This window comes from Numenius arquata, chromosome 9, assembly GCF_964106895.1.
Source record: "Numenius arquata chromosome 9, bNumArq3.hap1.1, whole genome shotgun sequence".
Taxonomy (NCBI): Eukaryota; Metazoa; Chordata; class Aves; order Charadriiformes; family Scolopacidae; genus Numenius; species Numenius arquata.
In genome coordinates this window covers 8812673-9101030 of record NC_133584.1, presented here as the reverse complement: position 1 = coordinate 9101030, position 288358 = coordinate 8812673, and the positions used below count along the sequence as shown (strand labels likewise).

The following is a 288358-nucleotide window of genomic DNA, read 5'->3' as shown; positions in this document are numbered from 1 at the left end:
CACCCTGGTGGAACCCCAGTTCAAGCCTGACTTCCCAGTGAGGTTCAGTCTCGCACACGTACCCATGAAATGTAGGCTGTTCCTTGCTGTTCTGGATCCCGTGGGGAGCAATTTCACTCCTGTGACACATTTGGGCAACCTTCCAGTCTGACCTCACTTGTACCTCAGTGGCTGCAGCCTCAGTGGGTTTTCAGCAACGAGGAGGCCATGGTGACATCTCCTATCAGCCCACCGCCGGCCAGCCCCGGCTCAGGGCAGCCAGCCCCGTGCCTGCCGGGGAGCCTCCTTATTTCAGACCATAAAAAAGCTCTGGGAAGTTTTATTGCCATGGCGTGCCAATATGGCTTGAAAACTGTGGCTGCAGTTCACCAGAGATGGGTGCAAAGCTACTGGTGAAACGCTATGCAAACAGGAAGAAAATATGCCTGTTCCCTTAGTGACTCCATAGTGACAGGGAAATGCTGTCCAATTTCACAATCATCTCTTTCCTCTTAAGGGTCAAGTTTTATTTGCTGGCTCTCCTGACGAGGCCTACTGCTGTCAGGTGAGGAAGACAAGCTGGATTCAGCCCTCAGCAGCAGTTTGCTCTACATATCAGGACATGCCTCTGCCTCTGGGCTGCTGACCTCCTGCTTCTCCCTACAGACAAGCTGCGAGGCAGCTAAAACGTACACCACGGGCACCAAGCTCTGGTAAACAGTTGGACGTTAACCTGTCATGAACCTTACCTAGGTGTGAAGCAGTGTAGAAATTGGACAGTAGAACTAAGGTCACTCCATGTACCGAACCTCTCCTGGAGCCCAGCAAAGGGCACGCTGCTGGCAAGAGGCTGCAGCCCAAGCCCAGCTGGCACTACGTGTGCTCTTAGCAGGAACTATGAGCACCTCTTTTCGTGTACCTCTGATAACATGCTGTAGTCTCCACTCGTGCTCCCAAACATCTCAGCAGGCTGTGCCTTCTGCTGACGACTGTGCCAAAGTCCTCAACGGCTTTTTTCAGGACAAAGAAACCTAGAGCTTTTAAAGCAAGTATTTTGTCTAAAATGTCCCTTCCTTAAACATTTTAGGATAATTGCAAGTAGCAAACAGCTTATATAAATCACAACTTGCTGACAGATAATTCACAGGAATGAGAGCTAAATTAATGCAATGAAGTGTGGTGCTGAGCAGGTCATCACGCTCCTCTTAGGTGCTGCAGGAGACCTGAAGCAACCACCTTGTAACTTCTGCTCGATCTCTGTTCCAGGCCTCTCGTAAACCAGCTTGTACAATGATGGTGATGCCTGCCACAATTCATTTAACTATAAGAGCTCTCACGAGCTGCCAGCTTAGCCAGCAGCAGAGCAGTAATGAGCGATGTAGATGCCAGTTACCTCAGGTGGCCACGGGCCACGACTGCTGGGCTCGCCTCTGCTCAGTGCATTTGCTGACGGCAGCGCAGTTGGTCGTAGCAGTGCACGGGGGTGAGGGAGCAGAACCAAGTCAAACTCACTTGGCCATCATCTGCCCCAGTATCTACCTTTAGACCCCAGAAATACCCAGTTTTTTCCACCTCAGTAAATGTTACCTATATTTTAGGTAACAAAAATACAGGCCCCCATTTTGGATGAGGTCCTGACCTTGCCCCATTTGAATTCAATGGGTTTAACCGATGAGTGTAAGAGAAAACAGGTTCTAAAGCAGAGCAAGAAAAATCTTTCTCTATCTTATTTTCATCCGAGTTCCATACACCGAGGTATAAGGATAAAGCTGTATTTTAACAGCAAGGTTGTAGCAACAGCATGCAATCAGCGTACACATGGTGTTATCTCTTTGTGGGAGATAAATTTAAATTGTCAGGCCGTGCCATGGAAATGCAACATTTGCATTTTCCTATCAGGATGTGCCAGGACGTTACACTGCAATTGCAAATCATGAGGTAATAACGTGAAGTGGAGGAAGGAGTAACCTAATCTACTGCAAAGTACTATATGCTGTTATTTAGTATTTTAAAAGGGTGCCTATAGCATCAGGAGATGGAGTGAAGCCCAAGAAAAGCTCCGGAACCGTGTCAACAGTAGACATCATAATACGATTTCAGGGCTTGCAAACTCACAATCTCCTCAGTATTATTCCTTATTCCTATGGATAATCCCATTCCTTTCCTTGTAGGCTGTGAGACTGATGCATCGTTTTTGCATGCTGGATCTCAGAATGATGTATACGTATTGATCTTGCCTCCTAGATTCAACTCAGCCTCACCATCCTCCTTGGTGTGCTTTGTCCTCTAACCAGCCAGGCTTCCTTCGTTTGTTTTTTCTCTTTATCTTTTCCTGTTTCACAATGACTCCATAGTTCCTTCACTGTTGCCTGATATTTCTTCCAGTAGCTCACTAAGACTGTAAGTAACATCTGTCTTGTTTCATCCATTCTCACCCTCTTTCAATGGGGAGGGCTTTGTGTGCAGTTTCTATTTTGGCAGGATTTTCAGGGTTGGTTTGTGTTTTTTTTTTTTGTTTTTGTTTTTTAAAGCCAACAGTATAAACATTTTCCTCCCTACAGATTGTGTGTTTAAATTAGGAAAAAGCAGATCACCCTGCTCATGGCTGGGAGGAAGGGAAAAGATTTATGGGGTTTCTGAGTTCCCGTGGGAGTTTCCTAGCAGACCCCTGGGAAACTGCCGAGTCCTGCACAGATGAACCTCACCCTTATGGCAAAAGTTCTGTTTTGCCCAAGGAGCCATCAGAAGTGCCACCATCGTCGTTGTCAAAGTGCATTAGGTGATCTTTTAGATATGCTGAGCCCAAGCCGTTGAGTGCCTTAAAGATAAAGAACAAAACCTTGAACCCTTCTGCACCGATCTCCCAGGGGATTTGGCTTTTGCTTGGTCATTTCCTCCCCAAATCATGTCCTGCTAGCTGGCTGTCCGTGCCCTCTTGTCCTTCGTGCCTGTTCCTTAACCGCTCCACTGCTGAAGCTGCCCCTGTGCTCTGTATTCTTTTCTCACTTCAGACTTGTATCTGTGACGCTTTCCTGGCACCCTTCCCAAGTTCTCTTGCTGCCAACTCAGACTTAGTACAAGCTTCTTGTACTCCCTTTCAAATCCTTTTCTATCGTGGCAAATAAACCCCCTGTCCTCTACGCACACACTCCTGATACTATCCTTGACAGCTCTTCACTTCTGGCACTCAGCTGCTGCTTAATCATGAAGATTCCTTCTCTGATTCACCTCATGTGCTCTTGCAGCCAAAAGCTCGACTTTGACTTGGCAATGTCACAACAGGAGCACTGGGATCTCCTCCCTTATGATCCGATTCCTGCCTTGCGTGCCCCACTGTCATTAGCACTCTCCTGTTTCACTCTGCTATCTGGGCTGGCATCATGGCACCTTCAGAGTCCGGCACCATCCCCTCACCTCTGCCTTTCTGCACACACCGCCAGTACCCTCCTCCTTTATGCTTTTCCTGATTTTATCAATTTCATGCCGCTTTGGAGAGTTTCTATCCTACTGCTGTCCCTTTGCACAGAACGACCCGCCTGACCTTGACTCCCTGGTAGCCCTCACGTTCAGATCCCTCCTCCAAACATCCTTCCACAGAGGCTGCTCTCCCACCGCGGTCTCATCCTTGTGACATTTGCAAAGGAGGGGGGGCAGGCAGGGCAAACCAAACAGATCTGGCAAGCAACATAGCTTAAAAACAGGAACTAACACGATGTGCATGCAGCACCAGAAATAACATCACTGCCGTACCCCGTGCGAGCCCTGTCCTTCCCTTGAGCCCTCCCCCTTCATGTCTCCTGCCATCTCTCCTCCTGTCAGCCTCTGCTGCGGGTCCCAGCGCCGGGACCCCTCCTGCTCCACCGCAAAGCCCCCGCGTACCTGCGGCACCGCAGGTCTGAGCGACAAGCGCCCGAGCTCTGCTCTGCCCTAGCAAAAACAAGTGGAACTGCCAGCAGCTTCCCAGAGGACTGGTTTTCAGCAGACAACACTGCGAAAACGCTTCCCTGCTCTGGTCTTTCGTGTGGAACAAATGAAAGGACAGCCTAAAACAAGAGGGCTAGGTATAAAAGTATGACTTTTAGCCAGGCAAAGTTGCAGGCGCAGGCACACCTATTCACCCTCACGCAAACCGCCTGGCCGGTCCTGCTTTGTGCGAAGAGGGTGTTCATGTTTACTAGCCTTTTTTCCCTGGCTGCCCACTGGCACGGACTTTGCTCCTCCGGGTTGGGATTTCTAAGCAGCGGGAGGCTTTCCACGTGTGTTTGAGAAGGTACAAAGCCTGCCGGAAAACAATGGAAATAGCTGGCTTATGACTGCTGCGTGTCACGCACTCATTTCTTGCCTGTTGGGTTGTCCTTGGAGCTGCTCGCGCAGCCTGGAACCTGATCCCAAGCGATGCCGGTCATTCCGGCTGGCACGCACACTGGCCTGCCGCCATGTCACCTGGGCGAGATACGGCTAGGGTCCGGCCCAGCCTCCCTGCCCCGTGGGCAAGGACAGACAGACCCCTCTCAGCCCACCAGAGCCCCCAGCCACCCCTGAAGCACAGGCTGGGGTGCAGGGGCCATGGCAGAGTGGGGGTTTTGTGGGGGCTTCCTGCAGGGGGGAGGGGAAACAGCCACTTCAGAGCAGAGAGTGGCGCCAGCGGCTGTGCTTCCCCAGGGCCCCCGGCCCATCAGTAGCGTGGCCCCGGCCACGTTCTCACCTCCAGGTCAGGCTCTTCTCACCCTCTGGGGCTGGATCTCCTCACCCCCACCCCCCCACCCCCCCCAGCATGGGCTCCACTCAGCATCCCCAGGACTGGATTTCCTCAAAGTCCCCCCAGAACAAGTTGCCCTCAGCGTCCCCCCCCAGCAAGGGCTCCTCACAGCCCCCCAGGACAGGACCTCCTCAATCACAGAGAGAATCGTAGAATGGTCTGAGTTGGAGAAGACCTTAAAGATCATCTAGTCCCAACCTCCACGTTTTTTACATGCTTGCATAAAACCAAACCAAAGCAGTGCCCCCCAGGACAGGCTCCCTTTAGGCCAGGGTTTCCTCGGACCCCAAGGTCTGGATCTCCTCATCCCCCCCCAGCATGGGCTCCCCTCAGGACTGGATCTTCTCAGCCCCCACAGCACAGGGCCCCTTCAGTTCCCCCAAGAACAAGCTCCCCGCTCCCCTCAGCCCAGGGTTTCCTCAGTCCCCCCCAAGACAAGCTCTCCTCCGTCCCCCCAGGACTGGATCCCCTCAGCCGCACAAAGACAGGAGGATCTCCTCGGCCACCCCAGGACAAGCTCCCTTCAGCCCCCTTGCCCCAGCACAGGCTCCCCTCAGCGGGCGCGGCCGGGGGACGGCAGGGAGCTGCCACCGCTCCACCGCCCTCCCTGCATCTCCCGGCCGCTGCTGCGTGACGGCCGCCATCCCCCCGCCGACCCCCCCCCTCCGCCTCCTTCCCCCGCAGCGCCGCGGTGATCCGCGCTGATCTCATCGCCGCGCCGCACGACACCCTTCCCCGGCACGTTAGGCGGCCATCGCGTGAGAGGCGCCGGGCGCCCGGCCCGCCGTCCCCCCCCCCCCCCCCCCCCCGCCGCCATCACGCAGGGGGAACATATGCCGGCAAGGCGCGGCCAGGCACCCCCTCAACCCCCCCCCCCCCCCCCGCCCCGATCAAAGGCGCTCCCTTCCCCGTCTCGCTGTTAATGCCGCTCCTAATTAAATACCTCCGCGGGGGGCGAGCCGCCCTTCACACGCGATCCCTCCCCCCCCCCCCCCCCCCCCGCTGGCAGGCACCGCGTGAGGGTGGCTGGGAACCCCTGTACTTTATATTTTATTTATTTTTACTACCCCCTCCCCAGCCCTTCATTCCGACCTTTGAGCGTACGCGATGGGCGAGTTAATGTTTGCCGCAGGGCGATGACTTGGGTGACATTCCCACGCGCGGGACACCCCCCGCACCTCCCCACTCCCCACCCCCCCTTCCCCTTATCCCCGACCTCGCGTAGGATCACGAAGAGGTTAAAGGAGGTGGTTTGGGATGGGGGGGGGTAGCGATGGGTTGGGGGGGGGGGGGGGGAGGAAGCTGGGGCATGCGGCTCCGGTTGCTGCCAAACCGGGGATTAACGATGCAGCGCAGCACGCAGGTCGGCACGCAACGTGGATCGGGTCACGCCGGCAACACACGCGAGGGCTGGCGGGGGGAGGAGGGGGGGGGCAGCCACCCGTGGGACAGCGATGCGAAGCCGGCGGCGGGGGGCGGGCGGGGGCGCCCTTTGACACCACCCCCCCCCCCCCCGGGCTTTGCATCCCTGTATCATTGCAACAGCCCTACTCATGCAATTTTCCTTTTTTTCCCCAATAAAATTCAGTCTTCCCCAATCGCAAGTCGTTGCCTCTTTCCCGCCTCCCCCCTCCCTTGCCTGCACGCAGCCTTCTCCACCAAAAAATAAACCCCTATTCAGCTGCTCGGCACTGCTCTGAAAAAAAACCCATCACTGATGCTTTGCCCCCCACGGAGCTGCCCCAGAGACCCAACCTTTGCAGCGAAGAGAGAGTCATGCATAAATTAAACCAGGTTAACAAGGTTGCCTCATTTTTCACCACGGCCTCTTTTCAGTTTTGTCACTAAATTATTTTTTGAGGGGTGCATCTTTCTGTACAAGGCTTGTAGGGAATGCTTTGGGCATATAGAGAATGCTTTGGGCACGTAGAAATTACTTTGGGCATATAGGAATTGTGTTGGGCATACAGAAAATGCTTGGGGCATGCAGGAATTTGGGCATATAGGAATTGATTTTGGCATGTAGGAGTTGCTTTGGGCATATAGAAGATGCTTTGGGCATGCAGGAATGGCTTTGGGCAGGCCGTAAATTGGCTTTGGGAAGGGAGCAGCCCTGTTGCGCTCACAGCCCCTCATCCTCAGCATCACACGTCTGCCGCAGGTTGTGCCAACTCCCTCGCTGGGGACCGTGGGGACAGAGCAGGTGGCCCTTGCAGCATGGCTGATGGGATGCCATAAAGAAAAGCAGAGTTTCACGGCAAGTTGGTTTTCTGGCACACCTCGAAGGGGCTGCATGTGAAATAATCAGCGATGAAAAGGAAGGGGGCAGAATGTGAAATCAATTCCATTGAAACGGGGTTATATACTGAAAACTCCCCATTCTCACATCTTTTCCCAATTTATTTATTTTTATTGCTTTGCTGCGAACTCCAGTGGGTTTCATGGGTAGCTGCAGCGCAAAAGCAGTTGGTGCAGTGGCCAAGCACATAGAATCATAGAATCATCTAGGCTGGAAGAGACCTTTAAGATTATTGAGTCCAATCGTTAACCTAACACTGCCAAGTCCACCACTAAACCATGCCCCTCAGCACCACATCTACACATCTTTTAAATACCTCCACAGATGGTGATTCCACCGCCCCCCTGGGCAGCCTGTCCAACGTTTGATAAAACTTTGTGAAGAAACTGTTCCCAATATCCATCCAAAACCTCCCCTGGCATAACTTGAGGCTGTTCCCTCTTGTCCTATCGCCTGTTACTTGGGAGAAGAGACTGACACCACCACCCCCTGCTACACCTTCCTTTCAGGTAGTTGTAGAGAGAGTGATAAGGTCTCCCCTCAGCCTCCTTTTCTTCAGGCTGAACAACCCCAGTTCCCTCAGCTGCTCCCCATGAGGCTTATGCTCTAAACAGGCCTCGGCTTTGACAGGTAATAGCCCAGGCAAGCGGCTCGGTTTGGGCCGACAGCTCCAGTCAGAGTCGGAGCCTCCAAAGGCCCTACAGTGCATCCGGGTCGTTATTTATGGCGCTTTTGCCGTTTCCCTCCCCCTGCAGAGCCACCTCCAGCCCTGGCAATGCAGCCCCTCCCTTTCCTGGTTATTAATTTCAGCCCGGGCCGGTTGGCTGTGCCAAGGCTAGGGGCTCTAGGGCACCACAGGCCCACCGCAGGCTCCGCCGCCTTTGAGCCGCCCCAGGCCGAGAGCGGCCGCGCGCCCCCGGCCACGTGACGCGCAGGCGCAGGGCCGTGCGCCGTTGCCGTGGTTACGGAGGAAGCCCCGGTAGGAAAATGGCCGCCCCGGCTGCATTCCCTCACGCTGCTTCCCTCCGGCTGCCCCGGCCCAGCGGCTTCCTCCCCCCCTCTTACCCTCGCTCCGCCACGGCCTGCGCCCGGCCCCGCTCCTCGGTCCCCGAGCAGGCGGTGCGGGCGTGGGGAGGCCTGGGCCGCGTGTAGCGTATGTGTGCTTTCATTTCCACGCGTGGGCCAGAGGAATAGTGCGGGCCCATTATTGTCGGCAGGTTCTGACGCTCCCTGTGACTTCTGGCAGCTTCCCTGACCCCACCGCGGAGTTTCGGGAGGCCATGGAGCGGCACATCCCCATTCATGCACTGCCCGAGGAGATTCGGAAGGTATGGAACAGTGAAAGTACAAAAATCCAAACCATTTGGAGACCAGATACTACAGTAATTTAGGGATATTTCACTGGACTTTGAACACTGGTACTTTATCTGGTACATTTTGGTCCTGGTTTTAGATTGGGTGTGTTCTAGGTTTTGTCATTATATATGAAGTTTAATTACACGCTAGTGCTATAGGAACACTGTAGAGGAACATACTCATTCTGTAATGGTGTTGTCACTGTCAGGTGAGTTTCAAATTTTACCCCATACGGCATGTTTTGTTGCCATAAGTTTGGAATGACTGCAGAACATAACATGTAATTGTTCCAAAGGAGTGCCAATACAAATTGGAACAGAACATTCCCCTTCATCTTTTCTTGTATCTTCTCTTTGTGTGTGAGGCCATTCTTCTGTTTGGGAGACAGATTATTACCAATGTAACAATGCTGCTATTTATATGAGGTAACTTACGAGGAGGCTTTTTATATGCGGTGATACACACAAGTGGAACACGAGTCACTTTTTGTAACACTATGAAGTTTTTACTTTGGCAACAAAACAGCCTGCTGTCCTCAGTTTTTTGGTATGTGTCTAATAATCAACAAGTAATTTAGAACTTTTATGTACTCAGGCTAGCACAGCCTGGAGAAATTATCCCTGGGATAGTCCAGGAAACTGTTGAGACAATTTCTGAGCCATCGATGATTTCTGAGAATTCCAGGATGGGAAAGAGAGCCAAAGGAAAGGAAAAGGAATACTTGCCCTTAAAGAAGAGGAGGGTAAGAACCTGGGAAATTTACAGACTCATTAGCTGCTGTTTTGGTAACAGGAAAGATACCAGATATGTTTGTTTATTTAGGAATTTGTTTGCAAACATCAACAGGATAAGGTGGTCAGCTAACATCAGTACATTTTTTCTCAGAAAAAAACAGTTGTGTCAGTTTGTTGGATGAAGTACATCAGGGAATTGTTCTGAATCTAGGACTGCTCAATATTGCCATAAGTGACTTAAAGCTATAGTTTGGTGGCACTTCAGCTGCCTGTCTTTCATTTGGATCAGTTCCTGATGTAGTTCCTGATTTGTGTGCTACATGTGTGCTAGCACAAGGAGGAAGCAGGTGTGAGTGCAGGCACACACTGGGAATAGAAAGGGGGTGACATTATTTCTTTCAGTAGGAGTGTCGGTGTTTGCTGTTTTTCAATGAGCAAGGATATTAGATTACAATAAGGAATAACTGATGCCAGTCTGGGAAGCGTTGTGAGCACTCTGTACACAGCATTAAACTTCATATTTTTTAGTAAGAATACGGCATGTTTAAAAAGAGTAAGTCCAGTGCATCAATATAAAATACATAGTAGCTAATGAAGCTTCCTTGTTACTTGCCAGACGTAACACTGAGGTCTATAATCAGGTCATAAGCAGCATATAAACAAAGTGATATTACAAAGAATGCAAGTATTAAATGTATTAGTATAGGAATTGCACATAAAACTTGTCCTGTTGTTATTCCTTTGCTCAGGGCTGTTGAGGTATCAGCTCTGAGCTGCAGGCTCTTAGAAAAATAACACAACTCATGGGAATCCAGAAATGAGCAAAACCAGCAAGCTTAAAAATCCTGTTGTTCTGGGAAAGGGTAATAGAACTGGGTTTACTTATTCTAGAAAATATGTGAGGGCACAGTAGCAGTATTTGCATGTGTAGGAAGATGGTGGTTGTCCTTCATCTCCAGCTGCAAGTTAATCTTATCCTCACCTTTCAGGACTTGCTTTGGTGGAATGTTGTGGAACTCTAGATGTGGGGGTAGTTGAGCACTGGAGCGGCTCACCCAGGGGAGTTGTGGAATTCCTCCAGTGATACTGTGGGGGACAAGTAAGGCAAACTTTTGCTTTGGAGTGAAGGGCTGGTCAGGCAATCTCTTCAGATCCCTTTCACTTCTGTGGTACACATTTAACAAAAAGGTCTGTGTGCAGAAGGCACAGTATTTGTAGATATGTACATGAATAGGCGTATGTTCCTGTCCCATCCTACCCTGTCACCTCAATGTGAAATATGTGAGCTCTAAGGCAATGACAGCCCAAGATTTTGGGATCAGTTAAGAGTCGGGGTTTTACATATCCTTTGCTGCTGCTCATCTCTTCACTCAGCTGGCTTGCATTGTAGTTGCAGTATAGTTACAAGATACAGAGCTTGATTACAAGTCATGCTCACAATTTCCTGTCCTTGTATTTTCTACCTTTTATGTACACATGTTCCTATTCCCTTCACATTCCCTGCTTCTTGGATTTTATAGCATGTCTTTTGGAGTCTTCTTTTAGATTGCTCCTAACATAAGCAGAACTTGTGCCAGCTGTAGATTGCTCTGCCAAACTGAGCACATGCTCCCAACATGCAGCTTGCAGGCCAAAGGAACACGTGTATCTGGAGGGTGTATGTTAAGCATTGTGATTTCAGCTGCAGAATGAAGAATATTCACTGCTAGGTGCTGTTTTGAGTCGGCTTGCTGGCGGATGGGTTGTAGTGCAGACAAAATATCTAGCAGCTGTCTCAAAAGAAAGGATGCAGACCAGAGCTGTCATCATTCCTCTTCTCCGTGCTCCTAGCAGATGGAGCTTCACAAGCTGTTTATCAATACTTGGAGCAGTGACATCGCTGCCTCCAAAATTGCACTTGCACAAAATTGACAGTATGGAAAGGGAAAGGAGCATCTTGTACTAACCTGGAACAGCCTATTCTGCAGCCAGTTCTACTGCCAAAGTCTGCCGGAGAGTAAGACCTGTTAGAGTAAAGCCATGTCTGTTGCTAGTGGTAGACAAATCTTTTATATGCTGTGAACTTGTGAAAGTTCTGTTTGTTTCAGTGTTGTTGTCTGTTCAATGTAAGTAGATGGGAAGACGCAGTCTTCCCCTGAAGATCTTACTGAAGTGGGAAACAAAAAAGCAGTAAAATGACCCAGAGTCATCAAAGTACCAAACAAAAAGTTACATTTAATTTTATATTTTATTTGGCAAATGAATAACCTTTTCTTAAGATAAATCATAAAATAGATTGAGCACAAGATGCCTTTACAGATTAGTAGTTCTCTCACCCTAGGAGCTTAAGAAACCATCGGGGCAGGAACTTTGAAGCTGTGTTGTACATCAGTACAGAACGTTCCATGGTATCTGACTACCCACAAAACATCATGAACGTTACAAGTAGCAAATGGATATTTATTAGATTTGTCATGTGTGCTATAGATTTGGCACATTATAGCATCTTTATGAGCACATTATGTTATCTTTAGTTTTTCTTGTGTCTTTGAAGCTGGGTTTGTTTGTTTGGTGGTTTTTTTGTTTTGTTTTTTTTTTTTAATAGGTTCTTACATAGTTGCAGTTAGCTAAAGAATCTGTTCTGTCAACTAAGACTAGTGTTGCAGAAGTGAATGACGTAGCTATGGATTCAGTACCTGCGATATTGATATCGATATGGGTTCAGAAGCTGCAACATTTCCATTAGTGCCCTCCAGATAAACATGGTAACATTTATATGCAGAATGGCGAGAGGTCTTCTCGGAGTCATGTCGTCATGTACCTTAGGAGTGATTCCTAAGATGATGTTCCTGAGTTGTCCTTGTGCCCACTGAGATTTTCAGTATTTGGCTATAGAATTTTTAACTTTAGGTTTTGTTGGGATGACAAGCTCTGTCTGTGTGAGTGTTCTGAATGGCTGTTTAATGTGCTTTGGAAATGTTAGAAAAGATATGCTTATTTTTGGTATGAGCCCACATGTTACAGTAAAGAGGTGGAAAGGTCTCAACAGTGATCTGGGTAGCCATGGACCGCTAGTTGATTTGGGAAAACCAGCTCCCAGATAGTAAAGGCAACCTGCTTTGTTACTACTGTGTATTGTGGTATCAGAGCATTTGTGAAAGCAGATCTTCTGAACTTGGATAATGATCTTCCTAATGTGAGAATTCTGGAGTCACTGGTGGTGACCTAGGGCAGCAAAGCATTTTTATCTCTTGCTATGCTCATAAGACTAGGGCTGTATTCACTGTATTAAAGCTCTTCTACCCTTTCCGCAACCAGCGTGCAAGTGTGTTGCTAGGACCTGGAGGGATTGCAGTCTCTCTTGCATCAGAAGCAGTTGGGTTGTAGCTAGGAGGGGCATCCCAACAATTGCAACTACAGATGCAAGAAGCCAGAATTGTCAGGCAAAGATATGGTTAGCAATGGGGTAAATTATCTTTTGTCTGCGCAGGCATCGCTTTGTCACAATGTACTATGGATCAGTTCAGAAGAACTCTCTGCTCCGCATTGCACTGGAGTGTGCCACAACACATCCTGACAGAGCTCAGGAGCACCAGGACGATCTGCGTGGCCTCTTGGACATGTGTTAGGTATTTGCAGGGCTTGTGTGAGGGTGTGCAGTTACTAGCAGTGCAACAGTCTTTTATGATTCATTAGTCTGCTTTACTCACAGGCAGGAAAAAATTAAAGCTACCTGAAATCTGGGTATTATTTCCTGTCGTGACAAACTGATTATTCCAGGGCATGTTTTGAATGAAACTTTTGAGAGCAGGACATTCTGTTTTTACTACACGCCTATTTCTACACTATTCATATGTATTCAAAGCAAGTATTGTGATTTTTATTTTGCAACAGCTATTTTATGGAAGTTGAGCAAATAATTATGTATGCAGCATGGTTTAGCATTACAATCTGCATTACTTTCTGAGTAGATGCTAACTGAAAACTTGACTCACAATAAACTTTTTTTTTTGAAGAAGTGAAGTTTCTACTGAGATTCTTAAAACTCATTCTTTGAATAATAAAAAAAGATAATTTCAATCAAATAACTCTTCAGTTTTGCATATACAGCAGAAGACTCCACTTTCTTCCTAGAAAATCAATTGTGTAGCTTGAGGAATGATTTCTTTTTGCGTAGCAAGTATTAGCTAGTTTGTCAGGAGAGGGACAAACAGAAATTAAAGTAGTAAGGCAGAGGAGGAGTAAAACAAAAAGAAAGTAGATAAGGTAGAATAAGGTAAAGATAGAATAAAGCAGTTAATATACAGAAATAATTTAGGAGCACCTAGGTGCAGCATAATGACTTTTAAAATTATTTTCTTGAGTTTTCTGTATTGTTCTACTACAAGTGTAGTTTGGACAAATACAATTGTTTAGGCTTTTTTTTTTTGTTATTTGGCCAGTCCTTGCTAAAGCAGTCTCAGCCCTAACAGGAAAGTGGGGAGGGAGCAAGAGCTGTTATTACTGCATTATGTGCCTGAGGAGCAGCGGGTGATGCAGGTGGATGGGGAGTGCTGCAGTTCCCTTAGGCTCTCCCTCCCCTGCACTGTAAAATTAATGTACAAGGAGTACATCTGTGCTCATGGCTCTATGTTTTTATTTCAGCAATGCACAGAAACATATTCATAGCTTTTTAAAAGAGTCTCGTTAATTGAGGACTTGGGTTCTGGCTTTTAAGAGTCATGGCTATTTATTAGCTGCTTGTAACAGACTGTTTCTAGCATAAGTGATCCATATGCTGGATGTTGTAATATCAAGGCACTGCTAAGTGAGAAAGTAGACTATTTTACTTTTAACAAGAACTTAGTGCTCTCTCGTAGTAATTTTTGTGGGTGGAATCTGAAATATCAGAGGAGAAGAACAGCAGTGCACAAGCTGATGCTCCCTGTAGTTATTTGGTCAAGTAGAAATGATAGAAATTCCTGTCTTGTCATTCAAAAGGCTAAAAATGGCCCAGATCACCAAACTCTTTTTTTCCCCCCTTTTTTCTTTGTAACTTATTCTTCACAGATGATTATGGTACTGAGTCAGACAAATGTAATTTGAGTGACTATCCATCTTGGCTCAGTTCTCCACTTGCCCTTGGTAGCTAAAGAAATCTATGTATAACCATGGAATAATATTAGTCCTTCCAAAACTGAACACAGCTCTGAGTTGAAACTACTCCCACAGATGCTGTAGTGGAACAGCTGCTAGAATATCACAGCTAGAAATGCTTCCTTGTGATACGGTTTGTTCTGGATGCAGCTCTTGTCCTTTCTTTATAGCATCTGGTGTAATGTGTATCAGAGCTGTAGCTTAAAATCTTATGGATCAAATGTCTTTCGTATCTGAGCACTGAGCACTTCATCCTCAGTGAGTTTGTTTCTCTTCTTATGTTACGGTGCGCACAGTACTGTCACGCTAACTCACAAAGCAGGGTTTTTTAGTATTCCCCTATTACCTTTTCAAGTCCTATTTGCCTTTAGTTTCCTTCTCCAGGCTGACCGAAACTGCAATACTAAAATTATTTTCTGTTTGCTTTTTTTTTTATTCCTAATTGATTTTTTCTATTCACTGATTATTCTCACTGCTAAGGAGATACACAGTCTCTTTTCTGATAGTTTCAGTTTCTATTCCTTCCAAACTCTGATTTCCCCCTGATTTTTTTTTTCTGCTTTGCATTTGAGCAGATGATGAGTCTTTTGATCAAATGTCAATAGTGAAATAGGGAACCCGAAAACAAAAATAATTGTGTATGTAATACACATTCTTAGTTGTTACTCAGCAATAATACTATTCCAGAAAAGGTAGCTTTGTAAGCGTAAGAACTAATGGTTGACCAACTTTGGAGTCTAAAATAAAAGGTCTAATGGAATCGTTTTTTCCTGGACAAACCATTTATAAGGCTCTCTCCTATATGTATTATCTGATATCTGATAAGGACTGTGCTTACACTCCAGAGTTTTCTTCAGCAGGGAACTTACGAAGTCTTTATTGCCTACCTGGTTTCTAAAACTTTTGGACACTTAAGTATTTCTGCCCTCAGTGTCATAATTGGTTATAAATGACCAAGCATTTTGGTTCACAAATTATTGTAGGGTGACAATAGAGAAATACACAGATAGATGAAGTAATTTTATTTCTCTTGGAAACTGTGCAAAACCCAAAACCATTTTTTTTTGTAAGTAGTCTTCAAAGCTATTAAATCCTTTCTGGCTCTGTCCTTTAGATTGGTGTAGCCCTAAGATGGCTTTGTCATTATTTTGGCTGAATGAAATCCGCATCTACAGCTTCACAGTATTTCTCTGTATGTATCTGTGGAAGCTTCAGTAGATTCTAAGAAATGTCCAAGCAGCTCAGGAATTTCAGGAGATATTTAAAGTATCAGTGAGGAGAACTCGGGTTGTGATGGTGACAATGTAAGAGAGAGGGGAGGAAGGGAAAAAAAAAAAAGAGAGAAAGTCCTGCTTGTGATTTGACCACTTATGGGCATGAGAGAGGAATCTTGGATTTAGGATGAGAATTTGGATTAGTTACACCCCTTGCTTTGCCCAGTTTAGGCCTTGCTCTTTGGAGTTATTCACTTTCAACTGTGTCCTGTTAATTTTCTAGGCGTATTGGGCATACATGTGCTGGATTTATATTCGTTAGCTTGCTTATTGGTGTTAATCTACTGCAGCACAGAATTTAGTTTGGGCTAGCTTGCCTGTTGAACATCACTCAACCCATACCAAATTCATTATTGGTATTAAGAAACTGCTACTTACACTACAGATAGATATTTTAAAACTAGTTGTCCTGGTTTGAGGTTTCAGTGGCCAGTCCAGCCCAAACCTCAACACTAGTTTGTGTCTATATACAGTATATTGCAGTGGTTACAGGATACTTGTGCACGTACAGAAGCAAGGTTCCAATTAAGAGACACACCTTTCTTTCCTCACTGCAGTAATATAAAGCCATCAGGCTTTCCTGTGAGTTTTGACTATGTAGCAAATACATTAAAAATCCAACCTGATCTGAAGTCCGTGGAAATTTTTACTTCACCTGAGGAATGAACGTGAAGAAGAAAGGGGCCCATTTCCCATGAAGTCCAGGTGGATAATATTTATTATTTAATGACTTAATTTATTTTTAAGTTCAGTAACAAAATTGAATTTGAAAACTAAAAAGTTTTAGTACTTGCATAAAACATTTTCAGTTCAGGACTCCAGTTGTTTTATTTTGTTTTTAATCTGAGTACCCAGTGAAATCTCTGTAACTGTTTATTTGAAAGACAGCAGTGGTGATGCTGCAAGAGAGCACGATGTTCTTTTGGGGATAAGAGCCCCCCTCCTGTGCTCCTTATAACAGCTCATTTTGTCCTTTTTCAATATAGTAATTTTAGTGCTTTGGAACTTTATGGTAGTTATCCTGAATAACAGTTTCATATTTCCAAGCACAGTTTGAAGCTGCCAGGAAAAATAAACTTGCATTTTCAGCTCATTCAGAGCAACTGTAGCTAGGGGTATTTCAAACTGGGGGAAAACTAAGAAATCGGAAAATAAAGGCTGGCCTGGTAATTCCAGGGCATCCTGAAATATCATTTTTATGAAGTTATATTTAAAGTGCTAAAGATATTTGAATCATGGGATAATGAGTCTTCAGTTTATAATTTTTGAAAGCTGTTTTCTTTCATCTAAGTATGATTTCTTTCAATTTATCCCAATGTCTCAAAATGTCTTTTTTTTTTTTTTCCTTTTTCTGTAACACAGGTGATTCTTATATTCTTTGACTTAAACTGTTTGCAGTTTTCCAGGTTTCTGATTTTCATCAGTCATTGTGTTAAAACCCTTTTAACAGTTGATAATTGCAGGAAAGGTTAAAGTGTGTTTTAAGCTCTCAGTACACAAACACACAACTGTTCTTCCAGCTGCTGCCCCTTTTCCATCTTTCATGTCTCCAGGCTTACTGATACCTTCTTATATTGGTTGCTTTGAGGTTGTCTTTTTAGCTGTATTTTGAGTGTCCTTTGATCTAGCCTGAATTCTAACCATCTCCTCTCAAATGCGTTTATGCTGTGACCCAAGAACATGGTCAGACCTGTCATGTTCAGGGGTCTGGGATCTGCACTGGTACTCAGATGCTTACATGTCCCCTACTGAAGTGCCAGACCTGCTTGGGTTGGTCTGGCTGGTTTATTTAATCAATATCCATTGCTTGTGCGGGTTCAGTTCTGCATCACCTGTAAACTGACTGAGCATTTTTTTTCTGGAAGTGAAAATGATTAAAATACACAGAAATAACTGATATACTGAGTAATAAGTATGCATCAAAGTCAGAGCACATCTGTCTGTCCATATTTATGAAGCCTTGCTTACTGCAAAGCTTAATAATTGATCACTTAGAAAAGTATGTTTCTCAATTTAAGAAATTGTCTTTCAATTAGATGTGTATTATGTACTCTGTTTTTTTTTAGTCTGTGATGAATACTTCATACCTAGTAAATGGGCTACACTTTCCACAACAGTTGAGTGCCATGGACACTACATCATAATAATTAGTCCCTTACTCATTTCAATTACTTTGTAAAGATTGGTGGATTACATCATTTTATCTGCTTTTCACTTTTCATCTTGCCTACTTCAACTGGATATGAGTTGTCAAAAATAACATTTTTCTGGCTCAGGCGATCACAAATTCATTGAGGAAATAACTGCATAAAACAAAGCATTTTATTTTAAATTAATACATCAAACGTAATTTGGAGGTACTTCAGTTTGGAATTCCAGTGGGAGTTTCCACATCGTAAATTGCATAGTTGGTGTATCTTGTGAAGTTTCCTGTAAATGAAAGTACTGCTGTAGCTTGATTTCATTTTGCTAATGTAAAATTTTGTCTTTATTATTTGTTAAAGCAATAACATTATTGGATCATAAATGCTGCAGAGCAGTAAATGGCTTAAACTGTTCAGATTTATTAGTTTTATTTAGTGTCATTCAGATTTTTTTGTTCGCTTTGTTTCTTACAATTTTATGTTTTTCTAGATGCCCCGGGATGAGACAGTGTGTAAATACTGTGGAGTCAGCTATTTGATACTTCATGAATTTAAGGTGATGGAAGAAAAAGTAAAAGCAATGGAGAAGGAGATTAAATTTTATGAAGGAAGTATAGAACGGGAAAAAGGACTTCAAGCAGAATTGCAGTCTCTTTACCAAGACCTTGAACACTATCGAGCTGACAATGAATCAAAAACAGAAAGGTCAGAGCATATTATCTAGTCTGATGTTATTCTCATGTATGTGTATTAAGTTATTTCATTCCAAAGAAGTTTAAAATACAAATAAGATTTGTCTTTCATCAGATGTAACACACATACTGTAACACTTAATTTAAATCATCTTTCATAGTATTCTCTGGAAGCAAATTTTAAATTCCTTACTAGTTTAGAAAGAGTCAATGTATTTAAAGTGAAAGAAAGGCCAGAAGGCATGTCCGAGGTATTTCCCCTGCACACGCTCCCAAAGGGAAATGATCAAATATTTCATCTTATTGTTTTAGAATAAATTTGTAATATTTTAAATGAAGTTCCACAGTAGTGGGAGTTTCACAGTTCTGAAATTTGTACGTATTGTCTCATAGTAACATGGTAAAGAATTACCAGTGTTCTTACCCTGAGAAGCTTGCAGTTTACTCCCTGAAGGGATGATACAGAATACTAAAGCAATTATGAAAATCTTGGGTACTGTCTGTGGCGTTCCTGTTTGTTATGTGAAGATCCCAATTAAAGGAGGATTTTTGTACTCTTAAGAGCTCCAGTAGTTAACAACAGATCTCAGAGCCACATTTATATTTTTAGGGCACAATGATTAGAACCTTTAAGTGTGTTCTCTTTCAGCTCATGCTTACAGGCTTTTGTTGTGTTCTGCTTCTTTATCACATCATGGTAACTTTAAATTCGGAACAGGAAGTCATACTTCAAAAATGCAGTCCAGGCAGCAGCAGTGGCTCCAGAACCTGGTGTCCACCTGTGTCAGGGTTTGTGCCACCATAATTAGAGTGCTATCAGGTTAGCAACCATGAGCTTCAAGCTAGCTTGTTAGCTTTGATTTGTCCATCCTCAGTGGTCACTTATAATGTATAAAGAACTTGGACTGAGAGGGAAATTTTTGTAGTCAATATGAACATTTTGTGATACAATTAGCGTTATGGGTGGGGTTTTTAGTCTTATTTTTGCTGTAGGATTTCTGGTTCCTAACTAACCTTCTGTTGCTTTTACCCTGTTTTACACCACCATGACAATATAAAAAATTTCATAATAACAAATTGTATCTTTTCTGTGCTGTTCTGTGAAAGAAATACACATGAAAGGAAAAAATCCACCATGTTTTGGCCTCTTCCAGACATGAAGCTCTGAATAACTGCCCTTCCTTTTTCCTCTTGCCTTCTACTCTTTGTAGTCAAATTTAACATGAATACTATGTGCTGGTTTTCTGTATCCTAACTTTCTGTCCTCATATTTTGGAATCTATTATTATATTCCACTTGTTGTATCAGTAGGACTATAAACATTGATATTTCTAGTTGGCTAATAAAAGATACTTTATAAAAACGCAGTTGCTAAAGTTGACTACTGATAAAATAATGTAGTACAAGCAAGTGCATCAGAAACTTCCTGGCAATGTCTTGCTCATCTGAATCAAACCGTTTGCCAGAAGCTTTTTGTAAGAATGAGATTATAATTTTAATTATCACCTCAGTCATTTTGATTTTGAAGACTTCCGATAGGGGTTTTTATTCTGTGACTGACTGCTGCCTGGTAGCAAGTGATTTAGAACTCGTACCATGGGGCATTTTGAGTATTAAGGTGCTCTCAAGAGATTGGACTGGAATGCTTTGGAAACACTACAGAAGAAGCAATGACAGTTTGTCTATAGGTAAAGCATTCAAATCCTTTTTTTATTCCTTTTTTTTTTTTTTTGGGGGGGGGGGGGGAAAGGGAATCACTCACTGGTAAGAATGTAACGTTACTATTACTGGATTTAGTTAGGCTTGTGTTTGGTAATATTACTAATAAAAGATTCATTTTAAAACACAAGCTCATGCAAAGTTGAATAAAGTGCCTATAACTTGTAGATCACTCATATTGTTTCCTGCAATATTTTTTTTTTTCATTTGAACTGAACACCTTCCACCCACTCCCCCACCCCCGCAATATTCAATGGTTTTTTTGGTTTAACATCATATTTTTGAAGAGTATATTTGCTCCTTGTTCCTTTAATGGCTGTGGGTGGCAGTTATGGTGGAAGTATTCAGTGTGTTAGCAAATGCAGTGACAGCACATTCTTTTTGCTGAGGATCATTTGCCAGAGGTAAACTTAAAATTTTCATTTAGCTGAGTTTTTGTCGTAAAGCTGGAACAGTTAATAAAAAATTTTATCTCTGCATTTTTTTTCCCTTAAGGCTCAACTTGATTTAAAACCTGCTGAAATCAAGTGGAATACTTTCAGTGGGCTTTCGTTCAGGCCATAAATCAGATATTATGCCTTGTTAAGTAACTTGTCTAAATATTCCTTATCTTCTCTTTATTATCCTGGGCTTCTCTTGTTACCTTATGCTGTTGGCATAAACTAACTATTCAATATACTATCTTCTGTTTCTTACAAGGTTGACAAATCATTCCTCCCAAGCTGCAAATGTTTATCAGAAGCCAAATATGCCTTTTTTTTTTCTTTTTTAAATCTCTGGTAGACCAAGACATTTAATCTTGTTTGTTGCAGACTGTTTCATTTTTATATTCCTTTTAGGTTAAAGTATTGCGATTGTTTGTATCTGTGGTTAACCTTGAAAGCCACCTGGGAACCTGAGCTTTTGCAGAAATTAGCTATCTACCCTTTGGGATTTTGTCAGAAGAAGGGGAACTAACCATCATGCAGTTAACTATACTGATTCAATTTAGCTATTCAAGTCTTATTCTTATTCCACATTAAAGTTGCTTTAATTCCAGAATACTTGCATGTGAGCTATTCCCGAAGGGCTGTGGCCAACTTGAAGTAGTAATGCCAGTCGATACATGTGCCCACTTGAGGTCCTGCCTTGTGCTCTGCGCTGCTGGCTCCTCTTCTACGTGATACTGGCTGTTGTCTGCAAGAGCAGTGATTTGTGCTTAGTTAAGCTGAAATGCTGGTGTGTCATTTGACTAACCGTTTTTGGTCTGTTACCTATTTAAACGTATTAGTAACAGGCGCTCTCATTGCGGGTTTATTTCTCTAATTCATTGGAGTTACAAGTGTGATTGTATTTAGCCATGTCTCTGTGTGGGACTCTCCAGATTCCTGGAGTCCCTAGAGCTGAGATTATTAACAGTTTTTCCCTGGTAGTGGCTTTTGACATTTATAACCCTGCATGAGGAGTACACTGTATTTTTGGTCTGAATTTTGTTAATTCTCACAACATCCAATATAAGAAATGTAAAATAGATTTAAATACTAAAAATGCTTTTTACAGGTATAGCAGTGCTGAATATCATGAGCATGACAAGAATCAAAAACGTTTTATGATGTTTAGACATGTGAAGAGGTGTACAGAGATCTCTTAGTGAGTCCTATGTCAAAGATCACTTGTTAATAGACTCCTGAAAACTTTTTTACAAATCTAGCAGGAGGAGTTTTTGGTTACTACCATGAGACTTATGCTCCTGAATCATGCATGTAGATGTTGAAAATTTTATCCATAAATAATGACATCTTAAAGATCATGTAAGCTTCACATTTTAACTTGTGGAAACTATTTCTTCCATAGTTGTGCTTTTTTGTGTGTGTTTTCTTGAGTTTGTTAGTTCCTACCGCAATGGCAAAACTTAATACCATGGAAAATGTTTTGTCTAAAAAGACTTTGCCTAAAATAAATCTTCCTTTTTGCAAATCATTGCTTAGGAAAGCAACAGCAGCTACCTGACTTGCTAAAGTCTAAACTTGTAATAAAACACTGAAGTGACTGAGCAGTGATCACAGCACACAGCTCTACCCTTAGCTACCAACCTACACAGCAGTTTGGTTGGAATGACATGTGGTTTCTTCTCCTTGGAGACTGAAAATACTGGGAATGGGGAGAGGTACATGCTTTAAGAACTCTGTCACCATGTTAAAAATAGGCTTTGAAGGGAAAGAACACAAGGTTTTGTTTTTTTTTTACTATGTCTGTTTCTGTTGAATATTTAGTGATAAAGTGGAGTTGAGTTGGTGTAAAAAATTGCTGAGAGCCAAATCTGGATGAAATAAACAAAGAGGTAAAGAACTAACCTTTCCTTTTCTGAATGGGCTTTAGGGCATACAGTTGGTTATTCTTATTATATGCCGTCATAAGTGGGTAACTTGGGAGATTGCACATCTTTTGACTGCTTTAGGAAGCCTGGCTAATGAACAAAACATTACAACCACTGCAGCACTGTAATGTATTTTCAGAATTATATTGGTGTATCATCTAAGAAGAAAACGCATAAGAAGAAAACAGTTCATAAAGTAGTAAATGAGTATTCTTCATCATGCTGCAGATGTTCTGCGTATCGGGTGTGTGCTCCTTCAGTGGCTGCTTGGAAGAGACAAGTGAATACAACAAGTGCCAAGAGGTATCAGCTGGGCATGGAATTCAGTGAGTCCCTGGGTTTCACACTCATCATTTCCCAGCAAAAGGAAATAATGCAGTGGTTTTTCATTGAATATAAGTACTGGATTGAAATACTAAGTGAGAATACACTAGGTGCTGAATTTTTTTCTGGATCTTTATGCATTTAATTCTACTTTTAGGTAGCTCAAGCTGCAGTGTTCAGAAGGGCACAAGAGCTGGTTTGTACTTGGAAGTGCTGTGTGTGTGAGTTTTCTGAAGAGAGGATATGAAGTTTACTAAGAAATAGTGCCTTCAACTTTTCTGTTGAATCCATTTTGTAAATAACATAACAGTATGTACTTCTCTAACTAGCTACATGATAATTTTAGGGTGGACCATGAAAAAGCAGAATTTTGTATAATGCCAAAGTGTTTTAATATGTTCTTTTTAATAGCTGCAAAGTGATCTGTATGTTTTGCCCTGATGGTGTCATCACAATGACTCAGGAATGGCTCAGGCTTGTGCAGAGGGCCAGCAAAAGGCCTAACAGGCTTTGTGGGACCCAGGTCCTGTGTTCCGTCTCTGTACAGCAGTGAACTTCACTTTTATTCTTAAAAAAATAAAAAATAAATCACTGCTAAATCTTGTCACAGTCTCAGAAAGCCAATCAGCACAGTGCTATGAAAAGTATGTTGAAGCCAGTGTCTTCCCAATAGGATCCGTGCTTCTTACTACTGATGAACAATAGCTCAGTCCCACTCTTGATGTGTTAAAATTGTGCTTATTCTAGTTTTGACAAGGTTTTATCTATTAACATGATTAAGTGCCAAGACTGATCATTAATAAGCAAGACAAATTTGTTTACAATGATAGTTCATAAAAGTGATTCGTGAGGTGCAAAACTCTGCAGTAGTGCTCAGCCTTCTCCCAAATTCCTGAAGAAGTGAACTTTCTTCTGGCAAAACAAAATTCCTTATCTGGAAGAGGCTGAAACAGCAGTCAGTGGAAAATGCAAAAGACAACAAGAAATCTGCGTTTTTGCTTCTATGCATACTTTTCATGTATATTTCATTAAAAATATTTTCATATTTAATAGGTAAAATTAAAATTTAAAGTTACATTTAGAAAGTTATCACAGTTTTTAGCATCTGAGAATGGTGCCACATAATGCAAAAATGGCCTTGAGAGGTGTTTACTGACAAGAAAACTCCAGCAAAAATTCCGCATCAGTCTATGTGTGTCTCCGTGAACAGCTAAGTTTTCTCAGGAAAGTAAAAGTGGTTCATCTCCCTCAGTGCAGGTTTTTGGGTTAGGCATATATTTTCAGTTCTTTCTCTGCTTATTGTTTGAACAGTTCATGCTGCAGTTCTTGAGGTTTTCCAGTTTCAGTGCTTGCAACTATCTGCAATTACAGGGACTAGTTCCTCTTATACCCTCGCACGGTTCCAGCGCTGAGTCTCTGCACAGCATCACGTACAACGGCAAAGGCCATATTTACCCGTTTGCTAGGGAGAGACCAACAGGTCATTGTGTCACTTAACCCATTGTGGACAGCACAGTTACATATGAGAGATTAAAGTAATGCTTAGATATTATTTTATTGTAACCTGGTTATGATATTCGTACTTTGTCAGAAAATTGGATTTGTGTTTAATATCCTGTATTGCATGGTAGATAGAAGAAAATGGTGTGATGCACATTTATTTAGTTTTTTCCTTTTCTCTAGTAGGTGGTCACTTATTTATTCACACTATAAGCTCAAGTTAAAACTTTCAATTGCTTGGGTATAGTGAGTTACTGTCTATTTTGTGACTGCTGGTTAAAAGCAAGAATGACCCATCAAGAAACTTTTAAAAAATACTTTTTTGTGCCTCCATTTACTTCCAGTTTATAATTTGAGACTTGTAAGCTTGATCCGTAGTTGTAAAATGAATCTGTGCATAACTGCAAAGCCTTAAACAGTTTCATTTAGTCCATACTCAGATAGTATGTCTTGCTGAAATCCACAGGGGTTCTGTTTTTATTATGTTTCAAAATGAAAATTGAAAGCTTTGTGGTTATTTACCGATGAAGGTCAATACATAGAGTGCGCGTGCATACAGAACATGGTGTTATGTTCTGGAGTTCTCTATGTCCACTGAGCAATGAAACTTGGATGGGACCAGAGGGTGAACTCAGGCTAATCCTTGAATACTGAGACATCTCTTTTCTTTTCTGTTTTTGACTGCCTTGTGCACTTGACTTGGCTTTTAAGACTGCAAGATGGAAAGGTGGCTACCCAGATTAAAATCTGGGGTAAGCTCTTTGACCATGGCTGCATTCTGAAGGATTCTTTAATAAAGGGAAGAGATGAGTATGGGATGGATGAAGGTCACTTGCTGCTCTAGATGACTGGGCTCTGTGGATTTGGAGGTCAAGGAACCTCTCATCAGAGGGAAGATACACAAAAGGGTTCTCACGTTTGGTAAGAAAGATGCAGTGAAAAGGTAGGTTTACTCATAGTGAAAGTGGTTTAGAATTCAGAGGAAGAATTTAGTTTCCATTTGCATTCAAAGATGTAATGTATGCAACAGAGTTGGCTTCAGCAGTAAGACACTTGTCTAGTTTGAAAAAAATCCAAACACATAAAGCAAAATATATTTATATTATGTTACAGAAATGCAATGTGTTGTCTTACATCATATAATTACATGGTATCTGCTGTACCTGCAAAGTCTAGAAACTAAGAAAACTTCTGCTTTGGAAGTATACTCAAACTTACACCTTGAGAAACTTCTGTTTGAATTTCCTGGTGCAAATTTGTAGTATAAGTAAAAATTCAGCTATAAATTTGCCTTGGCACCATTTCTTTTTTTATTGAATTACTCATAACCTTATTTTTTTTTAAACGGAATCAGTATAACTCCACTGACTTCTAAGAAGTTATTCCTGAGTTACGCTGCTGTGACAGTACTCAGTATGACTGCTATGACTGAGACTATGTAAATTGTAATTACCGTAGATGAAATTGGTAGCTGGATTGGTAGCTCTGGGAAATTAAATCTTGGGTTTCTTCAAAGATAAATTTTGAAGTGCTTGTGACAAGGCAGTTATCTTTCTATCATTTTTTTTTCAGACCTTTTCCAGAGATTTACCTTTGCAGAGCAAAACTTATCCAGGCTGTCTTCGTAATACATCTTGTATTTCTGCTGAGATAATAAAGGTAGATAACAATTAATGCAAGATTTGAAATGATTGTCAGCCTACATGGGACTTGATGGAGACCTTCACAAAGAGCCTCTTGATTGGTTGTCAGAGATAATTTTCATTTGCTGTCAAATTGACAGCCTGCAATCAAGAGGTGAATGATTCTGTGGTGGCACATGAAAACTATTAAATAATCATGTCTTAACTTGAATAGTCTTGGCTGAACAGAATATAAAAAAGACAGTTATGAGGAAGCTTGTGGATGATGTTATGTGCAGTGAGTTTCAGACTGCCATCTTATACATATTCTATGCCAAATTTATGAATGAATACTCAGCTTCTTCACAGGGATGGATGCACACTGACTTGTCTGTTGGAAGGAATGCAACATACTAAAACGAAAATGAGCAACTGTTGGCTCAGAGCAGGTCCTAGAGTTTCATGGAGCTGAAAATACTGTAGTGAAACTTTTTTCATTGACAGCGTGTTCCAGCCTCCCCTGGGCATACTGTCCCTGCTGACTCCAGGCAACCAGGGATGCAGTTCCTCACTCAGGTTTGAATGGGTCCTGCTGGGACTCGTACAGGGGCTGTGTACCATGGAATCTGCAAAGACAGGGTTATTTCTTCTGATCATAACTTCTGTGAACCACAAAGTCTTAAATTCGAACAAACGTGATAATTGCTCTTGTCATTACTTTTAGGACAATGAGTATATTTGTTTGCTGGCAAGAATCCCTTGCAACTACTTCTTTTTCTCATGCTATTCTTTTCACTGTCAGCACGAGTAGTTAACATGTTATAATTCAGCTCCCACTCTGGGCAGGCTTCCTCCTGTATTCACCAAGAAAGTATGCTGGCTGCAAAGACAGGATGCTAATTTTCACAGTTCATGTGAACTATAGGACAGAGGACAAGATCAGTATGTTCTCACGATTCTCTCATAATGCCAGTATTTAATGATCCATTGAACTTTTGCCTTTGTGCTAAACATCACCAAAATAACATGTTTATTTTTCTTCCTTCTTATGATGATGATAGTAGACAGAGTGCAACTGTCTCGCCTTCTCCACCTGTTCTTTTGTGTGCGAATGACCAGAACATATTGATAATGTCTCTTTGCACTCTGAGTCTACAGTTCTGTGCTAACTTTATTATATCACATCTCTGGAATGGAAAGAGTAAGAAAATGTGTCTGTACTTACTTGCAAGTTTCTTTTTTAAACCAGAAGATCTTCAAATACTGCCTATTCTGGAATGAGTAAGATTAGAAAATGAGCATCCATTTTTCCATGGATTCTGAAGCTTTGATTTGCTATTGCTCTATTGCTCAGTGACAATCACTGCTTTTTTTTTTTTTTTCTCGAGCTAGTTAACAGAATATACCATCTGCAAAGGTAGATTTGAATTTATGTGAGTGTTAAGGGGATGGCCATTTCCTCATTACTCTGTGACACCAATCTGACTCTGCTCCCAAATGCAATCAAACAGATTTTATTCTCTCCTCTCCTGCTCTTCACCCTCAAAAAATTTAAGGTAGGTATGGGTAAATTTTCCTAGCCAGAAATGTCTTCAAGTTTTTTATAAGTTTTATCTTTTTATGTTTTTTTTAATTGTGTGGTTGTGTTTTTTTTCCCTTCCAGTGATCATAGTTGAGCCCAAACAACTCATTTTGTACTGACTGGATGTTTAGTTTTGGTTTTCACAGAGCTCTACAGATCCAGGTTTCTTTATCAGGGCTTATATTTTTTTAAAATTGCATTTTGGTGCAAATCTGTTGTAGATGATCTCTCTGATAACAGTAACTAATGCACATTAATATTATGGCTTATTTTTTATTTATATTTTTTTTACTATAAATCATTCTCATTTTCTTTTGCTTTTTAACATGGAAGGAAAGGCTGAGGTAATGCTTCTGCCATCCTTTGGTTTTGTAAACTATTTGTTGATTCAAATATTATTTATTCACTCATGATAATGAGTCACCAGTAGACAAATAAGCCTACTGCAAGCAGAGTAAGTGACCAACAGTAAGTGTTGAAAACTTAAAGGGACTGGTTTTTAACGGTTGCTTATTGTAGTTGTACCTTTGGGGACAGAAGACTGTATTAGCATGGTTATCTACAGGTAGCAGAAGAGAAGAAAGATGTACTGTAAACTGGTAGTGATGTGCTATGTGGTATTCTTTCTGCGCATGTAAAACAGGAAGGGAATCGGATTCAACTGTCTGTTATTCCCGTACAATTCCATTCGTTTCATTACAGTTGTGGGAATAAGTCCCGAGCTGTTGAAAGAACAACGTTTAGACTGTATTTATTTACACTATGATAGCTGTGCTTGAAAAATAAACAGGTCAGAGCTGCTGCTATAGCGAAAACGTTCAAAAGGTAAATTTTAGGGGCAAAGAAAAACTTGCAGGTCAGCTGTCCGCTTTGTTGAACTGGGCGGCTGTGTTTGCTGGGACTTAGTCCAGCACGAAGGTGGGATGTATCCAAAGCAAGCAGGAGACCAGTGTGTGCTGCTGTGCACAGCTGTGCGGTGATGGAAAACTCCCTGTGTTTCCCAAGGGCCACCCTTCTTCTCCTCCTCCTCCCCTGTGAGCAGGTGATGGTGGTAAAGGAAATGCTGGGTCGGTTCTCCTGTGTCTTATCGTGGGCCTGGGTTTTATTCAAAATGCATGTACAAAACTTGAAGCAATTAAAATGAGAAGATTCTTCAGGTGTTAGCAAGTGCACTGAACAGCCACCCCTGAGCAGGCAGCATCTCTGCATGCTTCCAGGTGACTGCAGGAATCGTGCAGTCTCCTCTACACCTGGTGTAGGAATGGGCTGACTGCACAAGTGAGGCTGTGAGAGTGGGAAATCCCATCGCTGGGAAAAGTCCCTGCTGGATCAGCCTCATTTGATGAGGCATCTCGTTTCATTCCCCCTTTTTCTGGGTGGGAAGTGCTGCTGAGGCAGAGCAAAGGGTGCCCCTTCTCCCTGGCTGGGTGGCTGAGGCAGGGGCTGGGTAACCAGCACTGTCTGCTGGCTGTGAAACAAGCTGTTAGTCTGTGGTGGTGAAAGAATGTTTTTTTCCCCATTTTGTACTTATTATACATCTTGAATTGAATATTCTTGTACATAATCATGAGCATGTATCACATTTCTGTTCTTTTTTCCCCCAGCACAGATATTCTACTTCTGCAGGGTCATAATATCATTTAAATAAGCAGAATTGAAGCACAGATGTGGCAAACGTTAATTTGCATTTTGAATAGGAGGGAGGGCACATAGTGAATTTGTGAGTCCTGATAAAAGTAAGCTTTATTTTTTTCCCTTGATTCCAGATTTAGGATCTTTTTTGGTGTCAGATTTGATGTAAAGTTCAGAAAGTCTTCACCTGTACTGTAATTTAAATATCCATTACGTGTTGTTGTGATGAAGCGCCCTGGAAGACCAAGGAGGAGAAAGCATGAAAAAACTTTGCAATCTATTCAAGGCAAATACTTAGAGAGGGGTGTTGTGACAGCATCTCCTTTGATCCTCTTCTGTAAGATGATTGTTTGCAGGTGTCCCAAGGGGTGTTAGGGGAGGGAGAGGAACCTAAAGAGAGTTGAGGCTTTGGCAGGAGGCTAACACCCAGCCAAAATTTATCAGAGCCACCAAATCATTGCCATCCTACTGTGACTTGTGGTAAACACAGTGTTCTGAGCCCAAAAACTGTTGGGTGGGCTTTTTGTGTTTTTTTTTTTGTTTTTTTTTTTTTTTTTAGGAAGGGGGGAAGTACAGAAAATAAATGTGTGGTTTTTTCTGGCATATTGTGGGTCAAGCTGGGAATGTGGAAACCTAGCTCTAGTCCAGAACTTCCTGCTGTATCCTTAAGTCTTCTTTAATAAAAATGTAGGAAAATAATCTTGCTAACTTGATATTTTTGATCATTTTGATGCTAATGTCATTGCCTGAGTACATAGAAGTAACATCTGGTAGAAGCATTTTTTTGTGATGAGTTTCTCTTTAGCTCTTTAAAATGCTGTTGTTGAGCGACAGAAGCCTAAATTCCAGTTGGTGTAAAAATAATGGAAGATATACATTTTACATGTGTATTTTTTATTATTTGCTAATTAATTTAGCAGTACAAAAGTACAGTTCCATGATCGTGAATGTGAAACTCAAGGCAAAGGGAAACTAGAGTGACTAATTGGGATTAATCTTTTGCAAATGTCTGAAATTAAGAAATAGACAAACAATCTGAATGTGAAAAAAAATTACAGTAACAGTAACCAAATATTTAGTATTTGCTGTTGGTTGACTTTAGATAGTTTTCCCCTTCAGCTTAGATGAGCTCTTCATTACCCTTTCTCGCACATTCTTGTAGTTGTATGTCAAACCTACGCAGCTCATTGTGGTATCGCCCTGCTGGGACAAGGTACCCACTGTTTAGGTATTGCAGCCCCTACACTGGGTACCCAAGTTGAACTTTAAACTGAGATTTCATAATGGCATATGTGTTTTTGGAGGATGAATGAATTCTGTGTTGCATCTGTGAACGAACACTGGATTCTTAAGATATTTGTCTTTGAGCTGATATTGGACATATACATTTCCACATTATTTTACAAATGTAGTATGAGTATTATTTTGAGTTGCTAAAGTGACTCGTACAGTGGCCAGAAGATTTGATTCACTCCATTTGAAGATCTGATACTTCAGTCTGAAAAACGTGATTATCATCTCTGAAAAGACTTTCAGCATGTTTGTAATTTAAAGCTGAAACAAAAGTTAGAGGTTGCTTGGTAGTGCAAATAATACTTTCTGATTATTTTATTTACATCTATAGAATAAAAACCCTAACAGTGGAACTTAAAAACAAACAAGATGAATTAAAAAATGTGAAAGAGGATTTGCAGTATTTCCAAGAAGAAAAGGAAGCTGCCTATAAACAATCACAAGTGCTCAGGTAAGAACCCAGAAAGAAATGCTGATGTTGTGCCTCCTGTGGACGCGTACAGTCAGTCGAGAGGATTCAGTGGAGATGCAGGCACAGACAGGGAGAATACTGTGAGTGAGAAGAGTGTTTGCAACCAGCCTAGTGTTTCTTGCTTCTACAGAATATAGCAAGATGCTGTAGCGTTAGCAAATGTAACTGGAAAATATCATTGCTGATGTTATTAGCAACAGGATAAGTTCTTTACAAATTTAAAAACGTTAATCAACACTTAAAAGTAAGCTTGGACATAGTCATTGAAACATTGTTGCTCTGATTTCTCAGTAAAAAGTGATTGTAGAGTTTTCTTAGTTTGTACATATACTTTCTAAATCAACATTTAGAAGGGACAAATTTCTTATAAATATATTAAATGTACAACATTTCATACACTGAATTATTGTAACCCAATATGCTATGAATTATTATATAACAGAAGAGTAGTTGTCCAGTTTACTTTAGTTACCAAGTTTACAAATAGTATTACTTTTGTCTTGCAGAAATACACTGGAACACCATTGCTCAACTCTGAACAAGGCTGTCTCACTGTTTCCTTTTATTAGAAATGAACTAGACAGTATTAAAGAAACGATCTCCAGTAATCTAGAGAACTGGGCTGCCCTGAAAGAAGAAATTTTTCTACAAATAAAAACTGTTAGCAAAGAAGCTTTGACAGGTAAATCATCATCTTGCAATAATTTTGGGCAAGATAAAATATTTTTTGGTAGTTGAGTGTAACACGGTGAATTAGAAGGTAAAGTTAATTAGATAATTTGTAATTCTGACATTAATTTATCCATGTCCAAAGTAGTAGAAGACACTATCTACAGCTGTGGTGCCGCGTGAACGGGGTTGATCTCAGCCCAGTCCCTGTTGGATTAGTGTGCTGGACTAGCTGTTCAGTCAGCCAAGTCAGACTGAAATGGAAGTAATAGAAATGCTTACCATGATTTGAAATGTAAATAATATACTTAGGAGCATATGGATATGACTGCAACACAAAGGCTTGGAGATATTCTCATTTACCTTGTGTCTCCTATTGCCAGTTTTTCCCACATGCTTACATACACACAGGATACTATATGGCAATGGTATAATGTCCTTTTGTGGAGCTGCTTGAGGGCCCTCTAGTGCCACCCCCTCATCGCGTGGGCAGGATCCACCTCGTCCCTTGAGCAACCCACTGAGTACACATCAAGTTGCCTTGAATGCACGAGCCACTGCCTACGAACAGACCTGCACCCAACATGTAGCAACTACTCCCTCCTTCCGTTCCTTAATAAGAACAAGTCATACCCAAATACAGCTGTCTTTATCTGAGGGGTCTTTGGGATTGAAAGGGGCATGGAGCAGCCCATGGGCTGAGAATAATTCACTTGGCCCACAGCCTGCTTCCTGCTCAAACAAGGGCAGCCTTCAGGAAAAGGGAGCAAGTCACAACTGATGGCTTGTTCGTGAAGGTCGTGCCCAGCCCTCAGGCTGGCGGTCAGACTTGAAAACTCAGATTTATCCTTGAATACCATTTTTGCTCTGCCTCTGTTAAGAGATTAGTTTTGCTGAAAAAAGTGTGCAGTAGTGTAATTACAGACTGTACCATCCAGAGTATCAAAGTTCACTTTTGCAACTTTAATGGTCTTTGGACATAATTTTCATATATGTATTCCTTTCCTTATAGTTTTTCAGTGTGCTCTGTGTGTATGAGTTGAGCTGCTATTTGCTCTGGAGGTTAGCTTTAACAGGGTTATAAGGTAGCAATGAAGTACGTGGGCTGATGTCATGCTTTCTGTCCTTGTGAGAAGGAACATAAGGGCATGGTGGGCGATGTGCATCTCCTAAATCACTCCGCTAGTGAAACCACGTGAACTGCAGTGCAAATTCACAGCTTACTCTGGGCCTGCAGGTTTCACTTATCTCAGAAAATATGTAGCTTCATTTTAAATAATAGCTCCCCAGTAGCCTATGCTTCCTGTGGAATTAGAAGTAATTTTTAATGTTTTCAATGATTGCTTTGTTCAGACTGGGAAGAAATAAGTGGGGCAGCTGTGCCGCAGGAAGGAGTAGGCACACATCCCACTGAGACAGCGCCTGGGTCCCAGCAGAGAGTTCGGGGCATCCTGAGCCCGGGCAGGAGGGCTCGTGCCTGCTGAAGATGAGCGTGACTGGAAAGTCACTCTTTAGTATTCAGTTTTTGTAAGAACAGTTAATTTAAATGTCAGTGTCAATATCACGTGTTTTGATTCATGACTTCATCTCCTAATTAGACTGAGCACAGAAAGTATTGTGTGCCCCTGAGGATTCCTCTCTTCCTGTGCTCATTCTTGCCTACTTCTAGCTAATAAAGGGAGTATGAACATGCGTTTCTGCAGACATCTTCAGGTTCAAAGAGATTCATAACACTTTATGGCTGCTTTGTTCCTTGTTTTATGTGTTGTAATACTGCAAATATATAGAATATCTGTATGGAAGCAGAACTGCAGCCTTTCAGGTTCTTATAATAATTAATTATATATGCCATGATACATGCCATGTATCCCTGACTGCATTCAGCATATCCCACTGAGAATAGTGCTACACTGTGAATATTATATACATCCTTAAATTTAGCTTTCTCAATCAAAGCAATTTAGCCCCACCTTTTTTCTTTTCTTTTTTTCTTTTCTTTTTTTTTTTTTTTTTTGCCTGAGAGTGCCATTCAAAAGCTTTTATGTTCTATGAGTTGTTCGTTATTAACATATGGTAACATATTAACATCTGGTGGGGTGTTTTTTTTTTTTGTTTATTTTACCTTACTGTTTTTGCAACAAGCTTTTCAGAACATGTTTTCCATTCAGATTTTGAGAAGAAAACTGTTCCATGAGATGCAACTCTATGCCTAGACCAGTTTGCTTGGTTAGTTTGAAAATATCTTATAAAAGCCCTCGTATATGTACATTATTTAGCCTTGGTTAATTAAGAGCAAGTGGAAGGAAGTATAAGAACTTAAAATATTTTGGTATTTACATTATTTAGTTTAACAGTAAATGGATTTAAGTGTGGAGTAGTTAGGAAAGATTTTTAGTAATGGAAGTATTTGCACCACAGAAAGAACTTAAAATTTGCACGAGTGCAGTATATGAAACATATGTGATAGGTGACTTGACAATAGAATTAGACTTCATCTAACTTGAACATTGTGATTATTAATGTAAATAGAAGGATACAAGTTCCTTGGATAACTGAACATTTAGGGCTGTAGCTGGAGAAGGCACAGAAAAGAATTGCAACTACTTTTGGAAATATTCAGATGCACTCATTAAGGATAACTGAACTCAGGAAAAAACATGAAAATGTAGGAGACACACTGTACCCCACCGATGATTTATTTATTTACCTTGCAGTAAAAGATACCTGGGAAACTTCCTGGGTACAGCTGCTCTTCCATGTTGAAGAGCTGATGAGAGATAAGAGTGACAAAGCCTGTCTTTAATATAATGAAGATGCACTTTGTGATTAGTTTAACAGCAGTAGTCATCTAAGGAGAGAGAAAATAAAATGTAATACACATGCCCAAACATCTTCTGAACTGAAAGTTTCAAATTGAGCTGCAGCAGAGGCTAATCTTGATAGCTTCTCAAATTAATTTTAAAATGAGTCTGCAATTGTTTTTATATGTCAGCAATCGTTTGTGTGTCGTCTTAAGAGAAAAAAAGCTTGGATCCAAATATTTCAGTCACCTGTTGTTATTTCATGTGGAATATATATGTATCTTAATTTGATTTTGAGATCTTAGAGGAGATCCATATTACTGCTTAGAATAAAATTTATCTTATTTGTCAATAATATGTATTTGACTAAGTACAGGTTATCTGTGTAGAGAGATATTGCACAAAGGACTTCTTTTGGCCATCTACATTCAGAAGTATTGCTAATGTACGTGGTTTACTCTGATCCATACCCAAACTAGGGTTACAGAACACTGAAGTCCTGAGACTGTAAATCAGTTGTAATACTTTTTAGTGGAGAAAGTAAATTTGACAACAGTTGATTTGTATTTTTTCTTTTTCCTCCTCAGAAATACCCAAATTGAATCAAAGATTAGCAAAATCCCAGAGAGAGAATGAATGCCTCCAAGAAAAGGTAAAACATCTGACATTGGTGGCCGACACAGTTGAGCTGAAAACTCAACAGCTTCAAACTTCACTTCAGCAAGGGAATGAGCTACAAAGTAGGTGCCATGAACTACAAAAGGAAACATTAGGTAAGAGAATTTTGTCATTTCGAGCAAACTTTAGAAGTGAAATGAAATGCAAAAAAATTTTTTTAAAAGCGCCTAGGTTGTGGCTGTTACTGTGAAAGCACTCACCAGCTCAGTTCGGGCCCAAATAAAATGTAGATGTTGTGCAGTCAGAAAGACCGTATGTCATTCTGAGGAGTCTATAACCCTGCTGGGAACATGAGTCAGCTGCGTGGGGCGGGGGGAAAAAATGAAGGAAGGGAGGAAAACAATGAAGATGGTGGTAATACAATTATGCTGTTACTTGTCAATCTTATCTAAAGCATCAGGGAGAGGGTTCTGAGATTAAAATTAAAAGAAATGCTCTCATTTTGAGTGGAAGGCCAGGCAGGATTTTTGGCTATCAGCAACAGAACTGAAAAGTAGGTCAGGCCAAGCTGGTCTCTTTTCTCCTGGATTCATTAAACTTGAGTTTGTCTAAAGATTTGCCCTTGATAGTTTGTCTCAAGACTCTGGAGAGTCCTTTTGAAACTGTAAGAGCAGTGATAGCACTTGAAATTATAATATCTCATGAACTTTGTTGAGATAATGATGCATTGCAGAAAGATTATTTATATTAGCATCTCCTGAATCTCTTTTCTTTTTAAAGCAATATTGCATTCATAGTCCTGGCTCAGAGGCATTTTAAGACCTTCAGAATGTATAGAGGTGGTGCTGTTCCGGGTATGGTTTTGAGTCATCAAATTGGCACAGTAATTACCATGCTGCCTTATGCACAGTATGTAATGTCAAATTTAAAGCAGTAGCACTCGACGTTAGTCATGGTGAAGGAATTTCACTGATCCTTCGATACCAGTGATAATATCAAATGTGAGACTGCAAAGTAGAAGGCCGCAGATACCATCCAATGAGTTATTAACCCGTGTTGCTGAGGGCAGCCTTTATTTTTGTCACTGTGTAACAATACTGTTAGGAAAGCTCCAGCAGTGATGTGTTTGAATAGTAGAAATGAGCAGATAACTCTATGGCATTTTACAGACAGTGTTTGTATAAGAAATAGATTTAATATGTCTTCCTTTTTGGGGTATTTATTCAAAAAACTAACTTTGAATGAACGAATGCAAAATCAGTTAGATTTTGCTCTGACAAGATTCTCCTGTGGACTGTTCACAGCATCCACTTTTGTCTGTCTTTATTCTTGGGGAGTTGCTAAGTGTTGTAGTATCTCAAAATCTTGCCCATGATATTTTTTGGTAGTCTCATTGTCTGATTGTAGCTCCCTCTTGTTACTTAGTCCTCTGTTCAGAGTAAACTGTGGCAGGTGGGATTTGGGGAGAGGGTCACCTTAAAAGTGTTTAGCTGTCAGTCATTAGCCACAGTATCTCATTCTGAGGACCTGAGTAAAAAGAAAGAAATGCATCAATTCTATTTAAATTTCCTTTTTCAAGAAAATCTTTAACACTGTGTTGGACAGTGTGGAAAAACTGTACACTTTTCTTTAGTTTGCATGTAAAAATCACTAGGACAGATTTTTATTTTTTTTTTAGGAATCATGAAATAAAATTCTGGTAGTACAGAAATAATATCTGCTGTGTTATTTTTTTACAAAAAAGTAAACAAGCTCAATATTATATGTACATTTTAAAGATATTAAAAATATGTATATTATATTTCAGAAAAGAGCCTGGGTACAAAAATAATAATTAAAAAGGCAAAATTCAAAATACGCTCAAGATAACATCACTAGAAAAGATAAAATTGAAGAATCTAACTAGTTGCACTGTTTGACTAAATCATGTTTCTTGTCCTAAGAGCAGGAGGTCAGCTATGACTCCTCATGTTTTACTTGAAACTTGTTTGGAAAAGATGCTAAAATTGCATTCATTTTTGTTGAAAAGACAAGTGTGTTTTTCCTCCATTAAGAGATTCATATTATATCAAAATAATATGTGTATATGTCTAACTGCCAGGTTTGACATATGCCACAGTTTGAAATTCGGAAATTACATACTTTAGAATATTCTATGCGTTTTGTTTCTTAATGTTCACTTTCTGTCTTTACTTATGCTGAAGTAACCCTAGAGATGGAGCTGAGAGGCTCCTACTGTGCTAGAAATTGCTCGAGCGGATAGTATCTCTCAAAAGACGATGGTCAAGGTGACTGGCTCAAAACTGGCACAAGTGTCGCAGATTCTGTGATAAAACTCACAGCAGTGATTTATTGCTGTTGATGAAGCTTTGTTTTATCTGCTATGGGGTAGCACTTATGGAAAGAAAGTTTGTTTGGTCTTTATTCTGGTCTTGTGCCATGTGAAGAAACTGTCCAGAAGTTCATTCCTATAGCAGTCTGGATATTCTACTAGAAATGCTGATAATCGCAACAATTTGTATGTCACTTTGAGGATGACTGTCACAGACAGTCTGTTCACCAGTGTTTTGGTACACGCTTCTTATGTGCTTATGTCGTGTCATGTTGTGGTCACACTGCATTCTTTAAGAAGCAGTGAATGTAAAATGCTCAAATGCTCATTGTGCCCTAATACTTGGCTTTCTTTTGTGTTCAGTATAACTGGAAAACTTGTTTCCTCTTTCTTTTTAGGAATATCTTATTCTCTGTATAAATAGACACAAGTGCTGATAAGCCATAAGCAGTTAGATAATTTATTATTTACCTTTCTCTAGAAATCTGAGTTTCTGCAATATTCAAAATAGGTCTACCACTTGCCTGCCTTGAGAAAAATATAATTAAATTTGACATGCATTTTTTAGGTGAAAGAATTAGTCAAAATAAAATAATCTCAGTACAAAAATAGCTCCTTCTTAAGTATACTTTGAAATTTTATTTGTGTTGAAAAATGCTTTCATTTTTTTTAATACAAAATAAAAAACTTGTGGATGACACAAATTGTCAGTGCTAGTATGCAGACTGTTGTAGTTCCTCAGGAACGGTCCTTTGTACAATTTCCACAATTGTAGATTTTACTTTTTATAAGGTGCCATGGTCAATATAACTCAGATAATTTTGCACATTACTGAGTTAAATTTTTCTGGTGGAGTGGCTGTATGTGGGCATGTGAAACTGTCTGTGAATTCAGCAGTAGTTCACATGCATTCTTGGGAGCTGGAATGTTGGCACTCGCTGCTGCTGTAGAAAGACTAAAGTCCATTTAATTCAGCATCCTGTCCTCACCCCTGAAAAACACGGCGTGGTTCAAAAGAAGGAGCAAGAACTCTAGAACAGCGATTAGAGGATAATCTGTCTTCCTTACGTGTCTCATCTTGATCTAAGAGGTCCTTGAGCCTAATAAGACAATCTTTTAAGCTTTGAAATATGTGGTTTATTATCGTTACGTAAGGTATTTGCATTGTTACATTTATGCTAATATGAAATTTACCCTTAGTTAGAATTCCCTTTTCGATTTTGTAAAGCTGTTTAACTTCAGAGTTTTCTATAAGCAATGAGTTCATAGTTTGTTCGTGCATTGTAAAACCACACTTTCTTCCTCGATTTTCCCCACATTTACTTCGTGGAAAATTGTCGTCATCTTATGTTAGAAGACCAGAGAAAGGTGCTCCCACTGTATAGCTGCTTATTATTTTTTTTTTTTTTTAAAGATTATTTGGTGTGTTATACATGTTTTTTGAGAGGCTTGCATACCTTTCTGGCTCATCTTCTCAAAATCTGAATTTACTTCCCTAAGTTGTGTTGCATCAGACCATCTAATCAAGCAGTTGGTTATATTTAGGTTTTAATTTCTTGCCTTTAGTTGATATGCATAACTTAGGGCACTAACTGTAGTACATACGAGTGCCACATTGCTAGCAGGTTCAGGCTAGCTCACATAGAACATCTCTACTTTCTGTGCTGAAAAAATCTGAGCTTACAAAGGAGTGCCTGTTCCAGAGACCCTATTCCAGTTTGTGGATCATCTTGCCCTTTTCTTTTTTTTTTTTTTTTTTTTAATTTTTTTTAAGTATTGCTGTATAAGAAAACTAAGATTGCTCAACATTTCCTATAAGATGATCGCTGTTTTCAGTGGCTTAAAATATTACCAAACTTAACTAATCAATTATTTTTTAATATTAATTCCAGTAAAAATGGTCATAGCTCTCACAAGGATGGGATAGCTGGAAAAGTCACTGGATTTTTTTGATGTCTGACTCTGCAAAAAGTTTGTTGAAAACCCCACGAACCTTCTGTTCTCTGAAAATGAACTTTGAGACAGGAGGTTTGAGGGTGTTCTTGACACAGAGAATAAGTTAGACTGACCTCTAAGCCTTTGAAAACTGAATAGGTATTTGTTGGTGTGGTGGCTAAACTCTCTGTGGTTTTGGTTTTGTGAGTCTCCAGAATACAAGGGCTGGGCAACACATTCCCAGGCCTTGCTGCTTGTGTGCTGCTGGGCAACAGGAGAGCAAACAAGGAGGTTGTCTCCACTGTGTGGCCCGTGCTGAGCCTGCCCAGTGCCCTGGCGCTGGGGAAGGGAGCAGCCTGGAGGGATGGAGCAGAGACCAGCCTGGGAGGGCAGAGGTTGGGACGTTGTGACAGGGACGTTGGGGAACTTGGCTCGCTGGCTGCTCTGTAAAAGAGCTGGGGAGCACACGCTGAGCAGGGGGATGCCAGTCCTGAATAGCTAGAGTTCTTTCATCCCGTGTGACGACAGACACAGGAATCCTGTGGGGAAAAAAAATAGTATGTGTTTATAACTTGAATGAATATTTTGTAATGCGTAGTTAATAAAGCATGAAAAAACAGCTGATATTTTTATATGTTTAACTGCAGCACTTGCCACAATCACTAGTGTAGTTTTTGAATGTTGCACTATTTGTATCTTCTCCTGCACCCTAGCCTGTACACCGTCATTCTTCAGTGAGAACCATGATTAGGGCCATTTCCTTTTTGGTTTGAGACCTGAAGTCTACTGTCCCGTTCTTGTTTTGAATCATCTCCAGAATCCATGGTCATTGCAGGGTATTGTGGAATAGCGTTCACAGAAGGAAACCAGGGAGATCTGCTAAAAGAAATAACTTGGTTTGGGTAAGGTAGCTGTGCTGTGTGGTGGCTGTGAAGAAGGTGCTTTCAGCAGCACATGTTGAGAGGGAGCTAACGAGCGGGTGACTGGAGTCAGTGTCCTCATCTCTGCCGCAGCCAGGGAAGCGCAGCTTTCTCCAGGCCAAGGAGAAAGACGACTACAAAATGCTGCATGGTTACGCACAGCAGGTACAGAAGGAAAAACAAAAGAGTTTTTCCTTTTCCCCTCTAGCCTGGTTCCAGATGAATCATAAGATTAGCAATGGTTTGTTGCTTTGTGTATCCTCAGCTGAGCAACAGCTCCCATGTCCTTCTCGGGCGCTTCGGTTCTAGTTTCTATTCTGCTGTTGCCAGTGATTCGAGGGAGGGGAGCGTACAGCGTGTGCTTTCGATGTTATCCAGTGTGTCACTGGAGCAGATCAACGGTGTCAATAGGAGTGAGGCTGCAAACTGTCCTCTCTCCCTGCTGTCCTGGCATCTCAGTTTAGCACACACCACAGCTCACTTTCACCTCCATGCCATCAGCAGAAGCTAGAGATGTTTTTAGCAAGAGAAAAGTTGATGAAAATATCCCCTTCACCTGTTTCTGATGAAAATTTCACCATCCCATGGATTTATAACTGTATCAGCACTGCTGATGGATTTTGTTTCTCATTTTTTTGTTTTCTGTTCTATATTTATGATTTAAGAAGCTGTACATTGTAGTTTCTCTAGTGATGAGATTGAATCCCCCTCTGATGGCCAGGCATTTGAGGCTGTGACTGGTACCATATACCACATTCGTGGGTATGCCTCCTTTTGTCTCTGTTGCTTCCATCCTGCCTCTGGCTTCCTCCAAGAGTGAAGAGTGCTCACTGACTCTTCTTCCAAAGGGTATTAACAAGACTTGCATATCATCTAGTAAGCTTGTTGACCTTTATAGGAAATTGCAAAGTATATTAATATATATATATTAATCAGCAACCCAGGTGGTGAGTTTCATGTTTTAAGGATGGAATGTAAACTTACCATTAACTGTCGCTGAGCTCTCTCCAAAATTACTTCCTTCATCCAGAATCCTTCTCTGGGTTAATTTGGGGAGGTTGTTTGTGATTCAGCTCTCACCAGTTACAGTGCTCTTGGAATTCAGTGTTAATATAAGCAACTATAGAGTTCTGGTTTTGACGAGTGAAAAAACTTGGGTTTATTGAACTAAATTATCATTTTTCACTTTGATGTGACATAACTGAAAGTGAAGACATGACTCTTGAAAGAAGCCTAAAATTTTAGAATATTCTGAAGAGGTTTTATTCATGCTTACATCTTTATTATTTTTTTTCCACTGCTAACATTGATAGGAGACCTAGCCATGAGCCGCCATCTATGTTTTTGTCTTATTTCTATCTACTTCAAAGGGGTATTTTGGAAGCTGCTTGTTTATGTTTATAAAGAGATTTGAAAATTCACAGTGTTGTGCAGAGCTACCCCTTCCCTCAAGAAGTCTGTGAAGTGCACTGCCTCATTACCTCCCTTGCTCACTTGCCCTTTTAAAATATGTTTCCAGAGAAGAGGGCTTAAAAAAAAAAAAAAAAAAAAGGCATATGTAATGGGTTCACTGAAAGTTATCTCAGGGGTTAGTGTGACTGTGTGGATTCTCAGGCATCTCGGCGGCGTAATACTTGAGCAGAAGGGTCACTGTGACCGCCGCTCATCGTGCTCTGCTGTTTGACTCACTATTTACTTATTTTGCATGTCAGGTTTCTTTTTTAAACTGTGTATTATAAAAACTTGAAATAGCAGACATTTTGTGGAGAAAACACAAAATATTGTATATGGAATTCATACAGAATATTAGGACTCTTAATGGTGAAGATTTCACCATTAAGGTGAAATATTAAGGAGAATATTAGGACTTCTTAATGGTGAAGATTTCACTCTTAAGTGAAATCTTAATGAACAGTTAAAATATCAGCTAAGCACGTCCTTTTGTGAAGCGTTTTAAAATTTATTTTTATGAATTAAAAAAGTAGCAGTTTATTTATAATAAATCAGTTATTAAGAAGTAATAAAATGTTTGATGTGGATATCCAGAAAGAGATTACAAGGCAGAAGGACTGCTGGCTCAAGCATTTTTATTCTACCTTTCCAGAATAGATCAGTAAAACACAAACCCATATGTATTTGAAAAAGTCTATCTATATGGAACTCATTGCTGAATGGGGGTAATAAAGCTGGCTAGTGCACTGTAATAAAAATGTTCTCTTTGAAATAAAAATACGATTTTCTTCATGAAATAAGCATAAAATATTATATGAGTTGCCATTGTATTAAAATAAATGAGTGGAACAAACAATGCATTTTTTTTTTATTACCTCACTTGATCATAGTAAAAATAAATTCCAATTAGTGGATTTATACCATATAAAGTCAGTGTGTAGGAAATCAGCCAGATCTAGAGTGTCCATGGCTTGGGGCAGGGGGGGAGTTGATTTTTTGCTCTAGTTTGCTTTTTATTTTTTTCCCCACAAACTACTTTGAAGCTAATATCCCTCTCTGCTATTCAAATAGTTCACCACTCCAGAAAAAAAACACCCTACTAGTAGTTGTGATTTGCATGTTTTGAAAGGATTTTCCTTTTTGCATCCGTTATTTTGAAGAGTTTTGCGTATTTATCACAGAATTGTAAATTATTGAATATTTCATATGATAGCAGTCATCTACAGGAGCTGAAACTAAGCATTAGTTGCTACTGTTGTTTCTTCTCATGACTTTCCAAAAATTATCTTTGTGAGTTATGTTGTGCCAAAGAGGTGAATTTGATTGCTGGTTTCATACCACTTTTCAGACTCACAATGCATCATCCAGTTAGCTAGAGATGACAGGTCTTGAGAAATGCTCAATGCAGGGTAAGGTCTAGTGAATAATTGTCTAATCAAATAGACTTGCAAAAAAAAAAAAAAAAAATCAATAATACCTTGTGAAGAGCTACAATAGCATGTGCTCCCGAAAGAGAGGAGCTGGTATCTGTGCTTTCGTTTTTATTACCAGCCAAATCCTTTCCTCCACTTAATCACAGATACAGAATAATTTTTCTTCACAAAGTCATTGCAGTTTTTCTTCAGCCCATTTGTAGTTCCAGGTTTACCTCTGTAAGGGTTTAAATTGCTGGCTATGCTCATGAAATCTGTCTTTTAAATCTTTTGATGCTACTGCTTCATAGGCTACTTAAGTTACTAAATATAAACTTAGCAGTGGTCTGCTGACATAATAAGACTAATGAGAGATGATTGAAAAATGCAGGCAGCTGTAGGAGTAGCTGAGTAGTTTGAGTGGGGAATGTTAGCACTCTTCATGGAAAGAAGGAACAGTATTTTCATCTACATGAAGTGTCTTTAATGACACTTTAAAGACCGCTTTGAAGAGCTTTGCAAATCCAAAGAGAGAATAGTTTCCTGTAGTTCTAGGTAGGCTGCAGTTCAAATATCTACTATTCATACTACAAGTACTGTTGAAATATATTTTTATTAATTCCAGCTGCAGTACTAAGAATTTGAAGGGTGAGATCTGGGGAATGCAGTGTTGGTGTTTGAACAGAATGTGACAAATGGGTTAGACGAAGCAATGGCTCATTAGCACTTTTCAGCAGTCTCTTACAGTGGAAGAGGAAGCAGATGAATACGATGGAAAAAACAGCGTCCTAGTTCTCTTCAACTAGGTATTGGGCTAATGCTGTTATTTGAGTATGATTTAGTTACAGAAGGGCCCCACTTTGCTTCTTTAGGAAGAGCAGGAATCCATGTTAAAGGAAATATATTTATTATATTTTGTTTCATATGCTTGGTCTAAACACTGAGGGGAAAAAAAAAAAACAAACCAGTCTCCAAGAAAAATTACGGTCAGAAGCTCTGTTTTTCTCACCTTCAGTTTTCCCAGCCAATAGGTAAGTGGCAGTATTTCAACTCAATTTTAAAACACAAGGGCAACAGGCCTGTAGGAACAGTTCTGACACATCCCAATTAGCTTGGACTCAAAAAGGCAGGAATGTATGCAGAAAATTCTGGCTTAAAGAGCAAATCCTTTGAGGCTGAAGTGTGAACACTGGCCGTGGCTGAGCAAATACCATGTAAGCAATCTCTCTGACCTGCAGAAGTGCTTGTAACATGTCACTTGTGCACTTGGGGAGTAGGGGGAGAGAGGGGAGCAGGGTTTGATGAGATAGTGTTGTTTCTCCAATTAAGCACTTTGTAAGGCCTTGAAAAAGATTGCTGTCATGCTGTATGCAGCTGCCTTATTCTTTTGAGGGCACTGAGGGTGTTCCAGATTTGTACCACTCAAAAAAAATTCAGAATCTAGTCCCTTCTCTTGCTTTTTTTATGCTGCTTTTTATAGGTGAACATGAAAGAACTAACATACTAGTTAAGACCTGAGGTCCAGAAAGCTCAGTCCTGGCAGTGGTCAGCAACATATGCTGGGGGAGATAAGAAACAGGCGCTCCTTTTTCTGGCACATCCTCCCTGTTCCTGGCAGCTTTTAGTGATTTAGAGACTTCCTGGTGGCACTGGTCGGGTCTCCAGAAAGGATGTAAATCTATAGGGCTGGAGTCTGTCCCTGGGCCCTTTCCAGACAGGCTTGTGCTTGTGAGTCACAAACAAAAAGAAATACTTTCTTGTGTATACAAAAAATAATTTATCTTACAGAATGTAGCACATGAAATATTATAAATAAAAATAAACAGTTCTGTGTGTGCAAGGACTTTGAGTATTTAGTTAACTTATTTGGTTGCCTTAGAAACATATAAGGCAAATTATTCCTAGTGTGACGCAGTAATTTTTCATGTATATATTTCATATTTCTTACAGCTTCTCTACTATGCTTTTTAAACAAATGTGCATAAAAGTATCTGTTAAGTGTACATCCGAATTTGGTCTAGCATTAACATTCTAAGAAAACATAAATATTTGTATCCCTTTTGACACAGCTCACCAGCCAATACTCAGGGCCTCATAGGTTGCTCCTTACAGGGAGTAGTTCTTTGCTAAGTTTTAAAGAAAGCCGACATCCTCCTGTTTCCCAGAATACTAGAGAAATGAAGCAGCAGGAGCTGGGTTCCAGTCTGTCTTGGCTTGGGGGGTCTGTGCAGCTCTCTCCATTTCAGTCTCCTGCCCCTTTTCCAGGCTTGAGCTACCACTATTTCCCTGACCCCTCAGATTCTCTGTTTCTTTCTGCCTGTCCCTGTAATGTTGCTGGGCAGCATTTACCCCCTTCCCCCTCTGCTTCGGTTCCCTTACAGCAATATTGCAGCTCCTGCGTCTGAGTTTCTGTTCCAGCCAGTCCCTCCCGTGCCCGAAAGAGCTTAACTGCTGCTTGCTCGCCGTTTCCCAAATGAAGGACATTTCTCACACCCACCAGCCTCAGGGAGGTTTTGTTCAGTCCGCCAGCGTGACAAATATTACCTTGATCTGAGGTAATACAGGGAGTGTCTCACAGGGTGCTTGTGTTCGTGTATGTATGTACTGCGTCTCTGAAAAAGATTGATCCTAAAATGAGGTTAATTGGGCAAAGGAAACTGTATCAGGACCTAACAGCGGTCTGGGAGTGCCTGGAGGGGGAGGGAGGAAGGTGGTGGGTCCAAACTCTCCTGGGGAATGGGAGGTGGTCAGACAGGGGACACCAGCAACAGCTTTAGAGCTTCAAGCTGGACCTTGGGAAAAGCATGTTCAGCAGAGGGTGTTGCAGCATGGGCAGAGGCTGCCCAAGGGCAGGGGGATTCTCCAGCCTTGGGGGTCTGCAAGGCTCAGCTGAATAAAACTGCAGATAACCCAGTCTGGTTTTGTCGGTGGTGCTCCTCTGGGCAGAAGGTTGAACTATGCAACCCCCAGCCATCCCTCTGCAAATGTGTCCCTGGCTGAATCGTAATGAGAATTTCATAAAGCTTGATAAGAGAAAAAAATATTTTAATCTGAGATTCTTCCGCAAGTAAGAGTCACACATGCATTGAGACCAGGTATTTCTAGTCAGCAGGACTGGAAGGGCGGCACGTGCAGCTTACACAGCCCTGCCGCTTCTCGGTGAGAGCGTGAACGGGACTGCCCCAGTGCCTCTTTCTCATCAGTGACCGGTATGGTGAATCAGAGCTTGGCTTGTTTAAACCAAATTATCTGGCAGTTGTTCCCCAAACCATGCTTAAATAAAGGGAAAATGAAACTACTTTCTCCCTGTGCTGTTTTCTACGTGCTGTAATGTAGTGATGTGGTTAGAAGTAGCAAATCCACTTGTTTGTGATCCCCAGCCAGGTAGTGAGAAATGGACTGTATTTCTGAAATTGGAAGCAGATGAACTTTGTAGACGTGCGTTTATTCTCAGGTAGGCACAGTCATTTTAGACCAGAGACTTAGTGATACAGAACGGATTCATACCGTGACTGGCATTGACCTAACTAGAGCTGTGCTGTTGAGTTTCTGTCTGCCAGCAGCTGAGCTGGTGCTGCGAAGGCAGAAGGGTCTCAAGTAATGACTGGTGTCTGCACGTCTCCAGTGGTGATAGCTATTGAGATGTTCATCTTAACCTCTTTAGAAAGTCCTAACCACTGGCAAGTAGTCTTCATTTTCTTACACACGTATAACACACTGAGCTTTGGTTTAAATGAGATCAAAATTTTCAGAAAGTGTCTTGGATTTTTGTAGGTTTTGCAGGAAAAGTAGAAAATTACACAGTTCTATCGCATGTGCTTCTGAACTTCTATCATTGTGAATCTGTTATGAATTAGCTGCAGAGTTGATGGCTTCCAGAGTGGCTGCTTACTCAGTGTGAATATAGTTCGCAGTACTTTTTTTTTTTTCTTCCTATTTTTTTCTCACTGAAAATTTACCAGTTGTTGCTATTTACAAAGCAAAAACTGGAGCCTTCATTCAGCACTGTGCCGTTGGCCAGGCAGCTGGAGAGGAGGCAAACTGGGTGGCTAAATTCCTGAAACCCATTTCTGAGCAGTGCTCAGTGTTTTGCAGACGCTGGGCTGCATCTATGGGAATTTGCCCAAATAAGACTAAACAGTTGCCAACTTTGGTGGTGGTTCTTTGGTTCTTCACGCCTTTTAGTGCGTGTTCCATGCTGTGCCTCTTCGGTCTCTGTTTTTATCACAACAGAGTCTCACTATATGGAGAATATGATATTGCTAAAACACAGAGATGTAGGGGAGGCAGTCTCTGCCTTAGCCCCTTTTTATACCCGTTTGAAGGCAGGGCTGATCACCTGTAGTGCCTGAGAGGTTACTGTTGACTGCTTAAGACTGTGGTAAGATCCATTGTGAGTCACAAAGATAAGTAAAATGAAACATGAATGATGTTGAGATGGACTTGGACTGAAGATTCTTTAAAATGTCGTGGTACTTAAAGCTTTAGAATGAGCATCAGTATTACAAAGCATGAATGCTTTTTGTTGGTTTTGCATATTTTGTAATAAGCTTTATTTTCATTACTGGAGAACATTTTTTCATAAGCATTTGAATATATTTTTCTTTATTCAGCGAGTTTTCAGTATAAGTTTCCATTTGTATTACCATTCTCCTTATTAGTTTCCTCATTTTTACTATGTTTGATTGAAATCTTGATTGAAATCTGTATTATTTAGTCTCTGTAGGCGTGGGTCTGATCCGTCAGACTTTCTGCTAACCAGCTCCTGTTGACTTTGGTGGGAACTCTCTCTAGACAAGACTTGCAGAAACCAGCCATATAATTGAATCCATCTACTTCCTCATGAAAAACTCCTGTCCAATGCTCAGTCATTATGAAAACTTCTCAAAACAAATAGAGTAAAAGAAGAAACAGAGTTGAAAGAGACCACCCAAAGTACTAGAACCAAAATCAGCGTTATCCCTCTCCATTTCCTGTGTTCCAGAACTTCTGTCCATAATTCCACATCTAGGAAGAAGAAAAAAGACCACAGTATTAATAATTGACAGAGATCTTCTATAATAACCCTTTTTTTAAAAAAATGCCAGAAAGGGATGTTTGTGAAAAGCTGCTTTGTAGCAGCCATCCCCATGTGATGAAGAGCAAAGGGTTCTCCTTTTTGCGGTGTTGATCTACAGCAATTTGGTCTTAATCTGTTTTAACAAAGCAGTCACATTGCAGTAGAACTCGCTGTTGTCAATGTTAGATTGTTCCCATGTGTTCTGCCTAACATCTGCTCGGTGTGTGAAGCCAAAGTTTCTCCTTTTTCTGTAGGCATTCGGAGCCCATTTCTTCATAAGGCAATGTCAGGATGAATGACAGGAAATTAAAGTTGAATTATTTAGCTTTGGGAAAGTGTACAGAACAATACATTATTGAAGAATGCCCAGTTGAAGAAGCTAAAGTAAACAAAAGTAGCTGCAGGTGGTCTAATCTGTCCTTTGTGTACTTGGCCATGAATTCCCATTTGTAGAGATGGCGAAGATGCCAGCTCTGAGCAGCAAACACTGCAGCTTGGTCCAGTGTCTATTGTGCATTTTTTTTTTTTTTTGATGCCGATAACAGAACTTAGATAACACGGTGACTGCACAGCTTTGATTACAATGGGAGTTTGTCAGAGAAGTTTTAAAGCAGCTGAGAGGAAGTTTTGGCAAGAACACTGTCACACGAATGCGGTTTTTAAATAGTCGTAAGTTGTCAGTGATTTATCTGTATGGGTTCTGTTCAACAGCAGTGTGGATGCTCGGTGGCTCTTTCCCAGGGAACTGAGGGAAGACGTGGTTGGCTTTCCAGGCACAAAACTGAAACAGTGAGAGGGTACTGAAAGGTTATAAACCACCAGATCCCAGTGGTTTTGACAAGCAATTAAGCTACCCTGACCATTTACTGTGGTCATGCACCCTACCATCAAAGTTTGGGCACTGTTGAAAATAGCTCTGTGGAAGAGCTTCAGACAACCTTCCGTCAGTTTGAGGAGCACAGTCAAACCAAAGCACCTGAGGACTTGCTATCACAGGAATGGCAGGGACAAATAGGGATAAATGCAGGCTAACAGTTATTTAGTAAATATTATTTCAGGTGTAGCCAGCATCTGGTGCATCAGAACAGGAGTGCAGCCATGAATATCATCTGGGAATGTCCCCTAATCCAAGCAGGAAAAGAGAAGGTACCAGTCTCCACTTCTTTTTTTTTTTTTTTTTTTTTCTTTTTTTCTTTCGGGAGTCAAGGTCAGCAGTCTGCAATCTGTTTTAGCTGCTGATTGCTAGTCCTTGGTCATACCCAGCTTGGAAGGGGCACTATGAGGAATACTGAGAAACTGTAGAATTTGACAGATTTTTTCATGAAAATTCCTTTCTAATGCCTGCCAAGCTGCTAATTGCTTAACTCGTCACCTAGGAAAACATACATCATGGGTTAAGGAGGAATGGGGAAAGCAGATGAAAAAACGTTCAACCAAGCTTCAGCTGACTGTTTTGCAGCAAAGTTGCGTGTGCTATCAAACAGGATTACTGCTGCTGAGCACCATGGCCAGGGAAGTGGTCCCCTTCTTTGGAGGCATTTCTTCTTCAGCTCAAGCCTCGCCTAGCTCAGCCATTGCTGCACTGCACTGTTTTTTATGGTGGGAAAGTATTCTGTGTCTGCTGCTGCTGAGACCCATGTTTTTGACAGCATCGGCTCAGTCTTCCTGAGAGGTCTTGGCTCTCCCCCAGCCAACTGCGTGCCCGGACAAGTGGAACCGCACAGATCCTTGCTGTTCTCCTGACTCTCTCTGTACAGAACCTACTCTTCGCCTCTGGTGAAATGGGGCAGGGACTGGTCTGCGGAGGTAATAAATGCCACTTGGAACGGAGTGCGAAGGAAGTTTAACTTAACTTTTGCCAGACTGTAGCTTGATTTATGTACGAGGCTTAATTTAACTGTTGCCAGACCTTTTCACTTGCAATTTCTTTTCAATATAGTCATGGGAAAACATCCCTCACCACAAAGCTAGAAGTATCTTCTTCCTATATGATGAAGAGGGGCAGTCTCTATGGGTTTCTGAGACTTCTTTTGTCTAAATGCCAATGTATGGTGCTCTTGGGTAGAAATGTATTTAATTGCTCATTTTGATTCTTTATGAAAGTCTGATATAAATGGTAAGTATTCTCTAACTGAATATAAATAGCAGTTAATTATTAGTAGTAGGTAACAGTAAATACAGGTGAATTATTATCTATGCTTATGATGTCCTTCTCCTTTTAATAAATGCAATTCCCCGAATGCCCAGAATGTCAACTGTGTGTGCGTGTATTTCTAGTTCATCTTGTCTTGAAGTTTTGTAGACTATTTCCATCTTGACAAAGTAAAATATAGCATTCTGTGAAAGACAATTTCTGGAATATACTGGAGCATTAGCTTGCACCAATCTAGCTACATTTATTTAGTTTTTGCATTAATTAATTCCTGTCTTCAAAGACAAAATTATACCCGGTGAAGGTTTAGCACAAATAACCTCTTTATATATTTTATGAAATAGGAAAAAGAAATTCTGAGTTGTATGTTGTTTGACAGAAAACTGAAAGTTGCCAATAACTCATGAGAATGCTGTGTAGTTGGACATGCCTTGCTGAGTGCAGGAGACCTCCCGTGTCTGCTGGATACCAAAAGGTGCTTTTGACAGTTCTATGAGGAATGCCAAGGACATGGGCAGTGATTTCATAGTTTTCTTCTCTTTCTAGACCATTAATTGCTGACAAACTCTGGGGAATGGAAAATATGCATGAATATTCTTGGGTTTTGATATTATGCAAATAATGTCAAGTGTAGAAAGACTTGTGACTCTCTTCTGATCCCACTCTGAAAAAATGAGACTGCTGATTGCAGGTTCCCCAGGTTCACAACTGGGGAAAGTTGTGAAAGTTCTACAACTTTACACTAAAATATTTTTCATTAAAATCTATTTTATACAGAAAAAAGCGTAGGGTATTCTTGTATTTTTTTTTAAAGTGTTTCAGCACAGAACTATGGGGACTACTCTTTTTTCTTTCTTCCCGTGCTGCATCCTCAAAAAGGCAGAAGTGCTTGGGAGAAGAGCCATGGGTGAACAAGATAGAGGTTGCCCAGGAACCCTTTTTTCTGCCTTTCCTGGTCTGAGCTCACACATAGACCAAGAGTGCCCAGTCACTGCTGTGACTTTCTTTTCTCCACGCACAGTAGCAGCATGTGATAAAAAAGTACAATTACAGAATCATAAAATCATTTTAGAGATGGTACCACTGTGGTGCTACTACAGGAAGTTTTGTTTTCTAAGTGTCTTTTTTTTAAGAGTCTTCGCAGAAATGATCCTCATGTCATTTGTGTGTTCACTCCTTCAGTAGCATTCATGAGAAGTGTTTGGGGGTTTGTGGTGTTCTGCTGGTTAATGCAGAAATACTGGCACATCCATAAAATTGGCAGAAATAAATGTAAGCTTGTGGTTTTGCCTGGCCAGTGATTAAGGACATATTTTTATTTAAATAGTATGGTTTCCTGATTCTGATATTTTTTTTTTTTTTCTTTTAGGACAATTAGTCACCCAATGATAGACAAAGTTCTTAGTATGGGATTTTTAGTTTTCCTTAGGGGAAAAGCAATTGGAGCAAATAAACTGATTCAAAACCTGCTAGAGTTTACATTTTCAAAATGAAGTGAATTTTCACATATATTTGGCTGTTCCATTCACTGCTCTGTTCCTTCACCATAGTGGTGACTTATTTATGAAGCATCGCCTGCTATACTTCGAGGTGAATGAGACAGAAAATTTGGTTGATAAAAAGTTGCTATTATTGGAGACCTGGAAAGCAACATGAGAAAATAGGCTACTTCAGATGTAATAGTCCCTGAAATGGAAAAAAGAGTACATAATGCAAACAATGAAGTAGAGCCTGGGGCGGGGGGGGGGAGAAAAGATCTGTTCTGCAGGCTGGAGGGGGCTTGCTGTGCTTCCCACCACGGCCCTGGCCCTGCTGAGAGGGGCTGCTTTTCCCATTGGAAAGAATTTAAATCAGAGTTTTTCTCTCAGAGCTTTCACCTGTATTTCCAGATGAGATAAATTACTTGCATAATCTCAAGAATACAATTTTTTTTTTTTTTTTTAAGAATAACATATCATTATGGACTCTTGGATTTCCAAATCTGGGACAGGAAAAATTCCATGTGAATTGCTGTTTGCCATTTTTCAATATAATTTGGCAATATTAACATTTTATGAGTTAATACCCTGCAAAAGCATTGGAAAAATAAGAAAAATAATGACTGGAAGTAACCCATTTTAGACCTTTCCTCTAATTGTTGGTTCTCATGGAACGCTGTTGATTTCTTACTATATGATTTTATATGTGTGTGTATATATATACACACTCTTTTTCAGTGTGATACTGATATAAACTGTATGTGGTGAATAAACACGCTTTTTACTTTTTCCCAGCAATACTGCTCATTTCAACCTGTTGAAAAATTGCCTTCTTTGTGATGTCTCATGTTCCGCGGAGTAGGACAAAAAATAAAGGTGGATGACCCCAGTGTGAGGCAGCTCACTGTGTGCACAGCAAAGGGTGCCGTCGGCATCCCCCATGTGCTAAAAGAATGAACAGATTAACTCTGTTCTGAGGATCTATGATGTCCAGGTCCATTCGCTTCTGTCACTGAGGGCTTCTAATGAGCAGCACTTTGTGTGAATCCACTCTCATTTATTAAAAGGCTTTTTTTCTCTTGAATATCTATTAACACTCTTCTCTTTGCTCATTTAATTATGTGGACTCTGACCGATGTGAATCAGAGTAGAAGCTGTTTCAATGTTAAAAGATTAGTGACATGGCAGTGTCTCTAAACAATTGCAAAAATGAGTGTATCTGGACTGCATTAATATTTTTGTGTCTGAAATGTATAGACACAATGGCAATGGTATCTTATACAAAAATATATTTCATCTGTTTTGTTGTCAGTGGCAGGAGGTAAACAAGGTGCTTCTATAATTAACTTCTACTGACTTTTGGAAGGCCTTGGTCAAACCCAAAGAAATTGTAACTTTCTCTTTAAAAAGCTCTTTAAAGATGCTGATAGTTTGGGAATGTATCTAACAAATAGTGTGTACTTTATCCTATATAATTCTCTTCCTGATTTTTTTTTTTTTTTTTCTGGTTGTAGTCTGAGATAATGACCAGCTTTCCTTTTCACTTCATTGAAATATGGGAATCCATTACATAGTAGCGTTTAGCAAGATGAGGTGTAACATGGGGGATCACCAGCAGGAAATCCCACACTGGGATTATCTGTGGTTGCAGTAGTTGCTGGAAATGACTGAAATAGGCATGCAGGAAAAGTTACAAAAATTCAGTGAGTTCTGATGTCATAAATGATAAATTTAAGAACAGGAGTCACAGATTTGCCTTCTTTGAGGATATATCAAGAGACCTCGGAGAGGTTGTGTTCTCTTTGTAGCTGTTCACCTTCAGAGAGGAAGTCAGCTCATCTAGTTTGCTGTTGCATTTTGAGGGAAAAATCTTGGGTTTTCTTCCACTTCTAGATTGGTTGCAATGTTCTTTCATACGTGTTTTTTTTTTTTCATCTAGTTTATGATGTTGCCTATTTTGTAGAGACAACTTTGATTTCAAGCCATTCTTAGGCTTTCTTGAAAGCCAGCTCTCCTTGACCATAAGCATAGTTAGATATGTTCATTAAGATGAGAATCAGATTAATGTATGTGCCGTTACATCAGTTCATAGGGCTTCAAATCTTGAAGCTATGACTATGCTTAGGATTTTAAAAAAAAAAAAAGAGGAGGAGGAGAGGAGATTTCTTTGATATATAACTGTTTCAGAAGGTTGCAAGCAGATCGAGTTGCAAATGGTAAGGACGTCTGTTGTGGTCCCTCCAGCCTGTATTTTTGGATAGCGTGTGCGCGTAACCTGCGCGTGCAGGAATGCTTGGCTCCTGTGCTGCACGGGCAAACTGAGGGCCGTCTGTCCTGCAAAGCCGTGGTTGCAGAGACCCAGTTTACTCAGAGGATTGAAAGCTAATAAATCAAAAGTGTTACATTGTCAGCTGGCAAGTAAATTTGTCACTTTTTCATTTATGTGAGACTGCGCTGAAGGAGTGATATTTAACAGTTCTTTCACTCTTGCTCAGTAATTTCTTTGGAAGTTTTTTCCAAGTGGGGAAAAAAAAAAAAAGATAATTAAACTAATTATACAGATAAAAAGAACAGGGATATATACTGGAAAAAGGCAGTGGCTGATTGAAACTGATGGGTAACATTTAGCTAAAAGTCTAAGACAAAATATATAGTACTATTAAGTCAGTGTCACTGTTTTATATGAAGTAGCACTAGCAGGTTATTTTCAGATCTGCCTTCCTGCATGCTTTTGCTCTCAGAATTATGTACAAATCATATGATTTAAAGCATTTCCTATTTACATTTAGTTGAATTTGATGTTTCCTGGTAGGATAAAAACCAAAAAGCTTATCACCATAAAGCCAGTCTTTGCTAGCATATGAGAAGTTGGAAGGCGGTTCTGAAGTGTACAGTGGTGCCAACAACATTCCAACCTTTGAAAGGAAAGTAATTTGTTATTCTTAAGAAATATAAGCAAACATAAACAACGGCTTATATGGTTTGTAAGCAGTGATAAATCAATTCAAATGTTACAAATCAAAAAGCTCTGCTTTTCACAGCCGGCCATTTAACGTTGTTCAGAGCTGGGCAGTGCTGGGACGTGCTGCCTGTTTGGGGTGGGAGTGAGGGGCTACATATCTGAGATGCGAATAAAAGACATTATGTATAAAAGTGAATTGTTTTATTATAAATACAGACATGAAACCCATGTTTTTGTTTTCAGATTTAACAAATCAAGTAGAGACAATTGGGCTGAAGCTGCAGAAAGTAACAGCTGAGATGGACCACTACAAAAAGCTGTTAATGTAAGATTTCTCTTTGCTTGATTGTTTCCCTGCTGTGCATAAAGCTGTAACAGAACACTTTTTTCAGAGAGTGCTGCTCATCAGGGTGATTTGAGAAGGTTATGACCAACAGAGAAAATATTTTATCTTCATATTAAATGGCCTGTATTTCTAACCACTGACTGAGCATGTCTGTCTGTGGAGCAGGGCTTTCTTCCTCCCCCTGTGTTTAATGATACAGCAAAGAGGAGGGTTAGGTCAGCCCAGTCCCACCCTTCATTTCAAGTGTAGGCTAAGTTTTGTGAAATCCATACAACTTCCGGACTAAAAATGTACGTGGAAAGTAGTATTTCACATTGTAGGTTTGGGATGGAGGGAGGGGTGCAATAAAACTAATCGGAAACTTTAGTATTTAATCAGTGACTATGATTTCTTTTTCTTTTTTTTATCCTCCCCCCAAAATGTAAATTTCCTGTGACTTTTCCCCATGCACCAGTATGATATTGTGGTTTGTAATTTTACTGTGTTGTGCCTATAGTCTCAAGTAAGAGTATGCAAAACCTAAATGAACAGAGCATGGAAAATCATTCAGAAATAGCATCAACCTTTATAATTCACTGATGAAAATAAACATTACTGTTTCAAATATGAAGCTCCAGAGTAATGAACTAGTACTGCCAATCTCGAGACCAGCTATCATCAGTCTTGTTGTATGTTTTCCTGAAATTTAAACAAGGATTCATTCTTTTATGATGTGTACTTTCTGGTTTCAGTTCCTATATTCAGAGGGTCTGATCATAACAAAGTTGCAAATATTTGGAATGCTTAGCAACAAAGTATTTTAATGATAATACAACTATTGAGTATGAAAAAAAGATTTCATGAACACAGTTAAATAAACAGTAACAGGTTTCCAAATTTAATATTATAATTTCAATGTAATTGGGGTACAATTTAATAAAATGACATATTCTATATCTGTTTAAATGTAAATATGAAGTTTAACCATGGTTATTAATTGGTGAAATAATGACATAATGACAAGAAACCTGCAAAGTTTCCAGCCCTTTTACCTACTAAATTGCTATTTGTTCATATCTTACTTGCAACTTTCATGTGTTGTGAGATCTCACTTTCTTGTTTGCAACGTTAAGCATGTTGTGATCCTAGGTTAGGCTGACGTGACACTGGAGTTGTGATTTTGGATTACTTTAAAATGTTAGCTAGAACCTACAGAACTTTTTGTTGTCTGCCTTTTAACTAAAATCGAAAATGCAAGTTAGATAATAGGTCAATAAAACTGATGTTCAGATTACTGTATGAGTAAAGGCTATCGTTTCTTTGGACAAATACACAAATATACATTTTTAAAATGTTTTATTAGGGTGAAGTCAACGGAACTTGATGTCTGTCAAAATGAACTGAAAAAAATGAAATATGAAAATGGAATTTCTGAGTCAAGGTAAGGCTGAAATTATATGTCATAACATAACATATAGATTTCCGAGCAGCAAAAGCAAAGAATTTATTAGTTTAATACAGCTTTTATATAATATTTTTGGGGGGGTTTAGTTTCTATTTTTGTGTTCATGTCACTAGTTTTAACTTCATAAAGAATATATGGCTTTTTTTTCTAGTATTCTATTTTCCAGGGACAAATGATTTCTGCTTATTTAGTACCTGTAAATTAGAATATAGTAACTACAATGCTGATACTTTTTATTTTCACCTGTAGACTTACAAAGGAGCTCAAGGAAAAGGAGGAATCTCTTCTAATTTGCCAACAAGTATGCAAACACTTACAGGAAGAGGTGGCTGAGAAAGAAAGGAAAGAAGATGATCTAAAAAGAAGAACCAGTCGATCAGAAAGTGAACTGGAAGCACTTAAAGCTCTTCTTAGACAAACAGAGGAGGAGGTGGTGATGTTGAAACAAGAAAGGTAATCGGAGCTGAGACACCACGGGTAATCTCCCGTGACTATGCGTTCAGCCTAGAGTGTCTTTTGAGAAATCTATTAAAAATAAAACATTCCTCCTCTGCCAGTTCCTCAACCTCTCTTACTGTTACTGAAAGGACAGGTAGATTCTGTAAAGCACCAGAGGTGGTTTGTGCCAGTTGGGATGCAGGAGGAGAGGTGGCAGAAGAAGCAGTGTGGCTATGGCACTGGGCAGACTGGGAGAGACCTGCTGGTCCCGGCTGTGTGTTCTGAAGTGCCTCTGTGCTCAGAAGGGTCCTGCTCTGCCACTGCTCCCTCTCATCTCCAGCTTTTAGGGCAAAACTCAAAAAGCCTTGGCAGTCCTCAGCTTATATCCTGAAATTTTGGAACCCATTTGATGGATTTTTAAAATTATTACAGTATAGACAAAACTTGATGAAAAAGAAAAAAGCCTATTAAAAAAAAAAAAAAAAAAAGGAGGAAAAAAATCCTTACTTTGCAGTCCAGGGCTTCAGTTCAAGCTTAATCAAAACACCCATTTATTGCCATTGTTGTAGCTGCTATTTGTTATATGAGGCTTGTAGAGAAAAAGCCCTGGAGAGTTTAAATTCATGTAACTTACGTTATTAGCAACTTGCAAACCATAACAATGCTATAAATATTGCAATATGCCAGGTTATTGGATGTGGTCTAGTATTCAGTGAAGTATATGGAAAACTTCCCACCAGTCTAGTCTTATTTTGAAGGTTATCAAATATCAACGAAGCTGCCATTTTCCCTGTAATTACTTTTCAGATGTGGAAAATAAAGCACTGAGCTCCTGAGGACTGTGTTTTCTGGAATGATATCTAGTTTGAGAGCCTTTGGTTTTTTAGAATTTTGCACTTACCAACCGAAATTCACATTTTCAAATTGGTTTGAGTGTAATCTACATATCCAGTTTTATTCCTAACAACCACAGGCTTGTTTTTACTGTTTAAGTGTCCTGCTAGTAAATTTTCAGTTATTGGCAAAAAGGAAAGTGCTGTCCCCTACTGAAGACATGGCAGTACGTTATTTGTTTGGTTTGTGTACAATGGAAAATGTATTCAGAAAAGTGGCTTTTGGAGAAGATAAGCATTTTCTGAGTGTGATGTGCACCAAGAGGCATTAAGCTATTTTCATATTTAAAGCGTTTGAATATTCCCTGTACTTTAATACCGGCATGAAAAGATATTACATGTTAATTTAAGAATATTTCCCTTCTACTTAGACCCCAGATATATGAGTTGTTCCAGGTGGTATGTTGCTAATAATCCAAGTTACAAGATTTTAAACTCTCCAGAGCTTTTTGCTCTACAAGCCTCACGTAACTAAAAAGTGACTCTAACAATGGAAAGCACTCAGGGGTTTTAATTCAGAACCTATTACAATTTTTTAATTAATGATAGTAATATTCCAAGTTCAGTAAATACAAAAATTTCTGGTTTGAACATTGTAACATTTATTCAGTGTTCTTCAACGTTTCACTTGAGAAATATTAAAAATATGTGAGGTTTAAATATGTATGTGTGGAAGAAAGACCAACTGTAGTATTTTCTTTAAAACATAAAATTCATAAAGCATGTGATGACATTATGCAAATGCTAAGTAGTGATTACTGCTGTGCTGCTGGGCTCCAGGCAGGATTGCTGGGCTTATTGCACAGAATACTAAACAAAGAGGAAAAGACGAGCCTTTGCCACAAAGGACTGAATTGCAAGAAAATGGCATACCACCAATCTGGGCAGAGCACTTATTTACATACAAGTTTTTGTGGTTTCTAGGGAGTTAATGCTGATTTCTCATCAGAACAGAACAGAGCAGCTGCAGGAAACATTAAGACAGAAGATGCGGAAAGAAGATAACTGGAGGGAGAAGGTAATAGTGGATGTGCAGTTGGCATCCTTTCGATTTCTTTCTTTATTATTTTTTTTTAGTTGTAGTCAGCTGTCACAAATGAGTACAGTAAGCCAGATGCCTATCTCCTCAAGTGCAATCATGTCAATAGTATTCTTTGTACAAGAGGTTTTAATGGGTGATCTCTCTACATAGGTTGGAACTGAATGCAGAAGGTATTTAGTATGAGTGTTTACAGACTTGGCAGATATTCAGGTCTGATCCGGACTTCCCAGGTTTCAGGGTATTTGCAAAGTGCCTGTGCTAGGAGTGCAGTCCCCTGCAAGCCCAGGTGTGAGGAGAAGGACTGAGCCCACTGAACCTCTCATCTTGCAAACTCTGTGCTTTCCCCGTGTGCTCTGCAAGAAGGGGGTGCAGCAGGAAAATCCTAGTCTCACGGGCTGTTGTCCTATGCAAGCTCCAAGGAGGTGAACATACAGAGCCCACCCCGTTCTGTGTGCGACAGTCTGGGTTATAAACCCTGAACCACAATTCTGCATGGGGGAGTGCATCAGTACCCAGGATTTTTTCTGACACATCTGGCAGAGAAGCTTAGGAAAGCATATATTTAATATTGAAGTAGTTGCCCAGTAAAAACGAGGTTGGGCACTGTTGACAAGATGCAGAGAACACAGAGCCTTCCTGCGTGCAGGTTAAGGGAACTGAAACTGAAGATTGCTATTTGTGAAACCAATCTAGAAAATAAATAATAAGCAGATGAGCAAAAATATCCTTTCCTTAGAAGGCAGGTGTTTGCAAACCAAAGCAGAGCTAAACAAACAGGCTGTTGTAGCATAGCAATTCTGGAGCTATCAGGAGTTGTTGAATAGCAGAATGCAATGGAGATGTTAGCTGTACAGCTGACAAGGAGGGCGAGGGGTGTGTGGATATCCTGGCTGGTACTCAGCTCTGCATGCAGGATGCATGTTTGTGCCACCCCTGGGACGATTCTGTCACTCGTGACAATTGTCAAGTGAAGAAGTAACATGACAGTTTTATCCTTTCCAAGTCCTCTGTGAACGTGAAATTTGTTGTTGTTTTGATATGAACCCGTAGTTCCTGCTGGTGACAGGACAATTTCCCACATGTCCAGAGAGGAAAATGACACCCGCAAATTAGCAGTGTCATCTAGCTCAAGATCTGAAGTCCTTGGAACGAGCATTGCTTTCAGCCTGGAGGTGTAGGGGAGCTTGTGCAACCTGGGGTTCAGGGTACATGTGCCCCTCCATGTAGAGAGACACCTCGTTCTGCCTGACCTGGCAGGCTCTGCGTGCCCACAGGCAGAGCAAAGAGCTTAGTGGGAGATGGGTATCGGCTCGATGAGCGCACACAGAGCTGATTACAGTATGGGAACCTCGGCAGCAGGTTGGTGGTGCTGGCTGTTGGCTGCAGTGAGGGGCCAGGGAGCACGGTGGGTAGGTGGAGGAGCATGGTTAGACTGGGGAACTGGGGAGGGAGACATAGCAGCAGAAATAAGGCAAGCAGCTCATCCATTCACTTGAGCTGAGGATTCTCACAGTAAAAAAGGAGCTAAAGGAGTTGCACAGTGAAAGTCCCGGAGCTAGAACAGACCTCTAGTGTGAGAAAGGCTTCTGTTCTTTCTGCTGACCTCCAGCATCACCAGTTCCTTTCAGGCAGTTGCATCTCTGACAAATAGGTTCCTGCAAATGACTCTGCTGTTTCTTTACTTACCTTCCCTTCAAATCAGAACAGTATGAAAATAAAGACTTCAGTGAAATTTACTGTGAAAATACCTATGTATTTCATTTGAAAAGATTTCACACTCCTACAACTTGGCTTCTCTGTGAAATGGCCCATCCTTTATTTTATTCATTGACTCTTACAAAAGCCTACAAAGTCACTTTTATACGCCTTCCCACCTAGGTAGGCTCTTTGAGTAATTGGATGATGGTTCCTTTCACAGTGAGAAGGAAGGGGAAGGTGGGAGGGAGAATGATACACCTTCCATACATGCGTGCTCCTTTACTCATGCCCATTTCTCCTTTATTTAATGGAGTGAACGAAAAATAAAATTAAGTAAAGGCGACAGATGGGAAGGAAGGTTGCAATACATCCAGGAGGACAACCCAAATTCAGGAGGTAACTGGGTTGGTTGGGGGACAGAGTGGGAAAGACTTTTTAGGTCTAGTCCTGGTCCGTGGATGTAGGATGCGACACTATGAGTATAGCTCAGAGTTGGGGCAGCACACCCTTCAAGCATCTCGCCATGGCCGTGCCAGTGCTGAACGTGTTGTCCAGGTCTGTTCCACAAATGTAAACTCCTGTTAACATGGGTTTTCTTGTTAGAAGGGCTTCCCACCGCTAGCCACATCTTTAATAGGTATAACTGCATTCTACAAAGTTAAGTTATAACTTGTTAGTCGTCTTTTAGTATGTACTTGGGTTTGAGGTCTTCCCTGGAAAAATACTTTCAGCTAATTTAAAAAATAAACGTGTATGCCCACTGTATGTGCTAATTGGATAGGTTTCTTAGGTAATTGCACAGCTGTTTGGAATGTGGCAATGCTACAGCTCCTTGTTTCTACTGGGCTTTGAGCAGGCTCACTGCGTAACTGTAATCTTGGGAATCGAGACCTTTGGCTCCGCTCTGCGGAACAGATCGCTTTTTTCTTGTGGTTTTGGGTCATACTGTGAAGTTCGGAACTGGAGACTCTAACTGGGGCTGGAGAGTCCAGCTGCCAGTCTCTTTCAGTGGGATTTGGAAAGCTGTTTACCATAAATACCCTTGCATGTAAACTTGGTTTTAATTTGCCACTTTTTCCCATGAGCACAACTCCCTACCTAAACTGAATATAAGAAGAAAAAAAAGCTCTGTGAAAGAAAAATTTAAAATAGTGTTGAACAATAACTCTGACTTTTCTGATTTAAGCCTTACATAATTGGTGACTAAAATTACTGTCTTTTTCTTTTTTGGTTCCGTACGTGATAAGTGTCTGAAGGCTTTATTTAGTCTCGGGAAAATTTTTTGACTACTAGCAATTAAGATCTGTTACATTTCTTTTAAAACTTCTTAACCTCTCTGTCGCAGGATATAATTTTAGAATGAGGTCACACTGTCTGCATAATCACAATGTATTGTTCAACCTGACATTAAAACAAGATAAAGACTGCTACTAGTAAGAGAGAGCAATTACAGCTTTGGAATCACAGCCATTAAAATGCAGTGAACGTCAAGTGCTCTAAAAATGTTCTCATCAGACAAAAGAATCAGAAATGTGACAAAGTGACAAAGTTATCTTTCTCTTGGGTCAGTGTGCCATTGCATAAGTATAAAGTGTTCCAGTTTTCTATTTAAAATACAGATAAACTTTAAATTGTTTTAATGGAACAAAAAAAAATCTCTTTTACAAAAGATTTTAACATTGATGTAAACACTTGTTTTATGGATTTTTAGAATACTAATTAATGAGGGGCGTGTAAGTGGTTTTAAAGCAATTATTAGCCATTATGCTTTCTTTGAAGATCAACTGTGATTTTCTTTCCTGTTCTGGTTATCAGCTGTATTAGCTTCAAATGTTAAATGCGAAAAGTGCTCAGGTTTTTCTACTTTCTTTTCTACTTTCTACTGCTTTTATTTTTTTAGTCTTTGTAATCAAGTAGCCTACAGATCTGCTTCTGTAATAATACGTAGAGTTAATAAATTTGGTTTTCTACAATTAGAATCCTAACTCCTATATCTAATAATATAGAAGATATATCTATTATAATAACTATAATAAGAATAATAGTCTACTTTGAGGATCTTTCAAATATACCAGTTTTAAGTTAAACCTCAGTGGGGGATTTGTGCCTATACCATGCCCAGGATTGGGTATATTGTGATTTAGAAAATCATGAAAATATTTTGAGTTTATCTTTTCCCCAGAAAGAGTTAGGGGGATTTGTTATACTTTTGCTCACAATTAGTGTATGAAATTAGATAATTGTAATTAAGCTGATTCTGGGCTTTTCTGCTTTTAATAATTTTAAGTAATTAGGCTAGTGTTGTGCACATTTAATGTGCCTTTCATATTCTTTCAGCATGATACATTAGAATTCAGCCTGCAGAAATATAATTTTAGCGTATTGGTTTAGGAAAAATATTTTTCAAAATACAGCCTTCAGTATTTCCTCAGAATCCAGGCTTTTATTTTCAGGAAATTATGGCTGAATTTTCAAATTTGAATTTACAATATTAAATACGTGAGATGCCTTAAGCACTGGGATATTTTGCCCAGAATTTGCAACTCTTTCACTTACATTTCTCCTTTTTTTTTGTCCCGAGCTTGTCCCACATATGTACTATCACTGCTGTGTTGTCAGGAGCCTAAAACGAGCTGGAGCTACTCCTTGCTGTCCTCACTGCTCCCTGGAACCTGGACTGGCACTGGGGCCAGCGTGGTGGCCATGATCCATCGTCTCGTGGGGATGCTTAGAGAGGCAGGCATCCTGCTGATGCCTTGCTGAGGGGTTCTGTGGAGGTTCCTCTATATGCTCCTTGCTCTAGATTGCTGGGATTTTGAATATATTTAGGGGAAGGGGGACGTGTGATAAAATCGGTACGTGGTGCTAACGTGCGTTGCGCTTCTAAATTGCAAGATGGCACGTGTGGAATATGTGTCATCTGAGTGTGGTCCCTGGGAGCAGACAGACAAACCTTTTAGATGGCTATTCCCTGACAAGGGAGTAAGTTGCTGTTCCCTGAGAAGGCTGAGAGGCAGAGCATGAATAAAACATGATTTTGTAAGAAAGAGTTAAGATCTTTATAGTTTAATATTAGAGCTTATAGCCTAATTTTAGCACAGTAGGTGTCGTTTACTGCAAAATATATATTTTTGCTGCATTTGAAAATAATAACAAGCTGAGTTTTACCTTCAGAGCAAATGCTTTCAGCAAAGTAATCCTCTATTTTAAGAACCAGCTAAGGATTTTGTAATTTAGTGTTTTCATAGTGATTTAGCGTGAAGTTCAACTGCCTAAATTTAGGCATCTAGCACTGCTTGAAACACCATGGGGCTTGTAAGACATCTTCCCAGGGCTGCCGGAGGTGACTCAGCGCTGATGCCCTGCAGAGCAGGAGCAGTCTGTGCCGCCGAGAGCCAGCGGGAAGCGGGAGCTTTCCCTCGCCAGGCTCCAGCGGTTGCAATCATTTGGATGTGTTTGTTCAGCGCCCAGAATCTCAGTCTGCCAAATTTCACATCCCTTCATTTATGGCAGTGTGGAATGTGAAAAATGTTTTAAGATGACTTGCTACATATCATTAAAAACTATTTGTTCCCTAGATGGAGATTGATCTGGCTAAAGGTGAAGCACGACACAAAGAAGCAATTCTTAAAGTCAAGGAGGAAGCGAGAGTGGAACTAGACATTGAGAGGCAAAAACAGCAAGAACTGATCACAAAATATCAGAGAGACCATGAAGAGCTCCAGAAGAAGGTTTGTAACAAGTGGCAGCGGATAGTGTAAACTCAGAAATAGTGTGTGAAGGAGTAAACCTTCTTTATGTGTAATCCTGTGTCTAGATGATACAATATTACTATCATCTACAATACAATACAGTCTTAAAGGTCTTTTCCAGCCTAAATGATTCTGTGATTCTGTATGTTTCATTTTTTTTTAAATGGAGCAGGTTAATAAGTAATTATTCCATTTAGTTAAATGGTGTGGAAGTTCTTCCTTCGCTCGCATTTTCTGTACCCTGAGTTCATCTATGTCCACAGACTGTAGTTGTTAATTATTTTTAAACTGACAACATCGTTTTTAAAGGCCTTGGACTGTTCCGGACTATGACAGGTTGTCACAAACCCATCTGCACTGTTTTCTTCCTTTTCAAATTAATTCAGCAGTGATGGGGTAAGGTCCAGTGGCCAATTAACTGCTTTGTGGTCTCTAATGGTGGTTGCATCATATGGAGGTGGCTATTCCCAGCTACCCAGACCTACAGTTTGTGAAGTTTTATCTAGAAATTGAAAATTGTACTTATAACTTTAGTTTTCAAAAGATTTGACACATTTCTTGAGAATACTGGAGAAGTCAAATAAATTTGATGAAATTATATTGTTATTTAAAATTCATTACATTACACGATGTTTTAAAGAGATAAAAATAACATTTTGGCTTAGTTCACTTTACAAATATATGTCTATGATTTTAAAACCCTGAAGAAATAGTGGCTTGCAACAAAGACGTTACATTATCCCATTTTTACCTTTATTTTTCTGTTTGATCATGACATACTAATTAATCTCCCCGTTCTGAGTGAGTTTTGATTAATTTACAGCTCTCTAATATTCTGTGAGGGTATTATGTAAATTCAAAGCATTTATTTTTTTGTCCCTGAGGACATGTATGTTTGCATTTGTATTTTTTTTCCTGAAATCAATGTTTGTCTGATACTTAATTCTACATATCTAATGATATCCACTGAATGTAGACTAACACAATTTTTGTCTAATCTAATGCAGATACCAGGATTAATATCCAGTGCCACCAGCAGCTTAAGGATGGAGACAGAAATTCTTGAAAAGAAGCTACAAGATGCCCAGACCAAACTTGCAGAGAAAGATGAAGATAAGGAGAAAGAAATTCAGAGCCTTAAAAGACTAATTACTGAACTTGAATTTCAGCTGACAATGGAAAAGAACAATAATGAATCATTTCTGGATAACATGAGGAAAGAAATTAAACACAAGTCAGATGAACTGGAAAAATTAACCCAGGAGAGGACACAACTGATTCACAACTTGAGTCAAGTTCAAGAGGAGGTAGGAACATGACCGAGGAAATGCCTTGCTATTTTTACTTAGAGACATGCGATTTCTATAATAATTCAAAACATCTACTTTTCTGAACCTATTATGTACTGGTTTAAAACCCATTGAAATGAAAAGATTTATAAAACAAGTCCATCATAATTTCATAAATAAAATGTGTCACAAAATATGTGAAATTTTTAATTTGGCAGATACTTTAACTAGTGTTTTATTTAAAAAAAAATAATAAAAATTTCAGGTCCTTCAGGGCATTTGGTTCCTAGTCTCTATCTTCACATCATGCTACATAAACAGGAGTAAACAGTAAAACACTGTGTTTTTAAGGTAGAGGACATGGACATTTCTCATTTTTTGAACAGGACAGCAGCAATCCTCCCAGTAACCTTACTGAACAGCTTTAGGGGCAGAGATTGCATATTTTAATGTGGGAGTATGCGTGTGCATCCTGCCATGCTAATGGGGATGTATCCCACTTCCCACCAGTAAATCCACTTTCTATAACACAGGAATGCATAAAAATTAATCAAATGTGAAAAGAAATTTGACTGATGGATATTCTTACCACAAGCATTTGCTGAATGTTTGGAATATAATGGGAAGGGAGGAGAGAGCACTCTACTGCTCTGTGAGAAATGAGAAAACAGTGAAGTCAGGGACTGTAGATAAGATTAGACTGGAATGTCCAAAGTAATTAAGTGGCAGAAAAAAAATTGGTAAACAGTGAAAATTAAACTCTTCAAAATTAATTAGGGCTTTGGTTGATATTTATTTTTTCCTTGAAAAAGGTTCAGAAACAGTGTGCTAATGAAATCAGAATGATGCTGGCAGTCATTCTGTTCTGTACCTGTGGAAAAGGCTCTTGGAAAGATGTGCCCTCTCCAAGTGTTGGGCAGGAGCTTCAGCAGAGTAAGGAACACAATTATCCTCAATCGTGAGATTCCACCAGCTCTGCTTATGTTCTTAGTTTTCCCCACTCTGACACAGAGTTCCTCCTCTAATATAATTGTACTAGGAAATGGGCAGATAAGAGTGGTTGAAAATTGAAACTGGTTTTAAGATAAACTTTGCACCAGGTTCCTTCCTCAGGTCTGCAGGCAACACTTCCCAAATCATTTCATGGACTGTCAGTGGCCATCTGACTGGCAGGGAAACTTTCTTTCATTAACTTGTCTGCAGAGTTAGGTATTCAGAGAATAAGTTCTTTTGGATATTTACATCTCTCCTATTTCTGTTTCTGCATGTAGATATGCTCCTTCCTTTGCAGTTGGCACAGAGGTTAGACAGCCTGAGCAGAACTTCTGTGTTTCCACTTTACATCTGCTACAGATGCTTTGACCAAAGTAAAATTTTAAAATCTAAAAAAAATTGGCCAGCAAGGTACTTTTAATTTCTCTATAATTTTTCAAGTTTCGATGGGAACACACATGCAAAAAATTAATAGTTTTAGTAACCTCTTATTGGATAGACAGAGCTTACCATCTTCTGCTTTAGTGGGAACACAGTTCACGGAATCACGGAATTGTCAGAGTTGGAAGGGATCTGTGCTCTGACTTTACTGACGCCAGTGTTCACTCTTCAAAACATCAAAAAAGTTCTATTATCTTTCTTACACATTTTCTTCCCTGTATACACCCACTGTCACAATCACATTGAGAATTTCAAATACAAATGTTTGCCCTCACTTCAAGGTGATACGCGATCTGACCCAGCATACAGCTCATACTTTTAGCGCTAAGGAGGTTTAAGTAGAAAAGTTTGTGTCCGGGCAATGAGGCTGTGCGTGACTGAGAGTGTTCTCTGTTTGACTCAATTCTCACTCTGTGTTAGAGACTGCTGCTGTGGTTGCTTCCCTTCCATTCTCATGGACCTCCTGATGTTAGCAACTATTGCTTGCTTAGAAGAATGAAAAAGTGGGTATTTCCTGCTTGCATTAGTACTTTTGGTAGTTCTGACTTGTATATGACTCAATTTAGTGATGTTGTCCCTTGTGTTTTATTTACTTTTTTTGTTTCAGCTTGGAACCAGGAAAATTAGCACCACAAAAAAGTTCCACGTAATATACCAACTTGGGGACTCCTGTAATACTGAAACAGTTTCAGTTGTCTGCTCAAGGCCCAGTACCAGTCACTTAGTATTTAGGTATCTGGAATCACAGTGCAAAGTTTATGAAAACCAGTAGACTGAAAATCATTTATCTTAATGATTTGACAAATAATAATCCATAAAGAATGCCGGCACAAAAAATAAGAGGATAACTTCTTGAACAGCTTATCATAACGAAGTGGCATAGTAATACTCCAACTGCATACATTGCTTTTTCCTTTCCAAGAGCAGCATTCTCAGTTTCCCCCTAGATGGAGGATGGGCAGGAGATCAGAAGAAACTTCTGATAATTTACCTCATATTTTCCACTGTCTCCTGAGGGAATGAAGGGTGTGTAAACGCTGATGTATGTCCTTTGAGCAAGTCTCAGAGAAACCAGAACATGGGGAAGTATTGAAGGGTTTGTGTGCATCAGTACCCTCCAGCCACCCCTGCCTTGACCCTGAGGAGCTGAATAGGCACAGGTTTTGACTAATGGCATTTTGTAAAGCCAGTGTTTGTTTCTGTTTGCAGAACACTCTTCTCCAGGAGACGGTGCGCAGAGAGTGTGAGGAACGCTATGAGCTGACTGCAGCTTTGACTCAAGCCAGGGAACAAGTACTGGAACTAAAAAAGCTGAGTGGAAACTTCCCGTTATCGCCGTGTTCCCTGACTCAGGGCAGCCTAACCTCCTCTGCTGCCCTGCTCGCTGATTACGGACAGAAAAGCCGCACAAGCCCCGGCGCTGGGAAAGAAATCAATCTCTCCGGACAGTTTGGTATTGCAAGAGCTGCGAAAGCACCCACCTCCAGTAAGCGTACCAGCAGCGGCGGTGTGGGCTTGCCGGCTCTAACCCCACCGCATCCTCCAAGAGGAAGGGCGGCTTCGCTGAATGAGCCCAGGAGCAGGATTGCTGCGGTTATGAGAAGACAACTGAGTCAGCTCTGACAGTTACACAGCACATGGGAAACCATTCCAGTGCATCAAATGACCGTTTACTTGTCTACCCCGGGGTCAAATCTTAGCCAATGCATTTCATGCATTCTACAACTTTAAGTTAAAGTTTCATATATTTTTTTATGCAATAATGATTCTTTGTCCATTGCATATCAGTGTAATTACATGCTATCTAGATTTCAAGCTGAGAAAAGTAAGAAAGAAAATATACTGCCTCTCCAAGACAAGCACATCTTCAATAGGTGTAATTAAAATCATTGCCAACTTCAGATAATGTTTTCCCAAACCACTTTGTTGGAATGTCCTGTTTTGTGTGTTCCCCCATGTAACTTAATTGCTCGTTTCTGGTGTAAAAATGTGATTTGTTTGGTTAGAATCAGATTTTTGCCATTATTTGAATAGTGTTATATTTGCAAATATGCTTAGGTCAGTGAGACCTTGTGGAGTATCTATCAATAAGCATGAAAATGTGGCAAATCCATGCACTCAGTAGTCTAGCCATTGGCAGGGACATGGCTTCCTCTATGTGCAAGTCTTCAAGCTGTGCTAATTAACAAGGAGTTGAAGACTTAATACATTTTGTCCAAAAGATGGTTGCCTCTTGAATTTCATCAGAAAAATGTTAAGCATGTTTTTTAGCTTCAAAGTAGATGGGCTGGAGTTGTTTATAAAATTGTTACATGGGAGGATCAATATTTTTATTTTACTGCTTGATACATGGAGCCATGGTTTGTTTTGGAGCATGAAAAGCCCTGACAAGTCTTGGTTGTCTTTGTTAATGTGCAGAAGTATCTGCTCTTCAAACAAGACAGCTCTGCTGTTGGGCAGTTTTTCAGCGTGGAGCACCGGGTGGGCTATGAGAAACAGCGATGTGCAACACAGACACAGTCTGAGATTTTACTTACTGTGTGACCAGATGCTCAATTTTTTTTGGTCAGATAAGCCCAAACAGGGTCAGTTTGGTGACAGTAACAGGTTCTGGTGACAGCCCAGCAGTCATCAAGCAAGGAGAGGTGGTGAAGCAGGCCCTGGTCAGCCTGGCAAGTGCCCTGGGCAGAGGTAGACCTGCCATGTGGACCCAGCTCAGGCAAGGGCAGGAGCTGGGGCTGAGCTCCTGGGCTGGTGGCAGCGGCGCAGGGGTGGGAGCCCTAGGTACAGGGGTCATTCACCCTTGTCAGCGCCCCCAGTGCCCCGTGAGTCACTTTGCTGGAAAGACCACTGTTCATTTTCTGAGTCCTTCAGCTGTGACTTGGAGTGAAAATTCATGGGAGGTAAGTCAGGGAGGAATATTTTGGAGACTCTCAGGGCGTGCATATGATCAGCTGGTTGCTCTGAGAGCGCATACCACTCTGTTTCACTCTCTGCTCTGAGAGTTCATACTTCAACTGAAGTTGCATATGCAACTTCATTTGAAGTTGCCCCCTCCTGTTTAAGTTTTGGGACTGGGCTTGCTCTTCACTCGGAATCATGGAGTTGCTTCTTCACAGGACGCTTTTCTCATAAACCCCAGTACATTTATAATCACACTGTGAGCCTTCACCTTCTCGTTATTTCTGAGTGATGAGATAGTCCTATATGTGACAAAATGACAGCAGTAGGCCATGTCTCCAATGCTGGAGAAAATTAGAAAATCTTTGTTGAACCCAATGGCATGGCAGGGAATGCATTTTATTCAGTAAAATCAGTGGAAGGAACAGCCATTGTAGATTTAGCCTCTGGGGCTGGATTTGAAAACACACTTTATCTTAGTCAGTTTCTGTTCCCACTGACGCCATCAGTAAGCCTTACCCGATTTCAGTGGTAGCAGAGTTTATCCAAAAGCTCAAAAATCCTCAATTCACAAATTTCAAAAGCAACAAAAAAAAATCAGTATTGTAAAAGTTACTCTGGGAGCTGCTGCTGCATGGAGGTGGTGTAGGTGCTCTGCAGCCACCTGGCAGATCGAGTGGACCTGAACTTGACAGTCTTTTATGCTCTCAAAGAAGCTGTTGCCAAAAATCAGCCGTTTGGGGTGTGTTAGAATCAAACACGAATACTGTCCCCAGGAGAGTGCGGACTCAGCTTGGTGGAGGTCTGAGCCTGATGATTCACCTTCCAGCTTCCCTGAGCTTTGGCTGAACAGGAGGCCTGGTGGCCAGCTTGCCTTCTCTGATGCAGAAGAGCCCAGCTATAGCTTCCAGCCCAGGGACATGCTGATAGACCACATCCCTCCTCTGCTCAGTGGAGGCTTGTCCAGTTCTGCTAAAATGGGATTGCATTAATATCAATTGACTAATTAATTGGACAATGGCAACAGCGAGTCTTAAGCACAACCAAGATAACTGGGAAACAGTGGGAACTGTCTACAGGACCCGCTGACTTTGCTCAGGTATTCATATTTTTCTTAAGGATGTTGAAAATTGGAAATGTCAAAGATGTGAAAGCAATTCCACTGGAGCACAAACCTCAGGAAATTAATTTTTCAGAAGTTCCATAAATGTAGATAGAAGGGATGGGGAGCACTCCCAAAGGCCTGTTTGGAGGATGGCTGGGTGGTCCCCTTCTCTGATCGGTGGTGATGCTGATTTTGTGTTTAGAAAAGATCCTGACTTCTTCAATCTTGAAAATTGTTATTCTGCTGTCCAGCTGCAGTCTTTCTGTGCTGAAGTTGAATTTTCATTGAGGCAATTCTAAAAATTATGAGCTCCAGAGCTCTATTATGTAGATTTTTGTTAAAATTTTTAGATGAAATTTGGTTGTATTTACAGTCTTAGGAGAATTTTTGAATAATGTAGATCCAGTAAATGCTATTATGTAATTTTACGCCCTTGTATAGCTATGGAACAGGCGTCATGGTGAGCCCTGTGGTACCTGATGTTGTAATCTGGAGTTTAACGTTGGAATGTTTATATCGAAGAAGAGGTGGGACGTTTACCTGTGGGCCGTTCTGCTGGCTGGAGATCACCACTGCGCAGTAACGTCTCTGTGCTGAAAGCACAGCTGGAGCAACCTCTCTTTGTGGAAAGCAACCTCTCCCTCTCCAATTCGTGGCTTCGGTAAGAGAGTCTCTATTTCCCCAATTCCGCATGGCAGCAGCCGTTCCTCCCCTTGTGCTGCTGGGGCCGTGCAAACAGGTCAGATTTTAAATCTGGGCTCTTGTCCACTGCTTTAGTGTTTATATCCTTTAGCAGCAGCAGGAGTAAAGAATGGCTGTGCGGCCATAAATTGTAGAGAGAGGAATAGCACATAAAATAACGAGAGCAGTCACAGAAATAACGTTTCTAGCATGAGGGAGTGTATAAATCATGGCTGCAAACCAAGTCAAGAACAAGTATTTCCCTTATTTCCCCTCCCTCACAGAAACCCAGAACTCCTGCTGCTAAGCAATAAGCAAAATACATAAACGTCAGGAAACCTTTTTAACCAGCTTTTAAAAACAATTAAATTAATTTCACATAGTCAAGGAAAGTTTACAGAGTATTTCTCGTAATGGGATGAAACGCACCAGCAGAAAGTACCAGGGAGAATGCAGACACCTAATTATATCACCACATTGTCAGGAAATAAAACTTCCTGGAGGCAATGTGTCTTGTAGAAGCGGTGTCATTTATGAATGGGTTTTTCGTATGCTGGAACCTTGCACTCGAGGACTCAGGGCACAAGGGAATACTAAAAAAATCTCCAGGCTTGAAACAAATCTGCCTCTGTGGGATCCTGACCCGCTGGCTGTAGGCAGTAAGCCATCCTTTCACTTCTCAAGGTTACAAGAAAATGTCCCATGGCAACGGGTTGTCTTGTTCTTGCCTAATGCAAAGGCTTCTGTTTCCTCCTTGACAGAGCTGATATTGTTGCCTGATTAAGAATAGTAGCTCGTACAGTCCTAAATCTTTCCATAAATTATTATTCCCACTAGCAGGCTGCCAGTTTGCATCCAGTGCGCTAACATACTGTGTTATTACCAAATTTATCCATTTATTTTTATCCAGTAGTCTTCACTTCAGAGAAGTTTCAAATATTTAGTGTCTTACTATTAACCAGAGAGAGTCTACACGCAGTAGTTGAGCACAGCATCATTAGGAGGAAGCAGAATTGCCTGGTTGCAAGCTGTGAGGGGATTGCTGTCACACTTGTGGGTTTGTGGGTGGGAAAAGGAGACCGTGGTGAGGTCCGTCCTCTGCCAGGCCCTGGTGAGGCTGAGCTGGGCACTGTGGGCTGTGCTGGCCAGCGCTGCCCCACTCCTGTCCTCTCCAGTCTGCTCACCGTGCCATGCCTGATTCCTCTGGGCGTGAAAATAAGAGTCAATAATATTGGTCTGATGCTTTATAGAAGGCTTTGTGTGAGCATCAAGCGTCATTTGTGGTTTGGCTAACTGTCTCTTGAGTGCAAAGCCATCATTATTGATGGGGAAAGCACATATATCTATGTGTGATGGAAGAGGAGGTGCTTTGGTGTCCCACCAAAGCCAAGGTGGGACAGGGCAAGTGGAGCCATTACATTGTTTCTGGAATACAAAGCAAGAGCGGAGTCCTTTCGCGATGCCTCAAGGTTCTGCATCCGCAGTGATGCTTGGCTACTGTAGAAGAACGAGTGAGCAATTCTTAGTTGTCTAAATAGACAACTGCAATATAGGGGTTGTCCTCTTCTTGCTAAAGACTGGCATCCCAGGAGATAAAACCAGACAGACGTGGCCAATGTAGTCTAGATGGGGAAAGCTTTGAATAGGGGACATCCTGCAAGACTAGTTCAGGACCTCTTCTGGGGACAGTCCTTGATGCTAGCTGTGCTCAGAGCTGTGACTTGGCTTCATCTCAGAAGGAACTTGCCAGTTCATTCTGGAAAAGGAGCAGAAACAAACAAGAAAGACTGATCAAGTACCCACATGTAGCCTGGACTCTCAGGAGATCAGGACTCATGGCGTATCAGGGAGCTGAGTTCTTGGGCTGCACTGGAAGTACCCAGCATGGAGACTCCACAGGCTGCCTTGGGAAAGCCAAACCTAACTGAAGTGTTGATGAGCATCAGAGCCCACAGTACGTACAGTAAGAGCCAGGCATGTTATTTCAAGCACATGTCACAAATGCAAACTGATGGCTGTTGGACAAGAAATGGCTCGGATCCAGCCCATGGGAAGATGGGACAGGAGAGCCTGGGCTTTCCTCAGGCGCGCTCCCTGTCCCAGGTCGCTTGCTGGAGCAGTCAGTCTATGCCCTATTAGGGGTCATCACTTTTCCACTGAAAGGTGCCCAAAATTTCTGTGTTCTCCACAGAAAATAGTATAGAAAGAGTCAAATCCATCTCTGGTGGCATGGAGCTGTCTTGCCGCTCCTTTGACAGGTGATGAAATTACTGCTTTCCATATGTATCAAAGTGCTTGCCATATGTGTCATAGATATAAGTGCTTGCCATATGTATCAAGCTTTTATTCCTAATTAGATATTACAAAATAAAGTGCCTCATGCATTAAAAATGATAAATAGATCTTTAACTGAGTTGGTGTGTATGATCTGGGATCCCAGCCTGTGGCTTGCATATGGAGTTTTTCCATGAAGGAAGAAATTAGACTTCAGAAAAATGCATCTTGGTATCTTAGCAGCATTAAAAGTATATGAAAATAGAAACTGGAGCCAGACCCAATGCCGTATATCATTAAAATGTATCAATCAGAAAAAAAAGATGGACTGTCTTTCTTTCAATTTAAAGAAACAGTTATGCCGTGAGATATTCTTTGCTTTCAATTCTTTATTTGGCTCCCGGTGTTTTATAACTAGTCTCCCTTAAAGCCCGCAGTATGCTGCAGAAGCACTGTGCATTTTTAATATATAAGAAAGAGCAGAAGAATGAAATTTGAGAAATTTCCTTTCTCAGACAAAACCCATACGTCTTTAATTTTAGTTATTTTAAATGGGGACTTATTTACATAATGAAAATTTAATGTTCGATTTTGTCTTTAATTGTTATAGGTGGTTAAGTGTATTCTACTGAAAGAAGAATAAACTCCATATGCAACTGTATTGGTGTGAAACAATATAACCAAATATGCTTAGCGCTTATGTGGGTTTTTTTTTTTTTTCATCCTCAAAGCATAGTACGAAATTAATTTTGATAGGATAATAAAAAGGGCACTGCAAAAGATTAATGTTGAAGAGATTTTAACACCGGAAATATAATTTGTGTGATGGAAAATATGAGCATCTGGCATTGCACTGTGAACTGTTCCCAGATAATGAAAAAAAAAATCTTCCAGGCAAGCATGGCCAGTTCCCGCAGATTATTTTTGCTTGTCTCTCCAGAGATACCCTCTGTCCGCTGAAACAACCACGCGACACACGGTCCCTCCTTGCAGTTTTCCATCTGGAGCCTTGAATGAGTGGTGCATTAAGGTCAGTGCCAGGATGTGACTATCTCTCTTCCCAGTAAGCCAAAGGGCGATCGCTGAGCAGCCTACCAAAGTAACACCTTCTGTTATCGCTAAGCGATCGCATTGCGTTGTAACTCTGCGGTGAAAACGAGTACCAATCCACCAGCACTTCACTGGCAAAAGCAAGTACGTGTTACCTTGAAGTTAAATACCTTGGAGGTATTTAGAGGATGTGTAGATGTGGTGCTGAGGGACATGGTTTAGTGGTGGTTTTGGCAGTGTTAGGTTAATGGTTGGACTCAATGATCTTAAAGTTCTTTCCAACCAAAATGATTCTATGATTCCATGGTACAATGCATATTATACCTTGTCTCCATACCTTTTGTGAGGCAGAAAGCTCTTTTTGTGTGCTCCACAGGTCCTGTCCTCTGCTGATACAGGCTTCAGTGATTCATTTGACACAAAGGCAGTTTCACGTCTCTCTGAAGAGAGCTTTAAAGAGCTTCTTGATGCAAATTGCTGTGTCGAAGAAGTGACTCCCGGCTGTTGGGCTCCATGTTGAGGGAGTTCGAGCAACCTTTGATCCTTCTGCAGGGATGCGAGGGTTTGCTCTGGAGCAAGGAACCTCTCGGGGTTTGGCACAACAAGGGTTTGAAGAATCAAAGCAGAACTGGGGGGTCCCCTAAGGCAGGGAGTTGAGGCTGAGCTGGAGTAAAGGCCCAGGTGTCTGTGGGAGGTGGAGAAGAGCTTGGAGGGAGGATTGTGCTGAGGTGGGACCAGCCCTGCCTGCTGTCCCACCCCGGCCACGCGCAGGGCTGGGGGTACACTGCTCCATGAGAACTCATTAAAAGTGAAAGCAGAGCAGAAGTGACCAGCAGGCTAGCAAAATTGTGTCATTATCAATTGTGTTATTAGGATGTCCATCGCACTGTGCCCATTGCCTGCCTTCTTTACCCATTTCCAGTACGTGACCACCCTCTGCGTAGTCCAGAAATTGCAGATTTTACACTGTTGGCCCCTCACACCCCAGGAGAGCTGTGTATTCACCTTGCTCGTTGTGCTGCAGGCCGTTAAGTGACACTGTGAAGTGCCACGCTGTGTGTGGGGCAGCTCTGAACTGGGGCACAGGGGGAGAAACGAGAGCGGTTCCATCTCTTCCCTACGTAGCAGTTCGTCTGGTTGTGAAATGCCAGCACATCCCCATGTCCACAGGTCGTGAATAAACAGATATTCTACTTGGTTTTTTTTTTTTTTTATTTATCCTCTATTTGCTGTCACACACTGAACAAAATTAGGAACAAAATGGATGTGCTAATAATCAGCCGTTTTGGTCGTGACACTTAGGTCTGATTACACCAGAAAATGTCACTGTCTCGGGTCTAAGCGCGGCACCAACCTCTTCAAAAATCAGATTTAACTATTATCTTTTTGTGTGAGTCATAACCTAACATACTAGAGGATAAAAGAGCAGTCCTGAATCACACTGCGGGTGCCATCTATTCCTTACTCTCCTGGTACTTGTGCTTGTTCTTTTAATAGGGTGTGGAGTGATGCTGGCTGCTCCAAAAGCTGTGTAGATTTTTATATCTCCTAAAAATCAATCACTTTCTAAATGTCAGGAACACACAATTGATGACACAAAGACATTTTAACCTATAAATCCTGGGTTTGCTGGTTCCTTAAACCTACAAATTTACAGGAAACGGTTTGTTTTGGGGAGCCTGCTCTTTCCAATATGATATTTAATGTTTTTCAAGTTGATAGAATACACTGTTTTGACACTACTGAATGTTAAGTTTTTATTTAAAATTTATATTTTAGTCCATTTGGAAAAAATACAGAATGCAATTAGTGACTTAATTACGGTAAAAATGAAAGAAGCTGGAATTCAACCCAAAAGTCGAAAGATACAGGATTGTGCTTCAGCAACCCGGGAAAGTCTCACTTTTTGTTTTCTTATTTGTGGAAACCTGCAACTATCCCAGGGCAGGAAAACGCTCTCTGGTGTGACTCGGTGCGAGACCCCGTGCTGGCCATCACGTAAGGCGCGGAGTGTAGCGCAGGGGGACGGCGGAGGCAGATGGAGCCCACTTCGGGCATGTGCCTGCACACCCGTGCTGCAGCAGAGGCTGGAAATGCCTCAAAGCTTCTGAATTCCCTGATGTAAAAGTTAAAAGAACAATTTGGTCTAAATAAGAAGTTGATTGCTATGCACACGAAGAAAGCCAGCTGCAGTCAGCAGTGTGTAAAAGGTCTTTAATGATGCAAACAACTTTTGGACAAAGTACAGAAGAAGATAATTAAGGCGCTAGGTCAGAGAGTGCGGCAGGCGGAGGTTTGTGAGAGTCCCTCCATGGTCTGTTGTGGAAGCAGTTTGCTCCAGGCATGAACGTGTAGACAACCTGAGGTCCACCCCTTTTTCATGCCCATTATAAAAGCCAAATGAAACCAAAAATGGGAGTAAATGGGGTATTAGTACTGGGCTTTGCACTTGTTATTGTTTAGGCTGTAATTTAGCCAGGATGCCACACTAACATCCCTGGCAAGTTTAAATTGTAGACAGGGTGAAAAGCCCAGGTGATGTGAGGTGTGCTCCAAGGAGCTCTGGGTTTTGTGGGAAGCTCCAAGGTTAATAGGCAGGGCTGTTCTTCAACATCATTTAAAGTGAAACCCGACATCCTGACCCAGTCACAGGGCGGTCTCCTCAAGTGACATCTCAGCACGAAGCTTTGATCTGCAGAATTACAGCTCATGAGGCCACACCTGCAGGGGGTGAGGGGACTGAAAAGAAATGATGTCTCCATTACAATGGTACAGTATTTTGCCAACACAGCCCAAGGATTTTAAGAGTCCGAAGAGGCAAACCAGCCAAGAGCTCGGGGTGACCTTGTTCAGCAGGAATGCTTGTGGAAGCCACTTTATTCCAGGTTTCCTTCTCGAGCCACGTGTCTGAGCACCCTGAGGCTGAGCTGGTTGCTGATGGGGTGCATGTATCCCTGCCTGGGTGGGAATCTGCATCAGCCCACCGCAGGAACCAGTGTGTGCTCAGGGACACACAGCACCAGGACGAGCCCATCGTGCTCCACCAGCTCAGCAGTTGGTACCTTGAAGGCATTTTGCTAAGGGCTTCAGCCCTGCTCAGTTCATCCGAGCATCCCTGAGTAGTCATTAGCAGACTGCTGTTGAAATTAATCCTCCGCAAGTCTCAGTAGGGAGACAAAATACATCACTTACCAGGTCCTTCACTGCCGCCTTAGCTGCGTAAGTGCAAGTGTCTGAGTGAGTGGGTTTTGCTGCAATAGAGCAGAGGAGTAAGCTGGGGACGTCTATGCTCTTCAGTTTGTCTTCTGTGGCTCACTGTAGTATTTGACCTCGCCACCGACAGTTTGCTTAGCAGTCATTTCTAAAGTCAGTGCAATTGGCATGAATTAGTTATTATGTAATTATTATCTTTAGCAATGGATTTCATGTGCAAAATAAATCATTTCTCAGAGCCTGATTTTTAAAAGCTCGGTGTCTGTCTTGTACCTGCCACCTGCAGAGTCTCGGTTCTGCATTTTTGCACACAGAAATGGCTAAATTCGTTCTTCTCCTTCATAAGCTGACCTAGGCCACCCGCTCTCTGAAAGAGGCACTTGGCAGGGACGAGAGAAAACAGAGCCATAGGGATACGGTGGCCCCTTCTCCTGCTTCCAGCAGTCCTGGCGTTGTTTGTTCATGGTCAGTTTAGGAAATAATGAAGTCATTTATGGAAAAGATAAGAAAAGTTGGAGCCATTGGGGTAGGGTGTTGCTGAAAAAGGCTTGGAAATAGAATCAAAGAAATTGCTCCTTCCACTTTTGATTCCCACTGCAGAGCAGGACGTTAGATATGGTTTCTAAAACTAAACAGGAATACGCCAAGATCTTCTTTGCTTCATCATCAGTCATCCCAGAAGAGTGTGGGAGATACAGCCAGCAAGGGGCAATAGGAGAAATATTTTGACATGTGTAAAAGCTGCTAGCTCTTACAAACTACAACCAAATCTTGTTTCAACGGGAAATGTATGTAGCACGGAAGGTGCCGGTGCCAGATCTGCCTGGACTCAGTTGCCAACAGGGAGACTGCTGATTTGGCAATGCCAGCCAGCTGCTGAGTCCGTGCTGGCCTGGCCCACTTCCATATCTAGCTTGGCTCTCCTTAGATAGCACTTTCTTAGGTTTTCTCCTCGGCTGGGGCACCTCCAGGGTAATTACTGATAGCTGGGTGCACTGCAGCATCACATTAATGATCCTGTTCAACTCAAGTGCCACGTCCCCGGGCAGCCTGGGGTGGTGCTGGTGAAGGGAGGGCCAGGCTGGCAGGTGTACACTCTCCTAAAGAGATGGGTTTAATCTCGTTTCCTTTGTGTTTTAACACCATGTGATATATATAAATTAAAAATAAAGGAAAAATAGTTGGAAAAATAGAATAGCTAGATTTAGTTTGGTTTGGGAGGTGCGCATGATAACGAAAGCCTGGCTGTACATATTGTGCCCTTCCGGAGTGTTGTGGCAGGAGGTGTTCAGTGTTTAGTCAGGTTTTATCAGCAGCTGTTGGTATGAAAGCTCCGAGAGGCTCCGCACTAGGCACAGTCTCATGGTGGCCCCTGGCTAGTCCAGACGTGAGTGTGACAGTGTGCTCCCTGCTCCCGAACTGACCTTTATCTCCCGTAATCCTGCCCAAGTGATAACCACCCATGGTGGCCATAATGGTGCATCTAGTCGTGATGGCTGCGTTTGCCTCCAAAGTGGTTTCGAGGAGGCAGATAACAACACAATAGCCAAGGGCTAGCTTGAGCAATGCACCCACCGAACCACAATGCTGGTGCTGTGGTCAATATGCAAATATGACTATAAGTCAATCATCTTACCCCCATAAACAGTGAACAGCCCAAGAGCCTTTGGAGCTCTCCTGCATGGCAGCAGGCTGCAGGCCAGGATCTCCCCTTGGGTAGGAACGCCTCTCAAGCTTACTGCTCCTCAAGGTTGAGAGATTCCTTGCTACAACAGATCCTCGGTAAGTGAACTAATACCATGGTAAAATTTGAAATCGTAGTTAAGTGATATAAAGGATTGATTGCACACATATAATCCTTTAGACAGAAACCGTTGACGAAGTCTGGGACTAGGACTGAATCCAACCACACCCAGACTCTGAGAAGGAGTTTAGAAAGCAAGGAGGTTCTTTCTGAACCTCAACTGAACGGTGGATCTCCCTGACAGCTCTGTCTGACACTGTCCTCCATGCAGTAAATAACCAAGTGTGCCTTGCCATCAAATCTTGTTAAAACACTGTCGCATTTACTATCAAACTTTGTTAAATCATTGTTTTTTATCAATAAATATAACACTGCTGCTCTCCACCCGTAACAGTGATCGAGGAGCAGTGGCCAAGGCAGCAGGCAGGGGCAGCCCCAATCCTGCCACCCCAGCATCCGCCTTCCTCCCTTGGGTGTGAGATTGGGGCTGGGTCCAGATTTTTGGGGTTCAGTGTTCTTCCCGGCCCGTCGCTGAGTCAGGAGGGAAACCCTCGCTGTGTCTGTTGCAGGCTGGCTGAGCCCCGGCTGGCAGGACCGCAGTCCCGGTCTGGTGCCAAGTTAGCCTGCGGCAATGCAGCTGCCTACTCGTTCTTTTTTTTTTTAAAAAATAAAGATAAACTTGCAAATTGAGAATGAAGGGCTGCATGCAACAACTGCTGTACTCTGAAGAGACCCTGAAACAAAGAAGAATGTGAGCATCACTGACCAATTCCAGTCTCGGTGGCAGTGTCCTCAGCTTGCAGAAGGAGAGGTGCCTTGTTCCCTGTGTTTTGCCCAACATCTTGGTCGGTGCCATGAACGGACGGCCTTTGGATGCACGTCACCATTCGCGTGTGCCCTCACCGAGGAAGCAGTTAGGCTGGAGCGCGCCATTTGCTGACGCTGGTGTCTCACTCTGCCACCCCGTGTCAGGCTTTGCTGGGAGTTGGGAAGGTCTGAGCACTCCTGTTGCCCCCTTTGCTCCCCAGTTCCGTTGTCCCAGACCCAGGGACAGCGAGCGATGGGTGAGGTGGGGTGGAAGCTCCACCAGCTCTCTGCTGCTGACACTGAAAAGTTGTTATAGATGCGTTGCTTACTGTAGCTATGGCTACGGGTAAATATTGTGCGTGGGGACATCTCTGGTGTCGGTGAAGAAAAACAAGACCTAAGTGGTTAAATTGCCGTAACAGGTCACTTGGCTGTGTGTGTGTGCACCCAGAGTGAGATAAGGACATCTGCAAGGTGAAGGACTCCAGGTTATCTGTGGCCAAGTGGTGAAATTGGAAAGCTTGTGTCCTTTGCTAGGATTGCCTCTTCTTTCCTTTCTCTTCCAGCGCAGCACAGACAGCGGAGCTGTAGAGGATTAACGCGAACAGGTCACCTCTCCACCCTTCACCGCCCAGACAGGAGATATTTCCTTCTCTTCCATTTCCTTCTCTCTCCATTGATCTGCCATGAGTCACCACCTCCTGCCCCCCATGATCCATCTTTCCCCGCAGGTTTGTCCGATGCCACATGGATGTGCTCACACACACACACGGGTCTCGATAGGGTGAGCAGTGGGCTCTGGGGGGAAGTGCTGGAGTTACTGATTGATGCACAGATTTATGCAAAAGTCAGTTACTATTTCAACACGGTATCAGATGTGACTCATGGCCACAGGATCTGGTAGACCTCCCTGTGCTGCTGGCCACCCCCCTGCCCGGTGCTGCCCCTCTGCTGAGACCTCCAGGGCAGGTTTGTAACACTGGAGGCCACTCCGTTTTATGGGGCTGCTTGGTAAGGGCTAATGAGAAATTGAATTTCTAAGGATATGCGAGGCCAGTGGCTATTCCTGGCTTCAGGATCTGCAGTCCTTGCTCAGCCCTGCACCGCCTGCCACGGTACAGCTCTGCGGCTTTTCCCTGACAGTGGGTCAAGGAGTTGCAGCGTTGCAGAAAAATACTGGTGTTGTTTCTTGCCAAAAAATCACAGAGAATTTTAACTTTTTTTTAAAGAACCCCACAAAAGAATTATTTTCATTAACATTAGGAGGTAGCAGGAAGGTGTTCAGAGGGTGTGATGGGGCTTTTGTGGCTGTGTCTTCTTCTCGCCTGTCTGTGCTACAGTGATGGCAGCATTGAGCCGTAGCTGCCTTTCATCCCGTCGTGCGGGCGCTAACGAACAACCGCTGATGGTTTGTCCAAGGCACAGGCTGGCAGTTCTGCTCTCAGCACCTTTTCAGACTTGCGGGGATCCCATTTGACCCTGTAACCACATTTTTGCTAGTGCTTCATTCCTACGAAATCAGCACGATGTGTCATGCCAGAGGAAGGAATTTGTGGCCAAGTTTCTAATGGTTTTTGCATAAAAATAATGGTTCATTGAGGGCCAAGCACCCAGCTGTTACCTGTCCACTGCTTTTCACAGCATTCAAACCCACACCTTTGCCTTACAAAGATAAGATTTTCATATGGAGCCCACGTATCTGGAGTTTAATTAGGGTGGGTAGCTGGAAGTAGGTTATGTGTGGTGACATCTTCACTTAACTTACATACAACCAAAAAATGTCTCACGAGTACCACCAGACTTCTAAGTGTGAAGAAGACCATTCCCTTGGCTTCTTCATCCATTATAGCAGTTCAGGCTACTGATTTTCTTTTTGCTAAATTTAGGTGGGTATCAAGTTTTTGAACTCTTCTACAACAGCCATACTACTCTGATCACTTTAGTTCATTAATTTAGAGGTTGTCTGGGTTTGTTCACGTGAAGCACAGACAGATGGTTTGCCCAAGGTGTCTTTGTGGCCACCTCTCCAAGCACCGTACAACAGTTTTTATCTACGGTGGGATGTCTCTGCAGGTTGGAAGTACCCAGACACTATGGTGACAGGGACAGAATAAAAACTGAGGGTGGTAAACATCAGCGGAATAATTCAGGGTGGTCCACTGTGGCAGTAATGGGATGACATTTAGCAAAGGAAAGTTTCAGTGCAAGACAGAGGAAAAATGTCCTCACGTGGAGTTGTGTCAGCCACGGAAGATCTCCAGGGTGAGCGGAGGAGCCCCTGTGCTTGAGTCATTCAAAGTGGACAGGAAAAAAGCTATGGAAAATGTTCTATCAGGAGCAGCCCTGCACCAGCAGGAGCTGATGAACCGTATGACCTCAATGGTATTTTCCGTCTCCCAATTTATGTGACATGGAAAGTGATTTATTTTGGCCTACCACCACTTTACTACAATGAATAACGCTCAGCTGGCAAGTACCTGCTTTGAACTCTGAGTCCTTGGAGAAATCTGGTGGTCACAGAGGCACCACGAGAGGAGCCTTAAGATCCACTGCAAGTGCAGCAGATTCTCCTTTGCTGATGGGATTGGTTGGATGGTCACCCTCTCTGTCCTGCCCAAATGTCCTTGTCAATGAAACCGCTTACAGGTCCCTGAGCACTGAAACAACCGAAAGCATTAATAACACGTGGGTTGCCCTCTCTTGGCTTATGAGGTCACTTTTTTTCCATGTCCGGGTCAGCTGAGAAGCATTTAATTGGCAGCAGGAAATGTAGATGAAACATACCCCCACGGCTGTATTTTGCAAATCCCTGCTATTCTGCTAAAATCGCACGTGATGCCGAGGGTGGGCGGGAGGGTATCGGTTCGCAGCGCGGCGGACGGGGCGATGGAGTCTGTCTCTGGCAGAGGAAGCTCCTCAGGAACCCGGAGCTGACCCTGCTTGCCGAACACCAGTTTTCATGAATCATTGGCTTTTATGGAAATCCGTTTCAGCATCCATTTATCCAGCTGTTTCCTGTGTATGGGAAGCATTGTGCTAGCTGCAATATTTGTTTTAAGTTACCAGGACTGACTGGTCATTTTAATCATCGTAAAGTTCTGAACAAAGAACCACATGTGCGTTTTGGGAAAAGTACCCAAAAAAGGATCATCAGCAACAGCTGAAAAGTGTCCAGAAAGAGGTCAGATGTGGAGAATGATTTATGGGCGCTGTGGGTGTAACCAAGTAGCAGTATTGCTGCAGAGCTTTCATAGATCAGCAGTTGCCAACTTCATTATATTTGCTGATGTCTTTTGGGGGTTTTGTTTTTGTCGATTCCTTCTAAAAATAACAATAGCACCTCCTTCCATGGTAATGGAAGCAGTTACTGGAGCTGGAATGAGACAGTAATTCATCAGCTAAAACCATACACAGGGAGCATTTTGATTTTTAATTCCTGTGCTATAAACAAAAGGATAAAAAGTTGCGTCTGATGACCAGGCTTTTCTATGAATTAGTACGCACAGAAATTCATAGAAATACTTTCCTCTGGCTGTCTTTGGGCAAGGATGTTACAAACCTGCTGTGCCTCCAGCTTACAAGGGAAAAGGCCTTTGCCTGAGGGACTTCACGCGAGGACGTGAGCCATAGGTACATTCCCTGACTCCCAGGGTGCACCCACCGTGCGTGAGCTGCAGTAATGGAGACATGGGAACCCGCCGATGGGTAAGGTCACGCAGAAGGTCTGCAGAACATCCTCTCAGCACGATCACAGCCCAGTTCACATTTACGTAATAAGCATTAAATCTACAGAACCGACTGAAAAGCCAGCACCGTAAATAACAGGGGAGAGCAAAAGCCTTGGCAGGCTCCTGAAACAGAGGAGGTTGCATTAAGGGGATGCACAGAGAACAGAAACCAGACTACAGCACAGATCCCGAAAGGCGAAAGTCCCCAGTGATCCCTCTTAGCCTGACCCAGGGAAAATGATTCATGGATCTCACGCCTCATGATCACCGTAACCCTGAGAGCGTGAGCAGGACACGGTGACCGTGGGCTGGCACGTCTCGCCCGAAGCCCTGTCTTTAGCTGTGCACAACCTCAGTGTCTGGTTTGGGGAATTCATTTAAAGTAACACATCCAGTGGTGAAAATTCATTTCTGGCCTTGTGGTAATCGGCAAAAGCATAATTAAGCGATGCAGTTAGAAATGATCACATCTCCTTTTCCACACCCTCTCCCTTTGCCCCATAGACAACTCTGAAAGGTATTTCAGTGCCCACCTCTTCCTGAAACACCTACAACGCTATCGAGGCTCAGCAGATTTTGTAAAGCTCACGAACTACCTAAACCTGCAGCCTGACACTTACTGAGGCTGCTGGGAGGACTCAAGTAGCTTGTGTCCAGCTGGGAGTAGCTCCCAGGCAGCTGGATTTATAGAATCATAGAATCACAGAATGATTAGAGTTGGAAGGGACCTTAAAGACTATCTCATTCCCACACCCCTGCCATGGGCAGGGATGCCTCCCACTAGACCGGGTTCCTCAAAGCCCCATCCAGCCTGGCCTTGAACACCTCCAGGGATGGGGCATCCACAGCTTCTCTGGGCAACCTGGGACAGTGTCTCACCGCCCTCACAGTCAAGAATTTCTTCCTGAGATCTAATCTAAATCTCCCCTCTTTCAGTTTAAAACCATTCCCCCCTGTCCTATCGGTCCACTCCCTGATGAAGAGTCCCTGCCCATCTCTCCTGTAGCCCCTTTAGGGACTGGAAGGGACTCTAAGGTCTCCCCGGAATCTTCTCTTCTCCAGGCTGAACAACCCCAACTCTCTCAGCCTGTCCTCACAGCAGAGGTGGCTCCAGCCCTCGGATCATCTTCATGGCCTCCTCTGGACCCGCTCCAACAGGTCCATGTCCTTCTTATGTTGGGGGCCCCAGAGCTGGACACAGCACTGCAGGGGGTCTCACCAGAGCTGAGCAGAGGGGCAGAATCCCCTCCCTCGCCCTGCTGGCCCCACTGCTGGGGATGCAGCCTGGGATGCGGTTGGCTTTCCCTCCAGTCGCCTCTCTGCCTTTCAGTACCCAAGCCTTTTTTTTGCCAATCTTTTGAAAAATCCAGCAGCTTCCTAAACTTTCTTGGAAATGGGACCTCACTCATCTGTACTGCCTTCACAGGAGTGTGCGGGGGCAAAACACGGTCTCCGAGAGCTTGCGCAGCTCTGCTCCCAGGGGATGCGCAGCATCCCGCAGGCAGGAGTTACAGCGTCGGGGGCTCTTATCCCAGGAATCCCTGAGCGCAGCTTCGTGAAAGCTCTCACATATGGGGGGTAGGGAGGGTAGGGTGGGTGTTAGGGTTGAAAAAGGTGTCTGGGGCTCACATTCCCCGGCACGGCTCGCTGGCCTGAGGAACGCCAGCAAAGCACGGTTGCAAGGTCAATGCCTGCTGGCATCTGCGACCAGCACTTGTACTTGGCTGTCGAGGACGTGTACGGGGCGGAGGGGAAGGGTGTTCGGTCCTGCCTTTGTGTTTTCAGCTCTGGTATCAGCTTTGCTGTTGCCAGGGGAACCCATGAGGAGTTATAAAACAAAAAACAGCCCCAAGCCGTATTGTGTCAATTAATGTAACCAGACATATTTCCTCAAATAAGATCCATATGTTTGAGATAACATCTTTGTTTGTTGCTTGTGGTTTCCTTGATGGCAAACTACTGTGCTATAATCCTTTAGTGTCTGACTCGTTTATAAAAATTGCTGTGGATGAAAATATGAAATACCGAGAGTGCTTGCTTGGGGCCGGGCTCGCCCAGGGCTCCGAGCCCCCGGAGAGGCGGGGAGCGGAGGGAGGCGGGAGGATGCTCTGTGCCCAGAGAGCACCTATTTTATTCTCTTAAAAAGGACACCTGCGATAGCTCCAGCCCTCTCCCCTCCAGTTTGTTCTCTTCGGTTATCTGTCAGCCTTACGGGTGTTGTCAGGCCAGGTGTCTTCTCAGCGCAGGGCGTAAGTTTTGAAACATCGCCAACTGGAGCAAGATGCTTAAGGGTTTGGGTTTTTTGCAGAGGTGTGGTGGCATATAAAAGCCTACAGGCTTTGAACAAAACTTCAGCTTCTCAACCTCTATACCACTTTAAAGTGGGACTTAAAACTGGTTGCAAAAGGTACCTAACTCCCAGTTAAATCAATACAAACCTGAGGATCCTAAGGCCTGTAGGTATTTTACAAAGCTTCACTGAATGGATGGTGCTTGAAGTAGGTTCACTTGGTTTAAGATCATTTTGCTATTGATTTCCTCCCTTGATTCCTTATCTGCACAGGGCACGTGCTGCTCGGCTGCCCAGGACCTGCCCTACCTCAACTGGACCAGTTCTCTGGTTTGGTGGACGTTTGCTGCAGCAGAGAAACCCTTTAACAACAGGATTTGTAAGACCGCAAAAACGCACAGGAGACTGGAGAACTTAATTATTCTTTACATGATTGTTTTTCACTTGGATAGCACTGCTCTCCGAAGGGAACAGGGGTACCAGTCTAATAATTCTGCCTTGGTCAATCCCTTATGATATTTACACAGCGGCTGTGCAATAGTTGGTGGGTAAATATAATTTCTTGGATCGATGCTCGCTTGCGGTACTTCGGAGCCGTTTCAGGCGCTGTTTGAGGAAGGATGCTCAGGTCGGGGTCCCCACCACGCCGCTGGCCCCAAATCCTCAGCATCCCCTGTGCAAGTGCACTTGGGCTGTTTGGCTCCCTCCAAGCGGAGCACTTTTAGTCGGCTGAGTGAACCATTTTGACCTCTGGGAAAAAGGCTCAAAATGCAGTTGTTTATGGGTTTTTTTCCTACCAAATTAAAAAAAAAGGTAGGCTTAAAGCCAGGCGTAGCTGAAGTGACACAGTCTATAGAGCAGACAGAGCCCTCACAGGTTGCACACGGTTACGATGGGTATGAATTTTGCCTTCCAATGAGCTGACAAGTTCAGACCATTTGCCTTGCTCACCAATTATCTGTGCTCCTGCAGATGCATTTTGCTTTCACAAGTACTTAGCAAAGGGCGTACATATGATTTTTTTTTTATTTATTTTTTTTTTAACATCAAGGCAAAGGGACTCTTTCCTTGTGCTCTGCTGTCACTCTCTGTGCTCTGTTGCCATCAACTCATGTCCTTGTCCTCCCTCCCGGACCCTCAGTCTCACCTGGGCATCCGGGGGGGGGCAAAATTTTGTCTGGCTTGAGTAGGAGTTGTGTGCACAAACCCTCGGGCTGCTGGACAGGCTGGAGCCCTGGCTGTCCCATGGGCACCGGCTGCCCCCCAGCATGGCATGGGGGGGGGCAGCCCCGTGCAAGCTGAGCACGGCGATGAGATGTATGTTGGCTTCAACAGTCCATGTTCTATTCTGATTTTTGGTGCTAATACGTTAATCAGATCTCTCATTGGATCGCTCTCTCTGTGTTTGTACGGTAATTAATTCCGACTGCAGCGACGGCATCAGCCTCAGGGATCGCTGCATAGGTGCCGGCGTTTGCGATGTGATTTTGGAGGATGCCTGGATGAAGCAGCGATGCTTGAGGTGTGATTTCAGACTGAAACTCGACGACAAATTGATTGTTGTTGGAACAGACTGAGCGTGGTGAGCAGAGCCACGCACAGCCCCACACGGCACCCCCCCCTGCAGCCCATCCCAGGGCTCCCAGAGGCTCCGGGCGGTGGCTGGAGCAGTGGGAGCCGGCGTGATTGGCCTTGGCCAAGGGCTACACATGGACTAGTGTAGTTACTAGTACATGTAGTAATTTTCAGCCTTTTAAAGAGATCAGAGGCAGTCTGCAAAGGTTTCCATTGAAAAAAATCTCCTGTTAAGGGGAACAAAAAAAAGGAAAAGTAGGAACTTCAAAAGTCACATTAAAGGAACAAATCTATCAATTCTTCCTACAGATGCAGTCTGCTAAACAGGAATAAAGGAATATTCAAGAACATAAATTAAGAAGTTGTGGCTTAAAATTTTGTAATGCTTCTGATCTATTTAATAGGCTGAAAATTACTTGTTTGTTAAGTGAAGCGCTGCATCTGGTTAAAACCATTCCTGAGAGATCCCTGCTTTCTCTGGCAGTGGCAGCCAGTGGGCTCATTCTCCCGGCCTTACATCCCTTGTCATGCCAGGTCCCGGCACGGCCCCTGGGAAGCAGCTTTTTAAATGCCCCTTCCCGTGCTGTTTGCTCTGCTGTGCCAGACATTTCAAACCTGCTATGATGGTTTTACCTAGCAGCAGGCTTTGGGTGGGGAATTTCACTGGAAACAGATCAGCAGCTGCTGGGTGCCAAAGCGGTGGTGACCACGAGCCTGCGCTCAGCCAGAACGACCCCCTCTGCTCTTCGGAGAGTGGCTGAAAAGGCCTTTTCCTGCAACCCCAAGGAAAAGTGCCAGGGAGCAGCCGGTGTGTTCAGAGCACAGCGGGGAGGTCAGGCAGGAGCTGCCAGCTCCACTGCCTGTTCCTCTTCAGGGAGAGCCTGTCCCAGCCCTCCCCAGCATTAAACCTACACCAAGAACTGTATTCTTAAAATCTGATACCTTTACCTGCCTTCCTGCACTTTTCATTTACCTGCAAGGAGACTCTGCATGTGGGGAAAATGAGTTGGCTCTGAGTAAACCCGCATTTCATCATCAAATGACATTCTTCTCTTAAATCCTGGGGCCAGCACAGTCCTGTTAGGGGTTTATTGGCTGGTAATAGCTTCTGATGCTACCGGGATGTGACCAGTGATGTTCTTCTGGTCCCCTCAGGAAGCCTGTGGCCCTGGACTGGCTGCTTTGAGATGCTTTTTGGGAGTGGATATTTATATTAGTTGTAAAATGGATTAATTACATGCTAGTGCTTCTGACACATTCCTTCTGTACTGAGACATACACCCCACCCACCCAGGGAACCCCGCATGGTCCCGGGGTGCAGGGTGCAAGTGCCGGGCACGGGGAGGTGTTAGGTACGGTGGGGGTCTGGGTTATCAGCTGAACAGAGCGGCCATTAGGGGAACTCATGGGGCAGCAAGATGCGAGTATCAGCGCTTTGGAGATAACAGCCCTTGTTATGCTCAGGCAAACCAGTCTGGGAACGGCAGCTGAGCAGGGATGTGAGATACGGGGACGCCTTGGAGGGATTCTCTGTCTCTCAGCTCCTGCAGACCTGGGGCAGATTTAAACCAGCGTGGCTCAAAGCAACCTAAATCCATCCCCTCCTGCTTCAAGCTATTTAAAATATATATTTATCTGAGAGATGCCCAGCAGTGCAATGAAATAAACGTTCATTAGCTTCATGTGGCAATCTTCTCATGTACAGCAGCCATTTTAACTTATTGACACTCCGTGGCTGTGGTTGCAATTGGCCTTTTAGGGGTAATTCAATCCGGGCCACCCAAGCTGTTGCAGAGCTGCCTGCGGATGCTTTTATGCTGGTTTTTAACCTGGTCGACACTGGGTTATCTCACACCTCTGGTGGTTGATGCCCTCCCTCAAGGCTTCCCACCCATCAGCACCGTCCCCTCTTCTTCCTCTGCTCCGTTGTGGTGCGGTCAGTGGCACTAGCCCAGCTGTGTCCGTGTGTGTGTGTGTACGTGTGCGTACGTGTGCAGGCATGCGTGAGTGTGTGCACGCCTGGGGATGCTCGTCTCTGCTTTGCAATACTTCCACCTACAGAATAAAACCCAGAATGGCAGTGGGCGCAGCCGGCAGCAGCCCGGGAAGCCGCTGGGTGCATCCCGGGGGGGCAGCCCAGCTGGGCGGGGGGGCTGCTTTGGGGAACCAGGGCAAACCAGAGGACTTCTGCAGAGGGGCTCGTGAGCGCTGTGTCCTCTCCAGCAAAGCCGAGAAGAGGGATTCTATTTCCTGGGACAAAAATGGTAATTTCTGACATTTTTTTCCTTCTACTGGAATATAAAGATATATTTTTTCAGGCCAGCTTTTCTAATTTTAACTTCTTTTATTTATTTCTTTTTTTTTTCTCAAAATGCCCTGCTGGTCTGTGGCCAGGCAGGAGATGGGAATGGAAAGCTGTTTCCTTTACAGAAGTGTTTTTTCCCTAAGCGGGGTGTAGTTGCTGGTGCTCTGCTGCGCCAACACCCCAGCGCCGCAGCAGAGAGGGGGGCGCAGGGCTCGGGGCGGCCGTAGCAGGTTCGGGTCCTGCCCCAAAGAGCTTGCAAGCAACAAGCCTGTGCTTTGGAGTGGGGGAGAAACAAGGAGCACAGACAGAGGAGCCACGGACTTGGCGGCTCACGGATGGGCCTGATGTGAAATGACAGATTTCATGACCATTTCCTGGCAGGAGAAGCAATCGGGGAAAGATTTCCTGGGAAAGGGATCCTTATCTTTATCAGCATTATCCGTCACTATCAGCAGCGCACAAGGCACGCTCTGCTGTGCCCACTGCCACTAAGCTGTGGGGTTTGGGGGCGGCTAAAGCCCTGATGAATATTTGTTGGGACAATTTCCACCAACAACATTCTTGGATTGTTCACATTTTTTTTCTCCCCAAGCCATCCAAAGCTTTTGGTCCATATGCCTCCATCGAACGTCTGCAACAAAGCTGAAAGTGAAGGGCAGTCACAACAGTTTGAATTTACTCGAAACTGTTGAAAAATTGGTCAGAAGATTTTAACAAAATCCTTTTCCTGAGGAAAAGCAACTCTGAGGGCAAGACCAACCCAGACAAACCCCTGCGCCCAAGGAGAACTGGTCAGCTGGAACATTTCCCACCAGTTCCTGTGGGTCTCTGTAAGGGTCTCAAGTCTTCAAAGTTCAGTGGCAGCACGCTACTTCCATCGCAGCATTTCTAACAGTGGCTGCAGCACCAGGCAATGCGGGAATACTCCGTATTTCCCAAGAAACTACAGCAGGGCAGGCGCTGTGGGTGCTCTCGTTGGCCCCAGACGCTGGCAGGTGTCACCATCCCTGAGCTCTGACCTGCCAAGCTCCTCTTAACACCCTGCTTTGTTTGCCCCTGGACCTCCCGTGGTCTCCTTTCACTTCGAGCTGCAGCTCAGACGGTGCTGCCCGAGCCTTTCACAGCTGCTTGCTTTCAGAGCAGGTTGTTTTCGGACACGTCCAAGCCGTGGGGCTGCGGCTTGGGGCGATGCATGGCTCCTGTTCCCTCTTTGCCCTGGCTGCCATCTGCCACTTCCCCAGGACGGCGTCTGCCCCGTTGGTGTTAAGCAAACATTTGCCTGTGGCCATCTGGGTTCGATGATGCAGCCTGAGCAACCTTCCTCCATGCCCCGGAGACGGCCATCGCTGAAAACTCTGGAAAGATGGAGAGGAAGGACCAAAATATCTTTCTTTGCGCTTCATCTGCATGCTCCAGCACTGGTTTTGGCATCCCCACACTTCCATCCGTGCTGGTGAGAGAAGCAGCACAGCAAATGAAGCATGGGGGAACTAGTGGAGAGGGTCCAGCGGAGGCTACAAAGATGATCAGGGGACTGGAGCATCTGTGATGAGGAAAGGTTGAGAGATGTGGGTCTGTTTAGCCTGGAGAAGAGAAGACTGAGAGGGGATCTCATCAATGCTTATCAGTATCTAAAGGGCAGGTGCCAAGAGGATGGGGAAAGACTCTTCAGAGGTGCCCAGCGACAGGACAAGGGGCAATGGGCACAAACTGGAACATATGAAGTTCCGTCTGAACATGAGGACGAACTTCTTCACTTTGAGGTTGCCAGAGCGCTAGAACAGGCTGCCCAGAAGAAGGTGTGGAGTCTCCTTCTCTGGAAATATCCAAAACCACCTGGATGCATTCCTGTCCAACCTGCTCTGGGTGACCCTGCTTTGGCAGAGATGTTGGACTAGATGAACTCTGAAGGTCCCTTCCAACCCCTGCGATTCTGTGATAAAGGGATGGGGCAGAGGGAAACGGGTGCTGTACTGGGGTGCAGCCCGAGCCGGAGAAGCCACTGCATCCCCACCAACACCTGGGGTTCCAGTGGGAAACAGCGTTGCAGCGGCGCCTTAGAGTCTGGTTCTACCATAAACACATTTCCACTCTGAAGGGTGTCTGAACACGTGTCACACATCACTGTGAAAATAAAACCCGTACAGATGACAGCGAGCTCGGTGAGAAACACAGTTTCAGTGCAGGGAACTCACAACCCCGTCGTGCTTCTCAAACGCCTCCCTCCGCTGTTTCCACCCCCTGAGGCACTGCTGCCTTGGGCTCTTCTACACTCGGATGTCAATGGTGGGTCACCAAAGCCACCACATCCTTCAGAGATAAGTTTCTGCTGATGAAGGGTTTCCATAAGTGACTCAAGCACACGGAAGACACTGAAGAATTTAAAAATAACAAGCATTAAAGGAAAATACTTCTCAACTACTGAGAATTGTCAGTGTATCCTCAGGTGATTCCTGGGGGTTGATAGAGATGCTTAAAGATCAAAGAGTCCTCTCAAGTGATTAATTTTCGTGACTTAGAGTTTAACGAACATAGCCTTATTCACAGCGTGGCCACGGGGTGAGGCGGAGGAGGGGCAGCTCTTGCTCAGGTGTGGCCCCGCAGCCCCAGCTGGCTCATGGGTGCAGCCTGGCCACCAGCGGTAACCACACTGTCACATATGTCAGTATTCAACTGCTGCCAGGAAGGGGGCTTCTAGGCAAGCAAGTCCTCCGGGTAACGGGACATTAGCGGGGCTACAGCCATTCAGGACCACCATCCCGCTCTCAGACTGCTCCACCCACTCTAAGGCCACCACCCAATTTGTCCTTCTTGTCACTTGGAGCCCCGGCACGTCTCTTCTTCACAGCACTGATCCAGCTTGGGCTTCCAGAGAGATCTGCTGCGTTATTCTACAGCCTACCGTTGGCCAGGGCGTTGCGTGGTTGAAGCCACCATCCCTAAAGCCATCTGAAGACATCTTTTTTCCCCACGCAAGACCAAACACTGACCTCCTTGCTAGCTGACGGCAAGCCGGCTGCCCAGGCAATCTGCGGCAGATGGTGTCTAGACATCCAACATCACCAGATGTTCCAGCTTTGCGTAGAAGTCAACTTCTGCTCTTCAGCGCCGGAGCGAGGGGCACTAGAAGCACAGAAGGGTAATTAGCACTTACACATTAACACAAACACAGGGGCCGAGCCCTCCTCCTGTCTCACTCCGATACACAAACTCCGGCAGAGCTCGAGCCAATTGCGCTGCTACTTCAAAACCGGGTTTTTAACACTGCCCTGAAGGACCTAAATACTTGTATCTAAGGGAAAAAAAAAGCTACTTTTATTTCCATAGCAACAAGTGATTTTTCCTGAAAGCAACAAACACATGAAATACAGTTACTGCAGATTGAATAAAAACACAGAGGTAACCAAGAAAACAAGAGGAAGACATGTATTTTTCCTCTCTTTTCACAAAAACATACTTTTTTGCATTTCTAGAGAAGAGCTGCAGCTGGGGCCTGGCAGGATGCTGGGCGGCTGCTGAGGAGAACCCGCCATTTCCAGCGAAGCTTTCGCTCAACCACATATTTTTGTTTTCTTACCCTTTTGAGACGTGCCGAGTCTGTGGCCAAGCAGAGGCCAGCACTTGCTCCTGCAGCAGCACAGGACGCCAGGCCCCTTTCCAGCTTCCCAACCGAACCTCCAACTTGACACGAGTGGATCCGATTCCTCCTTGCCCAATCCATGGCTCCAGCCAGGGCTGCCCTGTGCTTACAGCGCTGCGGTCCCACAGGACATGGCTCCAGCAGCCGGGTGCCAAGACTCCCCCCAGTAGCAAACTGACCTGCCCTCCGCAGGGCAGCACAGCCCAGCGTCCCCGAGCTGTCACGGTGTCACCCTCCACCCAGCGGCAGGGCAAGCAGGAGGAGGGCGCTGCTGGCACGTCCCCCCAGGGAGCCCAGCTAAAAGCTCGTAAGCTTTTCACCGGCAATAGGATCCTTCCTTCTACTGCATTATCCCACCATTAGCACAATGAAAGGAGGGAAAAAAAATCCCAGAACTTGATCACTCCAGGCGTGTTATTTGTCCTGCTTTGTACTCCCAGCACAAGCAGGCCAGAGGAGAACAGCGGGTGACAGTGACTCGCTGGCAGCTGCAGGAGACAGACAGGAAAGACCCACAACTGCCCCTCCCTAGGGGCAGGGACAGGAAAGCTGGGACACCAGCAGCCCTTCACAGCTCCTTCAGCTTCCCCAACTCAGCTGCTCGTCCCACCAACTTCAGAGAGGTCCCTGCTCGTTTCTCCCAACCCCAGCGTGTGTCAGAGGTGGCCCAGACTTCCCAGTGGCCCCCCCCTCAGAAGAGCAACAGCTTCTAAAGCTTTCCCAGCCTCTCATTTGCGATGGAATCACACCAATATCCCACACATCCCATTAACTCGCAATGGCCAAAGTGATGGCATTTCAGTAACTTCAGTTTCAATATATTTGAGACCCAACAGGCAGTAAAAAAAAAAAAAGCTTTAGATTTTATTTCTTGTAAAAATCTTTTTAACACATGCAGACTAAAACCAGTGTAAGAAAGTATCCACCATCATTTAAACAAATAACTATACTTAAATATAAGTGTCTGCAATCGGCTTGTATAAAAATAAGGTACGTTTTGCTTTTTTACAGAAATCCATTCTCCAGTTCTCATATCAATAAACAATACACAACTCTAATACATACAATTTAACCTGATCGTTGTTTCCCACCAATCTGATACTGCTAAGGTATTATGTGCAAAAGTTGGTAACAGTTTCTTTCCCAAAAGAAAAAAATCTTCTACGTGTTTTAGAAAAATTAGATACTGGGTTTAAATTAATCAAATCCTAATCGGTTCCGTTGTTCTCAAATAAAGAGTCCATTTACTGTGGTATGTACAGGCTTAGCCAGAACCCGGGGCAGGTGCAAACCTCAGCGTCTGTGCCTGCTGTGTCCCGACCGGCCGCTGCCGTGGTGCTTGCTCTTGTGAGACCTCTCGAAGGAGCGGGACCTCTCCCGCCTGTCCCTGTGGTGTCCCCGCTCGTGCCTGTGCTTCTTGGCAGCGTCGGAATGATCCCTGGATTTGCTCTGCGAACGCGATCGAGATTTTTTCCTTTTGTGACCGTGTCTATTTGCACTCTTCAGCTCTTCCCGGCTGTGCTTGGCCTTCAGGTGTGGGGAGCCGTGGTTGTGGTGTCGGCGAGGGCTGCCGCTGTGGCTGCGGGACCGGCTTCTCGACCTTGAGCTGTACGTCCCAGACAGGCTCCGCCGATTATTGTAGCTTACACAGAAGGGTTACAAGTTAAAACATTTCTTCCACACAGAAGAAAATAAATAATAATAAATAAAAAAAATAATCAATGCTTAGGAACTTTTAAGTTACTGGAATAAACCGGAGGCTATTTCTCTCACAAGGATAACTGATGAATGACAGTGACTGTCCCAGGATGTCCCTTTGAAAACAAAAAGCCCAAATGCAGCGCCTCTCGTAGCTGTTTGACCCTGTCAAGAATCTTCCCCTCAACCTCAGATTGCAAATTGGTTATTGCCTTTTTTTCTTCAGTGACCTGACAGTCAACAATACCCATGGGAACACTGCATTGAGATCCAAGTTGGCATTTTCCAACTTAGATATCAGTCTGAAGATTCTTTAAAAATATATATATATATATATAACCCACCAGCAGCTATCACCGCATCACCCTGCACAGTTCCCTCTCCTCCCCAGTCACAGCAGAGCAGCAGGGTAGCCAAGAGCCAGACAGTGCATCACGCACCACCAGCAGAAGATCCATTCTCCCAGGCATTGGAAGAAAGCTGCAACACGTGAAACTGGCACCTGTGACACTTCTCACCACTTCAAAGTGGAGTGAGTTCCAAGAGATTGCTCTCATTTGTAACGGGTTCCTCGTGAAGATCATCCGAAAGGGTACGACTACCTTGCACTCGCTCACCATGCACAGGCACAGCAAGGATACCGTTAAGCTTTCACGTAATGCCAAAGCTTTTACAGCTTAAACTATTAACGGCCATTACCAACAGAACTGCTTCATGTCAAGAACCAAGAGCCCATGCCTCACACCGCTGCTGGCCAGCGGTTAGAAGCCTGCACTAAGCACTTACAAGCTCCTTGGAGCAGCCCTACTTCTTAGCAGTGAAAGCCCTGCTGAAATGTTCCAGAGCTATTTATGAAGAAAAAGACAGTGTTGCCAAAAAACCCATGCCCCTCCCTGCAAACCCCCACCTACGGAACAAAAACCAGTACTTACTGCCGCCTGGGTGTGTGAGAGCGAGACCGTGACTTTGTTCTCGACCTGGATCGACTAGCACTTCTGCTGCTTCTGCTTCTCTTGCTTTCTTTTCTCATGCTTGGGAGGAAAAAAAAACAAACACCACAACACCACAGGATTACACTTCTGAGGCACTCGTTACTTCCATGAAGTAGCTCAGAAGTAGTCCACTCGACTTCAGTTGAAGAAACCGCTTTTACAGAAGTCTTCTCTTCATCAGGAAGAGATTTTTACCTACCCATTGTAAGGGCTCTTGGAAGCCTGCTGCCTCTCTTCTGGCTCTTTTTTAACGGTTTTGGTGTTCAGAGATACTGGAGTCTTCTCTTCAGTTTTTACTTCTCTTGGGGAAGCTAAGAATTAAATTTAAATTCAAAATCAGGTGTTTTGTTTACACTTTGTAATAGACATTGTATCCATTATACACCTTTACCAGTATTCAAACAAAATGTAAATATGAACTCATTCCATCTTTCCATTTATAGTACACTCCTAGAAGAGAACACTGGAGTGAGATGCTCCCAGGGCGATGCACAGTTTAAAGCCAGCTGCCGGCAGGAGGGGAGAAGAACACTGTGACCTTCAAGGCAAGCAGCCAGGCTCCTTTGAGATTTCATCCACCAGGGCCCAAGTGGTACAAACAAAAGCTGCCCTTATGGCCCACAAATACGTAACTTAAATTGTTACCTTGAGAGTTAATTTCCAATACTATAGAAAGAATTAAGACTGAACAGCAAAATTACCTATTTAATTTTTATTTGTTGTATTTGTACCACTAATATAAAAACCCCACTTCTTTAGTTCAGAAGTCAATCTGTCTCTAGAGACAGCCGATACAGCCCAGAGATGGATTCACCTTCTCCTGGATGGGCTGCTAAGCACAAACAATGCATTTCTACCTGGCTACTGGAAGCAAGGCAGAGGCACTGCGTTATGACTGACCCCACAGCTTCCTCACTCAACAGAGGTTTAACGTAAAACTCCAGAAAGGCAGAAGGGCCTGTGCTTTACCCACCACCACTGGACCAACGCTCACGACAGCCTTTAAATTTTGTTGGTAATTTACAGATCACTAGCAGCATTAAGAGGTAAAAGCACCAAGACAAAACTGACTGCTCTTGGTATCATTAGAGTTCAGATAGCTTTATTGGCTGGTTCAGGATATGTATTACCACAATTTATTCACCCTAACGCCAAGACAGCACTGTCACCTTCCCTTCTCCATTTCCTGACCACAAGCTGTCTTCCTTCACTGCACTTGAACAGTTGACAACTACGTTAAAAAAAAAAAGGCAAAGAAAGCAATTTTCAGAGATACCTGCTGCAAAAGGAACCATGAAGGCTATTGTGACACTCCCCCAACAGATTAAAACCAGAGTCTCTCTTCACAGCACAGCAACATAAAAACTGTTGGGTGTAGACATTTTCATAACGTAATTATCTCAAGGGTGCCTATTATTAATGTATCACTCTCCCATCTGTGGAAGTATGGAATAAGGCATCCCATTTCCCTCTAATCTGCTATTTCAAGGTATTGAAATGGATTTTAAAATTTGTCTTTTTTAAAAACATTTGTCTTGCTTCTTAGTTCTGTAAGAAAGCCTAAATTGTCTAACATCTCAAGAAGCAAACCTACATTTTTTTTAAACACCTTGGGACACAGATTAAGTCGACTTATAAAATACTGCAATGCAAGTTACCATTCAGAGAACACTTACATGGTTTGGATGCAGGAGAAAAGCCACCCAGTGTTGAGAGCGCTGGAGTTCCATCAGGATTTAAGCCTTTTGCCTTCAGTTTAGCTTCCTGTAGTGCCATTTTCCTCTTCTCTACTTCTTTATCCAGGAATTCATAATTGGGCTGTTAAAGTAACAATGCAGTAAGAAGCTAATGTAATTCATATTTTAATCTAATTTCTGAAAAATACTCTATTATCTTTTACTCATAGGTCCAGTAATGTGACTAACTTCCATAACTTGTTCTCACACTTCCCTTAGAGGAGAAGCCACACAGCGGAGCCTTTCCAATTAGTAGATGTGTACACAGGTGTTCCAAACACACTTGGACAACCATGACACAGCTCAAGCTGAACTGAATAGGAAAACAAAGGTCTCAAAGTTACCTTCTTTCTGGTATAGAGCTTAAGAGTTGTTAAACATATCTCCTGAATCTCCTCTTCCGTGGTGCCAAAGAGCAAGAACCAGTGAGGACGGGTAGGCAGTGGAATCTGAAAATAAAACCACCGAAAGCTTAATAACAGACGTTACAGACCAGGCTTTTGTTTCAAATATTATTTATTAATTTTCTTGAAACCAAATTATTAGCAGTAAAAGGGAACGCTAACTAAAGACAGAGGAATACTCACCTGCAGTGCTCTAGCAGCAAGATAAATGCAAGCACATGCTATAGTCTCTGGCTGGAAGCGAACAAACACGTTTGTTCGAAGGCTGTCATTCATGTAATTCCTTAAACAAAAAAAAGAAAATTATGAAAGGTTGGATCTCAGGTTTACTTAGAGGATAACAATACTGGAGACTCAATTGACTTTATTATTTTTTCTGTTATTATATTAAAAACTTGGTTTCTTTCAAATTACTGCATTTAATGTTTACATTTGTTACTTCTGTAACAAAGTTTGCACCACTGCCACTGTTTTGAAACCCCAATGCAAGTAATAGTATGTAATGGCTACTTCCTAGGTAGGCACAGTAAGTTACACCATGAAGTGTCCATTGAGTTAACAGTCTAAAAAGTACTTTCCATCCATCCAGCTGTTTGCTTTAAACACCAATGTTCTTGTATTTAAAAATCAATATGCTTAAAACTCAAATGCAAGCATAAGCATGGTATATTTTTAACCTACCATTTTCCAGAGGCTAGATGCAACCTATAAAGTTCATAAAACACTGCATTTAAATCCTACGTGTGCCTCGAGTCACATTAACTTCATCCAGAGAGAGAAGCATCCAATTTGCTCACTGAGTGTTGGAAAAAGACCTGTAAGTTAGTAACGGGTCTCACACTTCACTAAGCTCCACCATGGTGGCACTGCCAAGCAACACATGCCAAGAGATACATTTAAACAGCAGAGACCTCCATCGATTTCTAAGTTACTGAGCTACAGGAAAGAAAGGAACAGCAGTCAGTAAGTATTGACTCTACAGAAAACCATGCCCAATATGGCTTCTAAGTGAACATGCTGCATGCACTGTCATTTTAATATTTTTTTTTTTAAACTCAAGTTTAGCCAAACGCTAAATCAACTAAATGAATGTTGGTAGAAAGTCTACCCCGTGTGTCCTTTAAATACACTACAGTATACAGTGGCTAGACAACAAAAACATTTAGAAACATTTTTAACAGTTACTTCTAAAAGCAAATATACAAATCCTTTTGACACCCAGACAGAACTAGAAGATGCTGCCCGATGGATATGGACCACTTCAGTGAATCTCGGATGAGCTTGCACTGGGTTGGCTGGAGAGAAGGGCAGCCAAACAGGCCATCCCCAGGTCATGGGCTGAGGTGCAGAGGGCAGAGCTCTATGACTTACCATCATGGACTACCCTTTAATTAAAGAGTAGAAAAAAGAACAAAGTTAAATTGAGTTCTCCATTACTATACTGGAATCAAGCCATGAAAATAGTAAGCAGAAACAAGCACTAAAATATTTTAAAAGCATGTATTTATGTAATAACTTACATCTCATTGCTTTGCATATGGATCATCAGGCTTGTTATTTCTGCTACTATTTTCCTGGCTAGGAAAAGAATGGAAAATAACAACTTACCAGGCTGTCTGTACCAGGGTTTGATTACGTTCACATTCTAAGACTTGTAAATACATAACAATGATCTGAGGAATAAGTGGGGGGGGGGAAACAAACACAACTCTTAGTTTTAACATATAAAGCAACAGCAAGAAAGTAACTACGTATAATCAAACAGTATTCCAAAACAATGATCTCTGCTCCTTTTCTAAGCATACACTATAAGCTCACACATCATCCAACCATGTTCAGACAATTCTTTATTTACTACTTTTCTATGATTTTCAAAACCAGTCACCTTCAACATTCCCAAAGGAAGCAATTTGTACCAAAGTCAATATGACTATTTGCCCAAGCACTCTGGCAAAAGCATTCATAACTACTACAGAAAAAAGGGAAGAAATCAGGTCACTTTTACACCTGTGTTTCTCATCCCACAGCTCACAATGATGTCATCAAGGTAGGTCAATATTTGCAATTACATTATTTTTGATAACTCACCTTATGCGGATGCTTGACATGAACACAAAATCCCAACTCCTTCAGTACCCTCCTTTCTGCTTTGATTACTTGATTTTTGGTGTTTATGTAGTTCTGATCAAGTATCAGGGGGCTTGGAGTCCTATAGTTTGCAAGAAATAAAATCAAAACTGTTTTGCATATCCAAAAATAGCGTCATCTCTGTTTTCCCTTCCAACCAACTAATGGCAACAGAAACCTGTTTTCAACTCCTGCAAGCAAGTTTAAGCATTAATCTTGTGCTGTCCAAGTTTAGATAAACTAGTTTAGTTTCTGCTTTTGACTAGCTACAGATTAGATGGCCAAGATAAAAACACTCTTTCACTACTGTGTATGCACACTACGCTGGTCTAGCCTCTGGAATAAAAGTCAACTTCATGGTGAAGATCTCAAGGAACCTTTACACTTCACGATAGAGACGGGGGAAGGAATGTGATACATCTACCTTTGCTAGGTAGGACGTCAAAGCAAAAGTAAGCTACAACAGTGGTATTTTTACTGATATTACAGTAGTAAGCTCGTGCTTTAGAAATTGCAGTTTCTTATGCAGTGGAAGACAAGATTATTCAACATCTTCAGAGAACAAGACACCCCTGCTACTGTAATATACAAAAAGCCTAATAAAACAAAGAATTTAACCTCTGAAATTGTGACAGATCTGCCTGTGATGCTGAACGCTGCACCCACTGACCGGTGGATATCACGTCACTTCTGCTATTTCCATTTGCAGAACAAGAGCTCATTTCACAAAGAAAGATTCCCAAGTCTACACTATGAAGTCCTAATTCCTTCCAAATTCAACACCTGAACTCTCCAAAGCATTTTTTTAAAACTAAAATAACTTGCTGCAGGCTTTATGCACAAGTGTCACACTTCATTTCGTATTCTTTTGTCTGGGCTTTGACTTGACCTTTCAACATTCCACATTGTGTATTTCAATCCACTTCCTCCTAGAGACAGACCAACTTTTTCCCTGCTTGTAATATGCCTCACATATTCCACATGCTTTCCAATGCAGAATGTTTCTGCAACTAGTTACACTCTAATAAACCACAGTCCGTTTACATGACAAACCTAGTACACCCCAAGCACTGGTGACAAATTTATATTACATTCAAAAGAAAAAAAAAAAAAAGTAATGCAAAGTGGATTCAAAATACAGCTTCTGTTTTATCGAAGTATATTCCCTACGAACTTGTCTCTTGATTCCATGCAAGTTCAACAAATGGATCACAATTCTCTTCCCTGATAGGTCACAGAGTAGAAAAAACACCCCGAACCCCTAGCTTCCCACCCCAGGAAGAAAAGGTCAATTAAATTACATGGCTAGCTGACATGCTTCCCAACTTCAATAATCCACAATTTATGCTAAGGCTTCTGCAGTCACCTGGAAGGATGTTTATTACCATTGGTCAAAGGATACAACAAGCTACATCCACTTCACTCATAAATGCATCAAGTTGTATAACCACACACTTGAAGAGTAAGCTCCCCCTGCTCCTCCCAAGGGGCTGAGAAACAGATCTCAGGAGGTTTGAAATTAAGTACTGCAGCTTCTTGGCGCCAGGAAGGAGCTAGAATTCAAGTACAAGTCTTACTACTTCTGTCTCCTAAAAAAAATGCAATGTTTTCCATGTCACATAAAAGTAACTTTTCCAGTTAAGGGTTACTCTCACTCATCAGGGCAAGTTTACAAAGTTTGTGATTTCAGCTACTCTAAATATAATGCAGTCAGAGTATATTTGTTTGTTTGTTTTTCATAAATTAAGTAGAAAAGAAAAGCTTTTAAAGCTTCTTTAAGGTAACTACTTCAGTAGAGAGGCTACGGTTTTGTCTGAACACGTAAAACACTACAAAGGTTGTCTGAACACTGGAGTTGGGAGACTGGAAGAACCAAGTTGAAGTTCTTCCAGTCAGTGAAAGTGACTCACTTCCCATCAATTTCAACTAACTATACTGGGGTTTATAATAACATCTGTTCCAATATTGCTTTATACAATTTTATGTAGAGATCACTGGCATTAACAGGATCTGCAAGGCATCATTCAGAGCAAGTTCAGGTGCCCAAACTCAGCTCATCTTGTTCGCACAATACTTCTCAGAGGTGACAAATCTGGGATGAAACACTTAGAGCAGCTATGAACTCCAGTCTAAAAAAAAAAACAAAAACAACCAACAGCAGGACAACATGACTGCATGGAATCATCCAATAGCCTGCCATAGGATTGCTACCTTCCAGATGTCTTTGCATTCTCTGAAAGCTATGTAAGAAAGTCAGTATTACGAAAACACAATAAGGTAGCCAGAAGTACAACAGGAAAGACTGTGAGCCTTACTGCATTTTAAGTTTTCACTGTCCTTCACTTCCTTTCACTGTCCTGGGCCATAGGACGAGCACAAACAGTTCACACTGTGGTTGTACACGTTCAACAGCAAAGCGACAGCAAACTCAAAATTAAGACGCTCAAGTGTGCTTTACTCTCTTGTCCCACGTTACTCCAGTCGCTTATGATACAGAAGTTCTAGAGATCTAAGGAAGCCATGAAAACCATCATTTTATCCAGACAGCATTTCCAGAAACACAAATGCAGCCTTTTATCCACTTATGCAAAAATAAAAATCTGCAGAAGACTTTATAACACCTTCTTACTGGCAAAAATCAGGCTCCCCACTATATTAACATTTACCAATTTTAGTACTTTTGCCATAAGCTCCAAAGCGTTGGTATGCACAATTATTTAGAAGCTGGAAACTTCAGAGGTTTCCCTTGGAAAACTTTGCTTTCTTGCTGAGAAAATTAAAAAGGGGAATATTGCTACTGCTGTTGCTGCACTTAGTTTTCAGTCCAAGTAGTAATCATTTTAGTTCCAAGTAACAAGCCAGAGAAAAATAATTTATAAGCTTATATATAAAATATAAGCTTCAAGACCTATATAGCCAAGTACCATTACAAATTATTGCTTTGAATCTGTTCTTAGAGATGAGCACTAGAGCTCCAGGCAAGACTTTAGACGTAAGAACAGAGAGCACACCGTGCCCATCCTGGTAAATCAACCCCACACTTAAGTCACGAAACTTCATCGGGATTTAGAGACTGTGTAACAACCCAGAAGATTAACACACACTGTAATGTGTTTGTAACAATAAATAAATTACAAATATCCTTTTTAAAATTCCTCTGACAAAAAGGAAATCTAAGTTCTCGACACAACTACAGCTTCATTTGATGTAATATTAAAACTTTTGTCTTTGGCGTATCTAATACTTTAGAGGAAAAGTGCCCTGCGTGTAGTTTTGTTCATAATGCAAAAAGTACTTCTGACAAGTACAGCGTAACATCAGCATCTCATTTCAAAGACCAGATCTTTCTTTTGCCAGGCAATATGAGAGAAGAAAATGGGTTCTGTATTTGTCTCCAACATTGTAAATACAAGCATTGTAGATTTATAGAACAGTTTGAAGAACACTAAATAGTGCGTATTATTAATACAGGCCACTTCCAACACAACTGCATGAACCTGTCTGCTGCAACAGAAGTGAAAAATAGCCCACTGAGCATCTCAAACCAACATTTGTGAGATTACATGACAGGAGTCACATTTGGTTCCGGTCTCATAGGACTTTCTGCAGCTTTCAGGCACATTTTAAGATAAATAAAATCAAACTACATTCTACATGTTAAACAATAGTTGCACTTTGCTCAGAACACATATGTTTCGGCAGACAATTTTTTAAAAAGCAGTATTTATACGAGCTTTTCTCCATGCACACAAACATTTTTACATGCAGTACTACATGACATATGCTTGTGAAAGATTCAGAAGAAAATATGCTTGCTCAAAAAACTTTAGCTTTTTCTTACTTCTCAGTATTAGCAATAACACCTGGCAGTAACTCAGTTGACTAGGTCTTACAAAAAGAAAATTCCAATGCAATTCCCAGTTCTGCAAACATATACACATAAGGAACTGCTTACATAATAATTTATATAAAATAGCTTTACAAATTCAAGACTTCTGTATCCTTGTGAAGGCATGTTTTACTATGAATTCAAACTGCAATTATACAGAGCCAGAAAGTGGAACTAAGAACCCAAAGCTGTTTAAGAAAGAAAGCAAGCCTACTCAAACTACTCAAACTTCGTGTTCAGGTTAAGAGCTTCAGTTAACAGAAATACTAGACTAGAGGCAAAAAAGAAAGTACAGCAGCCTGATTGTTTCAGTTCTGGGTTGTGTGTGAGAAACTAACTACAGCCTAAGTGTTAGCTTCAGATAAAAAAAAAAAAAAAAGATTAAGCTAGTATTCTAAAAACCTGGACAGCAAAGAAAAAAGCTTATAACAAGATACAGGAGTTCTTCCAAATGGTTCACCAGCGGCCAACCTGTTAGTCCCCCGATTCCAGTGACCTATTCTCAGAGCACTGGCTTCTCCTTGGGGATTTTCGATACTTCACTCACTGTTGCCATGACGACAGCTTCATCTTTATGTACCACTCCACATCACCCAGGCTTTGGTAAATGTAGCTGGTCGCTGTATAGTCGGTTGCAAGGGAAAAAAGAGTTGAAGTTAATAACGTGTACAGATATTATGTAATTGTAATCTTGTAAAAAGTACAGAAAAATGTTTACATCCTGCTTGTTAAAAAAAAAAAAAAAAAGGTAAGCCTGAATGTCAGACTTCAGCATTTTTAAGATTAATTTCATGCAGATTCACTCAGAATCTCAGAGTAACAATACCCATCTCTCCAGAAAATAATGGGTAGAAGTGCACGATTTCTCTTGACATGATGCATTTTAGACACCATGTAACATGCACAAGTGACATTCTGATTTGGAACAGGCTAGCTGGAAAGATTTAAGTTCACAGGTTAAGTTCAGTTTCTCTGATCCTTTGCACAACACAACGAAACACCTAATTTGTATTCTCATTGCAAAGAAAAGCATTGCATGTGATTAATTAACCTTCACTGTCTGGATCAAGGCCAAAATACTACGAAGCACTCAACCAGCTTCAATAATTCCAATAACCAGACTCCCTTATCATAACTGTGGTAAGAAATAATACCACTGAATTCGCGTTCGGCATAACCTCACAAAACTCTCTCAGGGCCACGAGGGATAACGTAAAAAAAAAACCCACAACAACCAACAACAAAGCTAAGTTTCAAAGTAGAACACCAAATCATTCTTATCGAAAGCTAACTAGGAAAACATGAGCACAAGGCAGTAAAAGCAAGTTTTTGATGCAACAAAAGCATAACCAGGATAAAGACACCAAGAAACAGCTGGCTTCCCTAAGGGACTTCTACTGTACTTCTCAGGAAAGGTTACACAACACCCAAGTTTAAACTCCTGCTGTAACCTGGTGATACAAAGCAGAGAAATGAAAGTGTGGATTTAAGAATCCAGCTGAAAACAAGATCCTTTTGTAACTATGGGATTACCTTACACTGTAAGCAATCGGCCACTAAAAGTAAAGCTACTTCATCACAGCTGACGTCTCCGATCTCACAGACTACAATACTGCTGCATGACAGATTTAAAGAAATTTTGCGTTTAATCGCAACTTAGAAAACTCCTTCCCTTCAACCATTCCTTGTTCTTTCCAATACATCAAGTTAATTTGTTTTACACGAGAACATACATCGCTTTACACACAAAAAAGCGGTATTAGGCACTCACAACTGAGAGCAGCTCTACAACTTAGCAGACAATTATCCAGATCTGCACACAGATCAGGTAAGCTTGCACTTCAACTTCACCAACACAAGCACACGGTACCATAAAAAACACAAGTCTCACTTTTTTGCAATTAAAGATACCTTCAGCTTCCAAGACTCAATTACACAGTCCTTGTTGAAGCGGTGTCATTAAAGCTGCAAACACTGTAGGCCAAACCATACTTTTTTTCAGATACTTTCTAAAAAGTAATACTATCATCACTCAGAAAAGTTCAGCTTTCATCTTTTGTTAACTGATACTTTATTGGCACCATAACCACACTGGGATGGCTACATGCTAACAAGAGAAAACCATTAAGACTACTGAACTTGGTTAGAAGTCTGGAAAATATACAGCAACCCACTAATTGGCTACTCATACCTAAAACTACCTTTCAAGAACTACAACACATCAAAAATCAATTAGCAGCAGACCTAAAATTACAATCATAGACCTAAAACTAGAACCAATACTCATGACTTGTAGCTATATAAATAATGAAAACGGGTCTACCAAGTCATCAAAAGTAACGGTAGAAGACATCAGCATTGAACTGTACTGCCTACATAGCAGCCAATGAGCACTCCCTTCTCAATTTTAGGTCGTTGAACTTAGCCTGGAAAAATACTGTGAATTGAAAACTGCAGCATACATTAGTGACAACAGATGCTTATGTTCATAACGAAGCTAATCTTACCTTTTTGCTCGTAACTGACGCAAATGATGAAACACGTTGATCACGTCCCTTATACGACGAGGCGCCTCTTCGATTTTCGATGCAAGATTGATGCAGGCCATAGCAACAATCTGAAAGGAAGCCCCGTTTCCATAAGAAAATCACTTTTACTCCCGATTAAGACTAAAATTACACAACTAAGAAACACCCCGTAGCCAAAAGGCTCGTGGAGAGCAGCCTGTTTGTCGTGTGGCTGGCCAAATTCACCGGTCGCCAAGATCAGCGCTTAGCGCGTTCTCCCTCCCCGTACCCCCCACCCGTTTCCCCGCCAGGCCTCACCTCGAAGCTGTGCTTGACGAAGGACTTCGAATAGAAGAACCGATGAAACAGCACCTGCCCCGTCGCCATCGCCACCTACGAACGCAGACAGGGTAAGAGGAAGAAGGAGCAGGGAGTCAGTTACCGGGCCCAGACACCGCCGCCATTTTGTGTCAGGCACCAGCTGGCGCCACCGCCTCCCCCCCTCCCCCCCCGCGCGGCCGCCTCACACGCCCTTCCCGCCGCGCCACAATGGCGGCGCCCGCCCGGCCGCCTCCTCCTCCCCCCCCCGCCCCGGCCTCCCCGGGAAGGCTTCGGGACGCGGACCCACCTGAGGCAGGCGGAGGAGGATGCCGGCCGCCTGGATGAGCTCGCAGCCCAGGATGCGCAGGTCGGTCTCGCACTGCAGGTCCAGGCCGTCCTGCATGGAGGGGGTAGGCGAGAGGCGCTCCTCGGGGATGAGCGAGTGGTCGATGGTGAGCGACACCTCCGAGTACAGCCGGTCGCCGATGAGGATGCCCGGGGCGGCTGGAGCCGGCGGGGCGGCAACGGTGGGGGCGGCGGCAGCGGCGGCGGGGGGACCCGGGTGTGTGGCAGAGGAAGCCATGATGGCGAAGCTCACCCGCACCCGGAGCCGGCCACGCACAGACTAGCGCGGCTCGGCGCTGTGACGCAGCACACAGCGGCGCCTGCGCGCGGCACGCCGGGAAAAAAAATAGTCCGCCGGCCCCGCCCTGCCGCGGCCGCCAACGGTCGCTGCCGGCCCGCCGGGGAACGGGAGCGGCCACCGGCGCTGCCCCGCTCCCTTCAAACGGCCGCCGAACCCACCCCGTCCCGATCGCTGCGGCCCCCGGCGGGGCGATGAGACGGGCGCGGCCTCCTCTCGGGACTGCCGGGGCCGCGCCCGGGCCTCGGTGGCCGCCTGAGGTGAGCGGTCCCCCGCCGGAAGGGAACCGGGACAGGCGTGGGCCCTCCCGTGGGGAGGAACCGGCTCCGCCGCCCCTGCGCGTGGAGAAGGGGGGAGCGGCTGGCGGTATTCGCTTCTTTATTATTTTTTTTTCACACCATTTTCCATTGCAAAAGGTTATAGTGACAAGTAACCGCGCTGCGCGCCCCGCAGCCGCCGAGGAAGAGGGAACTACTCGGTGCTTTCTTTTAAGAGCATGTCTTCTCTTCTCACAAGCAAACAGCGATAGAACAAGAGGGAATGGCTTCAAGCTGCAACAGGGTAGGTTTAGACTAGACATTAGGAAGAAGTTCTTCACAGTAAGAGTGATCGGACACCGGAACGGGCTGCCCAGGGAGGTGGTTGAGTCACCATCCCCGAATGTGTTTAAGAGCCGTTTAGATGTGGTGTTGGGGGATATGATATAGGGAAGAACTTTGTAGTGTAGGGTAGATGGTCGGACTCGATGATCCCAAGGGTCTCTTCCAACCTGGATGATTCTGTGATTCTATTCTATGATTCTATATGGTGTAGGGAAAAACGTTGTAGAGTAGGGAAGATGGTTGGACTCGATGATCCCAAGGGTCTTTTCCAACCTGAATGATTCTATGATGATTCTATGTCGGTGCCGTAGCCCGGAGGTGTGGTGGGGCCGCGGGCGCTCGAAACGCGTCACGCGGTGGGGGGGAAAAAAAAATATAATCCGTAAAATTGAGTAAGAAGATAAAACAGGATGGTGCGGTGCAATGCTGAGCGGAGGCGGGCTGCGCGTTGCCACGCTGGAAGCAGGAAAGTTCAACCTTCCACCAAGCGGAAGTGGTTTGTTTTATTAATGAAAATAAAGTAACGTTAAGGCGGCTACTGCAGGTTGAGATGTGGTACGTGTGTAAATAGAAGTGAAGTGTTGGGGAAGGGCTCCAGCGCCCCATGGCCGCCCACCCCGTCCATCGCATCGCCCCGCGGTACCCAAGGCCTGGCTCCTCAGCCCCACAGAAGAAAGAAACTGGTCACAGACCAGATTTTGGAGGCTTTTCACTCCATTCAGCTACTCATGGCAAAACCACCTCCCCAGCACAGAAATTGGGGATAACCGGGCCACAATCTACACTCACTGAGTTTTACTTGCTAGAAAGTCATTATTTTTAAAGCCACCGCTCCCCAGTGACCCGAGGCGAGGCTCCAGGGGAACAGGCGTCCCCTGTGGTGATGCGTTTGTTTCCAGTCAGTGTTTTGCGAGCTGGAAACAGCCCCCTTTCAGGGGGCAAGGATGTTGTTACTGTAATAAAGGCTCCTGTTATAACCATCTCATGCGCTGCCTGAGAAAGATTATTCTAACAAAACATGGATCTTTTAGTTACGATCCTGCAAAGCGCATTTGTACAGCACCAGGACTTCACGGTGTCCAACTGCCCTCCCCGATGCCCCGTTTCCTCTTCAGAAGAAAAGCCACCGGTGCCTTGTGGTGGGGGCAGCTTGGCCATCCCCGTTCCCGAGGCAGACGGTCCCTCTGCCGTCCGGGACACTGGCAGGGACAGTACGGGGCTGCCCATACCGTGCCCCGCTGAGGAGAATGACGGGTCCTTGGCCGGTGGTGCGGCCACCATCACCTCAGCGTAGACATGAGGGGAGAGGCAGTGTCATGCGACACCCGCCGCTGCCTCCCACCAGCGAACGGCGGCACCGGAGGCCCCACCGCGATGGTCGCCGGGACCATCCCGCCTGTCGCAACCCGCCCGGGACGCGGCGACCGGGAAATTTCCATCTCTCGCATCACTTCTGGGAACTCGAAGCGCACTGCGCCCCGCCGGCCGTATCCCTCCGCGGCCGCGCGCCCAGGCCGGGACTAACCCTCCCGCGGCACGCGCACTGAAAGGCAAATCCCGCCCCGGCAGGCAGCGTCGGGATCTGATTGGCTCGCTCGGCCTGATTGGCAGAGCCCATCTCGCGCCTCACCCGCCTGTCCGCCATGTTGTGTGGGGAGCTGGGTGACGTCCCTTCATCGCCCGTGTCCTCGGGTGTCCCCGCCGGGCGCAGAGCTGACTGGCACGCCGGGGGCACTGGCGGCAGCAACTCCCCTCGGCCGCGGGTTTGAGCTGGCTCTGTGGGCTGGCGAAGCCGGCCTGTATCGCCCCGGGCTGGCAGGACGGGGCTGGGGGGATTCCTGAGAAGATCCATCGCTTTTTCCTGCCAGCAGCGAGACGCTGTCACCTCCTCCACAGGGCCCCTGTCTGGAGAAGGAGATAAGACTGGGCCGCTTGGCGCAGGCTTTGTCTGGAGCAGGGACCATGTCTCTTCAGTAGCTTCCTTGAGGTCTCCTCCTCTGCCTGGGCACAGTCCACTGGTTTCTGCTTGTCCTCTCCCAACCTAGAAGCACCCAGTGTCCTGCACATTAGCTGTAGTGCGTTGTGACCCCTCTCTCATGAGCCATCGTGCTGATAAGTAATCCAGCAGCAACTCACCAAACAGCTACGGGACTGCAAATCAAGAAAACAGACCGTGACTGTGCTGCAGCAGGGGATATCTCAAAAAAGGGAAGCCCAGAGCCCACAGGATCTGCCAGAGGGGACATGTTCGCTATTAGCTAGCTGTGCTAATTTCATTCGTGTCTATAGGACACCTGTGTGTCAGATGGGCTCATCAGTGTGGTTTTGACCTTGTGGGACAGGCTGAGAGCTCTACAGGGAGGGTAAGGTTGTTGTGCTGCGGAGGACACAGGAAAGACTTACTATTTTTTTCCATTGGTTGTCGAGGATGAGCAAACCTGATCGCAGCAGAGGGCTCACAGGGCATAAGGTTGCCTAACCCCCATGGAACACGGCCAGCTTGCAGTATAATAATTGAGTTCACTGCTGCCAGGGTTTGCTGTGCTAAGAGAGCCCAAGACACAAAGCATTTATAGAGAGATCCAAGATCTTTCATCAGGAAGAAGGAAAACCGGTGCAGAAGCCAAGTCTGCCAGGCTTTCCCAGGAGTGGCCTCGCTGAAGGAGGCTGAGGTGCAGGTGGCCTGGGCTGCTCTTCCTCTGGGCCACCGGCACGGGATGTGGAGTAGCTGGGTGCGGCACCTTATTCTGTGTCACGGTTATGACAGTCAATCAGACTTTCCTGGTTCTACAAGCAAGTCTTTTAGAAAGATCACCAAGTCCCCAGTATGCAATGTTTGCTTTTTACCTTCCTTTCCATTTATAGTTTGGGGTTTGAGAGCCAGTCTGTAACTATCACTGAAATAGTGCTTTTTATAGAAATAGAGTGTTTAGTTGGGAGGTGTTGTACTCACAGGTTCATGACTCAGCAGGGATTCTAGTTAGTTGGAAGGGTTAGTGTGCTCACCCTATTTTCCTGGTCCTTTCGCAAGCTCCCTCCCTTTAGCCACGTTCTGAACCGTCACCAAGATTTTAAAAAGCATTTTTACATAGATTAAAAAAATCCCAGCACCAACCTGGAACATCACTGGCCTTTAAGAAACCTCCAGCAGTCTTCTGTGTTGCATTAAGACAGCCAAAAAAAGTCCAATGAACCCACAACACTAGCACTGAGCATCTCTGCCACGGCAAAGGCAATTTACAGTCCTTTCGACACACTGAAGATTAAAGAAATAGTAATAAAAAGAGGAGCTGGAAAAGAAATTGGCTCAGTTTTCTAACCCTGGAATTAGTCAGAAGATGAAAACACAGAAGGTATTTGCAGAAGGCAAACAAACGGCTCTTTCCATTTCCATAGCAGTTGGCAACATGTGCCAAAAGGGCCGGAAAGAAGGGAAGAGTCATGCCAGCAGCGGGTGTCACTCATTGAGGTGGAATTTGCCCACCTTTTTTTTTTTTCCCATGCACACACCCATCATGTATTAGTCTTAATTTGCTCCGGTTTTGCAGGTAACACTTAGATGCTTTAAAAACCTGAAGTGTATTTGCTTTCCTTGGGTGGCTCAACCTACCCGTACCATTCTTACCCATTCTTGATGTTTTTTCGTGTGTTTATTTTTTAATTCAATAAAGTTGAGCAATGCCTTGTCCCCCCGGCTGTTACACAATTGGATGGCTTTGCTGTGCCAGAAAGGTTTGCTGGAGCCTGTTTAAAAAAGAGTGCTAACAGGCTGCGGTAGCCGGTGAGCTGGTACCCGATGTCTCCAAACTGGTAAACAGGGAGTTGCATTAATGTTTTATTTTGCACCACAGGAGGCGGTGTCCACCGGAGCGGTCCCTGGCTGCAGAAGGGTACCCAGATGTGCACAGCAGACAACTTAAACCTGTTAACGAAGCGGCGTGGTAAGTTCGTGCTTTGTTGCCAGGACACAGAGCGCTGCTGGAAAACAATGGCAATCAGTGATAGCTGGTTGAGTCATTAATGTGATTGTATTAACGAGCCTCGTTCTCCTGTGCCCTTTGGCCTGGAACTGTACAGTTCATGGAAGCTCTGTACACAGAGAGCTACTGGCATTAAACCGGGCACTAAAATACGTGTGTTTGGTGGTGTATGTACACACATAACAGCCTAAATCATAAAGCATTTGCGACGTTGGTGTCCAAGCAGCTTTGACATCAGTGCCCTGTTGCCTCCAGCCTCCCATATTCATTCTTCCTCAGCCTGCGGCTGCGGAGACCCCCACGCTTGGCAGCACAGGGCTGCCAGGAGGCACTGTGGGACCACGAGCCCCACGACTGGCCCATTGGGAGGGTCCCAGCACGCCCAATGCACCTGGAACTGGTATATAGCAGCGTATCTCGTCTTCCGAATCCGTGGTGTCTGTCCCATGTCACACCTTTGTGAGTTTCTACACCACCTGGCAACGCTGTTTCATTCTTCCAGGCTTCTGACTGCAGTTACAGACTCCAGGGCTGAGCTGAAGAGAAGGGTAGCATCAGCTTCCCAGTGAGCCCTGTGGGAAGGGAGGGTTTAGGGTATCTTAATAGCTCTCTCCTAGTGGGTAATTAGACCACCTCAGGGCCTAAAATCCCCTGAGGATTTTACAGGTTTGTCAGCAAATGTTGCCCAAAAGATAATACGAGAACAGGTTGTTAGCAAAGAACTGCAAGTTGCAATATGCAATTACCTTATCAGAATAGGAAGGGTTTGTTTGGAAAAATAAGCAGCTTTGATGACAGAAAAATCTAATTTCCTTAAAAGATACGAGAAAACAAAATGACAGGAAATTAGGCAGTAAAATATTTCACCATGAGCAGATATGTGAAAGTTTCTGCTGTCATATCAACTAGACCAGACTAAGAGAATGGAGGCTGTCGTTAGATCAATTTACTCATGGCATTCAACTAATCTTTTACTTTGGAGATTTCAGAAAGTTGATTTTTTTTTTTTTTTCTTCATATACCAAATCGTTTAGGAGATTGACTTCAATTCTTCATGCTGAATTCGATAAATTAACCAAGAATCTAGAATTATCTGCCATCTCAGTGATAAAAATATGCGTTATCAGCTCTAATAGGACTTCTGATTGCAAATACACTTCCAGTACGGGGTGAATACTGAGTTAGCTTTGATATGAACAAGTTTGGCACCAAAAGACTTGGCAGTGAAATTTACTCAGGCTGGAGAAACGGTGTTTTACTCTGTCAAATTATGACTTGAAGAGGAATTAGGCACTTCTGTAAAAGATTTATAGAGAGACTCCACTTTTGGACTCTAAATTAACAGCTCAGAGGAACAATGAAGATTATTTGAAATCATTCCCAGAGGGCGATTTCTTTAAGCTCTTACTCACTGGTTTTGAAAGAGGGAGGAGGAATTCAGTAGCGTGAGTTATATCCTGCAGTTTTTACCATGAATAATTTGGTGTGAAACCAGAAGTGTAATTATAAATACAGCCTTTTATATAAGTGTTTCTCTGTTTCACGTTAACTGATTCTTTACCTTCCCCTCCCCAAATCTCTCACAGGGTTGGTTTCAGTGGGATTCCTCTGCGTTCCTCCTGGCATTACTCATTTCTCGCTTACTCCACTGAAGCTTCAGCTGGTGACTGGCTTTAACTCTTTATCAAGAAAAGATTAAAACATTCCCGTGTGAAAACGAACTCTTTTTTTTTTTTTTTTCCCCCCCAAGGTTGCTGTCATCTGGAATGTAAAAATACGCTGCTGACCTGGAATATTTGCGTTCTTCAAACCTTGTACTCAAGATACAATATCTGTTGCCTTTTGCTTTCTCAGTAAATCTGCGTTTCTGTAAAAGTGTTTTACAGATTTTTCAGAAGACTCTAGTGCAGGCTGTGCAGCATTTGGATGCTGCTTAATTGAAGCCTGCGTCCTTTACTCATTTTTTGAGTTTATGGACTCGGGGCTTCAGGTTTCGCATCGCAATACACACTAATTGCTTAGCTTTCCATCAAAAGAAGTATAAGGCATTTGGAAAATAAGTCTAAATAAAGAATGCTCACTGTATTTTAAAATCGGTAAGCTTTTCCTGCGGGCTGATGCTTACCAGCTCACCTATTTGCAAACAGTGGTTTCATGCATTTGTAAATTGAACATCATGTTTGAAGTCATTTTAGTTCAAACCTGTTTTCCAGTATATTTTAAACCGAAGCCTGTTTCTCTCCTCGAGACGCACTGGTATTCAAGAAAAAGCCTGTGGAATTTGATTTATCAGACCTTATCATGGTCAGACAATGATACGGCAGCAGGAGTCATGTTCAGATGCAGATCAGAGAGAGCCCATTTCATCTGCACACAAGTTTACGTGCCTTAAATAAACTGGTTTGAGAAATAGAAAGGGATAAATGTGTCCAGCTACAACCGACACTTGAAGTTAATGCACCGGCCTTTGGACTGGGGTGGGCAGCGCTGGTGCCAGCAACACTGTCACCGCAGGGGACGGCCCAGTCCTCCCTCCTCTGGGTCAAGGTTGCTGTTCCCGTAAACAGGAGGCATATGAACCCTCACTGGTTCAGTAGCACCTCAGGGTGGGAGAGGTGATGCACATTTGGTCCAACAGCTCTGACTCTGGGAGCGCCAAACCCTCTCAGAGGGACGGGAACAGCAGCTGAGTGGACAGTGAGGCCTTCATGTGTTCCTGACTGTGTCTCTAAATGTCCCACTGGGCAAAACGTGAAGATAGCAACCTTCAAGGCCAGACCCCTGTGCTTCAGCATCTTGCGAGGCTGCATGCAAGCAGCTTAGCAGGCTTAGGTCTTCCACAGGTCGTGTTTGTCGGTGACATGGACCTCATGTGGTCACAAGCAGCCAGTTACGTGTAAAATGCAGGCAGATCTGAGAGGGTATAACGATTGCTTCGCACTAGCACAGCTAATTACCCAAAATGTGTAGCCACAGTGAGATGATGCATCTGCCGCCAAGCGTTTCTGAGAAGCAGGCAGTTTCTGCTGTACCTCAGGTGTGACTCAGCACCGTTAGGCAATACCCAGGAACGTGGAGGGGCATTACACAAACAAACAGGCTATTTCATGTCCCTGAGGCACACTGCAGCTAGCAGGCCACCGCTCCAGGACAGCTGACACTGCAGGAGCAGGCAGTGAGCTCTGGTGTCCCTGTCCCTCGGGGCAACCTGTGCCTAGAGGGTCAGCAACACCACTGAGCTTTGGGAATGGGGAAAATGCACAACGAGGCTTGATGTCACCCCCACCAAGGTTTGATGTCACCCCCACCGGGTGGTCAGCACTTAAAAAGAGATGCTCTGCAGACATGCCCATACAAACATCTGCCTCAGATCCATCAGGGGCCGATAGTATTTCCATCTGGAAGTAAGAAAACTGGGAAAATAGCAAATGGGAGAGTATGACCTTGAGCACGGGACAGATTCCCCAAGCTCACAGCACAGCCCCTTGCTTCAGCGAGAGGGTCTCGCACCCTGTGTCATCATGATGGTGACAGACCTGAACTGGGAACGTGCCCCAGTTTGTCCTTCACGTGCCAGCCTCCGACGCTAACCCTCCCTGTGTGCAGATGTGGTTCTCACAAGCACACCACAGCTGGGCAGGTGCAGAGTCACTGTGTCAACCGGGAATAAGTCACAGCAGGGTCACCAGCACAGAGGGTGAACAGAAGCAAGCACCGACGGGACGGAAAAGAACAGGCTGTAACCTGAAAGGCACACATCAGAGACAGATTTAGCTCTGGTTCATGCAGGAGGATATTTGTCACCACGGAGGAGAGGCCCAAATTATTTTTAGGGGTTGCATCATGAGTCTGCAGCTTTAAAGGACAGAAAAGGAAAGACGAGGCTGGCTTGTGTGGCGAGGGCTTGCCCGGCTCTGGTGGAGCAGAGCGATGCACCCACAGCCCTGGGAAGAAGCCGAGGTGTGCGTGTCGCTACATACGAGCCACCGAGTGCTGCCGCGAGTGCAATGGCTGGTTTTGTCATTACTGGCTGTGACGCTCGTAGCCTGCAAACCCCAGCATCACACATGCTCTCCTCACCCTGGGCTAGCAAGCAGCGGTCTAACTAGCCCACTGACCCCAAGCGAGCATTTTCTAGTAAAACCTGATTAAGATCGAATGGCTTTACCCAGGAACCACCTAACCGAGCCGTGCCATGGAGGCTCAGAGCACTGAGAGCCTTGTCTTGTTTTCTGCCCATCCAGGTTGCATTCGCAGCGTTTCAGTCTGACATCCACCTTGCTCCGCAGCAGGAGGCAGAGGTGACTTTCCCAGCCCAACTGCAGTGTGGCCACCAGCCCAGCCGGGCTCCTCGGGCACGGTGAGGCTGTGGAGCATGTTTGCCAGCCTGACAAAGGTTCCGTGCTCCGGCAGGGAGCGTGCCGAGGTCACAGGACCACATCCTGCTGCGGGGGACGGGGCTGGGGACGGATGGCCCTCTCCCGAAACATTATCTGATAGGCTGCAGGAGCAGCTGCACCATCTAGAAAACATCGAGCTGCCTCCAGCCAGCAGCTTCACCAGGTGTTTCCCCTACAGAGAGAGATAGAGTCAGTACAGAAATGCTTCATCTCATGTAAATATCAAAGCAATCTTTCACCGCTTCACCCATTTGCATATTTACGTTTGCTGAACTGCCGACCAGTGCAAAATGAGTATAAGACAGGGTTATGGTAGTACTATCTGCACGCCATGCCTTGGGGGCACACAGGAGTTACCAGAAAGGGCTCTGGTACCAGTTACCAGAAAGGGCTGTTCTAAACCTCTCTGAAAGGGGTGCCAGGGTCACCCGAGGGGCTGCACACTCTCTCCTGCTCTGCGGCTGGGTTTTTATTTTTTCAGCAAGAATTTCCACTGCTCTGTTAGCCTGAGGAGGAGCCCTTTGTGTGTATAATATAAAAAGATACTTTTAATATTGAATGAATTGTTATTGCCACTACGAACAGAGGAGGGCATAGAGCAGAGAGGTGGCATTGCTGGGGGCGAGTTAAACATGTCAGCTGGCCACCTTCTTCCTCTTCCATTGCTGTAATGGACTGTGAGCTGTTCAAGCATTTCTTCAAGGTTTTGCAAGCTTTTTCTGCCCTTAGAGCATTTTCAAGGGTCTTATTAACCTCAAGAGGTCTTTTATTCTATTTTTTCCTCTCCAGAGGATGATTCAAAGCAGAAAGATCAGGTCCATTGGGTCCGTGACTCTTCATCTCTGCTCCTCTGTCAGGGACATTATTTCTCCTGCAGCATCTAAGTGAAATCTCTACTGAGCTCTGAGTCAGTGGCAAATTTCCCACCGATTGCAGTAGAGCGTGAAATTCTCTCCTTATGGGCATAGTGAGGCAGCTTAGAAAAATAGCACAGCCTTTTAAAGTTTATATATCACGTTGCCAAAAGTGACTCACTGGTAAAGTGGAAACTTATTAGAAAGACACCTTTAGCAGTCCTGACAGAAGGAGACGATGCTAAATATGATGCTGTTCATTGGAGCTCACATCTGAGCCACGCCAAAGCTCATATTGTAGCTCATGATCCAAGAATGTGAAAGAAGTTTTAATAATATATCTTGCTAGTGGTTATTGGACAAGCTTAACTCTGCGAGGTTAACTATCAGCAGAAATTTAATTTCTTTAGCTATTTACCAGTAGTGAATTCAATGTGGCTTCTTCTATATATAAAGACAACTCTGTCTGTGGGGTTTTGTAAGTGGTTGTTTGCCATCTAGTGGGTTGATGCAATTTTGCAGAAAAGCTTTAAGATGGTAATTTTCGTATCATCCCCGATCACACACGGCAGGATGGGCAGAGGAGGGATGCTGAGATACCAAGAGCCTCACCACTAAAGGGAGAGGAAATTAAATTGCTAATATACGCGCAAGATTTTCCTTACTGATAGAGCCAACAGCAATATTAAACACACACAGATATTGCCATTGATAGACTGCAAGTCATTTTCAAAAAAAAGAAACTGGTAGTTTGAAATAATTAGTTATAGCTGTCATCAGTGAGCTCTCTGGCCCCATAGCGCCAAGAGAAAACTGCCATAGAAATGCAGACAGAGGGATACATTTGGGATACCAATACCCTAGAATATTTTCAGTATCAATTAATTAGGAACAAGAGAAGACTTGAAAATTCATGTTAGCAGGTCATTTGTGAGCATAGGTGGACACATCTTGTTCAAGGGTTGACATAAATTGGGATTTCTACCATTATAAGCAAAGTTCGCCCATACTTTATAGTACCATATATTAAAGTAAGGCTTTTGTTTAATATAGTTCTCCTTTTAATCAACGTAACTGAATAATTCTGTCACTTATTTTTGGAACAGATCACAGTCTGAACTAGGAGATTGTTAAATATGCTCTAAGCTTTATCTAGTTTCTGATAAGGAAATATACTGATAATACCATTCCCTATTATTTCCCTAAAATAATAAAAACCAAGTTTTTGCAAGTATATATAATGCGATCCTTGGGTATCAAATACAAGCAAGTAAACTCCTTCATCCCTCCCTCCATTTTTTAAAACATTTTTAAAAACATATGCGTGTTTTGATGCAGCAGCAAGAGTTCTGCATGTGTTGCAAGGATCGCTGTGCGAGAGAGCCCGGCGAGGCCTCGGGGCTGGTCGGGGAGGCTGGCACACCCCAAGGGGACTGCAGCCCAGCGCCGGTCCCCAAACACACATGGCAGGAAGGTTGCATCTTACCCAACAGCAGATTCACCCTTTCTTTTCAAGGTGATTATTCTCACTCACAAGTTTATCCACTCAGATTCCTAGTTTTCCCTCCAGTCTCCCTCTCAAAGGCTAGAGAAGGGTGGGGGAGTGGGGAGAAGCACATCTATGATTCTATGATCTTGTATGGTCTTCAGTGACCACCTCAGAAGCAGCTTGACACAGAGAACCCCAACAGGAGAAGCAGGCGCTCCCCGTTCCTTCCCTAAGGAATTAATCTTTCCACATGCACCAAACTGGGCACGAGCAGAAAGGTTTGTCTTGAACCATAGGTGTTACAACGAGGGTAAGGCAGAAAAGCAGCAGCCTGGCTCTCTGCCCCTCTGCAGGTGCCCACCGACAGCATCCCTCCGTGTTCAGAGACATCATAGAACACACTGCCCTGAAATATCAGGCTATTTTCTTGTGCAGCCCTTTGTCCAGAGGCAGTTCTGTTCCTCCTGTGCTAGAGAGTTTGCAAAATGGATATCCTATTCCATCGCCAAAGGAGAATCTCCACAAAGCTCTTTTCTAGACTTCAGACGAAAGAAACACTTTGTAGTAAATTATTGGAGAAAGGCTTTATTACTGGGCCTTTTACCCAGCAGGAGGCAGCACTTTACTACAAAAACCAACCAAAACTTAGGAACATTTGAGCTTGACCATAGGTAAAACTAGATTTTGAAGTGAATTGAAAAATCAAAATAACACCCATCATCTTATGCCTGTCTCCCATAGCTTTGATAGGGATTTGTACAGAAGCGACAAGTGGCTCCCGCGGTGCTAATCCTCCACCCAAGCAGGGGAGGTGGCAGAAGGTGCTGAGCCAGTGACACGGAGAAGGTGGGAAGCTCAGAGATCTTTAGAAGGAAAATTCCACATTTATCCCGCACTAATTGCAAACAGGACTGAACTAAGAATGGATTATGTCAGATTGAAAGTATGTTAATTCTGATTTTGTGGTCCTTTTGCACCTGCAAGTATTACCAGCAGAGTTGGAAGAAAGACCTTTTGACTTTATTTTGCAGCAGAGCAAGACTCAGGCTGACTGCACTCTCTTGAAAAATGCCAGACACCTGCTTCGGTGTTGCAGTGTAACCCATAGAAGTGATCAGCGTAACTCAGTTGTACCCCTTTTTAAGCCTATTTGCATACATCACTATCAAAAGAAAAATTCACAGTTTACTATGATTATAATTTTTACTGCACTAGAGCTTAATAGAAGACCCAAATAGTTCAATCAGCCAAAAGCATCAGACTCTCAAACACTTATCTAGGTAGTTCAGATTCTCCCGTGTCCACACCACATTGAGGTAACCAATACACAATTTCAGATGAGATGTATTTCGCAGGCTGTGCTCCCCCAGGTATTTGCTCCTTCCCTCCAGTGCCTTTGGAGCAGAACGAGGCCTCCCCTAAAGGTCTCTGCTCCTCTGAAACGACCCACTGTACATTCAAAGCTGAATGCATAGCATGGCTAAAACCAGCTGCCGCACACTCTCCTGCTTCCCTTGCGCAGCTGAAACAACACCTACCGTGGCTTAGAGCATCTGCAAAGGCATCCCTGTGAGGATATGTGAAGTTCTGTAACTTCAGAACGGCTGCACCACATCAGGGCAAACATCCCGACCGCTCAGCATCCTGCTCCCACCAGCAGTGAGACTTTCTGAAGAGCCCAAGACCAAAGCAGGCCACACGATGGCTTTCTTCGGGTGATCACCCAGCTTCCAGCAAATTCAGGAGCTTTATGAACTACAGTTGATAACTTTGTTCTTTCAGTTGGACTTTTCCTGCTGAATGTTTCTGGTCTTTAAGCCTGCATGAAATTCCAGCACACACAAAGCATCCCAGAACCACCACATCATGCCTGCCCCAGCACCCACTAACCAGCAAACCCTACCCACATTCTCCATGCCCCCATCTGCCATGGCCACCCATTTTATAGCTCTCTCTGACCTGCACCTTATTACCTAAACCCCAGCAGCTGGTTCTCTATTAGCTCCATAAGCCCAGGCGCTTGCCTCTCCATCCCCACCTCAAGTTCAGTTGCTCATTAGGAGGTGAGAAAACCTGCTTTGCTTAATTGTTAACGGGGACTTTCCAGACAGTTTTGGCAAAGTCCAGCTGACCACTTTGCAGTGCTGTTTTTCCCAAGTCACATTTTGGGATGTAGTTATGATGGAGGCAGAGTGCGCTGCGTAAGCTCACGCATCAGGCCAAATAAATGAAGGATGTCTCCAGTGAGCCATCGCGGGGCCCATCAGATTTTAGCCCGTCTAAACAGTCTGTGAACACTTGACAAGCTGCTGAAATCCACTGGTGGACAAAAGGCATTTCTGGCATTTTTGGACTTCACCTCAAGCTGTATTTTTTAACCAAAAATGTAGTTATCGAAAAAATATGCATATATCTAGACATTTCCTAAAATTACCAGGCCCGGTGGGAAATGCAGTGAATCCATAGCGTTTGATGACATTCTCTGCAGAAGGCAACTTGTACACTTGTCACAGCAGCCTCGGGTGCGTAGTAAATAACTTAGCGGTACCTATGCCTCCTCGATGATTTATGACATACATGGAGACACACTCTATCTAGTCACATCCCGCTGAGACTTTGCTCATCCTTTTCTTATTCAGAATTACATGAAGGTCCATGATACTTCTTCCTTCCCTCTTTTCTCTATCTTTTCTCTCGCTTACCTCCTACTGCTTCATACCTGTCACTGTGCTTTTCTGGAGGACACCTGAGACAACGCAGATCATAGAAGCTGGGAACCTCTACTGTGGGGACACTTTATCCCATGGAGACTGTTAAGTTGGTAGAAAGGAGCTGGGAAATTCAAACCACTGTTGCAGTGTGAACTCCTCAAAGTACCGTCAACACTTAAGAAGATGCCACACTGCAGACAAGTGTGAACTTCACCTATTGCTGGTGCCCTTGCAAGTTATTTACCTGCTTGGTGGTACCTTCTGAAAAGCTAGATTGCAGCGTCTTCTTTAACATCTGTCCTAAAGATCCTTCTTACCAAATAAACAGACAATGTCTGCATATAAATAGGCGTCTTTGCCAACAGATTTGCCCTGGCAAGCCTGAACTTTTCTGAAACAAATAGGTGACCACTGAGTTGCACTTCAATCCCACATGTTCAGGTGCTCACTGCCTCCATTAATCACAATGCAATCTTTTAGATGGAAAGAACAGAGATGAACTTTTTCGAAAAAAGAAATGAAAAGAGGAGTGGACTAGAGAAAGTGACTGATATAGATGCAGAAGTGGAAAGAAAGGTCTCGCTATACCGATATCAGAGCCACAGACTTAAAGAAAGGAAGATTGAAAGGGAGAGGCAAAATATAATATATACAAAGCCCTCAAACACTGCTCACAGCCATTCGTCTGGTTGAGGCTCTTTGGGTAAGGCAGGTTTACAGGACTGGCGGCTGACAATATTTTAGCTGAGATGGATGCACCTGGTGAATTCTTCAGGAGCTGTGAAAGTTTAGAAGGCCCATTAGCTGCTTTGGGGGGAAAAAAAGACCTATTTTGCTCATATTTCAATGGGCTTGTGGTCTAGTTTGCCGTTACACTGGATGGTATGAGACCCTGCGCTGCTCCTTCTGACTGAGAGGGTCAGAAGAAATAAACAACAGAAAAATCCTGAAGATCCTGTTGCATTTAAGTGCTTGGATGCTTAGATGTCTGATAAGCCTAATGATCTTGCGTCGCCTTCCCTTTGACTCTTCTGTGATGAGTCGAGGAGCTCAGGTACCAGCTCCCCTTTGCCTGCCACGCTGGCTGTGCGTGCCTTGGAGCTTTCACAGTGCCTGCCAGGCACGTCTGGAAGGAAAAGGAGGCAGGAAACCTCAACGCTGGGCAACCGAGCTACTTAGGTGCTCTCCAGTGCCTTCACCCTGCCGTCAGAAGATTTGCAAATGAGGACATTGAAACAATCAAGTAACACATAATTAAAGAGTGGAACTCATAGCCACAGGATGTTGTGGAGGCCAAGAGTATGGATGGCTTTAAAGCGGATCGGGCAAAATCCCATTATTAAATGCAGCGACCGGGAAGAAGTATGTGGTGTTAGAGGTCCCTGAAGCGTCTACTGGTGATAGCAAAGAGGATGGTACAGAGAGGGGGGTCACTCGATATTTGTCTTCTCCGATGTTCTCCTGAAGCATCTGCTACTGGTTGCTGTCAGAGGCAAGATGCCGGGCAGCTGGCTTTCGTCTGAGACCATTGATCCACCCCATCACAGCCTTCCCTACAGTTAACAGGCTTATGGGCTTTATAGTTTAGTACCAATACTGATATTTTACACATGGGTTTTATTTTTCGTTTCGTAATAGTATGTACAACAGGCTGCTGATAAAATCGTAATGTTTTCCATCATCCTTCCCCACCCCCATTGCGTTGCCCTTGTCAAAGACAATCAGAGCAGCAGGAGGCTGCGAGTGAGAAAGTGAGCTGCTGCGAGTACGGAGAGCTAATAGATAGCAGAAAGGGAAGCCCAAAAGCAGAAATAAGCTTTTTGAAGAGGGCGACTGCTTTTCACATGCGTTCCCCTTGGTGATTAAATGGACCAGGATACAGCCAGATGTGAAGCACTCAACAGAGCCGAAACATTTTGCAAAAAATAGTTTTGAATACTCGGCTTCTATTCAATTTGCTGCTTTTTGTTTATCCACACAAGTATCTGGAGGGCTGCAAGGTGTTTACCAAGATATTGATGAATTCTGGCTGGAATAACTTCGCACAGGACGAGTGTTTCTCCCTGTCCAACATTTACTATCTCTTTTTTTTTTTTTTTTTCCTGACTGTCAGTATCAGCCATTCTGTCAGGAAGCAGAAGCAATAGCAAGTGGCCAGTAGTATGTTTGGCAAAGTGAGGAGTGTCAAGTAATTTGTCCCCTAAAATTCTAAGACACGCTCAAGGTAGTCGCAGGTACCCTGCATTGGGCTCTTGGCAATTCTGCCACCCACCGATGCTCGTAGCATCCCAGTGACTTTGGCCCATGCAATGACATGGAGGCGGCTCCTGTGGCCCCTTCTTGCTGCTGCCACATTGCAAGAATAGAATTTAGGTTTGTTAAAGATCTTGGGGTATTTTAGACACATATTTTACCTCTTTTATTCACATAAGGCGTCTGCCTGGTTCCAGTGCCACCGGGATTAGTCTCTGGTCCCACCAGCCAGCTCCACTGTGGAGCTCCTCTGAAGTCCTGCTTGTCCTGCTGATGGAAATCTCCAACTGACTGGGCCCAATTATCCTGGAGACATATCGTGCTGGATCCAGATCTGCGAGGCATCTGGTGAAAACACAATGAACTCGATACTGTACAACCCCCGGCTGAGAGCCAACGTAACAGTCACAGTCCCAAACACACATGCGATGCGTTTGGGAAGCGCCTTGATTCTTTGTAGTTTGGGTTGTAGTCAATGCTTTAAAGACATACCTTGTAGGTGTTGGTGGAAAATGTGCTTCCACCATTTCTCTGATGCTGGTGTTGGTCCTGATCCCTCGCTGGTTGGGCAGTGGGATGCAGAGGGACTTCATTGAACCAATGGCAGGCCAGCTAAAGTGTGGCCAGACTGAGAGGGACCCAGTTTTTTTTGTTTCCTTCTGAATCCATGATCTTATTTTAGATTCACTGCTTCCCTTCAAAAGAGAAGAGCGGCTGTAGTGGACTGCCGCGGGGCAGCGTGAGAGCAGGGCACTCGCACAGCCCTGCCCATCCCTGCTGCCTGTGTGACTGGACATCAGCAGCACCGACATCGGGAGGGCACCACGGGTCTTAATGAAACTTAACGAGTCAAGGAAAATAAACCAGGCAGATTCCTACATGTTAAACCCAATGCAGAACTGTGGATGTTTCAGCAACAGGAACAAGACATCACTAAGGTCTAACAGAGAGAGCAGAATCGAGACCACGTAGAGGGGAAACCATTGATGATCCATGAAATGGGCACGCTGCCCTCGGCATGGTGCTGGGCCATCTGAAACCCGGAGGTGACTTCTCTGTGTCAGAACTGAGGCATAGCCACGGACAGCTGGAAAAACATGCTCTGCTGTTGCCTAAACACCACCTGCATCGAAGCAAAGGATCTTCACACTTGCGTTCTTCAAAGGAAAAACAACACCACTTGCCACGAATGTTTTCCCTTGGGCTGGAAGCCCCAAACCACAGACAGGCAGGGACCTTTTGTTGCAGATCTGTTCTGCACCTTGTGACATATGGCCTTCTACTGTTGTTTACTCTTAAATAAAGAGTCGTCCCACTGAATACATATCTGTAGCCATTGACACGAGTGTTAGGTGGTAATGCAAAGTTATCTTTTACAAAAAAATAAGTAAAAACAAAGGACCTTCTTACGTGTACACATATTTTCCATGAATAACTGCCAGTAACTAGAAAACAGGTCCTTTTGCTCCTAACCTGGAGGCGTTGCCGTCCCTTCTGTGATTATGTTTTTTTAATGATCTTTAACCATGCGCTGCACAGTTGAATCAGGGAAGAGGCAGCCGCTCAGCATCACCTGGGCGGGGGGACCGTGGGCTGCAACGCCACTGACCGCAATGAGCAATCTCCTCTGACGTTACTGCCAGCAAAAGCACTGCCTAGTTGTAAGGAGACCCTGAGATTCCAGTTTCCTCATGCTTTATCTGCAAGACAGACAGAAATCACGTGTCCACCTTGATTTCCCTGTTGAGGAAGAGCCAGAAGAAGTGAAGGGCAGGGGTGGAAGGCAGAGATCAGCAGGCAAAACTTGGCTCTTAAACAATAGCTATTGCTTAAACATATTGGTATTTCTGTCCTAAAAAAGCCAAGTGATTTCAGTGTGTACTAAAAGTTGCAGCTAATTAAATGCCAGGATTACATTTGAATGCCTTATACCCACAGAAGATGGATAGGGCAGTTATATTAGAGTATTCGCATTTATAGAAGCAAATAAATCTAAATCTTTTGATGTTCTGAGGTTGCGTGAAACCTGCCAGGACTCCCTGGGGCTGGGGGATCCCCCGGTGGGGCTGGGATGGGCTCCTACAGCATCGCTGGGGCAGGACGGAGGCCTCGGGCTGCGCTGGGGTCCTGGGCAGAGGCAGGGGTAGGGGTCCCAGGTGGGACTGGCCAGTGACATCCAGGTCCTGACACGACCAACCCCAGCACAAACAATTTTGAAAGCTGCAGGTCATTTCAGTGAAGCAGTCAAATGAATCAAGTCTGATTTTGCTTCTTTCTTCACCTAATTAGACAACAGGGAGATTTGTAGTATAATTGAGCCAACTCAATGTTGCTGTAATTTGACATCCAATTAATCAATGTCCAGTTCCTTCAGAGGTGCAATATAAATGCTTCCTAACTGGTGCAGGCATGTTTCTATGAAAGAAAATCAAACCAACCCCATAAAATTTGTTTATTTCCTGCTTCTTCCTGCCATTTCAGCATGAAAAACCAGCTGGAGTACGGTGACTGCCCCAAAGCAGGAGAAGCGACGTTGCAGGGTGACAACATCCCACGGGTCCCACGGGGCGGCTGCCGCGTGAGGCAGCCCCGGTCCACATTGCTTAAGCCATGGGTGATGCTCGATGGTGGTAGGAGTGAAAGAAGCAGCTTTTCTCACCCAAACGCTGCTCACTGCAAAGCTGGTGGCTGAGGTTTGTCAGTGGGGAGGGAAGGGCTTGTGTTTCTGCAGCTGGACAAGCCCTGTTGTTGCAGGGAGCTGTAAAGGTACCACTACGACAGGCAACAACCTGATTAAAGTTCTGGCCCTATTAGAGTTAATAGGAGTTTTGCATTTGACCTCAGTGGGGCCAAGGATTTTACCCGAGGAGTATTAGTCATCAGTATCGAGATGAATTAGACGACTTGTCAACAAGAAGCAGGCAAGGTTATTCCCATGGGCTGCTGAGCTTGGAATCAGGAAAGCTGGAAAAATAACGTCCAGCTTATTCCATTTATACCCACGCTGCATGTGATGCCTGTATGCAATACCTAAGCATTTATCGCCTGTTTTATTCCGTTCCTGTCAAACACGCTGGGGAACGCTTTGTTCAGGGAGGCGGGAGGGAATTGTAGGGTAAAATTTCCTTGGAAAACTTCCCAGAATTGGGCTCAGCTCTCATAAACAAGCCCTGGGAAGGCAATGTCAGTGTACAACCTATGGCTCATATTTCTAGGAAATACCGTCAAGAGGAGCGACTAACGGCCCCGTGGAAGCGCACGGGGCTGGGAGAGCTGACGGCCCGGCCAGCCCCGCTGGCACGCTCCCCCAGCGCTGCCTTGGAAATTGTTGCTTGGTTGGTTTCGAGAATGTGATCTGCTTGAGACCTAGTAAACACAGCAAAAACGTCCAAAATTTTAATTTGAATTTTCAAGCGTGGGCAGTTCAGCACTTGGGGAGGAAACAACAATGTAATAAGGAGGTTTGTGGCAGACCGCTGCTGTTTGTCGTCTGACTGCAGAAGGTACGATCCTGCCGTCCGGGCACAGAAATAGCTGCTCGGGCAGCAAAACCCGACCAGCACAGAATAGGTGCCAAGTGATCAGAAACAACCATTTCCAAAAACTTCACAGGAAGGAATACAATAATTTTTCAGGGAATAATAAACAAATATATTTGAAACAAAGAATGATTTGCTTGTGGGCAACGGAGAGATAGACAAAGTAGTTAAATTTGTTGGAGAAATCAATGATTACGTACCATTTGTCTGGCTAAATATTATTAACCTTCATATTTATGTTACAAACCTTTTACCATGGAACAGGTTTGTTTTTCATGTTGCCCTGAGCTGCTGGAACCGGTGGTGTGACGCGTGATGCAGCTCAGCCCGGGCAACAGCCGCAAGAGCCAGTGTCCGCTGCTCTTGTCTTACCCACTGTGCTGCCCGCTGCTCCTGGCCAGGGCTGGATGGAGAAACCAGTCCTTGCTGCTCCACAGGCAGTCAGACCATGCGAGACACGGGTGGGAAGTTGGAAGGTAAGAAATCTGTAATATCTATATTCTGGAGATGAGAGGAGAAGAAGAAGGGAGCCAGCAGCAGAAGGGGTCCAGCACTTTGCACGTCTCTGGTGCAGCAGCCGTCCTGAGCACTGCATGCCCAGCAAACGGGTGCTTGTGGGTCCCTGCTCCAGGGACCGTGCCTCCAGGCCAGGCACGGTCAGTCCTCGCAATCAGATGGGTCTCTCAATGATGGGAGTCCTTGCAGGGGCATGGGTCTGCACAGGAGAAACTCATCTCAGGCTTACAGAGATGCAAACAGCCATGAAGGACATGGACTTGATGGAGCGGGTGCAGTGAAGGGATCAGAGGGCTGGAGCACCTCTGCTGTGAGGCCAGGCTGAGAGAGTCGGGGTTGTTCAGCCTGGAAGAAGAGAAGGCTCTGGGGAGACCTTAGAGCCCCTTCCAGTCCCTAAAGAGGCTACAGGAGAGACGGGGAAGGACTCTTTATCAGGGAGTGGAGAAATAGGATGAGGGGGAACGGTTTTAAACTGAAAGAGGGGAGATTTAGATTAGATCTCAGGAAGAAATTCTTACTGTGAGGGCCGTGAGACACTGGCCCAGGTTGCCCAGAGAAGCTGTGGCTGCTCCATCCCTGGAGGTGTTTGTTCAAGGCCAGGTTGGATGGGGCTTCGAGCAACCTGGTCTAGTGGGAGGTGTCCCTGCCCATGGCAGCGGTGGGTGGAATTGGATGGTCTTTAAGGTCCCTTCCAATTCTAACCATTCTGTGATTCTATGATAAACAAAACAAGCACAGGAAGAAAGATGGTCATGAGAGAAGAGGGGAAGACATTTTCCCCATGAGAAAGTTTTCCACAGCAGCTCATCGCTAGCCACGCTGCTTACAGAGCGGGCTATTCTTTGTTTGCTCTTCTCTGAGCAGTCATCACAGGAGGAGAATCACCCGCAGCTGCACCCATACAGCGTAGCAGGGCTCCAGGGGCTATGCAGTGCCGCAGCAGCGCTTTGCAGCGCGTTTAAGAAGTGATGGTAGCTGCTGATACATTTTTGGCAATCCTCTTGCCCTGCTATAGATCACAGAATAATTTATGCTGGGAGGGACCTCATCCCCTCCAATTCCCATTCACAGCAGGGCTTTGGTCCAGGAGATCCCCCGTGGACCGCACCGGTCAGTGCTTTAAGTAACTGCAGACGGTTGCCATCGCACACAGCTGGAAGCCAGCTCATCCCACCGCTGGACATCCCTCTCAGCTCCAGTTTCGCCAGCTCCCACCCCGCCTTGTGTTAGCCCGCAGACGGGGCCCACGCTCGTGTCCTTTCCGCAGAAGTGCTACGTGATGGGGCTGGTCTATGGCCCATGAGGTGTGAGCCAGCTCTTCTGTGCCAAAGCCCTCAGCTTGTTCTCCTTTGTTGTCGTGTCGTCAGACGGGCGAAGAAGTGATGCTGAAATACCAGTTGTTCTTGAGTGTACTGTGAGGCCACACACTCACCCAGACTTGGATTCCTGAAAGATACATGTGATGTAGCATCCAAATTATGGTGGACATCAACTCTTCCAGGAACAAGGGGATTATTGTCCGTACATGAAATTGTTCATGTAAGCTGGAGCCAATATTTTGAGGAATTACGGTTCCTAGAGAAGTTATGCTGATCTGTAAAACTCATGTTAGATTTGGAAATTGCTCTCATTGAGGAGTGTTCAGGTCTGGATTGTGGTTTGGTTTTCTAGCTGTAGCTTCAGGTTTAGATCCTAAACCTCAGTCTGTCCCCACTGTGTGCAGAGAGGGCTGGAGGGTGTTGGTTTGGGCTGGGAGCAATCCCCGTTGGCCACCTGGGCTCCAGGTCACCTTGTGCCATGGCTCTGGGAGGCAATGCCTGGCCATAACGGGGGGACTCACTGGTTGAGAACCAGCATCACAGCCAGGACCCCCACCAGAGCTTGTGTGATCTCACAAAGCCTGTGGAAATGGCATTTCTGCTGCCCCTGGGGAGCAGGAGGGAACGCGGTACCTGATATACCAGCTGGGTTTAGTGTCCTATATGGCCAGGGTTGGCACTTGTCCCCCTCTCCGTAGGAGCGAGGCTCCTTTCCTCTGGCAAACACCAGCTGAATAACAGGGTTCTTCAGCAAAGGTGAACTCACTGCTCCCCCCAGAGGGACAATGGCATCTTTTGTACCAAAAGTTGTGTAAGGCAGAAGGGAGATTGTTTCCTGGCAGAGAGGAGGGGACGCTCGGCAGAGTCCGGGTGCTGCAGCTGAGGAGGGGTTTGCATCCCTTTTTCCTGAGCGCTGCCACACACACTCGGTTGCCCGGGGACCCTCCACCGGGGCCGCAGGGAGCCCCCACAGGGTCTTCACGGGGGACTGGGATGGTTCCTGCAAGGGATGAGCAAACAAACCAAGAAAATGCAGCGCAGCAGGAACTACCAACATCTTCCCTGTTCAGAGGGCAGCCGCCATTTTAATCTAGTGTTTTGATGCATATTATTTTAAAAAGAACCAATAAAAACTATTTATATATTTGCTTGAGAAGAAAATTTGCAACAGTGGGAATTTATTTTTTCTTTTAAATCTCCCTGCTCTCATCATAACTAGATTGATGATTTCTGCGTTTCTCCTTTTAGAAGGATGCCTAGAATAAGTTGCCAGCTGAATTTCTCTTTTATTTTATTCCAAGTTTTAATTTAAGACAGGAAAAGTGTGGCTAAGCTTCTTATTTTATGCAATTATATTTTGGCACAGAACCCGGGGTCTCTCTAACTCCATAGCTATGCATTCCATATTGTTTCAATCACGTCGGGATCGAAAGGAAGGATGTAAGCGACTGGTGACAGCCAAGTGCTGATGACAAAGCCTTGAGACAGCAGGTGAAACAGAGCCGCGTTCGCCCCATACTCGAGTTTCCCACTCAGTCCTGGAAATCACTTGATGGTGAAGTGGATGCTGAGCCCCCACGAGCACATCCCCGTATTCTGTCAGGGAGGTGACAACATGCGTTCGTTTGTACAGACGCACACACGGAGAAGCAGGTGCATTAAATTGATGGTGTAATGCAGAGGTGGCAGACTGAAACTTGGCATCAAGTTAAGAAATACAGACTATTTTGTCTGTAAAAATGTTTTTAATGGCCAACTTACCGTATCGTTGAACTCCAGAGGCGTGCCTCGGTGGGTGAATTCAGTGTTTAGTGAAGGATGTCATTCTGGAACTTAAGACCATAAATCCACAAGTTCACACCTATGAATTAACTTCATTCCCATTAGACTCGATGGCGTGTCCTGTGGGTAAAGTAAGGATTTATTGGTCCAGGTATTGAAAAATTCAATGACTGAAATCTCCTTTCCTCGTCTGCCAGAGGAGCCGTGGAAATTTCCCATCGTATGTCTTTTCTTACCCTTGCACTGTTGCCTTTAAACTGAGGTTTGGCTCCACGGCTTCACTTACATCCAGAGGCAGCAGAGTCTGGTCTGCAGACCCGCACTGTTTGTATGGACACGATGCACAATTTACTGTAGGGTTCTTCTCCACTCCCTACATGTTCTATGATGTCCTGGAGAGCGGGCTCTCTGCGTCAAGCCTGCTTCGTATTCTGTGCCTGACCAACCCGAACAAACCGTCCCTTATCACTGACACAACAGTAAATAAAGGGTCATAGGCGAAAAGGGTCCCAAAAAACCCCTGCTTTTGGTCTTCAGCATCAGGCTTGTATTTGACTTCACGTGTTTTAGAGGCATGAAGTGTAACAGAAGTTGTAGGTATTATAATACTGTATTATTGGCGCAAAGCACGCCTTGCCTGATTCCATGTAAACGATGGAGCGGGACGGAGCTCGGTACCTGGGAACCTGACTCTGCCTGGCCAGGCGACCTGCGCAGGTATCCACAGACTTGCTTGGATAGACTGGTCCCGGATGGGCTTTCCATATTTTCTGTAGCTAAATTTAGCTTTAACAAAGTTGTTCTGATCACTTTGCTGCATTCTCTGATCTAACACTCATCTCCACATTTTAGTTGCTACAAGGATTTTCAGGAATTTGAACATTTCAGCATTTCTCTGGAGCGCTGAGAGCATCAGGAAGTCTGGAGCTGGTTAAGGCACTGCACGGGCCATTGACAGAGGTCTTCTCTTTCCCCTCTGACATTGTTAGAGTTAATGCAAATTTATCTTTTAGATCTACAAACCTATAGCCAGCTTTAAAGCTCTCCCTGATTTTCTGTCATCCAGGAATGCTTCAGCGACTGCTTTGTTCTCAGCCGCTGGCCGCGTGGTGTGATCTATCAGCACTTCCTTCTTCAGTCAGCATGGGAATGTTGGAAATAAAATATTGTCTTTTCAGACCAGGGCTTGCTGACCTTCCAGGGCACGGGTGCCAGGTCAGTTGTTCAACACCCATTAGGAGCCTGGGCTGGAGTACTCGCTGAGACATGCTGCAGAGGTCCCTGGGGCAGGATGTCCCCGGGGCTGGAGGAGGGATCCAGCCCATCAGAGCTGGGAGGAACCAGGTCTCAGGAAATACTGGAGACCCTTGAACAAAGCAAAACAAACATACACGAACTCCTGCAGGAGCCGGGGAAGGAGCGCAAGAGCATAAGGAAGGAATTACTAGTTTTGTTTCACTGTCTGAAGGAGGATCTAGGAAAAATGTGGAGAGTTGGAAAAAACATGATTTGGGATTAGTCCAGTTGGTGCTTGGTGGCCGAGGAGAAGGATGAAGACAGCGGGGTGCCATAGGTCAGGGATGAGGACCTCTCCAGGCCAGAGGGATGGTTTGGGAAAGTGGTATCAGGACTACAGGTGGGCAGCATGGTGGCACACTGCCTTGGTGTCATCATTCCTTCCACCAGAAGTTCACTGTCAGAGCCTGGTCACCTTGGATTAATCCTGTCCCCAAGCAATGTTGAGCTTGTTTGCTTTTATTTCCCACCCTGCACTCACTGCACCCTGCCCACGCGTCGCTACAGCAGAGCAGCAGCGCACAAGGTCTCAGCATCGTTCTGCCAGTTCCCTGGTGCACGCCTGTCCCCCAGGGCTCCCAGAAACATCATCATCGGGTCTGGGAAATGATTCATAGAATCATAGAATAGTTTGGGTGGGAAGGGACCTTTAAAGGCCGTCTAGTCCAACTCCCCTACCATGAGCAGGGACATCTTTAATTAGATCAGGCTCCTCAGCCCCGTCCAACCTGACCTTGAATGTTTCCAGGAATGGGGCATCTCCCACCTCTCTGGGCAACCTGGGCCAGTGTTTCACCACCCTCATTGTAAAAAATTTCTTCCTTATACCTAGCTTAAATCTACCCTCTTTTAGTTTAAAACCATTTCCCCATGTTCTATTGCAACAGGTCCTGCAAAAAAGTTTGTCCCCATCTTTCTTATAAGCCCCCTTTAGGGACTGGAAGGGGCTCTAAGGTCTCCCTGGAGCCTTCTCTTCTCCAGGCTGAACAACCCCAAGTCTCTCAGTCTGTCCTCACAGTAGAGGTGCTCCAGCCCTCTGAGCATCTTCATGGCCTCCTCTGGACCCACTCCAACAGATCCATGTCCTTCCTGTGCTGAGGGCTCCAAAGCTGGACACAGCACTGCAGTGGGGGGGGTCTCACCAGAGTGGAGCGGAGGGGATTAAAAATAATGGGGAAAAAAACAAGCAAAGAAACACGGACATCTCCACGAGTGCAGGCAACTTAAAAGGGGGACACAGAAATAGCAAACATCCTTTCAAAGTTTAGCCTAATTTTTGTTGCACTGCAAATGGAAATTCATTGCACTGGTACTGCTACAAGGTCTGTGTCATTTCTCCCCAAAAGTTTTGATGGTACTTTGGTGGATCAGCTTAAGAAATACCTCTCTGGAGCTGCCAGCTGCGAGGGGCCGGGCAGCCCTTAGCTCTGACCTGGCAGCGGAACTCAGGCACTCGTATGGTACCATAAACTAATTTTTTCTCATTGTAATTCAAGTAAATGCTCATTACCAAATGTTAGCATCTTACCTGTCAATGTAACAAATGACAGAGCTCTGGCAGGCTGGAGAGACAAACACCAGCAACACTCAGTGCTGGCAACTAATCAGACTCCAAAGCTAAATATTTACATGGCATGCTGCAAGACTCCAAGCTTCCAGCCATAAACCCCCCCCAACACCCTCATCAATTAAGCAGGCACCAAACCATCGAGTTCAATCGCTTGGATCCCTCTCCCTCCGTACCTATTCCAGCCCCTGCTCAGCTTCATGCCCGTCTTCTCCTCCCCATGCACGCTGCAGCGAGGATGGGGTAAGGGAAGGAAGCTGGGCTCCCCGGGTGCAGTGGAGCATCCCTGCTCCAGCCGCTATTGTGGATTTCCCAAAGCAAGAGAAGTTCAACGCAGGTGGAATAACATTTCTGAGCTGTCCTGGTCCCCATTTTCAGAGCCACCGACCAGCAGCAGCCCCAATGAAATCAAAAGAGTTGGGAACGTTTGGGATGGTGGAAAAATTGAGCTGTAAATCCAGAGGGGTGCAGTCATTCGAGCTGCATCTCAACGGAGAGCTGTGATATGAGACGCAAACCTCGTGGTGACCACTGAGAACAGGCTTGACTCGGCAGCACCAGCGCTAGCTTCACTCAATGGGCTTTAATCTGAATTTATTTCCCAGGTCATTCCTCTTGCTCCCTGTTCCCCAAGTGCTTTTGATGTCCCCTGTCAGGTCTCTGCCATCACAGCCACCCTCACCGGCCCCTGATGCCCTTCTGGCCACCAAGTCAAAGCTAAAACTCACCCAGCAAACACTACAGAAAGTCGGCAAGAGAACATCTCAGAAAGCAGATTATATTGCCATGCTCTGCAAGGAACTTTCAAACAAGCTGTGGGCTCCCTCTGCTACTGAGTGGAAAATACATATTACAGTGAAAAGCATTACAGATCATTTTATTTCCTGATTTTTCCCCCCCTTCTTAGCTCCGCCTTTTTTTCAACAACTTTTTGCAAAAAGGTACATTTTTTCTAGGTTGGAAAATTTCAAATATTATTTCTACTCAGCCTTGAATGATCTCTGAGTTCATTTACTCACCTGCAGACTTATCATTCATTTTTCCCCCTCTTTGCCTTTTTTGCTTTCAGTCTTTTCTACAGCACTTCCTCCACTTCGCAATCATTTGAAAGTGACAAAGAAAATCAAGCAAACTGGGAATTTCCCAGTCTTGGAGAAATTTTGAAAAGCTACAGAACAGAGAAGACACTTTAAAAAAGAAAGAAAAATACATTTTTTAAATTACATTCAGTTAAGAAGGGGAAAAAAGCAGGAAAAAGAGGGAAAATCAAAACAGTTAAATATTTAAAATTATTTTTCAGCAGTATTAAATCTTTAAAATTGCTCAATTGCTCAAACCTGAAAGAAGCAGCAAATCTGATTTTTCCCTGCAGACACACATAAACAGTAAAAGGATAAAGTACAGTGAGATTAAATAGGAAGAAAAATTATCTTTTTACAGACAGAAAGTGATTGAGAAAAGCAGAAAGTTCTTATGGGCTCAAATGATCTCGGCAGTGTTCAAAGCCACTGAGACCTCATGCATCTCAGAAGCAAAGGCTGAGGGGTTAGGGTCTGGGTTTGTTTCTAACCACCTCTCCTGGCCTGCAGGCCATTAGGCTGAAGAGAAAAACTGAATTTCACACATGGACGTGGAAGCTGCTTCTATATCAGCAAATGTCCAAGTGCCAGGGAGCTCTCCTGCATGGTAGCACTCTATCACCTGAAAGGTCATTGATGTCTTAGACCTCTCGTGCTGCACAAAGCTCTCCCTGGCCCCTGCCAACAGATGGTCTCCCCCACAGTTTTCCATGGCCCTGTTTTGGAGGTAAGAGTACAACACAGTATGGCAGTGGGATGCACTGTGTTGGAGTGGTGCCAGACACGTTTGGTTTACTGGAACGGCCACGGAGGTGCCAGCAACTCTACAGGTAGGTGGTGGCCTCTTGGCTCTCCCGCTCTTTAGCCTGTGCGACGGCGACGTTGATGCACTGAAGCCACTCCTCAGCGTTCTTCTCGTCTTTGGCCTTGAAAACATAGGTCTTGCTGTCGGTGAAGATCTCAAAGGCCCGGGGCAGGCTGCGGTCCCTGCGCTTCTTTGCCACTGCTTTAACGCTCTGCACCTTGCTGAGCTCAATGGGGCAGTCGTCGGGGTCGTCTTTCTGAAACACAGGGAGGACAGACACAACCAGTTCATCTGGTAGAGCTTCCACTGTCTTAATAAACAGTTGAAGTCTCTAGAGCCGGGCTTGTAAACATTGCCCACGTGGGCAAACAGAAATATGGGGCCTTCCCAAAAGAGAAGCTAGAAACCCCCCTCCCGTGCAGTGACACGCTCCCCTACTGAACACCATCAGGTTTCATGGGCTGTCATGGTCTACTGCACCCAACAGCCAAGGGTCCATGCTGATGCCCATGAGCTCTTCCTCCTCAGCATCTGCACTTTTTAGTTCCAGCTTCAGCTGTTAACACGGGCGTTTCCTTTCTCTGGCTTTTAATAATGGTGGCCTTTGTTAACGGTGCCAGGCACAACTTGTGCCGATGGCAAATGCTTCCTAGGTAAAAAAATCAGCCAGTCCTCGGGGAGTGAAGCAAGCTGTCTTCACTTAAGCAGTGATAAGTTGTTCCCCTTCTCAGAGTCTCCACCCAAAATTGGAAGCAGCAGCTCCTTTTGTTGGTTTTGAAAACAGAACAGATTCTTTGAGTCTGACCTGGGAACGTGAGGGAAATCATGGCATTTCTCAATGGGGAATGGAGAATACAGGACAGTTTGGTTGCAACTTTGTTTGAAAATATATAAAGTATGCACATCTAGGAAATATTAGTGTCATTGTAAGAAATATGATGCAGGGAGCATAAGATAGGGTTGTACAAAATCATGGAAGTTTCCTGCAGGAGAAGAGAATTGTGAACTCATAAAAAATGTATAAATGGGTCTCCAGGTGAGGAGTTTAAGCCCAAGGCCCCCATTCCTCAAGAATATTTATGTTTCTCCTGTTGAGCTTCTTTTTACCAAGAACAGCAAGGCAGATTTTCCAAAAGCTTTCTGTTTCTATCATACAGGAAATGTCTGGACTGATCTGTGTGAGACTTAGGGGTTAATTATCTTGCAGGAGCTGAGCAGGAATCAGGAGAGGCTTCGGTGTGGGAACTGCTGTCTCCAGAGCTGCTCTCCCAGCAGACCAGGTCTGAAATGCAGGACCAGAGCTGGGCAGGGAGACTCCTCCTGCAAAAATGTCTCAGTCCTTCTGGGAAAGAACCAAGAACATTTTACTGTTCCAAGGAAAAGCTCATCTGAAAAGACCATCCAAAAGAAATCCCAAACCCAATGGTTGTGCTTCCTCTCTGGAATTTGATAGTCCCCCACCATTACCACTGATCTGCCACATTTCCACATCCATAATGAATACCCAGGATGTTTCCCAACTTTTGGAGATCTTCTGTGTTGCATACGTACCTATTATTTATAGTCAAGGTTTCCTACATTCCTGAAGTGCCATAATCCCTGGACAATCCCCTCCTTTCTGACTCAAAACAGCATTTAATCCATCCCTGGACCAGAGCAGCTCTCCATCAAGAGACGCTGTCACGAACCTGTCAGCAGGGCCAGTGCCGGGGTGAGCACACAGACCCCTGTGGGACACGGGAGGTCCCTGGACTGTGAACGGCAGCGACCATGCAGAGCCATCATCTTCCCAGCACATCTCCATCCCCTGGCATTGCTGCTGCTCGTTCTGGGATGGGCCATTTATTTGTCTGCCTCATTTATTTTTTATCAGGGACCCCATTCCAGACCTGAGAAGTTTTCTTTAAATCAATAATTTCTCAGTTCTGACCAAATGACTTTCCACGAACAATGAAGTTCATCTCCAACTTCACATGGGAACAAATGTTTCCAGAGTCGTCATTGATTCCTCCCGCACAACCACGGGACCACAGCAGTGGCCTACCCTCCCCTGCTGCCACAAACACCGATTAAGGCTTTATCAACAGGGTTAAACTGGCTCTGCACTGAAGTCTCACCTGGGATAAACATTTTATCCCAGGAAAATTTTATCACAGGAAATGCGAAGCAATGATAGATGCAAGAACCAAAACTTTGCACCCCATGAGCCAGACCCTTAGACTTAGCAGCCTGTCTAGCAAAAATGATATATATCCTTCATTACCACACAATGTTTGACCTCCAGTTGCTAAAGAAAATTGACTGTACCCTAGGCACATTTCTGTGAAGAAGTTTACCACAATTTTCCAGGAGTTTAGGATGTGGCTGACTTTCAGACCTCTTATATTTTGGCTTTCTCTGGGCCATACAGTTGCTTACACAGAGCAAATATTGTCCACATGGTTACCCAGACAAAGGGAAGGTTCATGGTGGGGCTCCAGGAATAATCAGGCACAGCCAGCTGGCCGTTTCACAATACCTCTTCTGTGTTAGGTTTGTATTTTTAAGTGAGCAGCGTGTAAAGCCCAAACACCCACACAGCACCCAGCCCTGCTGCACAGCGCCAGAGATGACAGGCAGAGTTGTCATGCTCAGCCAGGAGGACACCATCTGGCCTCGAAGACCACAGCAAGCACCAGATGAGGCTGGGCAGGAGCCTCTACCATCACTTTTGCTGGGCACAGCCTGTGGCCCCACATCTTGCAATGCTTTTGGCACCAGTACCTGGCCAGCGAGGTGTGGAATGCTGGGTGCTGGAGGTGCGCAGGAGTGGACCTCCTGTGGGATCTGAAAGTCACTCTCTTATTGTCCAAACCACTTCTGTGAGGCTTCATTCCTCCAGCCCTGCTTAAAGGGCTTAACATTTTCTCTTTAGTGTCTGCAATAGTCCACCCATGGCATGTGTGCAACCTAAACCGGTGGGCTCAGGGTTGCTCCAGTCTCCAAGCAACGGTTAATGGCAGGACTTGACTCTCGAAATTAGGCCAAAAATGTAGAAGCAACAGGATGTAATGCACCAGCTCGAAAGACTGATTACCCAGGTGCAATAACCCCACTGCTGTCCCCAGGAGGCTGGACGCCAGCCTGCTTCGCTGACAAACCAGTCCAGGTATTTGTGTTCAACATTGGAAAAAAAGAAAAAAAAAAGCAAAGAAGCCTTGAGTTTGCCAGTTAAAAAGGGAAAGTTAATCGAGATGAATTACACTGTTAAACAAAATCTGCTGTTCAACAATCTAATCTGCCAGCGTCACCCGCCTGCCACACGTTGCACATTCCCCGTGTGAACACAGGGAGCACCGAGAATGCAAATCCACAGAGGCAATTTCTGCTCACTAATCACATCCCAGGAGTAATCAAGGTATTCTGATGTGCCTTATGCCTGGCTCGTTTGGAGAGCTAATTAAAGCCATTCTGTTAAATACATTTCTATAAGCCAGTTGACTTGCTAAAAAATGACAATTATTCTGACACTCTTTCGAAAAGAAACATCAGCCAGGGCTGAGCTGCAGCTGTGGTACACGTACGGATTCAACTGGCTTCAGAATCATAACCAAAACACCAGGAAAAAGTCACTAGAAAGTAAGGAAAAGGCTGTTTCATGGACTACTTGCTTTCAGAAGGATTGTATTGTCCCACGAAAGGCACATCTTCCTCCTCGGCAGGACACCCTGTTGTATTTCCTATAGGAAGGGGCTCAGGGAGCCATTTAAGAAGCTTAAAGAGCTTTACTAGGTTTCTATCAAAATAAAGATTATTTACCAGAAATATTAAGGTTTGGCTATAGTTGGAAGTTGCTGCTATTTTTGGATTATCTAAGAAAAAGCTCTTGTACCAAAAATAAATAGTCTATTTTGCACAATGTTTGATAATTCTCACCACAAAAAGCTGAAGAAAATTAGTTTCTAACAACTGAGAAGTAATAACTAATGAGGACTGGATTCAATTACCTGCTCTGCCGTGCCCTGGGACACACTTGTCTCTCTGCCCTATTGGTATAAATTTGAAACAATTTCACAGAAATTTCAGCAGAATTTCTCTGAATTTAGATGTGGGTAGAAGTGAAAGAAAAAAACCCCTGTTCCTTTGGGAGAAAAGCATTTTAGCATCACCTTGCTTTAAACACACGTGTATTCCCTGCATAAATAACACCAATTATAATGCCATCCTCTCAAGAACAGTTATTAATGTACAAAAGCAGCCAAGACTTTCAAAAGCGGTGAACACTTGCTTGATTTTTGGACACTGTCCTGAGGTGTTCCCAACACGCTGAACATAACCATCTCCCCCGAACACTGCTGCTCCCATGAAAACTGGGGACCCAGAAATCACAGCTCACTTGCTGCACACTGGCTGTGGCTGCTACTTACCTTGCTGTCCCATGCCATGCCCTTTGCGAGTGGAAAAAAGATATTTACCTGAGCAGGATTTACTGAATTTGTGTTTATTCAAGGAAATAAAGAATCACTGGTCAAGACTTGAAACTTCTTTTTTAACCCACTGTAATTCCTTCAAAAAACAGAAGCTTTTGCACTACCCAAGAAGTGCCTGGGATGCCTCGGGGCAGAGGGGATGATGCTCAGGCACAGGTCACCAGCTAGTAGGGGATAAATTACTGAGCCACGGCTGTCACAGTGCTGAGCCCTGGGCATTTGTTGCCCTAACAAGCCAATCTAACGCTCTCAAAAATCTCACGTTCTTGATCCAGAAGGAAAAATATAACTAAAGCCAGTGAGCAACCCCTTGGCTGAAGTTGGCCATGCGGCCTACAGAGACCATGGACAAAGCTAAGTGGTGAAAACCTCTGGGAAATGGTGTTGGGGTGGAGGGAAAGAGAGAAATCAAACTGATGGTCATCTGACTTACGGATTTTCCTTTCCGAAAAAGCAGCTGGTTGCCAGCCAGAGTGAAGTAGCGAGTTTTCCACCTTTTGATAAACTTCCACCGGACTTGCTTCTCTTTAAGCTTGCCTTCAATCAGAGGTTGGCCGTCCTGATTTACAACTGGGGAGGTGAACACACAACAAGGGGGTTATTTCTGTCCTCCCTTCACCCCAGCTGAAAACCAGGCTTTTGCTGCGATGCAGAAAAGGTTTTTTTTGCAGTTTAGCTGTGTCAGCCCCAAGACCACATTCCTCCTGACCTCAAGCATTCAGCTGTCACTTCGGAAAGAAATTTCAGCCCTTAGTCGTGTTTTGCTTGGGAGGCCGTGCAGATGGAGCTGACAGCTCGGACTCCTCTGCCCATCACTTTTGCTATTCCCTTAGCCATCGCGTTCTTCTCCCCACCACCACGCCTCCCAGTTGCTCCTCAGCCCTGCAATAACAACTTAGAATTTCAAGCAATTGAAGGCAGGCATTTATGTTGTCTCTGAGGCTCTAATCCACACTACAGAGTTCAGTACAGTTATATTTCTGCTATGCAGTATTTTGGATAAGAATATTTTGAGGATATCACTCTCCATTAACTGCACTAGTTGCTTCATTGCAGCAGCAGCCCTACGGAGAAGGAATCAAGAGCCAGAAGCGGGATGTCCACCTGGGGCTGAGGGACCATCCCACTGGAATGACTGCCAACCTCTCATGGGTAAGTCCAGCCCAGAGATGTGATTTTTTGCTGAGAAAGGGGTTGGTGAGTCCCAGGGCTTTGTCTCCCAGACATGACCCTTCCCTTCCTCAGCCTCCCGAGACACAACTCCTTCTTCCCTTGGGAAAGGGATGTGTTTATTATCAGCCCACGCTTACCCAGCGTTCCAGCAATAACCTAGCCCTGGGCTTTGTAGAGGTCACTCCCTGTTAGATCTTTATTATCTTCTCTAGTTCTCTCTTCAGGAATATTTCAAAGGTCATTTAACATTAAGAGTCCATTTTGTAAAAAATAATCCTTACAACAAACCCAGAGTTATCTGCATCCTGTCAATATCACAGCACTGACTGGTTGGGAATATGATGTTTTCTATCACTTTTGCATTTCTAAACCAACACAATTTATTTTGACATCTGGATGGCCAAAGGCCAGAGCAACTCATGGCTCAGCCCCCAGGGACTCAGTGTCTGTCCCACTCCCTCAGGAGCGGTCAGGATCTTTTCATCATGTTACCCATTGAGGACATTGATGTTTTTACCACCTTGTGGCACAATTAACTTACAAACTATTAGTGTGTCATTGGTGTCAATAACACTGCCTCGCCTGTACCCTGGGTGGTAAGAGCTAAATCAGCATTTCTGCCACACGTGAGGATAAATGCCATCCTTACTGAGCCTACTTTAAATACAAGATGGGCAACTCTGCCCAAGCCAAAGATGAGGAAGGAGAAGGAGGAGAGACACAAAAGCTCCTGTCCCCCTGATGACCTGTGCTACAGCATGTTGCCAAGAGTAATCTAAAATGTAATTAAAAATACATAGTGTACAGTATCGAGTCCAATAACCCTAATGACTGTTATCGGCATGGAAGCAGAAATACAGGCACGCTCAGCTACCTTACCTTCATCTCAGCCACTTCCCAGTCCGTTCATCTTCAATAGGTGGTCTGAAAAGTGGCTTCGAGTTGCCTTAGAAAAATAACTTATGTTTGTCACTATAGATTTCCCTTCAATCAATTCCCTTGAAAATAAAAACCAAATAAAGTCTCTAGAAAAGGGAAATAAACCTTTTTTTTCCTCTTATTGCAAAATTATTGCTATATTTTAAATGACTTGCAGAATTCCAAGCACTGTGTGAATATGGGGAAGCACCTTGCACTTCCATTTACAGCATGTTCATAAGGTTGTGGCCATCTCTACCGCCAGCCCTGTGACCATGGTGCTCACCTGTGATCAGTATTCACTGGCACTTACCTCGGCTGGAAGCATACAAGGTTTTGGGAGCTGGAAGAGCATTCCCAAACCTTGTATGCAAAAAGGAATTTTCCAGCACAAGAAAAGCCCAGCAACCAAGGGGATCACCACGGGCTTTAAACCATGGCTGCAGAGCAACCTGAGCCACTGCCCTTCACAGGCGGAGCATACAATTTAACAATTCTGTAGTACCACAGCTGGGTTTCTTTTTCCTTTCTCTTCTCTTTTCACACTGATAGACAGGACATGATGGATCAGATAGGCTGAAGAGCAGTCCAAGGCGTAAGCAGCCTGAGAAAGGATGTTTTTTGATGTGATGTTTGATTTGGAGACCTTCCCAGCATCTGTTGGATGGTCAGTTATCCTCTGGCTGGCCGGACTTGCATACCTTGGCATGAAAGTTTATCCAGAAATGCTTTTGCTTGAAAATGTTTGCTATCGTCTGTGCCTGAGCCTTTCAAAGCCCCAGGCTCAGTAGGTTGGTGTGATGCTGAGGATGCGAGGTGGGCTGGGTGGTCAATTGCAGCCACCAAAGGTAGCACCTGGGGTTTCAAAAGCTTTACAGCTTTTTGGACACATACCTCTCTTCACTACCTCCTGTCTGGTACAGGAAACCAAACAACGCAAATACAATGCATCAGATTTAGATAAAGAATGTATTTTTTCCCCAGTGTTGTTTATATTGGCAGAGAGGCAGGCTTTGGGGGTCTTCAGTGTGTACTATTTCAATTTCCTCGAGAAAGGCTATAAATATTTCTGTCTATGCAGATAGGGAGTTTTTGGAAGGAGATGGACCGAATGAAAAGGGGGGTGGCCAGGTTTCAGCTCCGATGGGGAACTGCAGCTGTGATTTCCATGATAAAACCAAGGTCAGGCTCTGCTCCTCACAGCCCGTTGCATCCCTCGCTCTTGGGAAGATGTGGCAGCTCTTCCCTGTATATCTGCTTACTGGCACCAATGCCTTACACCACCCAACCTGACACTGCACGAAGTAAAACAGAGGCTTGCTTCCTCCCTGCATATTTTTTGTCACTGTAAAATGGCACAAATTTATGGAGAAGCTGGTTTGGGGCCGCACCCATTTCTCAACACGGTCTGTAGCAGGACAGAGCCTCATTTTACAATGTGCCCCTCAATAAAAACTTTGCAATTGTGTTAAATATTGTTTTCAGAACTACTACAGATACACATTTGTTTTAGAGATTTGCTTAACTGGCAATTTCTTCTCCCCAGCCTTTCAGAGAAGCATGGGTGGGGTGGGGGCTGTTTTCAAATAAATATACAGTTTATGAGAAAATTGCAGAGATGGGACCAAGAAAAGGCAAAGCTGAGGGGAATTACAGTCCTTGGCCATGAGGACTTTATGACATGCAGTGATGTGGTGCTTCTGTGATAGCTCTGTCCTGCCTCCGTGCCCTGGCCAGCTGCTGGGGATGTGCATGGGAATAGGGTATGGGGCTGGATGTTACATCTGAGGTGGAACTTTTTAAACCCTCTGCTGAACAGGCTGGGCACAGGGGGATGGAAAAGACCCAGATGGAAATCTCACAGCTCTATGGCAGGGAAAACAAAACAGGGCAGCCCAGACTCCGTACATCCCTCTTCCTCCCTGCCATGGGTTTCTGAAGCACAGGTCCAGGGCAGATGCCTTTGTGAAGAAGGCTCGTGCCATGCAGTCTACGCTGAATTTACACTCATATTAAACTACTTAGAGCTATCTGCCGATGAATTGATGGCAAAAAAATCCTGCATAGGCACAGTCCCCATTTTCTAGACAAGAGAAAGAGTGTCCTGTGCAAAGCTCTCTAATAACAACTAACCCTGGTCAAACAGAGAAAAGAGCAGCTGAAATCCAGCTCACACAGGCAAGAAGGTATCATCAAATGCCACCGAACAAAACATACCAGAGAAAATAATCAGGTTTGAGAAAGGAAAAAGTTGGGTTGGTTTGTTGGGTTTTTTTCCAGTTAAATTTGTTTCTGCAAAAAAATTGCGTCCATGGACCATCAGACTTGAGGGGAGTGTTGGCATTTGGACCTGAGCAGGACAGTGTGGTCATTTCTGCCTGCAGCTGCACTGGTGTCCTTTAGAATGGACACCATCTGCTGGCAGTGGCTTGGTGGAAGAAACATGTACTGGGAACAGAAGGGCTGGTTTTCTTTCTAAACAGCTTTCTGAGGCTGTATCAGGTATTATCTGGCATTTCTGCAGCTGAGATTTGCTGGGATACGCATAATGGTCATCCTTAAGGGTCATTCCTCTTTGGGAGCTGAGTAAAAGGACAGACCTGTCGGGTCAGCAGCTGCATAGCAGGTCTGAGTATGAAGCCTCATGCTCTCATACCAGCCACTTCATATTCTGGTCACTTTGTTCCTCTTTTATACAATCAGCATTATAATTTGTCAGATTTGTAAGAACAGATAAAAAGTTTTAAATTTTTTATAATTAATTTTAAACAGCATCTTATTGTGCAAATGCCTCATCAAATTTCTAACATGATGTATGGGGTAATATCCCCGTCATTCCCATCATTTACCATTCGCATGTGCATTCTCTTGGTGGAGGATGTTTTGTCACCATGAGAATAGGCAGTTTGGCGTCAGGAAATTGCCATCCCAGTAGCATGTGGGTGATAATAACAGGGCACGGCTCTGCATCGTCTGCCAGGATGAAGTGTCAGAACTGCTGCGACAAAGTCTACCCAGTGAGAGACAGAGAGCAAAAAACTGTGAATCTGAGAAACTCAAACCAGCAGCACCAAGTAGCAAGCTTTCCTGGAGCGTGCATAAAAGAAAGAAGAGACAACTTCACTTCAATAAAAATGACTGAGATAGGACAGGAAAAGATTTTTTACTCCTACATGATAAGCATAAAGACTTATTATTATAATGCTCACTGTAACTTTCAGAGCATGATGACAACTGTATAAACATCTAGATACAACAAAAGAAGGACTTGATATGAAAAGACAATTGCTCAGTGGTTGGGTCTTGTGCATCTACCTGGTTCCTGGTCCCACGGGAACAACTTTGATACCAATTCCAGTGCAGTAGGAACATACTTTAACCCAAAATAAGAAGGTGTAAAGTGCAAAACGTTCAGAGACCAGAAGATACTGAGGTGGTTGGTGGTCAGTAATGCAACATGAGAAAGGAAGTGAATGTGCGACTTTGGCCTAAAATGGATTTTTATGGCCAAAATATTTCAAAAACAGGATTTACTAAAGAAATGCTGATCTCTCTTTAAGCAGCCGGTGGCTGGAAGCAACACTAACAGAGCACTTCTCGTGTACATCCACAAAGAATCCCATAGGAAATTCTGATGTCAGCTTCCAAAGTCGTCGTAATGAATCTGATGCCAGTATGTCTGAGGGTCTGATTAGAAGAAAAAGATTCATGAAAGATAAGAATGAAGCTCTTTTCCAATATTTTTCTAAGTCCTTTTGCTTATTTTCATTGCGGTTAACTTCACAGAATCAGAGAATAATTCAGCTGGAAGAGAGCTCAAGGGGTCTCTCATTCAACCTCCTGCTCAAAGCAAGGTCACTTATGGGGTCACGCTAGGTTGCTCATGGATTTATCCATGCAGGACTTGCAAATCTCAACAACATCTCTAGGCAAGCTGTTTCAATGCTTGATCATCCTCACGGTGGGAAAGTTTTCCCTTGTAGGCAATCTGAACCTCTCCTGTTCCAATTTATACCTGTTACCTCTTGCCCTCCCATCACACACCACCGAAAAGAGCCTGGCTCTGTCTTCTTGATGACCTCTTTGTAGTTATGGACAGACTACTATGAAGTGCCCCATCAGCTCTGCCTGCACCAGCCCTTCTCCTTGTCCCTCCTCACAGGGCAAAAGCTTCAACCTCCAAACGTCTTGGTGGAGCCTGTCCCAGTCCTTATTGGGATTTTACATGGTCACCACTGTAGCCATTCAATACCTACTGTGTGAAGAGCAGGAGCAAATGCATGCACTAAAGGGTGGGTGTCAAGAGGACGGGGCCGGTCTTTTTTCAGTGGTGCCCAGTGACAGGACAAGAGGAAACGGGCACAAACTTGAATGTAAGAAGTTCCACCTAAACACGAGGAGGAACTTCTTTACTTTGAGGGTGGCAGAGCACTGGAATAGGCTGCCCAGGGAGGTGGTGGAGTCTCCTTCTCTGGAGACATTCAAAACATGCCTGGACAAGTTCCTGTGCAACCTGCTCTAGGTGGACCTACTTTGGCAGGGGGGTTGGACTAGATGATCTCCGGAGGTCCCTTCCAACCCCATGAGATTCTGTGATTCTGTGATTCTATGGACCTCTGTGAGCACGGACATCATGAGTAAGTCCGTACTGCCTCGGAAACGCAGAGCTTTACTCTTCTGTCTGAACTCTTCCCAAATCCAAACGCAGTAGCTGTGACCCCCACTTCTTTCCATGGCAGAGCAGTGTTATATGAAAGCAGTATCTGCACTACAGTTAGAAGATTGCTTAAAAATGCAATCAGCTGCCAATTGGAGTGTGCACGTTCCTTAAACACATAATAATTATTGGAAAATTATGTCTAGTTTTGCTTTCTTCCCATCGCATGAATAAGGATAAATCAAAAAACTTCAGAAAAGTGATACAAGAATGAGTTAAGATCGATCTTTCACATGATTATTCATATCACGAGAGACTAATGAAGTGTATTCTCCTTAATTTGCCCAAGCAAAAATCAAGATGTGACATTAGAAAGTCTACAAATAGGGATTTTCTGCGTAGCAGGGAAGGGCATAATGTGATGTGGTGTTTAGAGATAGACTAGAAATTACGTCCCATCTTAACAGTGTGGTTAAATTACCTGAGCAACAGCTTAGGCGTGTCATGGGTTCTCCTTCAGTTGGCTTTAGGTTTAGACATCTTTAGAAAAATATGCAAAAGTAATACAGATCAAAGAGAAAACACTTCTTTGATATAAGCATTACCAGACTAGATTCTTTGACTATTGTTTATAGAAGGTGAAACTAAGTGATCCCATAATCTCTGGGTTTGAAATCACTCTGTGTGGTGGTATGCTAGCATGTATGATGAGATCTTTAGCTTGAAAAAATGGAGCTAAAGGATTCAAAAGGTTGTATTTACTATATATTTGTCATTACTTTTTTTGTTCTGCAGAACACACAATAAAGCTACAACTATTTTCCAAACTTAAAATGAAAAAATATTTACTATAATATCCATTGCTTCTTAAACTGTCTCAATATAGACACTAACTCCAAAATCAATTTAATCCTGAACAGTAGCCAATGATGTAAGTGTCCATTGGAATTATTTTCTATTAATTGTAACTTGCTTTCTTTGCAGACCTACAATGCATCAAGCTTTAAGTAGTTTGGCTACTGAATAAAAAGTAAAAAAATCTTCCAAACTCTTCCAAGATGAACTCGAGACAGATGAAAAACAAAGTATTAAATCTTGCATTTGATGAAACATAAAATCATCCACAAAAATTCAGTCCAATCATGAATGATCTCAATGATAATAAACTCCTCTTAACTTGAAAGAATGGAATGTGTGGGTGGCAAGCAGACAAAGATAAATGCAATTAACCTAAGGGAATATGGATTCACTCTCTCTCATTAATCATCACGTTTGGTTTTGTTGAAAACCTGGAAAGGACACATTACTGAATGCCACTTTTTATAATTTTCAAGCAAGCATTATAGCTGGGATATTTCAGTTCACTAGATAATCACCACTGCTAGCAAAAGATAAATGTATTCAGGAGTTAATATGGTGTAGGCTATTCTGAGTGAATTGCTTTTTTAAAGAGGAATTCATAAAAAAACCCTCAGTTTTACCCGAATCATTGCCCACGGGCACAATGTCTCTTCTGCAGCCCACAGGGATTACTGCAATTTCTTTGTAAGCTTCCAGAATAGGGAATGTACTGCAATTCCCTCTCCAGCTATCAAGTGGTTTTACAGAATTTTTTTGTGCAAGAGCTTGCGAAGCCAACTGTCAATACAGGAGGTTATGTTGAAATGAGGCTCTTAAAGCCAGCGCTTCCTAACAAGAGGCTCACACTGCATTTACCAAAAATTTCAAATGCTTTGTATCTGTGCTTGAACAGTTGTCATTTAAGAAAAAATAATAGCGTAACCTGGTTTTCCTAGCTCTGAGACCAGGTGCACAGTCAGAGCAAATACATGTGTCTGAGCAGATGAGGAGGATTTGTGGGAATGCTCTTCCCCCTTGATGCGGGGTGGCAGGAAAAAACAATTTGGGGTAATTTAACAGCACTTCTGCTAATGTGTGGTTGTATAAGAAATGCTTTGCAATGAGAAGAATGCATGAGAAATATTCCAGCTTTCTCTGGGTTAATTGCCACTTTGGGTAGATCCACCTCATTGCTTAAGCATAACTGCCTCTTTCCTCACAAATTCGGCCTCCAAGTGCAGTCCAGCTCCAAAAATCCCCCAGCTACATCCGAAAAAAACCATCATTGATCTGGCATCCTACGGCAAGATTGAGGCTTTAAGGCATAATGCTTTTCTAAGTCTGGAGGATAAATGGCATCTTGCACCACGGCATCCAAAAAATGCAACAAAACCCAACATTAACAAAAACCAAAAGGCAATAACAGAAAAAGAATTTGCCTCTGAAATCCTTCTTTAGGAAGAATTTGGTTGCTAAACAGCATTGCTGAGAGGAAGAAATTACTTTCTTGTCTTTCAAAAGTATTTGAGATTCCAAAGGGTCTGTCCACTGTGGAATGAAAAGAAAAGATGTTTTACAGCCTTTACATTTCTTACCAATTCAAGGAGACGTCTGAATCCTCTTTTTTGTGTCAGATCTTATAAACCCCAAGAGAGTTGGGGAGTCTTATAAACCCCTGGAGTCTGGTCTGGGGAAAAGTCTCCCACTCTGGTATGACTTTTCCCAGCTGCCGCAGCTCCACATCACCAATACTAAGGTGAATTTGTCATTCACCTGCAGATTTTTATTCCATTGAGCACTGACTTCCACACTCCTTTCCTACACCTGAGCTTTCATATGACCCATTCAATACTTAATTTTCTTGATCTTCTAAAGCTTTGAGAGCTGTGAAGCAAATCCCGATATTCACAATGTGCCTTTCTTACAAAAATTTCTTTAAACCAAGACAAAAAGAGTAATTGCTCATAAAAAGGACAAAAATATTCTGTGCCCTGTTCCTCCTGTTTCTGACTGTCCTCAAAGGCATCCCTGAACTCTCAGCCCTGGCTCTAAAACAAAGGGGAAATGGTGATTTTCATAGATGCTGACATTAATAAAGTCTTCTCTGACTTCTCCTGGGCCAGGGCCACAGAGACAGCCCGGTGGCTGGGCAGGGAGGAGGACAGGCTGGATGGGGGAGAGCCAGGTGGACCTCTGAGCAGTGGTAACCCTGCAAACACCAGGCACCATCCTTGGTTACTGCAGCGCTCCTTCCAAATGTCATAGAATCATAGAACCATTTTGGTTGGAAGAGACCTTTAAGACCATCAAGTTTAACCCTTAACCCAGCACTGCCCAGTTACCACTAAACCATATCCCTCAGCACCACATCTACACGTCTTTTACATACCTCCAGGGATGGTGACTCAACCACTTCCCTGGGCAGGCTGTTCCGATGCTTGAAAACCCTTTTGGTGAAGAAATTTTTCCTTATATCCAATCTAAATCTCCCCTGGCGCAACTTGAGGCCATTTCTTCTTGTCCTATCCAGGCATCCTCTGTGTTCTCGAGTACTCATGGTACGCGAGAAAAAGAAAGCAAACTCTCTAATTATTACATCTGCTGAGAAGGTAGCATTTCACTTAACACCTTAATGCTATATTTGCATTTTTTCCATTGAACTTTAGTTGACATCATACAGATACAAGCTAGATAAAAGGTAACTAAAAAAAATTATTTGTTTTTCCACTCCTAGAAGAGACAGTATAATTCAGAAGGGCCTATATAAGTACCAGCATATAGGAATGAAGTCTAATTTGTGCCCGGGGCTGCTGAGGAAGCTCCTGTCCCCCCTCCACAGTTTGGGAGCGATGTGGGCAGCCTCCCCTCACTCAGCTGGCCAAGTGCTTCCACACATCTCCACACAGAGTGGATTTTGGCACTTCTTGGGAAGGACAGAACTGCTCCTGGCGGCAGAGTCATGGTGCTGTGCCACACACACCTTCCCACACCATGTCCTGCTTCCAGCCCTTCTTAGACCTCTCCTTGGAGGACATGGCACTTTGTCAGGAGAGCAAAAGGGAAGCAAGGTGTCAGCTGTCCTTTGATGTCTCCAGACTAGTGTCATCAGCAGAACCCATGGCATCAAGGAAATGGTGCCCCCCCCAAGGATATCATCCCCAAGGATTGTCTTTGCCACCTTCATCTGGTCTGTTTGCTCCAAGGCAGCTGCCCTACCAGCACCATCAATAGGTTGCTACAAACACTCTGCATTTTGGACTAGTTAAATGTCTTTGAAAATTTGAAACAAAGCTCTTTCATCAAGCTTTGAAATTTTAAGCAAAAATTCCTTTTAGCTTGACTTACGTCTATCACTGATGTGATGGACAAACCACAGAAAGATCACGGTACTGAGATGAAATTTCAGCTCAAAGCATGATTTCTTTTATGGTTGTTGAGTCCCACGAGAGTTGTGGAAGGAGCAATATGGTCAAACACCCATGAAATGAGCACGGGCAGCCCAGCCTGCAGCAGAGGCTGTGCCACTCTTGCAAAACTTACTAAATTCAGGGTTGATGAAATATAAAGAGATGCTAGCTGTTAAAATAAATAGCTGACACAGCCATTTATTCAAAGGCTTGGCCAAAATATGCAAAATTCTTGGCCAGAATTGTGCAGACTTTTACAGAGTGGCAAAAAACATCTAAGGCCATTCCTCTAAATCTCAGTGCACTGATCTAAAACACATGGCTATCAGAAAGCTTCAGAAAAGTGGTCACCAGGATCTTTTACCTGTAAAAAAGTGTATTTTCCACTCACCCTGTTTTCTAATATAGCTGAAGTATTATGGCTGTTGTTAAGCACTGCCTTGCTCCTAAGAAGATGTGTACTATGGATTCAATTATATTAAAGCAAATAATTCTGAGAACAAAGAAGACATTAATCGGGTGTAAGATCTATGCCAATGTTGCCTGACATGTGGCACCTGTGCAGTCTCCAGAGGACCTGGGATGTGGTCCAGCAGATGCAACTCCTTTATCTGGACACTGCAAGATGGGTGCAGATCCCTCCCATTCCCCAGGGGTTAGTAGTCATGCAGATTTATGAGCCTGCATTAATTTTGGATTGTATCCCTCTAAGCATACACCAAATAAGGTTTGTGCTTGACACTATATCTCACCAGAGATGCTGAGACAAGAGGAGTTTAATGGAGAATTCCAGTTAAAGTAGACACTGCCTGTGCTGTGCTGGAAGGTTTGCTTTCCCTTTTCCCCAACCTCTGCCACCATCACCAGAGACACAGTGTTATCTGTGAGCTTGGCTCCATCCTCCACCCACCATGCACAGCCCACCAGCGACGAAGGCAGACCACTTACCTGTTGCCTTTTCAGGGTTATTGCACATGAAGCACTGCCAAGTTCCAGCTTCCTCGCTGTAGCCAAATAAATCAAAGAACCTCACTTCTTCCAGGTGCATCTGCACATGGTCCAGGTCCTAGGCCAATAACAAGAAAAACCAAACTCACTCACGAGGTGAACCACTGCACAGTTAACAGCTCGTAACCTGAAATCACAGAGGGATGCACAGCGAGTGCCAAGAGTCCTCTTCCATGTGTCTCCAGTGGGCAAACAACCTACCGGGGCAAATGTGCTAAGCAGGATGTACCTCTCTCTCTAGCATGAGGAGCAGCTAAGATATATATCGATATAGATATATAGAGATAGATATTTACATAATAATAATAAAACAGTCCATAGGAGGCAGAGGACTGGTCTGGGGTGGGTTTTTTTTGCCTCTTCAACACTGCTGCCAGCAGCGTGCTCAGCAGTCCTGCCCAGCACGTCTCACACCAACTGAAGCACCTTGATTACCTCCATCTCTCTCTCAGAATTTTTTTCAATGATCCAGAAGGTAGCGGTCTCTGCTAACAATGCTGGGGACTTCCCCCTGTCCACCCAGAGTGCCCATCAGAGCAAGAGCGAGTAGCTGGGGACCACTTTATTTTTATTTTTTTCTTTTCTTTTTTTTTTAATGAAAAATAGGGGCTCTGAACCCAGCTGCCTGTGTGAAGCACTAACACAAATGTTTAACGTGAATGTTAATATGAACATTTCCAAAAACCCAGCAACAACAGGGCTGATTTATCTCACACAAAACACACCGAGGTAAACGTGACGTTATTCTGCCAGTGCCAAGCCAGGGAAGTAAGGATTACGCATCTACAAAGTAAACTGAATGTCTGACTTGATCAAAGAAACCTATAGAAAGTATACTTGCAGCTTCAAGTACAAGAAAAGCCAGAGGGTATTATTTTTAAGGCAATTAATAATACTGTATAATTCAGTGTATTTTAAATCCTGCTATTTTATTTTAAAACAAATAGTGGTCTCCCAATTAAACAAACATTGGTGTAAAATAACAGCAACCAAGTTACTCACTGCAAACACAAAGGGAATTGCCAGGACCGCTCAGAAAACACTCTTATTTATTTGCACGGGGTCTCCACGGATCTGCAATGTCGCATACAGCAACCCAAGGAAAACACGGATTTACGCAGTCAGTGGGGAAAATACCATCCCTTGCCAGGGACATTAGTTCAACGCACTGAACTGGGCTGTGCAAAGGATGGAATTGTCCGATTCAGGCTTTTTCAGACAAGCTTTAATGAAGGAGAGGGAGCAGGAGGCTGGCTGGCTCAGGGAGACCCGGCAAAACGGCATCCCTCCTCCCCAGCCTTTTTTGACCCGGAAAAAGGCCAGGAAAGTACTGTTTTCACAAGAACTGAAACATCCAAGACCACTTCAGACCTCCAGCCATCACCCTGGATAACAAGCTCAGCTGAGCCAGACACTGAGTTTTAAAGGCCAGGTTGGATGGGGCTTTGAGCTAGTTTGAACTAGCGGGAGGTGTCCCTGCTCATGGCAGGGGGGTGGAAGTAGATGATCTTTAAGGTCCCTTCCAACCCAAACCATTCTATGATTCTATGAACAGGGGCTGTCCCCACCCTCTCCACGCTGGAGGCCATCTCCTGATGGCTGTCTGAACGAAGGACGGCAAGGCAGAATTGGGAGCACAACCCATGACCTGAGGAGCTCCAAACGACAAAGGTTTTCTTCTTCCCTTTCCAGCAGGAGCATGCAGAGAAATGGGCTTCAAAACACACAGGAAGATAATGACCACATGCGGAATGTCTTGGACACACACTGGCTTTGCTTATCGCAGGCAGCAGGCCCACAGCTCAGCTCTTTCCACCACCCTTGCGTGGGAGATGAGTGACCAGGCTGCACCAGGCAGATCCTGCACCCCCTGGCTGCCTCAGTGGGTTCCCTTGTAATGCTTGACCGTGCAATTCCTCACACCTCCTGAGCCTGTTCCCCAGGATCAGGGCTGTGTCCGTACCTCTGCACAGTCAGCCACTGGGCTGCCCTGCCCCAGCATGCTGAAACTGGTTTATACTGGGGGGATCATGAGTAAACCTTGATTATTAATGGCTCTTTATACATTGCTGAAGTTCTCATTTTCGTCCAAAGAGGAATTCTATACATTTAAGGAATTGGGCTGGCTTCTGTGCTGTGTAAGCAGGAGCGCTGTGCAGCTTCTCTCCGTATTTCTCCAGCTGGCCCGTGGGTAGTAGATCTGACAGTCTGAGGCTCCCTGCCTCCATTCAGGCACTTTGTGCATGGTGTGGAGTCCTGAGCAGATCCTCCCCGGGCAGTAGAGCCGAGTCCTCAGGAAGGACAGACCACACCAGCCTCCCCATTGCAGGCTCCCCGATGGAGGGGCAGATGTCCCTGCGAGCAGGGAACGGCAGAGCAGAGCATGGCCAGCAAACATGCCCTGTCCCAATGTGCCCTGATCCTCCTCCTGCTGTGGCATAAACAATGCAAAATAACGATGGTGCTGCTCTCAGTGGGTCTGTGCAGGACATTGGCACTGGAACAGCCTGCCCAGGGAGGTGGTGGAGTTGCCATCCCTGGAGGTATTTAAGGAACGTGTAGACATGGCACTTCAGGGCATGCTCTAGTGCCCGAGATGGTTGGTTTGTGTCTGTTTGTGGGTGGGTGTGGTGTGGGGTTGGGGGTGTTTGTTTTGGTTTGGTTTTGGTGTTTGGTGTTGTTTTTTTTGTGGGTTTTTTGTTGGTTTTTTTTGTTGTTGTTGATTGGACTCGATGATCTCAAAGGTCCCTTCCAACCAAGAAGATTCTGTGATTATAAGGGCACGTGGATCATGCTGAACAAAAAGCCTAGGAGCTTCTCCATCCTGGGAAAAATCTCTTAGTGGCTGCAATGAGCCAACTCTGGACTGAAAGAGAACAAATATCACTGAAATATCAATGCAGCAATCTTTCTTTTCCACTCTGTACTCTAGTACGCTTGAAATAATCTGCAATAAGCTGCTTATTTCAGGAGGGGAAGCACAGGGAAAAAAACTAATTGGAGAGGAGAGATTTATCTCATCCCCATGCTCCATCATCTTGAAAACTTCAGTGACTCCATTGTAAAAACGTGGCGCTTCTTTCTGCTGTGTAAACTGAGATAGCAAACAAAGGAACAGGAAGAACAGAACTACCAATGGCTTAAAAATGTTAATTATTCTTTTGCAAGGCTGCTCAACAAAAGCCTCTCTTAAGGCATCACATGGGGCTCGTAAAGTAGTCACCATCTCACTCTTCTGACACAGCATGAGTCAACACAAAGAATTCAGCAACGAGCTCAAAACCGGCTTAGTTTTTGTAATGTGGCCTGCGTGTACTTTGATAAAGAACTATGAAGCAACCAAACGGAAATCTGTAAGGATGTACATCTGGAAATGCTTTATTTCTGGCACATCTTAAGCCATGTTGTATAAATATTTTTTGTGGCATGAACAGGCTGCCCAGTGAAACACGGCATGCTTTCTGTAAGCCAGGTATTCGCTGCAATTCCTTGCACACGCATCCTGGGCCAAATTCAGAAACTACTTACAGTGACGTAAATCTCAAAATATTCCTCAGAATTTACTCTGGAATAAATCATTGATGTAACAGATTTTTCTCCACGTTTGCAAAATGCCTTAGAATACATATTGAAAAAAAAAAAAAAAATCTAAATTCATTTACTCTGAATCAGCCACAGGGTCACAGGGCAAAAGCGGAGTGATTGCAGAGCAGCGTTGCAGCACGGACTCCGCTGTGGTTCCTGCTGGCTGCTGGGGGTCAGACCTTCCCCACACGCTCACAGCACAGAAATTCCTCAGTTCTGATAAAGCATTCAGACATTGCTGACATGTGACGCATAAAACTTAATATAAAATATAATACAGGATGCTGACATTGCATTTATATCAACAGATTTCAAAATATTTTAATTTAAAAGTGCTATGCTTATTGAAACAACCACACCCCCATAATTTTGCTTCCTGCACTGCTGGTACAGGAATAAATATAACAACTACAATGATTTTGTCAAATCATTCACAATATTTCAAGTTCTATTAGCAATGGGAAGAACTTATGAAACGAAAATTTCAGATTACTGCAGAAGCTGAGTCTGTCAAGCAAAGTAAGGACTGGGTCATGCTGGGAATGCTCCGGCGAGATTTTTTTGGGATGTAAAAGATAAAGGAAACCTGCCTTATGGTAGGCCTAGGTCTCACTCCCAGAAAACTCAAAGGGACTTTTATCAGTAAAACAAATGGAAATTGCACTAGAAAAAAACTCAGGTATTGGATTGATAAGGAAAAACAAACCAGAGAAAATAAATCCAGCAGCACACTGCAGAGACCAAGACTGAATGTTAAAGTCTTTTACCATTTCAGATGCATTACATCTGCCTGACTGTCTCCAGCCTCCGAAGGCTGTTAGGCAATCTGCAGCTCCCAGAGTTTCCAAACTTCAATTGACTGCTTAATTCATTAAATCAGTGAAGATCAGTATCTCATTTTCCAGCTCTGCTATTTTGGGAACTCAAAGATACTCTTACTGTCATGGAGTGACGAAAGTTCCCAAAATAGGCCAAATGCTAGTATCTGAGCAGTAGTAGGATTATGCAACTGATGTGCTGGAGACTAATCACGTTTCTGGGGTGTTGGATGTTTTGTAGACTTTATGTGCACGATGTGCTACATCTAATCCTACTCATGAAGGCATGCTCTTCCCTAAGCTCTTTATTCACCCCAAACTCCTTTACACTCCACCAGCTCCGACTTTTGACTAGTAGATCTTGGCACGGACTCAAGCAAGTATTGAACAGAAAAGCAGTTCTAATGCCTTCGGATGAGTCAGGCTAGGATTTCAATAGCAGCCAAAATACTTAGTGCAAGCTCCGCTGTATCTAAGCAAAACCGGCCCATAATGTGGGTCAATATGGGGATCCCCTACTACTTTTACGAGCCACAGCAGGAGTTCCCACTTCAATGCAACATTATCTCGGGGGCTCGGAAGGTGTTTCTGACAAAACTCCTGTTTTTAAATCAGCCATGACCTTAGTAAATTAATCTTGTTCAGTCAGACATCTTCATGCGTACAATATTCTGAGAGAGAGTATTTTAAAATCATGTTTGACAATTCATTTCATCCAATTGAGCTGGATGGAAATGTTCAGGAATAAACAGATATTTGTTTTACAATCCTAGAGCGTCCTTTTCCAAGAAGCCTGATTAATAGCTTTGAAATAGCATTCGCTGAAATCCCAGAGACAGTAAACAGCTTTGAAAGAGTAATCTTTTAAACTGATGGGGGTAACTAATGGTGCATGTGCAAATGATCATTTCCATAAAATGCAAGTCTGTGTTTAACTAGGTGAACTTCCAAGTGGCTGCCAAACAGTCCACAGTGGCAGCTAATCTGAATCTAGAGTTTGAAACTGTGAGCAGGAAAAAATCCATATGTAGCATCACTAGTTTTCATCACCTTGGGAACAATCCACATGAAGCATGTAGGAGGGGGTGGAGAACAAGCCTGGAGACCTTTCAAAGCACAGTACAAAACAACACTGTGGACCCTCTGTGGAGGCTGAAAATATAGTGGCTGGTGAAGGTTTATTCAACCACCCCACAAGCTGAGTGCTTCATATAAAAGGGAGGTCAGAGGCACGCACTGTGGTTCACCATATGGCCATCCAGGAGAAGAGGACTTGGCATGTCAGTAAGTGCAAATGCTCAGAAGACGCTGGAGCTAAGGGAAAGAAGGGGAAGGGGCAGGGAAAGGGGTTTTGTCTTTCACAATTTTAGCACAGAAAAGACTTGCTGTAGCTATCGTACAGGTCTGTGTACAGCTGTTCTTAAAGTCAGGGCAAAGTTATTCTACTATTATTTTTTTTTCTGAGAAAAAAAACAAGCTTACCTTTTGGTGTGGAAATGTAGACTGGATCATGGCAGTTTCAAAACTGTGTGTTCCCTTGAGCTGTGTCTTCTCCCACAGGGCCTTAAGAACTTGCACAGAATTACTCTGTATGGACAAAGGTTCTGCAAACAAGCTCTGAAGAAAACATTGAAAACAGAATTTCAAGCATTTTTTTACTTGGCTATTAACAAAGAGCATCTTGTTCTTACAGTGGCACAGCCATGCGAATAACCAGGGATTAGTTCATTTCTCTGTAGGGAGTTACGTTGGATCAATATGCGCACAATTAAAGAAATCCTCAAATATTTCATTTCCTCTGGGGCTTTTTTCTTATTGGACATTATATGTCTTTAAAGTCTGTGGCTCACCAAAGATTTTCTATCAACTACAACTATGCATAGCAACTTGCATGTCATTTTTGTATCGAAATGCTAGTTTATCACAGTGTGAGCAGCACTGGCCTCTGTGATCCAGGTGTGGGTCTCAGTGATACGCATCTTTTTGGAAAAGACAGGTCATTTGCAGTTAATGCGAAGAGATGCTGGGCACTGCTGCAGGGTTGTACATGGTTATTTGGACCTGGCTGCAGCTCTTTGTCCTTGCGTGGAAAATAGTAACCGTGCAATGTTTGTGACTGCACCAAACAGACAGCAGGATGCAATGCAGGAAAAATCAACTCCACAGAACAAGTTCAACACAGATTTTGCTGGCAGAGTACAGGAATTTTCAGCCCCTGAACACTCACAAAACAAGATGAAACCTGTGTTGGGTGCTCCCACCTTCAAAACTCCCTATTTCAAGGGACGGCAAGGCCACGACCTTACCCTGCCTTCAATTATTCTAGTATTTCAACAGCATGAAGGTCTTCATTGTATAAACTGCATACAAAGTCAATGTTAGAAGATCACTACTGTGGCTGAGAGAGATTACTATATCTGCTAAATGATCTTGTAATTAAAAAATGCATTTGCATGCAGGAGCCAAGTTAAGAGTACACAAGCAAATCTGATTTTCCGTATTTCAAGTATTTGATTTCGCAATATGAACAATGTCCTTTTAACATAGGTTTCCTGGATGAACATTCCTTCTTCTCTTTCTAAACAGTGAGCCGACAATCCTAATTGCACTGTCTGGCACCTGACTGACACAGACACACTTCAGTCAGACTCAACCAGGAATTTTATCGTGGCTGAGGCAATGCATTTTTTCCAGCTAAGCTGTCAGAAACAGCCAGATCATTTTGTACGAATTAAAAGGCAGAAGCAGTCAGCTCTAGGCAGCCACTGGCATGAGAAAATGGCAGCCCAATTAGTTCGCGTCTGGCAAATTTATGATCAACTCTAGGGAAGGTGTTAGAAAGGGACCCACCAGGCAGCCCTGTGCTCGCTGGTGCCACCACAGCGGCGTGACACTGTCCCGCCTGATGAGGGAAATTAAACCATAAATCATATAGCACTAGAGAATTATTTTAATGCATTAATCTGTGAAACTAAGCATCCTGTCTATCAAATAACCTCTCTAATGCCACCCCTTACTCTATTTTTTTCCTTTTGTTAATTATCACTGAACTGCAAGACAATTTCTCAGATCTCCGCTGACATACGCTTCTCTTCCTACAACTCCTATCCAAGGATTTTGAAACATGATATAACTATTCACTAATATTTTTTAAATTAAATAGAAAGTGGGGTCATGAAGTTAAGGATCTGTTCTGGAGACCTGAGAGAAAAAGTCTCTCCTTCTCATTTTTACTTTAGCAGAATACAATGTCAAATAGAATATGGAGCAACTGGCAAAAAAAAAATGAGTAAAAATACAGTAACTGGTATTGAAATCTTCAGAAACTGTATATTAGTTGTCTGTCTGTGGATCTAGGACAGATCTACAGAAAACTACATTTTTATCACTAGCCCTTCATTTAACTCATTATTAACACACTATAAATACATTTTATATCAAATTTCTCTCTTGTACAATTTCATAAGCTTAAATAACATTATCCAAAGGCTGAATTTAGTGCCCTGTATTTAATTTAATAATAGTTATATATACAGTATTTAAAAGCTTTAGGATTTCAAACAAAAGAAAAACATAAATTATCTGACATTAAACACCATGGTGATGCACAGCAGGCTCAAACGCTCAGTGCAACACAAGAGGAACACTTTTTTTCCATAAAAAAGTATATTAAGTGCTGCGTTTACAGCATGTTTGCAAAGACACAAACTAAACTGCAATGCTTTGAGCCTGGCCCTGGCAGTGTGGGGGGATTCTGCTGGGGCCAGGGGTAGCACTATCACAGCTGGAGCGAACTAGCAAGACTGTAGGGATAAAAGCAAAACTTTGGAAAGAGTAGCTGCAGTGGGATAAATGCAATTACCCAGCCAGGTAATTGCATTCCCATCAGGGAAAGCCATGGGGACCAATGTGCAGAGGGATGGGGAAGGAAAGAAATATTGCCCCCGCAAGCTGGGAACCCTTCGGAGCTAAATAGTCCTGATAAAAGATGGAACTGGCAGGGCCAAATTCAGAGTAATCTGGGAAGAGGTTAAAGAGAGAGGTTTTTCAATGAAAATGTATCAGGAAAAGGCGAGGCACCAGCAATTAAAGGTGGGATCAGGGATTACACATTCATGAACCACAGGCAGAGCAGAGGTCAGTGTGTTAAAATCCAGTGGTGGCTGCACAGCAGCAAGCGAGGTGTGCCAGCCCTGCCACCCGTCTCCTCTGCTTTTGCTCCTTTTTTCTCATTTTTCCATGTTTTGGTACTTTTGTCCATATTTTTCAACATCTGTTTTCCTCTCCCCAGGAATAAAGTGATACCTTCGTAACATAGTTCATTTATTCTCTCTAGGTCCTGTTAAAATTCAACCTCTTTCTTCAGATTCTCATTTACAGAGTAGTCAATCTCCTTTGTTTTCCCCTTTCATCTTGTCTTCTCATTCCTATTTCTGCCTCTGCACTTCTTTGCTTCCTTTGCTCTGCTCTGTCACTGTCCTCTCCTTCCCTGACCAACTCCTACTGACCTGTGTTTTTGAAAAACATTTTTTTGTATTTATTTCTAGGAGCAAACACAGGGAAGAGTGATTTGAGCTGTTAAATTCACAGTATAACTCACTGTGCGTGTTTTAAATTTCAGATAAATCCTTTGTATTTCTAAGGTTCCATTAGGGTGGGATGAACTGCGGTGAATGGCTCTGCATAGGTTAAGAAACTGAACCTTACTATTTTAACGCAAAAGCTATCTGTTTCATCTTGAAGTGTGTACGTAGGATTTTCTCTTACAATTTCAGACTATTTGTAATTTATTAGGAAATTCCACCTATGTCCAAATACTGGACTGTATTTGGAAATGGTATTAAACGTGAGAAAACAGTTTTGGGGTCGGTAGGAGAACAGCACTGATCAGATTGGCAAATCACGCTCAGTTTAAATGTCTGGAGTAAAAGCTCTCGGTGGGTGCTGCACCTCTAACCTCCACCTGCAGCCTCAGGGTTGATTCTGCTTCCCTGAAAATCCACTGCAATGCTCCTGTTTGTTTGCAAGGCACCTGGGACTTACTGGACGTTTTGCCTCCATAAGGCAATATGGTTTGGTCCCACTTTTTTATCCCCAGACTTTGTAATCTCTCCAGACAGTTTGAATTTGTTGTATTTAATAGAAATATAAAAAGTCATAAACTGCAAAATCACTTCAAGCTACTATAAAGACTTTCTGAGAAATCATAAGGGTCACAAAACACTGTGGATTAGAAGCATATTTAAAGAGATTAACCATTGAAACATAATGGTAACAATATAGAGGTGCTACTAATTTGTATTGCACACACCTGCTGAAAGAGGAACATGATATGGATCCACAGCGAAGGCTGCTGGCTGATGAGGGTAAAGCTGGATTTACTGTACAAGCAGTAATGGCCCTTCAGGGGACAGCTGAAGAAGAGCTTTGCTGCGCAACTTCTAACGGTATCTAGAAATAAATATACAGAATATTAGAATCAAGTACATAAAAGAGAGAAACCTCACTGTCCATTATCAGCATACATGCAATCAAGCAGTGCCTGGGCATACATTTCCACTGCGGGGATATCTCAGCCTGGGTCAACTCCTGTAGCATTCAGAAGGGCATTGCGGTGTCTGCGCCCTTAAATTAAAAACAAGCCGTCTGACAGTACCAGAGAAATTTAGTCTCCGGTGCTTTAAATCTTACATAGTAATCATTTACTCCCATATGCGAAAGGTGCAAGACAGCACCCAGTCGGGCTGTTTATCCTCTTCGTTCTTTCTCATGCATTTAGTACCGTGGTTTAGCTTATCAAACCAGACAGACCTGTCAAAACCGTGCATCGCTTATTCTTATTTAAAGTGTTTGTTGGAAAAAACATCCCATATTAGGAAACAGCCATATGGGTCTTGACGTCTATGGGATCCTTGCCGAGACTTTGCGCAGCTGAAAGCCGGTGTCTGTAGGGATGGAGGAGTGTGGCTCCCAGCCAGGAGCGGGCTCATTCAGCCCCGGGTAAAACCTGGGGTACTTCCCCTTTGCAGTGGATCCTCCCCGAGCCAAAAGACGCATAAATTGCTTTACAACACTATTGTGCATGTAACATGTTTGCTGTATAGGTCGTCGTATTAATTCATCGCCAGAAATACCAGTTTCAAAGAAGAGCATTATTGAACATTCACTGAGCCCTGTGTCACTGCAAGGACTGGGGTGACCCGTGCTGCAGGGGCTCCCAGAAGCAGCCTCTCTCCCCGTCCACCGTGGAGCCTCAGCCCAAGCTCAGGTCTGCCTGAACCTGCCCCTGCAGAGATGCTCTGGCTACAGCCTGGCTCCTAGGGGCTCCAGGTCCCACTAACCCCGCTTCTTATCAAGCATCTATACTACAAGTCTGCTGATCATACCCAATTTTCACACACCAAGCCGGGGAGCTGTATGTTTTGAAGCCATTCTCTGAGAGGCACAACACACAAGGGACAGGAATCATTGCTGCTGCCACAGCGTAAGGGACAATGTGACACAGGGACTTGCTCAATTCAGTGCAAGGGCAGCCGCTGGCAGAGCTCACGGGCCACAACTGCCAGCACAACAACAGACCTTGCAGCAAAAAAAAACACTTGGAGAGGAAAAGGCATGGAGCTCCAGGTCCAACAAGGACAAGGAACAGCAGATGCATTCACAGTTACACGCTGGGAAAGGTGGGATATGTCCTTTCACAGCTGTGACTCAGTGTCACCCACTCAACACAAAGGTTTTCTTCAAAAGTGCAATTTGACTCTCACTCGCAGCCCCAGGGCGCTACAGACAGAGAAAGCACCTCCAGTTCTCACTGCTCCGTCAAATACCGACCATTTATGCCATCTGTGATCATGTCATCCGTTGATAAAAATCCCGCAAAGGTTTCCTTTGGGATCAACTGCTCAGAGCAAAAGCTATATGCTACGTAATGTTACCTGACTCTGAACTTCCCATGCTGGTTCTAACTGGAAATGAAGCCCTTGAGATGCACAATTCTGCCTTTGCAAAATATTGACCTTAGACCCTCATTTTCTGTCTTTGGATGACTTCTCATAATGATAACAGCATGTTAGGCATAACCTAATCAGGCTTCTTTATTAACTTAAAATAACAGTATCATTTTATAGTCCCTTTGAACAGGGACAAGTGGATATCCAAGGTGAAAAGGCATGGAAAAAAAGAGACAGAGATCCTTAAAAAATGACCTTGATGGAAAAACAGGAGAGAGCTGCACCTTCTTCACCCAGCTGGAGACTTGAACTTGGAAGAGGCGGGGAACAACCGGTCCCACCAGCAGCTGCTGCCGCCGCCGGACTTGTTTCTGAGCTAAAGGCAGAAATGACAGACAGACAGACAAGCCGTGGCCGATGAGCCCGCTAGACTGATCCATGCAGAAAGCCACCGTTGCTCACCTCTCCTATGGCCCTGTCCTGCCAGCATCTGCAGGGGCAGAGCCAGAGTGGTTTCGAGGGGAAGAGAGAGCAGTGCAGGCTCCCGCGGCGTTGGCCCAGCCAGGTCCCTCCCGCAGCATCCCCAGCATGAATCACGCAGCCGAGAGGGCTGACACAGGGCAGCTGTGCTGGGAGTGTTACTCAGAGTCGCGTGCTATCCTGGTGAGTCAGCGTGCCGTGAAGGTGTAGGAATAAAATGCTGTAAGAAAATACCCTAACTGGAAAAATGACTCGTAACTTTCTAGAAAATGTGGCTAATGGGAGACAGTTTAAATAGCAAAGCCTTCTAGATCTACTGACAATGAGCGGCAGCAACAAGGAAGACTGCTATCAGAAGGCAGCCTATCTGTCCAACAACAGACCTTCTTGAAACACTTGTTTTTAACATTTTTCATTTAATCAAGATATGAAAGCATAGGAGAGAAATGTAATATATTCTTTATTTCACATAAAAACACCACGTATGAGGAATGAGTTTACCACAGGTACAAACGGATGATGATAAGCTTTCAGCAGTAGAAAGCCAGGGCTTAATGTTAAACCAACAAAGATACAAATGCTGCTAAACTGAGGTAACAGTTCTGAAAAGAAAACTAACTTAGCTGCAGATCACAGGTACATCATGCCCATAAGCAACACACTCACCTTAGCAGGAAAAAGATGGGGCATAAAATCCCCTACTCTTGGATTAGTAGCTGTAGGGAAAATTTGAGTTTAATCTAATTACCCAAACCAGTAACCTGCCAGTGTTCACATTCAATATAAAGAGGAGTTTGACAAACTGAAGGGGTTAATTAGAGCCACCCTAAATAAATGCTGGGACATATTAAAGCACAAAATTAAATGACGTCTTCAAGGAGGCTGTTGACAGAATGCTCTCCCAACAGCATGGTCCAAACTAAAGACCCCTGGTTTATGCATCACAGATGCTAACAAAACACTCAACCAGAAGTAGAGGTTTGGCCTTGGTCCATGTATGTGAAAGGTTTAATGCTTCATTATGGGAAATCACTCTGAGCTAAAAGTGACCATAAACCATGTACTGCCACTGCAAAAAGGAGCCAGAAGTCAATGCCTTCCTCTCCAGTGAGTACGGCCATTATTTTTTTCAGTTACAAATGTATGAATTGACAAGAAACTTGGGAGGCATTTAAAGGCCGCAGGCAAAAATTGGAGCGCATTAAACAACCAAGGCAGCAGAGTCCAGAGCTGGATTTCATGTCACCCACAGTAGGTCCACATCAAGCTGATTGAACACCACCTGGGTTTCCCACAGAAGTCATTGCGGCTGTGAGCAGAGGGTTGCAGAGCTGCAGGGTACCAGCCCCTGGTTAGCAATAAAGAAAGGGTGCTCAGTGCTAGGTGGGATTGTGTTTGATGGCATTGTGAAGGAGGTTTGTTGCTGCGGAATGAAAAATTGCAAAGGATATATGCAGAGACACAAAAACCTAACAAATTGCTTAGCAAGACATTGTGGATGACGCAGAGAAAAATTCTGAGGCTGATAGTACACGCCAAAATAAATGTCAGCTGAAGTGCTGGAGTCCATGCTGGCTGAGCACAAAGTTAGTTCCCGGAAAAAAGCAGCATTCATTTGTCAATATCAACTGAAAAAAGCCTCCTACTCAGACAATCTTCAAACCTTTGGTATGAGATGAGCGATTACTCATAGCTATTTCTGCTACATTTGATATTCTGAATTTGGCAATATCTGACAACAAGACAAAGTTTACTATGTGTGTTTTTCAATTGTTCGCAACGAACTACCAGTTTTGACATATAATAGCTAATCTCGGTTTCCCAAAGCCAGTGGAAAGTGGTAATTAAATAATAAACCTGTTCTGATGAGGGCTAAGATGACTCTGATCCATATCTAGCACTGTTACATTGTATTTTGCTCAAGTGCAAGCCAACATGCCAATACCACGGGAAATCATTTTTATGGTCACAGGAGACCTGTAAATAAATAGGCAAAATGAGTTTCTTGTCATCTTCTGGGCGCATTTCAAGAAAACGATGCGGCAGCAAAACATCTACATTGTGCCATTTCATAAAATGTTTAAAATAGGAAAAAAAAAAACAAACCCTGCTCATTTTAATTAATAGCATCAGAGAGTGACCCACAGCATGTGAGATTGGCACAGTGGATGTACCATACGCTGCAGAACAACCAGTGGCCCGGTGTATCACTAACTGCCGCACAGAGACAGATTTCTAGCTAAAAATATGAATTGTAATAGTCACACAGGGCGAGTCATAGTCTTCCAAAATTTGACAGAATCTACCAAAGGTGAAGGAGCAGAACTGAAAGCCCTCCCTTCCTGCAGTCCTGCCCGCTGGAGCACTTCCCACCCAGGAACGTTCCCTTCCGCTCACAAGTAACCAAGAGCTCAAGTGTCTGACCAAAGTTTTCAGACATCTTTAACCACTGCAGCTTTTTCTTTCTAGCATTACAAATAATAAAATAGGTTTAAATGTCGTAAATATTATTCAACAGGTTATCAGAGCCTGTTGTGCTCAAAAATATCCCCCAAAATGTCCATATTATATATGGCAAGTGTTATCCTAACACTGAGCTGTGGTTAGACACTAACTTTTGTATGCTACATTTTCATTTTTTAAGAAGCCAAACCAAAGCACTGAATGTTTCTAGAAATGACAATATTACTCTTTACAAGTATTTTGCCTCTTGTGTAGCGATTTCAATTCAGAGTCTATGAGCAATATGCCACTGCAGCGGAGTAATAACATTCACCAGGGGTTTTGATATTTCTAGTATAATACTGCATTTTTATAATATATTATTCAAGGATCCCAAAGAACCACTACTTAAACCTCAAAGTGTCCATCACAGGAGGTTATTCTTGCTGTACCTTGTAGCAAAGTTAGAAGTGTGGCAGGGTCATTCAGGAGTGAAGTAGGCGTTTAATACCTCCGTGTTTGCACTTGAGCTCAGATACACTTTAATCAAGCATGAAAAGGTGCTTTTTCATGTATCATTGTAGTATTTATGAATTGCATGTACTTACGTACTTGGTATGATATGCAGCTTATGAAGATACATTTTGAGCTTTCCTAAAATACATGTACATCAGTTGGCTGAGCTTTAGGTCAGCTCTGTTGCATACTTTTCTCAGTCCATCATTGCAAGTTATATAAAACACTACGAACCAAGTATCAACCTTGTGTAATCCAGATGGATTTCAGAGGAGTTAAAGCAGAGACAATACGACATAGTAAGACCTGTTCACACCGGCGAGGCTCAAAGGCAGTCATTTCTAAGGAAAACAACCCACAGCATTTGCACTTGGCAACGCACAGCAGCTGACAAAGGGGAATCTGAGGAGCGAGTAGGGATCAGGTCTGTAGGTTTAACTAGAAAAAGGGAGCATATAAACGTTTTTGCTAGAAAGAACAGAAATAAATCACTTGCAGGCTTGAGTTCGTAAAAAAGCTTTGAAGGTGAAAAGAAACCAGTCTAAGCCCATGAAGGCGGAGACAACTTAGTTCCCTGAGTCTCTGTGTAATTCCCTGTGTGGAAACACGTAACCACTCACCCTGACTTCGCCTGGTAAGGAAAGATTAATTTAGCCCCGAGAAACATTCCAGATATCAGCAAGATACAACACACAGGAGATTCGTCTCAACAAAACCTACTTGCTCTGCAACAGCTCCCCCAGCACATGGCACATCTTGGCGAGTGCTGGTAATCCAATGTTGACTAAAGGTCCTTTTGATGTGATTTAAAGCAATGAAGTCCAAATTATGGCAAAGATGGATCTGCAACTCTTTAAAATAATTGGTCAAAAGTATGTAAGGGAGAGAGGAAGGAAAAAATTAACTAATTTCCCTGAGGACATTAAGCCTATTACATTGGTCACATTTAAGCTACACATTTACAGACTGTAGAATCAGCTTTGTAGTTTAAAAACTACTGTCACTTCTAAATGTGGAAAGCAAATTTGAAGCAGGGTGTTTATGCCAATTTCTATTTCACTGAATAACCTTTCCCACCTGACCTAAATTAGGACTTATGGAAACACCATTTCAACCACTAGATCTGTGACTCTAATAGCACTTCTATACTGCATGGGCTCATAGAGGCTTTGGCTGTGGAAAAAGAAAAGGAAACGAAAAAAAAACCACAACAGAGCCAGACTTCTCTTATGACTTTAAGAGTCCTCGCTCTTGGAGCTGGACAATGGATATCATTGTTTTGCTTGGACCAGGAAAATCCCTTGTACGTGTCAACATGTCAAAACATACAGCACGAGGAGGAAAGGGACAGTTCAGGGACAAGACGATATGACACCAGGTTTGTCATCATTGTGGTGTTAACTTAGTATAGGCAGTCACGGGCAAATGCACACATAGCCCCAGTCTGAACGCCAGTCACCCCCGTAGCCGTGCTGCTGTATTATTTGTGTGAAAAATGAGCTTCTCATGCAACCATGAGCTGCAGTCAGTTGAGTTCTGACTCTCTGAAAGTCAACTCTGACTTTCTCAGAGGGAATTACAGCACATTTTGTACACCTTGTAAGCACTCCCTTTGGTAATGGCAGACAAACCAATTTCTCAGCACTTGGGATCTCAGCCTGTGCCCCCATATCCAGGTGGAAAGGTGGCCAGCCTGGATCTAGCCCCCTGCTCAGGAAGAGGCCAGCGCGCTCTGGTGCAAAGCAAGTTTATTAGGTGAGAAGCCTGTGTGTGTTGATGAAAGTTTTGTTTAGGCTAAGCACCAGCTCAGTTAACTCAGCTAAGGAGAAAAGTTCACAGCTCTGTTCCATCTCATTGGCAGCAATTCCCTACTGCTGCTGAGTATCTGGGGCAACACACTGAACAGACAGAACAATTCCTTGTTTTATCCAGTTAATATGAATTATCCCTAGTGATGAGGACCTAAGAGCAAACCTAAGCCAAGACGTTTTAGACCTTTGTCCATCCTTCCACTCAAGCAGTTCCTCATCTCAGCCTCCCCTGGGCATCGTACCCAGCTGTGCATGCATCCTGCTCTCCTGCATCCCTGGCAGCAGCATCTTCTGACGCTTGGGCACATCTTCTCTATAAAGAAGGATGAGTTCTCCTCCTTCCTCAGCCTGGCTTTGCCTTGGCTTTGAAAGAGACTCCAAGTAACAAAAGGAAAGGATTTTAAAACATGAAGAACGTGAAAGGCAACGCAAGGCGCAAAACAACCCCACAGAGTCACCAAATGCCCCAGATGGCAGAGACTGATCGAGATCCCAAGGAAACACTTCTCCAGTCAAGAAAAACTTCTCATCACGTCTTTTGGCAAGTCTCAAAGTTCTAGCAAGAGAATAAGCAACAACTTGTTTTTCCTACAGGAAATAAGAGAATATATGTTGCAATTTTAATGTTCACTACTGGGAAAGTTGTTCCCGGGGAAAAAGAACAAAATATAAACAGAAGAATGTCTGTAGAATTGTTAATTGCTGTTTATTCCATCTTAACATGCTGGGCTAAGCCAGGAGGGCCATAGGCAAGTAGGTAGAGAGGCACTGGTTCTGGGAGCAATTAATGCATTATTAGGTTTACATTGGTAATCCTTTACTATTAAATAAAATCTGTTAATAGGAGTAAAAGTATGCTCATAAATTTCCCAAATAGAATCAAACCCACCCATAAACATGAAACCAGGGAATAAGAAATGGATACAACTTTTTAACTTTCAGTTTTAAACCTTCTTCAGCTTCCTCAGTTTCCTTTGCGTGATCTCTTCAGTCTGGATTACAAATAAGTATGCAAACAATAACTATGTTTATAGGAGAAAAAAAGTAATTTTTAAAGCAACCAGCTTCAAGAAATGCCCATTTATACTTTTTTAACACCACTAGCTTTGCATGCATGCCATAACTCGGTCTAACAGATTTCAGCTCCAGTGAGTTACACAAAAATTAATGGAGAAAGCATGGGGGTCTGGACAGCCACCACAACCCACTCAATACACAGAGTCCAAATCTGAGTGGCAAAAGCCACATTTAAGAACATACAGATTAGCTTGAATTTATAACCCCCTCTATCTTCTTTCCCTTTACCATTGGGGCAAGGAAAAGCCTAAGCCATTTGGGAAGGTACAACAACAAAATATCTCTGCCACATTGTCCCATATTCAGAAACAAAAGTGCATTTACCTTTCCGCTGCCTATATGGATGAGTGATGTGCACAGGAAAGCAGGGTCCTGGAAAAACGTCCCCATTCTGCCACCACCCGGCTCCTCTGTGTCCCAGCTCTGTCCCCCAGCTGCCTCTGCCCAGTGCCCCCAGCCTGGCAGAGGACTGCTGGCTCACCCTGACTGCATGGCGGGCACAGGCAGCTCCTAGAGGAACTGTTAGGTCTGCCCTGAAACCAAGGCAGAACCCTGAACCCAACCCAGAAACTCGGAAGTCAAAGTCATAGAATCATAGAATGGTTTGGGTTGGAACGGACCTTAAAGACCATCAGGTTCCAACCCACCTGCCATAGGCAGGGACAACTTCCACTAGACCAGGTTGCTCAAAGCCCCATCCAGTCTGGTCTTGAACGCCTCCAGGGATGGGGCAGCCACAGCTTCTCTGGGCAACCTGGGTCAGTGACTCACCACCCTCATAGTGAAAAATTTCTTCCTCATAGCTAATCTGAATCTTCCTTCTTCCAGTGTGAAGCCATTACTCCTTCTCCTGTCACTAAATGCCCTTGTAAAAAGTCCCTCTCCAGCTTTCTTGTAGGCCCCCTTCAGATACTGGAAAGCTGCTATAAGGTCTCCCTGGAGCCTTCTCTTCTCCACGCTGAACAACCCCAACTCTCTCAGCCTGTCCTCATAGCAGAGGTGCTCCAGCCCTCTGATCATCTTCATGGCCTTCCTATAGACCCACTCCAAGCCCTCTGGTTTGGCTTTTCCCCCAGGAGATTGATAACACCACCCCACCGTGAATCTCCCAGCTACCAGGTAAAGGGCATCTGGAAACCAGCCTGTTTGAACTGGTGCTTCCAGATTAGGTGTAAAGCGCACATGATTTGCTATTATCACATATGTGAGGGCAGCAAGTTATGAGAGTGTTCCTGTTCCTATTACACTCCCCGCTGGCCTGGGAGTTTCTCCGTGGTCTGCCGACACAGATCACAGCAAGCGCAATGGCCATCCTGTGAGTTAGCACTTCCATTCTCACTGCCAGCCCTCACATTTGGGATGCATTTGAAATACCAGTCCTGTAGAATAAAATGCCAACTAATATTTTTTTTGGCCTAGCAGCAGCAGAGCTGATCTCTGGAAACGCTGGCCTGAGCCTATGAAACTTTGTGGTCCCACTGAAGGAGCAGAGGTCCATCTGTTCCAAATCAACGTTTGGCTTATGGAATGCTGGAATTTATCAGACCGGTGCAGGGGCAAGCACTGCAGGGGAGCAATGAGCTTTTCCATTTACACCATCATATGGTACCCATTATCTCTCAGTACAGCATAAAACATAACAACAACCAGATTTAGGGCCAGTGTACTGCAACCTGTTTCCCCTGCTGCCTCCTCCCTTTTCAACATTCTGTCATTAATCCCATAAAATGCTTGCTGTTTGTATTTCCTCCTGTAGGGCACCAAGGAGCCAGGAGTGACTTGCTACTAATAAAAAGGTTATAATATTTTTCGTTGGATGGCACTGCACTTTGAATATGGCTTCTGTGACCAAGAATGGAATGATGCACTAGATCTCCCTAGGCTCTGTTCTTTTAAAAAGGAGGCTGGGCAGGCTGGAGATGTGCAAATCTTTCAGTATCCTCTACACACGTATATTATCAAATGCTTTCTTTCCAACAGCTCACTTGACACTCAATGCTCTGAGCTGCAGGCATTAATAGTGGCATTTTTATCCCAATTATCTAAAGAGCAAGTAGAACTAGCATGGAAAACAAGGACCTGCCCTCAAGTTATAACCAAATCCAGCAGTCGTACAGGCTTGTGTCTGGGAACCATCTGACACCAGCCACTCCCAGAGGCAGGATACACATGGCCATGTATTTGATCCACCATCACCATTTGATTCACCTCCACCATTTGCCTGGGAAACAAGAAGAGTAAGTCCAAAATCATTCGACATGCAGGGTTCAAGGCGAGACTCAGCGAGGCTAGAGCAGGTGGAGCCTGCCAGCTGCTCAAGAACCCTCTGCTGCATGCAGGGATAATTGGGGCTAAACCAGGTAAAACAGGAATGTCATCTTTCGCTTAAGCCTTTCAAAGCAACCTGCTCAAACCATTGCCAGCTCTGTCTCCCCTGATGGGTACATGAGACCTAGAAAAACAGAAGGCTGAAGGACCTTTCAGAGAGCACCTACTGCAACCAGTGGAGAAACTTCAAATGCAATGTGGGGATCTCAAACACAGGCTCTTGTTCTTCATAGAATCATAGAATGGTTTGTGTTGGAAGGGACCTTAAAGATCATCTAGTTCCAACCACCTGCCCTGATCACGGACACCTCCCACTAGACCACATTGCTCAAAGCCCCATCCAACCTGGCCTTGAACACCTTCAGGGATGGGGCAACCTTCTTAATCACTGTGGACACCAGACACACTGAGGTAGTGGATATCCTGCCCAGCATACGTTGAAAAGTAATAATGAAACTCAGAAGCGTTCAGGAAATTATAGATGCACGAATCTGGGCCACTGACATCCACAAGATCCTGGAGGTATCTATAAGATATAAGATCACAAACCATCTGCAAAATATGGGCTGATGAAAACTACTTTGCTTAGCTCCATGAAAGCTAAAGTGCCTGACAAATATGGTGGCATTTTATTATTTTTTTTTTAGGAAAAGATGCACAGGATTAAGAGGATTAAAGTGATCAACATGACATGAAAGAATGCCTCAAATTGCTTAAGGTATGGCAGAGATGTTAATCTGGGTAAAGTGGTTCAAACTAAGCAAAAACCGAACCAAACCATCAGCCCCAAACTGAAACAAGCTAAAATAAATGGATTTTTGTGGTTTTGGATTACGTCTTTCTGCCCAAGTTTAAATCCCCTCCCTGACTGCAGTGTGTTAGTTCCAAAAGATTCACTTATGCACATACACACATGCATTTGGTAAGCTGTTGTAGTTTGTCTGTTCTTCAAAACACCCTCAACTCGACCATTTTCTTGGACTAAGACATTCTGGCCAACAGCCCAGTCTTAACCCTGCTTCTGCTGTAGGATCATCACCCATTTCACAACTCTCCTGAAGCACATGGAACCAAAAATGGCAAATATTAAGTGAGATAACAGAGCTGAGGACATGTCAATTTTTAGGAGTTTATAGGAGGCAGCTTCAAATTAATTGTCACAGACTGACCATGGATCCACCCTTACAATTCTTAACCAGTATCCCTTTCACAGCTATAAAATCACTCAAGTTAATATTACATAAATTTTGACATATAGTATAAATCAAATGAGCTTATAAATCAACAAGGAGACTGAAAAAAACACACCCTGTAAAGCAAAAATATTTTTTGAGGGCTAATACCTACACAGCAAATGTCTGAATCAATAGCAAAAAATAAAATTTGCAAATCATGGACAACGTTACAGAGCAAGGGATGCAATCAAAGACACACAGGGGACCTGGAGTGGTCATCAGATCTGCCCCCTTGCCCACACTCAGAGTCAAGAGTGCCTATGACGTTGGAGCAGTACAGCTGGCTGATGGTGTAAGGTAAGCTTCAGAAGAAATAAAAATCTTATATTAATCCAACTGATGCATGTAGAAAAAAAACCAGAAATTTTTTAGGGAGCACCAACCCTTCTTAAGATCTGTCAAACCTCGTAGCCTTGCCTTGCCTAGGCCAGCTTGCAGGTTTCTTTAACTTGTTTCTAACCTCCACAGTCGCAAGCTAGAGAGCTTTTTCTGCTTAAGTTTAAGTTGAATCATTTTTATTGGTATTCAAGCTCATTATTTCTTGCCTTGTCCAGCGCGGGCTGTTCCCTTAACTGTCTTGCACATAGCTGGAAATTGTTATCAAGTCCTTCTTCAGTTTTCTCCTACTTCGGTTAAGAAAACAAATTTTCTAGATTTTTCGTCCTTCGGGGGATGTTGGAATGGCAATTCTGACTCAAGCCAGAAAGCCAGTACCAGTACCAGCCAGTACTCAAGCCAGTACCTTACCCTGGTATTAGCTTGCGAAGGGTTAGAGTTGTAAGTGAGGAGCGCAAGAACAGAACCAGCACACAGCAGTAATTTCCCTCCTGCTCTCCTGGTACCTCCATCTGTGGCTCTGGCATTTCCAGAGTCAGGGCTGGTATTATTTTAATAACCCTTGAATGGCTCTAATTCATGAATTTACCTAATCACTTTTGAAGCCAGGTACCCTTTCAGGATACTTCATGTACTGTAGCAATCAGTCTGCCATTTAACCACATGTATCTAATTATGTGTTAAGAGGTGCCTATTTTGTGCATTTTGAATTTGCTTCCTGACAACTTCATTACATGATCTCTAGTGCCTGTATTAGGACAGACAGTGAGCCACCACTCCCAATTGATCTTCTCGGTCATTCATGATATTGCAAATCTCTGTCAGCTGCCTCTTTTCTGCACTGTGGAGCCCCGGTCCATTTTTCTTCAAATGGAGGTCTCTGATTATCCTCTTGCTCCTGCTACAAGTCTACTTTGTCCTTCAAAATCCAGGCTCCAATTAATGCAGACAATGACATGATGATGTCATTTGATGTATCTATTTCTCTTAATAATTCTTCTCTTGTCCATTTCCTTTTTTATCAGCTGCTGAGCACCGAACAATGTCCTCTGCCATTCTGCAAGGCAGTGACTCCGTATTGGGAAAACCTCAGCAGCCTCCTGCTTTCATTCCTACTGCTCTTGGTACTCGTGCCCCAGATCTGGCAAGGCCCATGCACGCAAATTCTGGATGTTCCCAAAGACATTCAACCTGCTTCTGTCCTCACCGGTACATCACCACAGCATCCTTTCAGGATGCTGCCCAGCCTCAGTTTTAAATGATAAGGAATTCACCATGTTGACAGATAGTTTGCCCAAAGGTTAGACATCATCCTCATTAGAAATGCAAGCAGGGCTTTGAATTCTGTTTAAGAAAGCAGAATTTGGTCCCATCATTACTTCGAAATTCTTACAACTGACATTAAAGCTTTGTTGAGCTGTGTGTGAGCTGCTGCTTGAAAGCCCAGGATCAGCATGGCTCTAACGAAAGGGTATGTGGGGAAATTTGCACTCTCCATTACCAGCACACTGCAGTGCTATTTTCTTGCAACATATTCTGCCACTATTTCCTTCAAGTACTCTATTTCATGGGAGATTGCTCTGAAGTGCCTTTCTTTTAATATTTTCCCTGGTTTATATATTAAACTTCCCGTACAACATACTCCTACATAACTCACATAGAATTAGCCAACTATGAATATTAATATTTTCTAACATTTTCTTACTATTTTCTAAACATCTTATTTGAAAAGTAAAACAGACACATTTGAATGGGCCTTTATAGTGTGCAGGAATCACATAAGTCCAATAACTGCAAGGTTTTTGATGGAGTGGTTTATGCAATATCTGAAATATTAACAAAGCTGTCCCCTGCGTAATGAGCCAGACCGCATTTCTTCAAGATGTTTAGAATGAGTCACATAAATCTCCTGTTCTGCACATGTGTCCCTACTCAAAGAATTTCCCTAAGAATGCTAGTTGAGGATTTTCAGGAAATTACAATAGTTTGAATGAATTTAGAAATAGAACATATCATAATAGGTACTTCAGAAAGGAAACTGAGCAATATATTTAAAAGTATTCAATGTATTGTATTTGATTAATGCAAGGTCATAGCATTCAGCACTTCAAAAGCCAGACAGTTCATTCTCATGTTTCCACTGTAATTTTATGAAACAAAAGTTTTATCATTAATTCTACCAAATACCTATTTCAAATAGCAAACCTGGAATTTAAGATATTTAGGAAATTCTTCAGAAACATAAGCTTTAAAAATATATAGCTATATCCCTTTCATGAGTGGAAACTGCTTTTCCACATCCTGACCACTGAAAAAGTAAACAAACAAATATTTTACCAGCATAAGTTGATATTTGTTAGACCTGAGGTTACATCGTATTAGAAGATGATGTTTTAAGCAACTGCAAATTAACTTAAATTATTGAGTCATTTACTCTTTGGAATCACAGTGGCCCACTGATGGGTTGGGCTGTAAGTAGCTCAGGACCACCAGCAAGTGGGTAGATGCACACAAAGCCATATTAAAGGGAGTGACTGCTGCCTGGTGTAAGTGAGAGGCTCACAACCCAACCTAGTTAACTTCAAAGAGGAGCATCAAAGACCCATCTTGCAGTTTATCGCCCACCTCCCCCACAGTCTCACAAACATAGCTTTCTTGTACTTGAAAACAAATACCCGCCCTTGATGAAAGCAGAAAACATTAAACAACCCCAGGGAAGGGATGAGATAGGATCCAACCCAACCCAAAGCACTGGGGATCTCATTCTGTTGTGCTTTTAAGGAGCTTTGCCTCTGGGCTGGAATGTGCTGATCTGAGGGTCCTGACCTGCTTCATTTCTGGTGTATCTTGTGAGTCAATTGATTTAATAATATCATGACAATGAGGAAGGAGACACAGATCTGCTCCAGACCAACCCAGCAAGCCAAGAAGGAGGCTTAAGAATTAGCACATGCCTACCCATATGCCTGCATGGCTGAGTCCAACCCATGGCACGTGGGCTCTGTCGTGCTCAACACCCCATAATAACCCAGCTCCGTAACTTACAGCCTGGAGCTGGGTGACATTCCCCTTGCCTGCCTGCCCGCCCTGCAGATGTGCCCACAGTTATTGCCAGTCCTAGTCAACAGGCACAGTTCTTCAGCTGTGTGACAGGTCCTGACCTTCTCCAGAGATCTCAGGGTTTGTTCCCTATGACAGCCAAAAGGCAACTCTCACATTAACCTTCATGGGAGCCTGGGGTAGGTGAGGGCTGCACTATGTCCCTGAAGGAAAAGATCAACAGTCCTGGAAGTTCTCAAAACACTGCAATTTGTGAATGACATTGTTTTATAAAACTAACGTTCCTCCCTATCCATGAGCTCTGTGCTAAGGGATCTTTGCTATTCATTTGTTTGAACCCCAAGAGGACTTTTGGTGTAGTGTTAAAATTCTCGTAATCAGAAAGGCTCAGACCTCTTACCTTCAATAACACACTGATTGGGGACAGGAATTTTCCTCCCCATCTCCATGACATATGCTTTCACTTTACCCAGGTTTTCCTTCAAGTGCAAGTAGAGCTTGTCCTGGTATTCCACGGGGCACGTCACTGCCTCTGCGCTTCCCTCAAAGGCCTTTTCTTTACTAGATTCTGGCAAAGTTGCTGATTCTGTGTAATCGATACTTTGGTGAGAAACCAAAGAATTTCCCAGTTGCATTGCTTCACTATCAACACTAAAAGGCAATTTGTCATTTTCTTGGCTGATGTAGATCTCGGTGAAGGAGATGCCAGCAGTTATCTCCCCGTTCTCCTCGTCCTGTCCACTCTCCGAGTTTACCCCCTTCATGCGGACTGCATGCAAAGCGAGACTTTTGGACCTGGAAGGCAATTAAGGAAAGGAAAAATGTTTTGGAATAGAGGCAAGACACACAAATCACCCAAACACGTGGTCTTCTAAGTTACCTCTGTGCAGCTGGTTCAGAGAGCTGAACATGGGACTTGCTTAGCCAGAGGCAAGTATCTTTTGGTAAATATGCATTTCAAAAGCAAAACTCAAGCCACAGCTTTAATAAGCAAATGAAACTAAATAATATCCATATATCACAACATCTGCATGCCATGGAGGGAGCTAGTCAACCTATGTGCAAGAGACTTATAACCCCAGGACTGGAGTATATGTTTATTGATCACATCATAAAAATGCCATCCAGCAGCCATTTGACTGAACCAAGATTCAGGCTCCAGTTCTTCATTGCCCTGTACGTATATGCTGAGGATGAAGCTAAGACTCAGTAAGAGTAAGAAGGGTAGAAGTGAAGTGACTGAAAGGGCAAATACTAGAGTAGGAAGAGAAAACCTCTGCTGTGAAGCTGTGGAGCACAGGCAGCCTAAGGCCACCATGGGTGCATGTTGCTATCTGAGCCCATATTGCACCCAGGGTCCCGGTAGAGCTGCATTCATCTCACACAGAGCATGGGCAAAATTGGATTCAAACATTCAATATGTATCGTTAGCAATCACACCCAGGGGAATTCTTTGTATCTTCCCTTCTAGTAATATCTGTATGCAAATATTTTCCTGTCCCTTGCGCTGTTTTAGGGCACAGAAGAGATTCAGTAAATAATTTAGAAAGATCTTATCCAGCCTTTGAATTCAGGGATATGAGACTCAGTCAAAATTAGACTTATGATGCCCATAGCTATCACTCAAATGGACCAATTTCTCAATGTTTGGATAAAGTTTTATTACAAAACTGATATTCATGAAAACCACTCACACATTTTACAGAGCCATACCTGTTAAATCTCATATCCTTCCTTTCTTCTTTAGAAACCTGGCCTAAACTGTATCTCCGCACTGAGCCAGGAGTACTGTTGTCGACATTTATTTTCTCTTCAAAAGCCTGTATTTTAACTTGAAGCTTTTCATCTTCTTCATTCCCATTCATCACAGATTTTAAATCATCCAGTGGTACAGGAGATTCTGTTTCAGTATCATTTTCCGTCCTAAGGAAGTAGAAAGCAGAGATTTAACTCTGGCACACTGCATTCATAGTGATGCTGATGCTGCATTTCTGCCTGTGACCTGTGTTACGTATCTGGTAAAATAATTACGTTTCAGCGGAGATTCTCTTAGAGGTTGATTAATCATTTTCAAAAACATCTTCTAGACCAATGTCTCTGTCAGATGAATCAGAAACATGAAACAACTGTGACAACAGTGGATTAGAAACTGATTGTGCTGTATCTGCAGAAGCAAAACCCAACTCTTTCACTGATAGTCCCATAGCAAAGTTTTTCAACTGAATTTAAACCATTCTCTCAAGCTTGCTAAACAGTGACTTATTACATTATTTTCATAAACCAAAAGTAGAGCTAATTGCAGAGTTTATAGAAGTCTGTGGTTTTAAAGGTTTGACAAAAGTACATTCGGTTCTTGTACTCTTGAGCAAGAAAAATTTCTTTTAAAACTCAGTACATGGACAGAAACAGGCTTGGGAAAAGTTCTAAGCAATGTGACTGAAGTTCAGCAAAAGAGAAAGAGAAAATGAAGAGTTAAAATGAACTTGTAGGACTGCAGGACAAGCTGTTTTATTTTAAATTTGATTGTTATGTTAGTCTTAGAATATATAAACTTATGCAAAATTCAAAGATAAATTTAAAATAAATTGAAGGGAAGCTGTTAATCTTAAAGGACAAAAAGAAATTTGCTGCCAAATATACTGCTGGTTAAAATTTGCTTTCTAGTGATGAAAATATCCTCTGACCAGTGAAAAATGTTGTCTTCACTGGAAACCCAGCAGTGCTGCCACAGGGGCAGTAATTGCTACCAGCCAAAGCCAGAGGGCCCAGTGGCAACCCTCTACAGAAGGATGAAGGATGAAGGACCCCCCACCCCAACCCAGGGTAAGGGAAGGCACATTGATGTCACACTGATGTCACTCTCTGCCCCAAGTGCAGCCGTTTCTGTGCCCAAAACCAGGTTTCCCAGATTAATGTTTTCAGTCTGAGCACTGGATTCCCCAAAACAGGGCTCCTGAAAACAGTTTGCTGGGTTCCTAACACAGCTCACAGCCCGTGGCAAGACTCAGCTCCTCCAAATATTGGGCCATTTGCCAGAAACCTAATCCTCAGGTGTCCACACCCTCCCATGAAGATGCCGCGTGGCCTTTATGCAGCAGCAGCAGGACTGGATTTCCCAGGGGACCAACTGCACACTGTGGCAAAAGCACTGTTGCTCCTTCCCCTCTTCAGGGAGGTGCCTTCTGCCGGGTATTTATATGTTCCCATCTGACTCCTGCAACTATGGAGTAACTGGACCAAAAAATCATGAAGGCAATACAATCAGAAATCTCTAAAAGAATTAAAGGGTATTTGATAGTATTTACTCTTTAAACTCTACCCACAGCTCCAAAACAAGCTCATTTTGCTTCTGACCATTTCTTTGGGTTGTTTTTTTCCCGAAGAGCAAACATTTGAATAACTAAATCTGTAAAATATGGATATGGAAAGCCACAAATAAGAGTTTTAACACAGCACTTTCAAAGCAGCAGAGTCATGCTCACAGTCGGGAAGCCTGTTAAAAACTCCCAAATACTGCAAATTACCAATTGTGGAAACAAAAAAGCCTGTTTAAAAAAAAAAACAACCACAAATACTGCATCACAAAATGCACTTTTTCATTTGTTTTGATAAAGGCAGTTCAGGATATTTCTCAGGAGAGTTGGCAAGTTTTGTCTTGTTTTGTTTTTAATTTAGGCAAGATCTCATAATACATTAACACTGCAGAACACTTTGAAAAAAAATTATTCTTCTGTAATAAAGAACCTTGGTATGACCTTTACTAACAAGTCTTTCTGGAGATGTGGGACAAGATTTAATTTATTAGAAAGCTGTCACTCCAACATAGCTCTCAACACTGCTCCCATTGTGGGAACTAAGCACTAAGAAAAATGTCTGTTACATACGTATATATGTATAAAGCCCTCTGGCTACAGAGAGGGGATTGATGGACTGATGGGGTTTATGAATGACAGACCCAAACCAGCAAGCCTCGATGATGTTTAGCAATAAAAATAGCCTTTTATAACAGCACCCTTTTGTCCAGCATTTTCCTCTGATGGTTTTGTGAAGGAAACAGAAAAAAAAACGCTTCTGCTAAAGGAATGTGTTAATGAATCCTATTCACCATACGGAAAGCAGCAGCAAGTCAGTAAATACAGGGCTCATCACTGCCTGGTGCTCCTCAGACCCTGCAGGTTCCCATGATTTCAGAGTGACTGTGATCACTGTGGGAGGGAGGCAGAGGGCTCAGCCCTGGGCATGCCCCCAGGGGACCACTTGCTCTCACGTGTACCCACTTTACACTCGCATCAATTCCCAGGAAGCCAAAAGCACATACCCCAAGTGAAACATTCAGTGAAGCCTCCACCCCACACCCAACAGGACGCTTGGCAGGCTGTCCTGTTGGCCTCCCCTTCCAGCAACAGTAAAATAAACTATTGTTTGAAATCTTGGCAAGAGACATTAGGTACATTGCTGAGGTTGCTGGAGCAGGATCAGCTTACACCAATGCTCAGGCTGTTTTGGAGAGGAAAAGGGTGCACAAACCTATTGAGAAATCATAAGGACTCGGCTTGCAAAGATGGTGCTATGCTCCTTACTGTTTCACCACTTTTAGATTCTCTGTGGAAAGAGATCTAAACATACAGGTCAGCAAGTCAAGAGTGATAGATTAATTTGAAGAGCATTTCTCCAGACCACCAGCACCATTATCAACACCACCAGTCAGGTAATTAAAACGGGAAAAAGAGCATACACACAGAGAAATTGCTGAAAATACACTCGAGATGTGATTACTTCCAGGGCTTTCCCTCTGCATGGATGGAGGCAACACAAATGGATCAAGCGCAGGTCCTTGTGGTTCATCAACATACAGACATAGTCACCTCCTCAAATACAATGGAAGCACAGGTTTGAAGAAGGCAAGTGGTGGATAGTGATGGTGAGCTCAAAACCTCAGGCTCACGGTTGGGAAGCCCACCAAGAGCTTCCAAATATTGCTAAGAATGATCGTGGAAACCATCATCAGCCAGATAATGTTCAAGGCTGAGGTGCCACATAGAGTTGGAGGCTGCATCCTCCAGCACTTTGTCTGCAGCCTCCACACTCAGGGTGCTAATAAAGGATGCCAGAACATTGTCATAGCTGACACTGGCAGGAACACAACCAGGAGACATGGAGTGGCAAGGGAAGTGGATGCTTCATGCAGACAGGCGTCTGAATTAAATCACACCATACTCCCTTACCAACATAGGAAAGTCTTAGATGCCATTACAGCTCTCTTTACCACTACAAATGTTGATCTGAAGGAGGACAAATACTCTGGAAAATGAAAGGCAAAACAACAGTAAAAGAATGCTCTATGATACCATGTGCTCCTTTAAGGAGAGGAGATAATTTCATCCAGCCACTACACTAAAATGAGTAGCACCGATACAGCCTGTTATGCTCACTTCCTACCCAGAACGAGGGCTTGGAAGCATCGTTAAATTTTCTTTCTTTCCTTTCTTGCCTTCTTTAAGTTGACCATGCTATACTTCTAGGTCGGATCAGTCCATTAAAACTCTGTATGTGTTCTTAAAAAGCACCTCTGAGACTGAATAACTTGCAATTTTGTGACAGTAAGGGGCAACAGAGCATCGCATGGTTTTAATTATACTCTCCACTAACTGCATGTAAAATTCCCTGTGTCAAACAAGTCCAAGCCAGCCATCGCTCTGAAGAAATCAGTTTCTTCTTATGTAAACACATGATTCTGGAAGGAATGGTTATAATCCAGCCACACATTTTAAAATCCTGTTATCCTTTCACAGCATAAATACTCTGGATTGCTGCTCTTTAAAAAACACTGCAGTTCAGCAACTGCAGCAGCTCTGGAGCTAGGAGGGTATTTCCATGTCAACATCTGAAACAGTCCCACTCGCAAGTCAGAAGAAATGCCACTTAAATCAGCAGAGAACTCTTATTTTAGCCCTAAGCGCTGCTCCATACTTTTCTTGTCCGATTTAGCTGATACTATGTTTGATTTAGGCCTGAATTGTAAACGCAAAGGATACCGATAAATTGTAATTGTGAAAAATCAGTGTTTCGCTCTGATCTGATAGCCACATTGAGATAACAAGATGATGGCAGCTGCAAGTATACAAGGAACTGGGGTCATAGAGGATTAGGCAGATGAAGAAGGAAAAAATTAAAAAAGAAAATAATAAAGAGGCGGATGGAGAATAAGAAATAATTTCAGAAATGTTTGTTTGAGAGAGCCCAGGCCCTGCCGCTGGCCCGAGTCAGCTCCATGCAGGGCAGACGTCCCAGGACACTGTTCCTTACCCAGAGGAGCATCAGGAGCAGGTTTTCCTTCCCATCGCTTCTGGCTACACTCACACCCGCCTCATGGTGAGTGCTGCTGTATCACAGTGACTGTCCCATCTCAGCAATTTATCCAACAGAAATGTTAAAAACTGACAACAACAAAGCAAATAGTGTGGGGTGAAGTCTATTTTATGTTCCTTCTGCAGCAGAAGGAACGTAAGGCCAAACTCTGCCTGTCCTCAAACCAGAATAAACAGCAGCTCCGCTGCGGCCCTGGGATGAGGTGGGTGCGTTTGAATGGTCTCCCCCACATATTGCCCTCCAGAGTCTGGTCCCCAGACCCCACAGCAACGTTCATGCTCCGAAGACAACAGTTACATTTTCATTCACTTATATGCATGGCTGTGTTGGCACTTGGAAGCAAATACAACTTAAACAAGCAAACATCCAAAGCCTTTTCCTTTCATGTTCAGTATAATCCGTAGAGTTTTTTTCCTGAAGGAAAATATGGATGTTTTCTGAAAAATTCACGAAAAATATTATCATTTCCTCCCTTTTCCTCCCCCAGCCTCTCCACCCAAACAGTATTTTGCATCTGTAACCACACTCGCACAGATGAAGGAGCTTCTACTCCTCATGAAAGCAAGAAAGAAGAAATGGGGGAACGCAGCAACAACGTTTTAATGGGAAACTCTTCTTGTTTTTTAATGTTTTTATCAACTCTAGAGATAAACGTTAAGCACAGGAGAAGGCAATAAGGAATAGGAATATCACAACATTGTAGCAAATAAAGCAATTTTTCCACCATAAATCAAGGGACCACAATGGGCTGTGTGAGTAATTGTTATGCTTTGTTACTGAACCCTCAATTCCTGTCCTGCTTCACTGCAGTTCCCAGAATACGTGACACCCTTCTGGTCTCCTTCATTAAGTGACATTTGGCATACTCTCCTTCACAGTTGAACTTGACTAGTTTGGAAAACATGTATGTCATTTCGTGCTCACTTTGCTACCTCCACTTAGGCTTTTTCACTATCTTCAGTGAAACTTTTCATAAAACAGGTGCCGAGGGCTCAATTTCAGCAGAGGTTTCTGCCACCAGGTGAAGTTTGGACATTTCTTAAGACCTTGTAAAATGTGGGATTATATTAGGGCTCCTCTCCTTTTTCATTTTTAACTCTCTCCAGGATACCAATTAATTGTTTCTCGAATGACCTCGATGTTTTGGCTCCAACTCCACAAGTCTGTCTCCAAGGCTATCCTTCATGGTTATGAGTTTTCTGACATCTGTGTTAAATTTTATCACACAATTACTATTCCTTTGTGCCCTCTTGACCTATTCCAGTGTACACAGTGCTAATTATAAGTATCTCCCTAATTAAAAGTGACTACTACCATAAATTTAAATAACACTTATGTTCTTACTGTGATGAACACAGCAATGGTCCAAATTCTTTCTTGATACACATTTAAAAGAAGCTGAGTGAGCAGAACATCTTTTTGTACACACTTGAGAAAAAATTTTCAGACTTTCTTTCAGCAAACCTTTATCAGGGAGCTACGCCAGTCATTGTTCTCATCAGCTTCAGTGGTTAACTGCTAGAATAAACTCAATTATAAATCAGTGAAGCCAGGCTGCACAATTATTTTTAACTGAAGCTTTTTAGATTGCTTTAGTCTACTTATCTAAGACACGGCTTTCTTCCTATTCTTTAAGTGCTAAAACTTGAACAGCTTCTTTATTCTTCAGTGCCAAACGACGCAATTTCTGTTGTATGATGTTCTGAGGTCATTCTGCCTGGTAGCATGGAGCTGGTGTCTGCAGTGTGCCTACAGCTCTTATTGTCACCCTTTAATTACAGATTTCTTCCTTTAATTACAGACACATGCTTTAGTGTCACTCGTCCTTACGCTTGCATTTGAAATGCATACCTCAAGTTACTTCTACAATTAGGGATGCTGTCCATCAGGTACCTGTAAACTATTTTATACGCTCACCTGACCCTATAAATAACACAATCCAACAGCTGAGTGAGTATATACTGGAATGATACAAGAGAGATTTCAAGATCAAAATGAAAATGGCAATTTAGCAACTTATAGGAACTGCAGCGCATCTTGCTTTCAGCTGATTTTTCATTCATCATAACTTGAATATATTTAATAAATATTTTATACTGCCTCACACAGCCATAGAGCCACAAAGCCATGGCTATGGCTTTATCACACAAAAACCAGCTTTACCTGGCTCCTGACGTGTTGTCGTTCTCTAGCTGTCGGACCAGGAGCTTGGCTATGGCAGTGAAACTGTTGCTCATGCGGTAGATATCTCTGCTCTGGGTGCCCAAGATGCTTGAGAAGGTGTCAGTGAGACTCTTAATTTCCAGCAAAAGAATATGGTGAAATGAGTGCTCCATGTTGGCCAGCTGGTTCACCAAATACATCAGGCAAATTCTGGCTCGCTCCTAAACAACACAAGGAGACAGAAAACAATTTTAAACAAATTATTTCATTGTTTGCTTGTGCAAGGAGGTTTGTGTGCATGCTGCTGATTAAAACATTGTCATAGGGGAATAGTGGCTTCCCCACGATAACTAACAAAAAGGCAACTACATCAAACGCAGAGTTTATTTTTGTCTATTATTGATGTTATACTTCTTCTTCTTGGTATTACCTAACACGGCCTAACCTTGTCTCCTCCTTAAACCTAGAGTCAGAGTCCATCAAGCCTCTTTGGAGAGCCCTGTGTTGCTCTAGGGTGGTAGATCAGCCTGGCTGATTGCACAGAGCACCAGCAGCAGACCTAGCTCCCCTTTCATCTTTGATCAGCCTCACGAGCCTGGCCAAGCTACCTCATTGCCATATACCTAGTTTCCGTGCCTGTTTTTTGCTTTATTCTGTTCTGTTTGTGGCAGGCAAACTCTCTCACAAGGGGCCAAGTGCTCACACACGCTGCACCAGTTCACAGGCTTTTCTCTGCATAGTCTTTTTTCGTCACGTTTGTACCCGACCTGTTGCAATGGAGCTCACAGAGGTATTAGCATGGACTCAAATGTGTTATTACCTGCCGGGAGACCTCAGCTCAGTCCGGAGCAGACCCCACGGCTCAGGTCTGCCCTGGTTTGTGGCACTGCGTGACTCACGATGGACTGTGTTTTTGCGTCTTCATTACAACCTCATTGTATTAATGGGTTAATTTCTAGATTTTTGCTTTGCCCATGTTACTCTCCAAAACTGCAAATAATCAAGTGTCACCAGGCAATTGCAGTGAATTCTGTGTACGCCATTAGCTGTTACAGAGCAAACATCTATTTTTCAGACCATAAAATGTTCCTCAATCACGACTTCCTCTCCGGACCTGCTGGGTGTTGCTGATTTGCTATATTTAGCAGTGTCACCTAAGTGCCTGTCATCACCAGTGCTATCCAGACTGAGCGAGACTCCTCTGGCACAGCATCAGCAGAGCAGCGAGGTGCAGCGGGCAGGAGCAGGTTCTATCGGCACCTCTTCTGGCTAATGGCGAGAGATTAAAGTGCCTTGTAAATCACAGGGGGGGTGTTCTCTCCTTTCACAGCAATTCACTGAGGAGCAACACTCAGATTAGACCCGTGACTAACACTGCAACAAAGAGAAGTTTAAGATGAGATTTCATTTTAAGATCTCATCACAGGCGATAAGGCGCTGCCTGGCAGCTGTATCAATCACTGCCAATGCACTGAAGTCTGATATGCCCTCTGTAGCCAAAGTTTTGCTAGCCAATTTATCAGGGGGATGTGATCATGCCAATTTATCAGCGAGATCACATCCCCCACAAATTAGAATTAAAGGGCCCATTTCAGATCATAATATTAAGCATGCAAATATTTTCTAGCAAAGATACTTTATCATCTCTGCTTGGCAAGGGCACACAATTCCACTTCCAACTATTTCTGTATGCACGTGCAAAAATTCACATACTAAAATACAAAATCCAAAGGTAAAGAAATGCATTAGGATTCCTCTGCTTTGTTACAATTGTCCTTAGTGTATTAGGTTCCACAGTCCTAAAAATACCTAAGTGGGAAAAGCAGTAGAGAAAGCAGCAATTAACTCAGGAGCTCATATCAGATCCTGCACCAGGGTAACCAGGCATGGCTCCGCTCAGAGAAACCCACTCAGTGCTCAGCTGATTGTTACAGAAATTGGGAAATATTTTTGCTTTTAAACCCTGTGCTGAAATGCAAGCAAAGGCACTTTAGGAAAATAAAAAATTCTCTTCTTCCCAAGGGTCAGCAGGAAGGGAGTGGAAGTCGTGTGCCATACGCATCCTTAAACTGCAGGGCAATAGCATTATTACCTGGGCTCTTCTGGGACAGGAGAGAAATGTAACAGGAGAGAAAAAATTGCCAAAAGTTTGATTCCAAGTACAGCTGGGCCATAAAAATACACGGGGGACTTTGGCAGAACACGGCCCAAGCATCACAAGTGAGACATTTTTGAAGAAAAAGTCAACTTATTTTAAGCAAAAGAGGATCTGCTGCACCGTGCCATGACAGAGATAAATGAGAAAAGCGTATCAGACAAATTGCTTCCCTTCAGCCATATGGGGGAAAACTACAGCTACATCCTCGGCTGGGCTGGTGTGGCGGAATGAGCTTTTTTCTCAATGGTTTGAAAGAGGTTGACTTTTTGGTACATATTCACTAGTTTATTTGGAAGACAACCCTCCCTCCAAGAGATAAACATAGGCGCAATTAACATTTAAAACACATTTTTGTTTCCTAAACAAACTGTGCAGCAGACGTAACTGGAAGAGAAGTTTTGACCATTTTCATGTCACTTTGATCCAGCTGGAGTGTCTCCAGCCATGCTGAAATGCTGCTACTCGCCTGGAGTGAGGTAAAAGAACAATAAACTCGACGGAGTAATATAATATGTAACTGTTATACAAAACAAAATTACAGAAAAATAGCTCAACATGAAAGCAGTCATTATCCCTCCCACAATTTTTATCCAAAAATTTTCAGAAAGCCTGTTTGTATATACAGAACCCATTGTTATTTTAACAATGCTTATTTTATGTATTCTTGTATTTTTTCATAACCATCCTTTGCATTTTATGGCATTACATCTGCCAGTAGGTGAAGATCTTAAACACAAGCAATGAGGTGCAGCAAAGTATTTTGCTTAATCTTAAAATCAGGCTCAGGAGACCACAAAGAGAGATCACAAGGCTTTCAGAAGTAACTTCGGTTTCCAGTTGGTTCAGTTATTGGAAAAAAAGTTATTAAAATGTTCGATTGACCTTTGCCCCAAGATGGTGTTTTGCTTTGCACAAATTTATGGTTAAGGCACAAGTTCTGATTTCAACTTCACCCATGAGACTGTCCCTGACATCAGCAGAAGTGGCGTGTATAAACAAGGGGGCAACATTTAAAATGAAGGGATCTATTTTCAGCCAAACCTCTCATCTCTCCAGGGGTCTGCCTGAACTGCCAAGGTGGAGACCGCAGTTCAGTGAAAGCACAAGAGGTTGCTTCTAGAAGCCAGCAGAAAGGATTTTCTGTTCACATCTGCAATCTATACCATAAAGGGCCAAGCCTCAATCCTTGCTGCCTCTTTTCCCCAACTAAACCTCCCAGTGAAATAAAACGTCAATGAATAAAATTCCAACACTACTGCTGCCGTTTCGTTTCCCACTTGTTTTGCTTGGCGAGGAAGGGGATGCCGATGCACGTCTGTAAGTAAGAGCCAGTGGCATATCTGTAACACGGCGCCGTTACAGGAAAAGGAGGAGGGGGAGAAGTGACAACAGAGGTTTCCAGGAAGACATTGCCATGGCGGGCTGCGAGGCAAGACCATCAGCAGCACATGTGTCTGCGGGGACCATTTTGCTGCTTGCACGTTTCTACTTGGACCTCATCTAAATAAATTAACTGGCTGCAGCAATGCTTGTAACTTAGTAGTTACGCTTATAGAGGAGAATATTATTTTAATTCTTTCTTGTGGGTGCACTCATTGTTATATACTGAGCCTTTAAGATCTGTCCAGCTTTTATGATGCCAGATGTGTTTCTACTTATTTTATCGCAGGCTGATTGTCTGCATTGCAGTGAGTGATGCTCCATACATCAGTGAAATCCGCGGCATGTTCAAAAAAGCATTTTTTCCCTTTCAAGAAGCTTGATCTTCATGGGAACATCCAGAGACACGACCCGTCTCTTGGCTCATGATAGGGTGCGGGCAAAATCTGCACTAGGAGCTGCTGGAGTAAAGCAAACAAAACCTTTGCAAGGGAAAAGAAGGAATATGAGAGACCCACTGTGTTACTAAACACGCAAGAGCTGCAAGGACCCTTCAGTCACCATGTCTGGTCTGCTGCAACCCCAGGCAGTTGTGGACCGGCAAATGTCCTGCCAAAGCAGCTCCTTATATCCTTCAGAACTGTTTTTATTTCAGGTCCCTGAAATAAAATAAAAATCCCTAGGGTAAAGAGAAAAAAATTACAAGTAGAAGGTGAGAAAAAGACCATCAGTTACAATGTCTGTGAAGGAAGAGGGAACTTACTGTGTGAAAATGTCCAGGTCATGAGGGGAGCAGACCTCATCTCGCATCACAGGAGAGGCAAAAGCCCATAGAACAAAAGTATTCCACAGGGAAAAAATAGGAAACTTTAAGCCCCCTGCAGAAACTGTACCACAATATTTGCACCCCAAATGGTGACTTGCCTTGGCTCCAGCATGCAACACCCAGCCACCACCCAAATACCTTTTAAAGCTCTTTCTGCACCATTTATAGCTGAGGGAATAACTGAACTGACAGTGTGGCACCTCCAGAAGCACATCCAAGCCCTTCAAGAGCAACAGTGACACGGACGTACTGCTCCCCAATGAGGAAAGGCAGGAGGCACCAGGTCTCCCAGCAGAGACCCATGGTGCTGGCAAAGGTGGCTGCCAGACTGTGCTGGGGCACCAGGGCTCTGTAACAGATTTGCTCCCCAGGCCACCCAGAAGTTCCTGTACATTGTGCTTGGATGTCTCTCCACCTGGAGAGCATGCCTTTGTTTTCTCTCCAAGATGTTCTCCCTGGATTAAGGCACAGCATTAAGAGCCTCTTTCTGCCACCCCAGCTCCTCTGCCCAGCAGAGACGAGATACGACAGAGTGGGGACAACCTCAGAAGAACATCCAGTGGTAAAGTTTCAATGCTTGTAACCTGTGTCCAGGTGACAGCACTGTACAAGCCTGGCACTGGTGTCAGGAACCTCTTGTAGCCTCAGAGCAGGGGGAAATATCAGCAAGCCCAGCGTGACCCCTCAGCAGCTTCATGACTGATATGGCTCAAAGGTGACCACAGAAAAAAAATCAAGTCACTGAAGCATTAGTAACTACTTAGACATTTCAATGAGGGCAGCTCGTCCATTATTTGGATATTTTTTAGAACACAAGAGAAGAGGAGCCATTTGTCTCACGTGGGAAAGTTCACCTCTGCCACCCTTTGTATGTTGCTTTCATCAATGTTTTTGAGTATCTAGTGAAAGATCTCCTGGATGTCACTAAACCAGAGCCCACTACAAACAAGCAGAAAAGCCTGCCACCTCTGCAAACATGCGGTGCTTGTAGCGGCAGAGGGGGCTGGAATGCAGCCTGCTGCTCGGTCAGCAGCTTGCAGCTTCTTAGAAAAAGAAGACATATGACACGGGACATAATGACAGTTACTGGACACTTACAAGAGAGAGACTGGAGTTTAATTATTCAATGCAGGCCTGCCCGGGCTGTGCATGTAACACTTGGTAGCTACGTGTATGCACACAAACCAGTGGATTAAAACGTATGAGGAGAAAACATTCTGCAAATGGCTTCTTTGTGAACTTTGCTGCAGTCCATAATTTCCAACAATATATGAAATACAGCATGTGCAGTTGGTTGCTTGCTTATTCTTGGTATAAAAAAGTAACAAAAAAAAAAACCCAAAATAAATTCTGTCCCTTTTAAGTAGCAGAACACAGCAGGAAAGGAGCCTCAGAGATCCTCACATGGCAAGAGCAGGTTCAACACCCTAAAATACAGAATCCGAATTAAATCCTTAAACTCTGATCCCAGCTGTGCTCATTTGAGGATTAGCTACTTATAAGCTGTAAAGCTTCTAGGAGATGTTGACTCGTAAGTACTAAACGCAGAATTAAACGTGGTCAGCTGCAGTTCTTATAAAGGTGAATTTTGCTGGGGAGATGTAAGTAAACAAGGAGAGAACAACAAACTTCATTTGGCTCACAGTCTTCAAATGTGATTTTGGCTTCTGCCCCCAACAGAAATAAGATTTACAAAGCCAAACCAAATCTGGTTTTGATTCTTATAAGATGAATTGCCTTTTAAATGAATATAAAGCTCAAGATCAGTAGAAATAGCAAGTGTAGTGTCTTTCTGTGCTGTACCCACAGTGATCAGACACCCGTCATCGTTGACACAGACAAACTCCAGTTGACTTAGTGCAAGTTTTACCTCAGGGATCACTGAAAGGACATGGAAACTGTGGGATTCAGTTCTTTGCTGAAATGAATTATCCAGGTTACTGTATGGCAGGCATCAGTGCCACACTTCAGCAAATGGTTAATTTATTACATACCATTAATTTTCTGCTATATAATCGAGTTTTGTCACAGCCATAAAAATTTGAATTATTTACCAGAAACTCTTTGAATTCAGCAGAACATTATTTTTGCATTACAGAACCATGATTTGATGTGGAAGGAAAACATCTATGAACAGTGGTGAAAGACTTGTAAGCTCATACCTGGGAATGAAAATAAAATCTCATCAAAAGTCATGATATGTGATAAGTAAGTCTAACCAGTTTGGTGTCCTCAGGACACCCAGTCTTGAGCAAACAGGTAGTTCACAAGCCAAGAGTGGTAATCAACTCCAGGCTGTGTTTTTAGGAGCCAGGTATAGCAGCAGGGTGAGACGGGTCTCATTAGGGTCTAAGGCATTTCCCAGTCCCAGCGGGACAGGACTAACTGGGGACATGGGGGTCTTTGGGCTGCTCATTGGAGCTGGTGTTCTGAGGAGAGCAGAGGGCTCTGGGTCCTGAGAGCTGCCCAATGGTGTCTGTACACTCTGAGTCTGTCCATGACACCTGGATTAGGTGAACATCACTCCTGCATCCGGACTGCACAGTTATGACTATAGCAAAAACTTCCGTGCAAATTCATTATGCTGTCATGAAACTCCCATCATTTCTTTAAGAGTCTGTCACTGTAAATCCTTTTCAGGCGTAATGTTCCCGTGGGGTCAGATCCCAAACCAAGATGCTCCTCTGATGAGACTTGAGCCCAGCACCACCACTGAGAGTTTTCATTATAAAGACATTTGTCTGAAGTATCCAGTTAACTACGGCTACAAAGCCAAAATATCTGGCTTACACTATATGAGGAAGCTCATATTTCACTGCATGATTACAACATTCCTGAAGGCTATATGCATCTAAAATATGATATCATACAAAGAGTGTGCAAAATATGTTTTTCTTTCTCTCTGCCTTCCATTTCACATATAGGTATACTGCAATCTAATTTAGCTAAGCCGTTGGAATAACAACAATTATGTACTTTTATCAAATAGGAGTTTTAGCCATTTCATAAAAAGACAATTCATATAAACAGAACATATATGTGCACAGACTAGATACAAAATAAATAATAATAACAATAATAATTTATATATTTATCTTTACAGCTATGAGAAGATAAGTATTCATCTTTTTCATGCTCATTAAGCCCTTCCGGAAAGTTTCTTTCTTTCCCACTAACCTACACTCCATTTCTGCAGAGACCGGTTACTACCTGGCTGTTCCTTGGCTAAAACGTCAAAGGGCAGTTGCAGTCACTAAAATACCACATCTGATTTTTGGGGTACTTGCTCTCATTGCCATACAGGTACTATAGTCTAGACTTAACGTGGTCTTACGACCAGGAATATGTTCTGGTAATGCAGTCTCCTTACTCATGAAGAAAGGAATACTTAGATGTATTACTTTATACAAGATTTAGAAAAAAAACCCAACCTACCCTACCCCAAAACCAACCAACCAACTACTTCTGGTTTTAAACTTACCTCATCAATATGTCCAACAGCTCCAAAGATCTTTGCTGTTTGCCCAATCAAACTTGGAAAACTCTCACCGATTTCTTTCAGCATCGGAAGAAAAGTGGCTAAGGCTGTTGGTTCATAGCCAGCTATTTCTATAAGTATGTTTAGAATAACGTCACTATGGTTCGGGTCTCTCAAGTGTCCAAATAGAAATGGAATACACTCTTTTAGCACCTATTAAAAAAATCAGACAGAAGCAAATTGTGAATGTTTTTTTTAATTGTGAACACATATTACCAGAAGAGGTACTGTACATTGGAGTGATAAAAATAAAACACTAGAATTTGATTTAGTAAAATAGTTTTCCACCCTTGCTGACCTTCGCACAGAGCTATTGCTGAGGTCAATCAAAGTTCAGCTCAACATATGGAATAAGGGTAAGCTGTGTCCTTGAAATATTGCAGTTATGCATACATAAGCAAGGAAATGCCCAGTTGTTAAAAAAGACAAAAAAAAAACCCTCACCAAAATATTTCCCTTGCTCTGGGCCAGTCCTATATTTTTTTGATTAAAACAACATCGGACTTAGACTTCCCCAACAATACAGTAAATTAAAGTACTAGCAGAAATTTTTGGTTTCCACCAGAAGCTAAATAATGTGACAAGGTTAATAGCTGGAAGAGAGGAAAAAATAAGAGGCAAGATCCTCACTGCACAAAAAAACCCTTTAGGCAAGTTGTCATTTTTTTGTAACAACACAATTTTCAAGATGCTGTGGGTCTAGTCCTTAAAACCATCTTACAAACAGGATACAGTGTATACAACTATTGACTGTATGATTATTTTTCATATAAACACACATGTACACTAATACACCTCTGATTCAGAGAAACTGTTGCATCTGTGTAAAAGACATTTGAACACAGAAATGGGGCATAAAGTGACCCATTCTGGTTTTTGGGTGGGGTTTTTTTTGAGGATTATCAGTTTTATCAAGTCGATACATATCGCTCTGGCAGGGTGGCTGAATAAATTGTTAGTAGTAATAAATGATAATAATAGCAATATTGATAATACCAAGCAATTTCAGACATGTCAGCTCCAGCATGGAACCCCACAATAGCCAGCAGTGCACAACAGCCCCCTCCAGCTGACAAGTCCGTTGCTTCCAAAAGTATCTCTATTTCGTCTGGGACTGTGTACTATGATAAAGTTTCCTTGGCTACCCAGGGAAAGATACTAACTACTGTTGATTCTTCTTTTCCAAAGATTTTATGAATTTCATAAATTCACAAAGCAGGTAGTTTTGTGCCTTGTTCTAATGTACTGGGTGCTGTCAATGACATGTAATTTCCAAAGCATTCCTAATCAATTCCTAACTCATTTTTATTTTCCTTGATATGTAATTTAATACATTTCATATATTCCAACGGAAACATAGTTAAGCGAATTCGTACTCTGCTGACAGAGGAAGAGCCAAAAAAGTAGAAAACTGGTTTAACACAAATGTTTTGGTCCAGCAGAGTCATCGTTATGTTCTCTTTCTGATTAGATGGAGAATTTGGAATGAAATTAAAGAATTCATGGGGAATTAGCGTAGGAAAGCACTGTCATGCATGTTATGGGACTCCTCACTGTTCAGAGAGTGACTAGCAGACAGACCTTGCCAAGTCATCTGAAACAAATAAACTCCTCCAAAAGGAGGTGCGGTATTTAGCAGTAAGATCTTTCAAACACAGTTTTACCCCCAGTTCCTTTTTCCTGGCCACGATCTGGAAGAGCCTGAGGAGGTGGTGTTGCTCAGCTTGATCCAGCTGAGCCATCAGTGCCACCAGTTCCCTCAGATGGGGGTTTATCGGCTGTGGTTTCTTCTCGTACAGAGCAGGAAGGACACGCAGCAGCATTGAGTTCCCTAGAATGGAGCAAATGAAAGGCCAGTGACTCACGGTATGTCCATATCCCACAACAAGAGAGAGCCCTAGAAAATCAGCACACCCCTGGAGACACCACTTTTTAAGAATCATCAGTACAAATACAGGGAGGCATAAAACACAATGTAGAAAAATACATACTGGGCCAAGAAGACAAACAAATAACCTAAATAGAATGAATCATTGCAGGTATAACAACATAGGTGTAAAAAAAAAAAAAAAATCCTATTAATTATTAATTAACTATTAATTTTCATTCTCAAGTACAGTATCATGAGAAGACTGCTTAATGAGATTTCAGATTTGGATAGTACTCTGTTGACTCCTAGACCAAACTAAGTGTGATGAAAAAGAAAAAGAAAAAGAAAAAGAAAAAGAAAAAGAAAAAGAAAAAGAAAAAGAAAAAGAAAAAGAAAAAGAAAAAGAAAAAGAAAAAGAAAAAGAAAAAGAAAAAGAAAAAGAAAAAGAAAAAGAAAAAGAAAAAGAAAAAGAAAAAGAAAAGCTAGAAAGCACATAAAAGCTATATTTCTCCTTTGTTGAGATTCAGACTTTCAAATTAAATAAGCAGCATATGGAAAGAATAGTTGGTTATTAAGAGAACTAAACATGCATGACAGTAAATTTGAACATAAATAGTTAAGGATGCCATTTCCAGGAATAGAAAGGAGCCAGAGAGAGTCAACTGCAGACAGACAAAGATATGCAAAACCCTCTCTCACACATTTTCTTAAGATGTCTGCGCATAATTCAATTTGAAGCCCAGGCTCATACCAAAATATATAACTTCTCATTGCTGTACATGCCTGCCTCGATATATTTAAGTTTCACTTGAGCAACATATGGAAAACATCTGCCTATTGCAGTGTAGTATGGCTCCTTTTGTAAACCCATGAAAGTCCTTATGGTCTCTTTGGATTTGGTTTCCAATAGGAACTAGCTCTCTGGCCTGCTGCTTTTTCTCCCATTTAAATCAGAGCCTTCTAACTTTGGAAGATAAGCAGGTCACTTCATGGATGGTAGAAAAAGGATATATAGGTCAGACCGGACCACATCGTGCTCTTGCCAGATACAGAAAACGCACCCCAGGACACTGTTAGGTCTTGCAACATCACCTCTGAGCCAAGTAACTAACATATAATTCTTTGCAGGTTCAGACAACTCTTAGTCAAGCAGCTTGTAATGATCCCTAAGGGGTCCTTATGGTTGGGAGGAGTGCCTCCATGCTGCTCAGCCAGCCACACTTCTGCATCCTATCCTGAAACATTTATTCTGCTTGAAGAATAGCTGGCTTCCAACAATTAGCCATCCTCCTCCTCCGTACAGCCACTGCCACGCTAAAGGCAAGGTTCAGACCCCACCCCTAGTCCCATGGACATGGCAAATTTCTGTCTTGTTCTGTTCTATACATAAAGCACAAAGGCCACTTGCAAAGGAAAGATATTTGCTGATGAATTACCCCAAAGACATTAGCAAGCTGTTTAGTTCTGGCCATTTTCTAGCCACATTCTTAGTACAAATCTCTTCCTGATGTTACAAGGGGATCTGTAAAAAGTGTCACCACTTTTACAAATGTCACTAATGTACCGTGGGATTCATGCAAAGCACCAATTCACCCAAAGTTAGAACCAAAACAGTGATAGAATGTATTTACTTGAACTATTCTAGACTCACATCTGAGTTTGAAATTGAAAAATTTTGTAACTGAATACACTAAAATTATTTCCTTCTCCGGATAATTTAGTGCTTAGAAAAATAAGTCCTTTCTTTGCACTTGCACATGTTTAGTTTCCACTGGAAGTTTTCTGTCCATATGGAGCAGAACCCTGAAGCTCCAGCTAAATTTCAGCAATGGTGACAATTGCAAGAGATGAAATTCCCATATTCCTGGACAGGCAAAATTCATTGTCTGTGAAAGTGTTGAGGGAAGGAATTTAGCAGAGGCGAACGAAAACTACCAGCTTTAAACGAGGAAAGATGGCCACTGACCCAAGAAATGCTATTGCCTAAGCTGGGATATCACAGATAGGAGGGTATCTGGAAACTAAGACTAATTATTCAATCGGAGAAAATAACCATTTTAAGTATCGGCTGTATTAGAGGAGTGATGTAATTTGACATGACACATCATGATGGATTGCAGCCATAAAACTACTCTGGACAAAATTACTTTGTACAAGCTCAAATTTGGGCAGTTCCCTACAGCAAATATTGCAGGGTTTATATTCACTAACCAAGATGAATGAAAACAAAGGCAATTTAGAATCAACCCCATCACTTTGGAGTTATATTTTGACCTCACTGATGTGGAATTGCTTTTAATTGAATCACCTGTGTATACAAACTTGTAAACAATCCAAGCAGATAGCACAGTTTGTGTCTGTTCTTCATATAACTTAAGAAAGGTCATGAAGCACAAGCCAATTTGCTATTTTCTTGTATTTTCATGTTTCGAGTTAGCTCTGAGTACCTCTTGCCATTTGTTTGTCACACCTTTTCAGCTTCTAAGGGATTTATGCACATGCAGCTCACTAGGCTTTTGATTCTCAGAGCTTGGGCACTCAGAGGCAATATTGTGCCCCCTCCCAAGTAATTAACTTTTTTTAAATCTTGCTTCATCTATCTCAGTCTAAACAAAGTGCCTGAAAAATATGTTTGCTGTCTGAGAATGGAAAAACATTATACTCAGTTCTTAATTACCTTCTTTCCTTCTTCCTTCCCCTACCACCCTTACCCCCAGTACTTTCCAGATTAGATTTTCTCAGACTTTCCAAGCAGACCACACACCGGGAATTATGCAATTCAGGCAGAGTCTAACGTACAGTTGGGGACACTCGATGGCTTTGCACAGCTGGCTGCGAGTCAGGCAGGGAGGAGGCACGTACGGCAGGGGCAGCCCCAGCCACGGGCTGTGATGGTGCCAGCCTGCCCCAGCTGTCCCCAGACCATGCCCCGGGCACGCTTTGGCCACGCTCCCTGCACACACGGATTGCAAAGGTTGCCCTGTGCTTGGTCTCTGCTCTGCCCAACCCAAAGAGCGTGGATAAAAAAAAAAAAAAAAGAAAGAAAAAAAAAAAAAAAAAAGGACCCTGTTAGCACCCTGCAAACAGAAGGAGCTCTCGAAACTGTACAGTGGTGTTTTGACATTCACACATGACATTCATACACCCTCCTTTCAGGTAGTTGTAGAGAGCAATAAGATCTCCCCTTCAGCCTCCTTTTCTCCAGACTGAACAACTCCAGCTCCCTCAGCTGCTCCTCATGAGACTTGTGCTCCAGACCCCTCACCAGCTTCATTGCCCTTCTCTGGACACACTCCAGCACCTCAATGTCCTTCTTGTAGTGAGAGGCCCAAAACCCAACACAGTACTCGAGGTGGGGCCTCACCAGCGCCAAGTACAGGGGGACGATCACTGCCCTAGTCCTGCTGGCCACGCTGTTTCTGACACATTCCACGATGCTGTTGGCCACCTTGGTCACCTGGGCACACTGCTGGCTGATACATTCAGCCAACAGTCAACCAACATGCCCAGGTCCTTTTCTGCCGGGCAGCTCTCCAGCCACTCTTCCCCAGGCCTGTAGCGTTCACGGGGTTGTTGTGACCCAAGTGCAGGACCTGGCACTTGGCCTTGTTGAACCTCATCCCATTGGCCTCGGCCCATTGATCCAACCCGTCCAGATCCCTCCGTAGACCCTTACTACCCCCAAGCAGATCAACACTCCCACCCAACTTGGTGTCATCTGTGAACTTACTGAGGGTGCACTCGATCCCCTTCATCCAGGTCATTGACAGATTAAACAGAACCAGCCCCAGTACTGGCTCCTGGGGAACACCACTTGTGATTGGCTGCCAACTGGATTTAACTCCATTCACCACCACTCTTTGGGACCGGCCGGCCAGCCAGCCAGTTTTTTACCCAGTGAATAGCACAGTACGGCGGCCAGCAGCCCAACGTGCAGGTAGCCCAGGTTTCCACAAGCAAGGCTGGGAACTGGGAGGCATCTAGTGCAGCAGCAGCAGGCTCCCAGAGGGCTGCCCTGGGGTGCAAGAAGCTCCAGCCTTACCTGCCTCCTCAGCAGAAGGTGACACCTGCACAGTGCCTCCCGATCCCCGCTGCAGGAAGGGACAATGGTTGAGGCCATGCACACTGTCTCTGCCACCTCGTGTAGCCACATCTCCCACTCATGGCCCTGTCGTTGGAGCAGAATGAGCAGGAACAGCAGCCCAGAGCCCTCTTTACACACTCCTGTGTACAGTGGCAAAGGGCTAAACCAGAGACTCAAATGGCGAGGGAACACAGATTGCAAGTTAGATGCAATTATGTGGGGTTTTTTCTGCTATTCTCTGAATATTTTGTAGCTGATACGTAACGTTGTACCATATTACCCCTAATCTCACCTAATCAACGCATCTCTGAAATAATTAGTGGCTCATCAAACTGATAAGCTTTCTAGAATTTAAAACAGATTAAGACCAATAACAATAATATTTAACACTAGATTAATGTCTAATCCAAGAGTGCCTTGCTTTTTTTTTTTTTTCAAAGTTAACAGAAACAACCCTAATCACACAGCTACTAATCTACATGCTCCAAAACAAGACGCTAGCAGTAACGTATTAGCCACATAGTTATGATATTGTTATTGATAATTAGGGCTAGAAAAGTAAAACTCTAACAACCTGTCTTTATGAGTTCTCCTTTATTGCTTAAAGCAGTAAACTGTTAGTATATAATACAAGTTTTTATACATAACTATCAAAAAAGCCACAATATTTAGGTTAAACCATGCACGTGTATCCAAACTAACTCCAGGTACGTTTATTTTTCTACCAATCCCCTCCAGAGCCCTGGCCTGTACCAACTATAAAAAGAGTTTGCAGAGAACACTTTCCTTTCCACAAAGAGCACAAAACAACAGAACCTATGAGACCAGTGCTTGTAGGCAGTGAACTCCAAGTGATTTCTCTCCCCCGCTCTCACCCTCCCATCGCTGCACGTTGCAGCAATCTGCTCTGAGGGGAAGTGGCCGCTCGCAAGAGCAGCTTTCCCCATTTCTTCCCCTCCGCGAGTCAGTACATCTCCCCCCGGCGCAAACCTGGAAGGCTGGAATTGAGCAAGCTGCACGCCCCCTTCTCCTCCCGGCCAAAACCAACAGTCAGAAGTGCTCTTATTACAACACTGGCACTAGCATTGTTCATTCATTCAAGCCGAGGCGCTCGGAGCATTTATTAGGGGCTCGCTGCATCTCACTCTCAGTCTCGTCTCTGCTGAAGTCTGAGTTAGACTCTAGCTCCAGAGAGCCCCGCTATTTTCAGGAAGCAGCTACAGAATGCAGCCCCAAGAAATACTTTCTCTGCTTACGCTCTTCTGTGTTTTCAGGGCTTCTCTTTCTGTTCTGGATGAAGATGATGACTATGATCTCATGTATGTGAATCTGGATAATGAGATTGAAGGTCCGGTTCTTGGTACTGAGGAAAGTAAGTAGATTTAAACTAAATTTGCACATCCTTTGTTGCTTAGCTCTTGTAACAGTTATTAGTACAAACATAATATTTTTTTTTCAGAGGAAGAAGCATGTGCTTGTACCAGTTGATTATTATGGGCAGCAAATGCTAAAGCACTTGGATGCCATGCCTTGGAATTTGCTTTATACTCTTTATTTTTCAATTTTTCTACAAAAGACTGATGATGACCCTTAGTTTTAGAATTGCTGTAATACACGCTACTTTACTTTTCTGTTTTGATATAGAGGGAAACACACTGACAGTATAAAGTGTGTAAGCCTTGCACAGAGCCAGATTTTGTCCTTTTGTTTAAAAATGTAAGTACAAAGAAATAGCAACATCTGTATCTTCCATTCCAGCTGTTTCATGTGACTGCCAGCGAGAGCACACCGAGTGGGACAAGCTCTTCATCATGCTTGAGAACTCGCAGATGAAAGAGAACATGATGCTGCAGGCGATGGATGAGATGCTGAAGGTGGACCTGCAGACCCTGAAAGCAGAGCTGAGCCAGCTCACCACCAACCTTGCGGGCACCTTTGCCGCTACGGTCGAGAAAGTCACCTCCCACATCGCATCACAGGTAGAGCAGGCACTCGTGAGGAACAGTGACCAAACTGAAGCAGCCAAGAGGCTTCATGAGTCTGAGCAAGGAAAGGTTCTCGAGTACCTTATGCTGCTGAGCTACAATGTGTCCAGCCGGCTTGGCCAGCTGGAGAGCGCTTGGCTGAGGAGATCTGAAGCAGAGGCTCAGGAGACAGCTTTTCAGCAGGATAAATTCAGTCCCACCAGAGGAGACAATCCCGTTTTGAACTCTCTGTGGAAAGAGCTACAGCAAACCAGAGCTGAACTGAAGGCATCGCAGAAATGGGCAGCTCAGCACCTACTGCCTGCAGGTAAGTCCACGTGCGCTGTGCTTTACCGGAGAGCTCTCTTTGGTGGGCCTGTCCAAACACACATCCTACAAACAATCCTTTTAAGCACCTTCCTCCACATGAGTCCAAAGCAATCTTATGAGCAGCACAGCAGCTTTGAGCAGTCTGTACGTACAGGGAGGAAACCCATTACCTCTTCTCAAAAAAGAGGTACTGAGCTTTTCAAACGTGGGATCAAAGAAGGGTTTAATCAAAGTCCTTACACAGAGTAAAGCAGCCACTCAATTAGGACCCCACCTCCTGCAGGCTCTCCCAGATCAAAACGGTTATCAGAGAGCAGCAAACATATTTTAAACATACAAATTATGTTCTCTCACCTTTTACCTTCTCAGCTGGTAACTCCTACACAAATGCGCTAGTCACTGAGCTCTCCTGTTCTCTTCATGCATGTACCCACTCCTTCCTCTTCCTAAACTAAGTGCTGTCTCCTTCTCACCAACTCCGACTGCCCAAGACCAGAGCTAGATCTGAGGACACCGCACTGATGTCAATGAGCTAAGCACGCTTCCTGCAGCAGGGAGAGCACATTCACTGCATGCAACTGTCAGGACAGAATATTTCCTCAAAGATGGAAAAATTAATAACACTGTGGTATTTTGGGGGTTTTTATTTTCCCTTCCAAAACGTTTGCATTGGTCAGCAAGTGAGGTGGCCATAGAAAGATGAGCTCATATCTCAAATTTAATAACAAGAAGGAACAAATTTCAAGACAAGAGGAAACAGCTTCAAGTTGCACCAAGGGAGGTTTAGATTGGATATTACAAAAAATTTCTTCACTGAAAGGGTTATCAAACGTTGGAACAGGCTGCCCAGGGAAGTGGTTGAGTCACCAACCCTGGAGATAATTAAAAGACAGGTGGATGTGGTGCTGAGGGACATTGTTTGGTTGTAACTTGGCAGTGCTGGGTTAACAGTTGGACTTAAAGGTCTCTTCCAATCAAAACAATTCTATGATTCTGAATTTCATGTCAGTTTTTCTGTGCACTGTATTATGACACCCAAAAAGCAGCTACAGCAACTTGAGTATGGCAGAGCAGACCCCCATATATTTAAATTGCGGGTGCAAAATTGCTACATGCACAACATAACTACGTTGAACATAACTCTGCCTACCTACTATAGCTCTCGCTGCATGTCTTCTAAATGTTGACATGTCTTTAATGACCGTATTTTCCACAAGTGTAAGTTACTACAGCTTAAAAACCCCACAGAAACCTACACTCGTGGAATCCTTGGAATCCTGTGGGTGTGTGCGAGTAGGCAGTTACACCAGGCCTCGCCAGCGACCCTTCGCATCACTCCCCTTACACAGGTGAGCAAGAGGGAGCGCTTCTTGTAATGGCTCATGCAAAGGCAACAACTTACAGAAGCCTATTATGATACAAACACAGCATAACAATAGTTTACACCGAAGCATTTAACAATCTAACATGAATCTATCCTTTCACATAGGGCACGGATTCAGCTTTATAAGTAAATTGCTTTTACTCCATTTATCACAACACTGTAGTAATCTTTGTGTGCTGGGGGTAGATCTTACAGCATATTCTGTTTTGGTTTTTTTTCCCCAAACACATGAATCTTGCCTTCCAGAAAGCATGATCTCATACTTTATCTCGCTCCTGTAACACGGCCAGCCCCTCAATCAGCTACTCTGCACTAGGTGAGAGTAAAAAACTCGATCAGCGTTAAGGATCTCAGTCTCATCAGTGGAAATTCAGATTATTTCCACAGGTTCCTACGTGGTTTTATATAAAACGTTCTTATTTTTTAATTTAAATGATACATTTTAAGTACTTCCAGAGTCTCTCTCTGGAAATTTTTTTCAAGGGAATTTTTAGCAACTGACTTTAATTTCTCACATCTTGAGTTACTGCCAGCCATACTCTTGAGGGATTTTCTAATCACACTTTTTGTTCTTCAGTGAGGCTGTTTTTAATTTTGTTTAGGCCTTGATAATAAAGCCTGAAAGCTTGCTAATTAAAAGCTTTTTCACAATATAGCATTCCTAAGTAGCATTTTAAGGAGCATCCCCAACAGTTGCTCACTGCTCCTGCCCCTGCTCAAAAGGGCCAATGAAGAAACGTAAAATGTGCTCAACCTTGACAGGAAGCAGCCTGTGAAATAACACAGCAGCGCAATCCTGGAGGACACAAAGAGTCCTTCATTCACTGAAGCAGAAATTTCCACACACGTTTTAGACATTTTAGATCCTCTAGCTTGTTTAAACAGGAAATGAACCAACTTAATTGTAGAAGGGGACTGCTTTTTCCCCTATTTTACTTAGAATATTAAGTTATATATGACTAGGGAACAGCACATAGAATACCAACAATGGCTTGGGTTTAGTAGTCGACAGTTACTTTTCTGAGTTTCATGAATTTATGCTACTGCTTAACTAATCTGATTTCTAATATCAACATATTGATTAATTGGAGATGAGAGATGAACTGGTTTAAAAATATCATTTATCTTCTACATTCCCCATGCTTAACCAGGGCACATGAAAGTTACTGATCAATAGCCCTAAAGGCAGGGTCAGAAAAGGGAGTCATAATAAATAAATACATCTCGCCACACTTCTGCCAATGCTCCCTGTGCCTGCTTTTCAGTAGCCCCCGGCCCCTTCTCCTCCACTGCCCAGTTATCCACGGGACAACTGCAGGACACTGTGTAACTGCTGGTGACACAGCTGCTCTGTTCCCCCAGCATCAGCCTCACACTACTGCCCCAGGAACAGCACGGAATCTAAACCTGCTGTTTTATAGATCACTGAACCCATCCCCTCACCATAACATTGCTGTTTGCATCACTCCGTACTGGAAAAGAACATTAAGGCTAAAACAAGACCTAAATGAAACAGAGAGAGGACTACCCAACACAATTACCTAATGTAAAGCGCTAATTTCTCTAGGCGACCCAGCAAAAGAGAAGCTCTCCTAGGAGGCACGTCACAGCAGAAAGCACCTGCCCCACATAGATCCTTGGGGAAGCCCAACTTCCCAAAGCAAGCACCAGGGCAGATGGGCAGCATTAAATGTAAATGTCGCTTTGCATGGCACAGGACTGCACAATACACTACTTTTGCAGCGAGGGAAGAGCCAAACCTTGTTCCTGCAGCCTGATTAGCCCTTAGACCCATTGCCAGAGTGTTAGGCAAATTCACCCATCAGATCTGACCGCTTCTCCAAAGCGTCCTACATCCCACAGGATGAGCTGAGCTCTCAGATCCCTTTGAGAAGCCCGTGAGCGAACATATATCAAGGGTCCTAACCGTGCGTGTACAAATAGACCAGTTTTTATTTACCTAACAATCTTCCTAACTTTTTCAGGGTGTGAAACAGCAATTCTGTTCCCCATGCGTTCAAAAAAGATATTTGGGAGCGTTCATCCAACTGCTGGAATGACCCTTCACTCCTTTACTGCTTGTATCTGGGTGAAGGTGACTGAGGCTTTGGACAAAACTATTGTCTTCTCCTATGGAACCAAGTTCAATCCATACGAAATCCAGCTTTATCTCAGCCGGGAGTCTGTAGTGCTTGTTGTTGGTGGTGACCAGCACAAGCTAGCTGTCAAAAATGTACTTGTTCCTGGGAAGTGGATCCATCTCTGCGGTGCCTGGAGCTCAGAAAACGGATCTGCATCTCTGTGGGTGAAGGGAGAACTTGCAGCCATGGCCTCAGACATTGCTGACGCTCATACCATTCCAGATGGAGGGATTTTGCAGATTGGTCAAGAAAAGAACGGCTGCTGTATTGGAGGTGGATTTGATGAATCTTTAGCCTTCTCTGGAAAATTAACTGGCTTTAATATGTGGGACAGAGTGCTCAGTGCCAAAGAGATCGCAGCACAGAGTGGAGAAGATGCGTGCAGTATCAGGGGCAACATCATCGGGTGGGGAGTCACAGAAGTTTTGCCGTACGGAGGAGCCCAGTACGTTTCTTAAATTCTGGCCAGGAAGTTTCTGAAGCAGAGAACGTATTTCATGAAAAGCTGAACACCAATATGTACAAGTAAACAGAGCTGTAGGAGCCCGTGTCTCTTGAATTCCCAAAAAAGATTAGCGTTGCAGGTTTACGAAATGAGGTACTGTGGAGATGGGATTTGATCTCTGCCTGCTGTTTTGGCAAAACACTGAAAAACAACACATCAGGGCATGACATTGAAAAAGCTGTTTCTGAGGTCAGGTGACTGCTGTCTCTCTAGCGTAGTGGGTTTGGATGTATGAGTGCCACTGTGGACATTTTTGAACTGAGCGGTGCTCCTGGAATCCCTGCTGAAACAAACGCATTGGGTACCCAGCGGATCAGCCTCTGCAGAACACGCATGAGGCTGCACATCTTCCCGGCTCCTCCAGTCACTGGTTTTTATAGCGCTGATGTGAATTTTACAGAGGAACCACATAAGCCAAGAAATGTGTTGTTTATTAATCATTGTTAGTAATTTGTAGAATATAACAAAACTAGCTCCTTGTTTAAACATTATTTATGCCACGAGTTGATCTAACATATAAAAGTAATATTCCCCATCATAATCTGATGTTACTTTTGGAGAAAATGCAGCTGTATTATATTGTAAATTGACTTTGTATTAATTTTATTGAAATTATTTTTGTAAAGTTGTTCTGTAAATAAAGATACTTTACTAAACTAGAACTTTCCACGCTTCTCATGAACTGAAACTCTGAAAGTAAGTACCAATTGGGAATTTTTCCATGTTTTGAACCACATAATTTTAGCTGTTAATAGGAAAAGAACATAAATATCAACATCTCATACAGAGGACCAAAATCCAAGCATCAGCCAGAGATGGCTTTAAAGGCCCATCATGATAGCAATCCCTCTTGTGAATGCTGCTATGTGCAAGGATCTGCTACTGTAGGAGTTTTCCCACATTAACATGGTTGATTGTACAGAAGAGACACTTTGACACGCTGACACACACGCGGTGACCTGAGGCTGTGCTAGCACGGCACTTGGAGGCTGAAAGAAGGATTGGTTTTGAGATAACTCAAGTAAACACCAGTCAGTACCCTGTGGCATAATGTTGGCCATCCAAGAAGGACACACTGAGTTCTAAGATACATTTAGATATCCAGAGTAACCAACTTGTTTGATGCTAACAGGAGGTTCGTACAAGGCAGAACTGATGGCAGTGACTTTCTTCTCTCACATTCGCAGGCTTACCCAAAATCCAAAAAAACATAGGGCTGGATATAGTGCATAAGAAGCAGCTGCAGAGAGCCAAGAAACTGGCAGTGATTTGTGTGTAGAAAACAGAGCAGAAGTAGACAATGATGAATGGTTATTCTCTGGGTATGTAACCATTTATGACAAGAACAATTATTCACTACCTGTTGAAGCCTCTGAACAAGTTATCGTGGAGAATGTCTTATTCAAAGCAATTCTTATTTCTGCTGAAGCAGCCCACCCTTCTGCTCTATTCACAAGTTTCTTTTTCTCATTCTCTACAGATGTCCTAAGACTGCACTTTGAAAAGTTTCTTGACGTGTTACAGCTATGCTTATTTCTGAATACGATGCAGCTACCAGATCCCTCCTTCCACGGTACAAAAGTAGTAAGAAACAAAAATAGGACAAAGTAATTCCCACTTTACTGTGCCATTGTGCTTCATACCTGAAGTTATATGATCTGCTCCAAAGTCTTGCCAACACTGTTCATTTAAGGTAAAAATAACTGCTCCAATTGCTGGAATTTCTCCTATTACCTTGCGATAAAAATGTATCTAAATTATAAATACTTACTATTAAGTATGACAAAAATTCCTTACTGAATAATAGGTGCAAATAACCTTAACTACAAAACAATGAAAATTACCTCTGTTCATCTGCTGTCAGCCAGAAAACAGACCTTCAGAGTTAAGAAAAACACTTGAGGTCCCAACATTGTGCAAGGGCAAAACGACTCTCAAATCCTCTTTCCATACAGTGCCCTCCATTAAACAAAAACAAATGTCCATGAAACACAGCTGAAAAAGAAAAATCCTCAAAAAAGATTACCACAAGTCCTTTCTGGCTGCTTTTCTTGCTGTACCTCATACCTGAAATGCTTTGTCTTGGAAGTAGCCTTTTCCTATCTCTATTCTGGTTTGGCAGATGACCAGATGCAAAGCCAATCCTTTCATTCTCACTGACTCAGCTGGAAAACTCTCCTCTTTCCAATTGCTTCGCTCTTCCTTTATCACCTCTGTGGACTAGCAAAGCTCTCCCACAGTCTAGTCCCCTCCTGCCCAGCATCACAAGTCACCTCCATCAGCACGCTTCTCTCTTCCCTTCCTAGTTTAACTATATTTTTCTTTGTTGACAGCTACTTCGCCTGTTTGGAAAACTCCACACCAAGTAAATAGTATTTTGGGGGAGTTTGGGCTCCAAATATGGAAAAGCCACTGTGACCCTGCTCTTGCACTGCAAATGTAGAAATGAAGGAGCAAGCACAAGACATGCACACCTGGAGTAAGTTGCTGAGCCCAGTTCTGCCCTCTAACAAGCCTCTCCTGAATGCAAGATCCATCTCTGGAAGGTGGAGCAGCCATGGGACTCTCAGGTGACGGCAACAACTTCAGGGTAGTTTTGCTGCTGTCCCCTGGAAACGGGAATAAATCTGCCTGATCCCTTACGCTGATGGAAAGTGTCAGCGCAGGGCCTGTCAGCATCGCAAGTGTACAGACATTTGCATGTTTAGAAGCTGAGTTCATACTAACTGGAACAGAGTAGTTACACACTCTTTCTAAAGAGCTCTTTTTTAGCTAATAAGATAAGAAACTGATTATGCAGCCAAACAGTTGCCCCAAGTAATCAAAAAATTCAGTTAGCTCTCAAACACTGGCAGGCAACGGGCCAAAGTCTACTATCAGTCTCAGTGGTGCCATGAGGCTGAGCCCTGTCTGTGCAGCACCAGAACAAGGCCCTTTGTCTCCGTGCTGCTTTGTAAATCCATCCTTAGCAGCTTATCCTCCTGCTTCCCTTCTCCCTTCAGCAAACACTCAGTCTCTAAGTGTGGTTCTTAGCCTGATGCAAACCAACCTTTTCATGCCTGAAATATGAATTATGTACAGTGCAATTAAGCCACTATGCTAAACAAAGCACTTTGCCTATTCAGAGTGCCCTCTTCCAGTCTGGAATTTCCAAACCTGATGTCCACAGCAACATCTGCTGGTAGAATAACATAAATACACAAAAAAGAGCAGGAACAGTCACGACAAAACCTTCAAGTGTGGGCGTTAACCACTTTTCCTAACCCTATGACTATACCAAAAAACCTGTTTCACTTTATTTCTTTCTGTTAATAGCACTGCATTACAAGTGGTAACGCACAACATTAACTCATAAATACTAATGTCACAAGTCTTAAAAGAATTATCCATGTGGCTTTGTAAGTTGTTAGCAATATTCTGTTCTTGAACTCTACTCAATTAATATTATCACACAGCTCATAAATATTTATCGTTTATCATATTTATCACACATTTGTCCTTAAACAAAGGAGACAGAAATATGCAAACCCTTACGATAATGTCTTAACATCAAAATTACTTTCTAGCTTAGCCATTCCTCTCTCTAAAAATAACTACACTCCATTTATATTTTTTAATAAATACAGAATGCACACATATATTTTGTGGGCTTAACATCTTCATAACAATGTTCTTAGAATAATTATACAGCTATCGCTACTTATTGCTATTATCTGTACTTGAAAAAAAAAAAACAACAAAAAACAAGACACCAGTGGTTTTACTACTGCAGAAGCACTGTATTGCAACAAATACTGTGAACTTTACTACTTCAACTAAGTTAGACTTGCTTTTGTAGAGTTATGAATAATTTTGGCTTTTTAAACCACAAAAGCAAAATGTACAGAGTTTAGCAACAATATTCTATGTAAAGTTAACAATATAGGCGAAATTAAAGAACCACTACAAAGCTTTTATATCTTACATCTGACTATTTTGCCACAGAATGGGATTAATTTCATCCCCATTTGTATCTTGGAGTACTGCCAATGACATTAATAGAAAGGATAAGAGCCCAGTAACTAGTGTCTCATATCATGGCTTATAATTTGAAGTCCATTAGTACAGTATACTAACATCTACAGATGTACTTCCTGCCCTACGGGTCATCCAATCTATAATGAAATTTCCATAGCCAACAACGTTCAGAAAATTCACATATTCTTGAAAGGTCTTCCTTGATATAGTCTGTTATTAGATTGCATCAAACATGTTTTATTATGTTTATAGATACATCCATATGTATGCTTTATACATAGATGCCTCATGCATGTTTTTACGTATAATGTGTTTGTATATATGGCTAATACAGCCTAACTAATTTAACGATGGGCATTTTGCAGGATTAAACCCAAAACTTCAGTGTGTTCATACCTTGAAGGACACTTTTGACAATGGTGTCTGTGTGATCAGCCAGCAGATCCGCTTTAGCGATTGCAGCCAAGGATAGATAACTTGACATGTTTCTGCACAGTTCCTTATTGCCCCTCTGAAGAAATCTCACCGCCACTGGGACAGCTAAGGCCATTACTGGAGGTCGATTGTAATTCTGTAAACACATGAAAAACCACTGAAAAATAAGCAGCTGAAAAAAATGATTAAAATACAGTCTCATGCTGATCAGAGTGGAAAAACAAAAATCAAAACAACTGGGGAAAAAAGCAAAACACGTCAAGAAAGGTTATGTTTTGGTAACACCACTGAAGGCAGACTTCAAAGAAAGAGTGAGTAAGAAAATTTAAAAGTACTGAACAAGGAGATGCTAATAACACACCTATTTTTGTCTTCTACAAGAGGAGAAAACACGATATTAAGCACACTAGTTCAATGTTAATTGCTGCTGTAACATTTCTAACAAGACACCTTGCATTTGGTGCTCTCAGAGAACACAGCAGAAGCTGTATCCATCATCCACACAGAGTAGGTAATTTTCATCCCAAAGCATAGGAAACACCTCAGAGCAGTCATTCATGCTGTTGGCTGGTAGATATTGCTCCCTGCAGTCAGAGACACGTTGCTGCCTCTCGGTCCTGCATCCCAGCAACCTGTCCCACTCCGATGTCCAGCCCCAAGCAGGGCAGCCCAATGTGTAGGCTCAGAGTCAAGGCTCAGGGAAGCTTAATTTCAAGCACAGGTAAATCTTCCCCAGCACAAGTCACAGCTTCCCGCATCTACACCGAAGCGTGTTTTGTTCTATCTTTGCGCTGGCAGAGATCATGTGAAGAAAGGACTCCTCTATTACCAGAGCAGGATCTCATGCTAAGCCACTGGGACTAAATCAAAGGCAAATTGGTCAAATGAGGAAAAGAGTATGCATGAGTACCGGGACACTTGCTCATAGGGTAATAGCTTTAGTATCAATCATAAATTTTTCTCTAATAATAATTTAGATTTCCTTTCTTTATGTCCCTGCTCACGGCAGGGGGGTTGGACCAGATGACCTTTAAAGGTCCATTCCAACCCAAACTATTCTATGATTCTTAAACTTCAGTCAATTTCTCTGAATATCAGGATCAACTGGAATTTTTCCAGACAGTTAACTTCTGTGCTCAAAATGGCACCAAGATTCAGTGATCTCGGGGGTATCTGAACATAGATATTTGACATTAAGGTCAGAAAAGGTTCTCTGCAACTATTTGTATACGTGAAATTGTGTGGACAGACTATACACATGTATTGCCTGTTAAGTTCCCATACATAACTGCCCTTGAAACAAGTAGGATATGTTTATGCATAACTGAAGACCTACATTCTTTCTGGAGCCTCCTTAATCAGTGCTTTTCTCTCATCTTCACTCAGTTTTGAACATCTCTTTGAAACTGGAGTACATCACTGTTTTTGAAAATAATCCTGCAATATGATTATATTTAATTAGCATCTGAAATCACAGCAACCACTGGAACCCAGATGTTTCGGAAAGCAACAAAACAGTGCAAAAAAAGGCAGACCAGACTTAACACATGCTCATTCTGGAGCAGCACTGAAAAAATAAATTTAGACCTGAAAAAAAACCCAAATCTGTTGTTCCACATACCCTACTAGGTTGCCTCCTAGGCCAGCTCTGCCTCCATCAGCAGTAGTAGCCTTTGCCATTCGCCTCATGGAGAGCAGGACTGACCTTAATTATGACTGCATTGTGCTATTCAACCAATGCACAAGAGCCAAGTTTAACTGGATATGAGGATTTTTCCTTGTAACAGAGACCTGCCAAGCAGTGGAGCGCTGCAGCCACTCCAGAACAGTGCCTTTCTGCCAGCCCCCAAGGAAGAACAGGCTGCAGCAACTCCTAAGTGCCAAGATGGCTCATCATGGCAATGGACATATGACCAAAACCCACGTCTTCAACGCGAAAAGCCCTTAAAATGAGTAGAGCTCTATGCACCAGCATGTTTAAATCATCATAATGCCTCATTATATTTGGCTGAGAGCTGAGAGGCACTACTGAGTAGGAGCCAAATTCTGCCTCCAAATTATACTCTGGGACTCTACACAAAGAATGGGAAGATAAGGTTTGGCCCTCTGACTGTGCTTTAAAAGATCTAAGAAAATTCCAAAGAACAACTTAATTTTTTTCCTACAATAAAGATAAAATACTTAGTTAAGAAAAGGTTTGAATTCAGATGGAAGAAGAAAGGTTTCATTTGTTCCATTACAAATATCAGGGCATGAATGCACACTTATGAAAATGTGAAGGTGAAAATGAGAAACAGATTTCAATTATATGATATAGTGATGTTTGCAAACCTAGGGGACCTCCCTGCTGCTAATATCAACAGAAACATGCTGTGAGATTCAACCCAGCTGTCAGATATTCATTACTACTTCAACTATCCCTCACGTATTGTATAAAAACTCATTTTATGCCCTCTTTTTTATATGAAAAGGAACTTGCTGATCATAGTGCTGTTTCAGGGAGCAGTAAATGTATTTTCATAACTTTCTCATTTCATTTCAACGAACTCCTTTCTTGAAGTAGTCTGCAACACAGCGCAATCCCTAAAACATTTGGATATGAGCTACCTTGATTTAGGCACACATTTGCCAACAGCACAAACTAAAGGCTTAGACAAGCCATTGCATTCTTTACTGTTCTCATGAAATATCATTTCTAAAGTACCCCAAAGACAAAATATGATTTTACAATGTACAATCTCTTGTCTGGAAAGTTTAAACTGTGCTCCTACCAGTATCCAAATCCAGTTACTGTGTCACCTCCAGGGACAAAAGACAGAAAGTGACATCAGGCAACAGCTTCAGGAACACGTTGCCTGTCACAAAGTGTGGTGCCTGCCAAAGCCTGTCATTCACACAGACAGGCAGATGGGATTCAACCCCCTGATACACCACTGACCTTCATTGGACACTTTGCTGTGCCCTGCACTGGGGCACAGCTTATGGATCATGGTGCAGGAATGCCAGTGCAGTGCAGAAGCTGTCTACCAAAGTGTCATCCATAGTCTTGACAAGATGTCTGACTAGAATAACCCTCTATGCTTCCCAAACCAAAATCAACAAGGACCTGGGCTTCAGAATAGGAGATTTTCCCCTTTCTTTAATATTTTGCTATAACATACTTTTTTGTGCATCTTCAGAGTGACAGACCAGAGGTAAACACAGAACTGACCATTGTAAAGTAAAATTTCATTGAAGCAAATTCAGCATTGATGTTTTGGGTTTGGTGGTTGGTTTTTTTTTTTTAATTCTTTGTTTCTTTTGGACACTTTCAGCCAAACTAGATGAGGAATGTCAACAACCCTATGGAACAACATATTCTACAAGGGGCTAAGCAGTACCTTTCATGGGACAGGGATGTACTTGTGCCATCATCACTTGAATTTTTATAATGAAAGAACAAAAAAAAAACCCCACATCTGATTTAAGAGGCAGAGGTAAAGAAAGCCAACTATGAAACAGCAGACACACTGCAAACATCACCCCAGAGCAGTCTGTCTAGAGAGGCACTTCATGCTACGTTTCTCCATCTGACATGGAGCTGGTCCCCATGAATTGTACCCACAGCTGAAACTCTGCAGATAACCTTGATTTCTGCTTCCAGTTAGATACCTGTGCACACAGGTTTCTCTGTGGCTCTCTCCAATGTATTATACTCCTGTCCCAACAAGACATGATATTGCCTGCAGTCCTGGCTAAAAAAAAAAAACCCAAAACACCTCAAAACCCACAAACAAATGAAACAAAAAAAAAACCAACCCCAAAACTCACCCTGATTTAATACCAGATTCCCCCCTTAAATGGCTTTTCACCCTCAGCTTACTTTCTTAGAAAGCCTTGGAATAGCCCATTCCTATCCCCAAAAGGCTGCTATATACTAAGATGTTGTCTTTTTAGTCCTGCATTCACAGGGGTAACATTTCATAGAGTACTATATTTAAATAGGACCCAATTTCAGCTGTTCTTCTGGCAAATGTTTTTGGGACCTAAATACCTTTTTGATCTTCTTGTTGCTGCCTCCAACATTTAGTAAAATATTCTAAGAAATTATTCCAACGCTCCTGGCCAGAGCATAACATCTTTCTAGTCCTTTATTTAGAGTAGTAGCAATCAGGTTTTAGTGCAAAAGTCAGTTTTCTGTGTTGTATCTGCATTCAGCTTTTACCATCAAAATGTTGAGGGAGATCCTCCTTACTGACAGCATATCCAATGACCTACATTTCAAGTCATTAAAATCTCTTTGGCATTTTGCTGCCTTCCAGAATGAGTCGAAAGAATAACCTCCTCCCTCATATTAAGTGCTTTCAAATGAATCTTTCTGTAAACACAGAAAATTATAGTCCTATGTCTCCCCCTTTAATATTTACATAAAATGCAAATACTTAAGAGTTAATGGAGAATTAATGAAATCTGGCACTAAACAGTCAAGACACTTCTAAAGATAAGGAAAGCTGCCAAAACTTTTGATTCACTGCAATGGATGCCACATACATGTAATAATATACGTTAACATTTGGGGTCATATTCTTGTTTTTAAACAAATGCAACCACTCCCACGCACCCTCAGAAAACATGAAGTACAACTGCATTTTAAAAGATAAAACTAAATAGCCAATGAATGCATTACACTCCCTTGCTTTCAGTTGAGTCTTACCTGCAAGATACAGCTCATGATGTCCGATGCAATTTTCGCATGTGGTGTGTCCTCATCTTTTCCTGAGGGCTTCAGGTTGTGCTCTAGACATGACTCCCAGAGAGCCACGAGGGCTTTCCCATGCTTTTCTATGGACGCCGTCTCCCTGATGGCAGTGGTGATGCGAGTGATGCAGATTTCCACCACAGCCTGGTCATTGTCGTTGGTTTGGTAGTCCTGGTTCAAACAAAAAGACATTTGCCAATGAATGCCCATCCTTTTCAAGGACCCCACAAAATTAGCCTGAAGACATGAAGTTTTTGTAACTGTCCAGTGTCCATTTTCTCATTTCAACCTTTGCAATAAACATTTAGTGTGATTAAACACAGAAGTTAGTCATCCCATAGACAATTCACTGGTTTAGGTCTTAATTCTCATTATTGTAAAGGTACGGCTTATGTTATCAAATGATTTTTAGTAGTCTGTCTTGAAGCATGGCCTTCTTGACAAGAAACTGCAGCCGCACACCTTAGAACCACACACACAGGCCTCTTCTCCCGTAACCATCCTAAAAATGAAACTGGAATTGTTATACCCACAACATATATAGAGCCAGATGAAGGGTCCCAAATATCTCACCTCCTGTCCAGTTCCTAGTGTAAACATAGTTAGTTTCAATTAGTATCAATGTAACGTGAATAAAAGTTAATTAAATAGGCTTTATCACAAAACCCTGTAATCCCCCGTAATCACGGACACAGATGTCATGTGTATATGAAACAGCAGCACTTTGCTGCAACTTAAAAGACCCAGAATACACAATCACTGTCCGTTGGTCTAACCTATGCTATTCCACCCTAAAAATTAAGGAAGATGAAAGACAGACTGCAGTATCCGTGATTCCGTGAAAAGTCATTGCTTTTGCTAGATAAAGCACGGTCATTTTTAAATGGCTGGAGCCAAGTTCAACGCTAGCTGGCAGAAGTGCAGCTCTGGGGGCTCCGCGCTACAGCGTGATAAGATGCTGGGTCAGTCTCAAAGCAGTTCTCTGCTTTTATTCACAGCTAGCCCTCTACAAGCTTTGATTGGTGTGACAGAAAAGTCCGTGCATTTATTAAAAAAAAGAAAACACGCTTTTTCTTTTGTATAAGATTACCTATTGATAAAGAGGTGAACAAATTAACAGCCACCGGCTGGGACAGCACAAAAACAAAGCCCTGGTGAGCATTACGATTGCTGGCTGTATGTGGATATGGAGGGCAGAGCAGTCTGTCCGCGCTGCTGTGAAACTCCTCACATTTGGGAAAAAAAAAACATCTGCACCTCTCTGTCAAATCCAGACAGCTAGGGAAGCGCTGGAGCAGCTCCCCGATCTCCAGAGCCCTCTGGTGGGAATCACTGCTCAGCAGCTCGCAGGAAGGGGATGATGAAGCTCTGCAGATGCTTCAGCAGCTTAATGCTGACTGATGTGTTTGTAAAACCATTTTGTAGCAAATTCAGGCATGTTCTTACACAACTTAGGGGGAATTTGTTTAAAATTCCTGATAATCTGCAGTTAGAGACTGCACAAACAGCAGAGGCAATGGCCAAAATAACTTGATTAACGTTCTGAAAGACTGTGCAGATGTAATTGCTGCCAAAGAAACAACCAAAGAGAAGAGCTAGTGCACAGTGGCTGTCCTGATGGACAAGTCAGTTCTTGTTACAACCAGCAATGCTGTGATCAATGTTCTGAAAGTCAGAGGTTTGCACATTGCCAAAATGGATATCTAAAATCACATGCTATATAAAGTGCCAGAAAAGTGCAGTTATGAGAACGTGTATGTGTTGCTAATTGAGTATCCTAAGACTCAAAAAAGATTTTCCCTTCCTTTCAGCAGACTGAAAGCAGTAAGGATAAAGAGCTTTTTTGGATTTTTTTTGGACAGCACTTCTAAAGAGTTTATCAAAATCCATGAGCCTGCCATAATTCAGAACACTTTCTGCTGCAAACAGAACATACACTGTACATATAGTGTATCTGTAACCACCTATTAATCTTGAATATACCTTAAATAACTATTTAATAAAAATTCTGATAAAGACAAACTTAAAATATCTTTAAAGGAAATCCAGCTAGTGGGAACTGGATTTGGTTACCACATTTTTAAATCTTACACTTTGCTCAGCAGTCTTGAGTTTTTTAGAAACTTAGATTTTGTATGTCCCTGTCTTTAGTGTTTTATTTATACAATACATTTAATCTCATGAAAAATTAATTAAGGACAGTGTTTCACTTACCGCAGATGAACTAATTATTCTTATTTGTTCAAGAGCTTCTGAGAGGCTTCCCTCGATTTCAGCATCCTCTAAGGAGAAGAGATCGCCTGCACGTGAAAGGTCCTTTTGTGCCAAAACCAGCCCAAACAGATGATGCATGGCTGCATTTGCTGCCGCTCAGCTGGACCTCCACATGCACCATGGGCACAAACAACTCAGATGAGGACAGAATGGAAACAATCCTGAGGAACAGTGATCAATTTAATATGAAGAATAGATCTGGGGCACATTTCAAAACTTCCTTGGCCCCAGTCTAAAGGAAAAAAAAAAAAAAAAAAGGAAAAAAAATTAGCAAATGCATTGACTGTCATCTTCCAGTTTAGCAAAGATTTTTAAACAGTGTATGCAAGCAGCATACAGGATGCCCTGATCCAGGGATGTCCTTAAGCACATACCACAAACTGCACATTTTGCCCTCAAACACTGCATAGCTTAAAATTAGCTAATCAATAAAACCAGGGTTTTTTTTCTCATTTCAATGGATATCACCTGAGCAGAATGGTGACTGGACTAACTGATAAGGATTACAAGCCGCCTCTCTGTGGTCAGTAGCAGAGCGGAGCTAAAGGAGGCGGGTGAAGCCACTTCATTTGTTTTCTGGGTTGTTGTGTCTTGGACTCCAGAGATACACTATTAGCAAGATTGAGAAGATAATGATTTTTGTTTAGAAAAACAGTCAGTTTTGTTGCCAAAATGATCCCTGTAGTCTTTTCAACTCATGTAAAACAAACACTTGGCTGAGCTGAAACTATGCACTTCTCCTTGGCTGGGGAATTTAACAGAAGCTGAGCCAAGCGGGGCCGGGCTCGGAACCACGTGCTTGTGAAAGAGGACAGTCCTGCACTTGTGTCCCAAAACTCCTGCATTTCAAACATCTGCAGAGGAGACATGTACCTTAATTATACAAGAAGTTTGGTTTTTTCCACATTTCAAAAGTGCTATTTGTTATTCCAAGACTGCCAGGACTTGCCTCGTGCTGATGGATCCCCTCTGCCCATACACCTTTGAAGCACGGGTCTCCACGGCCAACCTCAGTGCATATGAGAAAGGGACAAACAGCACAGGGTCCTCCTTCAAGCCCAGAACATTCCACACGGCTTGGACAGCCTCCTCGGACTTCACCAAGCCAGGTACAAGTCCATGCAGGCAGAAAGTGTCTGTCCTTGAGTCTTTCAAGTGTCTCCATGATGGCCTTACCAGTAAGAACAGGACAAAACCAGTTCCTCTTCCCTCAGCTCCTGATTGTCCTGCACTTCTTTCATCCTTTCCCCCCAGCACTATTCACGATGACAAAGGAACCCAGCAAGATGCAATTTCTCAGCCCCAAAGAACACCTCTAAGTGTAGGGCTCTCCATGGGCTGCTGGCACTTCAGGCAGAGCTACGAGGGAAGCATGGTGGTGGAAGAGCCTGCTGTTCAAGACCCTACTGAGAAAGTGGTGAACCAAGGAGAGGACATTCACCAGCACTCACAGCAGCCATGCTGGCCAGAAGCACCCTGAGCCTCTGCCAGCCAAAGGGGACAGAAAGAGGCATAGCGCCATGGCCCTGAGTAAGCTCAGATACACACAAAAGGAGAAGTTACAAATGGGAATGAATGCCTCTGTACCCAGGAGAAGCTACTGCACAGCTCAACAACCTCAGCCCAAACAAGCTCTGCTCGATGGTCACTTCAAGCTCCCTTTAGCTTTAACTACATCTGTATTGGCCATCTTATAGTACACAAGTGATCATTCTCACTCAACACCAACATCTTCCACATCATCAATATTTTCTCCATAATGAAGCATGTGGAGATAAACACAGCATCATTCAGAGAAACTGTGAAGTAATCTGTTGTTAGTTGCTGTTTTGCAAATAAAAATATCTTTCTGAATTGAAGTAAACATACCTAAATGTAAGGGATATACATATAATATATCTGTATATATGTATGCCCTTTACATTTAGGTACGCAACAACCTAAAAGTTTCATCTTGGCCACTAGTGGCTGTCTGTGCAGGAATACAACAGATACACAGCTATCTAGCTGACAAAATTATGGCATTAAGGTAGGCATACACTAAATATGGTACTCATTAATTCAAGTGTTTGAGTTGGCTTCAAATGTTATACACTGGAAAAGCAGTTGCTAGAACTGGATCGGTCTGGCTTTGTGCATATCGCTTAAATGACCTAGTCTGTTTCCAATGAGTAAAATTTCCCAGTAGCTTTATATAGAGGAAAGAGAAATGTCTGAGATTTGACATCTATTAGCTGAAGTAAAATACAGGAAAAAAGTAAAATACAGGAGAATCTTAGGAAAAAATAGGCTATTCATAATCTGGACAGAGTGATGAAGAGGCTGGGTAAGCGTGACAAATTAAGGACTGAAACATCACTACATTTTCCATATAGGCTTGCATTAGATGAACCTGGTATAGCTGTGTATGACCATGCTCACCCCGATGGCCCATGCCAAGCAGGGCAGGCAGAGCTCCTGCCCGCTGGAGCACGTGGTGGCCTGCAGGAAGCTCTGTGCAGATCTGTACCTAACCCAGGCGTAGCTTAACATGTATTAAAATACAAACATTATGTCACAAATGAAAAACTCGCCTTCTGTCTTCACTTATTCATCTAATACAGAATATTTACTGATTTTGAGGCTAAGAAGAGATCTACCAAGCACGTATTCCAGATGGCCCACATGGATTCACAGCCAACTCCTGCAGTATCTTCTCTTGAGTTGATGAACAAAGCACTACATTGTCACAAAACAGACCACTTATAATTCTAATTTGAGATGCAGAGTATCCTTAATCCCTGTTACTCTACTGTATGCGATTTTTCAGAAAAAAAAAAAAAAAAGGCAAAATGTCAAATAAGGGGCAAAACCAAGGCAAACTGAGAAACTTCTGGAAATAACTCAATGAAACAATCTCTATTTTAACAGTATGGATGGCACCTTGCATTTGATCTGCCATAAGCCTGATTGTAAGGGGTTTTTTCCATTTTCCCAAATCTATCAATATCATTACACAGGACTTTTAGTTCAATTATCTGCAACAAGACAGAAGCAGAAAAGAGGTAGTAAGATTGCAAACCCTGAAGCACAACAGGCTAGATCCTCCTGACAATTGCTATGGCACAAATCACCAGTCACCAAACTGAAGGGGATGGTGTAAGCACAGAGGAGACTGGGCCCATCGTACTCACGCTCTGCAATTCTCAAATTCTGAAAAAAAAGTGCAAAATGCCACAGACACAAACTGATTTTTTTTTTTTTTTTTACCTGTGCACGATTCCACAACATCGTCTTCGATAGTGGTTACAGGTGCAAAGCTCCTGTTCTTGGAAACAAAGCCTGACCATTTGCTTTGCCCTCCTGCCACCCCAGGCAGCAGCCCAGGGCACAGCAAGTGGAAGGCTGGGGAAGCGGGTGGCAAGCAGTGAACCTGAAGTTGTTAATTGCAGTGCCAGGAGTAAGGCATCTCAGGAATGCAGACTAAAGCAGCCTAAAAGTTAGCAATGGCTCCGTCAGGTGACTAAAGGAACCTAAATGCAGAGAGGCCTTATCTCTGAATGCACTGCTCTGTTTCTAGGACAAAATACAAAGCCTACTCCATTTGAGGGCAGTTGTTTTTAATAGAGAAAACAGAACTCTCTGTGTTAGTGGAAAGCTATCCTTCCCTGGGAAGAAGGTAAAAAAAACCCTCAGTAAGCTCACAGTGTTTGAAAGAAAAATAACAAGCGAACAAACTTGCTACAGAAGAGATTTTCTGTCCAAAGGAATAAATGCTATCATTCTGTAACACTTTACATGAGTACAAAAGAGGGTCTGAAGTTTGCTTTGGATTTTAATATTACTGTCATAAGTAGCACAACAAAATCTGCACACACAATTTAGAAAAATGCTCTAGGAATGAAGACCCATTGGAACCCTCCCTTTGATCAGCTGCACTGAAACACAGCAACCCCTTCTTGGCCTTTTGCAAATGATATTCCACTCAATGTGCTTCTGCAGAAGAGTTTCTCAGAAAGGCCCTGTTCTCTACTTGATGAACAGACACTTTTAATGTAAGTTTTATAGACAACACTAAGGACAATACAGAAAAACATTTACTTACTATAAGCGCTTTGAAATGGAATTATAGCAAATCTTCTTAATACTTACATTATGTAACAGTGCTGAAAATACTTCTCTTGCATAGGTCTTAAAAGGAAAGAATTGTCTCTTAAGCATCTCCTTGCTCACTACAAGATTGTACTGTTTCCTACTCATAGGTAGCTGGCACCAAGGAAAAGGAAAAACATAGTATATGTGCCTTCTAAAATATCATCTTTTTTTAATTGCTTTTTTAAAAAGCATCAGGTTGGATGATAAAATTGCTTCAGAGTATGGTTCCCAAGATGTCTCATCACCTTGACTCCTCATCACCTATCAGTATCTTCCGATTCAGACAGGACAGAGATTACTGTCAGGTCAGTGTCCGAGACAGATCAGGCATGTATTTGCGTCCCATGTGCACAAGCGATGGGAAAGAGGCAAAAGCTCTTGCCAAAGTTTGTACACCCTGCGTGGCTCCCCATCGGCACAGCATCCTTGGGGCTTTGCAGCAGGGATCCACACCTCCCTAGGGTAAAAACGTGGGAAACAAAGCAGTGACTCCAGCTTTTGTAACAAACTTCAAGTCATCACTATGCAGGCAAAAAAAAGACTCAGCTTATAACACAGGCTGTTTCCACTGGTTCGCAGTGTAGTCCCACGTCTAATTCAAAGTTTTTATTCTGATATTCAACACCTAGTTTCCCTTTTCATGACAAGCTGAAAGAGCCATACATTCCCCTGGACCTTGAAGCTGTTCCCCTCCAAGGTGAGTCTCTCAACTTGCTGGAGGCACAGCATTCCTACCAAAGCTCCTTATCAGAAGCAATCAGAATAAAAGCTAGCCTGACAGGTTTCAGAGCTTGAAGCAATTGAATTGGCCTGTTTGCAAAATAATTCCCCCAATAATAGAAGATTAACAATAAAAATTCCATGTAAAAGGGCAGTTGGACCTAAGGGCATCCAAAAGCCAATTGAACTTTGAGCTAAAAGACTGAGTCTTGCAATTTTATCAGGAACCCAGATTCCGCAGAATGACATTAGAAGGACACACGCACAAAAAAAATCTCTTAAATCAAAGAGGAAAGGGAAAGAATAAAATTTTTTAAATTTATAGTGAAAGAAGTTCTACAAGAAATCAGAATAATTTCCTTAACTTTCAAAAGACTTGAAATATAAGTATGTTGCTTGGTTTTACCAGATGGTGCTATCCCACTGAAAACAGAAGTGTAACCTTCAAAGAACTGTGCAATAATATTGTTAATCTAGTTCCATGTTAAGCAGCACAAATCAAGAAAACTCTCACTATATTTAAAGAATTTTAGGAAACTTAGGCCACCTAGAGTTCATGTTAAGTGAACCTCATAGCATTTTCTAGTTTGCTCACTGCAAAGCAAGAGGCAATTAAAACCTTACTATACTGTTGAACTAATCTTGTACATGAAGTTACATAATACTGCATTTCAGAAGAGGTTAAGCATCCACAGTGCTAAGTCCTGAGCTAACTCACCCGCCAGCAAAGTCCATAACCCACCGCCATTGGGGATAGTCCCTGCAGGCTCTCAAAGCCACTGGCCAGTGGCAGTTGAGAACATCAAGAGATAACAGGTTGCGAGTACAAACCATCCCCTTGCTGGAGCCACACTGAGGACAGATAATACTCCAAACCCAGTGCACAGAATCCAAGATGCATTCAGCACTTCCCAAACCCCATTCTCCTCTTTAACACTCAGTTTGCCATGGGCACCATGCACGATTCTCCTCAAATGCTGCAGCACAGCTCCCAACTGAAGCACTTCCAGCTGGTGTTTCTTGTTCTGTACTGAAGGAACAGACTACCCTGGGCACCAAAGATCTTTGATAAACAAGAGGTAATGTTCATTTTCTGAAATATTAAAGAAAGAAATCTAAAAGGTGAAAACTGAGCACCCGGTTCAAAAAAGTAACTTAGATTTAAGTGTCAGGTAAATTACACAGGAGAGGAAGGTGATCTGAGAATTCCCCTTAAATGGAGAGTCTTCTGTTAAAGGACTGTGAAGCCAGAGGTCTTGCTTTACCATGGCAATCTTGGGAAAAGCCCAGCCCAATGCTTTGACTATCTATAAAAAGGAAAAGAAAAAAAAAAAAAATCAATATCCTTACCTCGCAGACATGTTGCCATACTTAATACACTGGATTGTATGAAGTGCTTTGGATGCCTTGGATGAAAGACACTATAGGAAAGCAAAAGCAAAATAGTATTAGTAACTATTTGCCTTTTCAGCACTCTGTGTGCAGACTATAAAATACATGCTGCATGATACCTCCAGGACTACAACTGTGTATTTCACCAAACAGGGTTTAATATTTAGGACATGGTCCCATAAAAAACAAACAGGACAGCAGCTCTATTAAGCCCTGTGGGAGTTTGTGATGTTATTCACACATGCATGGATTGAACAAAGTGAGGTTTAGATTTCCATTCTCTCTGGGGGTGGAGACGAATGTTTTCAACAACTGCATATTTAGTTTTATTTTATTTTTCTGTGAATAGGAGGAAGATTAGAATCATCTTCAAAGCAAACTTTTATTCTGTGCATATGATAGGATTCAATTTTCTTGAAATCCTTCTCCCTCATCTCACAGGAAAAATCTGTTTTGTGGAATTAGAAAATGCATGTCTCAGAGTTACAGAAGTTTGTAATATCTCCAAGACTGCTGGATACTTCCTTCCCACATGCACCCAACCAGGAAAAAAAAGAAAGCACGGATACATTTCCTGGTTATTTTCAGCCTGAAAGTTTCCCAAGAACATCCACGTATGCAATTTATGGACAGAATATTGGAAAATATTTCAAGTAACTTTTCCCCTCTGTGTTATACTAATAATCTGATTTATTTTTATGTTTGAAAAGCATTTACTCACTAAAATAGATCAGTCTTTCAAAACTTTTAAATAAAGTTCTCACATTTTTTCAGTGAAAGAAAAGGATTAAAGATTATATTGAAAGAGCATCATTTTCACACAGGGTGAATAGACTACAGCAGTTCCCATGGGATCAGCTGCATATATTTAAACTCTTCCCACAAGACAACCATTGTTTCCTACAAGCCTCTCTGGTTTTTTTTCTGTCATGACAGGTTTCCACACTTCATATCGCCTAGAAATCCCATGAATGCTGAGCTGGACCAGATGATAAAACAATAAATTATGAAGTCTACTAATTAGGCTAGGGTTAAATTATTTATTTCTTTTTTTTCCCCACTAATGAAACACCTTGCTACAGTCCTGGGAACTGTGCACTGACTTGCTCTCAACATCCAGTTCTTATACACAAGGAAGCAGTATTCTTATTGGAGGCAAAATAATCAGAGGAATTACACATCCTCTTTTAGATCCATCTCTTCTACCAGAATTGCAGGGCTATACTACTTCCTCAGTTTTAAGTAAGTTCAGTGTTCTTCCTAGATGTGTCAACCAGCATGTAAATATTCTCCCCTGCGATAAACAGGTTTAATCAGTAGGTTTCATAGGTCAGATGCTGCTTTCACTCAACCAGATTTCACAGATCTCAGAGGCAATTTTGGCTGCAGAATCCATGCAGAACTCAGCTGATGCAGAGTGGTAAGAATGTACTTACAAACTTGCTAAGTGCTGCTTTTGCAAACAGTTTATAACTTGACAAAGATTTTTTTTTTAATATATATATCTACTTGATAACCTATGTGCTGTTGAGACAGTTTTCTACAATTTTCAGTATATAAGAGATCACAAAGGCTTATATTTGACTGCTGTTTCAGAACACACCGATGCTATATATAACAATTCATAAGACAGCATTTTTTAACATCAGTAAGAGAGATTTGTAAGACTTCCATTTCTAAATATCTTCATGGTATTAAAATATTATGCTAAAATAAACAACACACTGCTAATATGGAATAAATTGTTTCATATAACAAATGCCAATACACTCATTGTCATGGTGATGCTGTCAAGAGCTGGTCATTTTCAAGGGTTGCTTAATGAGCTTTCATATCTGTGACAAATTTTCAAGGCAGTAATGGTGTTACAGAAAAAGAATTGTTATAAAGTTTTACAAAATGTATAAATACGCATTTCCGTCTAAAGAGAGTGAAAGACTAAATGGGCAGAGCATGAGGGACTACAGGATAGAGTCTCTAAGAATGCCACTCTGGAAGTGAAAATTGGACTAGAGCAATAAATAAATTCAAAGTCACTGTCTCTCAAAGTTGCCTGAAGGAGCAGTTCACAAAACAATCATTGAACATCCTAAGGTTCCTCCCAGGTACCTGGCAATCCACTCCAGTGTCTCTTTAGCACATTTTTTAATAGGACCAACAGCTTCCTTAGCTCGCATTTTCAAAGTTGCCCTAACATAAAGCAATAAATTCTACAGCACAGGGCACAAAGTGCCTCCTGAGCATAGGGAGGAAAGAGAAACACATTTAAGCCCCAGGATGAGCCAAGAGCACTGCAGGATTAATGCACATGCTGTCATACACCACAACACACAGGCACTGCTTTTTCTTTCTGTGGCACTTCAAGCTAACTTACAACATTTTTCACAATCATTGTGATGCATTTATAGATATAATAACCACAGTTCCTGCATTCACAGAAAAACCAGTAACAATCACACTATTAAAGACTACATTTCTTACTCTCAAAAACCTCTTCCATTATTTAATATTTGGATCTGCTACTCAACTTCTTTCCATGCAGTAATTTATTCATTATTGAAAATGTTACATGAATGCATATTTAAGTTAGTTATTCATACCTCTCAGAAGAGAAACCTCTGAAAAACATTAATAATTGAAGGCAAATTGTTGCTCTTTAGAGAAATTCTGATAAAATCCATTACAGTTGTCAGTTCCCCTTCCATCCCCCTGTCTCTGGTATGCGCGGCTGCTGGCTCGGTGCACAGCCTTGTCAAACCAACCGTACAGTCTATTCAGTTACCCTGGAGTTGTCATGTGGAATCAAGCAAACAAATATCTTCTCTCCATTTTCCCCAACTCCGGCACTCAAAAACAGATCAGAACTAATTCTTCACAAAGCTTAACTTCAGCAGCAGCTTGAGTGAAAATGCTCCGAGCTTGATATGGAATTTGAATTAGTTAAAAGGATTTATCAACAGCCAGTGGTTACATTCAGTTAATTAATAACTTGCTTAAGAGTAACGAGGAAATTGCAGAAGTTAATATTACTTATGGGGCCTCTTCTCAGAAGTTGGTGAGAAGGCTGGACCCTTTCAGTGTCTCTGGAGGAACATTAGCCGAAAGAAAAATCAGGGAAGAGTAGGACACTGGAGGAAATGCATCCTTTCAGTTGACACCCATTGCACCTCAGCAAAGCATAGAACTTCAGCCAGCCCTTCGAAAGTGTAACTGTCCAGGTGGAACCAGTGCCCAGGACCTACCTGAACACCTCCAAAGCTTGGCAGCCGTAGCAGAGAAATTATTTCTAAATCATTCCGGTGGCATTCTGCACACAAGCTGAACATGCTTTCCTTCCACATTAGGCACGTCTGTATACTTTTCCCCTTAACTTTCCTTTGATAAATAAATTCCAGATTCCCAACAAATCAACCGTAACTAATGCCTACCCTACACACAGACCAGAAGGATCTTGACAGAACTGATACTGGCCATATCCTCCTCTCCTGGGAGAGCATAGAAGCAAACTCACACTGGGAGTTCCCTAGCACTGACATTTTTCTAATAATGGCCAAAGTAATATCAAATGAACCAACTCTCAGAACAGCAAAGTGTAAGGTCAAGCACTCTTAGCCAGCTGCTGGAAGAAAAGAAAGATTGTTTGCCCAAAGATAATGAGGAGACATGTTTGTACCATTCTTGTTAGAGCTTCTGTCCTTTTGCAATACAGAAAGAATTTATAAATTATACAGTTTTAAAAAATCTCCTCCACAGAATACGCATTCAGTCATATGGGTCCTCAATTTTGATGCCAAACACCCCAAATAGCTTTTTTGCTCCTATTCATTCCACCACAGCCTCTGCAACCAAATACAAAATTAATGGTGGGTGAACACATACTTTTAATGATGTTAAGAAAGTGGGTGGTGTTGTTTTTTAAATAAAATGCAATTGTGTGTTTTCTACATCTTCCTTTTAATTTAGTGTGTATATGAAAAACACAGCTTGCTTTTCTCCTACCTCTACGAGACTGTAAAAAACTTGTAAGCTGACAGCAGAACATAAATATTCTCACTCTAAAAATCATTTTCTAAACAAGAGATTAAAAAAGAAGTTTCAAAAGGCAGCATGGTCTAACTAGGAGCGCATAAACGAGGGTCAAAGATTTTACTTCTGCACCTGATAACTACTTAAGTCATTGTACAGTCAGAATTAAGAGGTCGATTCCTTCACTCACTGGGACCCTACTTTTGACTTCTAATACCAACCAACGCAACATTTGCCCCAGTGTCAAACAATCTAATTTTTCAAGTGGAAGGAAAATGAGAACCACAAGCTGGTTTTGTACTTACTCACACACAACTACAGTTGCAGCTAATGACAGTCCTCAGAAGATTTACATGGAAAAGCTTTTCTGATAACTATGCTCAAAGGATAAGACCAGTGCTGACTGTCTTCTCAGACAACCCATTCTCTTCATGTCACGAGGTGGACAGGAGAAAGGGGTTCCTCTTACTCTGAGGCAAATGTGCTCTGCTCCCAGAATCATCTGTACAATGAGTAAGAAAACCGAGACAGAAACCAGGCTGGGGAACATAAGGCAGCAAAGTGAGGATCGGTGAGACAGACCCAAACAAGCTTTGAAAAGAAGACTGATGGCATGTCCATGCAGAAAGACAGTGACATTGCCCTTTCCAAGCTCAGCACTTCGATCCCTTCCAATTTGTAGACTCCCTGCAGAGGTTTGCCATGCTAGCATCACCCTTTACAACCCTGACAGAGTCGTACCTTAATTCTTTTGCTTCTGCTTTTTCGTTGATGGATTCATTGCTGTAAATCATTAATGTCATTAAGACAATGAAATCTTAGCTAATGCAAGATGGCATGTGAACTAATACAGCAGGAAGACTGACTCCAGCTGCCCAGCACAGTTGTCTTAAAAGTTCTCTGGCTTTCCTCTTGCTGTTTATAAAAATTGTAATCACCTACACAGAGAACCAAGAAGTTACTACTGGACCAGGATATGCTTGGAAAGACAAATTAAATCAGAGGCAGCAAAGAGCACTTGAGCAACTCACACCTCAAGCATATAATGCATATAGTAAACAATATGTTGTAGTAATAAGGCAAAACAAGATATTGTGATAATAAGGCAAAAAGATTTTCACATGCATATCGCTATTGAAAAAGGAGAATCTACTTTATGAAAATAGTTTATCCATCCTAGAAAACAAATTGGTCTTAACTTTTATTATAATAGCTACAATGAATTTATGCCCTTTTTAAACAACGCCCTGAAAATATTTATTTTGTTAGACTTTTTAAAATAAACATCTTGTTAGAAAAGAGACAAGCTATTGTTCTCTCTCCGACTAATTGGTGAAGAGAAACAGAATATTCCATATTCATCGCATTTAGCCTAAATGAGTCATGTTATCTTCTACCCAGACAAAGCATTTTAATTTTCATAATGACAATGCTGACAGCTACAATACTGTTCTTGCAAGTTTGCTTGTAAATAATTAACAATTGTTGTATAATGACAGTGGGTTTTTTGATAGCTCTATTAATTTCACAGTTGGGCTGGAGTCTCTTTAATTTAGGGTATTCATAAAAATCCAACCCCCTCCCAACCTACCAACATAAAAGGCTAATGGAAAAAACAGGTTTACATCCCTGCAGTCTGTCTCGATGCCAAAAATCTATTGTACACCAAAAGTCAGCCATGAATTAGAGACTAGTATATGGGAAAGAGAATAGTATAGAAATCATAGATCATACCTCCAACTGGTTTACATGTTTGACTAATAATTATCCGATTTTGAAGTTAAGAACTCTGTTGTGATAAACAAAAAGTTCACATAGCAAAATTCTGTTCTGTGTTATAGGACCTGCTGGTGGCATTGTCAGAGGACAGATTCAGCACAGGATGGGGCACCACCTATTACTGTCCTTTAAATATGGGTACTCATGCCTCTCAAAATCTCACCAAGCGAGACACTGATGAATGTTCCCCTAATCTACTCATATTTTTAAAACCTGGCAACATTCCTCCGATTCTGATGGAATCGACAAGGATACAATACCTTGAGGACCATGAAAATGCTTCCTGCGTGAGCAAGTTCTTTATCTATCATGTGCCATACAGTTCCCTAATTCACAGCTACATCTTTTACATACACATTAGGAACTTGGTCCAAGAATTGTAGAACTGGATGCAATGTTTCCTCTACTATAACAGGAGATATCCAATTTGATTTTGTTTTCCCTTCGGATAACACATCCTGGTGTTTCCATTCCTGTGAGGATAAAGTATTTCACTCCAGAAATAACAGGGCCTCTCAAAAGCCCACTGAAGTTAATGGAAAGACTCTTATTGCCATTACAAGGATATATAGACTTTTGTTCTCCCTGTAGGTATTTCCTGAAGTTACCTTATGCCCATTTTCTGTCCTAGACAAAGAAGTGGATAATGACACAGACATTTATGAAGTAATATTTGGTTTCTATACAGACCAGGTAACAAGAACCATCTCTGGGCCATGCATTTGACTGGCACCAGCCCAATATTCAGTGTAATTGCATAGCTTCATACACTAAATGAATTATTCAGGATTGTAAACTGTCCTGCCGAATAAAAAACGTTAGATGTCAACCTAATATTTCTATCAAATTCCATATTAATTACCAAAGCTATTTTCTAACTATTCTAAATTTTTTTTTCCATACTAAGTATTGCTTATACTCCACTTCAATTACCGGCAAAGCCCAGCAATCTTGTTTGACGCTTTTAGAATAACTGTTTATTTCTAAAGGCCAAACCCTGTGTACTAGACAAAGTCAAAGCTCCTGTTAAAATTAAAAGAGGTTTTCCCTGAATGAAGTCTAAAAACTATAGGATTTGACCCACTGTCTCAGAGGAGCTAGACCCTGCCTCAGCACTGTAGCTGTTCATTAGTTAGGTTCGTAGGTGGTTATTGCCTGGCAGCCCTAGCTTGTAACAATACACAGAGCTCATTATCAGCTGCACTGCTCCAAAAGGCTCATCTGCATCACAAAAGACAACATCTGCTGTGCATCTAGGTGCCACCTCGTTGATAAAGTATATCAGAAATAGAAAAAGTTTGCATACTCATTTCTTTGTAGCCACTGCTGGTTTGGAGACAGTTCCAAAATACTCATAGGCAACAAACACATGTCACTGTAGGTCCATCTGACAGTACTTCAGATGCTCCACAGCTTCCCTTGCTCTGATGGACTAACTGCAAACATCCAATCTCTTTTTTACATTTACATATACATGCACACACACTCTCACATTCACATTTTGCATATCAGATAACATTTTCGTTAACCACCTGCATCATTTTCCAATTGAACTGCATATTTTATTACTTGAGACATCTATTTCTATTCTCTTTGTTTCCCACTTACAGAGCTTTCTTAATTGAGCTGCATAGTTTATGAACTGTGTTAATTGACTGCATAACTCCACTGCTGAGGTTTTATATACTGTACCAAGCAGCATATTGAGTGCTGGATTTGTGCCACTGGAGTTACAAGCTCTGCAAGTTGAGGAGCACTTTAACAGTTCTGCTGTATTGTTCACTTCTTCGATTTCTGTTTTCCTTACTCTGTAATACCCGAATGGGTTGAAATCTGCATTTGGCTTAAGCAAAAGTTTTTTTTAAGGATAGCCAGGACAAATGAATTAAACTGTTGCCAACAGCCCAAGTAACCCTTGTATTCTGCCCCTGAGAGCAGAAGTCAAGAAAACTTACCCGAGGAGAGCAAAGGCAGCTACTCCCACAGAGAAGAAAAACTACCTGACCACAAGGGACTGTTCCAATAGGTGCTCATGCTCCCAGGTTCTGGTTAACAGCCAGAAGCCTTAAAAGGGTCCTAGAAGCAGGAAGGAAAAGCAGTATTGATAAGTAACCATGAGGACATTCTGTTCTCAGCTGCCATGAGTTTAGAGCTCAGCAATCAGGGCATGCCTGCTGCAGAGAAACACAGCCTCTGGAGCCAAGACTGGTTCTGCACAGCATCCAGCTGTTTCTCATCCTAATTAAGGCTATAGGCTAACAGTGATTATTAATATTAAACACCTACACTCTGAAGCTACTAATGAAACCAGATAATCTGTACCATAGAGCCACATTTAAAATTAATACAGGCGTTTATGCTAACTTACAAGAAAGAAAAGCAGTACACATGATATAATGTGCTCACACACAGGTCCCCTTGGCTATGGATAGATGCCACAGTAAGAGCCAGCAGTTAAAAAACACTAAAACATCTGTTCCGATGCTTAATAAGCTTACCATCGTTAATGCTATACCTCACAGATGAGCACAATACTTTGAAAGACAATCAAGAGGAATAGTAGTTCCACCAGAAACTCTAATTTCAATAATGACATCAGAGCTAAGTAGTGGCAGTTATTTGGAGGCATAAGGAAACCAGTCAGCAGAAAAAAAAAAAAAAAGAAAAAAAAAAAGAGAGGGCACCTCATGGGACAAGTTACTTAAATTAATTAATACCAGCACTAATATGTAAATGTCTTTCCAGGACAAAGGTTTGTTTGCTAGATTTGTAGAAGAAAGCCTCTACATAAATAAGTGAGCATGAAACCATAGAAATGCAGGATTGGAAAATACTCAAGAGATTATCTAACGTACCTCCTTATGTTGAGGCAAGAGCGGTCAGGTCTAGGCACACTTGATGTTTGTTCTGATCTTGCTTAGGGAAGCAAAGCTTTTCAACACTTCATAATTAGGAATTTACCCAGGAGCCAAAGACTTCTTCCTACTCCATTAGAAACAGAGGACAACAGATTACTGTTTTGCTACAGTATTTGACTCTATGATTCTTTGCTCTCTCAAACATCTCCTTGTGGAGCAAACATCTCTTTCAGCTTCTCACATTTTATTGCCTTTTTTTTTCCCCACTCTTATTTAATCTCCTCTGGACTCTCTTTTCTGGAATTTCTCAGCCTATTTCCATCAGGCACCTATGCTATCAGGGAGCAGCAGGTAGTTGCTGATGCCTGCAGGCCTGGATAGGGCACCAACAGGGTACCGGGCTGCTCTAGTGATCTGTCTCTCCATCCAGGGAGGTGGCACATTGCTGAAGCCTCCCTACCCCAGCTCCTGGCCACAGAATCAGCTTTGACTCTTGTGGCATGGTCAGAACAACAAGTCTGGTTTATTATCCTGTGCCAGCTGCAGCGATCAAGCACAAGGTTGCCAACAGGTACCCCCCAGCCAGCACACTTTATCAACTCCCTGTGCCGTTTCTTGGCCATCCTCTTCACATCCCTTCCTCTGCCTTGTTTATGCCCCTCCATACACAAAACTAGTATTTCCATTATTGTTATCCAAGTAAACTCAGTTTCGTATAGTACTAGAGATACAGATGTCTAGCTATAGGCTGGCCTTGAAAGAGTCACCTCCCCAGAAGGTCCCCAGTACTTCCTGCAGATTATCTGTGAAGTTTGATTGTTCCCTAATGGCCCTTCTTAACCAGCTGTGCAATCCAGTCCTCCTCCATGCCTGTAACTTCTGTTAGCTCTCACACCACTACCTGTCACATCTGGCACTTTCACACGGTGTGCCCAATGCTTTTCCAACTCCTGTTTACTTGGCTTAACCTCAAGCCAGGGCTTGAGCAAAATTTGCCTCCCAAAATTTTTATTACCTGAATTTCTTTGTGGTTTTTTTTTTTTTTTTCCCTTTAGTTTGGGTTTGTTTGTGGGGTTGGGTTTTTTTGGGGTGGTACCACTATACCTGTTGTCTTTTTCCTTGGGCATTTCCCCTGGCCTGAGAACCTCCTGCTCCACAGACGTGGCACACAGCCAAAGCAGGAGCTCCAGTATGAAACCAACACCCTGACCTTTCAAAACATATTGCAGAGAACCCCTTTTTCGCTCATAAACTAAAAATTTAAACCAATAGTCTCCACAACATAAGTCAACATGTGATTCTTTGTGTCCAATATGTGGTTCTGTTTTTCCCCGGCAGGTCTGAATTTATCAAATAGTCAGGTGTACACATTGCATTAAAATGTAGTAGTAGAAAATTCAGTGTTCACCTTTCAAGTCCAAGTCAGTACCAAACTGATTCGATTTTGCTGTCAATTACATCAAGGAGAAAAAGGAGAAAGTAGGAAAAAAATATAGATTAGCGCATTCTGAAATAAATAGTATTTCAGATAAGTTTAAACTTACTTTTGCAAGGTGCAAACTCATCACATACATCTACATGGAGAACTCTTCAGAACACCTGAAAGGCTCAACACCAAAACAGCTATATCATTATCTAACTGCATTACGGTTTTCTTTTCTTTTTTTTTTTTTTTCTCTCCTCACGTTGACTCATGGGACAAGACAAGAATTTAGTCTGGGGCCTGAAATTCCCGTATCCAGTCTAACTGACCTTAACCATAAAGGTAATTTTCATCTAATCGTCAAGTTAGATTGCCTCTTTAGTCTTCCTCATCAGACTGTAAATAGATGCTCCTCTCTCTTCTTGGAAGGACAAGAATTAAAGAAAGAAAAGACATGCAAAAAGATTGAAATCCATACAAACTAGAGTTAAATACCATTAATTTAGGAGATGTTATTAGGAGGTACCAGATCATAAGTCAACAGATTCTTGAACTTAACTTTAATCGTATGAGTAACGGTCTCATTATTTTTAGTTATTCATTGCCCCTTTTCAGAGTCAAAGAATCACAGCATGGCTGAAACTGGAAGGCACCTCCAGTGATCATCTAGTCCAAACCCCTGCTCAAAGTGGGGTGAGCCAGAGCAGGTTGGTCAGGGCCACCTCCAGTGCGACTTTGAACATCTCCAAAGATGGAGAGCATACAACGCCTCTCACCGAGCTGTTCTAGTGTTTGACCTGCCCCACAGTAAAAAAGTTTTTCCTCACATTTAACTGGATTTCCCTGTATTTGTACTTGTGCCCACTGCCTTCTGTCCTGTCACGGGATACTGTCGAGAGGAGTCTTGCTTCACTCCTCCCCATCAGGTATTAATATACATTGATAAGATCTCCTTGAGTCATCTCTTCTCCAGGATAAGCAGACTCAGCTCTCTCAGCCTCTCCCTCTATCTCAGATGTTCCCACCCCCTAATCATCCTCCTGGCTCTTCAATGGATTCACTTCCGTATGTCACTGTCTTTCTTGTACTGAGGAGCCCAGCACTGAACCCACCACTCCAGACGTGTCTCACCAGTGCTGAGCAGAGGGGAAGGATCACCTCCCTCCAGCAACAGACAATGTTCTGCCCAAGGCAGCCCGGTGGGCTGTTGTCCACAGGCTTTAGAACAACATAAGGAAGCAGTACAGAGAAAAGTCATGGCTGTCACAACTGGACTCAACCTCATTACAACAAGACATAAGTGTGACACTGGTATTGTAATACACAGAGACTTAAAAGAGAAAAAGGCTTGGTATTCTAGAGTTAAAACTGATCAAACAGAACTGTCAGTCTTACCTGGAAGTTTTCTGATGCTTAAAAAAAATCCTCTCCAATTCCATGTTCTCATTGATTCTTGCAAAGAAATTCTTTCCTACTGGTTACCACAATAATATTCTAATTATAGAGGGTAAAAACCAACAGCATTTTCTTGTCTAAATAACATCCAATATCAGTTCCATTTATCACATCTCACTAACGGAAAAAAACATGTAAAACCTTCCTGAATGTCTTTAAATCTCTCTGACGAATTTTATTAGCATTATTTCACCTTTAAAATTACAAAATCTAGTTCAAATTTGCAGCCTAATAGTACCTTCACCCATCCTACGTTATGCTCCCAGAAAAGGGTTAGTGTCATGCATATATACAGACCAAGGACTTCTTTATTTTAATGGCAAGGCAACAAAGAAATTCACTTAATGACAAGTTCTTGGACTAATGTATTATTCATTTTGTTATGTGACAGAACAAAATTGTATCCATAAATATATAATGTTGTACACCACTTTTCAACGTAGTTTACATTTATGAAATAATTGGCTGTCTTTCACCACATTATCCTCTCTTTATTCACTTTTTTTTAAGAGGATGTCATAAAACACAGTTCATGACAGAAGATGCATTCATTCCAGGAACAGAGACAGCAACTGGCCTGGATAAACCTGTAAATTTCAGCCTCTGTTTCTGAAAATGTTTTCTAGTATCTGGGAGTATTCTGGAGTTACCTTTACAGTTTTTTCCCCTCACATAAATTGCTACTTTACTCTTCTTTTCTTACCATTAACATTATGGTTTTTTAAAGGTATTAACTCATTTGAGGTAAACAAATGGTATCTAATCATCAACATACTTACGTTCATGTATTTAATGATATGTGGGGTTTTGACTTAAGTAATAAAAATTCTCAAACCTCCTTACTCGATATCCTAAAGCAAGGCAAACCACAAGCAGAGAGACGCCTCAGCACAGGCAGTGCCCTCACCAGAGCTGGGTGCAGGCAACACTGGCCACTATCAATCTCCAACCAGGAGCAAAAGGAGACAAGGCCAGAGACAGGACTGATGACAAAGCTACATCATAGGGCCAAAGTCCATCCAGGAAACAGGACTTCATGCTTGCACAAAGGGCCCATCCAGGAGCCGAGCTGGTAGCAGCATCAGTCTGAGGTCCATCCAGGACTTACAGACTCAGCCTAAGCTGAACTGGGGCTTCTAGGCAGGTGTGGGTGGAGGTCCCAGGTGAGGCTGGTCAGGGCCATCAAGGCCTAGCAGTACCCTCAGAGCACAAACACTTCCCCGGTTCCACTACTTTGCTTAAATTTTGTTTGCCTTCATAAATTGTTAGGAGGAGCATTTGTGGATTATTTTATCCTCTACAGTCACCTGCATGGTGTCTCCAGTTACTGCCCTTGCATGCTTCAGGTTCACATCCAGTTCTGGGTTAGAATCATCTATGTTGGAAGGGGCCTTTATATTGAGTCCAACTATCAACCTAACACTGACAAAACCATGACTAAACCATGTCCCTCAGCACCACATCTACCCATCTTTTAAATACCTCCAGGGATGGCGACTCAACCACTTCCCTGGGCAGCCTGTTACAATGACTGACAACCCTTTCTGTGAAGAAATTTTTCCAAATATCCAGTCTAAACCTCCCCTGGCACTACTTGAGGCTGTTTCGTCTTGTCCTATTACTTGTTACTTGGGAGAAGAGACTGACGCCCACCTTGCTACACCCTCCTTTCAGGTAGCTGTAGAGAGCGATAAGGTCTCCCTCAGCCTGCTTTTCTCCAGGCTGAACAACTCCAGCTCCCTCAGCCGCTCCTCAGAAGACTTGTGCTCCAGACCCCTCACCAGCTTCATTGCCCTTCTCTGGACACACTCCAGCACCTCAATGTCCTTCTTGTAGTGCGGGGCCCAAAGCTGGACACAGCACTCGAGGTGGGGCCTCACCAGTGCTGAGTACAGAGGGATGATCACTGCCCTAGTCCTACTCACCACGCTGTTCCTGATACAGGCTAGGATGCTGTTGGCCTTTTTGGCCACCTGGGCACACTGCTGGCTCATGTTAAGCCGGCTGTCCACCAACTTCCCCAGGTCCTTTTCTGCTGGGCAGCTCTCCAGCCACTCTTCCCCAAGCCTGTAGTGTTCATGAGGTTGTTGTGACCCAAGGACCTGGCACTTGGCCTTGTTGAACCTCATCCCATTGGCCTCAGCCCATTGATCCAACCCGTCCAGATCCCTCTGTAGAGCCTTACTATCCCCAAGCAGATCAACACTCCCACCCAACTTGGTGTCATCTGTGAACTTACTGAGGGTGCACTCAATCCCTTCATCCAGGTCGTTGATAAGGGTATTAAACAGAACCGGCCCCAGTACTGAGCCCTGGGGAACACCACTTGTGACTGACCGCCAACTGGATTTAACTCCATTCACCACCACTCTTTGGGCCCGGGCAGCCTGCCAGTTTTTTCACCCAGCAAAGAGTACGCCCACTCAAGCTATGAGCAGACAGTTTCTCCAGGAGAAACTGGCTTCAGCCTGCTCCCCTCTTCTCCTGCACTGTACCAGTCATGAGACCCAGTTCTGCCTACACAGGCGAGGAGACTCCAGCAGGTAGCCTCTGTAACAGCAGGCACCACCTGAGCATCTCAGCCAAAACATTGTCAGGCAGGTAGCAAAACCTATCCCTCCACATGTCTGTACGCTACTGAAAATTTTACAGATCTGCATGCTTTTGCCCATCAACGAGAGATGAGTCTCATGGACACAAACAGGGAATTTCACAGTGCCAGACAAATGCTGCTCAACTGCCAAAACCAACACTGAATCATTGCTTGAGCAGCAATTAAACTAGAACAATGCAGATACCCGAGCCTTCCTTTAATCATTCTCCCAATCCTGTGTTAATTAGCTAGGCTGCAGTAACTACAGAAATGATGAGCCTATATGAAAATAAAAAGTAAAATTATATTAAAAATGCAGTAAATTATACAACACTCTTTCCTATCAAAATATTTTAAAATATTCATGTCCAAAAGTACATATCCTACAAAGATCCCAGGACTGTTCATTAGACTTCTTTGTAACGTGGATCTCTTAACTGCCACTACCGATCAAATTAAAGGGTGGCATTTAAGAGCTGCCAAGGCTCGGTAACTCCAGTGGGCACAAACATGGTGTTTATTAGACATCCAGCGCAGAGGCTGGTTTGCAAAGGGCACATCAGCTTCACCCCTGTGGTAAATGAATGACCAGTGGCCTCATCACACAAACCCAAGCTTCTCTATTCCTCCCAATGGCTGCTTGGCGTGGGTACACTGCACAGGCCTGAAAGCTATGTTATTGTGAGAAATGATGCAAGGGCTGGAGCCCCTCTGCTGTGAGGACAAGCTGAGAGAGTCGGGATTGTTCAGCCTGGAGAAGTGAAGGATCCAGGGAGACCTTAGAGCCCCTTCCAGTCCCTAAAGGGGCTACAGGAAAGATGGGGAGGGACTCCTTATCAGGGAGTGGAGCAACAGGATGAGAGAGAATGGTTTTAAATGGAAAGAGGGGAGATTTAGATTAGACATTAGGAAGAAATTCTTGACTGTGAGGGTGGTGAGACACTGGCCCAGGTTGCCCAGAGAAGCTGTGACTGCCCCATCCCTGGAGGTGTTCAAGGCCAGGCTGGATGGGGGCTTTGGGCAACCTGGTCTGGTGGGAGGTGTCCCTGCCCATGGCAGGGGGTTGGAAATAGGTGGACTTTAAGGTCCCTTCCAACCCAAGCCACTCTGTCATTCTATGATAAAAGAGGGGTAACACCACTGACGTAACTACCTAGGTCTTAAAAATACCGCAGTTGTTTGTCCCTTGTCAGCATAGGCGCTGCTCCAGCCCCTGTGTCTGCAGGGGGCTGTGTTAGCCGCCCCCCCCGCCGCCCGCCAGGCACAAGGAAGATTGCCGCGCCCTGCAGCCGCAGCCGGCCCGCGGGCCTTCGCTCCCTGGGACTCGGAGCACCGCCGCCTCCATCGGCCTCACCCTCCTCACACCGCGCACCTGCCCCCCTATCCCCGGGCCGTGCTTGGACCCGGGGCCGCGGCGGCAGGCGGCTCCGCGGCACGTCCCTCCCGGCCTGAGGGGCGGCACCGCCGCCCGCCCGCCCGCAGAGGGCGCCCGGGCCCCGCCGCTGGGGCGGCTCATGGCGGCGCCGGGGGAAGGGGAGGAGCGGCGGCGCTTCCCGGCCCTCTCCCTCCCGTCTCTCCGCTGCCGGCCGAGCAGCTGCCGGAGCGTAACCCCCTCCCTCTCCTCAGGGTCGTCCTCCGGTGGCGGCGCGGGGAGCGGTGTGCGGCGGCGGGCCCAGCCGGACCCCCGGAGCAGCAGCAGCCCTCGCCAGGTCGGTGCCTGCGCCTCCCCGGACAGGCCCGCCATGGTCTGCCGGGGCCGAGCCCCCCTGCGTGCCCGGCGCGGAACCAGAGCCACTGCCCTTTCCGAAAGCCGTTCTTCATTACGATTCCTTTAACGTTGCCTTCTCCTGCGGTGACTAAGCGCGCTGTCCCCGGCCGGGGTGCGGGGGAACAGCCCCGCCGGGGCCTGCGGGAGGCCACAAGCTGCTGCTGCTGCCTCTGGGATCCCCCTTCCCGGCTTCGGGGCTGCTGTGCCCGCGGGACTCTCCTGAGGAAAGGCGCTTCCTGATGTTTGGGGTTTTTTGCTGTGATATTTTGTCGGTTTTGTGTTGGTTTTTTTTTTTTGTTGTTGTTTTGTTTTGTTTTGTTTTTTAATAAACTGGGTTGGAAGCGTTCTGTGAGAACCTGGGCTGGTTTCTAGGTAAAATTTGGTCATGCTTTGTCATCAGCTCTGAAGATGCAGCGTTCACCATCAGGATCGTGTAAAAATGTGTTTAGAGAATAGCTGGAGACAAAATACAATTCCCAATATTACCCCAGTCAGTGTTTGAAGAAGCCCTGAATTACTCCTTAGCTTAGCTCCACTTTTCCTTTTCCCCAGGAGTAATTAAATTATGAATACAGTACAACTGAACATCCTTTTGCATTTCAAGCCGCTATTAGCTGCGATTTACAGAACTTGCAAATCTGCCAAACACACATATCTGACATCTTTACACATTACTAGCACTGTCTCGTTATTTGACATCCAGGAACACGCAGCAGCCAGAACACATGAATGCACACGGGCAGCGGGGTGGTTGGGGAGGCAAAGAATCTGTGGCAAGTCTCCCAAATTCTAGGGAAAGCTTGCTTTTCCTCGTCTGTGCTGTAGAGCTATTCTTAATGGAATGGATTTCTCTTTTAAACCATTGGCTATTACTGTTTGCACATTTTGACTGCAGAATAAGGGATTAAAATAAGAAAAAAGAGTGTCTGAGCAGGACTGTCAAGTTACAGATTCCTTATTACTAAGTATCTTATTCTGTAACTGTTTTATTTCTAGCTAGACAAACACTAAGCCTTTTTAGAAAGGGATGATGTCAAGGTTCCAAGTTAACTGTTCTGTGAAAGTAACACCTTTACTGTAACTTTTCCAAATAGTAGTAACGAGTATTTGGGCAGGAATCTAAGAAAGAATATGAGGTTACAGGCAAGGAATTGTTATAGGAACATAAATCACCTTTTAATATTATTTTCTTTTCTCCTCATTGGCAGCTTAAATACTGTAGGAAAAAAAGAAACGTCATAGCAATATCCTCATCCTGTTTTCAGGTGCAAAGCATTTAATGTAACAAAATAAAAGGTTTTTTTAAATGTGGAGGAACAGTTCAAATCTCTATGCAAGACTGTGTATTTTGAGGGAGACCATCTGTATTGGTCTAGCTCAAACACCATTATTCTTTTGAGGTGAATATGTAGTTACGAAATACTTCAGTGTCAGGAAACATAGCTTATTTAGTGAAGGGTATATGCTAATATGGCACAGCCAGTCCAGGTGTGAAAATAACTGAAGATCACTGGCACCATTGCCTTTTGCCTTCCCAACAATGGCAGGAGGAGTTCAGATTTTGTGGCCAGTATGTTTAGTTGATGACATCCAGTTGTTCTAGCTGCTGGTGAAATTGCTGGTTTTGGTGATCAAGCTATTACCGGGACAGAGTATTTGCTGGGGATTTAAGAAAAATAACAATTATTCTAAGATTAAAAATACAATCACAAGTACTGGCAACATGAATATTATTCTACTGCATAAATGTTAAGTAATAGCAGCCCAAGAATATCCACATGCTTTAAATGTGTTAAGTGTGTTGCGTGGCAGGAGGCCAAAGCTCACGTTTTCAGTCATCTGGGAAGTGTAAGTGGCCTGTCTAATTCCTACCACTTTTTAAGCTGTTTGGTTTTCTGTAATAGCTGCAGGGTTTTGGAGCAGGGTATAGCATAAGATCAGGTGGCTGAGTCTGAATTGCCTTGTTTAGACTTGCTACCACATAGTCCTTGATCTTATAAGAGAACTTTTGCATGTGTGAGTCCAACTGCAGTCATGATATTCATACATGGTTTTAAATACCATGTTAAACCTAATTTTTCAGACGTGGTTTTAAAATACCATGTTCAAGTTTCTTTCTTTTTTTTTTTTTTTTTTTTTTACAGCTGACATATTTTGCTTATTTTCAGATGAAGCTTAATAAATTGTGTAAGGTTTTTGTTACAATGTTTACAAATGCTTGAAAGTTCATGCCTAAAAGCTGCCTAAGTAGTATGTGTGCTTTGATGTTTCTCCCTTTTTAGTGGGTGGTAAAGCCCTATTCAGCTGCAGAGTACCAGAATGGGAAAGCTTACTTGAGACATTACTCACAACTTTTTTTTAAACTTTAAAAATTATTTTCAAAGATGGCTACTAAGTCTAATAACTTCACCAGCATAAGCTGAGTAGATCTAATAGGTTAAGGTCAATTCACAGTGTATGAATACATGTTCTTTTTTTATCTTTTAATTGGTTTAGGTCCAGTGATGACAGTTCTCTTCAGAGGCAGCTGGTTTCTACAGAAAACTCAGTCCAGCATTTAACACCACATGAAGTCTCATGAAAAGAAAAAGCAGGTTTCTCGATGACTAGCAAAGTGAGTCCTAACTTTACAGTGAATGATGCTCTGTGAAAACAAGCTTTGTGAAACTTCATCAAGACTCAAAAATAGTCTGATGTATGAGGGTGGCTCCAACCAGTTACATGGCAGAAAGGATATGCTGCCAACCCTTCTGAGCCCTGTCCCCATGTGTGTGGAGTTAAGAACATCAAAAATCCCAGCCACAAACATCAGGCCTTTGGGCACTGTTGTCTGTGAGATATTAAATAACATTATTTGCTTCTGGAGGGATGCTCTTATACTTCAGTATTACTTCTTCCCATTTTCTGAATTTGCTGTGCATCTGAGATATTCCAAGCGGTCTAAGAAGTTTTAATCATCTTTCCTATTACTGGTTCTACATCTGGCTTTAAATACTAAATAGATGAACCTACTAGTATTTTGTTGTTTTTTTTTAAACAATGTGTTTGCTTTGGCTTTTTTCCTTAATACCTAGTTGACTTTAAACTCCTCTATACGAGGAATTATTAACCTTCAGGGGACTTAAATTATCGTCAGAAGGAGTAGGAAGCCAGCTGGTTTTTGTCAGCAGGAAGTTTCAAGTATTCAAGATAATTCTGCATTTTTATTTAAATTTTCTTCAATTTTGTAATGGTTATCCTTCTAAGTAAATATTCAAATTTCAAATATGATGGATATTTCAGCAGGAACAAAAAATATCCAGAATTATTATAATTGGCTACAAGAAAATATTTTTAAAGGTCAAATGCAACTCTCTGTTTCTTCAAAATTTAAGCTGTATTGCATTATTGTGTTTCATTCTGGGGATTTTGGAGGCAGGAGTACCCAACATTTGTCTTCTGCAAGTTTCTTAAGCTTTCCATCTCTGCTCTGAAGTCTTAAATAGCACAAACTGTTTGACACTATGTTGAATCACTAGTTAGCCTGATGAGCTATCTAGATCAAGTAGACCTTAGAGCTCTCAGGGGATCTGAGTCATAAGTGACTTCTTTGTCATAATATTGTCCTGAAAATAGTTGCATAAAAAACAACATTATGTTTATATTTTGTCAGTGTGAGTAGAGTGTTTAGCATCCAGGCTAGTGCCATTAAAGAAAGTACTGTGACTTTATTGGCATAATATTGAACACGAAAATCAGAGTTTTGGTCTTAAGTGCAAATAAATTGCTTGGTTTACTTTACCCTATAGCAGAGTGCTGGCACCTCAGTGTAACTGGGCAACTGTGTCTAACAACCTCAGACTGAAACGATATAAATCTGGAGTGTTGCATGTTTGTCAAGAGCTAATGAATGCGATGGACCACAAAGTATTTTTCTTTCTTGGAAGTCTAAATTCTCTTCTGCAAGCAATAAATATAAACAAGCATTGTACAGTTAATGTCTTATTCACACTGGCTATATTTATTTCTTTGAATTTGGCAGGTTCGTTTATGAGATTGGAAATAACTGTGATATCAAGCATCCGTCTGGATGCAGAGGTCTTTTCACAGAGGATATTCAGCATTGGTAAACGGATTTGCGGATTTGCATGGGGTAAAAATGGAGGCAGAAATAAACTTCTGAAATTGAATCTCGGTCCAGGAGTGATGGCTTCTCAGCTGTATACACATGCTTTCAATATCTCCCCAATAGAGAATAGGAGATTGTGCATAAATGGAACACCATGGATTTGGCATCTCCTAGAAGAATGTGTCGAGAATGCGTGGGAGTATTGGAGCGTTGTCATAGGACTGATTTCCATTGTCTGTTTTTTGTTTGCTGCACTACCGTAAGTTTAAAGTCTTAAGCAGTCCTCAGATTCAAACATGAGTAATCTTGCCTGAAGCCTTTTTCAAAAGCTGCCTTTTTTTTTTTTTTTTTTAATTTTATCTTGGATATGTTTCTCTATCTGCATAATACAGATATAATATGCCAGAGAACCATGTTGTTCATGTTTGCAACAATATTTAGTGGTTGACAAATGAGCTTGATGTACTGTTCTGTTGTACTGACTTGACACTAATCTCTGCCACTTAGAGCAAATGAGAATAAATCACCTCTTCTCTCTTATCTTCTCTACCCTTAGATGTGTGTGCACGCGCAGGCACACTTGCAGCAGAAGCTGGCTTGGTGTTTATTTAAACCACATGCTATGTCACCAGTACTGTTGTGCTGGCTTCTGCCAAAGAAATTTGGATTGAGAAAAGGTCAGAAGCAGCACATGAGTTAGCACTTCACTAGTGCTAAATCAGTTGCTGCTTGGTCGCTGGCACTGGGTTCAGGTTTCAAATATGTAGGTAGGAGATGACAAAGGAAAAGTAGAAATGCTCCCAGCAGGTGAAAATGCCTGAAACAAAATGGGATTGACTCCAAAGTCTGTCCCCATAAGGGGGATATAATTTACTGAACTAGTAAAAGGGCCATGGAAATCAAGCAAAATAAAAGCACTTTTAGTAAGCTGTTGAGCTTCAGAAATATTAGTTGAAAGGGCGCATTACATTAAAACTGTCATGTTGGTGAGCATGGAATTCATCAAGATACGTCTAATGGACTCACGTTGGGATTGCTTCATAGTCCCCATTGTGAATCTGAATAAAAGTTCTCCAATTTAGAGGCATAAGTGTAGGTGTCAACTCTTTTAGAAGCTATGTTCATTCTTAGCCCTTCTATGTTAAGTAACAGTGTTTTTCTTATTTCAGTATTTTAAAAGCTGATATTTACAGCAGATGAATATAAAATGCTTACGGCATAGTTCTAGTGTCCAGAAAGTGATATTTCAGTGCAGGCCACACAAAAGGAGCACATGCAAGCAGTAATGAGGTTGTGATTTGAGCCTTTTGTTATGCTAGAGTAAGGCATGGTGAGCTGTAGTGATACTGAGTTCTTCTTCAAAAGGTAAGTGGAGTATTGCTGTGATAGGTCTCTTGTGGTTAGACTTTTAATCTTTCTTTATTCAGATTTTGAAAAATGTACTTCTGATCTTATTAAACATTTTTGCTTACACTATTTAACAATTACTTCTGGAATTTGTGCCAGTCAAATTTACATTGCCTGTCAGAATGGAAGAGTGGATCAAGCACTGTCTTTGGGCTTTCTGCTGTGTTGGATAGCTGGAGATCTTACAAATTTCATAGGCTGCTATTTAACAAATCAACTGCCAATTCAGGTAATCTGTCAATACTCCTACTTTGTGATTTATTCTTTTCAAACTGTGTCTGTAAATTCTAGGATAACTTAATATTGCACAGTGAAGCATGCGCTGGAAAAGAAAATGGTTTTGTATTCTGTTCACTGCTCTACCATCCATAAAATAAGTCATAATTTCCCAAATACATACATTGATGCTGTCATGTGTTCTTTCACATTTGTAATTAACATTTGGAGAGACTTACTGGGTGTTACTCAATGATGAATGAAGTGAGGAATTTTCAGTTAAGCTTCAGCTTCAAAGTAAGCTTGCAGAGCAAATAGGGCTGGAAGGAAGTTGTGTTGTTTAGCTTGTAATAGACCAAGATGTTTCGGGGTTTCTACTCTTGAAACTTGCTTTTTCTTTTTTTTTTTTTTTTTTTTAGGAAAACTGTTTATTAACAAAGAAATACTAGTTTGAAGTTGTTAATCTGAATAATTTGAAAATGTATTTTCTTCGTTAAGGGAAGGGTTTCTTTGAAAGAAACAGTAGTTGTCAGCGATACATTAATTGTGTCTGAAATTTTCTTACCTGCTGTTTTTATTTTTTACTCTTAATTAAAAGAGAAAGAGGTATGTGGCAGCCACCTGCAGAAGTCTTCACAAGCTGGAGATGGACCCCAAGGGTGGACAGAGTTCTCTTCTCTTTCACAACTTAACTTGTGGCGCTAACCGTTCCATCTCCCCATTATGGAAAGGGGAAGAGAGAACGTCATTTTTGTCTTATTGAGGGAAGAGGCACTGAGTTAGATTAGTAGCTTCCGAAGTGCTGGAAAACTAGGTGGAGCAGACTTAAGCTTCTGGGCAAGAAGGATTTATCAGTCTGCCCAGGTAGGAATTTTTGCTATGCATCCTGGAAAATGAGCAGCTATTGCGATTGTGTCAGCAAGTCCCTGTTGCATAAGGTTTACACTGCGCTCATCTTTTTTTTTGTTGGCAGTGCTTTGGTATTTGTCATTCACATTATGATTATGAAGCAAAATTTCCATGCAGTTAAATTAAGGTATTTTGAACTATATGTATACTGAACAAGCAAATGTGTCTTCTCTTACAGATTGTCACTGCCATTTTTTATGTTAACATGGATATAATTATGATTTCGCAATTTGTCTACTATAAGCTCAAGAATCAGATGACAAAATGTAAGGTTTTTCAAAAATTAAAATGTTTTCCATAACGTAGCACACTCTTTACCTTGATGCTTTCTACAGTGTTTAAATAACATTTTTTTCAGAGGGATCAAAAAACAGAGTGCACAAATTCTGGTTGGAGTTGTTAGGCCTGTTACTTTGTTTTCTCAGGCTCTTATGAAAATCCTGCCCTTTTCCCCTCTCCCTCTCCCTCTTCCTTTCCTCATTATATCTGTAAATATTTTCCATGCAGTACTTTCAGTTTATATAGACAGAAAAAATTGCAGTAGTTTTGTGGAATCTGGTTCCATATTTTAACTTACTTCATGGTTTTACTATGTACTTAGAGCTATCTAAATATATGTATACGTTGAAAGCAAGCATTATTTCTTTGTGTGGTTCAGTTAGTTTCCTCCATGTTGATTGAAACAGGACTTTATTTGCTTATAGCATAAAATATCTTGACATCTTCATGTGTTCCATTTCAATACATATAGTTAAAAAGCATATTAAAGGGGAATGAAATTACTTGAGTTGTGCTTCATAAAATCCTGGCAGTAGTTGTAGTATTCAGCTGACCAAGGGACTACTGTTTTGACTGAAATGGAAGACAGAAAGCTCTGTTCACATTGTATCAAATCGAAAACATTAACTCATCAATCTCAAAAAAAAAAAAAAGGTATCAAAGAAAATCCATGGTGCAGCAGAGGTAACAAAAAGCTGAAGTAAAACAGATGCGTGCTCAGCAGACAAAATAGGGATAAAGCAGATTAATTTAATATGGAACTGATAATAAACCTGGAGATAGGTCAGTGCTGAAGATGGTTCCTTCCTGCTGCCTACTCTTGAAAACAACCACAGGCTTTTGTACGTTTTAAGTGCCAGCACTGGTTTCAGCTCAACGGTTTGCATAGCTGGCATGGCACTGAGAATAAAGCCTTAAAAGACGGCTTTTAATACCCAGTTCTGGAGCAGTTAGCCTAGACAAGTTTGTCAATTTTACATCTCAAGTGTAGCCTGTGGCACAGCGCTACTAAGTCTGTCTTATTTAGACTACAGGTCTTTGGAACAGGCTTACTAGTGCCATACAGCAGTTTGTTCCAAGGGTAACAGTGACTGCAGGACTTTGCCAGCATCTTGTAGATACAGAAGACAGCACAGCTCCAGGGTTCTGTAGGATTGTCTGCTGTCTTCAAGTTGTCTTGTAGATGTCTATAGAGACTTGCTAGCTGGTGTCCGTGTCTTTGAATATGTGAGTCTTGGTAAGGCTTGATATCTAGCCAACCGTGGACATGGAGACTGGTCCAGCAGAGAACTTAGATTACATATTTATCTTAGAGATATTTTTGTTAATTTAATTTTCCAATATCCTTGCTTTTGCAGTTTTAAATCAAGATGTGCTGAAAGAAACTGTTACATTCTATTCTACTTCGCAGTTTTCTCTTTATCAGCTGTTATTTGATAGTAAACTATTAGGAGTTAATGTAAGAGATAAGCTGAGTATGAAAATTTTCTCTCTTGGTAGCAATGCTCATTTAAGGAGTTCCCCTCCTGTTCCTGTACTGCTGCCCTCAGTTGTTGCACGAGGACAGAGCACAGCTATGATAGTGAGCAGGAGTGGGCACAGAGCCCAGAAGGAAAAGGTGGACTTGCATTGCTGCTGAGAAAAAGATACATGAAATTGTACCTTTAAATTTACATATCTATGTTGCAAACAAAAAGTAACCTTAAATCAACAGCAGATGTTATTTTTCAGCTAATTTGTTTGTATGTCATTCTAGGCAGCAAAAGCCTGAAGAATTTCTGTGTAACCTGGATCATCGTGTGTATAGCCCTGTGTGTTATTTTACCCTGTCAGCTGTTACTAAGAAACCAAGACCAGAGTACAGTAATCGCAAGGAATAATGTAAGTTCTTACCTGCTTCCATTCCAAAAAAATCCCACCCAAAAGTGTCTTGAAAAGTGTCTTGTGTACTCTGAGCTTTAGAAACATTTGGATGACGTTTTTAACAATCACTTAGAAATCATAAATGTGGCACTATGTGGATGTTTTAACTATGGACCATACATCCCAAAATAAAGAAGTTATAAAATTGCTTCTTTTAGCAGCTTCCGGTGTTTTGGGCTCATTCTGTCCCTTGGGTCATTAGGGTGTGCTGCTCTGTGAAATAACATGTATACATGTTGTGTTTCTGCTTGTGTTAAATACTGGAGGCATCCACGTAGAGACTACACAGTCACAAATGAAATCAATAAAAGTGGAAAATTACAATTGTACCTGCTGCTGCTGTCATTTCAGCAGGAAAGTTCACAGGCTATTCTGGCAATTTTATGGCCTTCATACTAATGCCAGTAAAATAATTGTAATCCAGCAACATTGCCCAGCAGGGAAGCAGCTTATTTTCAAAACACAGCTAGAGTGAGAAAACTAACAACTCTTAAACTGTGCAAAATGAGTATTTTGCTTTTTCCAGACAGGATGATTCATTTTTTTGGGGGCCTTAGCTACAGTTCTTAGTTTTGGTTTGAATTATTGTACCCAGGCTTTTTTAGCAGGACTGGATTGATATTAGTGTCGTATCCTAAAGCCCCACACTAGTTTTGATCTCAGTCATGGCTGTGACGCAGCAGTGTGCATTGTTGTGAGATAAAGATTAAACCCTTTCTAGCCTTCTTTGGTCATTTGAAAAGCAGCACTGAGCTGCTTTGAAAGGAGTTCTGTCCAGAAAATCAGCCACTGGACTCTCAGTTTAATCCTCTGAAATGCCTGAAAACATTCTTGCCAAAATATATGTACCTTTCTTTTTCAGAGCTCGCTTGATATGATTGAAATGTCAGGCTTCATTTGCGGCTATATATCCTGTGTGTTTTACTTGGGAAGCAGATTTCCTCAGCTTTATAAAAATGTAAGTAGGTTTTTGGCTAAGTACACTTGTATATTTTACAAAATACTCTCTGTTGCTCGAAATGTTGGATTCTTGAACTCAAAGGTCTACTTTACTGTTTTAGAAAGCCACAAAAGCAAAGAAAAAAATGGGCTTTTTTTCCCCATTCAGAGGAGAATGGTGAGAATTTTAGGAAAATTATGGTCTTTGATAGAAGAGCATTGGCCAGGGAAGAGAAAGTATTTACAGTCGGATTTATCAGCTATGAGCAGAAACATGCTTTGTGTGATTGTTGTCATAAGCAAGTGATATCTCCCTTTCTCCAAACTATTCTACCTTAAGTAACCAACCATGGGATCAAAAGTTAGAATTAGAGGGAAATTAATTTAGAATTTTAGCCCTTTTTCACAAAGATGCCATTGCTGACCTCTCCTTCCCCCGCCCCTGCAGCCTCTTCACTATCAGTATATTTAAAAAAACAACTGCCTGGTAGAGCAAAATAAGAACTAAATATCATTTGAAAGCAGATAATCCTTGCTGCTTTGCACTTACATAAAAATTACATTAACCAAAGCCCCTTCTAAGAACTGTAACAATTTCTGTAGTTTTCAGTGATACATGCTGAAAGCAGTAATCTCGGAGGATTCAGAGCCCAGGAAGAGATGGCCAAGAATGAGTGGAAGTCTTTGGATGTGTTGTAGTACAAAATGCCAAAAATTATCTTTAACTGACTACTGTGACATGTTTTAACATTTCTTTGTATTCACAAACTTCTTTGTGTTTAGTTCCGAAGAAGATCAACAGAAGGCACCTCTTACCTGCTGTTTGCATTAGCCATGGTGGGAAACTGTACATATGGACTGAGCCTTGTTTTAAAGATGCCAGCTTCCGAATCCTTCCGGACCCTCTACTTTTTACACCATCTTCCGTGGCTTATTGGGAGCTTTGGAGTTTTGTTTCTAGACATTTTTGTATCCTTTTCCTGTTTTAGCTAGAGTTTCTCAGGATAGGCTTGTTAATAAGTAGATCGGAAATTGTGGACTTTTTTTAAAAATCGGGATTTTTTTCTATTATTCTAATCTGATCGTAAAATCTTTTTTCTGAACAATCATTTGTATGCTTTTTATAATTATATTTCTTGATAAGAACAACAAGTTTATAGAAAATATCTATATTAAAGCTACATTGCACAGCTTAATTTATATCTTGCAGCCAATATCTAGGATACTGAAAGTTGGGGAGGGGGAATTGTACATTGTGCTGTTTTTCTTAGGTTTGCTGTCTGATAAATGTAAAAAACCCACAAAAATCCCGAACAAACAAACAAACCAAAACAAACCTTGGTACCGGGAAAGATCATGGAGAGGATCATCTTGAGTGAGCTCTCACGGCAAGTGCAGCGCAGCCAAGGGATCAGGCCCAGCCAGCATGGGCTTATGAAAGGGAGGTCCTGCTTAACCAACTTGATCTCTTTCTATGACCATGTGACCTGCCTTCTTGATGCGGAGAAGGCTGTGGATGTTGTTTACCTGGACTTTGCTAAGGCCTTTGACACCGTCCCCCACAGCGTTCTCCTGGAGAAGCTGGCGAATCATGGCATAGACAAGTGTACTCTTCACTGGGTAAAAAACTGGCTGGGTGGCTGTGCCCAGAGAGTTGTGATTAATGGGGTGAAATCTTGTTGGCGGCTGGTCACCAGTGGTGTCCCTCAGGGCTCAGTTTTGGGGCTGGTCTTGTTTAATATTTTTATTGATGATCTGGATAAGGGGATTGAGTGCACCCTCAGTAAGTTCACAGATGACACCAAGTTGGGTGGGAGTGTTGATCTGCTTGAGGGTCGGAAGGCTTTACAGAGGGATCTGGACAGGTTGGATCAATGGGCCAAGGCCAATGGGATGAGGTTTAATAAGGCCAAGTGCCGGGTCCTGCATTTCGGTGACAACAACCCCAGGCAACGCTACAGGCTTGGGGAAGAGTGGCTGGAAAGCTGCCCAGCAGAAAAGGACCTGGAGGTGTTGGTGGACAGCTGGCTTAACATGAGCCAGCAGTGTGCCCAGGTGGCCAAGAAGGCCAATGGCATCCTGGCCTGTACCGGGAATCGTGTGGCCAGCAGGAGTAGGGCAGTGATCGTGCCTCTGTACTCGGCCCTGGTGAGGCCTCACCTTGAGTATTGTGTTCAGTTCTGGGCCCCTCACTACAAGAAAGACATTGAAGTGCTGGAGTGTGTCCAGAGGAGAGCCACCAAGCTGGTGAGGGGTCTAGAGAACAAGTCTGAGGAAAGGCTGAGGGAACTGGGCATATTTAGTTTGGAGAAGAGGAGGCTGAGGGGGGACCTCATTGTCCTCTAGAACTACCTGAAAGGGGGTTGTAGAGAGGTGGGTGTTGGCCTCTTCTCCCAAGTGAATAATGGCAGGACCAGAGGAAATGGTGTAAAGTTGCAGCAGGGGAGGTTTAGATTAGATATTGGGAAGAATTATTTTGCTGAGAGAGTGGTCAGGCACTGGAACAGCCTGCCCAGGGAGGTGGTGGAGTCGCCATCCCTGGAGGTATTTAAGAAACGTGTAGACATGGCACTTCAGGGCATGCTCTAGTGCCCGAGATTGTTGGTTTGTGTTTGTTTGTGGTGTGTTTTTTGTGGGTTTTTTTGTTTGTTTGTTTGTTTGGGTTTTTTTTGTGGTTGGACTCGATGATCTCAAAGGTCCTTTCCAACCATGAAGATTCTGTGATTCTGTGAAACCCTAAACCTGCCTGTTTTTAAATGCAGATATAGAATTATAGCTTTGAGAATTTGGTTAAATTGTTAAGTGTTACTGCTAGATTGCATTAACGTCAGAGACAAACAATGAGGTTTTGGCAAACTAGTTTTAGAAAATAGCACTTAACAAAGAAATGCTGCAGCTACCCTTAACTACAAAATTTGGGGCAAAATCAGATGCATTGAGACACTGAGTGCCTCTGAAAACCAGCAGCTGTGCTCATGGAGTCATGCTAAGGGCCAACCAATACACAGTTATCTAGATTAGTACGCCAGTTTCTTGAAAGTCTTGAGCAAACTTATAACGCTATAATTTTTTTTACTCTTATATTCAGGGGACATACATAAGATGCCCACAGTATATTGGTTATTGTTAATCCTGTTCTTTCTAGATTGAGCATTAGCATTTTGTGATCAAGAAATTGAAAGCAAAATGTTCAGAGTAATATTGTAGTTTTGCTTTAGAAGCCTAGTGAACAGTAATACGGTGGTACTTGGTCTTACTGTTCATTATAGGTTCACAGTCACCTGTCTTACTACTATAGCTCGTATTTTCATTTAAAAGAGTGTAAAGAGGAGCCTTTCTGATTTTTGCTGAAGTAAGAATTTTAACTTTGTGTCTGAAAAGATCTTGGTACTTAGCCCCATGAACTCAAACTATAAAACAGGATCAAATGAAGAGTGATTTCAGGACCACGCTGAAGCATATTGTGTTAATCCGTTCCATATTAAAAGGAAGTTCTTTACCAGATTTACCTGGAATGGTTCCAGAAGTTATGATTCCCAGGCATCAGTCTTGTCTTTCTGATTAAAGTAATTTCATAGTCCACTCCAATTAGACTAGCGATGGGACAGCTGACCCTGGCCTTTGGATGGACAGTTAAATTATACTGTCATTCAGAATAGCCATCTGTGTTTTCTGCATCTTCAGCCATGGTGACTTAAGTGGGCAGTTTAGTAAAACATTCTGCATCGTGGGAACACAATTCTTCACTGCAGTGGTGAGACTAAACTGTGGTTCATGGCCCGTTTCGAAATACATCGTAGTTCTGTCTTTTATGAGACAATGCAGTTTCTTGTGCGTGAGCAGACTGCAGGGTTCAGGGTTGGTAGCCCATGTGGCTGCTTTGAGCACTCGGGCCATTTGTTCCTTGAACAAAATAGTGACTCTTTTTTCCACCCCAGCTGGAAACATAACCCAGCCAGTATTTATTTACCCAAAACCCCCTAGAATTTGATCTTGATGACCCTTACAGTATGTTCTGTGCGTATTTGCAGATGCCTTTCTATGATGTACTCTGAAAAGGAACTTTTATATTGGCCACAAACCTCCCCCCTCTCTGAGCCCTGCCCCAGGATCGTGGTGCCAGTGTGCACATGACATTCATTTCTGGGTTCTGTCTTGATTGGAGTCTGAATCCAATCTTGCTAATAGTCCTCCAGTTCAAATTATATTGAAAACAGATGCTTCCAAATCAGGTTGAGGAGCTTATAGGAATCTAGTCAAGTATATAGTGTTAGTTGAAAATGTATGAAGTATTTGTAATCAAGAGAAAACAAAAGCAGACCTCCTGCTTTGAGAAGCCCTGAAGGTATGGAAGTCAATGCTTTTAAAGAGAGCTTCATTACTGTCTCTTTCCAAGCAAGAAAATCAAAAACCTAACAAACTGATATGTCATGTTAGACCAGAAAACGAAGAGCAGGATCACCTGGGTTTTTGAAAACAGAGGAATTAAACCAAAAAGTCATAATTTTGAAGAGGGAGGTGTTTCGTAATTGATCATTTGTGTAACAGACAGTCTTTGTTTTGAGGAGTGGTTGCAGAAATTGTCTAATTCTAGTAGACCTTGTTCCTGATAGTGTCCAGAGTTTCATTAGGTGGAAAATAAACTCTCATTTCTCAAGGTCCAAGCAAGGATTAAGAGTTCACTTACTCTGTGTCTGCAGCAGTATTCTTTCGCTTCCATCTGACATGGCTGGCATTGACTGTTTTTAGAAACAAATGGACTCCTGATCATAGCTGGAACAGCAGCTCCAGCATTACTTAGTGCAGGATTACACTGGAGTTGTTTCAGCTCAGTTTAACAGGATAACATGGTCATCCTGTTTCCTTGGTGGCTACAGCTATTTGGTTGCACAATAAGCCAGTTATTTTCGATAAATAATGGAAGTGGCCGATTGTTTGTAAAGTATGAATTGTCCTCCTTTTCATTTTAAGAGGAGTTTCATAGCTTTGCACATTTGAGTTATAAATTGGACATGATTTTCTTTTCCAGTAAATGTTTCCTTCCAACTGGTGCTTTGCAATAGAGGTGGTTGGAGTTTCTCAAGAAGCCACAAGGCCCAGGGTTTAAAAGGGCCTGATAGGGTGCCTTCTCTGTCAGAGACGCTAAGTCTGCCTAGTGTAGGGTCCCACGGTGAACCTTATTAGGACTTCATTTTATGTGTGTGATTACTTAATGTTTCACTTGTACACAAGGATGCAATACTACATAGTCTGAAATCGGTTGATGGCCAGTTCTGCCCTTAGGCTTTTAGCAGTCGCCATCGCTAAGTTTCTAAGAGACTGAATCTAGTGCAACTTTTTCCATAAAACTTTGTCCTTTTCTGTAAGTTTACTACACTCTTTTCACCCTGCTTCCTTCCTCCCTTGCTCCCACCAAAACCAAACAACTCTGCTTTGTATTTAGTTCAGACAAAGCCCTTTACCAAGATTTTTGCCTTTTTTTTTTTGACATCACCCTATTGTCAGAGAACTGTGTTCAAATCCTCCGCGTGTACTTCCTTTCATTAAGTGTAGCCAGGTTGTTACTAGATAGCCAAAGTATATTCAGCAAGAGCCAAGCTGTTGTACACAGACTCTTCTCTTGCACCTTTTGTGATTTGCAGGGCAACCACTTGGAATCCATTATATACTTCTACAAAACATCACGCTTTGTAATTTAATTACACTCTGCAAAGAATACATCTGACCTGACAGTTCAGCCAGGAGAGCTTCTCAGCCAAACATACAACTTCTCTGCATTCCTGTAAATATCCACTTTTGTCTCAAAACTCATGGCATTCATTTTTTTGAATTGTTATTAAATTGTTTAATTTAATGAAACAAATTTGCTACACTAGCTCAGTGGCTGACATGAACTTTACTCTGAGAAGCCAGTTTGGTTGTCTCCTCCACTTTGGGCTGTCTGCATGCTTAGGTCTTAAAGTTTCCCCCAAAAAGTCAGACTTGAGCAACAAGTTAGTTTCTATACTAAGTATTCTTGGCAGTTCAGCATTTATTTAAAAAATATGAGCAGCTGAGTACATATGCTACAAAAACATCTTCTGGAAATACTGTTTGATAAGCTCCACAGAACTTGTGTTTGTAATTTATTCCTCCTGAAAAGCTGTGTTGCTGTTGCCAGCTTGGTGGCTGAGAGAGATACTGCACAGTGCTACAGTCCATGCTGGTCCCAAGCCCGCAGCGTGATTTCAGCAAATTTAGTTCCCAATTCACAGTGTCTTTTTTCACCAGTGCAACTATATTAACGCTTGGGGAGCTGCTCAGCTGTAAGTACAGTAAGACCTATAAAAAAGAAAAGAAGAAAAAGGCAGGAAATTTAAGTGGTAGCTTTATATGCTATAAAACTAATTTTCTAAGCTCTGAGAAGAAAGCATTCCTCACATAATACTATAGAAAGCCTCAAAAAGGAGCGCTGACCTGCTGTCTCTGAAGGAAATCCTGTCTAGGCTGTAGTTGAGGGGCCTCAGAGGTGGGATGCTGGAAAGCTTTGGGAAGGTGGGATAATCCTTGGGGCTCTGCCTAGGATGTAGAGAATTTCCTCTCCATTCATCCAGGCCTCCCAGAAAGCTTATTTTTTTTTCTCTCCTTACTTTTCTAAATAATTACATACATTAGCCTCAAACTTCTCACAACCATTGTCTGCCAGCCAAGTTATTTTAACTAATCTAAAGTGTTCCTGGTAGAATTCTATAGATCAAATTTCCTCCCAGAGAAACGATTTCATTTTTTAAATGGGATTTTACGTGTAACAGTAGTGGTGATCCAGGCTCTGTGAAAGCTGAACATATAGGAGCATATATTGGACTTTGTAGAAGGTACCTGGGTATACAGGTGGCCGCTTGTTTCTACACCGCATGCCTTTAAACATGCTTTCATGCAGATCCTTATGTTGGAGGCTCCCTACTTGACCTCATCTACTACACCCGCATAGTGTCCTTCTCAATTCTCTCCCGTCCCTTCTAGATGCCCACCTCTGATTTTTTTTTTTTTTTTAATATTATTTTATTTATAGGCTGTCTATGCTCAAAGTCAGTAGTTTTGTTTGAGAGCTGGAACCATCAAGAAAAATGACAAGTACATACTTGTTAATTCTTTCTGGATTAGTGGTATTTCTGATGGTCTGTTTTACAATAGAAATAAATAATTATGTCTAATTGCACAATTCTGTGTTGAAAACAGCGTTAAATATTGAGTCATAGTGTTGTCTGTGTGTCGGTGCCTGTAAATATCAAACAGCCTAGAATTTTTGCAGGAAATGAGAATTTTGTTTTCTCGTCAGGTCCTGCTGATCTATTGCTAAGGAAAGTTTTTAATAACTTCCCCTCCCTCAGCCCAGCCCGCAGTATTTAGACCACTGAGGCTGGAGTAGTACAGGGCAATATGTCTGATACCACGCTGTTCCTAGATGAACCTGGTTCTTACTCTGCTACTCATGAATTTCACACTTAGGACCCTTGTAAGTGTGAGGATGAGGTAGTAAAGGGTATTTTTGTGTGTGTTTGAGCCATGTAACCAACGAGAGCTGAAGTGTTGAGTTAGAATTTTTCTGTATGTTCCCTTTTCTGGTGTTGCCAGTGAAATATGATTGAACTTTTTGCCATAACGAAGTACTGAAAATGAGCGTTAAGTAGGATTTGGAAAAGGTTATATGCTAACGTAGAAGATTCCACAGTCGGGATTAAATAAATGGATAATACTTACACTACAGTACACAAATTAGACACAGCAAGTTTTAAGCTTTCCTCTGCGGACTGTGGTATTCAGCGTCTGTGCCAGAACTAAATGGATGGCTGCTTTTATTCTGTACAGCTTATTTTGGGTTTAATTGAAAGCAAGTACTGCAAATGCTACCTCTGTGTCCTAGTTAATTACTTCCTTACCCCAAAATAACAGGTGACGGTGCAATTCATCCTGTATCGTCAGCAGGAGGGAAGACACTCTGGTTTAGTGGCGCTGGAGGTGGAACCGTTGCTGGTGGACGAGGAGACTGCGTAGTGTCGGGCTGGATTCCGCTCCTGGCTTCACTGGATTTTGCTCTTGGGTGACTTTGACAAACAGTTGTTTGGGGACCAAATTTATTACTTATTTTTTATTCTTTATTTTGTCATTAATTTGTCGTTACTTATTTGCAAATGACTTGCCAACAATAAAGTAGTTAATATTTACTGTGTTGTTTCAGGATTGATACAATTTTTTTTCCTGATGTTTTCCACCCCACCCCACCCCGATTTTAGCTGTTTCTCCCCAAAGTGCGATATGGAGTCATAGGAATAGCTGCTGTAGAAATATTTATTTGACATCACGATACAGTGCGTCTCGTGGGATGACTATTTATTTTGAGATGAGCATGTACATCTAGTTAACAGTAGCGTGGCTGGTTTAAAAGCAATGGGCGAGATTTCCCCTGTGCCCTGAAGCCAGCCTGGAGTTATGGACTGCCTTGTGCAGGTGCATTATATGGTAGATTTGACCTTTTTTATTCATACTCAATTTTGTATGCATCAGAAATAAAAAAATCCTGTAATTAAGTCCCTTCAGCGCAGAGGATCCGTTATTGATGCAAAAGCAGAATCCTAGTGTAAGTGGGTGGGAGCATCATGTACATCTCATTGCAGAGTGTCGCTGTGCATTTTATTTTTAAGAGTTAAAGTATTTATACATCAATACCTGTGTGTTCCAAGGTTTATAATTGCTGTATGTCCTCATGTACCTCACATGTTTTTGTACAACGTGCATTTTCTTTGCAAGCTTCTGGTTTAGATAAATACCACAGAAAAAAGAAATAGTAGAAGTTGAGGAGACTGTACCTGGCAGTTGGGGCGTTTTTGCAAAACGGTGTTGTATTTGAATAAAACTTTAATAAAATTATCTCAAAGAATAAACTTGTTAATATTAAATATACATATAAATTCGCTCATCAATAAATAAGTTTGTGAAGAAAGGGGACGTTTTTTTAAACAGGTCAGCATGAAGATTTTATACATTTGTGTGTGGGCTCATCGTGGAGCTCCTTCCCTTTGATTTCGGGTAACTGTTAAAGGGAAATTATTGAAATTTTATTTTGAAATAGAAACTAATAAATAATGAATTTACTTTTAAATAATAAAAGAAACAAATTAATGCAATTTGTTGTATCTAAATTGCTGCCAAAAGTGCACACTAAAAATGAAGCATTTTTCTCTACAAACTTCTATAGAACTTCATGCACGGCTGACAAAGCCCCACAGGGGTGGTTTTGGAGCGGTGGGGAGCAACCTCGGCCCCACTGCTGTGTATGGAAATTAAATTTCAGCTCCTGTTGCAGCAGTAACTTACAGGAGTAACCGAATCCTATGTTCTTGCTAGAAATGAGCCAAGTCCTTATGAGTTGAGTCATGACTGCGCGACGGTGGACTCGCTGTGGGTGGCACGAGGTGCCCTGGCAGGATAAACCCATCCCGGTGGGTCGGTACTAGTGGGAATGCTGGGTGGCGATTCCTGCCTCGGTGGTGGTGGTGGTGGTTTGGGCAGCGCCACAACAGCTGAGGAAAAGGGGTTTGCCAAGTCATCCTGTGAACAGCCGAGAACTTCTGAAATGTTTCACAGCTCTGCGAGACGCTGAGGGTTTGGGCAGGACCTACCCCGGCGAAGTCAGTTACTTCATTAGTCGCGGTGTGTACTTAAGGCAAACGTGCTTTCCCTGGTTTGTGAAGCGAGTAGAGGGTATTAGAAGTTAACTTTTCCAGTACATAAATTGAAATGCAATTTGTCGTACCCGCAGATTTATATGCTGTACACGTGAGATTATCAAGCTCTTCCCTGGCTGGTGATTGAAACCATGACTTGTTACTTTTTAATGCAGTTAGAATTTGTCCTTACATCATTTCTGCAAAGATTATTTCCCTTTTTATTGCTATATGTAATCCCATTTTGGGATGTCTTTTTATCCCCGTTTCATACTGCTGTTTATTAGAACAGCTAAATATGGGGTATATAAAGTTACTGTGATTTAATTTGAGACTTTTAATGGAAAATAATTTAGCTTTTTGAATGTGAAGCAATGATAGTTATTTACTGATATTTCACATATATGTAATATTTAGTATATGGGTTAAGTGAATACTTACACTTGAGAAAACGTTATTTCCAATTAGTTATTTGACTGCAAGAGCTGATCAAATACGTTAGTTGTCCCCGCTGTCCCCTATTAGGACATAAGGTCTTTGTCACCCCTTTGCTCAGCCCACAATTATTTCTCAGGACCAGACCCTGCCGTGTCAGAAGAAGGTCAAGCCGTGCCCAGATGCACCAGGTTAGAGACTAAAGGCCAGATCCCGATCACCTCTCTTTGTTAATCTCAGACAGGAAAATACAGCACGTAGCTTCTATCACAGCTACTTTGTTGGAAAGGAAAGTGTCTTAATCATCTCGCTTTATGCTACTAATTCTTCCCTTATGCTGCATGTAATCCAAGATTAACGGCATTGTTTTCTAATTTTATTTTTTAAACTATCATGGAAATCTCATTAACTAAAGGAAACATCTAACATGTCCTCGGGGCTTTATTTTTAAACAAATTAATCACATAATTTAGCTAACATAGTCCCCCATCTTCCACAGAAGATTCTCCCAGGAATGGAGTTATTCCTGGCCATTAGACATCAGTTTTGATCACTTGTTTCCATAAGAAAAATAGGTTCGTAATTTGCCACTTCTGACTGTCTCTTGGAGTTTTAAGTTTTTTCTAAATTCGTGCTTGTATTCTCACTGACAAAACATGTGTTAATAGTCTAAAGGAGAGAAAGTTGGTCCATCTAGCAAGAAGCAGAGCCTAGCCCTTGCTCCCCATGCTTGGATGCGTGGTGAGTACCACCAGGCAGTGACACCGTGGGCACCACGACAAGCGATGGGGATGCACCCAGAGGTGCCCTGGCACCTTCCTCCGGTGGGCCCGCATCTGTCCCCTGAAAGCTCCTCAGTACTGCAGCAAGGGCTGCTTCAGCTTCTCCTCCAACTCCCAGCTCGTTGAGCATTTCCCAGCCGTTCTTCTGACAGATGGGGGTTAATGGGCCCCATCACCACCAGGAGAGGTAAATCCAACCACTGCTGTGGTGTGTTTTAAGGAAGTGTTAATGGCGGTAGGGTTGATACATGAATATTAATAGCTTGTAGTACTTCAGCGTCCATCCACGTGGCTGCTTGCTAGATGCTGCTGGAAATATATAGTATGGAGACAGGACATTGATTCATATTGTGATGAGGGAGGTCACCGTAATGTGCTCCAAACAGCTCTTAAATAATGACTGTGGAGGAATTAAGACCAGTTTAATCTGACTAAATAATACTCCTAATGATAAACCATTAAAATCAAGTTGACTTTTTGATTCTAGCAATTGTATCAGACACTCAACATCAGTATTGATAATCATTAAAATAGATTAAACTATTGACTGAGAAACAAGAAACGTTGGTTGACTCCGGCACAAGTGGTGGTTTGACTTTACAGCAGCACCCCTGCTGCTCCCTGAACCTTCTCGCTGCTACGTGGAGGTTCAGGCAGGTACCAGATACTGTTCTTCATGAGCACCCCGTGCCTAAAAATTAGCGCCTATTCTAGCAGCACACTTGCTGCCTGATGGATTGACCATAACATGGGAGCTTGATGTTAAAAATATCATTCCTTATCAAGGAGAGAAGGTGTTTTGCAAGCGGGGAGAATGAATGACGCAGAAGAGTTCTTGGGCACGTTGGAGGAGAAATTGCTCAGTGTTCAAAATGGCTTCTCGGAAACACGGCGTCCTGCTCCAGAGCTGTTTGCAAGCAGCCTTTGAGTGGGTACTTTACCCTCCGGCCGTTGCTGTAATGCAGCCTGGCTGTATTCGGGGCACTCAGGTGAAGTGTGGCTGCTGGTTTGCTGTGGGGATATTGAAGACTCGCTTCTCTGTGCCTTCAATTGCAAAGGGCTTTTTTAAATTGATTACTGGCCTGGCTCAAGTTATTGTATGATCCTGTAAATATAGAGAGAAGATGGGCATTTTATGATGTCTGACTTCCCTACAATATTTTTTTATTAAGTAAACTGTAATGGAAATATTGGGTTTTCATTTCTTGCTTGCTTCTTCTCCAACAATTGCCAGTAAATCAAAGTTGCAAAAAGCCATCTCTCCCTCTGTGCTGGCAGACCTAACGGCAGCCTGGTGGTCACTTACTTTTGGAAATGATATCGCCTTATTTCTAGGCACTCAGCAGACTTCAGTGCTGATGTATTGACACTTGCAGCTTTCAGTTCAAGGAAATAGTCGAGGACAGCATTTCCAGCAGAGAAATGCCCATATTTTAAAATAAGGACTGCCAGTTGTAGTTACGCCAATTCGCTGAGATACGAAAATGCCACGCTTAGGAAGCAAGCAAGTATTTCTTCCCCTCTTCTTCTAGCATCTCTGCTCGTTTACGTGTCTCCACGCTGGGCTCGAGGCACCTCTCCCATCACACATCTAAGGACCTACAGCTGGGCGTTTTGACCCTTTTTGTAGCACGGGCTCATTTGACTTGACAAATGTACAGAGTCAACGATGTCTAAGCACATCTCTGATCGTTAACTTGGAGACGAGTCCTGCAGTACAGCCTTGTCCCTCAGCGCTCTCCCTGGGTTGCGAGCAAAAACTCATACGGAAGGAAAGCTTAAATGCTGAACATAGATGTTTTTTCTGCCTTTCTGTGTCTGTTTTTTTAAGTACGAAAGCTGGAAGCTTTCTACAAGTCCTAGGGTGCTGCAGCCCTCTCTTGTTTATCTATTTATAGCGAAGAAGCAAGAAATGTTTGATGTAGGATGAAATGGTAACGGGTTGTTGAATCACTGGCAGCTGCAGGGGCGAAGCTGTGAGCTGGACCTCGCTCCCCTCAGCCCAACCACGCCACCGCTTACAAGGGGTTTATTTTGTTGAACCAAAGCTGTAGTAAAAGTGGCTCCTTCTGCTTCTATCCTGGCTCATCGGTTTTCTCCTACATATTAAGATTGCCAGGCTAACCAGCAGCGCACCTGCCTGCAAATGCAGCAGAGCCCAGCGCAGGCTGCGTGTTCCCATCCCTGCCCCGTGCTGCGAAGCGGGGCTGAGCCGCGCTCCTGTGACACCTCCTTTTAAACCTTTGTAGCATCGTATATTTAAAACCAGAAAGAAGCCGGCCCCGGTTCAGCCCTGGGCGTTCTTAAGGATACACATCCACTGTGAATCTCCCTCGTGCTGGGGATTTTGTTGCTGAAGCCACGTGCCCGTTTCATGGGGCTGGCCTGGTTGGCTGCCTCGGTTGTGCTGGTTGTGTGCTGGCCTTCTTCTTCAAGCCCCCTTCAACACTGGGGTTCTCAGCAGAAGGGGCACTGCTCTCCATCACGTCCCCGTTCATTTCCCCTGTGTGGTGTATGAGCACAACTGCAGGGCGAATACTTTATCCTCAGTTGATCCTCAGCACTTTTTTACACGTTTCCTTTACCAACAAGTACATGTCCCTTGTCCATCCTTGCTGCATCACGCCAGGGGACCTGGTGCCTCCAGTGGGCGATGGTTGAGTGGCGGCAGAGGGCTGGGAGCCCCGCGACGTGCTGGGCTGGCTGGGGCATGACCGCTTGCCCGATAGGATGGAGCTGCAAGCCCACGTCCCAACCCAGACAGAGCCGTTCCCACCAGATGGAGCAGTTGCCGTTCCAGTGTCACCGAGCTGTGAAAGCCTGAGGGGCTGCATCCCCCGGCCCCGAGGAGGGACCCTCACAAATGACCCTGCAGGTGCCCCAGCTCATCTCGACTTTGCTCCCAGGGTGTAAATCTGGAATAAAAGTTACAGAGTCGTGAGAGCCGAGCTGAAGTAGTGCCTCTGATTTGGTTCTTTGCTTTGCTTTTTTGGCAGCTCCTCAATTTTCAAATGTTTCTAAGTCTCTGTCCATGTTTTTTCTAACTTTGCAGTATGGGCTGGGCACAGAGGACTGGTGCTCTTTTAGCAAATTGCCTCTTTTTACCTAGTTTAGCCAAAATGCCAAACAGGTGCTTAAAAATCACACAACACTTTAAATTAAATGTGACCTAACTGTGGATCCAGGTGTGCCTGTCCCGGGTGAGAGCAGACAGTGTGCTGCCCATGCAGCAGTCACCCTCCCCACCAAGGTGCACAGATCTGGTGTGGGCAAGGTCTACCTGCCTGGGGCCACGGCTGGTTTGTGACCTGGTGGGTGCATTCCCTAGAGGAGCAGCAAGCGGGTAAGGAGAAGCACCCTGGTGATGCACCGAGTAACCAGCCACTGCTTCAGAGGGTATGTGGTGACCATATATTTGCAAAATGATTGTTGTTTTTTATGATGCCAAACTGCAGTAGGGTTCTTAAGCCCTCCTTACCCACATTTTCCTGAGGAGCCAGTCTCTGTACGGGAAAGGGGAGCTGCCGGGGAGAGCAGTACCCCCCCACAGTGGGATGCCCACAGGTCCATGCCACACTCAACCCCTCTGATGTGCTTGGCCAGAGCCTGGTCACACACTGGGACTGTGTGAGGGCCTCCAAAAATGCCAGTGTTGAGCTTATCCATCTAATCTGCACTTTTCCCTGAATTTTCCCGCATTTTTCCCTTGTTCCTCACGGATCTGACACCTGTCCTGTGAAGGAAAGCAGGGAGTTTTCCCCCAGCCCTGGCTGCAGAAAGATGCTGCTCCCCAGGAGAACAACCCATGATGTTGGCCCCATGCATATCACTGACTGGTACCTTCATGTACTGCTGCAATGGGAGTAGGAATCCTGTTCAAATTACCAAGCTTAGAGCTTCTTGACTTTGCTGTTTCTTGAAAAAAATTCTTCCCAACCCATCTGGCCTTCTTGCAAGGGTTGTACGTTGCCATGGACTGGTGATGCCTTCTTCCTGCATGCTGGTACTTTCATGATAATCAGGCTCAAGTTTTTCATATGATCTGCTGGAGTTGAAGTTTGGGGTCAAAGCATCCCCAAAAGCTGGAAGGCTCAGCCTGAGCTCCAGATGTTGCAGTTCAGAACTGGCTCTGTGCTGGTGAAACATAAAGTTGTGATTTATTATTGCATGCGGCATGATTCATTTTTACCTTGAAAGTAATACTATGTTGTATAATCAAATCTCATTTGTTATTTATTGCATTCTCTCCCTGCACAGATGCAGGTGCTTCACCCTCTCTCTTGGTGGATAATGTCCTTTGTGCTTTTCCTGGTGGGGCAGTGGGGACCTGCTGCAGGATGGTGGTAGTGCTGCTGCCCAGGGGCTGGAGGAATGGGATGAGGCAAAATCTCTCCAAAGGAAACCAACATCTTTCACCTATTTGTGCCTATAAAACTGCAGTAACTTCTGCAAAGTGCAACCTCAGAGCAGCCAAGCTGGCTGGCATTGGGACAGGAGCCATGGCTTGTCCTGGGAGATGTGTCTCAGCAAAACATTTGTGATTAAATGCTTGGACATCGAGCTGCTCCTGCTGCTACAAAAGACCCCCACAAAGGATGCCATTGGCCTTGAAACCCACTCATTTCTTGTGTGTGTAACTCTCCCATGCCTATTTGCAGTCTTTTCCTGGTGCTGCCGTGGGAGTGTCCCAGCAGGCAGGCACAGACACTCACAGATTCCAACCATGCTGCCCGGGCACCAAAATCTAGGTACTGCTAAAGCACAAACCTTGCTGCTTGGGGCAACAACAACCTGCAGCACGAGGGCTTTCATCTGCCACCTTCCTGGACAAACAGCTTTCATGCACCCCTGCTCCATATCGGAAACCTGGTGCGCACTGGCAGCCCAGAAAGACAACTGCATCCTGGGCTGTGTCAAGAGAAGCGTGACTAGCAGGTCGTGGGAGGTGATTCTACCCCTCTACTCTGCGCTCTTGAGACCCCACCTGGAGTACTGTGTCCAGCTCTGGGGCCCCCAACATCAGAAGGACATCGACCTGTTGGAACGGGTCCAGCAGAGGGCCACGAAGATGATCAGAGGGATGGAGCACCTCTCCTATGAAGACAGGCTGAGAGAGCTGGGGTTGTTCAGCCTGGAGAAGAGAAGGCTCCAGGGAGACCTTATAGCAGCCTTCCAATATCTGAAGGGACCCTACAGGAGAGCTGGTGAGGGACTCTTTGTCAGGAAGTGTAGTGGCAGGACAAGGGGTAACAGTTTTAAATTGGAAGAGGGGAGATTTAGATTAGACACCAGAAAGAAATTCTTTACTGTGAGGGTGGTGAGGCACTGGAACAGGTTGCCCAGGGACGTTGTGGCTGCCTCATCCCTGGAGGTGTTCAAGACCGGACTGGATGGGGCTTTGAGCAACCTGCTTTAGTGGAGGTGTCCCTGTCCATGGCAGGGGGGTTGGAACTCGATGATCTTTAAGGTCCCTTCCAACTCTAACCATTCTATGATTCTAAGTCTGGCTCAATTTAGAAATGGTCTGGGCTAATGGGGCTGGGAAGGGGGTCTGCACTGCACTAAGGTCTTACAGGTCTTTGGTGCCAACTCTAATTGCTGCACACACGCTGCATTTAGTTTAGAATAGATTATAATATATATTCTAGATGTATTAAGCTTTAGAGCACGTCTTTTCTCCTAATCTTCCCCATGCCAACATACATCAGTTCAATCTCCTTAACTACAACAGACAAATTATTTTAGTTGTGCTTTGGAACCCGATGTAACCAACAACAAATATAACGCAATCCTGGAGGCTACTACTGCCACATGAAGATGCCCCAAGCACAGAGCTGGAGACAGGTTTTATTTTAAGCCCTCTTCATTCAATATTTCATTTTATACTTACAAACCGGTATATGATGGGGACATATTAAATGTTGATCTTCTTGCTCAACTATCTGCTAATGTGATTTTTGGTACCACATCTGGGGAAACTCTGAATTCTTTTGTCTTTATGTAGAAGCGCTGTCACAAACCCAAGCAAGTTTTCAGTGTGATGAGACCCTTAAAAAGATGGAATTTTTTTGTTGTTTTTGTTACTGATGTCTTCTGAAAAGGATATCCTTAAGATATAGGAACGGCTATAGCTGCCGGTATTCTGAATTGCTCTGATGGCTTATACTGCAAAGGGAGCCTTGACAATGATGGATAACCTCTGCAACTTCTCAGCAGCGGGTTTGGTTTATCCTGCCTTTGCTTTGTGTTTGTGTCTGGTTTTTCACTTGGGGCTACGCTCAGCCTTTGTACGCTCACTGCCTTCCTCCTTCCTCTCCTCCGCTGGCAGTGCAGGCAGTGTGGGCAGTGCAGGTGCTGGTGGTGTGTGCTTTCCAAAATATTTCTTCCCAGCCCCAAAGCCCCTGGGCATCACCCCTATAACTGCACGGTGAAGCACTGAGACACCCTGGTTGGGCAAGGTTTTGCTCTCGCAAGTGAATTTGGGTAAAAGAAGGCTGGGAGCTCACAGTGTAGGAATTGTTCCTCAACAGCTCCACATGCATGTCAGACCAAACTCTCTGCAAAGGATGCTGGGAGGAGCAAAACCTTTCAGGAGCCCATTGCTCATAGGCAAACACCTTTAGGTGAAGAGCAGACCTCACCAAGATGTCCCTTGCGCCCCTGGTCTTTGCAGCCACCATGTCTGATACTGCAGGGCTTTCCACCATAGAATCACAGAGTGGTTTGGGTTGGAAGGGATCTTAGAGATCATCTAGTTCCAACCCCCCTGCCACGGGCAGGGACACCTCCCAGTAGACCAGGTTGCTCAAAGCCCCGTCCGACCTGGCCTTGAACATTTTCAGGCATGGGGCCATCTCTTGTCCATGACTTTTTTTCCCCCCAGATCTGTTTAAGCTTTTTCTTTGTATTTGCTTGAAACATCTTAATAAAACCACTGCTCTCATATAGAAAGACTTTTCATGACAGCTTAGTAGTACTTGTGCAAATTCATTGACTTCATTAGGGTGATCTGGTGGTAGCAAGGAAATGAGTGTTCACTCGGGAGTAAGGATTTAGGGGAGTTGTTTTGTTGTGTTTGAGGTCTTGGAGAGGAGACAAAGTGAGCGCTTTGGCCATATTGCCGAAGTAATAAAACCTTTATGGACATGGGAAATGGCCCATGAGACTTTGTAAAATCTTCTTCACTTACAAGGAATTGGCTAGGCAAGAGCTTTAAAAAGAAAAGAAGAAAAAGATGTGGAAAGAGGATTGATGGGGAGTGGAGTGAAGGCGCTGAGACAGAAGGTGTTGTCCTTGAGGTTGTTAAACTTGGTCCATTGTGGGCACTGGGGCAGAAGCCATCCCTCGCCCACAGCACAGGGCAGCCCCAGCCCTGTGGACGATGGCAGTGCAGCTGGACAACACCAGCGAGGACATGCATGAGCTGTGGTTCAGACCAAAGAGTTGGAACATCCTCTGATACAGATGTGGTAATTAATGCTGTTGTGGTTTGTTATCGTGACCTCTCTTCTGATGCCTGCCCTGGCAGGGTGACACATTCCTACTTATAGCCTGCAGAGACAACAGGGCTTCCTTTCGCGCAACTTAGCATGAATAAGAAAATGCTAGCAAATTAATAAAAAATTGAATTTCTGGGAGACTTCTGCTACCTGGTGCCCTCCATCAGGGGAAGAAAGGAAGCAGTGACTGTGGAAGGCTGTGCCGAGCTGGCCGGAGCTTGGCTTGGGAGGAGATCAGTGGGGAGGTACCCCGATCCTTCCTGTCCTGCGATCAGGGTACCCAATTTTACCTTCCAATGACCAACACAGTCATCAGGACAATCACTGCCAATGCCAGTTCTTCGGGGGTGCCTGAAGTGTCCCACGCAGGCCAGGTATTTCAGTACAAGCCCACCTCTAATTAATAGCAGTATTTGCTTAAACAGATCAATGTCTGTCCTTGACCTCAATGCACAATTTGAGCTATTACTGTATCACTAAATATGAAATGAACTATAATACATTTGAGAGGCAAACCACTTATATCGAACCCAGTAATACAGACAAGAATCTTTTATTGCATCCAATGAAAGCTGTGTGGTTGTATTTAAATACTCTGACTGCTAAAGGCTGCAATGAAAGACTTTTCCACAGCTGATTTACCGAGGAGCATCGCGGAGGCTCTGGTGCACATCATCTCTCCCAAGAAGAAAAACTCTTTTGGACCGAGGAGTTCTGCTACTCATGATGAAAGTAGTTTATTTGATGTATGCTGAAATCAGTGGTTGCTGTAAATGCATGTAGCTGTAAGTGTGAGGGGAAAAACTAAGAGTGAGGTATAAGATGCACTGAAGGTTTGCAGTCGCGGCTCGGGGTCTGCCGGTGGTGACATGCCCTTCGCGCAGGGTAGGGGATGTGCCCTGGGCAAAACAGACAGCAAACAAAACACAGGGTGCTACCTCAGTGCTCATCAAACCCACTGAAACCATGATTAAGAAATTATCTACAACGGAAGCGATGCACAAGGACCTGTGATAGCTCAAACTGGAGGCTTAGCCTCGGTAACGTACCTCTAATTAGCAGCAAGTTTAAAAGTCTCCTCTAGCACATGGGTAAACAATCTCTTGGAGTAATATAAGGGTTGTCAATGACGCTTTTATGTTCAAAAAAGCCTGTATTGTACTCTGGGTCAATGAGAAGCTGAGAGAGGTGAGGACTGTTCAATACTCATGGCCTAAGGTCTGCAGAAATCTCCATAATATAGAAATGGATTCTGCAGGGACAGGAATGCTAAAAGGCAGCGCCACCACTTCAGGCAATTGCTGGTGTGGTGCTCCATGCACCATAACATCATCATTAGAGATGTACTATGATACTTCCATATTACACTTTGTTTAAGAACAAGAAAAACCCAACCCTGAAATATACAAGTGTTAGGAAAAGCAAGCAGTACCAGTGGTACCAGATCCACCATAGGTCAGGCTGATTTCCTTGAGTCCATGGCTGTGGTTGTGTGTGGTTTCCCTAAATCGTTGTTGGCATTTCTTCCCTGGGTCAGTCTTATGCACTGCCCAGTGCTGTAGCTTTCATGGCCACTAGATGCTTTAGATCAATTTCATAAATTCATTATGTATTTGGGGGCAAAAACAGTGCGTGGAGACAGTTTTCCTCGCTATGCAACCCTTCTCTCCAGGAGCGCTCTCCTGGCTCTGGCTGCTGTGCAGAATGAGGGTTTTTCATTTACAGTCCCAAAGGAAAAGTTGTTAGTGAATGCTGAGCGTTCCTCTTTAGTCTAAATTAATTAAATGACACAGTATCTATTGTATGAAATAAATGGGGATCGTTTTACATGGTATACTGTATACAGTGATTATAATGTGTGATCTTTCTAGAGAAATATGGGAAAACAATGTCCTTTGCTGGAAGAGGCACGGTGTTCCCTGGCTCTGCAATACATCTCCTTGTTAAGCGGTAATGCAATGTAATCTGCAGCGACTTAATAACTAACATGACAGATGTATAATCTAGAGTAATGTAAAACGTTGTAAGCACAAGACGCACGTGACTATCCTTCATCCGAAACATGTGTAAATCACCAGCATTTCCCGCGCCCCCAGCAGCAAACAAAAGCTGCGCCCGTGCCGGTGGAGAGGCAGACGATCAGCACATGAACGCTGAAACGCTGCTCGTGTTTTCAATCTGCGTTAAATAATTATGCAATCAGATCACCATCGATACCCATACCCCAAATTAGTTTATTGTAAACCCAGGCTGGTTTGCTAAGGCTTCCTCGCCGGCGGGTAAGCTTTGCTGCCTCTCAGAAACATCCTCCAAGATGTTTAGAGCACGGGCAAGCAGCTCCACGAGTGCAGGGGGGGGCAATGCCCAGCTATGTGCCCAGGACCCGGCTGCCCAGCCCCACGCAGGATGCGACCCCTGGGGTATGGACCCTCAGGGCTCCCCTGAGGCTGATGTGCAACGTGCGATACCAGCGCAGAAAACAGCCATTTTCATTTCTTTGCATTAAATTTCAGTTAATCTGTGCTCAATTACCACAAGTGGGCATCCCCAAGCTCCTCTCACCCTTTCCCCTTCTGAGTGTTTGCTTATGTAAAACACCTCAGACTAGGCAGGAAAAATCATAGGCTGCATGAACGTATGCACATACTCCTTGTGTGTGTAGTAGGTGGTATCTGCCACTAAGAAAGTTTCTATGATGTCCTGGAAAAGAAAAATTATCCAATGTTTAAAAAAAACCCCATACATATATATGTAGAAATTTTGGGTCTGGAATATGTTACGATTCCAGCATCTCTGAGAATCACTGCTTCTTATCGTGCTGTTGGGGTTGGCGGTCCCTCGGTCCCTCCACATCTGCAACAGGAACTTGGGGTTTGGGCACTCAAGTTTTGCTCAGGATACAGGCACAGTTCTCACCTTACAGTACCTTCTGTTTTTAGCAATTTATTGCCCAAGAACCTTTTGATTTTTGCAAAGTTTCTCAGCCTTTGGTTACGCACGCTGCTGCTGTTTGCTCTCAGAAAGAGCAAATTGTTGTTGTGTTTTTCCAGCCACACTAAACTTGGGCTCCTGGTGCTTGAGAGTCTGTCAAGTCGGCCCTGTCCCAGCTGAGCTCTTTGCAGTTGCCCCAAAGGAAAATGGAAATAGGAAGGAAATAGGGAAAAAGGGAAACCAGAGTAGAAAGAAATGAAGAGCTAAATTTTAGGGCGAGATGAGCAATTCTGCACACAACGCTCCCACTCCTGAGCCCTCTGTGTTCGTATATTCTCAATTTGACTCATCCGATAACTCCAGCTGTGGCAGAAGGCTTCCGAGAAAGCAGTTCAAATACAAATTTTATGTTAAAGTGGAAGAATCAACAGAATTATTCAACTAGTGCAGAAAAAGCCTTAGTAAAGCAAGTGTGTGTAGCATTTCAGCTACTAATGTATTATTCCCTAACTGCATTTCTCATTCTTTGAAACAGTAGGAATGCCTGATTTGGAATGCTCTAGTTTACATAAGAAAATAAAATATGCAAAAGCTCTTCCAAATAATAGTTTTTATTAATGTCCAGTGAAATTGTTCCTGCCTGCAGCACCTCTCCTGCCTCCCAGCTGGGTTCGCCCTCCCTGCTGGGTTTTGGCTGATAATTTGCTTTAATGGAGCTATCCGGGAAGTGACTTTCCATTTAACATGACTAACGGAATACAAATCCATCCTTTAACCATAAAGTAATCATAGAATGGTTTGGTTTGGAAGGGACCTTAAAGATCATCTAGTTCCAACCCCCCCCTGCCATGGGCAGGGACACCTTCCACTAGACCAGGTTGCTCAAAGCCCCATCCAGCCTGGCCTTGAACACCTCCAGGGATGGGGCAGCCACAGCTTCTCTGGGCAATCTCAATCCTTTAACCGTACTAGCACAGTAGTAGCATCTTGAGCAAATGAGAGCCACCACCACAGCACCATGTCGGATTGGCATTCCCATTTCCAGCAAGGAAAACCTAGTCTGGCTGCACAAACCCTTCCCCACTCAGCGGTGACAGAGGACGGATGCTGCTGCCGGCACTGGGAGACCAGCAGCAAGAGGGCACACATGCCATCAACATGACCTACCTGCGGGTGCTGGTGGACATCCTGCTAACGGGAAGATGCAGAAGAGTTGCTGCTGCTGGATGAAGCGGCTGGAGCAGAGTCCACAGCCCCACCTCGGAGCTACGCTTGTTTTTCATTCCTGCCATCACTGTAGTTCCATGCACGGACCCAGCTTAAATAAACAGGGAGGTGGATGTGTCCAACCAGTCACACCGATTGATGCTGCAGAAAGCCTAAGTGGTTAAATATTGATATAAATATTTAAACTTCACTTACGGCCTCCAGTGTCTATTTACTCGAAAATATCCCCTTAGAAAGTTTATTTGACATGATCTGCAAGTCAAACAACTTTTCAAAAGGCACACCAAGGGAAACACAAAGGACCAAAACTCTCTTTATATTGTCACGGGGTCGCACTTTAAGCCTGCTTTAGAAACGGGTGGCGAGGGTGAACTGAGGGAGAGCCGGGCACGGAGGGCGAGGGGCAAGCAGGGGCCGGGGCAGCCGTGCCCGGTGCTGCCCGCCGGCGCAGCGGCCGCTTGCCCGGCAGGGATAGGCACTCGCCACAGCCTGGGGAGAGAGGAGGCACATGAAAGCGGGTCTGGATTTGCCTTGCAATGACAGCTGCATATTAATCTAAAGAATTTCTGAAAAATCAAAAAGACATTTTTCAGCAAAATACACCCCTAGAGCCTCAATCATAAAGCAAGGGAATAAACTTGAAACAGGATTGATTTCATCTTAAAGGGAATATTTCTTTGAAATGCTACCAACTGCAGTTGTCTTATTTGGTTTTCAATACTATAACAAAATTGTGCCATATTGTGTCAAATAAGGAGATAATATAACAGCTTTAAACAAATTTTGTAATTATGGGATCAATCAGAAATGAGTTAAAACCATGTGCATTAGGTAAGTCGTGCCACTGAATACTGAGTAGCTCCAAATACCAGCTCTGAGCCCGTCTCCGGTGGCCACTGTCCTAAACCTGTGAGTTCGGTGTGACACCAGCCGCGGGAGGCAGGGGATGCCGCAACCCCCAGTAAATGCTCCCAGCCTGTGGAAAGAACCACAAGGCATAACTTGATTAAAAGAGAAGAGAAAAAAAAGAAAAGATATAAAGTCCCCAAACCAGTCTGTGCCAATGGAACAAAACCATCAGTTCTGTCAAAACCCTATGTTTTGGATCTGTTTTATTAATGTTTTTCTCTGCACAGCAATGCTAATCAATATTTCACACTATCGGGTATTTTTCCCACTGTCTCCACAAGCCAACTTCAACATTAGTGAATATTGAACCCACTGTGAATATTGTGAATATATAGCGTATACAGAGCCCACTTCAGTTATGGGACACCCCTGTTATTTGGGAAGGAGTTTTCCGGCTCTCTTTCTTCATTCCACCACCACAGAGCCTCCCTGGGCTGTTGAGGACAGGGGATTATTTCTGTCAAGTTTCAGTAGCTTCTAGCCACAGCCCTTTGCTAAAGTTTTTTCCACTGCTGAGGCACTCGTGTAAAATTTCAGGGCTCTGGGCACCGGATTGATACCGAGTGGGGAAAATAAAGGAGATTGAAGGATGTGGCACCTTCGCCCTTGTCCCTGTTGGTGGCAGCCGCGCTTGTCCTTATGGGAAAACAGAGCCCAGGAACCCCATCACTGCTGTCATCTTCTCAAGAACTCAGTGTGATTTTTGTCTCTTGTGCAACTTCATTAAATGATATTAAACTCCCTTTACTCACCAAGGTCATATATGCATGCACGCAAAAAATATTAATGAATAGCAGATTTTCTAGCAAAATTTACATTCACTTTCTTGAGCAATTTTGACATGAAGTCTCCTTCATTTGGGTTCAGTAAAAATCCCTCTTTTTTTGAGTCAAAGTAAGACTGGAGTATCTCCCTGGGCACCTTCCACCCAGGAGCTGCCCCGGGGGGTGCCTGCCAGCACCCAGCCTGCACCCACAGCCATGGGCCAGAGCTGCCACAGCATCCCCAGCAGCTGGCTCCCTCACATTAAAAGTTCATTAGTGTGACAAAAGCTTTCTGGATAGGAAGGCATTGGATATTTTGGAGTCATTAGGAAAGAGACAAATCACGCAGCGTGGGGTGTGAGGTTGAGCAGTTTCACATGAAGCACCAACACTCGGAGGCTCGTGTGATCCCCCTGAAGACAACTCCAACAGCAAACACCTACTTAAAATTTCATCCTAATGAGCTCAGTAAATAATTTCTTTTACTGTTCTTTTAAAAAAAAAATATATATATATATAAAAAAAATGAGGTTTGGTGGTGTTAGTAGACTGGGATGAAGCTGGGAGAAGAGCCCGATCCCCCTTCGGTGTGGGGGCAGCACAGGTGCTGTGGGAGATGCCACTTGTCAGGGCTGGCCGTGGGTCAGGGAAGCTCCTGCAAGGGTTTCTCCCCTTCTTTCTCTCCCTTTTCTCCCCTCCCTGATTGACATGAGGGAAAACCCCTGTACGTGCTGGAGCTCTGGCTTGGCAGAAAATACTGCGATTTCTTTAAATATGTTGTCAGAAAAAAAGGAAATAAGTTCTTTTTTTTTTTGTTTTCTTCTTATTCATTTAAATAGGAGGAAAACAGGGAAAGATTTATTTAAGTGCTCCGGCAGGCTCTTGAGCCTGCCTACCACCATCCTCTTCCTCTGCTGAAGCACAAAACCAGGCAGGTGAGAGCAGTCATGGTGCAGTGGGATGGCAGCGCTCTCAGGAAGGGGAGTGATGCCGTTTTGGTGGAGTTTCTGAAGGCTTTAAAGAGCTCGTCTCTGAACAGGGGCAGGGAAGAGTCTATTTTCTTGAAACTCGGGCTTCACAGAGAGCCCCGTTCTCCCATGACATCTTCAAACGCGGTGCCGGCAGAGGCGGCGCGGCTGCGATTGAAACTGCTGGTTTGTCGGAAGCCGCAGCCGGTGTGGGTCCTGCAGGGACTGGGACGGGGACCAGAGATGAAATATGCTCCATTCCTTAGAAGCTTGGTCCTCTCGTTCCTCTGCCTGCCATCATTGATTTCTTTAAAAATACTATTTCTCTGCTTTCCCTTGTCTCTCAAACTGGTCCTTTGCTTGTGCAGGAGGCTCTGCGAGCAGTGGTGGGGCTCCCAGCCAGGCTCCCACCTGCCCAGCCATGGGCATCAGCCACCTTGAGTTCTGGGGATGCTGGGGGTGTTGGGGATGTTGGAGCTGCTGGGGTGCTGGGGGTTCTGGGGTGCTGGTAATGCTGGGGGTACTGGGACACTGAGGATGCTGGGGATACCCTAGAAGGAGCACACTTGTCCCTATCCAGCCTTCCTCCAGTCTTCCAGTAGCCCATGAGCTTGATAGCAAATTTTGAAGAGCATTAATTTTATAAATACGCCTCTTGGTTTTCATCCCTTAGGAAGTAAACGGCCTCTGTGGTAAGCTTCTTCAGCACCTCACATCTGCTTCTGCTTTCCAAAGCAACCTGAGCAAACTCAACGGAGGTACTTGGTGAGACAAGGTGAAAAGAAGTACAACTTCAAGCTCACAGGAAGCTGAGTCCCTAATGGAGGCATCCATCCCCCAAGTTAAGAGCCCACGTATGCAGTGAAGTGACCTGCACACCGATCACAAGTGCCCCAAGGCTTCCTGCTGGGAGGTGCTGGTGGGCTGCAGGAAGGCTTCCCGTGGTGGCAGTCCCCCCCTGCACTGCCTTGCGGGAGAACACTGACAGTCTCCACCAAGGGGTGGTCACAGGGTGACCATGCCCCTTGGGTTAGTGTAAGCCCGGGCCTTGTATACCAAATCCTAATAAAAAATACAAGGGTCCAGACAAGGATGAGGACATCGCCGCATGGTTTCCAAATACACGGATGTGAATACCAGGGTTTCTGTATCTTACATTGCATCCCAGTACCTTTTGGCTCTCCCTGTCTGCAGAAGCAGTGGCTGAGGAGTGAGGTGGGTTTTACTTCCATGCTTCTCCTGCCATGAACAGCTCTGGGGTGATGGCTGGGATCTTAATTACAAATCACAGCAGACGGCCAAGCCCTCCCAGTGATGGTGTGCCTGCAGGGATGTTGAGCTGCAAGAGCCGAGTGTGACTCTGGATAACCTCGCAGGCACTGTGTCCCCATGTCAGCTCTGCTGAGCGCACCATCCATGCCCCAGAGAGCAGCCTTGTGGAGCTCGGGCTCCCGCACCCTTGAATTCTGCAGCATTCTGTGCAAGAAAAGTGTTTGACGAAGAATCACCCACTGATGAAAAACGGGTCAGTAAAACCATGTCCATTCTGCCCCAGGTTGCCTGTCCATGCAGAACCTTCACCACTGAGTTTGCCCATGCTTCTGCATTAGGCGACTGATTTAGGCAACTGATTAGGCGATAACCTTGGAACAGGTTGCCCGGGGAAGTTGTGGATGCCCTATCCCTGGAGGTGTTTAAGGCCGGGCTTGATGGGGCTTTGAGCAACCTGCTCTAGTGGAGGTGTCCCTGCCCATGGCAGGGGGGTTGGAACTAGATGATCTTTAAGGTCCCTTCCAACTCTAACCATTCTATGATTCTATCGTTTTCCTTGGGTGATTAGTCCTTCCTGGTTTCAAGTGAGCAATGTGCTTGCAGAAGTAGTTTGCAGGACCGAGCCGTTGGCTGCACATCTCTTACAGCCCCCAGGGAAATGAAAATTTATCTTAAAGGAGTTTCTCTAATGATTTGTTAAAAAAAAAAAAAAAGAAAAGACAGTATGTTCAAAGAAATCACGAAGGGAAAGCAGCAGGAGATGGAAAACTGCGGAGGGCAGCAGGGCAGACGGAGGGTCTAAGTGATCACAACCTGCTGGAAACCAGGGTGCAGCAGCTCGGGGTGCACCAACACAGGTCTCAGTCCTGTGCCGTTGGTGCAGGAGCACAGCCTCCTCCCTGCCCCTTGGGCTGTAGTTGGTGTTATCGCCAAGAGATCCCACCATGGGGGTTTCCCACGTGTGTGCAGCCAAGGATTTTCCATGAGACCAGCACTGTGCACCTGCGACAGGAGCTCAGCCTCCATCTCCGGAGGTGATTGCACTGAGGCACAACACGGTTTGGAGCCCAGCTTGCCCCGGCAGCAGCTCTCATACCTTCTCCTCACGGGCAACAATGCAAATGAATGGTTTTGCAGCTTGTCGGATAAATACAATGTTTGTTCTTCCTAATGGATTTCAGCAAGATATGGTAAATATTAACTCCCAGGTGGGGCAAAATGCATAATTCATCAGCTAGCACATTCCGACTGCTCTGTCTCTCTCATGATTAACATGTAAGGCATTCATTAGATTTTTCAGCTGGTGTGTAGATGAGTGTAGAAAGTTATGCAGATGAATACCAAGCACCTGCGTTATACACAATCATCCTGCTCCATCGCAAGACCTGCTCCTCAGCCAGCCGCTGTGGTGCACCGGGAGGTTTCTGGGGCTGGGCAGGTAGAGGTTGGTCACTCTGTGGCTCCAACATTCCTCACCGTAGGAGACAGGCGCTTCTTTTCCTGCTGCAGCCACTCATGGGTTCATCAAAATAGCCAAACTGTCAACCTGCCAGCAGCCCTTCTGGTCTGTGAGTTCAGGTCCATCATCTCACTGTCTTATCAACATGTCCTCAAGGAGAAACGGCACTTGGCCAAAGAAACTGCTTACATTACTGACAGCATCCACCATGGGGCCATGAAACATGGTGCCTGATCCATAAGTGACACAACCACTTCGTTTCTCTCTCCTTTTCAGACAAAATTAAATCCCTTCCAATGCTAATGGATCTGATCTTCTCCTCACCCATTACATCTCTGATAGGTAAAAGACCCCTTTGTCCATCTTTTTCTTCCAAAAGCTCAACACACAAAGACAGACGCTGATAACTTCATGCTGCGAGACCCTTTGTCCTTCTGCATCTGCTCTCCCAGCTGCACAGGCGGCACCAGCCATGGCCCCACCTGTGAACCACTGGTTTTAGCAAGCCATTTCCAGCATCTGATGGACCTTCCTAGGGTTGTCACAGTCCTTGCTGTCTAAGATCCAAAATAACAAAACCAGACCTTCCACCTGCTTTTTCCATGCAAAAGGACACTTGCATTTGCTGTGCTCTCCTGCCTCATGAATGTTCCTAGTCAAGAACCAAATATGCTACCCAAATTCTCTTTACCCACACTAATCTACTGCCAAGATGTAAATATTTTTATGTTTGCATCCTAAAGGGTGTTACTCACAGGGCAGGAAATAATGCTGTGTCCGTAAGAAGGCTGCTGAGCAGCCCCAGGGGCTGGAGGTGAGTGATGCTGCTCATGAAATAGGATGCCACATAAAATATAGCCCAAGAAGGGCTTGGGCTTGTAGCTTGTCTGTGAAGCCCATGAACAGCACCCAGATCTCCAGTTCCAAAAAAACCCACCACATCTATAGCAGAAACATCTTGCTTTTTGCCATCTTTCTGTCCTCACAAAGTTTGAAGCTCTGCATTCATCTCTTGCAGGTTAGGAGAGTACATGCAGATCAAATGTGCTGTCCTAGGAAAACCCAATTGTCCACCCATCAGTTTTCTGGGGAAAAAAGATCTTCTTGGTGAATGGAGTGATCCGAAAGAAGGTACTTGCTAGGAGACAACGGTAGGAACCTCTGCAGATCCATCCCCAAGGTGCACCTACTATGGAGGTCCTGCCTCACATCCACCAGCTGGTTGACACCAAGCTGTACATTGAGAAGAGCTTTTTCTATCTGCACACATGAATTTTTCACATGTGTTCATTTGCTTTAATGTGCTATGTGACCTGAATGCACGATGGGATCTTTGAAAGGATTTGCTCCCTCAAAAAAAAACACCAAAGGAATTAAGAGTGAATCTGAAGACTGCAGCAGCGTGATGTGGGTTAGTGGTCGAGCCAGGACCAGCTCTGACTATGTATGTCTGGGGAAGATGGGTTTTGGTAACTAATGAATCCTCTCCCCTGGGGATTGCATACTCCTGTATGCATCAGCTAAGGCATCCTTGTGCAAATCAGACTGCCTGGCTCTTGCACCCAAATAACTCTTCGTTTCTCACTTTATCTTTCAAAAAATTAGTAGGTCTGGGATTAATAAAGGGTTAAGAGGTGAAAACTTGCTGCATTGATCTTTAAATGTGTAGTTTAACCCAATTAATTTCAGTGAAGTAAATAGGATTGAAATTTCTGCGTAAGTGATTTGTTAAGTCAGGAGATAAATATGGGCCTTCACCTACTTCCCGTTAATTAGATGTCAATTCATAAATGCTGGCATTTGATGCTATTGCAAAAATTGCCCCTAGAAGTGATTAGAGTCTCTCTTAAACACTTAGCCGGTGGAGGAAATCTGTCTTCCAGACTATTGGTCTTCTACTTTTTCCTAGGCATAAATTAACCTCCTGCATACATCTCGGTAGCTCCTGTGGCCACGTGGCGACTGTGGTGAATTATGCCATCTCCTTTGGTGGCAAACATCTAAATGGAGCTGATCTATTGCCAACTTCGCTTCACCTTGTGCTGAGATTAGATTTAAGGCCAAAACTAAGAAGTCAAGGCTAGTGCACTGACTTACCACTTCCCAATTTTTTTTCTCCCTTGAAGTAGTCTTTGCCTTTGCACTCGTGGTGACAGTGCAACAAAAAGCCATCTTAATAAATGAAAGAAGTGACATTCAGCAATGCAATTTAAGACCTGGATAAGTCAGATGTTAAACACCTAAGGGGTATAATCTCCTTTTAATGTGAGCACAATTCCCATTAACATTAATAGGGAGTTGTACGACGGCTTCAAAAGGAGAATATGCACCTAAAAGTGCAAATTAGCACTTACAAACTCTATTGATAAATTATTAAAGCATATCATTAAAGCGTAGCCACACCTCCAGATCATTAGAGCAAGTCAAAAACAGCAAGGTGGCATACACAGTGCTCCCTCATTATAATAAGGACTAAAATGCCATTTAGTCACCAAAATGAACCTAGTGTAAATATTGGTTCATCAGTCCCCACTTCATGCAGAATTTGGAGTTTTAAGAGCTTGAACTTCCCTTCTTTAAATGCAAATGAGCACCAGGACATGCTTTTAATGCAAGTCACCACTTAGAAACTGGTGTTTAAAAAGTAAATTAAAAACAAAAGCCCCAAACCTTAGCGACCATGCTGTCATCGGAGTTCTTTGTTGTTGTTTACACGGCACCATGACTGCAATAAAACCAGCACCTCCCTCCCCCTGGGGGGTTCAGACCTGAATTATCAGGTCTGCCACAATTAATTTTCCTCTGGTCGCTTGTTCCAGGGAGGATCATGGGTGACACCACCTGGTTTGAGGGTACTGAGAAAGCCACCAGTGCAGACATTGCCCTGGTGAAATCCTCTTGGTTTCTTCTCCTGGTCCAGCAAGGTGGACCTCCCCGAGGTCACAATGTCCAGTCTCCCGTGGCCATACAGGCAGCAGCTCTCCCCACTCCCGTTTGCTTGCCCAACACAATGGATGGGGGGTCATTGGGCATTTTGCAATCCAGTGCTATTTACTCCTCCCAGCAATGACCCCCCAGAGCAGACACATCGAGTGGAGCCACCTTGCTGTGTTCACTCATGGAAACGATGGGGGAAACGCTGGGTACCAGGAAGGATTGATATGGTACGCGCCTGGGAGCACTGGGGTTGGGTGCCTATTCCCACTTCGAGGACTAGCTCCTTTCTCCAAGGAAATGAGAAAGCAAAGCAACACCAACAAATGAGCCCAACTCCTTCAAAACCCCAGGCTGCTCCTGCAATACCCATATCGGCTGATCTATCCCCAGAAAATACCGTCAGCCCATTACCTACGGCTTTTAAATTATTAACTGTCTTTGACAACTCATCCGCATTAATTCCCTCCCTTTCAGGACACTGTGTATCTCTTAGAGATTACCCTTTTACTCTCCCTTTTGTTAGATTAACCAGACGTGGGTGTCTCCAGCTTTCTTCATAATTCATGTCCCAAAACAGAGACTCTTTTTGATTGCCCCCTGCAGCACCTTTACAACCCCAGTGATGTCTCCCCTTTCACAGGGGGAGCAGAATTGTCGGCACCAGTCTCAATCTATCTCTCCAAGTTAGGTATTTATAGGATTACAATCACCCTGTAACCCTGGGAGGGAGTTAAATAGGACATAGTCCTGCTTTTCTGTGAAGGTCCTATTTACTCGACCTGTGAGGACTTTTAATGCACTAAAATAGCATTTCCTCCCACACTTCAACATGCAGATTGACATGGCTCACACTAACCCAGCGACCGATGCTCCTAATTTATAGGGTATTGTCTTCACCCTTCCAGCGATGTTTTCTTCAATTTTTAAAAATGGGCTATTTCTCTATCAGGAGTACATTGTGTAGTACGTAATGCATAATCACTATCATACATACACAAGGCCATACATAATCACTGTCCTTAAACACAGGTTCCAAACACTAAAGCCATTCCTAAAGCCGTTAAACAAAATTATTTCTAGAAATAAATTATTCATATAAATGTATCTGCACACGGAGTAGAAGTCAAGAAAACTGCACCTCAGCGGTGATCCCAAGTTTTAAGTGATGCCAATTCTTTATGCTGGAGTGAAGTAAATACACAAGTTCAGCTGTTGAGGTTAAAACAGACCAAAAAAAAGTGTCCTTTATTCCTGTAGATGTCTTCTAAAATTCAAATAAAAAATAAGGACATTTTGCTTTCTAAACTAGTTCAGCTAAAAAAATCAATCTTGTGAAGGTGGGGTAACTGGACCCCTGATTCTGCAAGGTCTGGATCTGGCAGCACCAGGTGAGCTACAGTTTTGCACGTAAAACACAAGCCAAGATGAGATGGGAACAGGAGAGGCAGAGTAAGATGAAGGTTAGAGTGACACCTCCAATGATGGCCTATAATGAATTTTTTAAAGTTTTCCCACAAAGAGCAATAAAGGTCAGCTCCCTTCCACTGAATTCAGCTAATACTTTATTAATACCAATTGAAATTACATGCATATAGCAAAAGAGACAAGTCTGTAAGTGTTCGGATACTGCTGAAATCTAGATTGCCTAATCTCTCGTCCTGCTCTAACCTAATACTCGTTATTGTGCCTTTGAGATAGTCTCTAGAAGTGCATGTTTTTGTGATGGCAACTTAAATAAGCAGAATGACAGGATGACTACACATTGTATGACCTCCCCTTTGCCTCTCCTGAACACGGGTTTGATTCATCCCAACCCCTGCCTTGCAATGAGACCTCACTGGCAGCTTTCCATGCTGCTTCTCAGCCCACAAATCCACAATCTGTAGCCGAAGAGCAGCTCCCCTCATTGCACTGTGGTGAAAGACATGTGGCACGTTATCTCACCAGCTTCTGTCATCGGAAAGTTGAGACAGAAACCGGGAATTCAACTGAAAGGGCAGAAGAACCTTTCTCCTGCCCTGTAATGGGTGTCCTCTCCCTTCCTGGGGTCCGGGTTTGGGGACCACCATAGAGGGAGACCAGATAAGAGATTGCTGTGGTATCAGCTGGAACTGGTTGCCAGCTTGGGTATTTCCATAGTGGTATTTTCCAGGAAAGTTGAAAATATGGACTTTTGGAGTTGGGTTTTAGCAAAGGTCAGGTCTGAGTAGGAGACTCCAGAGGAACCATCTGCCCAGGGACCTTGCTAACACCTGGTGGTGTCACACAGCAGCCACTGGTGCCCACACCAACAACTCCCTGAGAAACTCAGCAAGTCTTATCCCCATTAAACGTGTTTTAATTATTCCACAGATTACATTGAAAACAGTCCTTCCTTTTTAAAAATAATTATCGTGAGAAAATACATTTTTTCTCTCTAATAAGAAATCATTAATTAGGAGATGTTGACCCGATGAGCTGTGATAGTTCGGTGGATGATGAACACTGCTTTTAATCAGACCTTTTACAAGCTAGTGGATGTTAACTTCTGGCTGTTAATTATTCACACCTTCAAGTATTCAGATGGTTAGAATATTTCATGAATGCTCTTCTTTTTATTTAATAGCGACATTGGATTTTATGAGCTAGGAATCGCACTTATTAATTTACAGTCGTTTTGCACTTCCATGCCAGTCATTTAGCATTAACTCTCTGTGTAAAAATAATAAATGACCCCTGACTCTCTATTGTCTGTCATAATTAGCATACTGTCTTTTAAAGAGAAAAGCATGTTTTCTCTTCATTAACAGTAATATTACCTAGGAAGATAATCAGTAAGTCCGTGATCTAGAAGCTGCTGTGGACGCCAAATTACCTTCTCTACCAGGACAAAATCAATTAACACCACTAGGGATGTCATTATTGTCACATTATGTCACCGGATATACTCCAGGGTAAATAAATGATTTGTGGAATTTTTAATGCCGCCGCTGGAAACCCAAAGCCAAGCCGCATGGGTGGCGCGACTGACCGGCCGGGGGGTCCGAGTGCCGTCTCTGCCCTTCCCTGGGGACCAAATCGCTGCTGGTGCAAAAACGAGGGGAAAAAAGGTCAACTGAGCATGGGGCTGGGGCAGCACGGAGCCCGGACGGGTCGATGGCACTTGTGTCCTGCCATCCTTTACAGACCATCAGCCAAAGTCACTCAGCATCACACACAGAGACTGGGGCAGTGCCGTGGTCGGGCGGAGGAGAGGGAGAGCAGAGAGGTGGGAGAGGGCTCAGAGCTGAAAGAGAGATAATTTTATGAACAATTTTATTGCTATAACTATGTCCAGGTGTTTGCTGCTTTTCGGTACCATCAGGAACCGCCGGGTTGGTCCTTGGCAGAGCTTTCCCGCCACACACTATACCCGGGAGATGCCTTTTTTAAAAGTATCCACAACTTCTATATTTTGCCCTGTGTCAGGGGGTATTTAATTAAGTCTATTCTGTCTAACACGATCTGATGTCATTGTACAAGGAGATGTTCTTTGTTAGCAGCGCTCTTAGTTTCAGGCTCCTCTGTGTATTTGAAACCATGGTAACAGAAGAGTAAGCTAAAGCCAATGAGATAATGAGATATTCTCATTGTAATTGTGTTTCATGAGGGCACACGCTCCCATGGGTGGGATCCGACTGTCTTACAACTGCTAACAGAATTTAAGGAACAGGCATATATTAGCGCGGCAGCTTTTTTCACAACAGCCATGTAAACACTCCTGACACGGCGTTTGCTGTTGTTTCCAGCACATTCAAGTATGTAATGTGCATTTGTGTCGCAGGAAATCACGCTGCTAATGGGTATCAGTATTTTAAAATCCTCAGAACTTCAAGGAACTTCAGGTTTGAAAGGCATTAACGAGGCTGCGAGGTGCTGGTTTGCATGATAATTGCCATCGGGGCTGGAGCTCTAGCAGGGAGGAGGTGATGGAGGCAGAGATGGGGGGAACGGGCTGGAGCTGCCACAGCCCTGAGTCGCTGGGGTGACTATGGAGGAGCCCATGTGAAACACAGCCCAAGTGCCCCGTGGGATTCATCCTCCTGTTCCCACTGGAAATGAAATCTGGACGTTCAATCAGCATTTTAATTCTAAAACTTTCTAGAGGCACTAACTAAGGGAGGTATTTATCATCTTCCATTGTAAAGGAAGAGAAAACAGAAACAAGTGTTTGGGTTTTAGAGATCCTGTCTGTAATTTTCTCATTTTACCCCCAGGTGCATTGGAAGGCCTCACTAAATTGCCCTAAATTAAACTTTGTATATTTTAATTATTATTTTTAACCACCTAGATGATCAAACATTGCCGAGTCCAGGGGGGCCGAGGTGTGTCCCCAAGCAAGAAGCGCACGTGCACCGTGCTCTTAACTCCTGTGCGTGGCCTCCTGCTCCTCCTCGCAAACCCAGACCGAGTCACGGAACTGAATTATGGGTGCTTCGAGATAATTATGGGCATGTTGCCAGAAACACACCATGCATGGCGCTGTCAGGTTAGGGGGAGAGGGAGTGGGGTAGCCCCTTTGCTGTTCCTTTGCCACACCGTGTGCAATGCTTTACATATAAGACATACTTCGAATGGTATGCAAAAGTGGAATAGGAAATATCATTTGGGGAATGAAGGGAAACAGGATCAGATCTGCTTCACGCTACAATTGTCTTTGTCCTGTGTAATGCCCAGCAGATGTACATTAGTCGCTCCTTCCCCTGCGAGCAGCAGAGCACCTTAGTGCAGAGCAGGACGATCTGGGACGGTGAGCATGCACAGAGGGAATATGGGATGGTCTCCTGAAAAAAGTCACAAAATGTCTGGGAAGGTCGTTTTTTTCCTGGGACACTAACGAGCAATGTCAGTGTTAAGATTTACAAGGTGTGTTTCTGCTCTGCTCCTCTGGGAGGGCCAATTCTGCCCTTCCCTTTGGGTACAACAGTGTTTGACTGCCCTTACAGATGCATATGTACACGTACACTCACCATATGATGGACAAACGCATGAACAAATGCTCTGGCTTGTCGGCAGAGGGAACCTGAGCCGGCTTTGGAGCACGTCCAGCGTGGCCACCACTGCTCTGCTGCATCGTCGTTGGGTTGGCTGATCTGGCCACTGTCGCTGGCCGAAACCCTCCCTGCTCCCCGTACCCACCTTCTGCCGGCAAAGGCAAAGCTGCTTCATCGGTGCAAAACTGCATCCTTTGCTGCATCGCCTGCCCCAGCGTGGGCTGCTGGAGAGGGCTCCAGCCTGGCAGGGCACAAGGCTGGTACCTGGTTTTGTCGGGAGCTCCATCGCCAAATGGCCCGGGCTCATGCATGGCAGTGGGACCAGCCTGGACCACCGCCATGTTGGTGCGGCTGGTGAGCACCAACCTCACCAGTCTCTGAAATTGCCGGGCTTGGGCGTTACTCCTCTGGCTTTCCCAGTGACGACCTTTCCTGCCATCCCTTCCCTGGGAAAGATGGATGATTGAAGTGATCACAGTCATGGCACCGGCTGACAGCGACCCAGCGGGCAGGCCCAGGCAGGGGAGCAGCGAGAACTTGCTTCACATTGTAGTCAGGGATGATTTTTATTATTATTATTACTATGACTTCAAAGAATACACTTCTGATGTGGGAAAAGCTGACAAGATAAATTATATCTGTTGTCAGCTGCATGTATAGACCTTTGTGATATTTTAATTAAAACCACGCTCTCCGTCGGCCCGGCTTGCATCTTCACCAAAGCTGCAGCGAGGAGCTGGGAGCTGCCAGTGCTATCACCAGCACAACAGCCCCACGATCGAACGTCCTTCCCACACCGCCACGTATTTTATGTTTATCTTGTGCATGCCAAAAAGTAGTACCTGTATTTGTTTCATGTGGAAGAAGACCATGAAAGCGGATGCAATATTTTAGACATGATGGGCACCACTTTCGGAGAGTATGTGGCCTATCAAAGCTGTCTGCAACGTATCACCAAAATGAATATAATGAGCCAACACAAAAATGACCTTTGACTGTTCAAATATGCTGTAACTTCTTCCCAAACATGGAGTCCAAAGGAAAGCCATTTTTGTTTATACTCTTGGAAAGCCATTTTTGTTTATACTCTTAAAGGAACACTATTTCCAGCTCTGTGGCTTAAAGCTTCAACAATTCAGTTCCAATAAATAGGTAAAATGCCTGCAGGGGTGTATTTCTCTTAGGCAATACATTAAAATAACTATGTGACCAGCCCTAGATGTGTGGGGTGAGGCAAAGGTGTTCTAGAAGGTGTTCTCGAAAGCTGTTCTAGAGCTAGAAAGCTCGAAAGGTGTTCTAGAACACCGGAGAGGTGTCCTGTTCTTCCAGCACATGGATTCTGCTGCAAGCGTTGAGCCCAACGACCCATATGCAACCAGAGGACAACGGAGACTCTTAGAAAAGGATATTTTTGAACATCAATTGTGCGAATTTTGCTGATTCCATATTAATCCATATGTGACACTATGATACCAGTCATTTGAATGGCTTTGTTGATTCATTGACCTAATCATGCCCGACATAATGGTGGGGCATAGCTGATACCCCATCACATTTTGACCCTCCCTGTTAGGAGCCTCTTGCTCCTAAATCACTTCATGAGGCCTAAACCGGCAGAAACTGCCCCCAAACTAAGCAAACAACTCAAACCAGTGCCAAGCAAAAGTTCAATTCACCTTCGCATCTCCATACTTACTCATCTCGGCAATTTTTTCCCCAGCTTGTTATTACAGCTGTGGATCATAGTTCAGCACTTGTAAAATAAATCTGTTGTCATAGCTTGCATATAATTAGTGCTAAATGCGTGTGGTTTATTTTCAATATCAGAATCCACATTAGGCATCAAAAACACTTAAGATGCTGGCTATCACTGCACTTTATGACTCTGTCATTTACTGACTCGAAGCAACAAATATTTAATGTGACAGTAACATTAAAATACGGTTTAGCCGATAAAGCAGCATGTCCTGCAATTTGCATTGCATGATGCAATGATGAGCCGTACATATTAACTATGATGCAGCTTGTCTGGTTCAGAAAACCTTTGTTGTTGAGACACAGAGAGCCAAGCCATGTGTCATGCTGGCAAGGAGAGGACAAATATTTTCAGATACTAATGTAAATAAGATGCCAGGATTAGCCTGGAATTCAGTAAAAATGGTCACAAGCCAGGATACTTTTGTAGGTGTGCACTGTCTATCATGCACGACACCTAGCTCTCACGTTAATTAAAATTTATGGAGCATCTCTTGTGAATGTGCTGCTTTTATGGGTGCACAAGAGTACTTGGACTTTCATATCGCTCGTTTCCTTTGGTGATGCTCGTAGGTGACTCGATAAAACAGGGGAGAGGCAATGCCAAACCCTAAGCCCATGGCTTGTACCCTATCCCTCAGGCCCCAGCGCTTCCCTGGGGCGTTTCTGAAGCTGGGGCTTGGGGTTGG

The 288358-nt window shown here is 43.3% G+C and overlaps 5 protein-coding genes across 6 annotated transcripts; 3 read left to right on the top strand and 2 right to left on the bottom strand.

Moving 5' to 3' along the window:
* Positions 1–8317: 8317 nt before the first annotated feature.
* Positions 8318–68893, top strand: LEKR1 (leucine, glutamate and lysine rich 1). Its single transcript, XM_074153681.1, has 12 exons — positions 8318–8365; positions 18151–18365; positions 30712–30831; positions 31359–31534; positions 34910–35095; positions 54886–54967; positions 56331–56408; positions 56682–56885; positions 58688–58781; positions 64082–64234; positions 65263–65562; positions 68188–68893. Exons 1-12 carry the CDS (start codon positions 8318–8320, stop codon positions 68599–68601), a joined length of 2070 nt encoding a protein of 689 aa, XP_074009782.1. The 3' UTR covers positions 68602–68893.
* A 26233-nt stretch (positions 68894–95126) lies between these two features.
* On the bottom strand, positions 95127–108548 carry CCNL1 (cyclin L1). The gene is made up of 11 exons (XM_074153028.1): positions 108273–108548; positions 107963–108037; positions 107645–107754; positions 101210–101330; positions 100730–100794; positions 99305–99404; positions 99062–99166; positions 98658–98799; positions 97181–97292; positions 96922–97020; positions 95127–95933 (listed from the first exon to the last, which is right to left on the bottom strand). The coding sequence occupies exons 1-11, from the start codon at positions 108546–108548 to the stop codon at positions 95585–95587; spliced, it is 1554 nt and encodes a 517-aa protein (XP_074009129.1). The 3' UTR covers positions 95127–95584.
* Positions 108549–136819: 28271 nt separating this feature from the next.
* Positions 136820–218164, bottom strand: VEPH1 (ventricular zone expressed PH domain containing 1). Of its 2 annotated transcripts, XM_074153717.1 has the most exons (13): positions 218027–218164; positions 215768–215983; positions 211036–211210; positions 196009–196175; positions 194288–194497; positions 186443–186663; positions 179624–179833; positions 178311–178705; positions 162987–163126; positions 159158–159292; positions 153213–153330; positions 141703–141839; positions 136820–137056 (listed from the first exon to the last, which is right to left on the bottom strand). In XM_074153717.1, the coding sequence occupies exons 1-13, from the start codon at positions 218162–218164 to the stop codon at positions 136820–136822; spliced, it is 2499 nt and encodes an 832-aa protein (XP_074009818.1). The 2 variants fall into 2 exon arrangements, with proteins under 2 accessions (XP_074009818.1, XP_074009819.1); XM_074153718.1 differs by lacking the exon at positions 159158–159292.
* Positions 201523–206575, top strand: PTX3 (pentraxin 3). Its single transcript, XM_074153860.1, has 3 exons — positions 201523–201670; positions 202057–202590; positions 205962–206575. The coding sequence occupies exons 1-3, from the start codon at positions 201523–201525 to the stop codon at positions 206573–206575; spliced, it is 1296 nt and encodes a 431-aa protein (XP_074009961.1).
* Positions 218165–239964: 21800 nt separating the features above from the next.
* LOC141468620 (lysosomal amino acid transporter 1 homolog) lies at positions 239965–259151 on the top strand. The gene is made up of 9 exons (XM_074153755.1): positions 239965–240175; positions 242731–242848; positions 244256–244601; positions 245849–245978; positions 247053–247140; positions 248910–249034; positions 249939–250034; positions 250799–250984; positions 257948–259151. The coding sequence occupies exons 3-9, from the start codon at positions 244264–244266 to the stop codon at positions 258047–258049; spliced, it is 1065 nt and encodes a 354-aa protein (XP_074009856.1). The 5' UTR covers positions 239965–240175; positions 242731–242848; positions 244256–244263; the 3' UTR covers positions 258050–259151.
* Positions 259152–288358: the final 29207 nt, after the last annotated feature.

What these genes read in the sequence shown, in the direction of transcription:
- LEKR1 (XM_074153681.1), top strand. Translation starts at nt 8,318, where the DNA reads ATGGAGCGGCACATCCCCATTCATGCACTGCCCGAGGAGATTCGGAAG. An exon ending in AATGAATCAAAAACAGAAAG is followed by an intron (nt 18,366 to 30,711) that starts GTCAGAGCATAT and finishes TTACATCTATAG; the next exon opens with AATAAAAACCCTAACAGTGG. An exon ending in AAGATAACTGGAGGGAGAAG is followed by an intron (nt 58,782 to 64,081) that starts GTAATAGTGGAT and finishes TTTGTTCCCTAG; the next exon opens with ATGGAGATTGATCTGGCTAA.
- CCNL1 (XM_074153028.1), bottom strand. Translation starts at nt 108,548, where the DNA reads ATGGCTTCCTCTGCCACACACCCGGGTCCCCCCGCCGCCGCTGCCGCC. An exon ending in TCCTCCTCCGCCTGCCTCAG is followed by an intron (nt 108,038 to 108,272) that starts GTGGGTCCGCGT and finishes CTGCGTTCGTAG; the next exon opens with GTGGCGATGGCGACGGGGCA. An exon ending in TCCAAGAGCCCTTACAATGG is followed by an intron (nt 97,021 to 97,180) that starts GTAGGTAAAAAT and finishes TTTCCTCCCAAG; the next exon opens with CATGAGAAAAGAAAGCAAGA.
- PTX3 (XM_074153860.1), top strand. Translation starts at nt 201,523, where the DNA reads ATGCAGCCCCAAGAAATACTTTCTCTGCTTACGCTCTTCTGTGTTTTC. An exon ending in GGTTCTTGGTACTGAGGAAA is followed by an intron (nt 201,671 to 202,056) that starts GTAAGTAGATTT and finishes CTTCCATTCCAG; the next exon opens with CTGTTTCATGTGACTGCCAG. An exon ending in TCAGCACCTACTGCCTGCAG is followed by an intron (nt 202,591 to 205,961) that starts GTAAGTCCACGT and finishes TAACTTTTTCAG; the next exon opens with GGTGTGAAACAGCAATTCTG.
- VEPH1 (XM_074153717.1), bottom strand. Translation starts at nt 218,164, where the DNA reads ATGCATCATCTGTTTGGGCTGGTTTTGGCACAAAAGGACCTTTCACGT. An exon ending in GAATAATTAGTTCATCTGCG is followed by an intron (nt 215,984 to 218,026) that starts GTAAGTGAAACA and finishes TGTTTGAACCAG; the next exon opens with GACTACCAAACCAACGACAA. An exon ending in CTACATTTCCACACCAAAAG is followed by an intron (nt 153,331 to 159,157) that starts GTAAGCTTGTTT and finishes TTATTGGCCTAG; the next exon opens with GACCTGGACCATGTGCAGAT.
- LOC141468620 (XM_074153755.1), top strand. Translation starts at nt 244,264, where the DNA reads ATGAGATTGGAAATAACTGTGATATCAAGCATCCGTCTGGATGCAGAG. An exon ending in CAAGAATCAGATGACAAAAT is followed by an intron (nt 247,141 to 248,909) that starts GTAAGGTTTTTC and finishes ATGTCATTCTAG; the next exon opens with GCAGCAAAAGCCTGAAGAAT. An exon ending in TTTTGTTTCTAGACATTTTT is followed by an intron (nt 250,985 to 257,947) that starts GTATCCTTTTCC and finishes CCAAAATAACAG; the next exon opens with GTGACGGTGCAATTCATCCT.